General features: G+C 36.5%; 1 protein-coding gene and 2 non-coding genes across 3 annotated transcripts; 2 read left to right on the forward strand and 1 right to left on the reverse strand.

Moving 5' to 3' along the window:
• The first annotated feature begins 75,332 nt into the window (after positions 1–75,332).
• Positions 75,333–75,404, forward strand: TRNAA-CGC (transfer RNA alanine (anticodon CGC)). Its single transcript has one exon. It is a non-coding gene; the product is annotated as a tRNA-Ala (tRNA).
• An 8,800-nt stretch (positions 75,405–84,204) lies between these two features.
• On the reverse strand, positions 84,205–240,599 carry LOC150101972 (glycine receptor subunit alpha-2-like). Its single transcript, XM_090400027.1, has 9 exons — positions 240,343–240,599; positions 108,135–108,234; positions 107,267–107,346; positions 106,814–106,881; positions 106,473–106,699; positions 104,375–104,457; positions 98,596–98,730; positions 95,860–96,242; positions 84,205–85,269 (listed from the first exon to the last, which is right to left on the reverse strand). The coding sequence occupies exons 2-9, from the start codon at positions 108,203–108,205 to the stop codon at positions 85,102–85,104; spliced, it is 1,215 nt and encodes a 404-aa protein (XP_090256153.1). The 5' UTR covers positions 108,206–108,234; positions 240,343–240,599; the 3' UTR covers positions 84,205–85,101.
• LOC150101973 (U2 spliceosomal RNA) lies at positions 151,329–151,519 on the forward strand. The gene has a single exon (XR_016549108.1). It is a non-coding gene; the product is annotated as a U2 spliceosomal RNA (small nuclear RNA).
• Positions 240,600–264,186: the final 23,587 nt, after the last annotated feature.

A 264,186-nucleotide genomic window follows, 5' to 3' on the forward strand; every position in this document is an offset into this window, starting at 1 on the left:
TTTTAGATCACTACAACCACCATAGCCATATCTCTTATTTCCTCCACCTCAAACGATACATCTCCACCAAGAGAAAATTCTACATCTATCTTTGTTTTCCAAAATTTAAAACCTTACATTTTGGCACACTGAACTGTTAATCTCACTCCTGTGCACATTCATCACTCTGATCAATCCTTTTCGTAAAGCCACAACATATGCTCTGCTTCTCACAGCTTTGAATCATCCGCAAATAACTGAATATCCCTATTCAAATCTTCCCCAATATAATTAACATACAGATTGAAAAGCAACCACTCGTGACTTTCCTCTTCTGGGACATCGCTCCCCGATACACAACTTGCTAATACCTATCAGATAGCCAATCTCTCCAATTCAATACATTAATCTCATATCCAGTACCATTCCTTCTACTTTAATTATCAACTTATCATGTGGCAATCTATCAAAAGCCTTTATAAAATTTCAGTATACTATAGTGCATTCATCTTCCTTTTCCAAGCACCTGTCACCTTATTGTAGTAAGCAAATCAAATTACTAAAACACGACCCTCCTTTGGAAAATCCATGTTTTCCATCAAAGAGAATATCGCTGTTATCAACCCGATGCTGGTTCTCATAAGCTCCTCCAAGTCTTTAACCACAACACCTGACACAAAGATAGGCCTATAAGTTGATGCTAGAGTTCTGTCTCCTCCTTTATGAAGAGGTATAATCTTGCCTTCCTTCCACTGCTTTAGAACTTGATCCACTTTAAAACTAATACTAAACAAGTATGCCAAAGCAGATGTCAACTCCATGGCACATTCCCTCAAAATACATGGTGATATATCATCCAGGCCAATAACCTAATTAACATCGTTTGCTCAATTTAGTACATACCTCTTCTTCACTCACAGTCAGTCTCTCTTTCTTCCCTATGATTGTACTAAGGCTCCGCATGTTACATTCACGAGGATGAAATGCTTTTATGAACTGCTCATTTAATATCTCGTCTATATCCTCCGCAGCAGTTATCTTTAGGTTTTATTCAACCAATCCAATCCTTCCATAATGATTCTATTTTTCTGCTGGCCATATCGAAGAAACCCTCTATGATTCTTTTTGGCTTCATTAGCTAACTGCTGCTCATATTGAACTTTTTCTAACCTTACCAGCAGTCACTCTCCTTGTGCTTATTCTTTGTATTCCTCATGGAATTGATTATTACTGCTCCTTTTAAGTTGCCTCCATAATGCTTTCTTCCTGTGCATTGCATGCTTAATCTCTTCATTGATCCATTTCACACTTACCTTTTTTTTAATCTTCTGATCTTTGAAATACATTTAGACATCGCTTCTACTAGATAGTTCCTGAATATCACCCAAGCAGCATCTATTTCCATACCACTCAGCTCCTCATTCCATGCTACAGCTGTAAACTTTTTCCTGAGCTTCTTATATTCACCGGCCTTGTAGTTCTATATACACCGTTTCCTCACGGAAGTCCACACGTGATTGAAAACTTCCCGGCTAAGCACTTCATGGTCACTCTCACCAAATGGAGGGTGATTTGACACTTCATTTATAATTACATCCCCTGATGAGATGATCAAATCCAAGACTCTCAATCCTCGTGTGACCTCGGTTACATAATGCCTGAGATACTTATCCCTCAAAAACTCTAGCGATTCATTTTCTTTACTTCCAGATGCTATCTTGTAATCTCAGTCTATATTGCCATAATGAAAATTACCCATAATGATCACCATTTTCCCGTTTGCTTGCTAATTTGCTTATACATTTCATGGTCCACATTACAAAGTCTATAACAACATCCAACTATTTCTTTCTATTCATCTCTATCTCACACCATGCTGCCTTAAATTCGCAGCCACTCATTTCTCCCTTGCATGAACATAACTACTCTTCTCTCTACCTCCTTTTTTACCCTTTCTGTCTATACGAAAAATATCATATCCTTCAATCTCTATTCCTGTCAGGATGTGATCCTTGTCCAACCACGTCTCACTTATTTCAGCAATATTTGAGTCCAATAACTCAATGCAATACTTTCGTTTACCTGGTTTCTGATACTTTTATTATTCTTTCATTATACAAATATGACAGTTCATTTCTGGATCTACATAAGTTTCACTGATTAAATGTAACTTCTCCATGCTTTCTCAGAGCCATTTTGTTTTCTCTGTCTTATTAACAATCCCAGTACCCTCTTCAAGACCAACTGTTTCCCCAACATCCAAGGCCATTCCATTCCTTTCTTGTCTACTCGCACTTTCACTTCCTCTTTGAGCATCAACCATTCATACGCTGTTTCCCCTGTTCACCCCGAGTCTCCCCGTTTGTCTTGGACACTTGTTCTCTCATTCTCATCACTCATGCTACTCACTTCTTCATAAGCATCACTTCAATCTCTCCTTCCTTACTCTCCTGCTCTTTCACATCTCTTCTTACTATGACTTTTCTAAAGACAAAGAGCTCATATTCCTGTTGGAAGGTGAGCTCTTTTTCTTTCTTGATTTATAGGACCACTTTTTTTCTCCAATATTTGTATGCATTGGTCATAACAGGCACAAGGATGTGCCTGTTGTGACCAATGATCAGCGAATCCTTGTGCCTATTCACACATGACGCGTGAATCCTTGTGATTGTTTCACACATGACGGTCCAGGATCATGTGTTTCACACATGCTCCTGGACCGTCATGTGTGAAACAACCCGAGGACATCTCAGCCACCGATTTTCAAACATAGGGTAGTCGCTCTCCTTGGACAAAGAAATGCCTCTCATTTGAGTTACATCTGAATTCTGCAGTACATACAGGAGAGCTTATCCTAAAATAAGAAATAATATAATGTTAGATATAATATGCCTTAGCAGTTAATGTGTAGGGGATTAGAAGAGATAATACATAATTGTTCAGAGACAAAAGTTATAATTGATATAGGTAGACAATCGTAGGAGGGCAGTAAACATCAGGTTAGTTCAGTATTAACATTACAATAGCACCTGAATTACACCAGTAATGTACATGACACGCAAATTGGCAATTTTAGAATGATGGGAATATATGTTTAACATTTCTCAAGGTATTTAGACTGAAATAAAGAATTTTAAGGTGAATTTAAGAAGCGGGGTGCAAATGTGTCAAGGTATTGTTGTTCAAAATGAATATTTTACGGATAAAAACCCTTTCATCTAGATAACCCTTTTTTACCTGAACATCCATTATAAATGGTTATTGAATCGTTGACAGGATTCGAACCATGTCTTTCCAATTAGTCGCCTGGTGTAACCTTGTAGCAATGTTTTTCTGGTATTATACTGCTAGATTCCCAGAAGAAGCCCGTTGTAAGTTCAATTCTAGTTAGTTAGTTAGGCTGAAAAATGACAGGTACGGTTAAGATCACCGGATTGTGGCAGTCTGCGTACTGTCACCCCGAGGTCGTAGAAATCATTAATATCTCCGAACTGGTATAAGTTACGACTAAGGATGGAGTCAGGCCGAAACCAATTTTCAAAGAGCGAAAAGAATGCAGCCTGTTCGTTTGGAGTAGGAGATTTATTTATGAAAGTCTTTAATTTTCTTGAAATTAAAGACTTTCATACCTTTTGATAATTCAGTGTCCCTGAACTTAACCTGTGAAAAGAAGTTATCTTAAACTAATGCCTTATTAATCAAAACAAATATAAAAACGAAGAAAAACACACGTAAAAACTTTATTAATATAGAAGTTTCGCCTAAGTGTCATAGGTATTCGTCAGTACAGGATCACAGCACGGTAATTAAAGAACAAGATTATTTTTAATACATTTAGAGGAGTCGTGCAAATATATGTGAAAAATATGGTTTACAAACTAGCCTTCTATAAAAGTATGACATGTTTGTATCCAATTTTGTTTTAAAATCCGCTAGTGAAACATGATTTACCGAATATAACACATGTCAATATTTTTATCTGCACTAGTATTTGAATGGTTGAGGATTTAAAGGAAATAACTGCAATCGAATGTGATCCATCCATTCTTTGTACCATCATCGTTCAGAAATGATGATTTGAGAAGAGAAAAAAGTGGAGACTAAATGTTTTAATTATTTTAATATAATTCGGATTATATCGCATGATGCGCATCTTGCATTATACAAGATTCGCAGGATAGAAGAAATGTTTGCACTTTGCAAAATAAACTATGTGAAAGTTAATCATATTAGCTTCCCCAGAATTGCTGGTGTAGACTTGAACTGTATCGCAGTTTAGTGAAAAATAAATTACATAAAATAACAAAGCAGATGGCTAATTGGACCTATCATGTTGATAATTGTAAAAATTGTGTAAAAGTGAAATATTGGTAATCGAATCATTGAATGTTGTAATACTAATAAGGTTTTGAATCAGGAACGAAACATGTAGTGACACTACTTTGTAATTTAATTAATACCCTCAGACATTTGCTTCCATTACGCGATAAGAATTTATTGCTTAGATGTAAACGTCTGATTGCAAATGACTTAAATCTGGATAATTAACATAGCGAAATTCTTTGTTCATTCAACTGATATTTCCAACCAGGTGGACGTAGATGTTGGTGCTTTTGGCGTTTAGTGAGCTAATTAATATTTGCCAATATAAATAAGTGCACACGTTAAGCTACAATTCAAATATATGCCGCGATATTTAATGAGGTAATTATTATTATTATTATTATTATTATTATTATTTTAACTGTGTCTCCATGGAGTCAAAAGACTCATCGCGGGAGACCCGACATTGACACACTAACCATTATTTACGCAATACCTGTCACACCTCTCCTTAAATTCATTCACAGTTGAAGCATTCACAACCAGTTCTGGCAAAGCATTCCACCCATTCTCAACCCTCCAAGTAAAAAATCTAGTCCTAACACCCTTGTTAACCACACTCTTACACAATCTCCAGGGATGGCCCCTCGTTCTCTCACATCCTGCATTGGTCTTAAGAATATCATCAGTATCAATCCTGTAAAATCCCTTTAACAATTTAAATACCTCTATCATATCTCCTCTCCTACGTCTATCAGCAGTTTTTGGAGCCCACAGATCATCAATCTATCCTCATAGGGAACATCCCACAAACCTGCAACAATCTTTGTAACCCGCCTCTGAATCCTCTCTACCACTTCCGCATCACCAAGAAATCCTTTTGACCAGATCTGTGCACAATAGTCCAAATGCGGCCTTATTAATGCCTTATAGAGTGGAACAATAACTTCCCTATCCCTGCTTGTTAGTGTGTTCCTCAACAACCATGTAATTTGATGTGATGTTTTGGCAATCTTAGCAATATGCCCTTTAAACTTAAGTTCTCTGTCCACAATAACTCCCAAGTCTCTTGTCTCATCAACTTCCTGCAGTTCAGTTCCGTTAATATAGTAAACAGCATGCGATGTCATCCTCCCGAAGTGCATCACCTTACACTTAGCCACGTTGAACTGACAGCCATTTACCTGTCCATGGCGTCAGCCTATTTAAGTCATCCTGTAAAATATCCACATCATTTGAATTGATTATTGCTCTTCCCAATTTTGCATCATCAGCAAACAAGTGGATATTTCCATTCAAGGTATTTCCAATATCATTGATGTACAAATTAAACAGTAGAGGACCAAGAACTGAGCCCTGAGGTACACCACTAGTCACTTGCCTTTTCCTGGACTCAGCTCCTCCGTAAACCACTCTTTGATATCTGTCCGCCAGCCATCCTTTAATCCAAATCACCATCTTCGGACCCAAATCCATTTGCTCTAATTTATGTAACAGAGTTCCATGTGGAATCCTGTCAAAAGCCTTTGCAAAGTCAAGCAGTATCACTGAGTAAGGATTTCCTTTATCCAACTCGTTATAGAACGTAAGCAAATTACTTAGGCAAGACCTACCCTTCACAAAACCATGTTGCCCCTTATAAAGTATCATATTGCTGTCCACCCAGTCCTGAATTCTAATTTTAACTAATTTCTCCAAAATCTTTACCACCACTCCAGATATATTGATTGGTCTATAATTTGCAACATCAGTCTTAGAGCCTCCCTTGTGCAATGGAACTATTTTCCCCTCTTTCCACTCTATTGGCACTTTACCAGAACTGAGGCTTAAATTAAACATCCTGGTTAGAGGACTTGCTAATTCTCTTGCACATTCTCGTAACACATGAACCGATATGCCATCTAACCCAACTTTGGGGACATAGACTGGGGGAAGGAATGGTCACAAGGAACAAAGGAAATGGAGTTTATACAATTGTTAAGAGATAATTACCTGAGACAGCATGTGATGGAAGGGACAAGAGATTCTAGAGTCTTAGATCTGGTCATAACATCGGAGAACATATCAATAAGTAATTTAGTTACAATGTCTCCACTTGGGGAAAGCGATCATGTGGTCTTGACCTGGGAGATTGAAAGACGTACTGAATATTCTATTAAGAATCGGTATATGTAGAATTACAAGGCTGGTGATTATGGCAAGCTGAGAAGTCAGCTTTCAGCTGTATTATGGCATGAGAAATTCAAGGGGAGAGATGTTGATGGTGCGTGGGAGATTCTCAAGGAGTATTTGAAGAAAGCTGTAACAGACTGTATTCCCAGAGTCAGAAGGAAAAATCAAGTAGGAGTAAAATGGATGACTAATACTATTAAACAAGAGTTGCAGATAAAGAAAATGTTGTGGAAGACATATAAAGAAAAAGGTGATGAGCGTTCCAATGAGCAATATAAGGTACAGGCAAAGAGAGTAACCTGTATGGTAAGGAAAGCCAAAGCTAATTATGAGAGGAAGCTAGCTGATGAATCCAAAAGAAACCCCAAAGAGTTCTTTCGCTATGTGGCTAGTAAAAGGAAGAATATACATGGAAAGATTACTTTAAAAAGTGCTGATGGTAAGGAAATTACTGAAGCTAATCAAATAGTTGAGTTGCTTAGTGATCATTTCGCAAACGTGTACCATCTTCGTAGTGATAGTGCAGTGTCAAATGTGCCATTGACTGATGAGAGTATAGAGATAGATGAAATTGAGAACCTTAATGCTAACACTTGCCATTGGGTTAGATGGCATATCAATATTCATAATTAATATTCTTTAATTTAAGAATCAATATTATGTCGCAATTCAAAAGTGGCTGATTGACCATTTCATTCACGTGACATTATTGCCTTTAAAATACAAGAAGCAAACGTATTCCTTACAGCACGCCACCTGGTTCTCTGTCTTCTGCCAGATTTCATAAAAATACTAAAAATCAAAAATACGTTAAACCAAACGCGATTCTTTATTCTTAAATTAATCTTTGTCTTCTTTTTGGGTATTTTTTATATCTCATATTAGAATATTGACAGCATAACAGATTGCTTGTAAAGCCATCATTCAAGTTGGAGTAGTATTAACTATCATCGGCAACATGATTTATGGTTGACAACAATTCTAAATAGATTTAACTGAAACTGTATGTAAGCAAACGTTCTCTGTTGCTTTTTAGGCTTTGCCGAACGTCATGAAGTATAACGTGAATTGGACTATAAACCTATTCCTGATTTCTTTCTCTTTCAATATCTCACTGAAGGATTTCTAGCGTCGAAGAATTTGAAGAAAATCTAATGTATTCAGTTAAAGAGAAGTCCATTTTTCAATGGTATTGCTTCCGTGGGATAAAATCAACACAAAAAGGGGGTAATACAAACTATAGATGTGGGCACAAAATGAAATAATAAATAGATTTTGTACACCCCCCCCCCCCCCCACCCCCCCCCCCCCCCACCCCCCCCCCCCCCCACCCCCCCCCCCCCCCACCCCCCCCCCCCCCCACCCCCCCCCCCCCCCACCCCCCCCCCCCCCCACCCCCCCCCCCCCCCACCCCCCCCCCCCCCCACCCCCCCCCCCCCCCACCCCCCCCCCCCCCCACCCCCCCCCCCCCCCACCCCCCCCCCCCCCCACCCCCCCCCCCCCCCACCCCCCCCCCCCCCCACCCCCCCCCCCCCCCACCCCCCCCCCCCCCCACCCCCCCCCCCCCCCACCCCCCCCCCCCCCCACCCCCCCCCCCCCCCACCCCCCCCCCCCCCCACCCCCCCCCCCCCCCACCCCCCCCCCCCCCCACCCCCCCCCCCCCCCACCCCCCCCCCCCCCCACCCCCCCCCCCCCCCACCCCCCCCCCCCCCCACCCCCCCCCCCCCCCACCCCCCCCCCCCCCCACCCCCCCCCCCCCCCACCCCCCCCCCCCCCCACCATAGTCAGTCTTCCCTGGACCTTTCCAACATTTCTTCGTCCCTTTGAAAACCAGGTGACCAAATCTGTGCAAAGCAGTCCATATACGGCTTAATCAAATCCTTATACATTCGTCGTGCTATCCCCAGAATTCGTTGTGCTATCCTCACAGTTTTCGCAATATATCCTCTAAATTTTAGATCCTTATCCATCATCGCCCGAAGATCCCTAATTTCCTTCACCTCCAACAATATAACCCCACCAAAGGCGAAAATTCTGCATTCCATCTTTTTTTCCAAATTTTAAAAATTTATATTCTGCAACATTGAACTGGCATTCCCAACACCGTGCCCATTTCCTCAATTTGTTCAAGTCTTCTTTTAAGACCACAACATCTGTTCTACTCTTCAAAGTTCGTCCCAACTTTGCATCTTTTGCAAACAACTGAATATCTCCATCCAAATCTTTGCCAATATCATTAACATACACGTTAAATAACTGTGGTCCTAAAACAGACATCTAAGGTACAAATCTAGTGACTTTCCTCTACCCCATACACAACTATATCCAACCCCATCTGCTCTAGTTAAATTATCAACTTATCATGCGGTAATCTGTGAATATCCTTCGCAAAGTCTAAGTATATTACCGTGAATCCATCTCCTTGTCCAATGAAGCTGTCACCTTATCCCACTAACTAAGGAGATTAATAAAACATTACCACCCTTTAGTAAATCTGCGCTGTCCATCAAAGATAATATCATTGTGTCAACTAAATTCTGAATTCCGTTTTTCAATCGTCTTTCCAACACATTCTGGATTGATCCCATAACACCTGGCACACAGATTGGCCTATGATTTGATGCTTGCATTCGTCATCTCCTTTATGAAGCGGTACAATCTTGCCTGCCTTCCATTCCTTTCGAACTTGACCCAGTACAAGACTTATGCTAAACAAATATGTCAAGGCAGATGTCAACTCCCTGGCACACTCCTTCAAAATACGTGGTGATATATTATCAAGTCTCACAGCCTTATTAATATCATCTTTGCTTATTCCACATATGTCACATTCACAACTATGAAAGATCTTAATAAGCTGCTCATTAAGTATCTCCACTATATCTTCCGCAGAGTTGTTCTTGTACCACTTTCTCCAATTAATGCCATTCTTCCATATTTTGATCTGTCTACATATCGAAAGAATTGCCTAGGATTTGTTTGGCTATATTAACAAACTGCTGCTCCTATTTACCACCCTGATTGTCTGTTGTTCGTAATCTTCATTGAATTGTTTATTTCCACTTGTTTTCTGTTGCCTCCCTAGTGTATTTTTGCTATATTGCATGCTTAATCTCTTCGTTCATCCATTTCACGCCTACTTTATTTTACATTCTGACCCTTGGGATACATTTAGACATTCACACAAGGAGCATACATCATAGTGGGAAACTGCCTCCTGAGCTTCTCATCACCAGCTTCGTACTTCCACATATAACTTTTCCTCACAGAAGTCCTCACATGATTGGCAACTATCCAAGTTAATCACTTAATGGTCCCTCTCCCAACTGGAGGATGATTTGTTGAATATGGTAAGCAGACGGCTGTATTACACGGCAATACTGGCAGAACTCAAAAAGTGTCACAGTTGCACAATGAACGCGATACATTTCGTCGCATAGCTTCACTAATGAAGGGCCACTGCTGATGCTTCTAGATGAAGTAAAACCTAAAATGGCATAACACCACATGCCCCCCCTAACGAGGAGGTATTGAACTCATTTCGTTAATGAAGAGTCTAATATGTAACCTCTATTAGTGTTGTATGCACTCAAAAATTAAGAATTTCCAAGGACAGCAAACTATTAAATTGTTGAAAATATGCTCTAAAAATTAGTTCAGGATAATTTGTGTTTTTCTTTATGAACAGAATCACAGTCAGTACAATATCCTATCTCCTTTTTTTCTACCGTTCCGGTGGTTGGCAACGCACTACACGATTATCATGGAATCGAAGAATTAACAGGCTTATCCAGAATTCAAGAATAGCTGGAGAAAAAAATTATGCGATAGTAATTAGAATTCTTATTTATGAAATAATTTCAGCACTTCCTCGCTAGGTGGCACAAGTGTTGTTATCCCATTTTAGGTTTTACTTCATCTAGAAGCATCAACAGTGGCCCTTCAGTGTGCTCATGCGAAGAAATGGAGGTGGTCAGTGTGCAACTGTGACGCTTTTTGAGTTGTGCAATACAACTCAAAGTGTCTCAAGACGATTGTATTACCAGTGTGATACAATCTTTTTTTTTTTTTATCTAAAGATGCTCACAGCACTTGTATGAGAAATGATTTTCAGATAACTTCAAGATTTCAAGATTCACTGAATATAGTAAAATATTTATTAAATAATTAATAAAACAAGTCTATCATAAACGAACATATTAATTTGTAAACTGCATTTAATCTAATTAAAACAAGAATCTAATTTTTATTATTATGACCTTTTTCTTGACCACTAGTATTAATAAATTAAAGACTTAAATTCTGTATGTTAGTCAATTGTCGATTAGTTTCCTAGTTTTGTTACTCTCTATCGCTTACCAGTGTATTCCTTCGAAAATGCTGACAGATATCAGTGAAACGTTGGATATTAAACTAATATTTACTTGACTAACATACGGAATTTAAGTCTTTAATTTACTAAGAATCTAATTTATTTTATAACCAAGCGAAAAATACTTTCTGATGCTAATTACTTTGAAATTTAATGAATTTCTTATGCTTATTAAATTTCTCTAATCTGCACATACACAAGATTTAGTGGAAAAGATGCCTCGGGGTAAAAGTGCCGATTTCTCTACAAACGACGCGCCATTAGTTATGAAAAGGAAAATAAAGAACATCCGAACCTGCGATACCAATACAAAGCTGTAATTCAAGAACCAAAGTCTCATTTTCGCCTAGCTATAGCCACTTAAGAAAATCCCACATCTAGAAGAAATATGTTTTCTGATACTGCAGAAACCCACACATCGTGTATTACACTCTTATTTTGAGTTGAAATTTTAGTTTATCGTTTTTGTTTTTGCTTCCCAGAGATGTAAGTTTCATTAAAACATTTATCTACCCTGTTCAGTTTCTAATTTCTTGTTTTTAAGTTTAAATTCTAATATCGGAGTAAACTCAAGTAAAATATTATTTTATTGGCATAATTTTCGCCTAAGAATCAAAGGCATCTTCAATACATGAAAAAGCTAAACGAACAAAAATGAACAATTCCAAACCCAACTGACTAGCTAATGTATGATAACTAAAAAAGATCAGTATTTTTCTTTTAATGTAAAACCAAGTTTATATATATAAACTTGGCTTTACATTAAAAGAAAAATACTAAAGAAAGTGACCAGAGCTTTGCTTTGGTCACCTTTACCACGAGTTGCCTGACTTGCACTAGGTACAGTTAGATCCTGAATGGACGATTTGTGAGAATTTATTCATTCGGAATCTAACATAAGAATTTGGCTAACTCAGATAATACCTGGTTGACAGCACACAGTTCTGAATTTTGTTGCAAAGGCATTTCATGTAATAACATGTAAATCGTACTAGAAAAAGTTAAACTGAAGGATTATAGGGTTAATGAAATTTAATGAGGAAATTGTATTATAATCTTGTCCCATTATGCTGTCTTAAACTTAATAAGTCTCCAAAGAAGTTAAGAGAACGAGTGCAAAGTCGAGTTACATACGCACTTGTTGGCCGTAATGCCACCATCTACAACGTACGAGGAATATGGCGCAAGCGGGATTCCTGGAATACAGCATCTAACAGCAGCTAGGATTTGGAGGATCACCTTAGGGGCATGATGACAAAGGGTCGTATGGGAAAGAAGGGACGAAATATAAGCGAATGCACGCTGTAATGTGGGGCCTTTTTTTGGTTGTTCCCAATTTCACTTCGAGGATTCCTGACAAGCAGACGGAGTAGGGACGAGCGAGAGGGATGTCGCACTCAAGTAGGAGCAGAGACTGCGGTGTATCGAGGCAGTGAGAAGTTTGAGTCAGGGAAGAATGTAAAATGGACATCGTAGTCGTAAGCGCATTGCGAAAGCAACCGATTGAAGGAGGACCCGAAATGCACGTGGCCGTTAACAGACCTTCGGAAGAAAAAGATTGGGTAACGTAAAGATTTTTACTGCATGTTTGAATGAGACAGAATTTAGTGTTACATCATATTAAGTGGACAATTCATAGCGGACTATGATAAGGATTTGTAATTTGAGATAGAGTAATTCGGATAAGCAAAGGAATATCAAGAGTGAAACTTTAGCTGCATGTGACTGAGATTATATGTGAATTTGAAATTATTAGATGAATTCTATCAGAACAGTAACGGGTTGTGAGATGTATTTTAATGTAGCATGAAATAAGAGTTTGAGTTTTGGATAACGTAATTAGCTAGATTCAATGTTTCATAGATTGTGTGTGATTACCAAGTTAATCTATGAGTGTTCTGTTGAATTAGTATTGAGTAACTAACTTAGAAAGAGATTTTGAAAAGCTTGGTATCCTCTTCCAATTATAGTTGTAAAGTGTAATTTATTCCAATAAACATGTTTTGTTGTATCTGTAGTGTATCGCTCAGAATCCCTAGTGACGTATCATCTTATCGATCTAACAAAAAAAATAATCAGGTAAAGCAGAGAGGTGTTTTCTATTCTAAATTTGGCGTCGATTACTCAGAAATAGAAAAGGAAAGGGACAAGGTGTCCTCAATGTCTGGAGAGTGGTCGTCCAATGAGAGATCGCTCAGAATCTCTAGTGACGTATCATCTTATCGTCACTTGACCACCTTCCATTCACCACCAACATTTCTCCCCATTGTGTTCATGTCATGTATTTATAATACATGACATGAACACAATCTGCATAATGTTTTTTAAAATAATAATAATAATAATAATAATAATAATAATAATTGTTTATAATGCATATTATTATATATTAATAATGATGATGATTATACTTTTTTATTTTGCATTTTTACACTCTATATGAGTGGTTCTTAACCTTTTCAAAGTCACTGAACACTTTTGATTATAAGAAAAATTTGGGGAACACCAAAAGTATTAGGGTCATAAAATTAACAATAAAAATAGGCATGGATTTGCCTTTCATAAAAATGGAACTTATTTTAATTGATATTGAGCTTGTCGGCTTTACAGATTGCAGCAATATCAGGTCTTATATACTAATCAATTAGTATTTGTTAAATTTGTAATATATATCGATTATTTAAACAATATCTCATCAATTGCACCCTCTCCATAAGTAAGAAAATTTATTCATGTATAAAATATCCAATAGTTATTTGCAGAAATTTATAATTATCTGACTGAAACTAAAATATCCACTAATTGTTTCAGCAGTGTATGTGTCAAAAAGCTACCCTCATCTCTTTGTGCATATTAGTAAGTCGTCCACGCTTTTTGTTTTTATATGGGTTAATAAAAAACCGAGCTCACACAAATATGATGTTGAAAACTGTAACAAAATTGTTAGTGCCCTTGTGGAGAGATCTGGGTATTCGGCTTGCACAAAAATCCAAAATTCTTCAATAGGTATTTCTGAGAATTTCATTTGTATGGTACGATCCGTTCACAAGGTAACTAATGTTTTTCTTCTTTTTGAAACGAAAATTCACAACTCGATGTATTAACTGTGCCAAATGCATTTCGTATCCAGTCATAATTGTGTGTATTTAAGGAAGGAAAGTAACTTGAAATCTTTTCTTCCAATATTGTTAATTGTTCTGTTATAACGGAAATAATTCCCTGGCCATTTTTATTCAGTCTAGCCAATTACACTCAGACCTGTGTCATGTGACATCTTCCACTGGCGGAAGTGGAGGAAAATACCCAGGGCTTAATACCAATCTTAACTCTAAGAACAGTTATCGAAAGAAGATTTACGAATAATAAAAATGCTCTGATAGTCTTTTCTGACTTGAATTGGAGAGACAGAAGACTATATTTAATCTTTACAAGCACCAAGAAGCCCTAATAGAATCAGCAATGAAGCAAAAACTGCAATAGCAAGAATACTTAGAGGTGTAAGACAGGGTTGCTCTCTTTCACCCATACTTCTTAATCTCTACATTGAAGATGCAATAAATACATTGAAAGAACTGATAGAAACAGGAATTAAGACAAATGGAATTGATATATTGTCTGACTACGGTTTGCGGATGATATAGCAGTTATACAGGGTGTCCCAAAATTCACGCAAGAAGTAATTTTGATAGAAAACACAGGTTTTTAATTAAACATTGTAATTTCTTATTGATTCATAAGGTATGCAGTATAGGATTATGCATGGAATAGCATATCAGGTAAATAGCCTCCACGGCTTTGCTGTCACATACGCAATCTTTTGTCGAAATTTTCCATCACCGTTTTGCATAAATGTGGCTGAATTTAGTTGATGCAGCGCTCAATTTCCACCGTCATGGCGTGGATGGTCGTGGGCTTGATGGCATAATCCTTAGACTTCAAAAAATCCAAACTCCGCACCAAACAGTGACACGTTGTGGATGCATTTGTTTCTCAGCAATCACTGGTAGATTTTTTGAACCCCAAATACGAAAATCTTGTCGATTAACGAAGCCATTAAGATGAAAATGAGCCTCATCGCTGAAGATGATTTTGTTCGAAAATAAGCATCCACTTGTTGTTCCATAATCCATTCAACGAACTCTCTTCGCTGTGTGTGGTCAGTAGGCTTCAGTTCTTGAGTCAATTGAACTTTGTAAGCATAAAGATGCAAATCTTTCGTGAGAATACGCTGTAGAGAGCTTCTCGAAATGCCCAATTCAAGACCACGGTGCCAAATTGATGTTCCTAGACTCTCAGCAACACTCTCAAGAACTGCTTCGATGTTTTCTGTTGAAGGACGGCCTGAGTGTATAAGATCACTAATTGATCCAGTTTCCTTGAATTTTTTAATTAATCTTTTCACAGTTGATGAAGTTAAACCACTATCCCGACCATATTTTGTACGAAAATTGCGAACTGTAGCTGCCGAACCTTAATTATTTTTAAAATATTGCTCAACGATGAAAATGCGTTGTTCTTTCGTGTAGCGCTCCATTTTTAATAACCCTGAACTGTCAGCTGTCACGCTGTCTTTTTTTTTCTCTCGCTGGCAACACTTTACCGCACAAATGGCGCTAAGTTTAAATCTTGCGACAATGTTGGGACACTGTGTAGTTGATAACGAAAAGAAACTGAAATCCACCCTAACAAAGATAGAAGAAATGTTCACACAGTAGAGCCTAAAAATTAATTATAACTAAACGAAACAATTAATGACAAGTAAAGCAAATCCAATGAAAATAAATAATATACTAAATAATAATATAATAATATATTATAAAGAAATAATAACCTAATACAACAGGAATCCTCTTTTAAATATCTTGAAAGTCTTATCACAGAAGATGGAAGAAACCAATCAGATATTAAAGCACGAATAATCTTAACCAAAAAGGCATTCTACAACAGAAGAAACATTTTCACCAGTAGAAGACTAGCATCCAGCTCAAACAGGGCTAGAGCAAACATACATATGGAGCATTGCATTACATGGTGTGAGGTCTGGAACTAACAATACCAGATATCGAAACGTTGGGGGATTTGAATTTAAATATAGTTCATGAAGAACGATCAGTAATGAACCACATCAATCAGAGAAGAAAAAAAGCCTAATTAGACACCATCTGAAGCATGGGAGTCTGATTATAGAAGCAATGGAGAAGACTCTAGAAGGAAAGAGGCCACAAGATATACCAATGCAATCTATAATTTGCATTGGTATATCGATGCGATCTATAATTTGATTGATGATTAGTGGTTTTGCTGTGGGCCAATAATAATTGGTTACATTTCTTTTTTTCCATGTTTGTACATAGGTGTGATTATGGCAGCCTTCAACATATTGGGAATTGATCCGCTTTTAAAGATGTTATTTATGAATTTTAATAAGATCGGGCCTAGGCTAGCTGCATTTTGCTTCACATGTTCAGATCTGATACCGTCGATATCTGGGCCTTTATTTGGTTTGGTTTGCTTGATTACAGAATGTAGTTCTGTTTCTATCATGGTTGGGGACCATAATGTCGGTTTTCCTTGTGGTCCGAGCGGAGGATCGCGATTTGTGGGTGGAGAAACTTTCTCTGTACTTCTTAAAACAGATTCTAAAAATATTAAAGTCATTTGCGACTTGTTGGAAAAGTTTGGCATGAAGCCACTTTTATGGTTTTAGATGAGGTACGAGTGGGGAGACTTACTAGCATACTCTATTACCACCTTCATTCTCAATAGAAACATTTCTAATACAGAGATTTCTGTTTCATTATTACGATTAATATATATCATATTTTATTTCTAAGATAAAGAGAAAGGAGAAAGATCTAATCCAAAGAATCATTTAATTCTCTCCAAACGAGACCGAGGAAGTGTTAATACTCGGCGACGTGCACCCTTGCTACTCTGAGTTTACACAACTGTTAATGCAAGAAGATTCCTTAAATTATAAAGTATTAAAAATTTTGGTAGGCGATGCAGTAGAAAAGGGACCGTCGCCGAATGAAATGATAACTTTCCTTATGGAACCTCCATCACCACGAATAGAAAATAATTAAGTACAGAAAAGAAAAAAAAAATCCGTATCTCCATACTCAATATCCGACATCAATTTTCTGAAGTCTCTACCTGTGACCATTACAATCGCGAATGCAATCATCATCCTCGGTGGAGTTCTCCCGAACAAGAATATCCATTTAATGAAAGACAGAACATACGTAATAATAAATAATTTGTGAGTTCAACGTATCTCATCATTGGCCTGTGGAGTAAGATAGGCTGAGATTCAGCGGATAGTAGGAGAGGAAATAAAGATAGAGTGCATAGTAGTAGAGTAGATGATTGAGACCTCAGCTGACCTGTTTTAGCTGTTGACCCCCCAGGGGTGCTTCTAAAACGGTCGTTGATTTTTCACTTTAAAAAAGGAAAAATCCTGAAAAGGAAAAAAAAGGAGAGACTAAACAAATTTAACAAGTGTAAATAAATCTAAAGACTATGTGGAAGACAATTCTATAGAGGAATGAGTTTGCCGAGCAAACCGAGAACAGTATAACCATAAAAAGAAGGGAGATGACCAGGCCCGGAAGACCCCGCCCTGAAAAGGGCTTGGGACCACCTCGATGTTGGCCTTCGCAGTCCGGGTTTGTTCAGGTCAACCCCAACCTGGGGGACAGAAAAGCTTTCAACTGCGAAAGGACTAGACCTACCTGTGGGTTAAATGCTGATCAGGAACGAAGATCGAGATAGCGTCAACACCTACAACTTGAAGGTGTTATAGGAGCAGACACAACCGGAATCCCCCCTGTATGATCTAGCAGATGGTTGGTGGGTAGCACCATCTCCTCAGGAACCGCTCCTCACCACGTAAGAACCTTTCCTGCTCCAGGAAGCGGCGGATGTAGGCTGAGAGACAGTTCCTAACACGGAGATAGATGCGATCCTCCTCGTTAAGGTGTTTTTTCCTGATTTTCCAAATGTGGTGTTTGATCACATTTATTAGGAAAATCAGGTGTTTCTTGTTTTTGGTTACTAGGGAAGGAAACTGTAGCAAAACTACTTCGGCGAATGTGAGCGCTGGGATCTCAAGCACCTCAGCCAGTCTGTGCCAAACACGCTGTGCTGGCGGGCAGTGAAAGAAGAGGTGCCCTACGGTTTCTATCGCACCGCAGACGTCGCAGAAGGGGTTACATGGTCGCGGGTTGTAAGCTGATTTTACGAGTTTCACCGGGAGTCTGCCGTAGGCGATTCTCCAGGCTAAGTCCCGGTGAAATGGTTGCCCCCAGCTGTTTTTTATGTTGGTGAACAGCACCTCTTCGTTTGTGCCTAGATCGGGTTTTTCCCAGTCAAAGCCGTCAAAAATTTTCCAGTACAGCTTGTTTGGGCTGAGCTGAAGCACTCGAACTCCATCCGTTGCCAATTTTTTAAAAAGTTTACATATAGTGTAGTACCACTCAGGCACCGTCTCTGCACATGGTCCGGCGTGGCCAGTAATCCCGAAGTAGGGTAGGAAAAATCCTAAGAAGTATTTCATCAGATTGCCGGAAGGGTGATTTGATGCCAGTGCTTTCCGTATGGTCTGAGCAGCGTTGGTTAGGTGGCAGTATTTGAGGATTGGCAGGGCGAATCCCCCTTGTGTGGGGGGAAGTTGGAGAAATGCCCTGCGCACCTCGTGTTTCCTGTTGTTCCAGAAAAATTTAGTGATATGTTTGTGAATGGCGTTGTCTTGTGTGTCTGTTATGTTTGTGAGGTTAATGGTGTGCAGTAGCATCGGTTTTAGGACTGTTTTGATAACTGTTGTTCTACCTTCGAATGATAGGTAGTTGGGACTGAAGGGTTTTAGTTTTTCGCAACACATTTCTATTAAGTGTTGTGTTTGCAACACTGGGGTCTCTAGGAAGGGAATTCCTAGTATTGTTAATGGGCCGGTTGTGGGTTTCAGACCATACGGAAGACTGGCAGGGTCGAATTTCCCATAAATTTTGATTCTTGTTTTTTCTGGGTTGGTGTGAAGACCACTGGGCACGCTGAACTCTCGCAGTATGCCGAAGAAGATGTAAATCGATTCGGAATCCCTAAGGGTTCCGACAATGTCATCGACATATGCGACAGTTTTGCTCTGTTTGGAGCCTAAGGGTAGCGGTATTCCTCTTACTGCGCGCGTCTCATCAATTTTTTTAGAAGAGGCTCTAGTACTAAAGAGAAAAGAAGGTGGCTAATGGGGCAGCCTTGCCGAACCCCTCTGCGTATGGGAATGGGTTCTGAAAGAAACCCATTAATCGCAATGTGCGTTGTTGTTTTACCGTACATGCTTTTGATTGCTTCCCTTACGCAGGCCGCCACTCCGACTTTCTCTAGGATATAGTGCAGGAAGTTGTGCTTTGCACTATCGAACGCTTTATCTAAGTCTACTGATACGAGTGCAAGTGGGAGTTCCTTATTCCTCACAAAGCGAAGAAGGTCTCTTATCAGGAAGAGGTTGAGCGCCATCGATCTTCCCGGAACTCCGTATACTTGAGTGCTGGTTAGCACATTCCCAATGCCCAACTTCAGACTGTTACAAATCACTCTTGCGAATAATTTGTAGTCTGTGTTAGTCAAGGAAATGGGCCTCCAGCTACCCATGCTATTTAGGTCTCTCCCTTTCTTGGGGATGAAAATTGTGTACCCGCTAACGAAGTCAGCAGGCACGTCACCAGTGAATAGGAAGCTGTTGAATAGTGAGACCAGGATAGGCAAGATGAAGTTCCAGGCTGAGCGATAGAGCTCAACGCCTAGCCCATCCAGGCCAGGGGTTTTCTGTAGCTTAAGCTGTTTATAGGCTCGAGTAACCTCTTCCGAAGTGATTGGTCTCTTTTGAAGAGTTCTGAGGTGTTCAGGCATGTTGTCAATGTTCCACACTCCGACGTCGCCTGTCTCCTCAGCTTCGTCGGAATAGGTTCTCGTGTAATGCTGGGAAAATTGCCGCAGGATGTCTCCCGTGGTTGTTAGTGTTTGCCCGTTAGCATGAATTTGCCGAACCGCTTTCTCATCTTGTGCTGCTATGCGCTGCCGGTTATAAAAAGCGGCCGAAGGTGTTTCCGCCTGCCGGAGAAACAATCTGGTGCGAAAATCGAGCTCGGCGACTTTTTTTCGTCGAAGTGCCTCGAGTTCGATTTCCACGGCTTTAATAAGCGAATCGCTAATAATACCGTTTCTCTGGTTAGCCCGGTACCACCCTAGCTCACGGTACAGCTCTCTCATTTTTTTCCTTTGCGGTCAATCAAAAATCAATACTGACAAGTAATCAACACCGACAACAACATGTTTGTAGCGAACATAATTTATACCCATTCTATGAGAATTATTAAAAGGTGTTCTAATAAATTAATACTAAATATTCGAACAGCCAAAGTCACCAATTCGGGGATATAACTTATTTAAGTAAACAGATATTTCATACCATATTGTTTCTTAGCCAAATAAGAAACTGAAAGAGTTTCAACCCAAATATAGAAACTATATAATGTTCGGCGATTACAAACGTAAGCAAATACCTCGATAGCAGCAACTGACCCTGAAGGTAGTGCAAGCTGAGGCAACTCATACCAAAGGTGGAGCAAGCTACGATACCTCTTCTTGATATTTACCCATAATGTGAATTAGCTGCTAGGAGCTGTATTACTGTTCAACATTCTGAGAGAATGTCACTACCCAGACCGGTTTCAACCTTTATTGAGGTCTCATCAGTGAGTAGGTATACCTAGTTAAGCATAGGGAAAGTGGCAATGATAGTAGTTTCCGAAATATCATTAATTGGTTAATTAAATGGTTAATTTTAGCTCCATGAATTAGGTGGTTTATTTTAACTCTATAAATTGTACAGAGATCTTTGGCCAGTTTGGCTGATTGCCACAATAAAAACAAATCTGTTCTTGGAGGGGGGGGGGAACTAAATTAAATGGATGTAATCCTCTTCTTTTGAGTTGTGCCACTATTGCACCAACAAACTATCAAAATATCTTGACTTGAGTCTCATAAAGATCCGAGATAATATTACGATCAATAGTAAAAATAGGCAATTAAAAAAGAAGTTGCGTTATATTCATAAATTCAGGAAGATGTAGAAACTACACTTTAATCTTTGAAAACATAAGTGTGATAAATATAACTAACAACAAGGAGTTAATACCAAATGATTGGTGTAGAAACAAATTTTAGAAGAATTCAGTCACTCTCAGAAAAACAATTATTACTTCCATAAATCAACTTCTAGGCTGTTATAAATGCCGGCATGAGATTGGAGAATTGTGTTGTTGTTGTTCAAAAAATATTGGAGGTCACTGGGCTTCTTTTTCAAATTTGGAAAGGAAGTCTTATGGATAAACTAGAATAATTCCCCCTAATGTTGTTGTTGTTGTTGTTGTTTTTGGGACCTATGGAGTCTCCCAAGACCCCATGGAGTCGCAGCCTCATCTAGAGGACGCTTTGTCATACACACAACTCATCATACCGTGCCTTAAACACATTCAAATTCTCTGCAGACGCCACACTCTCAGGCAATGCATTCCAATCATTCACACCTCTGCTTACAAAAAAAAAAAAAAAAAAAAAAAAACATGCGTGTCACTCCCTTGTTATACAACTTCCAGGAATGACCACTTGTTTTCTCAATCTCCCACTATTTTAAAATAAACCTCTTCAATGTAATTCTATAATAACTCATTACCAACTTGTACGTCCCTATCATATCAGCCCCTCTTTGATCACATCATTGATCTCCTATCCACTGGACTGTAAATTGCATTTTCCCAATCTTTCCTGATATTCGACATTCCAGAGATCGGAAATTCCCTTAGTCAGTCGCCCCTGGACCTTTCCAACATTTCTTCGTCCCATTGAAAACCTGGTGACCAAATCTGTGCAAAGCAGTCCATACGCGACTTAATCAGAGCCTTATACAATGCAGCAAGAATCTCCTTACTTCTACAAGTCAGTGTCCTCTGCATCATTCCCAGAATTCGTTGTGCTATCCTCACAGTTTTCGCAATATATCCTTTAAATTTTAGATCCTTATCCATCATCGCCCGAAGATCCCTTATTTCCTTCACCTCCAACAATATATCCCAACCAAAGGCGTAAATTCTTCATCCCATCTTTGTTTCCCAAATTTTAAAAACTTACATTCTGTAACATTGAACTAGCAACCCCAATACCGTGCCTATTTAATTTGTTCAAGTCTTCTTTTAAGGCCACAACATCTGATCTACTTTTCAAAGTTCATCCAAACTTTGTCATCTGCAAACAACTGAATATCTCCATCCAAATCTTTGCCAATATCATTAACATACAGGTTAAATAACAGTGGTCCTAAAAGAGAACCCTACGGTTCACATCATAGCACCGCGTACCGATACCGGCAACCACAGACCAAAAGGATGAAATTATTGAATTGTTTTTTTTATATTTTTATCAATACCTTGGAAATGAAACTTGTATGAATAAGCATACATTTACTAATATTAATTAATACGCAAAAAGCAAAATTTGAACCAATGCCGATGTGTGATTTATTCTCTCATCTGTTTATGTATAACTTATAATATAACGTATAATTTATATTATTCCAATACGAGAAGTATAAGAAATAAGTCAGAAGAGTTTATGGCATTGGCTATTGATCTTTTCGCGTTATGTGATAGCCACACCTCGTATATTTGATTATTTTCATATATACCAGTACTGTGATAGCTTTTAGAATATTATTTGGTATTTGTCTTTCTTTTAATATGTTAAATAAAATGCTTCTTTTAATTTTATCAAATACCTTTTCAAAGTCAGTAAATGTAATATATGTTTCTAATTGTAAATACCGCCATCCCTCGATTCATACACCCTTCTTTAAACGTTCTTTAAAACAGACGCATTAATTGAAAACGCACTGATCGAATATAATAATCTATGGGGGAAAGTATAATTCGTTCCTCATATTTCTTTTTTGATCCTTAATATTTTTAATAAAAAATTAAAGGTATGTTTCAGGGCCTAGTTAAAGGAAAACCATGAATCCGAAAGACAACAAAAACATATTCAAAATATAAAATTATTATTCTACTTCTTAACAAAGAATTCACTTAACGTAGTTTGGCGGGCATTGTGTTTCTTTTTTTCATACAACTGACAGTATGATCCTATTGCCTCTTCTACAAATTTTACTGCTTCTCTCTTTACCAGTGTCAGTGTCTCAGCATTGCTGCTTAAAAACGTCTGTTGCACGAAACATATTTTCAATTTGTTTCTGTGAAACCTCTTTGGTCTTGTCAGTGAATAAATTTTCTTCATATTCTTCAGGATCTTCACGCTGTGCATCTAAATTTAGCAGGTCGAAATCACTTAATTTCTCAGAATGAGATTTAATTAACTTAGATTCATTTGAAAAGCCTCTAGAACCATTTGCACAATGTGGAAGAATGTGCTTCCAAACGGCTCGCGTATTGTTAGCAGTAATTTCATTCGCCTTTGCGACTTTATAACCAGGCTGCGATTTCTCTGATTTGGCCAGAAAAGTCTTGGAAAGCATTCCTTCCAGTAAAAGGCAAGTTTCATCGACATTAAATATTTGTGGGTCACAACAGCCCCCCCCCCCGTACACACACACACTTTTTGGACAATTTTCTTCAAAATCTCTGGATAATTTGTGGTCACCTCTTTAGCTGCACTTCAGCTTCGCCTGTGATTTGAACATTGTGTAGGCTATTTCTCTTTTTGAAACGCTCAAACCACCCATCACTAGCGAGGAATTCTTTTTATTTCTCATTATTCTTTTCTGTTAATGTTGTAAAGAGACTTAGTGCTTTTGATTTAATAAGGTCATTGCTTAGCGGGATCCGATTTTGGTTACAATCTTCGATCCATGTAGAAAGAATTCTCTCTAATTCAATCATTACAATACTTGGATAGAATGAGCTTATATTCAAATCATATTCGCACTTTCAGTTTTTTGCTCGCTAATTATTTTATTCATGATTAAAGGTTGGTGAAATACTTTAAAATTCAAAAGATAGAAAAGCAATTGCAAAGGAGACACGAGATATGATCATCAAAATGTTATGTAATTAGCAGACGACATCAACTTTGGCGGAAAATTTCGAACACCGTGTACATGGAAGTAGTATAGCATTCGATTAAAAATAACTTTTTAAAATGTTTTAAATCGTTAATTAAATTATTTCATCCTGGTGAGTGATTTTTTAAAATAGTTAGCTATAAAAATTTGTATATATAGTAATTTTAATTGTAACATTTATTTTTAAGATGTATATAGGCGCACTAATCGAAAACGTACTAATAGGAGGTGCACTAATCGAAAAAATGCTGTATCCTATTCCTATCCACCCAGTTCTGAATTCGTCTTTTATTAATTTCTCCGATTGACCTATGATTTGCTATTTCTGTCTTCAATCTTCCTTTATGCGGATAAACCATTTTGCCCTTTATCGGCCGAATTGGTATCTCCTAATGCTGAAGCTTAAAATAAACATATTATCTTAGGAGATGATACTTTCTCTACACATTCTTTTAATACACGAGCCAATATGCCATCTAATCTTATGGCCCGTGTTCGCATTGAGATTCTGCAATAAGTAAGAAACTCCATTTCTTCAACCTTCATTCTCATCAGTCAGCGTCACAACTGGCATTGCAACATCACCACCTAAATAGTACATCCTTGCAAAATTATTACTCAGAAACTCAATTATTTCGTTTAGTTTTGTTAAGTCCCCACCACCAGCACTATTTTATTCATCGTCATCCTTCCATAATCATTCCTCTTTTTTACCCACATAGCGAAATAATTCTTTCGAATTTCTTTTAGTCTCATCAACAAGCTTTCTCTTATAATTAGCTTTGTAATATAATTATAATTATAATATCTTAGAATTATAATTTACCATTTCTTCATCACCAAGAAATCCAGGTGACTAGATCTGTGCCAATCTTTCAAATGCGGTCTTCTTAATGCCTTATAAAGTGAGACAATCACTTTCTTATCCTTGCTTCTCAGTATGTTCTTCAACAACCATGATAGATAGATGTGATGTTTTGACAAACTTTGCAATATATCCTCTAAACTTAAATTCTGTCCACAATAATTTCCAGTCCTTTGCCTCGTCAACTTCTCTTTATATTTTATTTCACTTCTAATCTTTTACTGCTTAACCATTTATGATATTCCTTTTTTCACGTTGATTATTTCTTTGATTGTGTCGTCCGATATTTTCAGGCTTTTTTTTCTTTTTATTGAATTTTTTGGTCTTTCCTAAGCTTTCATTTGTTGTTCTTTTAGTATCGTTTTTCTATTAAACTATTAAGCCATTTATAATTCTTCATTTAATTTTATTTTATCTAAATATTGGTTAATCCTTTGTTCATATAATAATTTTATACCTTGTGTCATTTAATAATCTAGTTTCCTAAAAAATGTCTTAAATTTTCTTTCTGTTTTTGTTGTTTGTAGCTATTTAGGTGGTAATATTAGTTTTATTTGAACGAGGAAGTGTCACTAATTATTTAATATCCTCTGTGAACTCTAACAACTAAAGAAAACTTTGATTTCTTTTCGTTAATACATAGTAATCTAATGTTTTTTTTACATCCCCTTGCTGTTCAAGTATATTTATGTATGTCTTTATGTTTATAGAAGGAATTCATTATTTTTAGGTTATTATAAACTACAAAGTCAATCAATTTTTTACCATTTCTGTTTAGAGTGTGTTCTCCATGTATTCCTATATTATTATTAATATTATTATTAATTTTCGTGTTTCCAATTCTTGCATTTAAGTCTCCTGCTAAAATTATGTAATCATTTTTATTTATTTTACTATATATGTTTTCTAGCTGATTATAGAAATCAATATTATCCTGTTCTCTTCCTTCTTCTTCTGGGGCATATAAACCAATTATTGTTAAATAGCCTCTTTCTATTTTTATTCTAGCTTCTATTATTCTTTCATTCCATAATTTATAATGTTTTAACTGTTTTGAAAGGAAGTTATGAATCCAAATCATGACTCCTGCTTCTGCTCTTTGGTCTCTGTCGACTGCACTGTATATCACATTAAAAGTTTCAGATCCATGATTCCTTTTAATTTACTTTTTTGTTTCAGTGATTACTGCTATTTGTAATTTTTTTTCATTTAATATTTGATCCAATTCTATTTATACGCTATTGCTCTTACGTTCCACTTTGCGATATGTATTATATTTTGTCGTTTCCATTTTACCTTTTCAATTCCAGAGTCATTTTCTGTTGGCATGTCAGCCTGGAGATGGATAGTCCAGTGGTAGGGTTATTGGCATCGCAATACCCAATTGATAACAAAATCAACAGCAAAACAAAATGAAAACAATTTATCAAACAATTTAAATTCACTTGGGTTATTTTTCCATTGATTAAACAGCCGCGATATCTCATGTTTTTTTATTTGACTGAATAATATCAAAACCTTCTACGTTGACCCAGCCTGCGACTGGTTCAACCTAAATGTTTTTAATACTTGCTCTGAAACCACAGTCGTGATTATTACCTACGCAACCAGCTGACCAGGTTAAAAAGGAATAGCCAGTTTAGCTAAACACTCTTTTAGCACACGTATTGATATCCCATCAGTCCCTGTTGCCGAATTCTTATTCAGTTTGTGCATCAGTTCTAATAACTTGTCCTCATCACTTCATTTCTTCATCCAATGAAGAGGAAGAAGGGAGCTAAATGTTGCATATATCAGGTTGACGGCGTTTACGTGTACAAAATGGGCACTGCAGCTGAACAGGCCTCTTCTGCATCTGTTACCCTCGCGCAATTTGCATTTAGAAGAGTTTTTCTTTCATGTTCATTCTCTCTCTTTTACTTGCAGCATATCGATAGAATTGTTCTGAGGTGTCTTCAGCAGACAGAGCCAGTTTCTTTTCATACTCTGACTTTGTTTTCCGTACAACATTTGTGACTATGTCAGCTGCTGCTTGGTTAGCCGAGTGGTCAGCGTATACGCTCTCTATCTGAAATCTCGCCGTGGACATGGATATTTGTGATAGAGTGTAAAAATACTAGTGGTGGGAAAGAGATGGCGTCGGTGTAGATCATTGGTGGCCAACAGCAGGCACGCGGGCCGCGGCAGGATAAAAACTATATTAAATTATATATATTAGCAATTTAGCTATTAATTTCGACCGCTGAATTTCTGAATGATATTCTAGTTATATTCATTATTTCTGATGACGGAAACAATTTATATTCTCAACACAGAATCAAAATTGCTTTAAAAAATTACTCAGTTTGTAAAATCTACTGCTCTGCTTCTCTGTGCGAGTTGTAGTAGTAATGATAGTGGTAGATTTCTATGCGCTCCAGAGTAACGCATCATTGAAAGTTACCTGTCCTATTCTCTGGTTACAGAGAATAGAACAAAGTGACAATCAATTTCAGATTCAGTTTCACTGTTAACAGTGTTATTGTTGCAGTTTGTGTCCCCTGGTCAGTTACTTCAGCCTGTGTGTACTATGAGTAGGAAACGTAAGATCTGTGAAGAAAACAGGTCATTTCAGTTTTCTTATTGTTTATAAACAGAAATTGTAAATAATAACGACAATAAACCACAGTGCCTTGTGTGTTTGCAAGTATTGTGTGGCACAAGGAATATAACCTCAAACGGCACTATATACAGCACGATGCCGCTAAATACCAAGAATACGTTGGACTACTAAACTTGTACGTAATTTGAAGAGAAAGGTTGGTGCTTAGAAACCTATTTTTACTAAACCAACATCAATACAAAAAAGCTCACTCTTGGCATCGTTTGTTGTAAACGCAGAGATAGCAAAAGCAAAAAAATCATTATCTGATGGTGAATTGTGAAACACTGTTCGGTGAAAATGGCACATGCATTTGGGGAAGATAAAATTGCCAGTGAGTTTGAAAGCGTCCCACTATCGAAACAAACTGTAACAAAAAGAGTCGAGGAAACAGGTTCTCACATGTTAAATAAATTAAACAGTGTTATCACAGATTCAGCTTACTTCTCATTGGCTCTGGATGAAAAAACTGACCTAACAGATACAGCTCAACTTCTAATTTTCATTGCCACTGTTTCCAAAGACTTTGTTAATGAAGAGCTACAAGCATTAGATTCATTACATCATCATTGTGCGAATCAAAGGTTTAGGCCTATCATGGCCTGTTCTGGCCTTAGAAGTCATCGTTGAATCGTTTAAGAGAACGTCCTGTTTTTTTTTCCCCCTAATGGCTTGTAATTTAAGGCTTGTTTTGGTAATCTTTCTGTTTTCATTCTTTGAAATTGTTCCATCCGTTTATGTTTCTATTTTTTAATTTTTTCTGTCACTGGTTCTTAGTTTAATTCTTTCATAATTTCTTTGTTTCTTTTATGATCAAATAGATTCATTACATAACAAATCCAGAGGTCAATACATTTATGATGGAGTTACGAAGTTTGTAAATGGTACTGATGACATCAAAAATCTCACAGCTATTGTGAAAGACGGAGCCAAATCAATTCGTGGTACTCAAACAGGTTTAGTTCGCTTACAAAGAAAGGCTGGAATCAAATGCCCTGTATTGCACTGCAGTATACATCAGGAGGCTCTGTGTGGTAAAATTCTGGAGAGAGGAGAGAGAGGGTGTTAGGCAAATTGTATGAATCCAATTAAAGGCGGATATCGGGCCTTAACACACTTTCTTTCTTTTCTCACAGAAATGGAGAAAGAATATGACGCTTTAGTGTTGTACACAGAGGTACATTGACAAAGCAGAGGGAACAGTTTGAAACGGTTTTTTGCTTTGAGGAAGGAAATAAAACAGTTTTTAGAAGAACACGAGAAGACCAACAAAGAACTAAACACGAAGTATGCGATCCTCATTTTAACAGCTTACTCGCCTTTCTAACAGACATCACACCATATGAATGGAATAAACGTGAAGCGTTGATAACGAATAGTTGATAAAGAAGACAAAGTGAAATCCATCTTGACAAAGATTGAAGAAATGATCACACAGTAGAGCGTAAAAATTAATTATAAGAAAACGAATCAATTAATGACAAGTAAAGAAAATCCGATGAAAATAAATAATATAATAAATAATAATATATTATTATTATTTATTACATTATAAATAAATAATAACCTAATACAACAGGAATCCTCTTTTAAATATCTTGAAAGTTTTATCACAGAAGATGGAAGAAACCAATCAAATATTAAAGCACGCATAATCTTAGCCAAAAAGGCGTTCTACAACAGAAGAAACATTTTCACCAGTAAAGGACTTAGCATCCAGCTACAACAGGGCTAGTGCAAACATACATATGGAGCATTGCATTACATGGTTGTGAGGTCTGGAACTAACAAAACGAGACATCGAAACGTTGGCAGAAATTGAATTTTGGTGCTGGAGAAAGATGATGAAAGTTCGTTCGACAAAAAGAAACAGTAATGAAGAAGCTCCAAATATAGTTCATGAAGAGCGATCACTAATGAACCACATCAATCAGAGAATAGGAAAAGCCTAATTAGACACCATCTGAAGAATAGGGGTCTGATTACAGAAGCAATGAAGGGGACTGTAGAAGGAAAGAGGCCACGAAATATACCAAGATTTCATATATAAACAACATAATGATGCTAATCGGTGCTAAGAGATATGAAGAAATATAAAGGTCACAAAACAGAATGTTATCATAATTGGTTACATTTCTTTTTTTCCATGTTATGATGTGCTGCTATAACTAACCAATCTTCGGACTGATGCACCAAAGAAGAAGAAGATAAGGCGGCATTAATTGCATCCGTAAAACCTTCTAACAGAGATATTAATCCCTTATTCTTCTAAAAAGCGCACTGTGTGTTCGGGATGATGTAAAATTTCTCTTCGTATATTACAGTTTACTAAGACGATCCACTCCTTAATTTGATTGATGATTAGTGGTTTTGCTCTGGCCCTATCATAATTGGTTTCATTTCTTTTTTTCCATGTTCGTATATAGGTGTGATTATGGCAGCCTTCAACATAATGGAAATTTATCTGGTTTTAAAGATTTTATTTATGAATTTTAATAAGATCGGGCCTAGTCTAGCTGCATGTTGCTTGACATGTTCACATTTAATTCCGTCTATTTCTGGATCTTTATTTAGTTTGGTTTGCTTGATTACAGAATGTAGTTCTGTTTCTCTTTTGGTTGGGAACCACAATGTCGGTTTTCTTGTGGTCCAAGTGGAGGATCGCGACTTGTGAGTGAAGGAATCTTTCTCTGTACTTCTTAAAACAGTTTCCACAAAATATTAAAGTCATTTGCGACTTGTTGGAACAGTTTGGTATCTTTCACGAAGCCGGATTTATGGTTTTAGATGAGGTACTAGTCGCGATGTATGGTTTTAGATGAGGTACTAGTCGCGATACTTTCGAGCATACATTATTACCACCTTCATTCTCAATAGAAACATTTCCAATTCAGAGATTTCTGTTTAATTATTAGGATTATTTTATATATGTATATATATATATATATATATATATATATATATATATATATACAACATTTTATTTCAAAGGTAAAGAGAAAGGAGAAAGAAATTGCGGTAACAATCATTTAATACTCCACAAGTCCTAGAGAAGTATAAGAAAGCATTAATGCTTGGCGATATTCACTTTTGTCGTGGTTGCCACGAATAGAGACCAAAGATCCTAATTCCTTATAAGGACTGGCTTAAAAGGGCGAAGCAAGAATGCTTTTCATCTTCCCCGTTATCTGTAGAGGACAGTGTGTAGATAAGGTGTTATTGAGCAATTAAAGCTCTGATCATGGCAGGAGGGTAACAGCAATAGCCGAGCCTCAGTTAGAACTTCATTGGCTACAGCATTGCCATTCATTACCCTCCAAGGGGTAGAGCAAGATCTCCTCAGAGAACAAAGATGCAATTTTTTTTTCTTTTATATAGAAAATAAATATAATATTTTTAATAGTTTACTAAAATATATACATGTATTCATTTTAATTTATGAAATATTAACAGAAATAAAAAATATTCAAATTAAATATTTTAAACTACATTTTATTTTATACACACTGTGCTTTTTCAATAAAACACCAAGGCTGTTTCAAAACAATCTCAATAATTTACGGACTATCACGGTTTTATGAATAACCTATATTTAATATAATTGTTAGGATCCCTCGGTTTCGCATTTACTTTGTGCACACACGCGCGCGTGCCATGAAAGAATGAAACAATGATTAATTCTCTCCTGGAATTCAAAAATCTTCTGCGAAAAGAAATATTTCAGTTATTCAAACTGGAATCATTTTCTTTTCTTTCTCATTTTTTTTGCTTGTTTAATTCGTATTTTACAATTCTTATAATTGCCTTATCATCTAATTCAACCCGTTAATTGTTCCACGGCCTTTCCCTCTCTAAACATCCATGTTCTACTTACTAATTTCTTCTTTCTCCCCATTTTCTATTTCCTTAAATAATAATAATAATAATAATAATAATAATAATAATAATAATAATAATAATAATAATAATAATAAGCCAACGCCTTCTATTCTCTTATAGGTGTAGGCGAAGCATTATACCCTATCTAGGTTTTTGAAGACTGAGTGGGCAGTTCAATCTCCACCGGTAGCCAATCAGAGATAACTGGTCCATGTCTATTACTAATTATAGGCGGCCACCGATGTAGAAACTGGCAAACAAGTACTGCCATCTCTTGGTATCTAAGCTTAACAGGATATGTTACTGTTTGAAATGCTGTGGATTCTACGGTCGATTTCTTGAGTTTATGGGATGAAAAACCCGAGTTTCCAAGGAGAAAAAATCCGCTTGCAAGCGCCAGAGAACGACTAACTCGGGAACGGTTGAAGAAAGGCTTTTAGAAAATGTTCCTCCTTTCGGTAACTAGACTTGAACCTTAAGTCTATTTTCCTGTGGCCTAACGAAGAGGATGCAATGAGCTACACAGGCTCATTTTCTTTAGTATTTTATTATTTCTTTGTTTCTATCTCAATTTGTATGGTTCTTTTTTTTTCTTTTTTTCTTTCAGATCAATTTTTGTCTTTCTTCCTAGTTTTTTCTAATTTTATATATATATATATATTACTTTCTTCTTTCTTTCTGTTTCTCTTTTTATCTATTTCGGTATTTGTCTCTTTCTGTCACCCTTTCTTGGAGAGATCCGCATCGCAAAAATTTACTAAGGTGGTCATCTCCAAAAAAAAACAAGCAGTCCGGCCTGAATAATACGCTCAAACAACAGATATAATAGTTTTATAATCTTAATTACTTCGGCCGTAATTCAAAACAACCCAAGGTTTTCCTAAATGAATTTTTCATAATTGGTATAAAATCAAATGTAATTTAAAATAATTATTTTGAATATTTTCCTTTTATATTGATATTTTATTAAATAAAATAAATATACGTATATATTTAAATACAGTAATAATTATCTTGCATATATATTCGATAAATAAAAAGAAAACGGCCTGTATAGATTTTGGGTTAGTGGAAGTGAATGCAAATGGCGGCTCGCGTATTAGTTCCGTGCGATAGTTTTGAATGATAAATGATATGTATAGAGGTAAGCGTTCTTTATTTTCTGAAATTTCATATGCTATTGATTTTTGCATTTAGCTACTCGCTCGATATTGCTGGCAATCCTTTTCATCTGCAATATCCTCTACAAAATTTCTGCTGGCAGGTCTCAAGACCTGCGGGATTTCTAATTGCGATCATAAGCAATTTTCCAATCACTACCTACTAGATATAACAACAAATAAAACAGACATGGATAATATTACTGATCTGCTAGAGCATCTAAACAAAGAACAAGCATTAAAATTGTTTAAATTACTGCTTAAAAAATTTGATACTAAATGGCCAGGTTTCCTAAACCTGTACACACAGCCAGAAGAATCCGATGATATGGGCAGCGAAGTGGAAGAGATCAATGACACATCCACCTCCCTGCCCAAGAGCCTCAGTCAGACGGTCTTCACAGGTGAACAGACGGGCAAGAGACGTAGAATCGAGGATAATCATGTGGAAAACGAAACTCCCTCACAAACAGTCCCGGAAAAAAGGGAAAAGGTCCCCCCGATAATTCTCCGTGAAAAGGAAAAATGGACCACAGTTGCAAGAAACTTAAGAGAACATCAAATTGGATACTCCTGGGCCAGAAACACCGACGAAGGTGTAAAAATTCAACCAACAACAGTCATAGACTACAGAGGAATAACAAAAATGATGGATAACAACAAACTACAGTACCACACCTTCGCACTAAGCAGCGAAAGAAATCTAAAGGTTGTACTGCGAGGTGTCACTGAAGGCATTACCTCCGAGGAGATCGCTGGTGACCTTACTCAGCAGGGCCTAACACCTATCAAAGTCAGCCGGATGTACAGATCCGATAAACAACCAATGCCATTAGTATTGTTTGAGATACAGAATACACAAAGACAAATTTATGACATAACTGCGGTCTGTGGACTTAAAATATCAGCAGAGCCACTCAGGAAAAGGGCATCAGCAGGGCAATGCCATCGTTGCCAAAAGTTTGGCCATGCCCAAAGACTCTGTAAAGCCGAGTTCAGATGCCTGAAGTGTGGCGAGAAGCATCAAACCATTACATGCACAAAAGCAAGAACCACACCAGCCAAATATGCCAACTGTGGAGGTCCCCACCCAGCAAATTACAAAGGATGCAGCCACCGTCCCAGAAGTCACGGAACTACAAGACCCGTCAAACCTCCCCCAATCTGGACCACCAATCAAAGCATCTCTGCTGCACAGTCATCAAACCATCAAAACCCAAGCCATAAAAGTCAGGAAAGAGCTCAACCTTCCACCAAGACCTATGCTGAAGCAGCCCGCTTCATAGCTATCCTTAGAAACATCAGTTATCAATACAAACTAGAGACGCTCAATGAACTATCATCCGACCACAACCCAATCCTGATCAAACTTGGCACGCAAGATCAACTGGCCCACCAGCACACCTTCATATCGTGGGATAGGCTAGCTAAAATCCTACCAGAACACATTGGTCCTGTACCAATCATCCACAAAAAAGAAGACATAGATGAAGCAATAAGCAATTTAACAAGCCAAATTAAAAAAGCACTACAAGCAGTCACCAAAACCACAACCAACCACCCATCCAGTCGGCTCCCAGAAAACTTAATGGACCTCATCAGAACAAAAAACAAAGCAAGGAAAAGATACCACAACACAAGAGCCCCACAGGACAAGAAAACTCTGAACAAGTTGAACAACCAAGTGATAAAAGCACTTCAAATCCACAGGAACCAGGATTGTGACAATAAACTATCATCACTCAACCCAGAAGATCACACAATATGGAAATTTCTGAAGATTCTGCACACTAAACACAATCTCCTACCGCCCATGCAAACTGCTCATGGAACGGCGCACACTGATAAAGAAAAAGCAGAAGCAATAGCAGAAAACCAAAACAATGCAGCCCGTCATATGATAATATAAACATCACCCACATATATAAAGTCCACCAGCAGGTCAAGCGTACCTTAAATCAGTCCGAAGACAAACCAGCCAGCATCACACCCACTACTCCAGTTGAAATAACCAACATCATAAAACATCTAAACAACAAAAAAGCTCCAGGGCCAGATGGAATTAGTAACAGAATCATCAAATTACTTCCTAGAAAGGCTATTATGCACCTGGTTAACATAACCAATGCAATATTGAGGATGCAACACTTCCCCTCTGCATGGAAAACAGCAGACATCATACCAATAAAAAAGCCAGGAAACAATCCGCAACTCCCGCAAAGCTATCGTCCAATAAGCCTGCTCTCCAACCTGGGAAAGATTGCTGAAAAAATTATCCTTTCAAGACTACAAGAAAAATCAGACCAATTAGGAATAATTCCAAACGAACAATTCGGCTTCCGCCGTATGCACAGCACAGTGCAACAAATACACCGACAAATGGAGCATATCACTCAAGGATACAACTGGAACCTTCACACAGCTGCAGTTTTTCTGGATATTGCCAAGGCCTTTGATAAGGTATGGCATCAAGGATTACTCTATAAACTCATTCAGGCCAACTTTCCAACAAACCTTACCCGTCTAATAAAATCATACCTCACTGACAGATCCATGCAGATAAAAATAAATGGCACCATCTCAACTAGGCGCAAAATCCTGGCAGGAATACCTCAGGGATCTCTTTTGACTCCTTTACTTTTCACAATCTACGTGGCTGACATTCCACAGAACCTGAGGACTACCATCACAGCCCTATATGCTGACGACACAGCCATAATGACAAGATCTCTCCGCCCACACCTGGCGATCATTCGTCTCCAGGATACTATCACAAAGCTAGAGAAATGGTTCTCCGACTGGAGGATACAAGTAAACCCCGTCAAAAGCTCAGCTATACTGTTCACCAGATGCAAAGCCTTCATCCAAGATGATATTGAACTTCTCGGAAAAAAGATACCATGGCAGACAGAAGCCAAATACCTTGGAGTACAGCTAGACAAAAAGCTAAATTTCAACAGCCATATCAAGCTCATAGGCACAAAGACATCCAGAACCATAGCCCAACTCTATCCCCTGATCAATCGCAACAGCAACTTGGATAAACGACAACAAGCTGTTATTATATAAGATGGTAATTCGACCTGTAATCACATATGCATCCCCGGCATGGAGTCACACATCCAAATCTAACGTCCAGAAACTACAGAGGATACAAACCAAATGCCTGCGGATGATCTTAGACGCCCCACGGTTCGTCAGAAACACACAGATCCACAGAGAAACCGGAACCCATGACATCCGTTCTCTCCTTCATGACCATGCGGAAAAGTTCTTCAGCAAGGCACATTCTCATCCCAATCCACTAATCAGACAAGCTTCCAGTTATAGTGAACATGACTATCAAAAACACAAACGACCCAAGGCAATCCTGCTTTCAGCTGAACAGAGCTAACTCCGTAGCTCACAGAGTGCGAGCATAAGTCTCACAACCTCCCCCTTCAAGCTTCTCCACACAGATAAAGGGGAAAATAAAAAGCATTTTATGCTTCACCCAGCAAGCCAGTAACGTTGTTGTTCTTGTTGGATGGATTTTGGAAGAAAATCCTTTTCCTAAAATTTTTAGGACTTCCAGGGTAACAAATGGCAATGGTGAACCAATGAAGTTTAACTGAGGATCGGCTGTTGCTGTTATCCTGCTCAGTTTCGAGAGTTCGCTCTCTTAGGGTTTTTGCCTTAAGGGAGAAATTTGAGTCTCCGGGGAAAGTGTTCTCCGGCACGGCCCACTAACGGGTTCTTGTCGGTGAATTATTTTCTTCGGAATGAGCGGTTCTGCTCGGTGGTCGAGTTTCACTGAGTGTAACTAACGCTGAGATTTAGACGGTCTTTCGTCCACGAATGAGTGGCCTAGAGAACGTCTGATTTTTTGAGATTTTACCCTTTACTTAAAAATCCAGGGTAACGAATAGCAATGCTGTAGCCAATGAAGTTGCAACCGAGGATTGGCTATTGCCCGATACCCAGCCATTACTGGAGCCTTTTACTCGATAACATTCCTTCCACACAGATTCTCTTCATTCAGATGACGGGATAAAGAGTCAAGTACTCAGTCTATCTCCCAGTTCTTTTAAGAACTTAAGGATTATGGAAGAGGGGGAAGATATGTGACAACCTAAAGTCCTTTTTTAGGACTTCCATGGTAACAAATGGCAATGGCAAAGTTTTAACTAAGGCCCGGCTATTGCCGTTACCCAGCCATGATCAGAGCTTTAATAGCTCAATAACAACTGATCCCTGCACTGTCATCTACAGATAACGGGGTGGATGAAAAGCATTCTTGCTTCGCCCCTTTAAGCCATGCCTTATAAGGTTTATACACAGAGGCTAGACCATGAGATGCGGTGATTAATACCCTTCGAGGGTAATAGATGGCAATGCTGTAGCCAATGAAGTTATTAGGCTCCGCTACTGCTGTGATCTCTTGCCATGATCAGAGCTTTATAGCTCAATAACACCTTATCCTTACACTGTCCAATACAGACAACTGGGAGGATGAAAAGCAATCTTGCTTCGCCCCTTTTAGCCAGTCCTTATAAACACAATACAGATTGACAGAATTTTGGATAAGGCTAGAGTTTTGGATTGTGAGTTTTGATTAGTGAGAAATGCGTCTTGAAAATCATGCAATTTTTAATCAGTGCTCTTATGAGGACGGTTCCGGCAGAAGTGCCGGTAAGGTTACAACTGCACGGTAAGCGTTTTTTTGTTGTTCTTTTTTCCGTGTCCACATTGACAGATATGGAAGAGCAGCCAAACGAGACAGCGTTTGAGGAAGCAAACCGGGAATTTATCAGACTGGGCGAATTATTAAACAAAAATTGGCAGGGAAAGGCCACTTTTTGTTGGCCTTTGATGGCCAATGTACCTTTCATCAGGCAAGTGTCACAGACATTGACGCCGAGAATATGGAAGATCAGCTTCAAATTTCAAGAAGTCCGCATAGGTAAAAAGCGAAGAACAGCATATGAACCACTCAAAGACTGCACAAAGGAACAAGATGGTCAAATTTTGAACTCCATTGCTTCTCCCAAAGAAAAGATACCTCCGATTATATTAAGAGAAAAGCAGAGATGGGCAGCTTTAAGATCAACAATGTCCAACATACACATTGGCTATGTAAAGGCCAAAAACGTGGATGAAGTAATAAAGATTTTTCCTACAACGGTGATAGACTACAGGCGACTAACGAAACAAATGGTATACAGTACCATACCTTTTCGCTCAACTCGGAGAAAAATTTAAAAGTGTTCCTCCGTGGCGTCTGTTAAGACATTGATATAGATGATATAGTTGCTGATCTTAATTTACAGGATCTGCCTCCAATTAAGGTCAGCAGAATGTACAGATCCAACAAGTCTCCCATCCCGTTAGTCCTGGTAGAGATCAACAACATATATAAAAATATCTACAACTTTAAAGCAATCAGCGGCTCATTGTCACACCAGAGCCACTCCGAAAAAGGGCATCTTCTGGGCAATTCCATGGGTGTCAAAAGTTTGGCCATGGACAGAAATTATGTAAAGCTGAATATAAATGTTTGAAATGCGGGGACAGCCACCCAACCAATATCTGCACAAAGCCGAAAATAACCCCGGCTAAATGTGCCAACTGCGGTGGCCCTCATCCTACCAACTACAAGAGTTACATTCAGCACCCAAAAAATAGGCGGATTGAATCAGCCAAACAGTCCTTTTCCTCTAGTACAAGAACACCAGAGGACTCTGTACCAAAACCGGAGGTTCGGCGTCCACAGTTAGAGACCTTCAAAGATAGAGGAGTAGTAGGGGTTGCTTTTGAACCAGATCAAGATCAAGATAAGATAAGGAATCTTGACGTGGTTGGTTGACGTCATTGTGGACGTGGCTTCATGGGTTTGAAACGTTAGGAATTTCCCTGGGGCATATGTGTCAATGGCTTCAATTCTTGTATTTTGGTTCGCATATGGAATTATGGCTGATGGTAGAGATAAGGATTCGTGTTGTGTTTGGTGGTGCACTTCTGGCAAGATCAAGATCAAGATAAGATAAGGAATCGTGACCTGGGTGGGTGTTGTTATGAGATATAGATAGGTGCCGTCATTTGTTAGTTGTAAATAAGTGACGTCATTTGTTATTTGTAAATAAGTGACGTTATTGTTTTGAATGGAGAGGAAGATATATTAGAGATAAGGAATCGTGTCGTGATTGGTGGGACACTTTAAACAATATCAAGATCAAGATAAGCTAAACGATTGTGACGTGAATGTTTCTTGTTGTAAGATGAAGATCAGTGACGTCATTTGTTAGTTGTAAATAAGTGACGTTTTTGTTTTGAATGGAAAAGGGAGATATATTAGTGTATAAGGAATCGTGTCGTGATTGGTGGACACTTCTGACCAGATCAAGATCAAGATAAGATAAGGAATCCTGACGTGATGTGGTTCTGAAGAAATACATCACAATGTATGTGTCTTCTAAAATAATAATCGGTTTCCATCCTTTTAGAGCTAGGTGAAGAGCTTTGTTTCGTGCTATTTTCCTGAAGAAAGAAAATTGCAATGACTTTTGTGGCTCACCCATTATTTTACTTTACTTTACTTTCCTGGATACCAATCACCAGAACACAATACGATAACTCCACAGGATGAACGAATTGTCCTAACTGCAAAGACACTTGACATGATGTTAGACCATGTGAATAGTTCTCTCACTCATATATCCGAAATTGTTGGGATGCGGAAAAAAAATAGAATTAGGTGGTGGAAGTGAGAAGGTCGTCAAGAGGGTGACGGATATCTTCCCTGCAATGCTCCCCCACCTAACCCTATCACACCCTAGTCTCTCCCCTCTCCTCCAGAAGATGTTTGCTCAGCCTAGTGGAGATAAGTGAGCTCATTTTTTGCGGATATCTTTTAGTGATGTCACCTCCAACTGATACTGATTACTATTTACGAAAAAAATATTTAAAAAAAACGCCATAAAAAAAACGCGTTTTTTATGATAACTTTTTAGGGAAAAAAAATAAAAATCGCGTTTTTTATTTATTTTTTTATTATTTCCGTCCAACACGATCTCACAAATGTTAAGTAGCAAGATGAGAGTATTCCATGTGCTCTTCTGCGTCTCCATGTCTTCATTCCATCTGCTCTTCAAACTATAGTTGCACAATGCCATGTATTGCAACAAGTTTAAAATTTTTGCACCAAAATATTTGAGTATTTTGATTCAGCTGCAGTTCCACCGATGAGGCATTTTTTGTCTTTTTTTGTCTGTATTAATGATGTGTGCTCTTAAATGCACATACTCCAGTATATGACTTATTTTCGACTGTTTTTCAGTCGGTTCTTGTTTCATTTATCATTACTTCAAAATAATTTCTCCAGAATCCTCTGGAAAACCTGTTTATCTTCAGTTTTCATGGCATCGTTATTATCATAGTTCTTTCCTCTATTTTCATGATTTTTCAATAACCTCCAAAACTTTTTGTCACTCAGCTTGAATATCAACACCTTGAATAACACCTCGTATTTGCTATTTAGAAGAATGTTACCTGTTGTAGAATGTTACCTAACCTAATATTCTTGAATTTTCCAAGACTATCCCTTAATACAGGACTATTATTATCTTTATCTTAATCAAGAACCGATTCTCGTGGAATTCTGATGTATTTCTGCTTGCATACCACTTCACCTGATGCTCTCTGGCTCAAACAATCAATGTTTTCTTCAGCGTTTGCCAACGTTCGGTTTCTGATCTCCAAGATTTGTTTTCTGTTTTCACATTCTTTCACCTTTCTTGAATAATATTTGCATATTTCAGTATACCGTTCATCTCAAAACGTTGCTCAACTTTGGTCCAATTTAAACATTTCTTTGTTCAAGAAGGTGTCAACAACCTTCTTGAATGAATCAAAAATTTCCTCCCTAGTACAATCTTCGGTGATCCCATAAGTAGAAATAACTCTCATGCAATCCCACTTTACACTGCTTGATATTATCAAGCACTCAAAAAAAATATCCATTTGTTTAGGGTTGAAATATACAACATTATTGCCTAAAAATAACAGTCGTATTTGCTATTTGGAAAAATGTTATCTGTTTATGTTTTTTTTTTTTTTCGGTAATACCATTATGTCGATTTTGTACTTCTATAATTCTGTGTTATTTCTATTTACTGCGTGAGTCATAATTCAGTTCTCTATTATGTAAGAATAAAAGTAGTATTATAGTACTAAAGGGTATTTTTAATCGGGAATTTTAATTTTTCCTTATCAAAAAACGACCTCTGGCTGTATGGGTGTGTTTTCCTGCTGTGTTTAAAACCGCCAGTTTAATTCAGTCAAGTGTAAAACAATACTTTTGGTGAATGAGTGGAATAAGCTGCCAGAGTCTGTTGTGGGCGCTATGACAGTGAATGACTTCAAGGCAAAGTATGATAGATACTGAGTGAATGTCGAATAGTTGTGTGGACATGATGTTTAGGGTCTTCCTGGATGAGTCTAAGGTTTTCTTGGAGGCTCCCGTATTATTAATAATAATAATAATAATAATAATATATATTTTTTTATTTTTTATTCATCTGTTAAAATATTTACACATACAATAAACATCTTTAGTGACATTGCAACTTATAGTTTTACAAAATTGTGCTACATTTTCTACATTGGATTTCAATTAAAATTTTTAAAAATACTTTTTGCCTCTGTATTATGTATTTACAACACATGTTCTAAAATTTACAATAAAGATTATACAGAATTTTTGAATATAGAATACGCATAATAATAATAATGATAATTTATTTATTTAGTGTTTTTTTATGTGTCAGATAAATTGCATACATAGATGATGTAATAATTATATATATATATATATATATATATATATATATATATTATTTATAACACATTACAATTGTGGATAACAGATACTTGCAAGTTAATAATTTTCTTCCTCGAAGCTTAGCAGAGCTTATCTGAGGAAGATAATAGATGATAGATGGTGATGGTTTATTGGTTATGTTCCTATACTGGTCACAAGCCAGGTGTTGATTTTACTGTTTGTTGGTACGTTCTTGGAAGACTTCAACTGCTATTACAGTTTAACTCTTTTTTTTGTGCAGATAGGGTTGGATTTAGACATGGTATGTTTGTTTCTTTCTGTTCTGGTAGTGATAGTTTTTGAGAGGGGGTTTGTCATAGGTTGTGTGTGTGGGGGGGAGAAACAGGAATTGCTCTAATTTTTCAGCTCTCTGTATGTTCCTAGGTTTCTGTTGTCGAACGGCAGTTTGTTTATCATGTCAGGTACGTAGACGTTTCGGGTGGCTTTGCCGTGCTGATTGTTGTATTTATATGTTATGTAGTTTGTTGACTGTGGTCTTGTTATTTGTTATGTTTTTCTGGTTACTCTATATGTTGGGCTGTAGTAATGTTTTAACATGACTGTGTAGTGGCATAAGTGTTTCACCTTAAATATTTTGTGTTTTGTCCATGCTTCCTGAATAAAAGTGGGTTGTTCCCAGAATATCAGTTTTACCATTTTATCCTGCAACCATTGTAGCCTGTTAAGTCTGTAGTCTGCGCAGAATGCGTATGATGTGATTGCATATCTTAAAATGTTTTCACATAATGCTTTATAGATTAGTATTTTTATGTGGGTTGGGGCAATGTCTTTTAATCTGTATAGTTTGCTTGCTATTATCCTAAGCTTGGTATGTAGGTAGTTTGTATGGCTATTCCAACTTTGATCAGCATCGAAGTGAAGTTCGAGATAGCGTGTTGTTTTCACCTGCGTGATGGTTGTGGTTTTAGGTTCTGCGCTTTGTGTATAGGAGGATGAATGTCGGATAGTGAGATATTTAGTTTCTATGGGCAGGGTTTGGGGGTTTTTGAATACCATTAGCTTTGTTTTTCCAGGGTTTATATATATGCCGTTTTCGGTTAACCAGATAGTGATTTGATTGATGTCGTGTTGCATATTTGTGTAAGCGATATTTACGTTGTTGTGAATGGATACTATGGCCATGTCGTCTGCGTACTGGAAGATTTTACTTTTTAGGGGGAGTTGGCTTATGTCGTGTGTGTATATATTAAATAGAATGGGAGATAGGACAGCTCCTTGCGGTACTCCACAGGTTACATGTACCTCTTTGTTGTATGCTGATCCTATACGTATGATGTGCTTTCTGTTTTTCGTGTATGCTTTAAACCACTGGAGTAGACGACCTCCAATTCCGATATGGATTTGTTTCGTTAACAAGGTTTTGTGTGTTAGTGTGTCAAATGCTTTTGTTAGGTCAATGAATACCACTAATGTTATTCTGTTTTTATCCAATGCAGCGTTTATTAGATCTGTGAAATCTTCCAGGAGTGTTGCTGTTCCTTTACTTTTTTGAAATGGGTATGATTTGAAATTTTTCAACGTGTGTGGAGAGTTTCTGATGCACGATGCGCTCCATGATTTGGTTGATTACAGACAGCGTGGCGATAGGTCTGTAATTACTTATTATGTTTCTTTTTCCCTGTTTGTGTATGGGTGTGATTAATGCAGTCTTCAGTGTTTCAGGTATGTGTCCCGTTTCGAAGTTTTAGTTTTTGTATAACTGGAAGTAGGTTGGTTGAGTGTTTCTTGATGTCTTTTGGTCTGATTCCGTCTATCCCTGGTCCTTTGTTAGGGTTAATGTGTTGAATTGCCAGTGATAGTTCTTCTTTTGTTACTGTGGGGAACCACATCGACTGGGTTACTCGTGGACCTAGTGGAGAATGTTCGTTTGTGTGAGGAAAGGTTGTTTCTTGTAGCTTTTGGACAGAGTTCACGAAATGCTGATTAAAGTTGTTTGCCAACTGTTTGAGGGATTTGGGGTCGCAGGCAAAGCTGTTGTTTTATTGTTTCTGAGGCAGTCGTTCTGTATATATTGTCCAGCATTTCATTAATCAGGTGCCAAGTTTCCTTTATGTCATTCTGAGCTGTTGTTAATTTGTTGCTGTAAAAGTTCCTTTTTGCCATTCTAATCTGTGTTGTTAGGAGATTCCGTTTTCTTTTGTATTCAGCTTTTAAAGCGATATTGTTCGGCGATTTCTTAAGTTGTTTCCATAGGGCATCTTTTCTTTGTATGTCTGTTAGTATGTTGTCTGTTATCCATGGATTTTGTTTCGTTTGGGGGCGTATTTTTATTTTTATTAATGCTTTGTTATATATTTTGTTAAATGCAAGTTTAAGATTATTATATACAGCTTCAGCAGAGTCTAAAGATGCTATCTGCATCCAGTCTGTTTTTCTGATTTCGTCGTTTACTATTATTTCGTTTAGAATGCTATAATACTGTTTTGTAGTCTCAGTGATATTTATGGGTTCTGGTTTGAAGGGGCCCTTATATTTATATGATCAATGCATGATGAGGTTGTTGTGTTTCCGACTATCTCTTCTCGTGTATACGACTGTATGGATGGGGTTATGTTATATGCCGATAATAGGTCTAGGTGTTGTTCTGTGTTGTTATTTATGTTCCTAAAGTTTATATTAATGTCTCCTATTATTATCAAGTTTTCTGAGTTACTTCCGTGGCTGAAAGCCATCTGTTTAGTTCTTCTATTTTGTGGTGCTTAAGTTGGGTGGTCTGTATATTGCGTTTAATATCAGGCAGTTTTCTTGTTTGATGTTTTTAATTTCGATGCATATCTTTTCTGCGTATTCTAATATATAGTTTATTTCTGTTACTTCTAGTTTATGTTTGGTAAATATTATTATACCACCGCCTCGTTTTGTTTGTCTGCAGTGTTTGTGTTGTTGAAAGTGTGGCATTTGATAGGCGGATGCCTCTTCGTTTGTCGTAGATACTTCAGTCAGTATTAAAATGTCTATTTCGTCTATATCTTCCTTCAGATAAGCTTGCAGGGTCATCCAGTATTTTTGAATGCTTTCGATGTTGATGTGGAGAATAGATAGTCCTTTTCTGGGAATTGTCACTTGTTTCCATTCCGTTATTGATTTCAGAATGTGGCAATTATCATGTTCCGGGGTGATTACGTCTGCTTGATGGTCTGTATTCATGTTGGTTGGTGTGCTGTTCCTTCTTTACGCGTTGTCAATATTCCTTTCAATGTGGCAGCCTGTTGAGGTCGTCTACGGATTTTATTTCGATTGGTTTTGCGTCTTGTGTCTTTCTAAGGAATATTTTGCTGTCTCTTATCCATATAAACTGGTAATTGTTTTCTGTTTTTACTTTCCTTGCTTGGTAGAATATTTTCTGATAGTGTGGAGTAAGGTATTCAGACAAGTATATTGGGGTGTTGTCGTGGTCTCCTTTCAGATCCTTGACTACTGGTTTTTTAATCCTGCTAGCTTTTATAAGTGTAGTTTTTGTTAGGCTGTTGGTGAGTCGCACTACGACGGGAGAAGGACGGGTATTATTTTCTCTTTTCCTTTTTTTTGGTAACCTATGCACTGACTGGATGTCTCTTGATTCAATGGGAGAGCCTATTTTTTTAGCTTAGTTGTATTACGGTGTCTCTTAGATGTTTCATAGCTATTTCTGGCCATTTATTAGGAGATCATTTTTGTGCTGCTGTTGTTTTGAGAGTTCGTACTGTTGCTTTAAAGAGTTTAGTTCTTGCCGTAGTTCCGTTGTCTCTTTAATTAAATTATGCTGTCTTTCCGTTAGCTCTTTCATGCAGTTTTTAATTTCCCTAACGGTCTGTAATACACCTTCTACCGAGTTATTATTAAATTTAATAAATTCTTCATATTGGTTGAATTTTTCTGTAATTTGTGCGGTATGTTTTTTAAATTGTTCTCCAACCAAATCGATTAAACAGTCTTTTAGGTTTTGTAATCTATTTTCAAGTAATGCATTTAAAGTTGGCTCACCTGGGTTTCCGTTGTTGTTTTCTTTGTTTTTAATTCCCTCTGTTGTTGATAGCTGTTTACTGCCTGCGGTTGTTTTCTGCATGTGTGTTTTCCGCTTGCGGTCGAAGGCGCGTTCCTTTGTTGTCTCTGCAATGGGGACACTTCCACTGGTCACGATTCTTGTTTCATTTTCGGTGCCAAGTAGCTTCAGACAATCCTGAACATAGAAAATGCATGTTTCTCTGGCAGTTCCTACATGTTATGTGGTTTTCTTCCCCCGTTAAGTCTGGGCTATTGCGCGCCCTTCTTAAAGCCTGATAAAGAGGAACAATAATTTCCATATCCCTGCTTGCTAGTGTGTTCTTCAACAACCACCTAATCTGGTGTGTTGTTTTGGCTAAGCTACTTTTGCAAAATGCTCTCTAAACCTCAACTCCGTCTTTCAATACCCATCCCCCCCCTCAGGTGTCTGACCTCATCCGTTTCCTGCAGCCCATTTCCATCAATATAGTAGACAGCTTGTGATCACTTCTTCCAAAAGTGTATTGCTTTACACTTGACCGAATTAAACTGGCGGTCTTAAACACAGCAGGACAACACACCCATACATCAAGAAGAAACCTACGTTACCAAATCTGGGCAAAGTACTCGAGATAAGGTCTTACCAAGGCTCGATACAGAGGAACAATAATTTGCTTGTCTCTGCTCGTCAAAGTATTCTTCAGCAACCAAGTGATTTCATGAGATGATTTAGCCACTTTTGCAATGTGCCCCTAAACTTCAACTCCCTATCCACCAACATTCCCAAGTCCCTGGCCTCATCAATCTCCTGGAGTACGGTTCCACCAAAGTGGAATACTTCTGCTAATCTTTTCATCCCAAAGTGCATAACCTTACATTTTGCCACATTAAATTGACATCCATTCTCCTTAGTCCAGACCTCCAAAATATCCAAATCATCCTGCAAAATTTTGACATCTGCATTCACTATTGCCCTACCCAACTTTGCAGCATCAGAGAACAAATGAACCGTTCCTCTTAGATCCTTCCCTATATCCTTAATGAACAAATTAAACAGCAGTACTCCAAGAAAGAACCCTGCGGCACACCACTAATCACAGGCCATCTTTTGGACTCTACTCCTGAATAAATTACTCTCTGATATCTCTCCATCAACCACCCACCTATCCATCTCACCAACCCTATATCCATTCCCATATGTTGCAGTTTACGGATTAAATTTCCATCTGGTATCTTGTCAAAGGCCTTAGCCAGGTCCAGCAGTATCACTGTAAACCCATTACCCTTATCCAGTAAAGCCGTCACTGTGTTATAAAACCTGAGCAAGTTACTGAGGCATGATCTACCCTTCACAAAACCATGCTGTCCCCCATAAAGTATCTCACTCTCATCAATTTATTCCTGTATTTTTCCGTTAATTACTTTCTCCAAGACCTTGACAACGTTTCCTGACATGTTGATCGGTCGGTAATTTGCAACAGCAATCTTTGATCCTCCTTTATGCAGTGGAACTATTTTACCCTCTTTCCTCCCCTTCGGGACTAAACCAGACCCGAGACCCAGATTAAACAATAAGATCAAGAGCACTGGCAATTCTTTAGCCCCTTCACGTAAGACCCGCGCTGATATACCATCCAATCCCACAGATGTATTCACATTAATGTTCTGTAATAGACTATTCACTTCCACTTCATTCAACACAATGTTCATATAAACCAGTGGTTCCTTCATTCTTTCAGTTTATCATCTCCAAGGATTTGGTGTTTCATAGCAGTATTATAGTACTACGAGGTATTTTTAATATGTTTTTATTTCCTCCTCTTATCAAAGGGGACAATGTGATCAGGGGATCACATTGTCCCCTTGTCAAAAATTAATTACTATTATGATAAGGAAGCTATGTATTCTACGTGGTGTCACAGTGCTGTGTATGTTTAGAGAATGGGAGCAAGTTTGTCTCTGGGAGAGTTACTGCCAGTCTTCCCAAATTTGCATTATCAGCAAGCAATTGCAGATTTGACATCATAAATTCATTTGCTATATTATTTATGTACGAATTAAACAACAGAAAGCCCTATAGTTGAGTGCAGGAGAAGTCACTTGCCTTCTCCTGCACTCAACTACTCCATAAACTCCTATTTGATATCTGTCCATTAGTCACCCCATCCATCTTTAATTTAAATCACCAGATTCATATCCATACTATTTGCTCCAATATTTCCTAGAGTTCTATGTGAAATCCTGTCAAATGCCTTTCAAAGTCCAGTAATATCACGAAGTCGCCAATTTCCATTATCCAACTCCACTGTCATCTTATTACAAAAAGTAAGCAAATTACAAAAGCAAGACCTACCCTTCACAAAACCATGTTGTAACCCATAAAGTATCAAATTCCTATCTACCTTGTCTAGATTCTGTCTTTTATTAATTTCTCGAATTGACCTATGATTTGCTGTTCTTGAATCTTCCTTTAAGCAGATAGATTATTTTGCCCTCTTTCAGTCCCATTGGTATCTCCTGATGCAAAGCTTAAAATAAACAGATTGGTCTGAGGAGATGACAATTTCTCTACACATCTTGTAATACACGAACCAATATGCCAACTAATCCCATGGCCTGTGTTCGCATTGAGAAAACTGTAACAAAATTGTCAGTGCCCTTGTGGAGAGAGCTGGGTATTATTCAGCTTGCACAAAAATCCAAAATTGCTCAAGAGTATTTCAGAGAATTTCTTTTTTATAGTACGATCCATTGACAAGTTAACGAATTGTTCTTCTTGTAACGAAAATTCACAACTCGATGTATTAAGTGTGCCAAATGCATTTCGTATCCAGTCATAACTGTGTATTTAAAGAAGGAAAGTAAGTTAAATTCTTTTCTTCCAATATTGTTAATTGTTCTGTTATAACGAAAATAATTCCCTCGACATTTTTATTCAGTCTAAACAATTGCACTCAGAACTGTGTCATGTGACATCTTCCACTGGCGAAACACTTGTAATCAGTTCGGGGAACAAAAGTATTCCGGGGAACACCGGTTAAGAACCACTGCTCTATGTATATATATATATATATATATATATATATATATATATATATATATATATATATATATACATTACAGTAATTAATGTATAGAAGAGTATAAGAGAGGCATATCTTACAAAAGATCTCATGCAACTGCGTTATCCAGTCATGTTCTTTTTTCAAATAATCCTAATGATGACCAACAAAGCCACTAAGTTTGCTGGAATAGATCAGAAAATATCTTTCACTGTGATGATGAGTTTGAGAGGAAAATTGTAGAATCAACGGAAATCCTGCTGAACCCTGTCCACTTAAACAACAATTTAAGTTATAACATCCCAGATAGCCATGCTGCCGTTGTTCAATATTGGCGTTCACGTGAACCTGCACGCACAATTGCAACAAACAATGGCACGCCAGTTGGAACAACTTGAAAAAATACAACGTTTTTATGTATCGATTATGGGAGGCAATTTGTACCAGAATATAATATAAAGGAAAAGAATACTAATAAATACCTGAAGAAGGCCGCTTTAAGCCGAAACTAGTAGTATTTATCATTAAAATCTTTATATGTTATCTCGGTTTTGTAGTCATTAAATCTATATATTTTTTTCATATATATATATATATACATATATATATATATATATATATATATATACATATGTATATGTATATATATACATATATATACACATACATATATATATATATACAGTATATATATGTATATACAGGGTGTTCGGGATAAATTTGACAGTTTCGTAAGGAAAAAGAAAATCTTCTTTGTATCTATTAAATTTAATGAATTGACAAAAAAACATTACAGGCAGAGTTAATTACAATACTATCAACAAGATTTACTCAAAATAACCACCATTAGCATCGATCACAGCTTCAATTCTGCTTCGGAACCTCGAACAAGCTGATGCTACAGTCTCCCTGGGAAGGGCCGCAAAAACTGTTTTAATTTTATCCATTAACTGGGCTTTTGTATTACTGGAAGTGCGATTGGTGTCTTTTTCAACTGCGCCCCATACAAAATAATCCATGGGGTTAAGGTTTGGGGAGTTTGGAGGCCAAACATTTGGACTGGTGAAGACGTAGAAATTTTCAGACAACCATTTTTGACTTTTCCCAGAGGTGTGGCAAGGGGCCGAATCCTGCTGCCATACATACGGCCTACCATTGCCTACCCTTGTTATCCAGGGCTTGACTACAGTTAGCAACTCCACGAACAAAGCCCGAATTCCAATGCCAGGGTTCTTCAACACCTGTTCCTGCAGATTTGCGAGGAATTCTGCTGTACGAACGCAATCAGATCGTCTGCTAGGGATCTTTCTTCTTGCTACATCCTCGTAGTCACCATTGCAAGTCTCTAGTTCATGCCTGATTGTTTTTACTGTATTCAGGGAGCATTGGGCAGCAGTCGTAATATCCTTATTTTGATGGCGGGCACGAATCATCATGATACAAGTTATTCTCTTCCATGATTCAGGTGGGTTCCAGCTATCCATCCTTTCTGACATCTTGTATGTGAATGAAGAAGGGTCCAAACTTTTAAATGAAGAGAAGTGTGTGTTAATACATGTAACTTACGGAAAAATATAATTAATTATAAATATGTCAAATTTATCCCGAACACCCTGTATATGTATATATATATATATGTATGTATATATATATATATATATGTATATATATATATACATATATATATATATACATATATATATATACATATACATATATATATACATACATATATATATATATACCTATATATATATATATATATACATATATATGTATATACATATATATATACATATATACATATACATATATATATATATATACATATATATATACATATATGTAAATATATATGTACATATATACACATATATATATATATATATATATATACATACTATATACATATATGTATATATATATATATGTATATATATAGATATATATATACATATGTATATATATATATATGTACATATGTATATATATATGTGTATATATACACATATATATATACATATAATATATATATAGATATATAGATATATATATGTATATATATATATATATATATCTGTATATATATATATATATATATATATGTATATATATATATTATATGTATATATATAATATGCATATGTATATATAATATATATGTATATATAATATATATATGTATATATAATATATGTGTGTGTGTGAGTGTGTGTATTCATTTATATCATACACTTCATGTATTATATATTCATGAATAGTATGAATAATTATATATTTCAGTACGTATTATTGGAATATTATCAGTGATTCTTTTACAGATATTTTTATAATAAATAAATAACTAATATATATGTAGATTATATATAGATTAATAAAAGTGAATGCAATTGGTAAGTTATAGTTGCAGAAGAATAAAATTACATAATACATTTTTACAGCGCGCGCGCGCGCACACACACACACACACACACAATTTATTTAGAATACATATACATGCATTTATGTACACTATCTACCAATAATTGTCTGGTCACCCCATTATTATTTGAAGCTATAAATCTTCCAATTTTGTGAATTAAAAAAAAAAAAAACAGTATACAAGCATTTCATCATAGCAGTTGAATACTGTTGGTATGGCAACACGACGCGAACTCAGTGGCTTCGAGAGAGAGAGATGTAATCGTGACACTTTGGCGGTATGTCCATCATAAGTGCAATTGCCGCTCAATTGGAGCATTTGAAATCAATGGTTGGCGATGTGATGAACAAATGGAAACGTTTTAGCATCATTAGAGGAGGAAACTACCCAGGGCGGCAGCTAAAAATAAATGGCAGGGACATGAGGGTGTTAAAACGGGTGGAACGCAAAAACTGGCTACAATCTGCACGGACCATTCGTGATGAGTTCAGAGCTCCAGTAACACCAAGGTGAGCAATACTGTAAGAAAAGAACTCCATTGATTGGGTTTCCACGAAAGAAACACAGAAGCCAAACATCACAACAATGAAGAAGGCAGCTCATCTGAGCTGGTGCAAAGAGTATGGGAAGTGGACAAGCAACAAGTGGAAAACGGTAGTCTGAAGCGATGAATCAAAATTCTCCTCTTTCCAGAGTTCAGGAAATAGCAAGAGAAAAATAAGCAATCTTAGCTCTAAGAACAGTTATGGGAAGAAGATTTAAGAAGAATCAATATACTCTGATAGTCTTTATTCACTTGAATTTGAGAGAAAGAAGGCTATATTTAATCTTCACAAGCACCAAGAAGCCCTAATAAAACCTGCAATAGCAAGAATACTTAGAGGTGTAAGACAGGGTTGCTGTATTTCATCCAAACTTCTTAATCTCTACATTGAAGATGCAATAAATAAATTGAAAGAACTAATAGAAACAGGAATTAAGACAAATGGAATTGATATTATCTGGCTACGGTTTGATGATGATATGGCAGTTATAGTGGATAACGAAGACAAACTGAAATCCACCCTGACAAAGATGGACGAAATGTTCACACAGTAGAGCTTAAAAATTAATTGTAAGAAAAGGAAACAATTCATTACAAGTAAAGCAAATCCGGTGAAAATAAATAATATAATAAATAATAATATATTATTATTATTTATTACATTATAAATAAATAATTACCTAATACGACAGGAATCCTCTTTTAAATATCTTGAAAGTCTTATCACAGAAGATGGAACAAACCAATCAGATATTAAAGCACGAATAATCTTAGCCAAAAAGGCATTCTACAACAGAAGAAACATTTTCACTAGAAAAGGATTTAGCATCCAGCTCAAACAGGGCTAGTGGAAACATACATATGGAGCATTGCATTACATGGTTGTGACGTCTGGAACTAACAAAACGAGACATCGAAATGTTGGCAGGATTTGAATTTTGGTGCTGGAGAAAGATGATGAAAATTCGTTCGACAAAAAGAAACAGTAATCAAGAAACTGTAAATATAGTTCATGAAGAGCGATCACTAATGATCCACATCCATCAGAGAAGAAAAAAAGCCTAATTAGACACCATCTGAAGCATGGGGATCTGATTACAGAAGCAATGGGGAGGACTGTAGAAGAAAAGAGGCCACGAGATATATCAAGATTTCATATATAAATAACATAATGATTCTAACCGTTGCTAAGCGATATGAAGAAATAAAAAAGGTAACAAAACAGAACGTTATCATAAATGGTGACATTTCCTTTTTGCATGTTATGATGTGCTGCTATAGCTAACCAATCTTCGGACTGATGCACCAAAGAAGAAGAAGAAGAAGTTAAGGCGGCATTAATTGCGTCCGTAAAATCTTCTAAAGAATAAGGGATTAACATCTCTAACAGAGATGTTAATACCATATTCTTCTAAAAAGCGCACTGTGTGTTGGTGATGATGTAAAATTTCTCTTCGTATATTAATAGTTTGCTAAGCACGATCCACTCCTTAATTTGATTGATGATTAGTGGTTTTGCTGTGGGCCTATCATAATTGGTTTCATTTCTTTTTTTCCATGTTAGTATATAGGTGTGATTATGGCAGCCTTCAACATATTGGGAATTGATCCGGTTTTAAAGATTTTATTTATGAATTTTAATAAGATCTGGCATAGGCTAGCTGCATTTTGCTTCACATGTTCAGATCTGATTTCTGATTCCGTCGATATCTGGGCCTTTATTTGGTTTGGTAGGAAGGAGAGGAGAAAGAACTAATCCAAAGAATCATTTAATTCTCTCCGAATATCCGAATCCGAACGCGACCGAGCAATGTTAATTCTCGGCGACGTGCACTCCTGCTACTTGGAGTTGACACAGTTGTTAATACGAGGAGATGCCTTTATAACTTTGGCAGGAGATTCTATGGAAAAAGGACCATTCTAGTTCGTAGTAACCACGAACAGAAAATAAATATATATATATATATATAATAAATAAACAATTTTGTAGCGAACAGAACTTATATTCATAATATTAAAATTAAAAAGAGGTGTTCTGATAAATTTCTAAATATATAAAGAGTTAATGATTATAATTCGGTATTATAACTTACATTAGCAAAAGAATATTAATTCCTATATTAGTTTCATGCCGAATATAGAAACTATATAAAGTTCGGCGATTCCAAGCGTAAGCAAATACCTGGATAGCAGCAACTGACCCTTAAAGTAGTGCAAGCTGAGGCAACTCATAGCAAAGGTGGTGCAAGCTCCGATCTCTATTCTTGATATTTACCCATAATGTGAACTTAGCTCCTAGGCGCTGGATTACTGTTCTACATTATGAGAGAAGGTCACTACCCAGACCGGTTTCAACCTTTATTGAGGTCTCATCAGTGAGGAGGTATACCTAGTTATGCATAGGGAAAGTGGCAATGATAGTAGTTTCCGAAATATGATTAGGTGGTTAATTAAATGGTTAATTTTAGCTCCATAATTAGTACAGAGATCTTTGGCCAGTTTGGCTGATTGCCACAATAAAAACAAATCTGTTCTTGGAGGGGGTTGGGGGTGGACTAAACTAAATGGATGTAATCCTCTTCTTTTAAGTTGTGCCACTATTGCACCAACAAACTATCAAATTTTTGACTTGAGTCTCATAAAGATCCGAGATAATATTACGATCAATAATAATAAAAAAAAGCAATTAATAAAGAAGTTGCGTTATATTCATAAATTCATGAATCTGTAGAAACTACACTTTAATCTTTGAAAACATAAGTGTGATAAATATAACTAACAACAAGGAGTTAATACCAAATGATTGGTGTAGAAACAAATTTTAGAAGAATTTAGTCACTCTTAGGAAAAAAAAGTATTACTTCCATAAATCAACTTCTAGGCTGTTATAAATGCCGGCATGACATTGGCGAATTGTATTGTTGTTGTTGTTGTTGTTGTTCAAAAAATATTGGAGGTCACTGGGCTTCTTTTTCAAATTTGGAATGGAACTCTTATGGCTAAACTAGAATAATTCTACCTAATATTGTTGTTGTTGTTGTTGTAGGGACCCGTGGAGTCTCCCAAGAACGCATGGAGTCGCAGACTCATCTAGAGGACCCTTTGTCATACACACAACTCATCATACCGTGCCTTAAACACATTCAAATTCTCTGCAGACGCCACACTCTCAGGCAATGCATTCCAGTCATTCACACCTTTGCTTGCAAAAAAAAAACAAAAAAAAATATGTGTCTCACTCCCTTGTTCACACCCTCCTTATACAAATTCTAGGAATGACCACTTGTTCTTCCCGATCTCCCACCATTTTATAATAAACTCTTCAACGTAATCCTATAATAACTCCTTACCAACTTGTACGTCTCTATCATATCACCCCCTCTTTGATCACATCATTGATCTCCTATCCACTGGACTGTGAATTGCATTTTTCCAACCTTTTCTCATATTCGACATTCCAGAGATCTCAAATTCCCTTAGTCAATCGCTCCTGGACCATTCCAACATTTCTTCGTCCCTTTGAAAACCTGGTGACCAAATCTGTACAAAGCAGTCCATATCAAAGCCTTATACATTCGTTGTGTCTTAATCAAAGCCTTATACATTCGTTGTGCTATCCCCAGAATTCGTTGTGCTATCCTCACAGTTTTCGCCATATATCCTCTAAATTTTAGATCCTTATCCATCATCGCCCGAAGATCCCTTATTTCCTTCACCTCCAACAATATATCCCCACCAAGCGTAAATTCTGCATTCCATTTTTGTTTCCCAAATTTTAAAAACTTACATTCTGCAACATTGAACTAGCATCCCCCAAATCGTGCCCATTTACTCAATTTGTTCAAGTCTTCTTTTAAGGCCACAACATCTGTTCTACTTTTCAAAGTTCGTCCCAACTTTGCATCATCTGAAAACTACTGAATATCTCCATTCAAATCTTTGCCAATATCATGAACATACACGTTAAATAACAGTGGTCCTAAAACAGACCCCTATGGTGCAAATCTAGTGACTTTCCTTTAGCCCATACACAACTGTATCCAACCCCATCTGCTCTAGTTTTACTATCAACTTATCACGCGGTAATCTGTGAAAATCCTTTGCAAAGTCTAAGTATATTACCGTGAATCCATCTCCTTATCCAATGAAGCTGTCACCTTATCGTAATAACTAAGGATATTAATAAAACATTACCACCCTTTAGTAAATCTGTGCTGTCCATCAAAGATATTATCATTGTATCAACTAAATTCTGGATTCCGATTTTCAATGTTCTTTCCAACACATTCGGGATTGATCCCATAACACCTGGCACACAGATTGGCCCATGATTTTATGCTTGCATTCGTCATCTCCTTTATGAAGCGGTACAATCTTGCCTGAATTCCATTCCTTTCGAACTTGACCCAGTACAAGACTTATGCTAAACAAATATGTCAAGGCAGATGTCAACTCCCTGGCACACTCCTTCAAAATGCGTCGTGATATATTATCAAGTCTCACAGCCTTATTAATATCATCTTGGCTTAATCCACATATGTCACATTCGCAATGATGAAAGATCTTAATAAACTGCTCATTAAGTATCATCACTATATCTTCCGCAGCAGTTGTTCTTGTACCATTTTCTCCAATTAATGCCATTCTTCCATATTTTGTTCTGTCTACATATCGAAAGAACTCCCTAGGAATTGTTTGGCTTTATTAGCTAACTGCTGCTCCTATTTACCACCCTGATTGTCTGTTGTTTGTAATCTTCATGTAATTGTTTATTTCCACTCGTTTTATGTTGCCTCCATAGTGTATTTTTCCTATACCGCATGCTTAATCTCTTCGTGCATCCATTTCACGCCCACTTTATTTTACCTTCTGACCCTTGTGATACGTTTAGACATTGCTTTTACTACATAATTCTTGAATGTCACACAACAAGCATTCATCTCCTTCCCATACCCCTCCTAATTTTCCACTATAGTTGCAAACTGCCTGCTGAGCTTCTCATCACGAGCCTCGTAATTCCACATATAACTTTTCCTCACAGAAGTCCTCACATGATTGGCAACTATCCAAGTTAATCACTTAATGGTCCCTCTCACCAACTGGAGGATGATTTGGCGCATATGGTAAGCAAGACGGCTGTATTACACTGCAATACTGGAGCAACTCAAAAAGTGTCACAGTTGCACAATGAACGCGAAAACCTAAAATGGCATAGTAATACATGTCCCACCTAGCGAGGAGGTATTGAACTCATTTTGTAAATGCCGAGTCTACTATCTAACCTCTATTATCCAATGTCTACTATCCAGTGTTGTATGCACTCACAAATTAAGGATTTCCAAGGACAGCAAACTATTAAATTGTTGAAAATATTCTATAAAAATTAGTTGAGGATAATTTGTGTTTTTTTTTTATGAACAGAATCACAGTCAGAACAATATCCTATCTCCTTTTTTTCTGCCGTTCCGGTGGTTGGCAACGCACTACACAATTATCATGGAATCGAAGAATTAACAGGCCTATCCACAATTCAAGAATAGCTGGAGAAAAAAATTATACGATAGTAATTAGAATTCTTATTTATGAAATAAGTTCAGCACTTCCTCGCTAGGTTGCACAAGTGTTGTTATGCCATTTTAGGTTTTACTTCATCTAGAAGCATCAACAGTGGCCCTTCTTCAGTGTGCTCATGCGACGAAATGGAGGGTGTTCAGTGTGCAACTGTGACACTTTTTGAGTTGTGCAATACAACTGAAAAAGTGTCTCGAGAAGTTTGTATTACCAGTGTAATACAATCTTCTTTTTTTTATCTAAAGATGCTGACAGCACTTGTATGAGAAATGATTTCCAGATAACTTCAAGATTTCAAGATTCACTGAATATAGTAAAATATTTATTAAATATTTTATATATATTAAGTCGGTATTAAATATTAATTTAAATATTAATAATTTAAGTCAGTTTTAAATATTAATTTCAATATTATTAATTTAAGTCAGTATTAAATATTAATTTCAATATTATTAAATTAAGTCAGTATTACATATTTTTATTTGTCACTTCCAGGGAGTCAAGACTCATCGAGGGAGGGCATCTATCAACTCTGTCTCCACCATTCACAATCCACCTACTGACCGCAATTACACCAAAACCATCTATCGCCGACCACCACCACTAGTATTTCCACAGACAATCACAAACATCTATGCCCACGGCGGGATTCGAACCAGCAGTCTTTTGGCTGGGGAGAAGATAGGTTAACCATTCGGGCAGCCAGGCAGGAAATTGAACTGTAGGCTTTTTGAACTTTTTGAAATTGAACTGTAAATTACCAGTTAGCGGTAATTACTTTCGGAAACGTCCTTATTTGCAGAGAGATCAGTCGCAACTTGAACCCGCTACTGCTTCTGTTCTGTTCCGACGAGATCCGAAGCATAAACTTCGCAGAAATCTTTCGCATACCCAATTCTTCATTTAAAATAATCCTGACTGTTTCTCGATTCATTTGCAATGCAACAGCCATTAATCGCACACCTAATCGTCTGTCAGACAGTACCAAATCTCGCGCTCTGTTCACATTTGCGTCCGTCGTTTTTGTTATTGGCTGCCTACTTCTTTTATCGTTGTTCGCATCTTCTCGCCCACCCTTGAATCTCTTATGCCCCTCAAAGACACTTGACTTTTTTTCAGAGCATCCACGCCATCTGCCACTTTCAATAGCTCTAACGTTTCAGTAGCAGTTTTGCCGATTTTCACACAAAATTTGATTTAACACGCTGCTCCAGATTTCGATCAAACAATAACCAACTAGCAAATGGCTTTATCGGCTTGAGGTTTACACATGCATTAGTTAAAAGAGTAGTTGAAAGATGTACAATCACGATAATAAATTGTTACACCTCGCGCGCGGGCGTGTGTGTGTGTGTGTGTTTGCTTTCCAGAGAAAGATGGATTTTAATATTTAGAACATCTGAAATGCCTTTTTAACCAGCCTATCTATAAAACTCAATTCAATAAACCATTTACTTTCTTTTTAAATTTATACACCGAGTAGTAGAACAATATAAAAAAACATGAAACGTCAAGAATGAATGTCAGTTATTGCTGAAATAAGGGCGAGTGCAGATATGAGAAATCTGCATTCTTTTTATGAAGAGATCAAAAGGTGAACAGATCAAGATAATGACAATAATATGATTTATTTGGGTGTGTTGATAAAGCCTTCGAACGTTCCGCATAAGAGCCTGCTGCCAAATAGATACTGATGATAATCATCTGGTCAGATGGGCGGAAAACTGGGTGTGGACAGACGAGAGGAAGTGGTTTATGCAGGAGAGTCGTAAGATGCAGTTTGTTAGGAAAGCGGTACCACAGGGTTCATTGTTAGGCCCTTTTCCTTTAACACATTCATGCAATTGAAAGATTGACATCTACTCTACCACTGTGAATGTGAAAGAAACTCAACTATTGTGTGATTCCTAATACATAAAACACTCGAGGACAATGTCCTGTTTGTTAATAAAATAACATCAAGAATAGCTGAACTAAGTCTCTTCATAAATAAAAGATACCAACTGAAAAGTATACAAACATATGCTCTAACTATGCACCATCTAGATGAAAAGATAGAAGATTTTTATGACAAAACATTAGAATCCACATTAAATAATTCTAAAGAATTCTACATAATTATAATGGCCTGACTTTATGGCAAGATTGGAAGCAGAGATAAATTATTATTATTATTATTATTAACGTTCCTCAGATAAGCTGAACTTCGAGGAAGACAGCAGAGAGTCCACCGAACAAACAAAGATGTCTGTCATAAACGAACATAGCAATCTGTAAACTGAATTTAATCTAATTTAATCTAATTAAAACAAGAATCTAAATTTTATTATTATGACCTTTTTCTTGACCACTAGTATTAATTAATTAAAGACATAAATTCTGTATGTTAGTCAATTGTCGATTAGTTTCCTAGTTTTTGTTACTCTCTATGGCTTATCAGAGTATCCTTTGAAAATGCTGACAGATATCAGTCAGTGAAACGTTGGATATTAAACTAATATTTACTTGACTAATATACAGAATTTAAATCTTTAATTTATTAAAAATCTACTTTATTTTATAACCAAGCGAAAAATACTTTCTGATGCTAATTACTTTGAAAATTAATGAATTTCTTATGCTTAATAAGTTTCTCTAATCTGCAGATACACAAGATTTAGTGGAAAAGATGCCTCGGGGTAAAAGTGCTGATATCCCTACACAAGAAGCGCCATTAGTTATTAAAGTGACAAGAAAGAACATCCGAACCTGCGATACCAGCGCAGAGCAATGATTGTATTTAAAGAACCCAAAGAGTCTCATTCTCGCGTAGCTGAAGCCACTTAAGAAAATGACACACCTAGAAGAAATTTTCCTCTCATATTGTAGAAACGCAGATATGTTTATTACACTCTTATTTTGAGTTGAACTTTTAGTTTAACCTTTTGTTTAGTTCTCAGAGATGTAAGTTTCATTAAAACATTTACCCATACCCTGTTCAGTTTCTAATTTCTTGTTTTTAAGTTTAAATTCTAATATCGGAATAAACTCACGTAAAATATTATTTTATTAGCATAATTTTCGCCTAAGTATCAAAGGCATCTTCAATACATGAAAAAGCTAAACGAACAAAAACTGACAATTCCTAACCCACCTAAGTAACTAATGTATGATAACTAAAAAGGTCATTAAATTTTCTAACTAATTAAAAATTATTTTTATAATATATAAATATATATATTATAAATATATTTTATATAAAGTTGGCTTTACATTAAAGGAAAAATACTAAGGAAAGTGATCAGAACCTTATCCACCTTTACCACGAGTTGCTTAAGACTTGCACTACGTATGGAGTAGCCCAGACTTGCACTACTTGCCGGCGCAAACTTGACTTTCTTGTCTGTTTGCTTACTTGGAAAATAGAATTAAAACCAAGTTTATATAAATTACTTGGTATCTTGAAGTTATCTGGTTTATACAATTTTCGTATAAACCAATGGTTCCTTCATTCTTTCAATTTATCATCTCCAAAGATTTGGTGTTTTATAGCAGTATTATAGTACTACAAGGTATTTTTAATATGTTTTTTATTTCCCCCTCTTATCAAAAAGTTATCCCCCCTTGACAACCTCTGGCTGTTGTTCTGCTTAGTAAGATTTGAGATTAATCGCAGCTGATGTCACGATTTCGGAGGTGACATCGTAGTTCACTTCATCACTTTGTTTCCAAGTTACTTTTGATCTCAGGATGACATTGTCCCCTTGTCAAAAATTAATTACTATTATGATGCGGAAGCCCTGTATTCAACGTGGTGTCACAGTGCTGTGTATGTTTTGAGAATGGGAGCAAGTTTGTCTCTGGGAGAATTACTGCCAGAGTTCCCAGATTTGCATTATCAGCAAGCAATTGCAGATTTGACATCATAAATTTATTTGCTATATTATTTATGTACGAAGTAAACAACAGAAGACCCTATAGTTGAGTGCAGGAGAAGTCACTTGCCTTCTCCTGCACTCAACTACTCCATAAACTCCTATTTGATATCTGTCCATTAGTCACCCCATCCCCCTTTAATTTAAATCACCAGATTCATATCCATACTATTTGCTCCAATATTTCCTAGAGTTCTATGTGAAATGCTGTCAAATGCCTTTCAAAGTCCAGTAATATCACGAAGTCGCCAATTTCCATTATCCAACTCCACTGTCATCTTATTACAAAACGTAAGCAAATTACAAAAGCAAGACCTACCCTTCACAAAACCATGTTGTAACCCATAAAGTATCATATTCCTATCTACCTATTCCTGGATTCTGTCTTTTATTAATTTCGCGAATTGACCTATGATTTGCTATTCTTGAATCTTCCTTTAAGCAGATAGAGTATTTTGTCCTCTTTCAGTCCCATTGGCATCTCCTGATGCAAAGCTTAAAATAAACAGATTGGTCTGAGGAGATGATAATTTCTCTACACATTCTCGTAATACACGAGCCAATATGCCATCTGATCCCATAGCCGTGATCGCAATTCTGTCCGAGATTCTGCAATATTTTAAGCAACTCCACTTCTTCAACCTCTATTCCCATCAGTCACAACTAGCATTGCAACATCACCATCCTTGCAAAATGATTACTCAGAAACTCAATTATTTCGTTTAGTTCTGTTAAGTCCTCACCATCAGCACTATTTCATAAATCGTCATCCTTCAATAATCATTCCTCATTTTTATCCACATAGCGAAATAATTCTTTAGAATTTCTTTTGGTCTCATCAACAAGCTTTCTCTCATAATTAGTTTGAACTTCCTTCTCCTACGCATCAACATTCTTACTTTTCTCTTGTTCTTTGGCATCAAATTTCAATCGTGTTTTCTGTTTACTGTCAGCACATCGGCACTTATCTGGAAACCCTTAGAAGAGCTTTGGAGAGAATCAAGAAGGAGCATATAGATCTAGGCTTAGGGCGGCCTAATCTCACCTTGACGCAGTACCGTCATTAGACTTCTGTGGCATTTTATAGAGTTACTGGAGTTGTCCACTAACTCACCACGTCCTGTTAGTATTGCCGCTTCTTGTCCGAGACTTCTTATTGGCTATTCGCCAATAGAATAGCCAATAGAATAGAAGAGCTTTGGAGAGAATCAAGAAGGAGCATATAGATCTAGGCTTAGGGCGGCCTAATCTCACCTTGACGCAGTACCGTCATTAGACTTCTGTGGCATTTTATAGAGTTACTGGAGTTGTCCACTAACTCACCACGTCCTGTTAGTATTGCCGCTTCTTGTCCGAGACTTCTTGTTGGCTATTCGCAGCTAGCCACCATCTCTGGTGGTCATTCCCCGATCTGCAACGTGGGGACCCGTCCGATGGCATGTAGCTTTGCGTATGGGGGAAAGACCCCAGACCAGATGACTCTGTGTATACAGTATGATATTGCTTTCTTCAAGCGTCACTTGACCACCTCTCGTTCACCACCAACATTTCTCCCCATTGTGTTCATGTAATGTATTTATAATACATTACATGAACACAACTGTGCATAATGTTTTTTTAAAATAATAATAATAACAATAATTGTTTACAATGTATATTATTATAATATTAACGATGATGATCATTATTACACTTTTTGTTTTGCATTTTTACACTCTATATCAGTGATTCTCAAACTTTTCAAAGTCACGGAACACTTTTGATTATCAGAAAAATTTGGGGAACACCAAAAGCATTAGGGTCATAAAATGAACAATAAAAATATCATGGACTTGCCTTTCATAAAAATGGAACTTATTTTAATGTGATACTTGAGCTTGTCGGTTTTGCAGATTTCAGCAATATCAGGTCTTATATACTGGTCAATTAGTATTTGTTAAATTTGTAATATATATCGATTATTTAAACAATATCTCATCAATTGTACCCTCTCCATAAGTAAGAAAATTTATTCATGTATAAAGTACCCAATAGTTATAATTATTTGCATAAATTTATAATTATCCAACAGAAACTAAAATATCCGCTAATTGTTTTGAACAGTGTTTGTGTCAAAAAGCTACCCTCATTTCTTTGTGCATATTAGTAAGTCTTCCACGCTTTTTAGTTTTTATATGGGTTAATAAAAAACCGAGCTCACACAAATATGATGTTGAAAACTGTAACAATATTGTCAGTGCCCTTGTGGAGAGAGCTGGGTATTATTCGGCTTGCACAAAAATTCAAAATTCCTCAAGAGTTATTTCAGAGAATTTCATTTGTAGAGTATGATCCATTGACAAGGTAACTAATTGTTCTTCTTGTAACGAAAATTCAAAACTCGATGTATTGAAGGAAAGTAACTTGAATTCTTTTCTTCCAATATTGTTAACTGTTCTGTTATAACGGAAATAATTCCCTCGACATTTTTATTCAGTCTAACCAATTACACTCAGAACTGTGTCATGTGACATCTTCCACTGGCGGAACACTTGTAACCATTTTGCGGAACACCAGTGCTCTGGGGAACACCGGTTAAGAACCACTGCTCTATATAAACAATAACAATAGATATGAGTACTGTAATATATATACATATGTGTGTGTATTCATGTATATTATATATATCATGTATTATATATTCATGTATAGTATGAATAATTAAAAATTTTGTACGTAATATTACAATATTAACAATGATGCTTTTACAGATATTTTTATAATAATAAATAAATAACTAATATATATGTAGATTATATATAGATTAATAATAGTGAATGTAACTGTTAATTTACAGTTACAGAAGAATAAAATTACATTTTTACAGCGCGCGCGCACACACACACACACACACACACAATTTCTTTAGAATACACATACACGCACTTTATGTACACTATCTACCAATAATTCTTGGACACCCCTGTTATTTGAAGTATAGAACTTCCAGGTTTGTGAATAATATAAAAAAAAAAGAAAAACAGTATACAAGTATTTCATCAAAGCAGTTGAATACTGTTGGTATGGCAACACGACGTGAACTCAGTGGCTTCGAGAGAGATGTAAGCGTGTCACATTGGCGGTATGTCCATAAGTGCCATTGCCGCTCAATCGGAGCATCTGAAATCAATGGTTGCCGATGTGATGAACAAATGGAAACGTTTTAGCATCACTAGTCGAGGAAAATACCCAGGGCTGCCGTTGAAAATAAATTTCAGGGACATGAGGTTGTTAAAATAGGTGGAACGCAAAAACTGGCTACAATCTGCACAGACCATTTGTGATGAGTTCCAGAGCTCCAGTAATACCATGGTGTGCATTAATAGTGTAAGAAAAGAACACCATTGATTGGGTTTCCACGAAAGAAACACAGAAGCCAAACATCACAACAATGAAGAAGGCAGCAAATCTGACCTGGTGCAAAGAGTATGGGAAGTGGACACGCAACCAGCGGAAACGGTCTGAAGCGATGAATCACAGTTCTACTGTTTCCAGGGTTCAGGAAATAGCAAGGGAGAAGATAAGCAATCTTAAATCTAAGAAAAGTTATCGAAAGAAGATTTAAGAGGAATCAATATACTCTGATAGTCTTTCTTGACTTGAATTGGAGAGACAGAAGGCTATATTTAATCTTTACAAGCACCAAGAAGCCCTAATACAACCAGCAAAAAAACAAAAACTGCAATAGCAAGAATACTTAGTGGTTTAAAACAGGGTTGCTGCCTTTCATCCAAACTTCTATAACTCTACAATGAAGATGCAATAAATAAATTGAAAGAACTAATAGAAACAGAAATTAAGACAAATGGAATTGATATTATCTGGCTACGGTTTGCGGATGATATGGCAGTTATAGTTGATAACGAAGACAAACTGAAATCCACCCTGACAAAGATGGAAGAAATATACACACAGCAGAGCCTAAAAATTAATTATAAGAAAACGAAACAATTAATTACAAGTAAAGCAAATCCAATGAAAATAAATAATATAATAAATAATATTATATTATTATGATTTATTATGTTATATATAAATAATTATCTAATACGACAGGAATCCTCTTTTAAATATCTTGTAAGTCTCATCACAGAGATGAAAGAAACCAATCAAATATTAAAGCACGAATAATCTTAGCCAAAAAGGCATTCTACAACAGAAGAATCATTTTCACTAGAAATGGACTTAGCATCCAGCTCAAAAAAAGGTTAGTGCACACTTACCTACGCAGCATTGCATTACATGGTTGTGAGGTCTGGAACTAACAAAACTAGACATCGAAATGTTGGAGGGAGTTGAATTTTCGTGCTGGAGAAACATGATGATAATTCGTTGGACAAAAAAAAAACAGTAATGAAGAAGCTCTAAACAAAGTTCATGAAGAGTAGTCACTAATGAACTACATCAATCAGAGAAGAAGAAAAGCTTAATTAGACACCATCTGAAGCATGAGGGTCTTATTATAGAAGCAATGGAGAGGACTGTAGAAGGAAAGAGGCCACGAGATATACCAAGATTTGTTATATAAATAACATAATGATACTAACCGGTGCTAAGTGATATGAAGAAATAAAAAGGTAACAAAACAGAATGTTATCATAAATGGTTACGTTTCTTTTTTTCCATGTTATGATGTGCTGTTATAACTAACCATTCTTCGGACTGATGTACCAAAGAAGAAGATAAGGCGGCATTAATTGCATCCGTAAAATCTTCTAACAGAGATGTTAATCCCTTATTCTTCTAAAAGGCGCACTGTGTGTTGTGGATGATGTAAAATTTCTCTGCTTATATTACTAGTTTGGTAAGCACGAACCACCCCTTAATTTGATTGATGATTAGTGGTTTTGCTGTGGGCCTATCATAATTGGTTTCATTTCTTTTTTTCCATGTTTGTATATAGGTGTGATTATGGCAGCCTTGTACATATTGGGAATTTATCCGGTTTTAAAGATTTTATTTATGAATTTTAATAAGATCGGGCCTAGGCTAGCTGCATGTTGCTTCACATGTTCAGATCTGATTCCGTCGATTTCTGGGCCTTTATTTGGTTTGGTTTGCTTGATTACGGAAAGTAGATCTGTTTCTATTATGGTTGGAAACCACAATGTCGGATTTCCTTGTGGTCCGAGTGGAGGATCGCGACTTGTGAGTGAAGGAATATTTCTCTGTACTTCTTAAAACAGATTCCACAAAATATTAAAGTCATTTGCGACTTGTTGGAAAAGTTTGTCATCTTTCGTGAAGCCGGTTTTATGGTTTTAGATGAGGTACTAGTGGGGATACTTACGAGCATACTTTATTACCACTTTCATTCTCAATAGAAACATTTCCAATTCAGAGATTTCTGTTTAATTATTAGGATTAATTATATATATATAAATATATATATATATATATATATATATATATATATATATATATATATATATTATATTATATTATATTATATTATATTATATTATATTATATATATATATAATATATATATTATATTATATATATATATTATATATTATATATTATATATTATATATAATATATAAAATATTATATATATATAATATAATATTTTATTTCTTAGGTAAAGAGAAAGGAGAAAGAAATTGCAGTAACAATTATTCAATACTCCACCAAAAAAATCTTTCAGAAGTATAAGGAAATTTTAATACTTGGGGACATTCACTCTGGACGTGATTGCCACGAACAGAGATCGCAGATGTTATTTTTCTTTTTTCATATATAGGAAGTGAATACAGTATTTTTATTAGTGTACTAAAATATATATGTGTGTTCATTTTAATTAATAAAAGATTAACAAAAGTAAAAAAGATTCAAATTGAATATTTTAAATTACATTGTATTTTATACACAACATACTTTTTTAGTAATATATCAAGGCTGTTTCAAAACATCCTCAATAACTTACGGACTATCACGGTTTTATGGATAACCTATATTTAATATAATTGTTAGAATGCCTCGGTTTCTCATTTATTTTGTGCACACACGCGCGCATACCATGAAAGAATGAAATAATGATTAATTCTCTCCTGGGATTCAAATCCCTTCTACGAAAAGAAATATTTCAGTTATTCAAACTGGAATCATTTTCTTTTCTTTTTCATTTTTTTTTTTTGCTTGTTTAATTCTTACTTTTACAATTCTTATAATTGCCTCATCATCTAATTCATCCCGTTAATTTTTCCACGGCCTTTCCCTCTCTAACCATCCATGTTCTACTTACTCATTTCTTCTTTCTTTCAATCTTTCTCCCCATTTTCCATTTCCTTAAATAATAGTAATAATAATAATAATAAGCTAACGCCTTTTATTCTCTTATAGGGTGTAGGCGAAGCATTATACCCTATCTAGGTTTTTGGAGACCGAGTAGGCAGTTCAATCTCCACCGGTAGCCAATCAGAGATAACTGGTCCGTGTCTATTACTAATTATAGGCGGCCACCGATGTAGAAACTGGAAAACAAGTACTGCCATCTCTTGGTATCTAAGCTTAACAGGATATGTTACTGTCTGAAATACTGTGGGTTCTACGGTGGATTTCTTGAGTTTACGGGATGAAAAACGCGAGTTTCCAGGAGAAAAAATCCGTTTGCATACGCCAGAGAACGACTAACTCGGGAACGGTTAAAAAAAGGCTTAGAAAATGTTCCTCCTTTCGGTAACTAGACTTGAACCTTAAGTCTATTTTCCTGTGGCCTAACGAAGATGCAATGAGCTACACAGGCTCATTTTCTTTAGTATTTTACTATTTTTTTGTTTCTATCTCTCATTTTGTATGATTCTTTTTTTTTCTGTCTTTTTACATGAATTTTTGTCTTTCTTCCTAATTTTTTTCTAATTTTATATATATATATATATATATATATATATATATATATATATATATTTTTTTTTTTTTTTTTTTTTTTTTTTTTTACTTTCTTCTTTCTGTTTCTCTTTTTGTCTATTTCGGTATTTGTTTCTTTCTCTCATCCTGTCTTGGAAAGATCCGCTTCGCAAAAATATTCCACTTGGTGGTGAGTCAGCCAGCCTGTCACTAAGGTGGTCATCTCCAAAAACAAGCAATGCGGCCAGAATAATACACTCGATCAACAGATATAATAGCCTTATAATCTTAATTACTTCGGCCATAATTCAAAACAACCCAAGGTTTTTCTAAATCAATTTTTCCATAATTGATATAAAATCAAATGTAATTTAAAATAATTCTTTTGAATATTTTTCTTTTATATTGATGTTTTATTAAATAAAATAAATATACTTATATATTTAAATATATTAATAATTATATTGTATATATCTAAAACAAATAAAAAGAAAACGGTTTGGATTTTGGATGGAGTGGAACAATCGACCGTGAGATGCGGTGATTGATTCATTCAATCCAATACCCTTGGAGGGTAATGGATGGCAATGCTGTAGCCAATGAAGTTCTAACTGAGGCTTGGCTATTGCTGTTACCCTCCTGCCATGATCAGAGCTTTAATTTAATAGCTCAATAACACCTTATCCCTACACTGTCCTCTACAGATAACGGGGAATATGAAAAGCATTCTTGCTTCGCCCCTTTAAGCCAGTCCTTATAAGGACTATAAGGATTTTGGATGGAAAATTAAGGAACAATCGACCGTAAGATGCGGTGATTGATTCATTCAATCTAATACCCTTAGAGGGTAATGGATGGCAATGCTGTAGCCAGTGAAGTTTTAACTGAGGCTCGGCTATTGTTGTTACCCTCCTGCCATGATCAGAGCTTTAATTGCTCAATAACACCTTATCCCTATACTGTCCTCTACAGATAACGGGGAATATTAAAAGCATTCTTGCTTCGTCCCTTTAAGCCAGTCCTTATAAGGACTATAAGGATTTTGGATGGATGAATTTGGAATCAATCGACCGTGAGATGCGGTGATTGATTCATTCAATCCAATACCCTTGGAGTGAAATGGATGGTAATGCTGTAGCCAATGAAGTTCTAACTGAGGCTCGGCTATTGTTGTTACCTCCTGTCATGATCAGAGTTTTAATTTAATAATAGCTCAATAACACCTTATCCTTACACTGTCCTCTACAGATAACGGGGAAGATGAAAAGCATTATTGCTTCGCCCCTTTAAGCCAGTCCTTATAAGGACTATAAGGATTTTGGATGTGATGATTAATATCTTTGGAGGGTAATGGAGATAACAATGCTGTAGCCAATGAAGTTTTAAGTGAGGCTCGGCTATTGCTGTTACACAGCTATGACTAGAGCTTTTAGCTCAATCACACCCCATCCACACAGATTTTCTTCGTTTAGATGACGGGATAAAGGGTCAAGGACTCAGTCCATCACCCAGTTCTTTTAAGAACTTAAGGATTATGGAAGATCGACCGTGAGCTGCGGTGATTAACACACTTGAACGGTAATGAATGGCAATGCTGTAGCAAATGAAGTCATAACTGAGGATCGGCTATTGCCGTTACACATCTGCCGTGATCAGAGCTCTTTAATGATCTTTATAGCTAAATAACACCTTATCCCTACACTGTCCTCTACAGACAACGGGGAAGATGAAAAGCATTCTTGCTTCGCCCTTTTAAGCCAGTCCTTATAAGGATAAGGATTATACAGAGGAGTGAGAATGAATCAATCGACAGTGAGATGCGGTGATTAATATCCTTGGAGGGTAATGGATGGCAATGCTATAGCCAATGAAGTTGACTAACTGAGGCTCGGCTATTGCTGTTACCCTCCTGCCATGATCAGATCTTTAATAGCTCAAAAACACGTTATCCCTACACTTGTCCTCTACAGATAACGGGGAAGATGAAAAGCATTCTTGCTTCGCACCTTTAAGCCAGTCCTTATAAGAATTATACAGATTGACAGAATTATGGAGAAGGCTAGTTTTGGATTGTGAGTTTTGATTAGTGAGAAATGTGTCTTGAAAGTCATGCAATTTTGAATCAGTGCTCTTATGAGGACTGTTCCGGCAGAAGTGCCGGTAAGGTTACAACTGCACGGTAAGCGTTTTTTTGTTGTTGTTTTTTCCGTGTCCATATTGACAGATATGGAAGAGCAGCCAAACAAGACAGCGTTTGAGGAAGCAAACCGGGAATTTATCAGACTGGGCGAAGTATTAAACAAACATTGGCACGGAAAGGCCAATTTTTGTTGGTCTTTGCTGGCCAATGATACCTTTCCCCAGGCAAGTGTCACAGACGTTGACGCCGAGAATATGGAAGATCAGTTAGAAACCCCACTGCTTTAAATTTCAAGAAGTCCGCGTAGGTAAAAAGCGAAGAACAGCAGATGAACCACTCAAAGACTGCACAAAGGAACAAGATGGTCAAATTTTGAACTCCATTGCTTCTCCCAAAGAAAAGATACCTCCGATTATATTAAGAAAAAAGCAGAGCTGTGCAGCTTTAAGATCAACAATGTCCAACATACACATTGGCTATGTAAAGGCCAAAAATGTGGATGAAGGAATAAAGATTTATCCTACAACGGTGATAGACTACAGGCGACTAACGAAAGAAATGGACGATAGAGGTATACTGTACCATACCTTTTCGCTCAGCTCGGAGAAAAATTTAAAAGTGGTCCTCCGTGGCGTCTGTTAAGACATTGATATAGATGATATAGTTGCTGATCTTAATTTACAGGATCTGCCTCCAGTTAAGGTCAGCAGAATGTACAGATCCAACAAGTCTCCCATCCCGTCAGTCCTGGTAGAGATCCACAACATATATAAAAATATCTACAACTTTAAAACAATCAGCGGCTCATTGTCACACCAGAGCCACTCCGAAAAAGGGCATCTTCTGGGCAATGCCACGGGTGTCAAAAGTTTGGCCATGGACAGAAATTATGTAAAGCTGAATATAAATGTTTGAAATGTGGGGACAGCCACCCAACCAATATCTGCACAAAGCCATGTGCCAACTGCGGTGGCCCTCATCCTGCCAACTACAAGAGTTACATTCAGCACCCAAAAAATAGACGGATGGAATCAGCCAAACAGTCATTTTCCTCTAGTACACCAGAGGTCCCTGCACCAAAACTGAAGGCTCGGCGTCCACAGTCAGAGACCTTCAACGATAGAGGGAACCAAAAACAAACAAGAAGTTATGCTGACATGGCCTGTACTAATAAATCAGCACCTACAAACTTAACAGATGTTATTACAGCCTCTCTAGCAAACATGCTACAAGACTTCAGGTTATCAAACCCTTCAGCAACCACCACTAAAAGATATTTACGAAAAACTCAGGCCATCCTCAGTGCACTAATTGATGAGTAGAAACAAACGTACTCCAGCCTCTTTGCAGATCATTGCATGGAATGCAAATGGCCTAAGAAACAAAATTCTGGAGCTCCAAGACTTCACTAACAGGTATCAACCAGATGTTATTTTAATCAGTGAATCACATCTAAAATTCTCAGATAACCCTAAAATAAGAGGTTACCGCCTATACAGAAACGACAGATTGGTCTACAGGGGTGGCGGCACTGCCATCTTCATTAAAAATTACATCAAACACAATTCTGTGAACAAACCGCCAACCACTAATCTTTTGATCACAATCGTGGAGGTGTTCACCAGCACGGCTGGCAGAATGAAAATCTACTCTGCCTACAACCCACCCCTAAAAACTCTACGACACTCTTACCTAAATGCCATCTTATGCGTCAGAGAACCCACTATTATAGCGGGGGGACCTAAACTCCAAGCACCCTGCATGGAATTGCAGATCCATCAACAAGAACAGTTGCATTCTTTCTAACTTCACAGTATCAAACAATGCGGTCGTGGCAGGCCCCACCGAACCAACTCATCTCAGTACGTTTGGCACTGCGGGATATTAATCTTCAATACAGCATAAGATCAATAAATGAGTTGTCGTCTGATCACAACCCGATACTACTTTAGATGGGAAGACAACAACACCTGTCTCCTCCCCTTCACTTCTATATATCGTGGGAAAGTTTGTCAGAAGTGCTCAGGGATAGTATTGGCCCTGTTCCTCACATTCGTACAAAAGAAGACGTAGAATCTGCAGTTACAAGCCTCTCCCAAAACATTAATTCCGCTATAACGGTAGCCACCTTCTACAAGCCTGGTCGTTTGCCTGAAGACATCATGAACTTGGTCAGGAAAAAGAACAGAGCCAGGAAGAGATTTCGTAACACACGTGCGCCACAAGATAAAGCAAATCTAAACAGACTTACTGTGAGAGATGCACGAAAGGCTCACAGAGACCATCTATGGGAAGAAAAGTTAGCCTCTTATCTTACCTAGTGATCACTCTGTCTGGGGACTACTAAGAAATATCAAAACCAAAGGCAAATCTCTTCCCGCAATACTTTCTAATCATGGCCTTGTACACTCCAATGTTGACAAGGCAAAGGCCATGGCAAAAAATTTGGAAGAACAGTGCAAACCTTCCTATGAAAATCTAGACATCAATCACATATATAAAATTCACAGACTGGTCAGACACTCACTCAAACTTCCTGATACCCACACCTACCTCAAACTTATCGTCCAATCAGTCTTATCTCCAACCTGGGTAAGGTTGCGGAGAAGGTCATCCTCTAACGACTCCAAACCTCAGTAAATGACCTAAACATCCTTCCTAAAGAGCAGTTCGATTTTCAGCAACACCATAGTACTACCTAGAAAATCCTCAAACTAGCTGAATATATTACCACCAGCTTCAACTGGCGTCAATACACGGGAGCTGTTTTTTTTACCTGTCCAAAGCATTTGACAAAATATGGCACTTCGGATTGCTACATAAACTTATTTCAGCCGGTATCTCACTGAAAATGGTACATCTAGTTAGATCTTATCTACAGAATAGAAGCATGCAAGTCAAGATCAATGGTACTGCCTATCTCAGTGCCATATCTTGGACAGAGTACCGCAGGGATCCCTGCTGGCTCCATTGCTGTTCTCTATATATATGTCAGATATCCCGCACAACCCAATGTCATCCATCATGGCCCTATATGCAGATCAAACAGAATTATTAGCCAGATCTCTCCAACTGCACTTCATTACTAGAAAGCTTCAAGAAAACCTTCTAAAATTAAAGAGATGGTTCTCCGAATGGAGACTAGAAGTGAACCCACAGAAAAGATCAGCCATTCTGTTCACGAAAAGATCGATATCTTCTGCAGGAGATGTCTTACTATTCAATACTAAAATCCCTCGGCAGACAGAAACAAAATACCTTGGCGTCGTCCTCGAAAAAAATTAACTTTTAACCAACACATCAACACTACGTGTGTAAAGGCATCTAAAGCCATCGCCCAGATCTGCCCTCTAATTAACAGGAACAGCAAGCTAAACATCAGAATCAAATTGCTTTTATACTAGATGAGGATTCGTCCCATAGTCACTTATGCTTCTCCAGCCTGAATTCATACCTCGAATATTAACATTCTCAAACTGAAACGTGCACAAAACAAGTGCTTGCGAATGATTCTGAACGCCTCATCGTTCGCCAGAAACAATCAACTTCATCGAGATAGAAATGTTCCTTATATCTTCTCTTTCCTACAGTCTTTAGCAGCAAAGTTCTTCCTGAAGACATCCGTACACCCCAACGATCTGGTTCGATAAGCTGTGGCGTACGAAGCAACAGATATATTCAAATACAAAAGACCAGAAGCCATTTTAACTTCCTGCAACGATTCATAATCTCCATGCCAATCCAGGGCGAGCAAACTGCTCATAAAACTTTACTCTCACTGTAGCTGTAACAGATAACGGGAATACGAAAAGCTTATTGCTTCACCCCTAAAGTCATAAATGTCAATTGTCAATTGGATTATACATGTATACTGGATAGTCCTTTTTAGGACTTTCAAGGTAACAAATGGCAATGCTGTAGCAAATGAAGTTTTAACTGAGGCTCGGCTATTGCCGTTACCCAGCCATGACTAGAGCTTTTTAGCTCAATAACACTCCATCCACACAGATTTACTTCATTCAGATGACGGGATAAAAAATCAAGGACACTCTCCATCTCCCAGTCCTTTTTAGGATTATACAGTTGTACGTCACACATGAGCTCAAGGTGACACATTTTTTTTTTAAACAGTGTAATAGCGAGTAATTTGGTTTCACAATTTCCATCATTTTTCACTTTGCTAAACGATAAAAAGAATGTTAGTCAGTGAGGAACGAAAATTACTCATTATGGTTAAATGTCAATATGATTAATAATATATATATATATATATATATATGATGCTAAACATTAAAGGCAATGGTCACTACTCATACCGGTTTCGACCTTTATTGAGGTCTTGTCAGTGGGAGTCAGACCTGAAAATGCTAAGAATGAAGTAATGCAGAGGTCATTATGTATTTTACCAAAACAAAGTGCTTTGACCTTATAAATAAAATCTCAGACACTACCAAGTAGCACTACCAAGATCGGCACTACCAATAGCTGCCTTGGACTTGCACTACTTGCAGGCGCAAACTTGACTTTCTTGTCTGTTTGCTTACTTGGGAAACAAGATTAAAAACCAAGTTTATATAAAATTACTTTGTATTCTGAATACATAATACATAATATACCCAAGTTAAAACGCTTTCTACATACATACATATATATATATATATATAGTGGTAGATATAGATATATATATATATATATATATATATAGCGGTAGATATATATATATATATATATATATATATATATATCTACCACTGAGCTACACCCCCAGCTGTCAGGTGTGCTTACTTTTAGAAGAATGACAGAAAATAATAGCAGTTTAAGGAAGTTGACATTCCTTAAGTATGTAGGAGATATTTGTGCTTATTATTGATGTTTGCATAAAATAAACTGACCATACAAATTTCATGTTGTTATTTATTATAAGACTTCAAACTCTGATCGAAATTTCCGGATTGGCCGTCATATGACTCTGCAGTATTTTAGTACTGCAATGCTTCTCCACTAGAAGTACATCATGCATCATTTGGTGAATCATTCACCGTTTATTCTGCCTCCGTAGGTGTGCCTTGTTTAAACTTTATATCATGAGTCCGAGCCCTTTTGCGAGATCTGCTCCATAATATAACAAATTTCAAAAAAGAGTGAGTGCGTGTATCGAGTTTTGTTTCAAACTGGAGAGGTAATAATGGGCAGAATTCTCACATTTCAGAAACCTAAACAAAATGAATCCGTTTTTACTTGGAAAAATTCAGTTTTATTTTATTTATTTTTTTCTTGTAAAGCAACCATTTTCTTCTCCTCCATTATAGAAGTGATGCATTTGCGAAACTCTTTAGATTGACTAAGGAGCGTGATAATTTGAGAATATCAACTTCCTGAAACTGCTATTATTTTCTGTCATTCTTCTAAAAGTAAGCACACCTGACAGGTGGGGGTGTAGCTCAGTGGTAGAGCGTTCGCTTCGCATGTGAAAGGTCTCGAGTTCGATCCTCGACTCCTCCATTTTAATTTATTTTTCCCTTTTCTAATTTTAGATGCTAATTTCTAAAGTAGAACATTTTCTCTTAAATTTTATTATCTTATGTTTTTATATTAAATTTTATTATCGTAAGTTCTTAAACGTGATTGATCCGTGTATTTATACTAAGAAAACAAAAAAATAAAATAAAATTATTCATACCTGTAGATTGTGATTCATATGTACACGTACATTTCCGTGCACTAGATGGCGCCACTTCCAATTAGTAGAACGTGATGAATGATCTGAGACGTGACCAACCCAAATATGCATGAACACATCCTCTGTTTCAAGTGCAAATTTGGTTTACTTTATCTGTGAATAGACTTTTATCGACTATGAATTATATTAAAAAATGAGTGCATAATCACCAACGACGATTATTTAGATAGTTCTGCTTATGGCGTAAGCATTGCGAATAAATTGGAATATTTAAAAATATAAATAAACAATAACTATTTTTAACTGTTTTCTAAAATGCCCCTAAGATTTAATGCATCCAGCGTTTACCGCTTTCTAATGGTATTAGTATAAGAGGGAAAACCTCTATTTACTAGTAAATGAATTATTTACCTATTTAGCGAACTGAGATAACCTAAAGCTCTTTGCAGATATCTGTGATTTCGTTGTAGGGACAATTCATAACTGATATGACATGGACAGTCATTATTGTATATTTATCTCTGCGTCACGTAAGTGCTGCCATCTCGTGACCGAGGTTGGATTGTGTGATATATCTAGTTTTGCAATAATGACAGCAATAATAACGTAGATATACGCATAAATACAAATTATTATTATTTATTCAGAATAAACCTGTATTCTATCCGGGAGTTGATATACAGTATTATCGTGATGTTCTGTTTATTTGCAACACGTTGAAATTTTTGTAGCAGTTGCAATGATTCGCGTTGAAGTTCCTGGAACAAAATCAACGTGAAATTGGGATGGAAATAAATAATATCCTATCCAAATTAACTGTTTACAAAGCGAGATTTTTGGCTAGCTTAAGCCTGCATTACCAAAAGAACTTTCGCATATCGCCTCGATATACAGTAGTGATCTTTGTGGTGACAGGAAGATTAGGGAATTGCACATCAGCGGATGCCTGGTGTGTGTGTGTGTGTGTGTGTGTGTGTGTGTGTGTGTGTGTGTGTGTGTGTGTGTGTGTGTGTGTGTGTGTGTGTGTGTGTGTGTGTGTGTGTGTGTGTGTGTGTGTGTGTGTGTGTGTGTGTGTGTGTGTGTGTGTGTGTGTGTGCTATTTAACAGACTCGAAAAGATTATCAGCGCCAACCTGATAAGACCTCATCTCGACTACTGTGCCCAGATTTGGTCACCTCGGTTCCTTCTTGATGGGGAGGAGGTTGAGAGGATCCAGAGGCGAGTGACTAAGATGATAGCAGGTCTATGGAATGAACCATATGAGAACAGGTTGAAGATTTGTGGGTTGCAGAAACTAGTTGATAGGCGAAAGAGGGGAGATATGATTGAGACATTCAAATTGCTAAAAGGATTCTATAGGATTAATTCAGATGATATTTTTGAGATCAGGACTGGTGGTGGGAGAACTAGGGGACACCCATGGAAGCTGGGCAAGAGCGTGGTTAGCAGGGGTGTTAGAGCTGGGTTCTTTACTTTTAGAGTGGTAAATGAGTGGAATAAGCTGCCAGAGTCTGTTGTGGGTGCTATGACAGTGAGCGAGTTCAAGGCAAGGTATGATAGATACTGTGAGAATGTTGAACAGCTGTGTGAACATGATGTTTAGGGCCTCCCTCGATGAGTCTAAGGACTCCTGGAGTAGCCCGTGGCAATAATAATAATAATAATAACTAAGTCGTTTCAGAGTTGTATTTTTATCCAGTTCTGATAACTCAATTTCCAGAGTAAGAGTCTCAAACACGAATGAAGTTTCTGGCTACATTCCATAAATTGGGCAAAATCACAACGAAGGGGAAACATTTCATCAAGGACCGAATTATAAAGACACCGATCGAAAATAAATTAATTTAAAACACTCTTGCTGACGGACTTCAATACAAAGCACTGAGTGAGACTGCAGTGGTGTGGTATTTCGACTGGTTTTCTTACTGGTATTCCACTTGTCTAGATTGACTTCAGTACACGATAACAACTGAGTGATTGATTTATAGAATTCTATTTCCTTGTCATCCTAAATATACCAATATCTTCTTTTGGAAAGATGAAGCGCGTTATGTTAATAACCTCATCATAAGTGCGTTATGTTAATGCTATGGTTGAAGGATGTGAATTCCTATCCGCTATGAAGTGATACACTTAATTTAGTGCTTTACTTAGTGCCTTTAGTTCTGAGAATAATTCAACCGCAACGATCATTGCAAACAAACTAAAGGCACTAAAGTGACAGCTCAGCTCAATACAACACAATAATGGTACTAACATGATCTTATAGGAAAACACAGTGCATCGAATCTTATCACAAAAGGAGAATAGCAAATGATCTTATCGTGTCCCTCTCTTACCTTCTAAAATGAGTAATTTCGGTTCATGAGACGACACACAAACTGAAAATAGATACTTAGGGAGTGGAAAAAGGTCTTTTATTCCAACGAATCCTAGTTATGGTTGTTCTGCGTATGGCAGAACAAAGCAACACAGTATGAACCAATAAAACAACAGTGCTAAATAGCATTGCAGGCCGACAGTGTGGAGTGTATTTTGTGTATTAAATCCAGCATTATTCCAAAGCAGAATACAGAATCTATAAAAGTTTCGTACTAACTTTGACCAGAGAGCTTACAGGAATACACTCGCCGGCATTTAGAAGTTGCCTAGTCGGACCTTATAGGGGACACAATCGCTATGCCCAAGCGTCCGTATCGCCTGCTATTGGTCCATTTTGATAAGGTTTCACTGGCTGACAACTGTTTCAGACTGATTGGTTTGGGTCAGAGACGAGGCAGAAACCTTAACAGAGCCTTTGGACTCTTCTTTTTAGTAAATATTTTTACGCACCGTCCGAGAGTTCGCTTACGAAAAATACACCTCTCCGACGTTTCAAGTTCCTTTCTATTGAAAGAGAGTTTTTGCTCTCTTAAGCAAAAACTCTCTCTCTTTTTTTTTTTTTTAGGTTGCTGCCTGGTGTCTGACGAAAACCAACCAGTTCGAAACAGCTGTCAGGCCACTGAAACCTTATCAAAATGGACCAATAGCCTGCGAATATACGGACGCTTGGGTATATCGATCGTGTCCCCTATAAGGTCCGGCTAGGCAACTCGTAAATGCCGGCGAGTATATTCCTGTAAGCTCTCTCTGGCGAAATTTCAAATTCGGCGATGCAAAATTATAATTCTTATAATTTTGCATCGCCGAAGTGAAGCCTTTTGGCTCTTTATTTTAGTAAGTATTTTGTGTATTTTCTGACGCAAACATCCAAATGGTACAACTTAATTTATTGCTATGGAGGTAAATCTTTGATGCACACAGATTTTTCATCTGGTAAACGTTACATCTATCATAATAACACCCAAAACTCTGATATTACAAATTAGCGTATTTTTTTAGTTTCTGTGAATAATAATCAGCTCATCCATTATTGTCAACCAATATGCTAACAAGAACCATCCACTACAAATAAGAAATTCTGCCAAAATCACAGTCAGAGTGAAGCGTTATATTATTCTTTAGAATGGGGATATGAGAATTCCCACCACTCTCTCTCTCTCTCTCTCTCTCTCTCTCTATCCATCCATAAATATATAAAAGTTAAAAAAAAACAATCTGGAGTATAATGCAAAATACACATATTTTAAAACAAAATTCCATTTTCCAATTTTTTCTTAATATTAGGGATTAGGGACGTTCTTTCGGAACCTTTGGTTCTGGATAAGAAAAACAGACACGTGTACAATGAATGTAAACTACTGCTATGCAAATTAATCTATGAAATAAAGTGTAATAGCCCTGTTCCTTCAGATTTGGCTATGGAATTTCGTATCGATTAATGAGATCTGTACTTGTTTAATCTTAATAGATTTAAACAAAAATAATAATAAAATAAATATTGCAATCTAAACAGTTAATATGTGGTAAGTCATGACTTTAATATGACATTCTTTGTTGTCACAGTTCAGGACTTGTTAGACTTGGAAGGAAAAAGGTCGGAGGGTATGGAAGGAGCAGGATATAGAGTGCTGTCATGATCTCGTAACAAAGACGTTAAATTAACTTGTTTCTTTATTTTAGAAAATAATAATTTTTTCAGATTATGAACTCAACGCCTTAATATACAGTATTTGAAAACTATTAATATAAACAGATCCAGTCATTATTATTATTATTATTATATGAACTTACGGTCCAAAAAAAGGGAGTAATTTTTTTTTTTTTTTAATTTTGAACAAAATGCTCACCTCCCCCTCCCAACATACAAATGTTGGGAGGGGGAGGTGAGCATTTTGTTCAAAATTTAATTAACATAATTACCTAAAATTTAATTTTAGGTAATTATTTAAATATTTTGATCTTTATTTATTTATTTATTTTTACTGTGGGTTTTCCTAAGTTTGAAACATTACTAGTTATGCATACTCTCACTAGATGGCAGTATAATACACTCAGTGGCACTTTCGACTTTTCTTGTTGAAGTAGAACGTGTAAAATACTTTGAAGAAATTATAATCTCAAAATGCAAGTAAAGAAATAGCGACAGCATGTGGAAGAGAATTTATCTTTTTATTCGCGAAGAATATTCTGTGACTTTCTAAAGTGGAATAACATTACCCACAGGACATCGTCTTGTCATATACCCGATAAGGGTTTCAAGGGTCATTAGCAATTCCGTGTCACATAACGAAGTGACAGAAAGTTTGTTTATAGTTGAAGAAGACAACAAAGAAAGTGTTTCTTTCTACTTTGGATAAAGGCAATGTTGGCTGTGATGCTTCAAGACATCCTGAAACAAACAACAACAACAAAAAAGTAAAGTAAGAAAGATACAATGGCGGATTCAGACTGGGAGGGTGATGGACAAATATTACAAGCGGGGTATTGAAATATTACGGAAGCAATTCTAAAATCATCGCAACTTTAATTAATTTACTTTATATTTTACCAATAACTACATTTCTGAATGTCTTACACTTTAAAAAAAGCGTAAAAATCTTATTTTTCATAAATAATAAAATAAATAATAAAAACAAAAATAAAAATCGAATAGTTTTTTTTTTTTTTTTTTTTTTTTTTTTTTTTTTTGGCTAGATGGGTGAAGCAAGAATGCTTTTCGTATTCCCCGTTATTATCTGTAGAAGAAAATATATATAGATAGGGTGTTATGGAGCTATAAGCTCTGATCATGACGGGGTAACGGCTATAGCCGAGCCTCAGTTAAAACTTCATTAGCTGCAGCATTGCCATCTGTTACCCTCTGGAATTCACTCCTCTCAACCATAGGTTTAGGTTTGGTTTATAGTCCTTATAAGGACTGGCTTAAAGGGGCGAAGCAATAATGCTTTTCATAATCCCCGTTATCTGTAGAGGATAGTGTAGGGATAAGGTGTTATTGAGCTATTAAAGCTCTGATCATGGCAAGAGGGTAACAGCAATAGCCGAGCCTCAGTTAAAACTTCATTGGCTATAGCATTGCCATCCATTACCCTCCAAGGGTATTGGATTGAATGAATCATTCAATCCGTTTAACTTTAGGTTTGGTTTTTATAGTCCTTATAAGGACTGGCTTAAAGGGGCGAAGCAAGAATGCTTTTCATATTCCCCGTTATCTGTAGAGGACAGTGTAGGGATAAGGTGTTATTGAGCTATTAATTAAAGCTCTGATCATGGCAGGAGGGTAACAGCAATAGCCGAGCCTCAGTTAGAACTTCATTGGCTACAGCATTGCTATCCATTACCCTCCAAGGGTATTGGATTGAAAATCAATCACCGCATCTCACGGTCGATTGATTTTCTCCTCAGGTTTGGTTTATTAGAGGAAAATCTATTATATAATTTTACTATGCTTTACACAAAGAAGGGGAGAAACATTATTATCAGCTCCCTCTACATCTGCGATTGAAAAGTAGGATTTTTGAAAATATATTAAAGAATATTATAAATCCACTTATATTTTATAGCTAAATGTTAGAAAAACACTAAAATCATTTTATTTTCTTGCTATGATTGGTAATAAAATATGGATCCATAATATTCTCCATTTTAATATTTATTTATGCTAAATTGAAGCCAGTCTACTTTGTATTTTAGTATATGGTTCTTAATTATTTTCATGTTTATTACTCACCTTTATCTTTTTTCACTTCCGTGGACTATATATTTCAATGATTGAAATGTGCCCCAAAAATGAAGATTTTTTTAATGTTAATGTGCATATTAATTTATTTATATCAGTCTCGCATTCAGAAGTGTCCACTTCATAAAAACGTGACCTGTGAGATCATACAAAATATGCTTTTTCACGTATTTTTGCCTTGCTTATTGTAATCATTCATAGAAATACTATTATGGGGTATTCAGTAATTATATCGAACAAACAGATCCAACAAAATGCTTCCAACTTCAGTCTTTTACCGAATATATCTTAACATTATTTCCCTCACACCCTCTGTCCAAAAAGAAACCGAACTTTTAGAAAATAGAAAAAAACTAGTGGCGCCACCTGTTGAATTTTTTTTGTTCTCGAAAGCGCCAACCTTCGTTAGTGTTGTTGTGTCAACTGTTCATGACATTTGTTTCATTAGAAGCCGACTTATAGTGCCAAGAGTGACAGTGTGTTTTGACGAACGGCCGGTCATCACGATATTCATGCCGTACGCCACGAATTCTCGCTATCAATCAGGTGGCGCCACTAGTTTCTTCTATTTTCGAAACGTTCGGTTTCTTTTTGGACAGAGGATGTATATGGAAGATTAAAATAAGCAAGCATACAAAATTGAAAGATAGTTTTACTCTATGAATATTGTCAGCTGACAACGACCAAATATTGCAGCACTCTATCGTTTTAAAACGTTTAAAAAATTCCATGTTTTGGATATTCCATCAGACTAAGTGGTTGTCATTGGAAGCACTGAAGATGAGCATCCCGTTCTGTTCTCCAGATGTTATATGCAAGATTTCAAATGTCTAAAGATGTTTAAACCATAAATTGATGCAAATGCTTACGCTTTCACGTCAGCCGTTTCAAAAATCGCACAACAGTTAAATAATTTGATTTCATTCAATGAAAATGCTGGAAGTTGTAACGAAACAATAACAATGCAAGCGTTGGTGTTGTATCGTCAGTTACAAGCATCTCTTTGATATTTTTGATGCAGCTCCTCGTATATAAACCTGCTTCTTTAGAAGATGTGAAGGATCAATGGACTTCGGTAACTATCTTCCCTCTTTTAGCCTACCATCTATGCATAACCGAATAAATTGGGATTATTACTTCATTCAATTTCAACAGTTCAATGCTCTCGACACCATAAGACTGGAAACAAAAACTGTACGTAATAGTATATCACTCAACACATATATTACTCGTATTACTCCGGTAATTTGCATAAAGGTTTCCTTTGAAATAAAGTGATCACAAAATATTTTTTGTTTTCCGGGTGTGTGTGTGTGTGTGTGTGTGTGTGTGTGTGTGTGTGTGTGTGTGTTTCACATCATTACCTTTAAATCATCTTAGCATCTATACAGGATATTGCAGAGCTCATTAACGTTTAATCTGGTCATAAGAAAAGTGGACAAAGATTGAACACTGTAGTCCAATTCAGAATCTAATATACTATGAAATGATCACCACGAAAATATGTATACTTGCTTCTTTGGCAAGAGGAGAAAATTTTTCTTATCATAGACTGTCTAGACGTGGTTTTAATTTATACTGACACCAGCTGGGAGGGAAAGTATTGTCGAAGTTTCTTCTGTTATGTGCGCAATTTTTCTTTCCCAAGCAAAGAAGTCATGTTTCGTTGATCTGATTGAAGTATGATTTAACACAATGGCGTAGCTAGGAGGGGGGCGGAGGGGGGGGGGTCTGCCCTGGGGGCACTTTGAACCTTTTTGAACTTTTGCAGTTAATTTTAAAATACAGTCTCGAGAACTCATTTCCAAATATCGTAATACTACTGCGAATTTTCTTCCCAATTGCTGTAAGTGTTGTTAGATATGAGCGGAGTTTTCTAAATAAAATTGATTAAGAATTACCTACATTATTATGAAATACACTTCGCCAATGTCATCGACGATTTTGCTAACAGAAAAGCAAGAAAAATAACATTTTAGAATGTTGAAATTAAAGTTTTATTTCAAAAGTAAATATAGTGTTTTAATTTATTTCCCTAGACGTTGTTTTGACCCTTTGTAGTATTTGTAGTGTGTATTGAGAGGGGAGGCAAACTCAGGGACCCCCCATGGCGGCAAACGCTCTAGCTACGCCACTGATTTAACAGCTTTATCTTCCCTCATCAGGTGTTCGGGAGAAGGACAGGAAATCACTTTCATCTTCTTCACAGTTGTCACAAGCAGGATTTTCTAAGATGGATAGGTGGTTGTAGAGATTCGGTTCAAATCCCCTGGAAGACGTGTCGTGGAAATAAAATAAAATAGAAACTACATACAACGCAAAGAGTTAAGAAAGGAAAAGTTAAGAAAGAATAGCAGTAGAGAGATTGAGAGGATGGAAACAAGAAAAATCAAGCAATGAAAAGAAGAATAAACAAAATAGGAGGATAAAAAAAAAAGAAAAGAGTTATTGTGTTCTTGTTTTATGGATGAAAAATGTAGTAAGCAAGGCCTGCATGTAAATAATGCATGAGAATAAACATCTTTTATTGCTGTAAAATATACTGAGGAGATTTCGCAGAGATTATTGTTAAATTCACTGTTCTAATCCTTTTTCTAAATGTCCTGAAAACAAAAAGTTCTTTTTGGACTAAATCGATGTTGCAAGTAACAACTGGAATATACATCTGATACAAAGAAATCCTATTCTGCATCTGTAAGGTAGCAGTTTTCTGACAAATAACGGTCCTTCAAGTATTAGGTGAACCTTCAAGTGGTCGTGTACTCTGTAAAATGGTTTCAAAGAGCGCAGAATTGGAGAAATACTCCCTATCGGTACTGGATGGAAATATTCATGCAATGATTATTTATTTCAATGTATCTGGTAAAATTGGAAGAAAGAAATCGGTCGAAGACGGCAGTTAGAGTTCTTTTACAAGACAGAGAGTGAACGAAGAGAGAGAGAGAAATATGTGAATGATATAGATTTTCGATATTTTAAATTTTTCTCTCGAATGTGAGGAAAACCTTTTGCGTTCTCTTTATAGTAAAGAGAAAATGGAAAGATGTATAAATTACTTAAACAGTAAATGGCTTCTCGTTTCGCCACTCATCATTAAATCTTTCATTGGAAGCCAAACTGTCGTCCCAGTCTGACCTATCGCAATAATCAGGCAAAAAAAACCCCTACACCTGGAGTCGTCTTACAACTCCATCTTATTTCAAGCGATTCCTTCATCTGGCAACAAAGAAATAACTCTCCTTTTCTCACACACACACATCAAAACAAACTTCACCGACTTCTTCACGAGGGACTTCCAATTTGGTGCTTTAAATAATCTTCCATTCGCGATCTTGATCCTTAGTAAGAGAGTGGGACAAGGCAGAGATAAAGAACTCTAGTGAGAAGCCTTGACCGAACTAAGAAAGGTCCAAAAATACGGACCAGTACACTGTATTCAGTATGACGAAAGAAAGCGGAAAAAACACGCGAGAGAATTTGTCCACCATGATGGCTCTGTCTTTCCGCCGTATGGCTGCAGGTGGCGCTGTCTTCACTTTCGTTCCATTTGGAACACTGCCCGGTTCCTACAAATAGAAAATAAAAATAAATGCAACCCCCTATTTCTGATTGCTTTATTAATAATTATTAAAAGTGATAATTATGACATTATAATTCCTTTAAATTAGAAATAAATATTAAGTCTCATTCAAATACATCTATTTTTACTTTCGTCTTTAATTTCGTCTGTTCGTTTCCGTTTTCTCGAATGATAGCTAAGGAGTGATCTTCTCCAATCATCTGGATTTCGACCGTCTAAATTATGCAGCACAGCCACAGTATAAAAAGATTATATTATCATATGTCAGCATTTTTGGTCAAATATCATCTAATCCTTTTCATAATTCTGGTTTCTACCCCATACATTGATATGTATCCCCTAATTACATTCGTCTGGATTGTAATTAGGTTTTAAATTACCTTTATCATTAGAAAAAGAATTTAAACAAATTTGTAAAATAAAATATAATTTCCTTTTTAACTTGAAAATGAATAATTACAATTTCAGATTTACATTTTTGCCCAAAACAACAACATATTATTATTATTACTATTATCTCATTACCATAAACTTATTGCCATTGCCACAATAAACTGGCATACGTTTCAAAATCCAGAAATAAAAAAATAATTTTTTGATATACAAGAAATATAATGGTGTTTTAAAATCACACTAATTGTTTGAGTTTAAAAATAAAATAGAAAACAATTTTCATTAATTTTAGTAATATTTTATAGTTGACAATAAACTCTATTAAAATTATCTATTTACGGATAAAAATTAAACTATATTTCCAAAATTACTAGGGATTAGAAATATGGCATTAACTAAGCACGTATGCGCATTTAACCATTTTTTTATTATTATTTCAACAAGTTTCAAAACGACATTATTTCATAAGAATTTTTTCAGATTTTTCTTTATGGCATCAGTAGGGTTTTCAAATGGACAGAATTGTTTACCGGAATTCAGCATTTCATTTTTAGATAAGAACAGACGATTAGATTAAATAAAAGAACAATAAATACATGGGGAATACATTTACTTTAAAGACAAAAAAAACAAAGCTTGTGTCTTTTAAGTACTACAAGGAAAGTGTATTATCGAAGGTTCTGTAAGTTTTCCCATAAATTCTCATAAATTATATAAAAACTTCTCGAAACGTTTAAGCTTGTTTAAATTTACTATAAAATACGAATGCATCTATAATATTATTTTTTATTTTTCACTTTATATCAAATTGAATTTTATATTTATTATAAAATTAAATAAATTTATCACACCAAAATAAAAATATTAAATAACAACTTCAATAAATTCACGGTTATACTTTTAATAATAATACCGTGAGATGCGGTGATTGATTCATTCAATCCAATACCCTTGGAGGGTAATGGATAGCAATGCTGTAGCTAATGAAGCTCTAACTGAGGCTCGGCTATTGCTGTTACCCTCCTGCCATGATCAGAGCTTTAATTTAATAGCTCAATAACCTTATCCGTACACTGTCCGCTACAGATAACGGGGAATATAAAAAGCATTTTTGCTTCGCCCCTTTAAGCCAGTCCTTATAAGGATAATAACAATGACGGGAATGGAGAATGATTCATTCCAATACCCTTGGAGAGTAATGGATGGCAATGCTGTAGCCAATGAAGTTCTAACTGAGGATCGGCTATTGCTGTTACCCTCCTGCCATGATCAGAGCTTTAATTTAATAGCTCAATAACACCTTATCCCTACACTGTCCTCTACAGATAACGGGGAAGATGAAAAGCATTTTTGCTTCGCCCATTTAAGCCAGTCCTTATAAGGACTATAACAATGCCGGTCGGGCATATAAATGGAAAGTGACAAAAAACAGTGAGTCAGGATTGATCATGGTCAAGAACGTAGACCTAACACAAAGTACTCAGTGAATTCGGAGATGCAATTTGATTGATATATAGAGGTAAGACTTTGATTTAGATGCAATTTAGGAATTGTAGTGAATTCTGAAAAAGAAAATACGTCATTGGATCTTAAAGGTAGCTATCGCAGAAAGCTAACTTGCGGAAAACTTTTCCAATTGCATTCAACACAAAGGAGTGCATTTTGATTGAGATTCACTCAGCGAAAAGTATGGTTTCGCTATTAATTCTCAGTTTTAGAATTGACCAACCCTGAATCAAAACCTACTAGACGTAATTGTGACTTACATAGACACCGACGCCATGACAGAAACACTAAACAAAGGTCTGGCGCTAAGGCCTACTCAAAAAATTACTAAAAAAATTTGAAGTGGAATGGCCAGGCTATTTGAACCTGTACTCCACAACGAGAGATGATGAGGAAAGCGAGGATACTGCTAATACAGAGGAAAAATTGGATTTGGTGTCTCCAATCTCCCGAAGGATCAAAGAGAGACCCACCCGAGGAAAAAACGCAAAACACAGTCGAGAGAACCACCCACAGATGAGGTATGGAGGAAGATGGACACAACTCTGACCCTCCTGCCTCCACTAAAGAGAAATTGCCTCCAATTATCTTAAGAAAAAAGAATTAGTGGACAGAACTAAGGGCCACTATGACTAGTCTACAGATAGCATACACTACAGCAAAGAATTTAGACGAATGCATCAAAATCCAAGCCGCCACTATAATGGACAACCGCAGACTCACAAGGAGCTAGACAATAAAGGTGTACAATACCACACCTTCACCCTCGACTCAGAGAGGAGTCTCTGAAGGTGGTTCTCTGTGGAATATCAGAGCACATACAAACAGAAGACATAGCTGCCAATCTCTGCTACCACCCATCAAGGTCAGCAGAATGACCAGAGCAGACAAAAGTCCAATGTAACTCGTCTTAGTAGAGATCCACCAGGCATATATAAACATATAGGACCTAACTTCAATTTGTGGGCTAAAAATCAGCCCAGAACCACTAAGAAAAAGAACCTCATCAGGACAGTGCCAAAAGTATGGTCATGCCTAGAGATTATTTAAAGCAGAATACAAGTGTTTAAAATGCGGGGAGAGCCACCCCACATATACCTGCACCAAGCCAAAATCCACTCCGGCTAAATGTGAAAACTGCGGGGGACCGCATCCAGCAAACTACAAAGGATGTATACAACACCCAAAAAACAGACCATCTGCTCCTCTACTAATCTACAAAACCCAGAAGCAGTAGCTCCAACTCCTCAACCCTCCAGAGGTCGACAAAACACGATACCGAACCAACTGCCGCAACCAGAAACCCCGATCGAAGCAAACCTCAAACGGCAAAGTCTTACGTAGATGTAGTCCGCTCAACAAAGGCAACTCAGGAGCAATACAACCCAAATTTAGCAGCCGTCATCACAAACTCCCTTGCAAATATGCTGCAAGACTTCAGGCTTGCAGCATATTTGCAAGGGAGTGCAATCTTACCCCACATCGGACTCCAGAAAAAGATTTATACAAGAAACCCAATCCATCCTAGCAGCTCTCAAAAAGCACTCAAGTTTCCCTACAGATCATCGCTTGGAACGCGAATGGACTTAGAAACAAGATTCTGGAACTCCAAGAATTCGTAGTGAGATACAACCCAGACATCATCTTAATAAACGAATCCCACTTAAGACCAGCTGACAACCCCAAAGTTAGAGGATACCTCCTCCACAGAAATGACAGAATAAAGTACAGAGGAGGTGGCACCGCCATTTTCATAAAAATCCACATCGATCACCACTCTGTAACCAGCCCCTCAACCAAAAATCTAGAGCTCACAGGAATAGTAGTACCCACTACCTCAGCTGGGAAACTAACACTTTATGCTGCTTACAACCCTCCATCAAACAATCAATCTACTACATTCAGATCTGGATGCCGTCCTGGGCAATAAAGAGCAAGTCATCATTGCTGGTGATCTAAACGCAAAACACCCGGCATGGAACAGTAAAACCGCCAACAGAAACGGCTACACACTCTTCAGCTACTCCAGTTCAAATTATGCAGTGGTGGCAGGCTCTGCAGAACCAATACATCATAGTACGTATGGCACAGCCGATATACTTGACATTGCTATCGTTCAAAATATTAAGCTACAGTATAGCCTAGACTCTTTAAACGAGCTGACATCCGATCACAATCCAATCTTGCTCCAGCTGGGAAAGCAAGAACAACTGCTGCCCCCTCCCCACTCCTTCATCTCATGGAAAAAACTAACAGAAGTGCTATCAAAACACATTGGACCTGTCCTTCACCTCAGATCCATAAAAGAGATTGAAAATGCCTGTCAGAAGCCTGACCCAGTGGATCAACACAGCCATAAAGTTTGTCACCTCTACCAAAGCCAATCTTAAGCCAAACCGACTACCCGAAGACATCATGGATTTAATTTGGGACAAAAACAAAGCAAGGAAAAGGTACCACAACACCGTGCACCTCATGAGAAAAAAGATACTCAATAAACTGAACAATGAAGTTATAAAAGCACTTAAAACTCACAGGAACGAAACATGAGAAGCCAAACTAGCTTCTGTATCACCCGGCGAACACTCCATCTGGAACATATTAAGAAGTCTCAGAAACAAAAACAAATCTCTTCCCCCACTCAAGTCAGACATGGGACTAGCACACACGGACGCAGAAAAAGTTAAAGAAATAGCAAAGAACCTAGAAAAACAGTGTAGCCCTACATACGACAATTTGGACATCAAGCATGTCTATAAAATCCGCCTCTATATCAGACATGCACTGAAAGTCACCGATACCTGCAACAACATACCTCCAAACACCTCACCAGCGGAAATCCATGAAGTTCTAAAGAAGCTAAAGAATAAAAAAGCCCCTGGCCCAGATGGCATATCAAATAGAATAATTAAACTGCTGCTCCGAAGAGCTGTTGTACATCTCACCAACATAATCAACGCCATGTTCCGATTTAACTATTTCCCCAGCTATTGGAAAGTCGCAGATGTGGTTCCAGTGTATAAACCAGGTAAAGATCCACACCTGCCTGAAAGCTATCGACCCATCAGCCTTATCTCAAACTTAGGCAAAATTGCCAAAAAAATCATCCTCTCCAAGCCTCAGTAAACGAGTTAAATATCCTTCCTAAGGAACAATTTCACTTTAAACGTCATCACAGTACTACTCAATAAATTCATAGGATAATTAAGTACATCACCACCGGCTACGATTGGCACTAGCACACAGGAGCAGTCTTCCTTGACATAGTGAAAGCTTTTGACAAGATATGGCACTTGGGATTACTACACAAACTCATTTCAGCAGGCATACCATCAAGAATCGTCCACCTAATTAAATCTTACCTCCAGGACAGACACATACAAGTCAAAATAAATGGTACAGTTTCAAGTCAGCGATGGATCTCTGCGGGAGTTCCCTACTGGCACCGATCTTATTCTCGATATATATGGTAGACATCCCACACAACCCACACATCCATCTTATGCGGATGACACAGCAGTACTGGTGAGATCTCTACAACCACATCTTGTCACTAAAAAACTGCAAGAAAACCTACTAAAACTAGAACAATGGTTCTCCAAATGGAGATTACAAGTGAATCCCCAAAAGAGTATAGCGATGCTTTTCACCAGAAGATTGGCAACTCCCAAGGGGGACCTTTATCTATTCAACACCAAAATCCCCTGGCAAACAGAAACAGAATATCTTGGGGTAATTTTAGACAAAAGATTAACGTTCAACCCACACATCAAAGCCATATGCGTGAAAGCATCTAAAACCATCGCACAACTTTACCCTCTAATAAATAGAAAAAGCAAGGTAAATACCAGAATCAAAGTGCTCCTCTACCTGCTGACGATCCGCCCCATAGTGACATATGCATCTCCAGCCTGGAGCCACACATCCAACACCAAAATCCTCAGGCTACAGAGAGTGCAAAATAAGTGTTTGCGCATGATCTTGGATGCACCGTGGTTTGTAAGGAACGTCCAACTGGACAAGATACAAACATCGATACAAAACTGAAATGAAATTGATCTCTTCAAATACAAGAGGCCAAAAGCCATCCTGAATACTTGCAACAGTGACTAATCTCCGTGCTCCCCCCCCACCAGGGCTAGCTCACAGCTCATAAATCTTTCCTTCAATTCATCCTCCCTATCAGACAACGGAGAATAAGAGCATTTTTTTTCACCCTTCTGGCCAATGATGTTATGTTATGTTTAACAATGACGCTTGAGCACCGAAAAAAGCCCCAAATTTGATCAGAGTGATTTTCAATTGGTAGAATTGGTAGTCAGGTGAATGAAATTGTGTGGAGTGACCGGCAAGTGATATTTGTTATAAATGTGTCCTGAACACCACGTCATTATATATCAGTGCTCCTACCCAATAAATTCAGAGTCCTGCATAAGTGCCAGTAAGGCTTCAACTGCACGGTGAGCGTTTTTTTTCTCCCCCCCCCCTTCAACTTTAGATACTTCACATTAATAGTCATGGAAAGACAGCTAAATGAGACAATATTCGAGGAGGTATATATATATAGAGAGAGAATTTATAAGACTAGGTGAACTACTTAACATCAATTGGCCGGGAAAAGTGAAACTTTACGACACATTTCCCCCGGAAAGTGTCACAGACGTTGTCGCTGAAGATCAGTTAGAATCGGTGCCTTCTACTCTTTCAGATTTTTAGAAGTGTGCGCACGCATAAATCGAAGATCGACAGAAGAACCGCTCAAATACAACGAAATGGAACAGGATGCTCAGGGTTGGGACGCCGCTATTTCTCCAAAGAAAAGGTGCCTCCGATCATCCTTAGAGAAAAGCAGAATTGGGCAGCTTTAAGATCCACAATGTCCAATCTGCACATTGGCTTCATTAAGACCAAAAACATGGATGAAGGCATAAAGATACAGTCAGCAACAGTGACAGACTATAGAAGGTTGACCGAAGAACTGGAGGATAGAGGCATCCAGTGTCATACCTTCGCGCTCAGCTCGGAAAAAAAACTAAAAGTGGTCCTTCGTGGTGTCTGTGAAGAAATTGACACGGCAGAAATAGCTGCTGACCTTAATTCTCAGGATCTGCCTCCAGTCAAGGTCAGCAGAATGTACAAAGCAGACAAGATTCCCATGCCATTAGTCCTAGTAGAGATTCATAAAATTTACAAAAATATCTACAACTTAAAAACAGTCTGTGGTCTCATCGTCACACCAAACCCACTCCGGAAAAGATCATTTTCTGGGCAGTGCCATAGGTGTCAAAAGTTTGGCCAGGCCCAGAATCTATGTAGAACGGAATATAGATGTTTGAAATGTGGGGACAGCCACCCAACCAATACCTGCACAAAGCCGAGGACCACCTCGGCTTTGTGCAGGTGGTGCCGACTGCGGTGGCCCTCATCCTGCGAACTACAAAGGATGTACTCAGCATCCAAGGAACAGACGGATGCATTGACTGCATCCGTCTGTTCTGGAGGCAGTCAATCAGCTCTCCTCCTACAGTATAAGAACACCAGAGGCCCAGACATCAAAACCGGAGACTCAGCGGCCACAGAGACCTCCAATAATAGAGACACCCAAAAGCAAACAAGAAGATATGCCGATGTGACCGGTACAATTAGACCAATACCAGAACAAAATCAACCAGTAGCACCTAAAACTCTAACAGCTGTTATTACGACCTCAATAGCAAACATGCTACAAGATTTCAGCCTGTCAAACCCTACTGCAACCGCCACTAAAAGATTTCTTCGTGAAACGCAGATCATCCTCGCAGCTCTCATAAATGAATAGTAACAAACTCATTCCAGCATCTCTTCAGATCGTTGCTTGGAATACAAATGGCCTCAAAAACAAAATTCTGGAACTCCGAGATTTCACATATAGGTATCAACCAAATGTTATATTAATCAGTGAAACTCATTTAAGACCCTCAGACAATCCTACAATAAGGAGTTGCCTATACAAAAATGATAGATTACTCTACAGAGGCGGCGGCAGTGCCATCTTCATTAAAAATTATATTAAGCACCACTCTGTGAGCAACCCTTCAACCACTAACCTTGAAATCAAAGGCGTGGAAGTAGTCACCAGCTCCGCTGGCAGATTAAAAATCAGCTTACAACCTCCCCAAAAATTTCTATTACACTCTGACCTAAATGTCATCTTATACGTCATTATAGCCGGAGATTTGAACTTCAAGCACCCGGCGTGGAATTGCACAACCACCAACAAGAATGGTTGCATCCTTTCCAATTACTTAGGATCAAGCAACGCTGTTGTGGCAGGCCCCATCGAAACAACTCATCTCAGTACGTTTGGCACTACTGACATCATGGATATAGCTATCCTGCAGAATATCAAACTTCAATACAGCATCATATCCATGGATGAACTATCATCCGATCACAACCCAATTCTAATACAGCAGGGAAAACAAGAATACCTGTCTCCTTCTTCTCACTCCTACATAGCATGGGAAAGACTGTCAACGGCACTCAAGGATTATATTGGACCTGTTCCTCACATAAACACAAAAGAAAAAGTAGAAACTGCAGTTACAAATCTCACACAACAAATTAATTCTGCTATAACGGTAGCTACCTCCTACAAATCTGCCCGCAAGCCAGATCGTTTGCCTGAAGACATCATGAACTTGATCAGAGACAAAAACAGAGCTAGGAAAAGATTCCGTAACACGTGTGCACCACAAGGTAAAACAGCCCTAAACAGATTAAATGGGGCACTAAGAGATGCATTCAAAGCTCATAGAGACCAAGTAAGGGAAGGAAAGTTGGCCTTCATTTCACCTACTATATCTGGGGACTAATGAAAAATATCAGAAACAAAGACAGATCCCCCCCCCCAATATTCTCTGACCAGGGCCTTGCTCACATAGATGTAAACAAAGCAGAAGTTAGAGGAAACAATTTGGAGAAGCAATGCACGCCTTCGTATTAAAACCTTGACTTTGACCACATATATAAGATTCACAGCAAGGTCAGACACTCACTCAAACTTCCTGACACCAACACTGACCATATTGCACAAACATCACCTGCTGAGATATATGACATTATTAAAACATTAAAGAACAAAAAAGCTCCTGGGCCAGACGGCATTACTAATCGGGTGATCAAACGTCTGCCCGAAAAGCAGTAGTGCACCTGACCATAATTATAAATGCAATCATAAGTCTTCACTGTTTTCCTTCCACCTGGAAACTGGTCGATGTAATTCCTATACATAAGCCAGGCAAGGATCCTCACCTGCCTCAAAATTATCGTCCAATCAGTCTCATCTCCAACCTAGGCAAGATATTGGAGAAGGTCATCCTCGCACGTCTTCAAGCCTCAATAAATGAACTAGACATCCTTCCTAAAGAGCAGTTCGGCTTTCGGCAATACCACAGTACTACTCACCAAATCCAGAATTGTGACATACATAACTACCAGCTACAACTGGCGTCAATACACGGGAGCTATTTTCCTTGACCTATCCAAAGCATTTGGCAAAATATGGCATTTTGGATTGTTTCATAAATTTATCTCAGCTGGTATCTCAATGAAATTGACACATTTAGTTAGTTCATATCTGCAAAACAGGATCATGCAAGTCAAGAATAACGGCACAACCCACATCTCAGCGACCCATCTTGGCCGAAGTGCCACAGGGATCACTACTGGCTCCATTGCTGTTCTCTGTATACATGTCTGATATCCCGCACAACCTAATGACATCCATCATGGCCCTGTACGCAGATGACACAGAATTATTAGTCCAATCTCTCCGACCACATTTCGTTACTAGAAATCTTCAAGAGAACCTTCTAAATTGAGAAAGATGGTTCTCCAAATGGAGACTGCAAGTAAATCCCCTAAAAAGTTCAGCTATTCTCTTCACAAAAAGGTCGATATCTCCTGTAGGAGACATCGTATTATTCAACACCAAAATTCCCTGGCAAACGGAAACAAATTACTTAGGTGTCGTTCTCGACAAAAAATTAACTTTTAACCAACATATCAGGGCTACATGTACAAAGGCATCTAAAGCCATCGCTCAGATCTACCCCCTAATAAACAGAAGCAGCAAGCTAAACATCAGAATTAAACTGCTTTTATACCAGCTGACGATTCGTCCTATAGTTCCTTACGCTTCTCCAGCCTGGACCCACACCTCCACTACAAATATTATCAAATGGCAACGGGTTCAGAACAAATGCTTGAGAATTATCCTAAATGCCCCATGGTTCGTTAGAAATCATCAACTTCACCGAGATATAAATATTCCTTATATCTTCTCCTTCCTACAAACTTTAGCTGCAAAGTTCTTCCTAAAGACATCCACTCATCCCAATGATCTAGTTCAGCAAGATGTAGCCTATGAGCCTACGGATACATTCAAACACAAAAGACCAAAAGCCATTTTAACTTCCTTCAGTGATGTACAACCTCCATGCCCATTCTGGGCGAGCAAACTGCACATAATATTTTCCCTCACTGTGACCGTAACAGACAACGGGGAATATGAAAAGCTTTTCGCTTCATCCCTTAAGTCATAAATGTCAATTTAACAATGACGTGTTTAATTTAAAATGTTATTATATGAAAGATGCTATTCTAGATTTTATTACGAGTAATAAAACTGACTTACGACGAGTTTCATCGATAGTAGAATACTTCTAATGCCTCTTCGAATCGTCTCCCCTTCTCCCTCAGACTCTCCCATGAGTATATTGACAAGGGCGTATTCCATGAGCGAGGCAAAAACAAAAACCGTACATGAAGACATGAAGATGTCGATGGCTTTGATGTAAGAAACTGGCGGAAGAGATTTCTGAGATTGGGCGTGCTGGGTGGACAAAGTGAGCAAACTGGTGACACACAAAGTCACTCTCGCAGGCACGGCTTCTGGCTTGATCCAGAACGAGATCCAAGACATGATCACGATGAGGCACGTGGGAATATAGGTGTGGAACATGTAGTAACCAAGACGACGCTTCAGTGTGAAGAGCACTTGGATGCAGGTAAAGTTACCTACAGAGGGACAAACAAAAGATTTCGCATTTTTGTACATGGAATTTTTTTTTTAATATTTTAATTTTGATATGGAGTTATTTCACTATCCTGATGCTGTTTTTATTTTTATGATATTTAATTAACATTTAGTTGATATTCAGATTTGAATGTCAAACAAGTGTGCAAATATAAAGCGTGATATCGATCGATTTTTAAAAATGAATCACATTTTGAAAATAGCGAAAAACGCTCAACGCAGAACATCGTATTGATACTGCAGAGACGTCTACTGGTAGCACTGTACAATCGATTTCGACAAAATTTAGACTAATTACCTACATCTACAGATCACGTTTTTCAACAAATTTAGAAGAGAGCTGCTTCTGAAATTGCTTAATGTTCTCTGAAATCTTTAACCTCATCGGACTAAACCAGACAGTAAGTGTATGGGATTTGTATCCTTCAGGGATGAATCTAGAATCGTATCATTCAATCCATTGCGATCAAATATAGAATATGGTTCTTTCTTGTGATGATCTGCTACCTGAGTCAGTCACAATCATCCATGCTCAATGTGGGATTCAACCCTCAAATTAGTCAGACAGCCTAGTCAATCAGGTTCTGTACTTTGCTGCTCTTTCGACTATGCGGCAACTGTCTCTGTATCTTTATTCATAGCAAAGCTCTCCTAGCTTTGAACACTTATATAAATTGATGAAAATCAGAGAACATACTCACAATACCGGAGAAATTTAATGAGAAAGCCACATAGAAGAAGTATAAAGAGAAATGTAAGCAGAAAAGTACATGAATCAGAGAAAAATAAGTAGAATGTTAAAATAGACTTTTCACCTAAAAATGTTAGTAAAAATTTGATTGCTTTAAATGCTGCAGTTTTGAGTTAATAGTGCTAATTAAATCAAAAATAAAATCTAAATTTCAAGTTTGGAAAATTTCTAATAACTTAACGGTAGTTAATTATTCTGAAATTAAGAGAATCAGTTAGAGAATTAACTTGTAAAGAAATTAGGAGTACTTTCTGGTAGTGTTAGACCATCGCCCTCTGGTGAATAAAAGTTGGTGGATTCATTTAGTCGTGGTGGGTTTTGATTCGATCGTAATATGGAAATAACACTGAATGAGGACTTTTCATCCAATGTTTCAAATGAAGGCGTGTTAGCTCCCATTCCGGAATATCCGATTTTGCATCCTACATAATATGCATAGGGGTCAGGGAACATCGGACAGAACATACATATCCCTTAATCACTTGGATCGCGTATCTGAACAATCCAGCCAACCAACTACCATTCCTCATGCACTCTTTTTTTTTTATGTCAGAGTAGATGCCGTGTTGTAAAAAATGGTTACACAGACTACTCCCTCTAAAAAATAATAAATAAATTAATTAATAAAATTAATTAATTAAACGCACGTGATATTTGTAAGTTAGCAGTCTTTGTTGTAAGTGTGGTAGTCCTAGCAATGCATTTGGAATAGCAAATATTTGTATCTACAAGATACGATCAAAATCCGAAAGAGAAAAAAAAAAATCCCAAATGATACTTATCTACTTTTCTATCCTGACTCCTTCGAAGGAAGAATCACTTGCGAATTAATGCAGGAAGCGCATTGGTTATGCCATTGTTGATAACACTTGTAAAATCCTAGATTTCAAACCTTAAAACAGAGTCTGTGATAATTTTTGGTCTTGATGATGTGGTCGTCTTTTATCTCTTCATTGCATACTGGAATATTATGAAAAAAGAGATCAAACAGCAAGGAAGCTAAATTTAGGAAATAAAGAAAGAGTGGGATACGCGTACCATTTAGGTAGAAACGTCTTCTGCAGAAAAAAAAAGGAATGAGCAGGAGCATTGTCATGGTGGACAATCTAGTCTGCATTGTGTCATGGTGGACAATCTACTTCCGGGAAAGATTGTGATCATGAGAAAGAATCATAATATCCAAATTATGAAACGTTCTTTTTTTTTCCAATCTTCTTACTTCTCTTTAAAGAAGTTTTCATGTATCGAAGTTTTCTATTGCACTTTTCCTCATTTAGAAGCAGAATCTGATGCACGTGAAGGGTTTTTTTGTTTTTGTTTTGGATGGAAAGGAAATTTCAAAGTTTACAACACCGTTATACTTAATGAGTATTTAATGTATGAGTAACACAATTTATATCTTAAAAATAAATGCTGAATAACTTAGCATAGTCTGATCTACTTACTCATAGATGAGACTACCGTAGTTAGTTACAGCTTTGTACTCACTACCACAATATCCACTTTGTGTGAGTTCAGCAACATCTTGATGAAACAACTTTCTTATATTTCTAAAGAATAAAAACTGGAGCTTCAACAATTACCTGTAGAGTAGTCTTGAGTGCAGTCCCCTAGCTTGGTGGACATTAAATTATGTTGCGGCAGTTCAATGGAATCATCCACCACAAGAGGAACATCTTTTTCCCAGTCGAAGATGAGATCATCTATGGTGTAGGACACTGTAATGAGACTGCCAAAGGTCAGATAACTGTCTTAATTGAAAATCCAATATAATTACTACACATTACACTACTTTAAAGTTATGGAAACTAATTTTGCAACTAAGAATCGAGAACTCTCTTTCTAGTAACGCAAAATATTGAGTTTATTAGTAAGGCTTCATCTAATCTTTTATTACACGTCAAACACTATCATGTGAGTTTCAATATTTTTAATATAGCATTACCATGACTACCGTTGCCATGGTTTAATAATTGCAAGTTACCATACCAAGTTCTCGAAGTCACGTGCATTTTCATTATTAAGAGCTTTTCCGTTTCCATGGCAAATGCTAGTCAATTTCATTTGTGCTTAGTATTTCAATTACGCCACTAAAGTAAACACAACTCTAAAAAGAATTAAAATACTTAATAAATTATGTCATAATTCTAAAGAATTCTAATTAAGGTGTAAAACTACATTCGGTTAACTTTAATGTAGTCTAATGGATTTAGTTTCCCGCTTCCTAATATTTTCACTTGTTAACTGATCCAAACGATTAATGAACAATCACGTCTGACGAAAATCGGTGTTGTTGCTAAAGCAAATATTTCGCTGGAGAATAACAATTATGATCTTTGGCTTAAGCTCGCATAGTTGCTCTTCAACAATCAATAGTTTTATTTCGATAGTTTAGAGTTTGTTCTTTTTCTTTAATTTTTGAAAACGTGCTTTTCTTTAAGCCTTAATAATCTTAAGTATATTTAATATTCATTGGTTGCGTGTAATTAATTGACACGTGGCTTAATGTGAAAACAATAAAAAAAACTCTTTTGTAATTCAATCTCGGCTGCCGCCAATAATTTCTTATAAATTTGAGACTCAGATAAATTATTTATTAAGAGTGTAATCCTAAAAGGAATAATTTCTGTTCGTAGATTAACAGCAAAACTCATCAATAAACCGTTATTCTTTCAATGAATAATAAATAATAAGTAATCTCTAGTAGCATAATTAATCATGAATTTTTTTTTTTCGAATTTTGAGAATGGATTTTATGATGTATCAACTGTTGTATGATTAGAATTTTAAACTTTATATATAAAACGATAGTGCAATTTAGCTAATGTTTCAGAATTCAACAGAAAATTATACACTATCAATTGGGGGAGAAAAAAAAAGAAAAGAAACACGAAAAATTAATATCAACATGACACAAATTCCCATAGACAAATTCTCACAGCTCCATATACGAAGTATCAGTGTATTGTTTAAAAGTGGCACCGAGTCGATCTCTGATTGTGGTATTACGTTACTTGAAAGGAATTTTTCCTCCTCGCTGAACTAAAGTTATTGGAGTTTGGAAACCTATACATCTGGAAAAATATTTTTAAATCTTTAAACACACATACACATGAAGTCTAGGGCTGAGGAAAGGGTAATGATTTAATTCCTTCAAATATATTCTAATAAAATAGATTCTTTAATGTCCTTTAATTTCCCAAATCGTGCAGACATACTACAGTATGGTGAAAAAAAAAAAACACTACTGAACTTCGACACCCGTTCAGTTCCCACGCTATGAGATATGTCGTTCGACAGCATGTACATTAATAGAAGAGTACGCGTGGAGTTTAAGCCATTATATTTAGTTGCAGCAGTGTGTATGTTGACGTGAAGAAAATACGTTTATTGTTCAGCGTTATTTTTGTTCATACTCAGTCGGTAGAGCAAATGGTCCAAACCTACGACATATTTGTGAGCAGCTTGTTTGTTTATCGTTTTCGTAAGCGTGCCCCAAGCAATAGTGTTACCATTGCCTTAATCGAGAGGTTCCGATATACCAGGAGTGTTCTACCGCAATATAAAGAACATTCGCCACGAAACGCATTCACCACCGAACAGTAGTAAAACTTGGGATTCCGAGGCCGTCACTACAGAGTATCCTTAAGCGGCTGGGTGGCTTTTCTTACATTCAAGTGAGTCAGTGTTAACAGCAATGGATTACGCTGCACGGCGGGAATACTGTGCAAGCGTGCTGGTCAGTGTTTGTGAAGATCCGTCCCTCCTCCATAATGTGTGGTTCTCGGACGAAGCGCACTTCCATCTAAGCGGTCATGTAAACAGACGAACAAGGTTTCTTGGTTTCTCGAGACCTGAATTTGTCCAAGAGAAGACTCTTCACAGCGGAAAAGGATTTCCATCGGGTATATCTTGCAAAACAATCCATTTAGTGCACAGATATTCCAACAGGATATAGAAACCTGGCACATATCACGTAGTTCTAGAGCCTATTCATCAGAACACTTCCCCGGAGGCTCATTTGGAGGTTCTCAGAATTCCCATCACATTCTCCTGATCTCACATCACTTGATGTCTTCATTTGGTGTATGTTCAAGGAATGAGTATTCCACCATGCCCCGCTTTCAAACCTTGATGAACTAAAGGATAAAATTATACGATATGTCCAGCAGATGTTCTGACCCTTGTTTTCCAAGATGACAGAGAACCTTCGCATGCGCTAAGAAACCTGTCTTGAAAGACAAAGTGCCCATTTCGAGCACGTAATCTGCCGTCGTTAATGCTTTATTCGACCAAGATTCCAATAGTTCTGAATGTACATATCGTCAGATGCAAACACATATTTCTTTGTTAAAAACCTGTTTACTCCATAACACACATTGTTGCAGTTATTCAGTACGCTTTGTGCGTGTTTATGTGCGCGCGTGTGCCATACTGTATTTTAGCCATTTTAATCGGTAGGTAGCTATGCTCCTGTCAGCATCATCGCTGAGGTTATATGCATTCTCACGACATGCTATATAAAAGGCGATGTTTCTCACCCTAACAAGTAATCATTTCTATTTGGTCGTATGTGTTGTGCTCTGCAGTCCATTTCGAGATTAAAACTCCCAAGTTTTTTCCTTCGCTGCTTTTTAACTTAATTAAGTTCGGCACCAAACATCATGTCATCCCTACCTTCTTAAAAGTACAAATTTATACGTAACAAATTCCATTTCAAACAATAAAAAAGTCCGTGAACCCAAAATCGAAGCAAGAATAGTCTTTGTTTTGAAGAACTTAAGTAAAGGAAGTTGTTATTATGCCACCCAGGCTGACACGATTTTAAATAAATTCATATCATTTAGTACGTTTTAATTAGGGTCGTTATCTATAGGGCTAAACGTTGGCAACACCTAGCAATATATTGCCATCATCATTAGCTTTGGATCAGGAGATAAGTCAATCCAGGGTGGCAACGGCATGAATTCTTCAGTTACCAGATCCATATTTTATACGCTAATGAACACGTGACAACTATAATCGCATCATTTAAACAATATCTAAATGATGCGATATCAGAATGTGTCCCGAGAGTTCGAAGAATAAATAGAGTAGGAGTCAAATGGATGTGTAATCTTAATGAGCAAGAGATTCGTAAGAAAAGGACGATGTGGAAGGATTACCGTTTGCATAAGGATGACGTCCGTTATGACCGTTACAAGCAGCAGGCTGGAATAGTCACAACTGTTGTACGGAAAGCAAAGTCTTAGTATGAAAAGAAACTGGCTCTGCATGCGAAAGACAACCCACAAGAATTTTATCGATATGCTGCAAGTAAAAGAAAGAATGAATATGAAAGAATAATTCTTCTAAATCCAGATGGAGTGAGGGTTACTGATGCAGAAGAGGTTGTTCATTTAATGAGTGCCCATTTCGTTAAAAGCTATCAACCTGGTGAACGCAACATTGAGCTCAGTGTTACCTCTTCACTAGATGAAGAAACGCAAGTGTGTGTGAGGCCGAGGTATTAGAGCTGTTCACAAACTGAATAAGAATTCAGCAATAGGGACTGATAGAATATCAGCACGTGTGCTAAAAGAGTGTTCAGCTGAATTGATCATTCCTTTGACCAAGCTGTTTAATATGAGTCTCAGAACAGGGAAGATTTCGCAGGAATGGAAGGAATGTATGGTAATTCCATTGCATAAGGGTGGTGCAAACACCGATGTATCAAACTATCGACCAATTAGTATCTCATGAGGGGTGGTGAAGATTTTAGAAAAAATAGTTAGGGCCCGCATTCAGAAATGGGTTGACAATGAATCTCTACTTTGCAATGAACAACATGGGTTTACTAAGGGAAGGTTATGTTTTAGAAAATTGCTCACATTCTATGACAATGTTACCATTGAACCAGAAAAGGGGAATGGATACACCATGACACTTTTGGATTTTGCTAAGGCTTTTGACAGAATACAGAATGGCAGACTGCTGCATAAATTGGAGAAAATGGGTTTGGGTTATACAATATTAGCACGGATAAGAGGATGGCTAACTGACATACATCAAAAAGTGGTATACTGGGGGGATCTGAGTCTGCAAGGTTTAAGGTAACAAGTGGTGTACCACAATGATCAGTGCTTGGTCCACTGTTATTCAATCTGTACATTAATGATATTGGGAAGGATTTGACCAGCGACATATATCTATTTGCTGATGATGCAAAGATAGGCAGGGTAATCATGAATGCCGCTGATATGCAGTCCTTGCAGAATGATTTGAATAAGCTGGGATTGTGGGTGGGAAAATGGGTCAGTTCAATGTCAGTAAATGTAAAGTCATTCATTCGGTATGATTACCTATTCAATGTCGTATTATATTGGTGGGATTAGGCTAGAAGAAACTGATGAGGCTAGGGATTTGGAGTGTTAATAGATAGGAAGTTGAAGTTCATGGTCCATGCGGCAAAGATTGCAAATACATCTCAAAAGATAATTGCAATGCTCAAACGAACGTTCACATGTAATTTGACTCTTTACAAGGGCTTGATAAGACCTCACTTGGACTACCGTGCGCAGGTCTGGTCTCCTGGTTTCCGATGCGATTATGATATATTGGAAAGAGTACAAAGGCGAGTGTTAAAAATGATATCAGGATTGTGGAATACAATTATGAAGACAGGTTGAGAATTTGTAGATTGCCGACACTAGCAAACAGGAGAAAGAGGGGTGATATCATTGAGACTTACAAACTGGTGAAAGGGTCATACAGGATTTCAATTGATGGGATTTTTCAATTTATGGAGGGTGGGGAAAGGACGAGAGGACATCCTGGGAAGCTGAGAATGAAGGCTGCCAAGAATGGTGTAAGGGCTAAATTTTTCTCTCAGATGGTGGTGATGGTGATTAGAATGGAATACCATTGGATGTTGTGAGTGCAAGCAGTTTGAATAAATTCAAGAATAAGTATGATCGCTGGTGTGTGTAGTATGTAGCCTCCCTCGATGAGTCTGTGACTCCCTGGAGGTCTCTCTTAATAATAATAATACTGTGTTCAAAGTCTGGTTTGTTTGGGGAGGGGAAACCAGACTAACGTAGAGGTTAACTTGTGTGCGTTGTATTTTCTGACTTATCTTTCTCTCCTTCATTCTTTCATAACTTTTTTATTATTTTTATTTTGATGGTTATTTTATACATATTTATACACAAAGAATATCGCAACCCTTCTTCCTAGGAAAAAAATTCTAACTGTTGAACACTGTTATGCAGTTCAAGTAAATGTTTATACAAATAATAATACGAATAAAAATATCTTGGGAAACTAAACATTGTACAAATAATATATAATTAAGAAAATATCTATCTTAAAGATAACACTTACGACTTTCTATTTTGAGGGAACAGGTCTGCGTGTCATGAGGGTACGATTGAAACTTCATGGCACAAGAGAGAAGCAAAGTCAACCTGCCATAGAAAATCAGAGAAGTTTTTATAATACAAGTAAAAAAGGCCATACGATTCTGGGAAAGAGTTCAGATTATACTACTGAAAAAAACGTGTATGAAGTAAAGAAGTGATCATAGAAATCATTAAAAGGTACATTCATAAGCCATGTGTTATTTAAACAATTACACTGTAGACACAATCCATTTTAACAGGTACATTTATGATCCACCGAGACTGATTCCGGCCAAACCGACTTCACAGCTAGCTAGAAACAGGTCAGTGACAGAGAGGTTCGTATGGGAATTATTCTCACGGACACTGCTGGGTCTTCTCATCCCCACTAAACACACTTTGATTCATAGTTCTTACCTTGGGATCATTTCAGACCAGCCTTTGCCATACATGATGTCGATGTGGTCTTACATGGCTCGATGGATCTGGACGTTTCCAAGAAGACAATTCCCCGTATCATAGGACTCCGGTTGTGAAAAATGGTTCGAAGAGTATATCCAAGTATTCTATGTGCTCTCCTTCAAGCTCGATTCCCCTGATTTATATCCCATCCCATATTTTGGGACCATGTACGCACAGTGCTTAGCTAAGTCGCTTACCTTCAGGACATTATTCTGAGGTTATTGATAAAGTCCTTTTATTAGGCAAGAATGACTTCATTCTTGAATCGAGAGCCATTTTGGGCAATACATACTGCGAATATAATTTTGTTTTACGTTAATTTGCAATTAAAAATGGTCTGAATTTTATTGAATTCCATCCAACCCAGACGGGAATTATTAATAGCCAAATATTGTTTGCTCAAATTTTGTCAATATAATTTCGATTTATTGTAACCAAAATGCCCTCAAATTTCCTCAAATTTTAGAAATCTTCAATAACAAAGTTTAGTCAATTTGATCCACCGAATCGGAGGAATAACAGAATAGACTGACAAAACGAGTCAAATATGTTCTTACAAAATAATATGTGTTTCCAGAACTTACGAAATTCTGGAAAAGGCATCTAATAACAAACTATTAAACAGTACATATTTTTTCACTGTCGCAAACTCCCCACCCCTTCTCTCTATGTTCACTGTGCATCTACAAATACCGTATGGTCACTCCGATGCTCGGTAATGTGCCACGCGAGGCCTTGCCATGTAGTCTTGTTGTTTGCTTTTCTGGCGGCCTCAAATTTCTGAAGATCACTCACACCACACACACCATCCATCTCATCGATGGTCCACCCCTGCCTCCTGCCTCTTTTTTCCAGGAACTTTACCTTCTATTACTGTTCTGAGAAGTCCTCCTTCCATCCTTTCTATATGTCCAAAATATTTTATCTTTCTTCTGTCAATATCCTTAAGGACCCTTAAAGTTCTACTGATCTTTTCTAACACCTATATTTGCACGCCTTTCAGTATCTTATCTGACTTCTTTAGGTTCCAAGTCTCACATCCATAAGTCGCTGTTGAAAAACAGCTACATCCAAAATCCTCAACTTTGTTCCCATGGAGATAGATCCATCCTTCCAGATTTTATACAGGTCTCTGACTTGTTTTAGCCATTCCTAATCTTCTTTTGAACAGCAATTCTTCACATTAATGGATCCCCGGTACTCAAACTTGCTGACTTCCTCAATTCTTTCTCCATTAAGATACACTTGTTTCTCAAGAGCTCCTCTGTTTGTATTTCTTTTGAGAACCATAATCTTTGTCTTGCTAGATATTCAGCCGAAGTCCTCTGTTATTACTGATCTTGTTAACTTTGTCAAGAATTTGCCCCTCTAGTTCTTCCATGTCATTACAAAGGAGTACTGTATCATCAGCATACCTCAGATTACTAATCAATCTACCTCCTGTCCTAATTCCTGTCGTGATCTCATCCATTGCTTCACGCATGATGGCCTCAGCATATATACCAAACAAGTGAGGAGAAAGTAAACATCCTTGTCTAACTCCTTTTCAAACTTTCCTTCCCCCGCCACAAAAAATTAAAATTAAATAAACTTATTATCAAAGTAAAATTTGAACTTACTTGACCATATAAAGGATGGTTTTATCGCTGTATAACCAGATGTAGTGATTGGGGATAGTCATCTCCTGAAAGGTCACTCTCTTTGCATTCTTAAAGAACGAATCTGGCCTCCACATCCTCTTTAACCACGTCACTGGAAGAAGACGATATTTTGAGGTCATATTTTCTGGAAGTCGTAAACGATAGTCTTTCCAACTCTGGGACATGAAGATATCTGCTACGTATGTCTGTGAATCAACCCAAAACAAAATCACAATTGATATCTATTTCTATAAAATCACAGCTTTATACTATAAACGGTTAGCACTTGACTTTAAAAAAATAAATTGAAAGGGACTCACCATTGATCCTTCATCAATGGAATCGATACTCAAAACGGTTACATGGAACCTTACAGTAGTGGCGTTTCCTGCGAGAAAAAAGACCATTGAATTCTACATTGATTGCAATAATAAACAGTGACATACCTAAGGCAAAACAAAGAGTCCCGAGAACCCAAGTTCTCAAAGAGGCTCAAAAGTCATAGATACGCCACTGATAATCACCATAATGCTTTAGGAACCACAATAGTGCATCCTAACGTTCGTTGGGATAGTGAAAATAGACAAATGAAATCAATTCTGCATTATTACAGTACTTTTAGTTGTCATGGCAACCACAGTATTGCTATTCCGGTTTTTTTTTGTAATCAGTTTCCTATTGAGTAGATTATCCTTGTTTATTTCTAGTTTTCTTTTTGTATCAAAAAACATAAAATTAATTTCTTATCCAATTTGACAAATAATCGAACTTACCATTTTCTTTAGGAGGATGTAGATTATCATAATCATCCGGATTATTAGGGAGGATGGTGTCGAAATCCAGGCTTTCTTGACTGTAACAAATCAACATAGGAAATCAGAAAAACAATATATTATTATGAATGTATTACTGATGGAAAAAATGCCAGTCTTTTGCTATATTTATTTCCAAACGTTATTTCCAAACGACATTTGTAAATGTATCTGCAATCTATGACGAAGAGATGGGAACAAAAAAAATCATAAATTCCTTCAGTGTATTTACTTCATTATATGCAGATTAGTTTCGTTTGTAGTCGTAAATTTATAAGAACTATTTTATCAGAAATTTGTACACCAGTTTTATTCCCTTCTCTATAAAGAAAAAATAAAATAAAATAAAATTTACCAATGCAAGTTAAACACAGTGAGAGCCACGCGTGTTTACTCAGCAAACAATACAAGCTGTATGAAGACTAAATACCTTCTTTTACCAGAGATCTAATTAGTTTTCTATTTTCCCTTTAGTTTTTGAATTGCAGTTCTATCCCTTTTAAAAAAAAGGATAAACAAACAAAAAACAAACAAATAAAATGAGGAAAATCGGTTAGTGAAACGAAACAAAGCATAGCTTAAAACCTTTACGTATTGTTAGAGTTACCATAGTAACGGATCGTCTGTATTGTTCTGGAAACGTGTGCAACAATGAAAAAGTAATCAGAGAAGTAGAAACGAAATCACAGCATTTACATTAGGGAACGTGTAGGAAGGGGAAATCGATCAGGTGCTGACATCACTGTCTTAAGTTTCTTTGTGATTCCTTCTAATTGAGGGGAAAATATAAGAATTAAAAACAAAGAAAAAAAGAAGAAGTATATTTTACCTTGAAAATCGAACCCATGTCATAAACAAGCACATGGACCACACTCTTAGGGGCACATTTATTGGCACCATGATTCGGTTTCATTTGTACATTGACTGACCTGAAAAGAAAAAAAAATATTTTTTTCCCGTCAAACCCATTGTTGACTTGACATCGAATATCGAAGTAATATTATCTTTATTTTATGTGAAATTTCAAATATTTGAACTGCAAATAATAATAATAATAAAACTGGAGATCTTTCGTATGTTTTAAATAAACGTGTGTTGCTATATACAATTACACAGTTTCATTTTGATAATTGACGTCATGAGATGAATATAGTTTATGCTTCCAGGTTTCCATGGAAACAGTAGATTGGGTGCAGGGTGACCACCCAGCAAAAATATTTCGTACTAACTTATGCAGGAAAAAGGTATACTAGATCTGAAAGAAAAGTACTAAATTTTCATTTGCTTTCGTTTCACTCTATTTAGGGCATTTTACGATATTACTACCTTATTATCATAGATGAACGCAATGTAAAACCGCTAAATTAACACACGTACAACAAATATGAAAAGAAAAAAAGTAAAACTCACCTCACTCTACCATCTATGAGTCCAAAAGCTGCAGTTGTCAATTATCATAACAGAAGTCCCAATTGTAACTCTAGCACTTCACATGTGTATTAATTTACCATGTAATTTTTAGTCTTCTTTTGGTGTTTAAAATAACGTAACATTATATTTTCAGTTATTTAATATGCTATTTACATATATACAGGGGTTCCCACCTACAAGAAAAACACTGGCATTTATTCATTATTTTTTATCAGATTTTGCTAAATTAGTTAACTCTTCAGAAACAGTAAAATCTGTAGCTGATGAATGTTTCCATTTTACTTTTGTCAAAAGGAGTCCATTCATCAAGGGAGTTTTTTTTTTTTTTTGAGATTTCATTGCGAGAATCTACAGCCAACGCATTTTTATAAGTTACATTTAGTAAATTTACGATTTTTTTTACTATCTTGATAGTAAAAAAATAATATGGAGTGTCCCTATATGGAATCTGAAGTGTGCTTTTCCACCTTGGGCAGTGCGTGCTAGAACGTCATTAATGAAGTACTGTTCATACTAGCAAAATTAAGTTAATTTCAGATATAAGTGTATTAGTAAAACATCTCTGGAAGAGGTGGAGTTAACAGCGTCACACGCCTAACTCAGAATATATCTGATAATTAGGAGTACTTCTCAAGAGAAACTTAAGTTGTCTTAACAGAAAAGAATCAAAAGTGAAATACCATGATACCTTTACCTTCTAATAATAATAATAAATACATAAGATGATCTATGTAGTTTTTTCCTCTTTACAAGCAATATTTTTTCTATAAGCGATGAAAGATCTCTGATACACTGAGGATGATTAGTTATACTCAAGTTCGTGATAAAGCATTTAGGTAATTTTCGTATTTAATTTTGATCGTCTTATTAACAATAAAGGATACTAGGTGGCGCCATTGAAGTTCACATAATTTAAAACGAAAACAAGTGTGCTTCACTTTGACTATCATTTTGCTTTTTAATTAACAGTGCCAGAGTAAATTGATTCATCTTAAGAGGAGCTATTTTTATACTGATTAGGTTTTACACTTTGTGCGGAGGTTTTTGAATCCTTCCATTATGATTATCTACCAAATAAAAACAAAAAGAAAAGTGGAATGTATCAAATTTGTAGAAAGTGCCAGACTTGGTAACTACTCAATTACATTTAGCTGAATATGCTGCAGGTACGTTCACATTTCTCCATCCTAACACTAATAAACAATGCGAAATGGTCTAATAAATCATCCTTTCGCTTTCTTTTATGACTGTCTTAAGTGCTTTTCTAATAAACAAGATCATTATTTAGAAAAACGATTACTTCGATGAGAAGAAATCTGTTGCCACTGACTGCACTATGAACTTATTAAACTCATTTTCCGTTCTTTTAATGTTCCATCTGTATTAAAGGAATGCAACCGAAGTATCAGGCCAGACTCAAGAAGAAGAAAAACATTTAATAGATATAAAATTCTTGGGAAATGTCGACTATCTCGCTTATATTTTATTTTAATGTTAAAAACCGTTTTAGAAATAGTATTTTCGGAAACATCTGCAGTTATCCTTATAGTCCTTGTAAGGACTGGCTTGAAGGGGGCGAAGCAAAATTGCTTTTCATTTTCCCCGTTATCTATGGAGGGATAAGGAGTTATTGAGCTATTAAAGCTCTGATCATGGCAAGAGGATAACAGCAATAGTCAAGCCTCAGTTAGAACTTCATTGGCTACAGCATTACCCTCCAAGGGTATATATATATATATATATATATATTTTTTTTTTTTTTTTTTAATATATATATATATATATATATATATATTTTTTTTTTTTAAATATATATATATATATATATATATATATTTTTAAATATATATATTTTATATATTTTATTTTTTATATATTTTATTATTAATCACCACATCTCACGGCCGATTCTCTGCAAATATCCCATATCCCATACCACATGCAGTTACTAAAAAGTTCTCAGCTTTTATAAAAAGATGAATGAATTTTATTTTTGGTATATTATGTTGTTTATGCTATTTTTTAAAAAAAACAGAAAATATGTCATAATTTTAAACAATTTTATTGCATAAATTATATACAAAATAATTTTATACAAAGTTAAAAATATAAGGAATATTTTAATTTTAATCCAAAATTTCAACAATTGCTCTCATGATTAAAATGTTCTTCAATATTATTATTCGTTTCATGAAACGAATAACAATATTGAAGAGTATTTTAAACAGTTTCAGACATTCTCACAAAAGAATAATAATTAATTAAGAAGTTTGCATCAAAATACAGTGTAAATAGTTCTTCCAAGACTACTTCTGAATTCATGACTCCCCTATAATTTCAGGGGAGTGAGGGATGGCTGTTGGCCTTTTCAATAGCGCCACGGCATCGTTAATTAAAAGAATCTGTGACCAATCTTAGGTGCAGATGAAGAACAAGTTGAGCCTTTCAGAAAATATCTAAATGACCTCATTTCATAACAGCTTTATAATGCTGACGAGACCTGGCTTTTTATCGTGCTGTTCCTAAAAATATCCAGGCTTGCAAGCATGAAACAAGCACCGATGGTTGCAAGCTAAATAAGGATGAATTTGAGTTTTATTTTGTACAAATGCTGATCACTTGCATCGATTTAGGGATATTTTCCGTGCGTGGTTTTTTAACCAGTTTAATCCTGATGTGCTGAAAATTCACTCTCATGAAATAAAGGTTTTTACTGTTAGATAATAGGCTGCTCACCCTAATGCTAAGAGGTTAGCAGGGATGGGAGAATTAAATGTGTTTTTCTGCCTTCTAACACTAATTAACTGATACAGCTGATGGATCAGGGTATAATCGTTGCATGTAAAAGGTTGCATAAGGTTCTTGAAAGAGATGAGGGTTGTTTTGGAAGAAGCACTAGAAGATACAAGAGGCACCAGTACACTGCAAAATTTACATGCGTATAACATCAAAGATTGTGGGAAAATGTTCTTCATCTAGAACAAGAGAACGATGATGATGACAGACGAAGAATCATTTGCACTTCATCCTAAATTGTCTAGTATAATGGTATACATATGGATGACATCATACATTATACTGAATCATCATCATCATCATAGTGGACCTGTTTCACCAGAACCCTCTACCAGCAACGAATTAAAATCTCTTTCTCTATAAGAAAAAGTTTTATTTATAACTCTGAAAATGGTAATTCTTTCAATTACGCTAATAATTAATAATTATCATATGATGACGGCCGTGAGGCATGGAGGTACGCACCATCTTAGTCCCCCCCCCCATATTTTATCCGTGCTCGGAACCGGCATAGCTGACGAATCAGACCTATGGCTGGGTCAATATTCCTGATCGTGTGTGTTCACGGGACCGGTCTGCCTGCTTGAGGGATGAAAAATCCCAGATAAACTGACGGGAAAAATACCTGCTGTCCACGCCCAAGACTGGCTAACTTGGAATTACGTTAATATTAATATTGAATATTATGTACCTTTTTAACGATTTTTGTATGTTTTTAAGAATTTTAAAGTATTTCCCTCTAAACTGGATTTAAATAAAAATAAAAATAAAAACTAATGTTCACGTTGAAAACAACTTTGTGTGAGCTTGAAGGAAAAAATAAAATAAAAGTGGGGAAACGCTCCATTAATTATATTGTACAGTTTTTGACGTGTTTAATTAAAATAAAGTTTCGTTCGTGTCGTAAATTTAGTTTTATATTTTAACAGATGTTTTAGTGACCTATATAAATTATCAATGTACATTATAATAATATTTTAATACATCCTATACATTGTAAGTTCGTATTAATATATGTTTTTAAAACACATTCGATTTAAAGGGCTTCTTTCGGAAATAGCGGACACCCCTTACCCGTTAAATTATTCCGTTAAATCGAGGGCCTACTGGATATCAGGGAGTCATTCCAGCAGTTTCTTGTTGTCGTGTGGGATTTCCCCAGTTTTCCTCACCGACGCTTAGCACTGGTTCAGCCCTCCATTGAGGTATTTTAAGTATGTATTTTTGACTGCAGATTCGTGTGTTCATGGGCCGGTTTGCCTGTTCTGGGGAACGAAAATCCCGAGTTTCCGGGTGAAAAAATCTCCACCTTCGTATGAGACTGGCTAACTCTCCTTTAGTCAAAAGAGAGCAGATAACAGTTTCTCATGTCACTGACGAGAATCGAACCCAGGTCTTTCCGACCAAAGGGCTTCGAAGTCTCAACAGTTTTCTGTCAGGAATAGTATTGGAAGCCTTCATATATCCATTGTTTTTACTGGTATTTCTCGTTATCAAAATTGAAGATGTCCTTGAAAGGAACAGGCTTTGAATGACTCAGTTCTGTTGAAGCAACCAACGAATCCCAAAGTCTTCCTAAAGAAGACTTCGGCTTACATGAGGAGGCGAAAAGACTACTGTAATCAGCTTAAATCATCATAAATGAACTACAAGCGGTGACAGCAATATTAGAAGATAGACATATCTTGCGACAGTTTTATAATTATTATTCCTCGTATTTTAGAGTTTCGTAAAACAGCCCATGTTTCCATCGTAAACTTGGTTTGAATCCCATGTGAGAGGTGAGAAACATTATAACGGCTTTAAAATTAAAAGTTACTCCTATTTTACTTTTAAAAATGTAACTCGCACTAGGTTACATTGCTGTCTGGTGCTTCTGTATGATACGAGTCCTCAAACTAGTTACAATTTTTAAAAGAAATTAAATTAGAATTGTTCAATTTTAGACATATATCAGGTGCTACGGTTTATATAGAAAAGAAGCCGATCAGAAGCCGAAAGGAAGTTCATTCCCTAATTCAGTTTTGAACAGACCTCATATTAATTTCTTGCATTTAACCTCTGGTTTCTCAGACTTCATCCTCCTCCAACTGTCATTATTACAATCTTTATTAAATAGAAATCTTAGAGGACCGTCAAAGTCCCTTCCACGCACACACGTCAGTCCAGAGACCTCCTCCAAATTTACCGATTCATTTTACGTAGATAGGCGAGATTTTAAAATATATTGTAATGAACGACATCTCTGATCCTATTTGGAGCAGGTCACCTCTTTAGATCATAGCTACATACTGATTTCAACCAAATTTGCTCTAAAGAATCATGCATAGGATATCTTCCGTAAATATATGTTTAATTTAAATTTCGGTTCAGATACATTTTTCGTTTACTTTTTCACACAGACTCAATATACGAGGGATGTTGTTTATTGCTATGACAGTATTATCATTGTAACGCATGACAGGCATCTGTGGCAATTAACATAAAATTACATCCAGAGTCGGTAGGCTGTCATATCGGATGAAGATTCCAAGATCATCTGAAACTTAAAAAAAAACAACCATCTAGATTTTATTTTTAGCAAAGTAATTTAAGAAAACTGATAGATGGCACGTAGATAATTGGATGCAGATATTTTGTTCTCTAAATTCAAGAAGGATGTGTAAATACGAAGTGCATTAATCTAGTTTATTATTACTTCTGTCTTTTTATTATTACTTTTTATATTTTATTATTACTTCTGTCTCCGGCAAAGGTTCACATCGAAAATATATCCAACTTAATAATAAAGTAATTAAACTTCTGTCAAAGTGCTGCTTTTGAGATATTCTCCAGTAGTCGTGAAATTTTGGATTGTTTTCTTTAAACAAAACAGTATTTTTCTTAACGCATGAGATTGAGATAAGATAACAAAGGTTTTAGCATATATTATATCAAATGAGCATTAATATTTTTCTAAGATATGTTTTCTAATATTAAAATTCAGCCATAATTAGTCAAATAGAAATTTCATTACGGATAAACCATGCTTCATTTATTAAAATAAACTGAAACTAAATTTATTAAAACTGAAGAAGTAATACAGTTGTACAATGATAACATATCACAATAGAGATATGTCATCGTTTGTTCTTATATAAGTTCTTATAAGAACTGGGCGATGGACTGAGTCCTTGACTCTTTATCCCGTCATATGAATGAAGTAAATCTGTGTGGATGGAGTGTCATTGAGCTAAAAAAGCTCTAGTCATGGCTGGGTAACAGCAATAGCCAAGCCTCAGTTAGAACTTCATTGGCTACAGCATTGCCATCCGTTACCCTCCAAGGGTATTGGATTGAATGAATCAATCACCGCATCTCCGTCATCGTTTGTCCTTATAGTCCTTATAAGGACTGGCTTAAAGGGGCGAAGCAAGAATGCTTTTCATCTTCCCCGTTATCTGTAGAGGACAGTGTAGGAATAAGGTGTTATTTTGAGCAATTAAGGCTCTGATCATGGCAGGAGGGTAACAGCAACAGCCGAGCCTCAGTTAGAACTTCATTGGCTACAGAATTGCCATCCCTTACCCTCCAAGGGTATTGGATTCTATCGTTTGTGCAAATGATAATGTAATAAATATTAATTTGATTTATTAAATTTATTACTGTCCCTAGATGATCAGATTTCAACAAATAATTTTTTCATATTAAGATTATTTTTATAAATAATTAGCTAAATTTTAATTGTTGCTTATTTGTTGTATATACGTTTAGAATTTAGAATAATATTCATTAATTGAATTTTTGTTTTTGTTTTTGGTAACTTATTTGGAATAATATGACTATTAAAGTTACGTACGAATCTTCTTTTCTTTGATGAGCAGACATATTGCTGCGATATGTTTCTGGAAATTATACATACAATTATCTCTCGGGAAGGTGTCAAATATTTACAAAGAATTCCCTCTAGCACTATCATTATATAAAAAGGGAGAACAAAAAGAATATTGAACAAGTGACATTTTCAGAGCTAAAGACAATCAATGCAGAGGCGCCATCTATGAACAACCTTTCGTAATCATTTTTCTACTTTTTTTTAAAGATCAATTTTTGTAATTTTATATTTTGATGTGATTGAAAATAACCGAATTGGGAATTATTATAAATGCAATTAAATGAAAAGTTAAAGCATATTTTAAGATACCTGATAGTCAATCGTTATGAACTGATAGAGAAACGCGAATGAAAATTTCATTCACCAGAAATCACTTAAATAAACTATCATGGTAACCACACATTCCAATTGGTGATCGCACTTTTCCCATGAGAAATGCTCTGTGCTGGGAGATACACTCTGGTATAATTACTGCTACTTTAATCAGAGACCAATCGTTTGCACAAGGAACGAGATGAATGTCAGTAATGTCAAACAGAGAGGAATCAAGAGATAAGTTATTTTAGCTCTCTGGATATTTAAGAGAAAATTTATTATTAGGGAATCTTCCCAGTCCAGATGTCACGTATAATGGCCTATCGAACGGAATTGCCATGGCAACCATTTTAAATTTGAGACGAATATAACGTCTATGGAGACTTATTATTACTAAAATTTCGTTGGAAGATTGCAAACGCTTTCCTTAATTGACACGATAGTGTAAGGTTCGATTCTGGGTACTTAAAATAGTTCAACTAAAATGTGTAGATTATGCTGAGGCATTCCAGTTTGAAAATACTTATAATACTAAAACCCCTTATAATAACTAAAAGCAAAGTATTTGGTATTAATACCACAGCGATAGCCTTATAAAAAGTTTATTAAATTACTTTTCCGATATATATATATATATATCAAAATTAAAAATTTTATTTCAAACTTCTTTAAACATGGAAAAAAGATAGGGCAGTATTCTCACACCCAATAATGAAATTCATCCATATCAGTTAAAATATAAAAATGTTTACTTCGATTGTTGAGAAATTTTCCCGTGTGGTGGCCGGGATAGAATAGCCCTAACGTAAATCCATGCGTGTCGTAAGAGGCGAGTAAATTGACGCAGAGTTTCGCTCTCTCAAGTTTCTTCCGGAATTTTGCTCCCGGTGAGGGGGAAGGGATTTGGGGGGATTTTCCCTGAGAGAGCATTTTTAGTCTCTGGGGAGGGTATTCTCCGGCATGGCCCGTGAGGGCCTTGTCGGTGGATGCTTCTCCCTGGAATATGAGCGGTTCTACTCGGTGGTGGTGGTGGGCTGAGTTGGCCCCACTGAGTGGGGCCAACTCTGAGTTAGAAGGTCTTTCGGCCACTATTGAGTGATCGATAGGTCGTCTTAATTTTAGAGACGGTTTTACTTAATTATAAGCCCCAATGTAGTTCATGCATGTCGTACGAGGCGACTAAAATGGGTACCCAGGGAGGGTAATGGATAGCAATACCGTAGCCAATGAAGTTCTATCTGAGACTCGGCTATTGCTGTTACCTTCTTGCCATGTTCAGAGCTTTATATAGCTCAATAACACCCTATCCTTCACTGTCCTCTTCAGATAACGGGGAAGATGGAAAGCATTCTTGCTTCGCCCCTTTAAGTCAGTCCTTTTAAGGACTTTAAGGTTGATTGTAGATTCGATAAAGGTTGAACAAAGCACTTTGTTTTATCTAATGTCTAAACTATTCGTTTGTCTAATACCGTGTTTTGGGATTTTTGTTTTATTTAAATTTATTATATTATATTTTTTCTTCAGATCGTAGACTTCTGTATATTTTTCTTTTCTTGACTTTCGAGATCTTTGTAGTCAGTTCTATTAACTTTCCTAAGTGCTTATATTTTTGTGCTTTTCTTAGGTTATATCCCCAATACTTTAAAACTAATTGTTTTGCCCACTAGTGGACTGGAACCAGATGGGATTAAAGACGTCAAGCCAGCACATATTATATCTGTGAATTCAATATACTTTCCGGCCGATCTCTTTTTCAGAAGGAATGTGATACCGTACAATCCGCCTTCAACTAAAAAAGTACTTATATAGGTCATTAACATCCTAGAAGCGATTTGTTCCAGATCTAGTTGAAGAACAAATGCCACTTCGCGTTGTAAGGAGGAATAGCAAGAGACGAAGAAATGATATGTCACCAGGTGGCTTACTGTGTCATCCAACAGTTTATTTATACTCTCTACAATATTCACGAAGCTTAGATTATAGTCGTATAAGTAATAAACCTAGTCGTATAGGTAATTTAAAAATATCAAATATCATTAAATAGAGTCTTGTTTGAGTGAAATGCTTAATATGGGTACGAAAAAAACAAAACAAATACGAGAAAGATAAAAATCAACGTTAGCATATCCCTCATATTTATAGGAACGTTTGTTATCAAACCTGAAATAATTGCAAAGAGTTGGAACAAATGGAAGAAGGTGGCATCTGCGTATACGTGTTTTAATTATTGATCAGAATTCCATTGGTGATTTTCAATGTTATAATTTTACATTAGCATGCAATTCAACTTCGGTAATTGTAACAATACTATATTACGGTGCCTAAAGAAAGTGCAATAAAAGTTGAAAACTTGCTTTTCTAATTACATGGTGTTTTGTAAATGATGGTTTCTAGGTTTTAATTGGTGTAGTTAAAAAGAATTCCCGAATCAAATGCTGTTATCAAACACACCTTATTTTTAATTGTCTTTTCATATTATTTATAATTGTTTTGACTTAGTTTTAAAAACGAAAGAAATATCTTCCAATTTCTCTTGTCATCTCGCCACTTTATTTTCTTTATTTTTATTTATCAAGAATTGAACTTTGCGCTTTAGTTCTGTTTTTTTTTTTAATTTCATATCTACTGTGTGCATCGATCATTACGTGAAACTAGTCATATCTATCAGCATATTGTCAAAAAAAAAGAAACAAATTTTGCATTTAGTTTGTTCTCGTAGATGTTTTTTCTTTGTTTTTTTTATATTATCGTATTTTAGTCGGATTAGTTTAACTAAACAGATTTCAGTTTGGTTAAACTGTTTATATCGCAATCTACCAATATTTTAAAAATAAATCTATTCATTTAATGATTACTAAGAGAGGGGGGGGAGGTTTCATGCTTTTTTTTCTTTTTTATATCTGATGCACATACGAAAGGCCGCAATACCTATAGCACATTAATGTCGTGCGTGGACAAGAGGAATAGAAAAAAAAGAAGAATTTGTCACATTTTGCTTGAACAGCTGAGGGTTGTAATCTTTGGGGAAAGCAGAGTGGGGAAGACAGAAGTAGATAAAATGAAGGAGGATGCAATGAAGTTGGTTCGGTGAGTTTTAAGATAGACTGCAAAATGCTGTTGATTTAGCATCAGCTCTTATTTTATTGATTGTAGAGGAGACCAGAAGAATAAAAGGGCCAGTTCAGCACAGCACTGACTATGCAAGTAGAAGAGGCAAAAGGCAGAAACTGAAAATCTGTGAGATTGAAGTGTATCTGTGTAATTAGCTGGATTTCCCTCATCTGAATAAAATCAGTACAATCTTTAGAGAGGATTTTGGAGCTCTACCCTCAAAATTGGAGCAATATTCCATGGCTGGGAGGATGGAATTGGGCTTTGTATAGAGTTAGCGGCTGTGGAGGTATGACGTAGTGTCTTGTGCGAAAAAGTCCAACAATGTTTTTTTTTTTGGTGGCTGCTGAAGCCACCGTTGAAATGTGGTTGCGCCAGGAAAGATCGGAAGTGCTGGTCAGTCCAAGAAGATAAATCTGATCGTGTTTGGATATCCCAGTATCACTGAAAATAAGTGGGAGGTACGTGAGCTCTTTCTTACATGAGATCAGAAATGACTGAGTTTTGGTGGCATTGAAGTTTACAAGGTTGTCCTTGCCTCACTGGGATATAGCTAGGAGATTTGAGTTCAGGTCACTGTTCTTGGTAGATCTTGAGGATTCTAATACTTGAGCACTACAAGGTTTGTCGAATAAAAAGGGGAATGAAGTGTACTATCTTCAGCAAAGTTATGGATAGGATTGGAAGTCTGAGTGAGAAGTTCATTTATATACAAGAGGAAAAGAGTTGTCGGGGAAATCTGAGGAGAGTAAACCGTCCACCATAACGAGCAGCAACCGAAGCTGGCGATCCAGTTGCAGAGTGAAGAAGGTAGACCATAGGATAGAATGGCACTTTGTTAAGCCTAACCTGTGCTAAACCTGATCAAATGTAACAGAGATATCCTCAATAGCCAGTTGAAAAGTTAAAATACGAGCATTCACAAATAAAGAGATACATTTACGAACCTTTCTCTATAGTTTTCTCTTTTTTTTTTGTTACAATACTATTTTTTCCATTCTGTACATTTTCAGATCATCTGTTTCGCTTAATGCCTTATCGAGAGAGAGAGAGAGAGATCTGGACAGTTTTTTTTTTCGCAATATCGATACAACATTGCAAAATCCAGAAACATTGTGCTAATATGGAAACCCTGTCTTAATTCTAAGAATCACCGTAGCTCGGTGGCGACCTTTGTACGTCGGTTGGAAAAAAATGAGTTCAAATCCCGTCGATAATCCGAAGAACCTTTATGCTTCCTAAATGAAAATAGGTCACACAGTCTGATGCGAATTGGTTAGTATTCGGAAAAATTGCTACGCCTGTAGAAAAGAACGCCATCTGTAGACGAGGGAACGAGATTGGGTGGAAAAAATATTATCAGACATACGATGCTCCCTGATTGATGGTAAATACACTCCGTATCCTCCTCCCTGAAGAAAGCAACACAGTAATAACCACCCCTCCAAGCTATTTTTTTTAATATAATTCCGCCTGTCTTCTCGTGACTTCTGTCTACAGAGTTTTATCCCAGCATCCAGGATAAAACTTATAAAAAAATATAAAAAAATATAAAATATAAAATATAAAAAAATATTATAATAAAATTAGATACAAAGCTTCAATTATCAACTTTTTGTCAAATATTTTCAGATAAAGAAAGCGATTCAGTTATATTAGACTTTATTTTTTTTAAGATTAAAGATTCGTCTCCCAAAAAAGTCAATATTTCATGAAAAGAACAAAAAATATATATTCTCGTTCTCAGTGATATTTCTCTTGCAGCAGCTGAAACACGTCATCAAACTATTCCAACAAATAATACTAAAAGTAATTCTGTGGAAGATTCAAGTACGTTGCTGGACCGATTATTGAGCAGATGTCCAGCGCAGACCTCACTCAATATTCTGCGCGTTATGAGGTGGGCCCAGTTGCAACCTACGTGACTGGGAAACAAACATCTCCATCGTATTCTGTCATCGGAACTTTTCTCTCGCGATATTACGTGGCCCAGCGACTTTTTTTCATGCAATTCCGTATCGGGCGTCACGCGCTTTCTACAACAAACCCTAATGCACGTAGGGTTGAGTTTTATTACAAGGCACTTGCGGGGATTTATTTGTGCAGTAACAGATTTAGGTGGAACACGAATGCCGAGCGGATTGGAATCACTCGTACCTGAAAAATAGATCTATGGATATTAAAAAAATAAAAGAAAAAGAAAGCAAAAAAAATCGTAACTAATAACTCCAGATAATACAAGCATCCATACTCATAATTCTGTCGGTTTGGACGAAGTACTTGCGTATAATTGTTATCAAGAATTTAAAGTTGAAAAGTCCTGATAAAATCCGTGAGTAAACCTGTCTAATAAACATGTGGCGATAGGGTTTCATTCCGGAAACTCAAGTGTTTCCTCCTAGCAACGCGCATGGGTTGTTCTTGACGAAGCAAGGCAAACTGGACAGTAGAACAAATACAATGTATACATAAAACCAGTGGAGGCTCGTGGCTTGAAATCGTGGGGGTGCTTCAACTTTCTAAATATACATACATACTGTAAGTACAGTGTATACGTGTTTGGATAAAATATCAAAATTATAGTAAAATTTAAAAAAAAATAAATAAACATGAAAAAATATTTTTTATTATCGATAAAATTATACAGTTTAGTATAATTCAAAATTACTTAAAAATAAAATCCATTCCTTTAATTGTAATTAAAGGAATGGATTTACAATTTTTGAAATTACAATTAAATAATTTAATTATAAAGTCCAAATATTTAAAGAGACGGGGTAAACACGATAAGCACTACGAACACTCTACTACAGGCGCAAACTGCATATAAACAACAGTGGAACTGCGCGACGGACAGTGCCGCATTACGCCAATAGCTCGCATCTCATTTTGATGTGCATATTTTTACGCACGTAGCAATATGACACTGTGGTAAACACAGTGCTGCTAGCGTCCTCCGCCCTCCTAAGTGCTACAAGATGGATTTTTATTATTTTTTATACAAAATAAGAGAATTGTATAGGATTGTTGAAGATGAAAATAAATATTACACGCAAATATAAATAAATTAATAAATATATTTATATATCGAGAAAAATTGGGGTGCTGCAGTTCCGCAGTGCCTATGCACGAGTCGACCCTGAATAAAACATTATATTTAAAACATTTTTTTCCTAGAGAGATTTTAAAACTTATAAATTGCCTGGTTGCCCCTGTAGGGGTCGTTTAACTGCATCTTACTAAGTTATGCAGTAAAGCTAAGATAAATGCCTTGAAAAGCAAAGAGTAGTGGCAGCTCGTAAGCCCTGTAATGATCGTGGATTTTATTATTATTTGAGATATTATTGTATTCATAAGTTGATTGAACCCATTTCTTGCACCTTCCTGAAACTTAAATAATGTCCAAGAAGAAAACAAAAGCCTTATAGTATTCGATTATTTTTGTACTTTATATGCTTATGTGGGGTTTTAGATATTATGCACTCTCACAGACGAGAGATTGCGGAGCCTAAATCGTATCAGTGTCGCCTACGTGTGATGAAACTAGATCCGAAAGCTTTGCTCACACATCCTTGCCCGTAACGAATTAAAACCCACAATGTTTTGGTCAGAAAGAATATGCTATTCATTTGTTTACCTATGTAAGCAATTAGAAATATTTCTCAATGAGAACTCCTTCGCTTTGGGATGCTGATGTAAGAATACATATATCTAAGTTTCAAAAGAAATAATGCTATGCATATAGAAATAGGATAAATATATTATTATTATTATTATTACGTGACACCTCCAGGGAGTCCAAAGACTCATTGAGGGAGGGCATCCACTGCACAACTCTCTATCTCCACCACTAAATCCACCAATGAACTGCTACTACACTAACCCCATTTACCTCCTACCACCACCACAACTAGTCTTTCCATATGCAATCACAAAAATCCATTCCCACGGCGGGATTCGAACCGGCAGCCTTTTGGCTGGAGAACGAGTACGCTAACCACTCGGCCAACCAGGCCGGCATATAGGATAATAACATTCACTTCTGCGAAGAGAATGAGTTATCGGGCTTATCCGAAAGTAGTAGGGTTTGCCTTCGGTATTTTCGAAGGATTTGCTTCACAACTAACCACAACTAAACATATTAAACATTAGTTTTTTTAAACTTTGGAACGCACACCCTTGGACAAATAACTTAAACCTTTCTTTCTGATGTACGTCTTTCCGAAAGGCTTTTATTCTTTCCAGCATGGTAGCTCAGCATCTGTCTCTATCCTCTCAGGAAAGAAGTCGGTATCAAGTGCGTTTAACCAGAAAACGAGAGCATGCTGTACCTCTTTTGGATGTAAGTTTCTTGTTATCCGGGTGTTACTAGAATGGTTTAAAGATTCAGAAATTACCGGGTTCAAGAGTATCACGAATGATACCGTGCACTCTACCCAGTGAGATGTTTCTTGCCGAAGTCATTCCAACTCTTTTTTCGATTTAGGTATCGAAACGACAAAATGTCAATATTGAACGTGCTTCAGCCTGAACGTGCATCACACTTGGACATCACACTTTACGATCAGCAAAGGCAGTATATCCAGCTCTCTCTCTCTCTCTCTCTCTCTCTCTCTCTCTCTCTCTCTCTCTCTCTCTCTCTCTCTCTCTCTCTATGTTCACTGGGCATCTACAGATGACGTATGGTCACTCCGATGCTCGATGATGTTCCACACCAGGCCTCGCCATGTAGTCCTGTTGTTTGCTTTTCTGGTAACCTCAACTCTCTGAAGATCAGTCACTCCGCACACATGCCATCCATTCATCCATCTTATTGATGGTCTACCACTGCCTTTTTTTCCAGGAACTTTACCTTCTATTACTGTTCTGAGAAGTCCTCCTTCCATCCTTTCTATGTGTCCAAAATATTTTAACTTTCTTCTGTCAATATTCTTAAGGAGCCTTAACGTTCTACTAATCTTTTCTAACACCCATTCATTTGTACGCCTTTCAGTATATGATATCCTCAACAGCCTTCTGTAACACCACATCTCAAAAGCAGATATCCGTTTCTTATCTAACTTCTTTAGGTTCCAAGTCTCGCATCCATAAGTCACTGTTGGAAAAACAACTGCATCTAAAATCCTCAACTTTGTTCCCATGGAGATAGATCCATCCTTCCAGATTTTAGACAGGTCTCTGACTGTTGTTTTAGTCATTCCTAACCTTTTTCTGACATCTTCTGAACAGCAATTCTTCACATTAATAATGAATCCCAGGTACTCAAACTTGCTGACTTCCTCAATTCTTTCTCCATTAAGATACACTTGTTTCTCAAGAGCTTCTATCTTTGTTTTTTTCCTTTGAGAACCATGATCTTTGTCTGTTGGGTAGTATATCCAACTACCCAACCTAAACCTATTTTTATCGAAATCGTAGTGCAGTAGTAAACACAATATATAAAAATTGAAAACATTGGGTCACCCTGAGCACCTCCAAATATGAAGAGGTTTCTTCTTATCCTATTATTTTAGCTAATTGTGTGCCATACAACGCACAGATGATATCATTTCATGTTTGTATGAAGAAATAGACGATGAAAAATTATCATCACCTATTCACTTCCCCTCCCCAAAACATTGCGCGTATATGAAGGTATGTAACCTTATTTTTTCAACACTGTAATATATTTTATATAATTATTTATTGTAATAATATATACAGATATGACAAAGACTTAATCATCGTTTTAGGACCTACTCTATACACTCACCATGTATCTTAAATAGGGTCGAATGGAAGAGCTACGCTTGTAGTCCTATATGTTAGCATTTAATAGAGCTTACAACCACAGTTTGCCATAAGAGAAGCCATAAACCTCACACAGATGGTGAATGCAATAATACGTGCACAGTCCTATACGCAAATGGAAATATTATATCATTTCTCATTATCTTGTATTCCCAATGCAAATTTTGTAATCTTAACCAAAAGCCCATTGACTACGTGACTTGTTATTCTGTCTCAAAAAGAAGTAGGGTTGAAAGCACTTAGTATCGTTACATTGCAGTGCTGCCACCTACTGTTCATAATCAGAATTTCCATATCTGAATGTGTCCTAAATGCGACCAAGGACTGGTGTTTATTTAGAAGGGATGACGGCAAAAATCATTAATTCTAGACATATTTATCACGCCAAATGCATGCACGTCTCGCATTTATCCACATTGAAAAGCCAGCCTCGAACTTCGTTGCCGTAAAAGTTACGCCATGGAATACAGTTTAATCAATGCTGGAATGAAACACGATAACGCTACTATGTAATATTATGTGAAAGGACTCCATCTATCTGCTTAATTTAAACAAAGCTGAATGAGGGTGATAGTGTCTGTAATTAACAGATTTGCTTACCGAACTGCCCTTTGCAAACAATTTCCTATTTGAGAGATTTTTAAACTGGTGTTGATGAATTGGGTGGCTGCCCCTGTAGAGGTGGTTTAACTGTATTCATTGATGTAATGCGGTGAAAGTAAAATCAATCTTCCTGGAAAACTAAGAAAAATGTTGAAACCGAAGAGACATCGATTTTTACAACTATTTAGATTGCCTAAAGGATGAAGGAAGGAGTAAGATATATATATATATATATATATATATATATATATATATATATATATATATATATATATATATATATATATATATATATATATATATATATAGAATACTGAAAATATTAACAGAGCTGGGAGGAAAGGAAATGGAGCAAGTAAAGATAGAAATAAGAAAAGCAGACTGAAATCCAGATTATAGGAATAGATAAGTGATGTAAGAGTGACAGATAAAGCGTTAACACATGCAGCGAAAGGAAGATTGCGAAAGAGAGAATTAAGGCACGGATAAGGAAATACAGAAAGAATAAAGAGTGAGATATCGAAAGAGTTCAGACATAAAGAGAGTATATATATATATATATATATATATATATATATATATATATATATATATATATATATATATATATATATATATATATATATGGAGAGAGAGAGAGAGAGAGAGAGAGAAAGAGAAAATACAAAGAATTGCAGGGAAATGATTTAGACAGAGACATCCAGAGAGAATTAAGATACAGAAAGACAAAAAAGATATCTGTCTTTCTCTTTATCATAAAAAGAAAGATAAAGTGAACAAGGTTAATGAAATAGAGAAAGAAAGGGAATCTGAAAACAGTTACTATACAACAACAACAACAATTATTATTATTATTATTATTATTATTATTATTATTATTATTATTATTATTATTATTATTAAGGGAGACTTCCGAGGAGTTAGGAACTCATCGAGGGAGGCTACATCCTACATGCACCAACTATTATACTTATTCTTGAATTCATTCACACTGCTTTCACATACTACATCCAAAGGCAATCCATTCCAATCACACCACCCTGTGAGACAGAAATCTAGACCTCACCCCTTCTTAGCGGCCTTCATTATCAGCTCCCAATGATGCCCTTTTGTTCTTTCCCCCCCTCTACAAAAATCGAAAATTCCATCAACTGAAATCCTGTATGAACCTTTCAGAAGTTTATAAGTTTTAATCATATTATAAGTCTTAATCACCCTTTTCTTTCTCCTGTTTGTTAGTGTCTGCAGTCTACAAATAATAATAATAATAATAATAATAATAATAATAATAATAATAATAATAATAATAATAATAATAATAATAATAATAATCACTGTTCATTTTCGACAACGATCCTCTAAATGCAAAAAACGAATTTCGCAAATGCTGACGTAGAACAAATTTAGCAACATTGTATCACTTATTAGATCTGTTAGTCCCGTCCGTCCTCTTAATTCTTTCTTCAAATTCGAGAAATTTATTCAAATAATAAAAACGAATCTCCATTAATTATTTTCCAATATAATTTGTAATAAAAATAATGCATGAAAATGGAAATTCTAACATATATTTATGACTTATCCTTCTCTAATTTACTGTCAAAAACGGAGAATGAAAACTACTTTAATTAAAGTGGCTTTCAGAATATGTAAACGTTCGTAAATTCATTCAATACAAATTGGAAGCTCATAATTATTTAAGGAAAAACTTGTGGTAATTTTTACAAGTGCTTATTGGAAAGAAGCAGGTAAATCTACTTAGGAATACGCATTCGATTATTTTAATATTAATTGCTTCTTGCATGATTTATTACCTGCGCGAGATTAGTTTTGATTTTTTTTTCTTTCCATATCACACATTTACAGAATGAAGCAAACTAGTGGAATCTTGCCAGAACACCTGATAACATCTCAAGCTTTACGTTACACTAAAGGACATCTATTTCACTTAACGGGAATTTGCTTTGTGGCAGTTTCTGTCACAATGCTTTTATTCACACTATTCTGTTTTTAAAATATGAGTATTGTAACAGTTTTTTGTATTTTTTAATCATGAAGTGTTTGTACGGTTTCATCTTTATTATGGTATGTGTGTAAGAAATTCGCCTTTGTTGATAACAAACGATCTACGGTTGACCTTCTAGACCATCATGACCTTCTTTAGGAAGAAGTAACAAAGCGGATGTAACGCTTAATCTCATCAACTGTACGAAGACAAACGTATGGCGTCTAAAGCGGGTCAAAGGTGATAGATGAAAAAAGCAAAGTTACGACACTGATTTAGAGGTGTGATAATCGAAAAGGGAAAGGTGAAGTTCTAACATGTTTTCAGTTCTCACGAGAGGAGATTTCGATACTAAATCACCCACGGAAAGTGTAATGGGGTGGTATTTTTGTCAGCAGAAAAAAACATCTTTCCTTTTTTTGATCCTTGGTTAGTTAGTCCACAAATTTTCTTGTAATTGTAACCGTAATGTACAGAAAATTTATGATCAAAAAGAAATATCTAAAGCTTAAAAAAGAAAGTGCTTTCTTTACCCACAGGCTATAGCGCGGCTACAAATGAACATTTATCACAAATTCTGAAGAAACGTTTGTCTCTAAGGAGAAATCCTATTGATCTTCATATATCAGATAAGTCGAAATTTACACTTCTGAAGGAAATGAACACGTAACCCTGACTGTAGGCTACCTTCATGCTTTGATGACGTCCTACATCCGTTCTTTAGATGCAAGTCATTAGTTCTAAAGGCGAAAAGAGGTAACCGGAAAATTGGAGAAAAGAGCCAATGCAACCTAATAACATGTCGGATATATCAGCTCATCTAATCGTAATGTAATCCAATAGAAATCAATGAACAGAATGATATTGATAAGCGCATTAACTTCAAATAGCATTAACTGCCTATTTCAAAAAAATAGGCAGGTCTATAATTATATCTATAGAGATCGGATTACTGTTAGCATTCTTTGTAGATAACGTTTACTTTGTCTTTTAACGTGGTTACTGACGTGGAAAATCTCTCGATTGCTGTGTTTTAAAGAAACGGTTCATGAAATGCCATGTTTCAAATAAAGACATACTCATCGATGTAAAGCATGGGAAATTTGTTGGAATGTAGCCAGCAGGATACATAATTTGCTTCAGAATCATTTAACACATTTAACTGAAGACTTAGATGTAAATTGCGATTCCGTAGGTTTATTTTACAAACAATTTGATAAACTGCAATAGTTTATTTACAAAGACGGTTATCTACTGAATTACTTTGTTTGTTTGTTCGTTATCATCGCTAACATATCGCCTCCATTTTCCCTTTTACAAACACAAAACCAGAACGTAGCTGAGACACTCAACTTAGTATATTCGAACCTGTGAAAAAACCACAACCTGACCTACACAAAGCTGAACTCTGAGACATCTGATTTGTATCTCGCTCCATTTATATGCCAGCTATATAATACAGCTGCAGATGCTGACAGAGGGGGGGGGGGGTTGGTTAAAATCAATGAACACCAATGATCAACTATTAAAGAAGAACGGATTGCTTTCATAGAAAAAACACTGCATAATAAAAATATAAAAATATATTTCTATTTGTAGTCAACATTTACTTTAACTTCAATGAACTGAAAATATCTTTTTTTATAACATTTCATACAAAACTTTAAATAGCATGTTGTAAAATCTTAAGAAATATTTAGATATTTGAGGATTATAAAATGATTTCTGGATTTTAAAGGGCATATTTCATCAAGTAAGTGATAATTATGTTTTCAATCTGTATTTTGAGAATGGATAAAAAAGCAATTTTAAATGGAAACCCATATAAGCAGCAGTAAGAATATTGATGTTTTAAAATTAATTTTTACGATTAAGTGACTCTGTAGTTCAATTGCTATCGATTTTCATTTTGAAATACCTACATTTAGAGGACATCACTAACATATCGCCTTTATTGGCGATACGTTAGAGATGGAAGAACCTTTATTGGCACTATTAATTGAAGATAACTTAATCTTCTACGGAGGTGGACAGATTTTTCTTTAAGAAACTTGATTTTTTTCATTCGCAATACAGACAAAATGGCTAGAGAACGCACTCATTTTCCATATATAATTAATTGACACCTTATGACCTTATTTCTAACAATTTCTCAGGTAACAACAACCATAAAGAATGGATCACTTTGTGAAATCTAAATTGGTATTAAAGCTGAAATTAACATTCTTTCAACTATACATTAATTAATTATATTATTTTAGAATTGTACTAAAAATCTTCGATATTTTTGTATTTTAATCAGGTCATTTACAACTTGCCAATTCACATAAATAAGGGTTTGAAAACGAACTGTCAATACCTCATCGTAAAGGATCAACACTACTAATTTGATAATTGTGTGAGTGCCATGTAGATGGCAGCAGTGACATATTCTACATCAGTTATATTGCGTAGCCATTGACGAATGCAACAATAAAGCTTAGGTGAAGTTCACGATTGGTGGTCTGTGTACTTGGACAAGTACACAGACGTCCTTGGACTTGGACAAGTACACAGACACTAAATAATACATTTCCTCGATTCGATAAACAAGAACTTAAAACGTCAAAGGAATTGTTGACGTCACTGCCACCGAAACAAATGGAGCGACATTGATTATGATAACGTAATACAGAATATAAATGGAAGAAAGTGAATTGAAGGAAAATCAATGTAACTAAGGCGAATATACTACTTGACCGCCTCTTGTATAAGCTGAACAATCTAAATCGGTTTCCCTTGGGCACTAAACTGTGTTCTCTTCATTAAAGAAAGAATAGAATCGTACAGCAATATCCCGTTATTGAAGTTAGACTCAAACTTGTCCTTTCCACAAATTCCTTCATTTCGTATTCGCGTTTTAAATGTCTTTCGTATTTATAGAAACCTTTAAGCCATTTTGTGATGTGTGCATGCTCACATAGCAAAATTATTTGCATATTAATGAGAAGAAACCGTCAGACTTCATTTCACAGAGCGCTATTGTAATTATCACACCTACAGTGAATCCATTTCATTAGCGCAGATTGCCAGCACCGCTCTACAATAACCTGTGTTCTTAAAAGCCGATTTAACAAAACAACGCTTCTAAATGTTTGAACAATGAAAGAGCAATACTGTAAAAGGTTAAGAAGATATTAAAATCCATCTATAAATAAATAACGACGGTGGTTATGATAGTTATTAGCACATACGCACTGTACCATATTAAATAAAATTCGGTAAGATAGAAAGCTTTCAAGTTAGCGAAGAATATTAAAATATAGATAAGGGACATATTTCTTAAAGTGCAAGTAAATTGGATTGTGTCAGTGGATCACTGTAGGAGATTTAAATTTTTCTTCGGTTACACATCTTAGCAATGCCCCGTCAAGTATCTACAGAACAATTATTATGTGTGCAGAAAGAAAACTTTTTTCTTTTTTTTCTTTTTTTTTTTTTGTATGTGAGCTTTACCATCTTTTTATATGAATTAACCTTCACAGACCTGTTTTGACATTTCGGATATTCCCCCAAAATTTTACCTATAATTTAATGTTAATTCTTCAGACCAATCGCAGATCTTTATAAGAAAATGGTGAAATACTCGCAGTTAATATGTGATTATTTTGACAAAAATAGAAATATGTCTACGCCTTTCTAAAATTAGACAAATCAGTCGAAAATTTCACCCTAGGGATGAATGGCGAAGCTGTACTAATTAGAAATACTACTGTTTTGCCTACACTACGCAATAAAACTAATAGCCAACATTTACTTTTGTAAACAAATTGACAAACAAGCCCCTTGTATGCAATTAATTTGTTATTTTTTTTTAGATATAGTTATAGAATTCTCGTATTTTATTTAAATTTGGAATTTAAAATTACAGTTGCACATTGGGTTTTCAGAGAATTGAATCTATCTTATTAAATCCCTCTTATTTATCAGACATTTCAAATATTTTGTACTTTTCTAAACAAAACTTAAATATTAATAAAGAAAAACATATTACAAAAGATATTATTAAATAGCATATCAATAGTTATTTTATAACACACCAATAATTATTTATCATATACATTGCTAATAAGAATGTTAATATTACCCTTCATTCCGAGGTTGGTAAAGCAAATGGAAACTCTTGGAGGATAATGGAGCAATGTTGTAGCCAATGAAGTCCTAACTGAGGCTCGGCTGTTGATGTTACCCTCCTATTTTCATGATCAGAGCTTTAATAGCTCAATAACACCTTATAGCCAATGAAGTTCTAATTGAGGCTCGGCTATTGATGTTACCCTCCTACCATGATCAGAGCTATAATAGCTCAATAACACCTTATTCTTACACTGTCCTCTACAGATAACGGGGAAGATAAAAAGAACTCTTGCTGCTTCGCTCCTTTAAGCCAGTCCTTATAAGGACTTCATAACGAAAAAAAAAGCATGTCATACGAGGCGACTAAAGTGGGTACTCAGGGAGGGTAATGGATGGCAATGCTGTAGCCAATGAAGTTTTAACTGAGGCTCGGCTATTGCTGTTACCCTCCTGCCATGATCAGAGTTTTATATAGCTGAATAACACCCTATGTTACACTGTCCTCTACAAATAACGGGGAATGTGAAAAGCATTCTTGCTTCGCCTATCTAGCCAGTCCTTTTAAGAGCTTCATGCCAAATTCTTGGCAAATTACGTTGATTTTAAATTTGCTATTGCCTATCGCGATAGTAGTTTGCTCCCAAAAAACAAAGTATGTTGCCATCTGAAAACCAAGAGTGCTCAAGCATCGAAGAAGACAATAAAGACTCCACTTATTTGTGAAATGAGTATCCGTCGATATTTCATTTTCTCTGCGAAGACCGTTGTAGTCGTTATAAAAACGATGTTTCTGGGACGCTCTAAAAGTATAAGAAAGATGACGGAAACTTAAGAGTGGGATTCTCAAAAGCAGATATTGGCATTTCCTCGAGAAGCTATAAATTGGACGTTCCATAAAGAATATAACCACCACATGAAGAATGAAGGAAAGAAGAGCCCAAATGACAATATCCATAGGGTTTCCTAACCACGATCAAAATTTTATACAATACTGAAATTCCCAAAAGTTGTTGCTATGTTACATACAAATATACAGAAAGAATACAGAATAAAGAGTTCACGTATGTTTCATCGATAAGGGTGACCTCTGGTAGTAGAAAATTAAGTTATGCACATTTACATATAATAAACCAATGCATCCTATATCTGCTATTATGTTTACAAGTAATAAAGTGAGGAGGCGGTGATAGTATCAGAGACTCGATGCTGTCATAGAAAAGAATTCTTTACATCAAGTAATACTCTGCTAAAAGTGGATATGAATGCAGTGTGTTCCATGGAAAACGAGTGATACTTATTGTTAAATTGTCACTTCTAAGAACACGCTTATACTACTTCTACTTTTTTTAAACTGTAATAACATTTTATTTATCATCATACAGAGTATATACATATATATATATACAATACAGTATACTATTACATTTTCTGTTCAGTACAAAATGTAGAGTACAGTGATTTTTATAAATATAAATGTACATAATTTTATTCAATATCAATATCAATATCGTAGCTTATTATTATACAGCCAATTTACATATACACAGTTGTTTTAATATCTGCATCTTCATTATTATTATAAACCGTACTGATTGTTTTGTTAACGCAATTTGCAGTCTTTGATTATGAGGATTACGTGTTGATGAATGAGGCGGATTAATCCCACCTACTTCGAAGCTTGGGTTAGCTTTTATGAAGAGAGTGGGATTAGCCTTCACTATTTGTGTTGTTGCTACTGTTTATGTATGGGATGTTGGCATTGGATGCTAGTGATTTGCGATGTGTATATTAGTGTTAATGGTTTCTTAACTTTGTTGGTATATTTTCCAGAGTTCGTTTTTTAATGTTCTGTAGTTATCTACGTGTTTTAACTTTCTTGGTAGGTTGTTGAGTTGCGTGGGTATCTGATGTGATCTCACAAAAGAACCGTATGAGTTGTTGAAGGGTGTGGGGATGCAGAGAGTTGTTTTAGGTAGTGTTATACGATATGTGTCTCTGTTGTTTCTAGAGGTGATGTTGATCCTTATTAACGTTATGCAGTGTTTCAGGTTTTTAATGCTCAGGATTCTGTGGATAGCCATCTGCTGGTCGGATATTGGTTGTTGCGTGTAAGGTGTCCAAATCACTGTTGACACAATTTTCCTATTTAATGTTTCTAATTTTGTTAGGTGGCTGTTTGATGTGTTTGCATAAACTGTTATATCGTATCTGAGTAAGGATTCGCAGATACCGTAAGAGTTGTTTTTTTAATGTTGGATGGAATAATGTCTTTTACTTGGAAGAGTTTTGCTGCGATGATCCGGAGTTTGGTATATAGGTATTCTATATGTTTTGTCCATTTAAGGTGGCAATCTATTACTTCTACTACTACTACGTCTACTATTACTACTACTACTACTAATAATAATAATAATAATAATAATAACAATAATAATTTTTTTATAATAGTAATAGTAATTTATTGATTTATTGAATGGAATACTAAAATATTTACACAATATATATATATATATATATATTTTTTTTTTTTACATTGCATACATTTGTTGCAGTAATTAAAAACATTACATACATTTGATTACATATGATGCATTACTTACATTGGTTTACATATGATACTTACATTACCTACATTTGTTTACTTATAATACATACATTACATATATTGGTTTACATATGATACGTAAATTACATGCATTTGGTTACATATGATACATCTTGGATGAGAACTAATTTCTCTGCTTTCATCCTCGAAGCTTACATGTATGCTTATCTGAGGATGACACCAGTTGGTTATTATTTATTGTTTTTTTTGCTGCGTTGGGAAGCTACGAAACCTATGATTAAGAAATTCGCGCGCGCATGCACACACACACACATACATACATACAATAACTTGGAAAGTTTTGATGCGTCTCTTACTGGAGGTCTGAACGAATATATTGTGTTTCATTAAGTTTGTATGTCATTTTGGGTGCGTGTTTCTTGTTCATAGTATGTACTTCGAGATATTTTTGGCTATTGTAGTTTGTAAGGTTTCTGTATTCAAAAGGTAATTTGTTTATCATGTCTGGGATGTAGAAGTTTCGTGTGGCCTTTCCGTAGTGATCATTGTATTTATATGAGATATAATTAGTTGCCTGAGGTCTTGTTATGCGATGTGTATTTCTGACTCTCCTGTCGTTGGCATCGAAATAATGTTTCAGCAAAGCTGCATAGTGACATAAATGTTTTGCTGTCAGGATTTTGTGTTCTGCCATTGCAATGTATATAAAGTCGTTATTGTCTCTTTGTTCCCAAAAGATCAGTTTTATTATTTTGTACTGTCATGAGATTACTCTATTTAGTTTTCTAGGGTGCACCGAAAGCATACATTGTTATAGCGTATCTTAGTATATTTTGGCATAGTGCTTTGTATATTAGTGTTTTCGGCGTGTGGGAACTATGTCTTTTAACCTGTAGAGTGCGCAAGTCATTGTTCGGAGTTTGTTGTGTATATGGTTTATTAGGCTATAATAATAATAATAATAATAATAATAATAATAATAATAATTTTTTTAAACATTTTATTATATCTCAGTATAAATTGCATACAATAATAATATTTACAATATTTACAATAAGGATTATACAGAATTTTTGAATTTAGAATATACAAAAAAAAAAAAAAAAAAAATCAGCTAACGCCTTTTTATTCCCGTATACGGGAGTAGGCGAGGCCATTTAGCCCTATCTAACTTTTGGAGACTGAGTGGGCAGTTCAATCTCCACTGGTACCCAATCAGAGACAGATGGCCCAAGGCTATCACTAATTAAGCGGTACGCAGTGAAGAGAGACGGCTGAAATGTGCCGCCATCTCGTGGTCCCTAACCCTAACACAATATATTTAATGTCTGAAATAATGTGGGTTCTACGGTCGATTTTCTTGAGTTTACAGGACGAAAAACCCGAGTTTCCGGGAGGAAAAACCTGCTTGCCCGTGCCAGAGATCGACTAACTCGGGAACCGGTCGAAAAAAGGCTTAGAAAAATTTCCTCTAGTCGCCGACTAGACTCGAAACCAAGTCTTCCTTCGTGCGGCCAAGCGCGGCGGTGTGCAAACGCCACATCCGCTGAGCTACACAGGCTCTTATATTATAATAATAATTACTTAAATATAAAGAGCTAATAAGCTTCATTTCGGCAAATTAATTTAAGTAATTATAATAATTTATTTATTTATTATTATTTTTTTAATGTCTCAGATGAATTGCATACATAGTTGTTGTAGTAATTATATATATATAATATTTATAACGCATTACAAGTGTGTATAACAGATACTTGCAAGTTAATAATTTTCTTCCTCGAAGCTTAGCAGAGCTTATCTGAGGAAGATAATAGATGACAGAGGGTGTTGGTTTCATAGCTATGTTCCTATACTGGTCACTAGCCAGGTGTTGATTTTACTATTTGTTTGTATGTGCTTGGAAGACTTCGACTGCTATTACAGTTTAACTTTTTTTTTTGTTTTGTGCAAATAGGGTTGGATTTAGAAATGGTGTGTTTGTTTCTTTGTGACAGTTTTGAGAGGGGGAGTTGTCATAGGTGTGTGTGTGTGTGTGTGGTGTATGTGTGGTGGTGGGGGGAGAGAAACAGGAATTGCTCAAATTTTCATTCTCGCTATAATATTTATATAGCGCCTGTTTCAGCTCTCTGTATGTTCCTAGGTTTCTGTTGTAACGGCAGTTTGTTTATCATGTCAGGTACGTAAAAGTTTCGGGTGGCTTTGCCGTAGTGATTGTTGTACTTATATGTTATGTAGTTTGTTGAATAGGGTCTTGTTATTTGATATGTTGCTCTGGTTGCTCTATAAGTTGGGCTGTTGTAATGTTTTAATATGACTGTTTAATTTCATAAGTGATTCACCTTAAATATTTTAGTTTTGTCCGTGCTTCCTGCATAAGAGTGGGTTGTTCCCAGAATATATGTTTTACCATTTTATCTTGCTACCATTGTAACCTGTTAAGTCTGTAGTGCGCGCAGAATGCGTATGATGTGATTGCATATCTTAAAATATTTTCGCATAATATTTTATAGATTAGTATTTTTATGTGGGTTGGGGCAATGTCTTTTAATCTGTATAGTTTGCTTGCTATTATCCTAAGCTTGGTATGTAGGTACTTTGTATGGCTATACCAACTTTGATCAGCATCGAAGTGAAGTCCAAGATAGCGTGTTGTTTTCACCTGAGTGATGGTTGTGATTTTAGGTTCTGCACTTTGTGTATAGGAGGATGAATGTTTGATAGTGAGATACTCAGTTTCTATGGGCAGGTTTTGGGGGTTTTTGAATATCATTAGCTTTGTTTTCACAGGGTTTATATATATGCCGTTTTCGGTGAACCAGTTAGTGATTTCATTGATGTCGTGTTGCATATTTTTTAAGCGATATTTGCATTGTTGTGAATGCATACTATGGCCGCGTCGTCTGCGTACTGGAAGATTTTACTTTTTAGGGGGAGTTGGCTTATGTCGTGTGTGTATATGTTAAATAGAATGGGAGATAGGACAGCTCCTTGCGGTACTCCACAGGTTACATGTACCTCTTTGCTGTGTGCTGATCCTATACGTGTGATGTGCTTTCTGTTTTTCGTGTATGCTTTAAACCACTGGAGTAGACGACCTCGAATTCCGATATGGGTAAGTTTCGTTAACAAGGTATTGTGTGTTAGTGTGTCAAATGCTTTTGTTAGGTCAATGAATACCAATAATGTTATTCTGTTTTTATCCAATGCAGCGTCTAATAGATCTGTGAAATCTTCCAGGAGTGTTGCTGTTCCTTTATTTTTTTGAAAGCCATATTGTATTTTGGGTATGATTTGAAATTTTTCAACGTATGTGGAGAGTTTCTGATGAACAATGCGCTCCATGATTTGGTTGATTACAGGCAGCGTGGCGATAGGTCTGTAATTACTTATTATGTTTCTTTTTCCCTGTTTGTGTATGGGTGTGATTAATGCAGTCTTCAGTGTTTCAGGTATGTGTCCCGTTTCGAAGATTTTGTTTAACAGTTTTTGTATAACTGGAAGTAGGTCGGTTGAGTGTTTCGTGATGTCTTTTGGTCTGATTCCGTCTATCCCCGGTCCTTTGTTAGGATTAATTTGTTGAATTGCCAGTGATAGTTCTTCCTTTGTTACTGTAGGGAACCACATCGACTGGGTTGCTCGTGGACCTAGTGGAGAATGTTCGTATGTGTGAAGAAAGGTTTTTCTTGTAGCTTTTGGACAGAGTTCACGAAGTGCTGATTAAAGTTGTTTGCGAACTGTTTGAGGGATTTGGGGTCGCAGGCAAAGCTGTGTTTTATTGTTTCTGAGGCAGTGGTTCTGTGTATATTGTCCAGCATTTCATTAATCAGGTGCCAAGTTTCCTTTATGTCATTCTGAGCTGTTGTTAATTTGTTACTGTAATAGTTCCTTTTGCCGTTCTAATCTGAGTTGTTAGGAGATTCCGTTTTCTTTTGAATTCAGCTTTTAAAGCGATATTGTTCGGTGACTTCTTAAGTTGTTTCCATAGGGCATCTTTTCTTTGTATGTCTGGTATTATGTTGTCTGTTATCCATGGATTTTGTTTCGTTTGGGTGCGTATTTTTATTTTTGTTAATGCTTTGTTAAATATTTTGTTAAATGCAAGTTTAAGATTATTATATACAGCTTCAGCAGAGTCTAAAGATGCTATTTGCATCCAGTCTGTTTTTTTAATTTCATCGTTCACTATTGCGTCGTTTACAATGCTATGATACTGTTTTGTAGTCTCAGTGATTTTTATGGGTTCTGGTTCAGTGTGTAACTGCAATGCTGTGAAATAATGGTCTGCCAGTTTGCATGTTATGACGGCTGCTGTGTGGCTGTTTGGAGGGGCCCTTATATTTATATGATCAATGCAGGATGAGGTTGTTGTGTTTCCGACTATCTCTTCTCGTGTATACGACTGTATGGATGGGTTTATGTTATATGCCGATAATAGCTCTAGGTATTGTTCTGTGTTGTTATTTATGTCCCTAATGTTTATATTAATGTCTCCTATTATTATCAAGTATTTTGAGGTGCCTACTTTTGTGGCTGAAATCCATCTGTTTAATTCTTCTAGGAATTTTGTGGTGCTTAAGTTGGGTGGTCTGTATATTGCGTTTAATATCAGGGAGTTTTCTTGTTTGATGTTTTTAATTTCGATGCGTATGTTTTCTGCGTATTCCAATTTATAGTTTATTTCTGTTACTTCTAGTTTATGTTTGGTAAATATTATTATACCACCGCCTCGTTTTGTTTGTCTGCAATGTTTGTGTTGTTGGAAGTGTGGCATTTGGTAGGAGGATGCCTCTTCGTTTGTCGTAGATACTTCAGTCAGTATTAAAATGTCTATTTCGTCTATATCGTCCTTCAGATAAGCTTGCAGGGTCAGCCAGTATTTTTGAATGCTTCTGATGTTGATGTGGAGAATAGATAGTCCTTTTTGGGGGATTGTCACTTGTTTCCATTCCGCTATTGATTTCAGAATGTGGCAATTATCATGTAGGAACTGCCAAAGAAACATGTATTTTCTACGTTCAGGATTGTCTAAGGCTACTTGGCAGCGAAAATCAAACAAGAATCGTGACGATTGGAAGTATGCCCATTGCAGAGACAACAAAGGCATGTCGCCTTTGACCGTAGGCGGAAAACAGCCAATGCAGAAAACAACCGCAGGCTGTAAACAGCTATCAACAACAGAGGGAATTAAAAACGAAGAAAACAACAACGGAAACCCAGGTGAGCCAACTTTAAATGCATTACTTGAAAATAGATTACAAAACCTAAAAGACTATTTAATCGATTTTGTCGGAGAACTATTTAAAAAACATACCGCACAAATTACAGAAAAATTTAACCAATACGAGAAATTTATTAAATTTAATAATAACTCGATAGAAGATATCTTACAGACCGTTAGAGAAATTAAAAACTGCGTCAAAGAGCTAACTGAAAGACAGCATAATTTAATTAAAGAGACAAAGGACCTAAGGCAAGAACTAAACTCTCTAAACCAACAGTACGAGCTCTCAAACCAACAGCAGCACAAATATGACCTCCTCATAAATGATCTCCCAGAAATAGCTACGGAACCTCTAAGAGACACTGTAATACAACTAAGCCAAAAAATCGGCTCCCCCATTGAACCAAGAGACATCCAGTCAGTGTATCGGTTACCACAAAAAAGGAAAAGAGAAAATAATACCCGTCCTTCTCCCGTCGTAGTGCGACTCACCAACAGCCTAACAAAAACTACACTTATAAAAGCTAGCAGGATTAAAAATCCAGTAGTAAAGGATCTGAAAGGAGACCACGACAACACACCAATATACTGTACTTGTCTGAATACCTTACTCCACACTATCAGAAAATATTCTACCTAGCAAGGAAAGTAAAAACAGAAAACAATTACCAGTTTATATGGATAAGAGACAACAAAATATTCCTTAGAAAGACACAAGACTCAAAACCAATCGAAATAAAATCCGTAGATGACCTCAACAGGCTGTCACATTGAAAGGAATATTGACAACTCGTAAAGAAGGACCAGCACCCCAACCAACATGAATGCACACCATCAAGCAGACGTAATCACCCCGGAACCTGATAATTTCCACATTCTGAAATCAATATCAGAATGGAAAAAACTGACAATCCCCAATAAAGGACTATCTATTCTCCACATCAACATTACAAGTATTCAAAAATACTGGCTGACCCTGCAAGCTTATTTGAAGGAAGATATAGACGAAATGGACATTTTAATACTGACTGAAGTATCTACGACAAACGAAGAGGCATCCTCCTACCAAATGCCACACTTCCAACAACACAAACACTGCAGACAAACAAAACGAGGCGGTGGTATAATAATATTTACCAAACATAAACTAGAAGTAACAGAAATAAACTATAAATTGGAATACGCAGAAAACATACGCATCGAAATTAAAAACATCAAACAAGAAAACTCCCTGATATTAAACGCAATATATAGACCACCCAACTTAAGCACCACAAAATTCCTAGAAGAATTAAACAGATGGATTTCAGCCACGAAAGTAGGCACCTCAAAATACTTGATAATAATAGGAGACATTAATATAAACATTAGTAACATAAATAACAACACAGAACAATACCTAGACCTATTATCGGCATATAACATAACCCCATCCATACAGTCGTATACACGAGAAGAGATAGTCGGAAACACAACAACCTCAACCTGCATTGATCATATAAATATAAGGGCCCCTCCAAACAGCCACACAGAAGCCGTCATAACATGCAAAGTACAGACCATTATTTCACAGCATGCAGTTACACACTGAACCAGAACCCATAAAAATCACTGAGACTACAAAGCAGTATCATAGCATTGTAAACGAAGCAATAGTGAACGATGAAATCAGAAAAACAGACTGGATGCAGATAGCATCTTTAGACTCTGCTGAAGCTGTATATAATAATCTTAAACTTGCATTTAACAAAATATACAACAAAGCATTAACAAAAATAAAAATACGCCCCCAAACGAAACAAAATCCATGGATAACACACAACACTATTAACAGACATACAAAGAAAAGATGCCCTATGGCAACAACTTAAGAAGTCACCGAACAATATCGCTTTAAAAGCTGAACACAAAAGAAAACGGAATCTCCTAACAACCCAGATTCGAACGGCAAAAAGAAACTATTACAGCAACAAATTAACAACAGCACAGAATGACATAATGGAAACCTGGCACCTGATTAATGAAATGCTGGACAATATACACAGAACCACTGCCACAGAAACAATAAAACACAGCTTTGCCTGCAACCACAAATCCCTCAAACAGTTGGCAAAAAACTTTAATCAGCACTTCGTGAACTCTGTCCAAAAGCTACAAGAAACAACCTTTCTTCACACATACGAACATTCTCCACTAGGTCCACGAGCAACCCAGTCGATGTGGTTCCCCACAGTAACAAAGGAAGAACTATCACTGGCAATTCAACAAATTAATCCTAACAAAGGACCAGGGATAGACGGAATCAGACCAAAAGACATCAAGAAACACTCAACCGACCTACTTCCAGTTATACAAAAACTGTTAAATAAAATCTTCGAAACGGTACACATACCTGAAACACTGAAGACTGCATTAATCACACCCATACACAAACAGGGAAAAAGAAACATAATAAGTAATTACAGACCTATCGCCACGCTGCCTGTAATCAACCAAATCATGGAGCGCATTGTACATCAGAAACTCTCCACATACGTTGAAAAATTTCAAATCATACCCAAAACACAATATGGCTTTCAAAAAAATAAAGTAACAGCAACACTCCTGGAATATTTCACAGATCTAATAAACGCTGCATTGGATAAAAATAGAATAACATTAGTGGTATTCATTGACCTAACAAAAGCATTTGACACATTAACACATAAAACCTTGTTAACGAAACTTACCCATATCGGAATTGGAGGTCGTCTACTCCAGTGGTTTAAAGCATACACGAAAAACAGAAAGCACATCACACGTATAGGATCAGCACACAGCAAAGAGGTACATGTAACCTGTGGAGTACCGCAAGGAGCTGTCCTATCTCCCATTCTATTTAACATATACACACACGACATAAGCCAACTCCCCCTAAAAAGTAAAATCTTCCAGTATGCAGACGACACTGCCATAGTGTCCATTCACAACACTGCAAAAATCGCTTACAAAAATATGCAACACGAAATCAATCAAATCACTAACTGGTTAACCGAAAATGGCATATATATAACTCCTGGAAAAACAAAGCTAATGGTATTCAAAAACCCCCAAACCCTGCCCATAGAAACTAACTATCTCACTATCAAACATTCATCCTCCTATACACAAAGTGCAAAACCTAAAATCACAACCATCACTCAGGTGAAAACAACACGCTATCTTGGACTTCACTTCGATGCTGATCAAAGTTGGTATAGCCATACAAAGTACCTACATACCAAGCTTAGGATAATAGCAAGCAAACTATACAGATTAAAAGACATTGCCCCAACCCACATAAAAATACTAATCTATAAAGCATTATGTGAAAACATTTTAAGATATGCAATCACATCGTACTTATTCTGTGCAGACTACAGACTTAACAGGCTACAATGGTTGCAAGATAAAATGATAAAACTGATATTCTGGGAACAACCCACTCTTATGCAGGAAGCACGGACAAAACATAAAATATTTAAGGTGGAACACTTACGCCACTACACAGTCATGTTAAAACACTACTACAGCCCAACATATAGAGTAACCAGAACAACATATCAAATAACAAGACCACAGTCAACAAACTACATAACATATAAGTACAGTAATCACCACGGCAAAGCCACCCGAAACTTCTACGTACCTGACATGATAAACAAACTGCCGTTCGACAACAGAAACCTAGGAACATACAGAGAGCTGAAACAGGCACTATATAAATATTATAACGAGAATGAAAATTAGAGCAATTCCTCTTTCTCTCTCCTTCCACACACACACACGCACACACACACACACACACAAAAATATGACAAAGCCCCTCCCAAAAAGCCATCACTACAAGAATACAAAGAAACAAACACACCACGTCTAAATCCAACCCTATCTGCACAAAAAACAACAAAAAAAAAAGATAAACTGTAGTAGCAGTTGAAGTCTTCCAAGCACGTACCAACAAACAGTTTAATCAACACCTGGCATGTGACCAGTATGGGAACATAACCTAGAAACAACCACGATCTATCATCTATTATCTTCCTCAGATAAGCTCCTAAGCTTCGAGGAAAAAAATTATTAACTTGCAAGTATCTGTTATCCACAATTGTAATGTATTATAAATATTATATATATAATCATTACAGCATCTATATATGCAATTTATCTGACACATAAAAAATAAATAAAATAAATAAATAAATTATTTTTATTATTATTATTATTATTAAGTATATTCAATATTCAAAAATTCTGTATAATCTTTATAGTAAATATTAGAAGATGATGTGTTGTAAATACATAATACAGAGGCAAAAAGTACTTTTAAACATTTTAATTGAAATCCAATGTAGAAAATGTAGCATGCGCTGAATTCTGTAAAACTATAAGTTGCAATGTCACTCAAGATGTTTATTGTATCTCTGAATATTTTAACAGATCAAAAAAAATATTCATCAACTGATATCAACCGAGGCCCATAAAAAAATAAAGAGAGACCGCCACCAATCATCGCTCGTTTTACCAACAGAAATCTGAGAGATTCCATTCTTATACCAAGCAAGAAAACAAGGCCGACAAGAACGATCCTAACTGATAAGAAACTCCCAACTCCAATCTCTATAACGGAACACTGGACTCCACACTTCAAAAATCTTCTATACCAATCAAAGAAGACAAAAACTGAGAAAAACTACAAGTTCCTGTGGACAAAAAATTCCCAGATAGTTTTGAGAAAGAATGAAAATACTCGAGTATACATAATTACAAGGGAATCCGACTTACACAGCCTACCAATGTAAAACACTAACTCTTTGCATCCTTAAGAATAAGATTAGAACTCATTTAAAAACTATATAATGGAGATCTCAAACATAGGCGAACATATCCAGTCAGACAGCATAAACTTCAAGGTTTTTGACTCTTTGAAGAAATGGTCAGACAACATTTCCACCAACACCAACTTCACAATCATACACACAAACCTAAGAAGTATAAAAAAACACTGGCTTACATTGACAACACATCTCAATTATACCATGATAAACATAGATGCGCTAATACTGACCGCAGTTGCAATAAACGACACAGAAATTTACGCATACAACATAAATAATTATCAAACCTATAATTTATGCGGACCAAACAAAAGAGGAGGTGGCATTGTGGCATTTATCAAAGAAAAATACAATGTGACAGAAAAACAAACTCACTTCGAACATGCGGAAACACTAATTTTTGAACTCACAAATAGCCACAATAGTATCACATACACATTAAACACAATACACAAACCCCCAGATAATAATCCACTCAGTTTTATTCAAGAGATAGAAACATGGCTAAGTGGCATTGACCCGCGTACAACACACAGGCTCATCCTAATAGGAGATATTAACATAAATACTCTTGACCACGCTTCCTCAACCACTAACACATATCTTGATATACTAAGTCAGTACGACATAAATCCTACCATTAACTCCCCAACAAGAGAAGAAATACTCAATAACTAACTAACACAATCATGCATTGATCATATCAACATACGGGCTCCCATCCATACATATACATCATCAGTAATTAACGTCAAAATTGCCGATCACTACTTTGTCTCAACTTCGTTTTATTACGTTTCCTACCCCTTCTCCCACCACCACAAAAGTCGACAAAACTCGATCATACAAAAGAGCATTGTCGATAACCAAGTAAAAAATACAGACTGGAATTCCCTACTTAAAATAAACAATCCTGTAAATTATACGAGAATTTTCAACTAAAGTTCACAGAAATATACAAGAAAGCAACAAAACCTACACAAACGAGGCGACAAACAGACAACAATCCATGGATAAATGATGACATGCTAAATACTATTACTGAGAAAGAAAATCTATGGAAAAAATTTAAAAAAGTCACCCAGTAACACACATTTACAAGCTTTATACAAAAACACAAGAAATAAACTAAAACAAAAATTCGTAGGGCAAAAAGACGATACTACTTCCAAAAATGCATGGAATATAACGACAACATTAAGCAAACATGGGCTACACTCAACGAATTAGTAACTCGAAAAAAGAAAACTTCAGCACAAGATTTTATTGAAAAAGCTTCAGTCAGGACACAAACCAAGAGGAACTAGTAGACTCATTCAACCATGCTTTCACAAACATCACACAGCTCAAAAAAGACAAACTACCAACGATCAACAAAAAACTACCGACACAAAGTCAACAACAAACGATGTGTTTTCCACCCATAACAAAACAGGAACTGAAAGAAGCACTCCTAAAACTAAAACCAAAGACCACTCCAGGAATAGACAAAATAAGACTCACAGACCTTATGACACATTTTGAACAAATAAATCCAATACTTTTGAAACTCGTGAACATAATATTCGACACAGGCATTATTCCACAACAACTAAAAACTGCAGTAATTACTCCAATATACATACACGGTAAAAGAAACGATACTCAGAACTACAGAGCAATAGCTACACTACCAGTCATCTCAAAAATTCTAGAAAAAATAACACACACCAGACTACAGAACTATTTACAGAAGTACAACATCATCTCACAAAACCAATACGGCTTTCAGAACACAAAAAGCACCATTACTTTATTAGAAGACATCGTCAACACAATAAACAATGCTCTCGACAAAAACAAGTACGCCGTCCTTATACTGCTGGACCTAACCAAAGCATATGACACACTTGAACATGACATACTACTCACCAAACTATACTCAATAGGTATAAGAGGAACACTGCATACATGGTTCAAGAACTAACTCTCAAACAGAACACAAGTAACAAAAATAGGTACATGTCACAGTCGGAGTATACAAGTAAAACACGGTGTACCTCAAGGTGCCATATTATCACCCACTCTATTCAACATATACATTAAAGATGTTCATAACATATCCATAAGAAGTCAAATATTTCAATACTCAGATGACACTGCACTACTAGCAATCCACACAGACATTAACACAGTTCTCTGCAAATCACAACAAGACCTAAACGAAATCACAACATACTTCCACCAAAACGCAATTCTAATCAACAGCACCAAAACACAGATTTTGATAATACACAACCCAAGAATCATACGCCTTGCATCATTATCGATACATTGTCATACATACCGCTGCATTAACAACAAAAATACCTGCCCATGTTCCGAAATCAAACCTGTAACACACGCAGAATACCTCGGTCTCTATATAGATTCCCACCTTAAATGGACTAAGCATATAGAATACCTACACACCAAACTCCGGATCATCGCAGCAAAACTCTTCCAAGTTAAAGATATTATTCCACCCAACATAAAAAACTCTTATATCACGGCATCTGCGAATCCCTACTCAGATACAGAATAACATTTTATGCAAATACATCAAACAGCCACCTAACAAAATTAGAAACACTACACAGGAAAATCGTGTCAACAGTGATCTGGACACCTTACACGCAACAACCAATATCCGAGAAGCACATGGCGATACACAGAATTCTGAGCATTAAAAACCTGAAACACTACATGACATTAATAAGGAATCACTTTAACCTCACCTATTGAAACAACAGAGATACATATCGTATAACACGACCTACCACAACCCTCTACATCCCCACACCCTTCGACAACTCATACGGTTCTTTTGTGAGATCACATCAGATACCCACGCAACTCAACAACCTACCAAGAAAGTTAAAACACGTAGATAACTACAGAACATTAAAAAACGAACTCTGGAAAATATACGAACAAAGTTAAGAAACCATTAACACTAATATACACATCACAAATCACTAGCATCCAATTCCTTCATCTCATAACAGCAACAACAACACAAATAGTGAAGGCTAAATTCCACTCTGTTCATAAAAGCTAACCCAAGATTCGAAGTAGGTGGGATTAACTTGCCTCATTCACCTACAAGTAATCCTTATAAGAAATGCAGAAATTTGTATGTATAATCACTCTTTCTCAAACTTAAAATAAAAATAAAAATAAAATAAATAAATAAAAAAGTATACAAAAAATTCTGTATAATCTTCGTTGTTAATATTAGAAGAACATGTGTTGTAAGTACATAACACAAAGGCAAAAATGTATTAAAAATTTTAATTGAAATCCAATGTAGGAATTGCAGCACTTAGTGCTGAACTCTGTAAAATGTTAAGGTGCAATGTCACACAAGATGTTTATTGTATGTATAAATATTTTAGCAATCAATAAAATATAAAATTATTATTTAAAAAAAAATTATTAATATTATATGCAACTCATAATCAAATGTAATATAATCAGTGTGAAAAAAATTTATTATTATTATTATCGTTAAAATAAATATGTACATATATATTTTTAAAATGTATCACAACAACCGAGTAAAAGCCGATTAGCACATCTATAGCCTAAACGACGAGGCGTCTCTAATGAACATACAAAGGAATTTAAAAAAAACATTGAAGAAAATAGGATTAAAAATAAACAGGTTAGTGGTTCCTCAAACGTTTTAAGTTCCATTCAGTTTTTTCTCAATTTCATCTCTTTTCAAGAAAAGATAACAACGGAACGCGCTAAAAGAATTTACCGTAAAGCTAAGATGGATCTCCTCAACGAATGAATTTCCGACACAAAACGTTGTTTAGCTTTTTTGTTCAGCACAAAAAGATCCTTAACTCAAAAACTTCAAGAAATTATGGATAATGTTAACTTACATGATTTTATTATTAGCAGTGAAGCACAAGCCACACGAATACAAAACAAGAATAAATATATTCTTATCAGGAAATTTAACAATCTAATAAGGATACAAAACAGATCTGGTCATAATGAAGCCCGTCTTAATCCTTAAAAAGTTGTAGTGAACAAATCTTCTCATATTTTAACGTATGCAGAAACGAATATTCTTAGCAAAGGTCTCAATTTCATTCCCTCACCAAATTTTATCCCTAAAGAATCTCTCCTTACAAAAATAGAAAAGGCAGGTTCACTCATTCCTAATCATTTGGCGAAACTTCTTCGTATTGAATCGATTTTCATTATAAATAATGCCAAACCTCCAACTGATAATATTTCTCTGGCTGAAAGACAAGCCCTAACAATCTAAAACAGAACAGTAACATTATTATTTTACCTGCGGATAAAGGCAATTCCACGGTCATCCTCAACGCCGAAGATTACCACAACAAAATGTTCAATTACTTGGAGATAGTACGACATATTCAATTCTTCAGGAAGATCCTACAAGAGAATTACAAAACCGTACAAACAACTTGTTAAAGACTGCGAGTGAACTTCATAATGTTCGCCTCTCTTTACGCTTTCTACATCCTCTTATCCCACGCATCTATGGAGTTCCCAAAATACATAAAGAAAACATCCCTCTTCGCCCAATTGTAGAAGGAATTGACTCACCTACGTATAAACCTTCAAAATATCTAGCAAAGTACCTCAAGTGGTTCTCCAAGAAATCTTCATCTTTCATCAAAAACACCACGGATTTTGTTCCGCATATAAAAGATGTTCCCATCAATGAAAATGACATTCTAGCAAGTTTTGACATATCTTTATTTACTAACGTTCCTACGGACGAGGTACTTACATTACTAAAGGACAAATTATCCAAAAAAATGTTTACTTTATTAAAACATTGCATTCATTCTGGTTACTTCAGATATCAGTACTCCGTTTACCAACAAAAACAAGGCCTGGCAATGGGTAATCCTTTGTTCCCAGTTCTAGCTAACATCTTCCTTAAAGATTTTGAAACGAAAGTCATATCTTCCTTCTCATTTAAACCAAAAGTTTGGAAACGATATGTTGATGATATATTCATTATTTGGAATCACTGGCACACGTCTCTCACAGATTTTCTTCATCATCGAAACATCCAACATCCTAATATAAAATTTACTGCTGATCTAGAAAATAATAACTCCTTACCTTTCCTGGATGTCATGCTTACACGATGCTCTGAAAGATTAAAAATCTCTATGTACAGAAAACCTACTCATACTAATAGATATCTGCATAATCTTTCTCATCATTTTCCACCACAAAAAATTGGAATTATATCTACCTTAGGACACAGAGTACGCTCTCTCTTGAATGAACCAGATGAACTACAAAAAGAAATAAATCACCTCACTCTTATCTTTAAACAAAATGGATACTCTGAAAAAACGATTAAGAAATTTTTTCTGGAATTTATATATATATATATATATATATATGATATAATATAGATATATAATATCAGGACGTTCTCTCAGAAGAGCATAACAGAGACATCTCATACAAAAGATCTCATGCAACTGCGTTATCCAGTCATGTTCTTTTTTTCAAATAATCCTAATGATGATCAACAAAGCCACTCCGTTTGCTGGGATAGATCAGAAAATATCTTTCGCTGTGATTATGAGTTTGAGAGGAAAATTGTAGAATCAAGGGGAATCCTGCTGAACCCTGTCCACTTAAATAACAATTTGAGTTATAACATCCCAGATAGCATTGATGCAGTTATTCATTATTGGCGTTCACGTGAGCCTGCACGCATTCTTGCAATAAACAATGGCACGCCTGTTAGAACAACTTTGAAAAATACAACGTTTTTTATGTATCAATTATGTGTGGCAATTTTTACCTGTAATTTTCAGTTTGTTTAGATACTTCAATGTTTATTACTATTCTTATCCTTTAAGAATACCTGAGGAAGGCTGTTATAAGCCGAAACTTGTCGTATTATTCTTATTAAAATTTTTATAAGTTATCTCGGTTTTTAGTCATTAAATCTATGTTTTTAAAATGTATCACAACAACCGAGTAAAAGCCGATTATCACATGTATATTCTTATATAAATATGCACATATAAAATAATATTCCCATTGTTAAACCAAACATTTCTTTAACTATATTCTGTTAAAAATGTTTGGTTTAACAATAAGAATCTTGTGTGCATATTTATTTTAACAACAACAACAACAACAACAATAATAATAATAATAATAATAATTTTCACAGAATAGTATTGTACACAGAATAATATTAAAATTAAGGATATTTTAAGTCTGAAAATCTCATTTGTATATAACCCTTAGCAGACCTAAGTGAGTTGCCTATCCGCTCTGTAAACCACAGGCTGAGGGTTCAAATCCTTCCTCATTCATAGGCATGGATGCTTCATGAATGCTTTTAAGTGGGAGGTGAATTTCTTCACCTGATGTGAGGCTTCCACTGCCTATTCAAACATTGAAATGGCTTGAAAAAGTACCAGGTTTGGTACTATGCTGGATTACTTTTCAGCGTAGACTCTCCAGATGATCTGTCTTAGCCTATTCAAGATGCTAAGGATAACAAGTTTCGTCCAAGTCCATAGATTCTCGATTAAATAAAAATCTAGAAATCCATTTCTCGTTATTTAAAACTTTTAGATTTCGGAGTGATTTAAATAGGTGTTCGAATATATTTGTCATTAAAAAAGAAACATAAATTTTATTTACATAAAGAATTGTGTTTATAATTTGCATTTTACGGTATACTGCATCAATGAATACTTGTTGGTTACACACTTTAAAAGAATTTTTTGTTTTTTACCATTAACGCTACTGTGAGGATGGGTGAAGCACAAGTGCTTTTCATATTCCCCTTTGTCTGTAATGAGAGTTATTTGGGAAAGGGAGTTTGGTGAGCAATTAAGCTCCTTATAATCCTTATAAGGACTAGCTTAAAGGGGCGAAGCAAGAATGCTTTTCATCTTCCCTGTTATCTGTAGAGGACAGTGTAAGGATAAGCTGTTATTCAGCTAAGCTCTGATCATGGCAGGAAGGTAACAGCAATAGCCGAGCCTCAGTTAGAACTTCATTGGCCACAGCATTGCCATCCATTACCCTCCCAGGGTATTAATCACCGCATCTCACGGTCGATCTAGCATTTTCAAGCAATTAAGCTCCTTATAAGGACTAGCTTAAAGGGGCAAAGCAAGAATGCTTTTCATCTTCCCCGTTATCTGTAGAGGACAGTGTGGAGATAAGGTGTTATTGAGTTATTAAAGCTTTGATCATGGCAAGAAGGTAACAGCAATAGCCGAGCCTCAGTTAGAACTTCATTGACTACAGCATTGCATTCCGTTGCCCTCCAAGGGTCGCTTCTCGGCCTTTTGGCTAATATCAAAGTGTAGTATCTGTTCTTATCAGCTTGGATATCTGCATGGGTCCCTTATGGGAAACAAGATATTGTAAGTTGGTAGACTAATAAAAAGTGTAGTACCTGTTATTTAACAGTGTGCTTCTAAGGTCCTTATGACCAAAATCCCCGGACTGGGGCAAAGATAAACACTAGTGTTTTTTTCCAGAGGTGATTGAGACTCTCACATTGCATTGGCCTTCCAGCTTATAACCTTTACCCCCTCTGCACAATTCGTGCCAGAGGATATAGCCTGCAGGCTCCACTTGCAATAATGACCAGTGGTGGCGATATGTTCTATACAGTTAGGGCTAAAGGTTTATAAGCTTAGACCAAGTGAGAACTCATCACAGCCCACCGTAACATCTTCAGTGCTACCGTCTCTTATACGGTGGGACTGCCCTACATAGCTCTTACTTTGTAGTATCTGTTCTTTGAAGGTACTGTCTTTCATAAAGCAGTTAAAACTATATAGTAGGTAGGAACTGTTCTTGCTTCAGGACTAAAGTTTTATGTAGCATCTGTTCTTACCATATATTGCTGCCTAGACTAAAACTTTAAGTAGTATCTGTTCTTACAGAAAAACACAAAATGGCAAAACTTGATAGAGACATCAGATACACTAAAAAAAGCAGTTCAGCCTGACACCATCGCTGATACTTTAGTGGATATTGTAGATGTTAGCAGTATCAAGAACATAAACTGCTGGGATTTCCAGAAAGGACTTTATGAAGTTACCACCACCAATTACAAAGCAAAAGACAATCTTTTAGAAACTCCAATTGTGCTTGAAAATGAAAAGTTCTTTCCCATCACCATAGGTGGTGGAGGACTTAAAATTGTTTACTTAAGAAAACTCCCGGCAGAAATAGATGACTTTAAAGACAACTTTCCAAGAATTTGGTCAAGTCCTAATAGTGGTCGAAAGTAATTTTTCAAAGTATCCTACAATTGAGCAGGGAGATAAAATATACATTAAAATTATCATGAAGAAACCAATTCCCAATTTTGTTACCATCAAAGGTTGCTCTATAATGGTCAATTATTCTGGAATGACAAGACTTTGCAGTCGATGCCAACAGAATGGCCACTCTGCAAAGGATTGTCCGTTGAATAAATGTGGGAATTGTGCTATAATAGGTCACTCATAACTTTGTTGTCCTGAACCTTGCATCCATTGTGGAGACCTTACACATAGAAAATTTCAGTGTCTAAAGTCAAAAACGTTTGATGTCTCTTTAGAAGAGTTTCCGCCTTTACCTGCTACTAAGAGTATCACAACTAATGAAGCTAAATGTAAAATTATTTCTCCTTCAAATAATGAAACAGTGATTACAGATGCACAAGATAAATACCCAACAGTCGAAGTTGTGAGAGCGTCACCTGTAGACATTCCCACCAAAGAGCAATCCACCAAAGAGTTACCTACAGAAGTATTACAAAATAAACTCACCTCTACAATAATCCACAACCTTCCTGATGAACCAAATCTCCAAAAAGAACCCTTAGAAACAAAGGGTACACCACAAGAAAAAATAACTGTTCCCCCCCCCCCCCCCTCAGGTTAAGCATTAAATAAATGGTACTCAGATAGCGATGTATCCTCAAGCGACGACGGAATGGAGACAGATAATAACAATGATCAGCAACCAGAAGAAAATCAATCTGCAACACAGTCCTCAACAAAAAGGCCAGGAAGTTACATAGAAGGAGATGTAAGAAAAAGAAAACTAGATATTCCAACTTTCGCAGAAGAACTAGAAATGCCCAAATATCCCGCAATCGTCACAGAAACTTCAGTTACAGATTTTAAACCATTCAAATTCAATGCAGAGGCAGTATTAATTATTCTTGTTGAGAGGCTTATACGCTGGTTAAACATGATAACTAATATTTAAGGAATTGACAGCGTATACTAGAAATATAAATTAAATAAACTTTAATATATACTTTCCGATATTTCGGCAAACGTCACGTTGTCATCTTCTTGGGAACTTACTACAAAGACACGTGCACACAAGTACTAATAACAGCAAATGAGACTGAAGCTAGGAAGCTAACGTTTGAAAAGGCCAAGAACTACCAATATAGCCTCCTGGTGGGCTATATTGGTAGTTCTTGGCCTTTGGGCTGAAGTTCTTCTGATAAAAGTTTCCCAAATTTGGGGCAGTCTCATGCATTCAAATTTGTTGAGGTTTGGCATGTTCCTAAGGGCCGAGGCTGATTCCATGAATAGTCTTTCATATTTGAACTTGCTGCGGTGTATTACTGTGGCTTTCTTCCATGTTATTCTGTGGCGAGTATCCAGACACCAGTACAGCCACTCTGGGCTTGCAGAATACGCTCTGGATACTCGCCACAGAATAAGATGCCGAACCTCATTAGAACTTCATTGGCTACATTGCCATCCATTACTCTCCAAGGATATTGGATTGAATGAATCAATCACCTCACAACAACCACAATTAGCTTTCTTAAGTTCTTAAAAGAACTGGGCGATGGACTGAGTCCTTGACTCTTTATCCCGTCATGTGAATGAAGAAAATCTGTGTGGATGGGGTGTTATTGAGCTAAACGCTCTAGTTATGGCTGGGTAACGGCAATAGCCAAGCCTCAGTTAAAACTTCATTGACTACAGCATTGCCATTCGTTACCCTGGAAGTCCTGGATTGAATGAATCAATCACCCCACAACAACCACAATTAGCTTTCTTAAGTTCTTAAAAGAACTGGGCGATGGACTGAGTCCTTGACTCTTTATCCCGTCATCTGAATGAAGAAAATCTGTGTGGATGGGGAGTTATTTAGCTAAACGCTCTAGTTATGGCTGGGTAACAGCAATAGCCGAGCCTCAGTTAAAACTTCATTGACTACAGCATTGCCATTCGTTACCCTGGAAGTCCTAAAAAGGACTGATGTAATGTAATGCAATGTCCATATTCTACCCCATAATTAGCTTAGTTCTTATAGTTCTTATAAGAACTGGGCGATGGACTGAGTCCTTGACTCTTTATCCCGTCATCTGAATGAAGAAAATCTGTGTGGATGGGGGTGTCATTGAGCTAAAAAGCTCCAGTCATGACTGGGTAACGGCAATAGCCGAGCCTCAGACAGCATTTGTTACCCTGGAAATCCTAAAAAGGACTTTTCTGGCCGCTCTTTCCCCATAATTAGCTTATAGTCCTTATAAGGACTGGCTTAAAGGGGCGAAGCAATAATGCTTTTCATCTTCCCCGTTATCTATAGAGGACAGTGTAGGGATAAGGTGTTATTAAGCTATTAAAGCTCTGATCATGGCAGGAGGGTAACAGCATTAGCTTGCCCACAAGAATATCTAAATATTATTTTATGAAGTAGATTTATAGTTGGTGTACTTGGAAAATATCAAAGTATTTATTTTTGTTTTATTTATTTTTTTCTATGAAGGTTTATTCAGGAATAAAATATAAGTTAGCTTTTGTTTTAGTCATTTGTTTTGATAAAAATAAAATCTTGTGATATGAAAGTTGAAATTAGGCTTTTAGCCACTTGTCTTATTAAACTTGAACAAATTTCACATGCAATAAAAAAAAATTTCAGCTCTAAGCCGTTCATATGTCAATATAATCAGCAATTTTAATTATTTTCAAAGAATAATAATCACTCCAAAGTATTCAAATGCTGTCCAGAATATCAATTTAAATAGTTTAACGATATGCGTGGAGTCTTAATACTCAAAATTAACGAGTTCTTTTTCAAAATGTTAAGCATTCTTTTCACTTGACAATAAAATAACTATTATGTATAATGTCTAATGCTTAAACGGATGTTCAGCGCTTGCGTAGTCAGAGTAGTTTTCTTTTTAATTTATTTTCTTTTTATTTTTATTTGATACTAATACCGATGTCCCGGAGAAAATATAACAGTTTTCTCGAAAGTGACAAAATAGTCCTAAAGACTTAATGAAACCAATTAAGTGAAATAAAAGAGGTCTAAAAAATGTTTAAAGTATGCCATTGCAGAATAATAGATGGTCATATCTTTTATGGTGATTTGTCCCTTGAGCTGTGATAAAAAAGAAACCTTAATCATGCAGAAACTATCCAATTACGATAGGTGGCACTGCTAACATCGCTTTCGCCAATGTATATAAATTAAATGCTTTTACTAATTTATCATAGTGCGTTTACTGTATACAGAGTTTGGTTACCTTTGCTTGGCTTCTACGATTTTCAAATAAAGCAAAACTATAATTTCGTTTTCTTCATATAATCTAAACTCAAAAATTGTACACAAATATTTAAAAAAAGTAATTACTGAACAGTATTAGTAATCAAAAGCACTAATGGAAAAAACTCAACCGCCAAAGATCGTAATCTCATAAGCTTTTTGATCAATTTAAAATATTTTTAATTTTAAATTTAATTATTTAGCTAAGAAATAAAAGCGAAGCTTTAATATTCTTTATTAGTGTTGTTTAATTTATATAATAAAAATTAAAAAACTCTTATATTAACTATTTCAATTATACACTTATTAAAAATTATTATACATCTCCATGGAGTCCAAAGACTCATCCGTAGAGAGTGTGGTGATAGGATCGACCGTGAGATGTGGTGATTAATTAATACCCTTGGAGGGTAACGGATAACGGATGGCATTGTTGTAGCCAATAAAGTTCTAACTGAGGCTCGGCTATTGCTATTACCCTCCTGCCATGATCAGAGCTTTAATAGCTCAATAACACATTATCCCCATACTGTTCTCTATAGATAACGGGGACGATTATCCCTACACTGTCCTCTACAGATAACGGGGAAGATTAAAAGCATTCTTGCTTCTCCCCTTTAAGCCAGTCCTTATTATAAGGACTATAAGGGAGAGTGTGCCAACAGCATCGAACAATTGTGCCCTTCCAACTACTAACCGTGCTCAAACTTTCTTAACTTTTTGCAAGCCATTAGTAGCAGAGGCGTCCGCGCGGTTAGCCTAGTGGCTATGCGCTTCGCAACCATATGCCTGGGGAAGGAGTGTCCAAGGTTCGATTCCCGTCGACGACGGTAGGAGCTTAAGGATCTTCCTCAGCCATAACCAAGTTTGCCGATCTTGGGCGTGGACAGCAGAGTTTTTTCCACAAGTTTATCTGTGGTTTTGCATCCTGCAAGCAGGCAAACCGGTCCTGTGAACACACACGGATTACAGTCAGGAATACTGACCCAGTCATAGGTCTGATTCGTCAGTTATGCGGGTTCCGGAGTCCGGATAAAATTTGGGGGAGGGGGGGCTGAGATGGTGCCGTACCTCCCCGTAAAGGGGACTCACGGCCGTGTATCATCATACGATTATTATTATTAGTAGTAGTACTAGCAGAGGCTCGACCAATCTTTGCTGGCAAGCACTTATATAAATTAAATATCTGACATGAGATTCTTATTGCGTTTAGGCAAGTTTGTTGGAGTCGATTATTGACTCTGATTCTCTGGGTAGTCGAGCGTTTTTGTCATTGACATTTTAAATTGTGATTATGATTTTTGCGATCTCTGGTTTTGGAATTCGGAGATAGACTTTGTGATGTCGTGTACTACTTTTATTTGCGATTTGGATTTTGGATTTGAGCGTGATAGTGATTGAGCATTCGTTCAGTTGTATTTTATACAAGGTAAGATTTTATCTCACTGAAATTTTTTCAGGCCCTCTCCTGTTCCCTGCTCAGTACCAGGCAGTAGTCTTCCGCCTTCAGAAAGGAGATTTCCACTGTCGGTCTACACTCCGTGGTAGGAAGGGACAAGGCAGATCCTGTTCCACGCGAAACGAACATCAAACTACAGATTAGGGTCATGAATTTAATCGTGAATACCCATATGATGATGACCTAAACTTTAAGGAACTCCTTGCAGTTTTCAAACATGTTGGATGCCTACCTCACTCCAAATGGCCCGGTAGAGTAGAGATCCACCTGATTACTGAAGTCGAATCAGAGTACTACTAACCCCCTGATCCACTCCCCAGCACTTCTCAAAGATAACACCAGGGAGATTAAGTCGCCAGCTATCGACCAGCCCCTAGTGAACTCAGATGACTGTACAGACTATCCGATGGTCAGTAGAAAGAAGCATAAGAAGGATTCTTCAGCTACAGAACCTGAAACAACAGCGGAAACAGAGGCTCAGCCCAATGACAGGATAGCATCGATGGGCACATCGGTACAGCCCACAGAAAGGGCAGCTTCGATGAACACAGTGGCTCAGCCCAAAGAAAGCATTCCACCGGTGATTCTAAGATCTAAAGACAAATGGTCAACATTAGCGGAGGTGATGAAGAAGACCGAAATCAAGTTCACCTCTGCTAAAAACTCAGATGAAGGTGTCTGCATTCAGAAGGAGCTTCAGACTACCGCCGGCTTACTAAATTTATGGACGACATGAAATTTCCATATCACACATTTCAGCTAAAAATTGAGAAAAATCTAAAGGTACTCATCAGAGGTCTAGTACCAATAACATCAGAGGAAATAGCCACTGACCTCAAGTAAGTCACAAGGCTTAGAATCTATAAAAGTCTCGCGCATGTACCGTGCAGAAAAACGTCCCATGCCTCTGGTTTTAGTAGAAATCAGTTAAGACCAGAGAGAGATATATGATCTAAAAATTGTTTGCAACCTAGTAATTAAGACAGAACCACTGAGAAGGAAGACATCTGCAGGTCAATGCCACCGCTGCCAGAAATACGGGCATGTAGAGAAGCTTTGTAGAGCAGAGTACAAGTGCATTAAATGTGGAGGCAATCATCCCTCTCATACATGTTCCAAACCACGCACTACTCCCGCTAAATGTACAAATTGGGGTGGGCTGCACCCGGCGAACTACAAAGGTTGCTCATTCCACCCATCTAATCTGTCAAAAGCTAGAGAAACAGGAGTTTCTCTAGTTTTTTCCCATCAACTACACCGCCTACACCAGAAAACCCTTTGAGAGCTACTACAGGTAACAGATCGTATGCCTCAGTGGTTTCCTTACACATCAAATCGGCAAACTATACCAAACAGTGAAAACGCTGCTGCAATGCTTGCTGCTACTCTAGGAGAAATGCTAACAGCTTTTAGTAAATCAAATCCAAACCAGGCTGATACAAACAAATTTGTCAAAAATACCCAAGCATTTACCAATGATTAATGATAATCCTGCCATCTCAATAAATTCCATACAGATCGCATTCTGGAATGCAAACGGTCTTAATAACAAAATTCTGGAACTACAAGAATTTGCGGATCACTTCAAAATTGATATTCTCTTGATCAATGAGACGCATCTACGGCCCTGCGACAACGCTAAACGTAGATATTTCTCATTAATCACAAATGACAGGCTCAATGCCAGAGGTGGCAGTACTGCCATTTTTTTTTTAGGAAAATTGCCGTTACAATGAAATAAAGACGACCACTACAACTAATCTGGAAGAAACTGGTATAGAAATCCACACTAATAATGCAGGCAGTTTAAAAATATTCAGTCTATAACCCTCCAGGTAAAACTCTTATACTTTGACCTTTCCCAGCTGCTCGATACTAATGAAGCAACAATTGTGGAAGGAGATCTCAAATCAAAGCATCCCTTATGGAATAGTAAGGGCATAAATAACAACGGAATAATCCTTTACAACTTTGCTTTAATGAGAAACATTGTTATTACAGGTCCCATAGAACCAACATACTACGGGCCGCACGGCAGACCTGATGAATTGGATATAGCTATCTTCAAAAACACATCTCATCAATTCCAATTACAAGTGGCCAAGAAAAGATTTGTCACACCTCGCCTAGAGAAGTTTATTCAATAATTAGAAAATTCAATAACAAAAAAGCCTTAGGTCCTGATGAGATTACTAACAAGACAATTAAAGCACTCCCGCATAAAGCATTCATGCATTTAGTAGCCATCATAAACGCAATACTCAGATTAAATTATTTTCCCACTCGCTGGAAACAAGCAGATATAATCCTCATTCATAAGCCAGGAAAGGCGCCTCAATATCCACAAAACTACAGAACCATCAGCCTCCTGTCATGCCTGGGGAAAATTGGAAAAAGTCATTCTCAATCACCTGCAAGATGAGGTGAACAAAAACAACATAATTCCTAAAGAGCAATTTGGGTTCCGTACCGAGCACAATACAACTCAACAAGTTTGTGGATGGACAGAATTCATAACAACCGGTTTTAACTGGAGACAACACACAGGAGCTATCTTTTTAGATGTTGCAAAGGCCTTTGATAAGGTTTGGCACAAAGACCATATCTATAAATTAATTACAACCAACATTCCACTTCATCTCTCGTAACTCATTGATTCCTTCCTAAAAAAACCGGAAATTCCAAGTAAAGCTGCGCGGAATCAGATCCTCCCTGAAAAGAATCACTGCAGGTGTTCCTCAAGGCTCGCTACTTTCACCGCTGCTTTTCAACATCTTCGTAGCAGACGTCCCGAACACGGCTTCAACCATCATAGCTTGCCATGCGGACGACATAGCAATTCTGAGCAGATCTCTCAGACCACACTTAGCTACGCAGCGCTTACAAATCGCAGCAACAAATCTGGAAAAATTGTTCAGCAAACGGATGATAGCCGTTACAAAAGCACTGCCATCCATTCTTTTCACAAGAAGGAAAGCATCCCACTACGGAGAAGTTAAACTTTTCAACACAGTTATTCCATGAAAATCCAAAACTAAATATCTAAATAACTTTTGGGACAGAAAAGGAGAGAGAGAGATTATTGCATAGTTTCCGTCCTCTCTTACTTTCAAAAATATTCTTGAAGATTATTAATTTCTTCTCTGGAAGCTATTAAAGAAAAAGAAATAACAACCTTATCTGCAAACCTCAACGTATAGGGTCATATACAACAAACGCAACAAAAACCAATATGTTACAGAATATCTGAGCCAGTGCTGCATAGTAGCTGTTGTGGAAGTAGGAAAGTCCGAAGTTGTTGTTATTACAGCAAACAGCCGTTAATTAAACGCGGAGCAGCGCAATAGTTGAAGATGAGCAATGCCTCTTTGTTTTAGGAATTCTTCCGGGGCTAGGAACTTGCATTTAATAACGTTTCAACAAAATAACCAAATTAAGCTGTACCATCCATAATAGCTCATTTCCCTTAATGTAATAAAGTACTCGAGTTTAAGACTGTAGAAAGATGTGCTCTGTGCCACAGTAAACTCAAACCAGCAAACAAATAATAAATTACTTCTTTTAGACATATCATTAATTAAATATGATAAAATAAAATGCGTAACAAAGATATTGATAAACGTTTTCCCCATTTTATTCTTTTATTCCTATTTATATCTGTAATTTTGAGATTTAATTCCCAACACCAGAAACATAAATTCATAAATTTGTTATTTATTTCAAGAAACAAATAAATATTTATATATATATATCCCCGTGTGGTTGCCGGGATAAGAATAGCACCAATGTAGCTAATGCATGTCGTACGAGGCGACTAAAATTGGTACCCTTGGAGGGTAATGGATGGCAATGCTGTAGCCAATGAAGTTCTAACTGAGGTTCGGCTATTGCTGTTACCCTCCCGCCATGATCAGAGCTTTATTTATAGCTCAATAACACCTTATCCTTACACTGTCCTCTACAGACAACGGGGAATATCCTAAATACTTGCAACAATGACTAATCTCCGTGCCCCCCAGGGCGAGCTCTCAGCTCACAAATCTTTCCTTCAATTCATCCTCCTTATCAGACAACGGGGAATAAAAGCATCTTGCTTCACCCTTCTGGCCAATGATGTTATGTTATGTATTTATATATATACATACAAGAGAGAAGGATGAAACCTTGGGAGGGTAATGGATGGTAGCCAATGAAGTTCTAACTGAGGCTTGGCTTCTGCTGTTACCCTCCTACCATGATCAGAGCTTTAATAGCTCAATAACACCCTATCCTTCACTGTTCTCTTCAGATAACAGGGAATATGAAAAGTATTTTTGCTTCCTCCATCCAGCCAGTCCTTTTAAGGACTATTTACAAAAAAACAAATATAAAGTGTACAAATATATTTGGGGAATATATACAAGAAACGAATATATAAGCATACAAATACATATTGATATAATAAAATAATATCAATATTATTTTATTAATATTGATATTAATAAATAAATAAAAAAGCTTACTACTGAGCGGGGAAATTATTGATGTTATTTCGTGAGCATTTCCCATGGAAATAATTGTAGAATATACTTACTGCAGAGACCAAACGTCTGTGAGAAAGTGGGGAGAGAGAGTTGGTAAGTGATGGATATTGATATGTCTAATTGCTTTCCTCTGTATTGAGTCGAGTCTTTTGAGAGAGCTTTTAGGGGCCCCACCCCACATGTGGGAGCAGTATTTAATAGTTGGGCGGATTTGTGACTTGTATAATGTAAGTAGCTGTTCGGGGGTGAAGTAACGTCTTGAGCGGAAGAGAAATCCTAGTTTTTTTTTTTGAGGGAAGAGTAAGCCTAGTTTTTTTTTTTAAGATGTGTTTGTGCCAGGAGAGGTTTGATGTGAGGGTGATTCCAAGGAGCGAGATTCTCAGGCTGTCTGGAAATTTGGGTATCGTAGAAAAGGATACTGGGAAAAAATTGTTCTTTTTTTATGGGAAATAGTACAGAACTGGGTTTTGCTGGCGTGGAAATTTATGAGGTTATCGAAACGCCATTGTAGGATGGCTTGGAGATCGGATTTGAGGGTGGTGGTGGTGGTTGATGTTCTGTAGGTTGAGGTGAGTTGTGTAGGGTAAGGCTTATCGAATGCAAGCGAGGAGTGTAGTGTACTGTCATCTGCAAAAGTGTGTATTGGGTTGAAGGTCAATTGCAGTAGGTCATTGATATAAAGCAAGAAGAGGGTTGGTGAGAGGACAGAACTTTGTGGGACTCCAGTATAGTATTAATTGAGTGGTGCGAGGATACGGAGCCATCCACCATCACACACAGTGTGCGTCCAGACAGAAAACTAGCAATTCACCTACAAGTTCTGGGTCAGACCGAATGATGGTAATTTGCCTAGTAGGCCTTTGTGCCAGACCCGGTCAAAGGCTTTGGAGTTATCTAGTGCAACTACTTGTGATTCGACAAACCTCTCCATAGCATTTGTCCAGAGATGGGTGACATATACGAGCAGGTCGGGAGTGGCGGAATTCATACTGGCGACCATTTATTTGGTGAGTGTCTTCAAGATAGTGTAGGAGATGGGAATTGGTGATTTTTTTCATTATTTTTGACAGGACTGAGGTAAGCGAGATAGGGCGGTAATTTGATGGGAGTGACTTGTCTCCCTTCTTGGGAATGGGCTGAATATAGGCCAATTTCCAGTTTGTGGGATAGATTCCAGTGGAGTAGGAGAGTATATATAGGTGACATAGGACAGGGGTCAGTTCTGGAGTACAATTTTTCAGAACAATTGGGGGAATGCGATCGGGGCCAGGAGACTTTTTTGTGTCTATTTGGGACAGTATTTTTCTGATTTCATCCTGGCAAAAAGATATAGAGGGCATTGTATGTTGGGTGTCTGGGATGGTTCGGGGACATTTACTATCGTCAGTTATGCATGCATTTGAAGCAAAGTATGAGGCCAGAAGATTGGCTTTTTCTGTGGGTGATGAGGCAGTAGAGCCATCAGGGTGTGATAGAGGTGGGAATAGTGTTGGACAGAAGTACGGCCAATTGCTTTGGCAAGAGACCAAAAGGCTCGGCTGCCGTTTGGACAGGCTACTAGTTTCCTGCACTCTGTTTTGGAAGCGTTGATTGTTTTTTTTTGCATCTATTACGGGCTTTGGTGTAAGCTTTGAAGGAGGATGAGGTTCTTGATTTCAGCCAGTTGTGGTATGTCTGGTGTTTCATCTTTACAACCTTGGCACATCTTTTTGCAGAACCAGGGTTTCGTTAGGGAATGGCAGTTCAGAGTGGTGTGTGGAATGTACGTATTCATGCCGGTGAGGATTACTTTGGTAATAAGCTCGGTGCATATGTTTGGGTTGGAAAGCTGCAAACAATAGTCCAACCACGGGAATGCGGCATAGAAGTTGCGGAGGCTGTCCCGCTTGGCACTGTTATAGTGCCAAACTACTCTTGTATGGGAGTGTCTGTAGAGGAGATGAGCACTAGGTTGTGGTCAGAATTGGCCAGGGGCTCACTACTTTCACTGTGTATTTGGAGGAATCATTGGTGAGGAAGAGATCTAGGGTGATTGGGGAGTGGTTTGGGTTATCTGGTATTCTGGTTGGCATCTGGACAAGTTATGTAAGGTCGTTGGTGATGGCAAATGTTTCTGCATCTTTGCCTGCAAGATCTGTACAAGGCTTTGGTTCTTTGAATTGTCCGTTAAAACGGTTTCTTCTCACAAATAATTGTTGTTGTTTGCGTAGTGTGACAAACAATTTATTCCCTGAAGATGCTAGGTATAAAGCAGCAAAATATTATTAACGAAATAAATAAATATCGTATTTATTTTATCCCTTAGGTGTTGTGAATTAAGTCACAAAATCACAGATCAGAAACTGCTAATACCTTAGATTTTCTACATGTTTTTATAAAATTACTTTTATTTATTTGCATACAGTTTTACGTGCAATCAAATTATTAAGTGGAGGTGTTACTTTTCATTTAAAGTTTAATATACTACTGGCTTAAAAAAATCTTTTTTTTTTGTGGCTTGATGGGGGGGGAAGCAAGAATGCTTTTCATATTCTCCGTTATCTGTAGAGGAAAATATAAAGATAGGGTGTTATTGAGCTATGAGCTCTGATCATGGCAGGAGGGTAACAGCAATAGCCGAGCTTTACTACATCCAGGAGGGTAATGGATGGCTATAGCATTGCCATCCATTACCCTCCCTGGGTACCCATTTTAATTGCCTCGTACGACATGCATGGGCTGGTATGTAAATAAAGCCCTCTCTAAAAATTAAGACGATCCCACGGACCACTCCCTACGAGTGGTCGAAAGACCGTCCAACTCAGCGATGCTGAGTATATAAAATAACCAACGCTAAAGTTAATATAAATAAATATAACAAATTCACGTTTAAATTTCGTACAATACAAACACCAGTAGCATATAACAAATTTTGGCATATAACAAAAACAAACACAAAAATAAAAAGACTTCTAATAGGACTATATTGATCAAGTACATATAATAAACAACTGTGCTTTACCAAATAGTTTCACCAACTAAGGCTGTTGGCATCTTCAGGGTACATAACTGATGTAAGGCACTAAAAAGTAAAAACTGTGACAAACTATAATCAACCGATTCAAATTATATTAAACAAAGAACAGAGCGCGTACAAAACATGCATTGAGCGTGCATGATCTCACTTGTTATTTAGGAACGTTCTATTGTTGGCACTGTAATTCAGTTCTAGTGAGTTAAGTGATCTAATAAGGGTCTTCCAGATCACGGGCAAGATTAGTCCTTGGTTCCTGTTAAGGTTTTGTGTAGAGCGGACAACTGCTGTGGCTTCTTTAATAAATCGGGAGCGGAAGTCCTCCTCTATATAAGGAATTATGCTTCTATCCCACTCTATGACCTCTCACATATGAGTATAAATCGCATTGAATTCCGACAGCCTCCACTAATACTGGCTAAATAAATAAATAAATTCCGTGTGATGATACAGCGTTTCCCCTTTTCAGTTCACGGTACCATCTATTCCCCCAAAATTTTATCTGGACTCCGGAACCGGCAAAGGCTGAAAATCAGACCTATGGCTGGGTCAGTATTCCTGGCTGTAATCCGTGTATGCCCTCGGACCGGTTTGCCTGCTTGCGGGATGAAAAACACCAGATAAACTGGCGGAAAAACACCTGCTGTCCACGCCCAAGACTGGTTAACTTGGCTATGGCTGAGGAAGATCCTTGAGCTCCTTGAGCTTCCCCAGGCATATGGTTGCTAAGCGCAAAGCCACTAGTCTAACCGCGAGGACAATACTGGCTAAAGAACTAGTAAATAGCAATTTCAACATTAATTCAAAATGGCTAGAAACTTGGAAAGAAAAATTGCCACCAGACTTAAACAAGTATATCCTTCCCAAGGGAATGAATGAAAGGGAATGAGCTTACACGTCATCTATGGAAAAGCTTAAATAGGATACGCACAGGACATGGTATCTGCGCAGACAGCTTACATAAGTGGGGAAAGATCACCTGCACCCCAATATGACTGTAGGGCCATAAACCGAACCATCCGGCACATTTATGGAGGACTGCAGCCTACCCTGGTGACCTGAGAGACTTTTATTGAGGCAGATCCTTCAGCTCTTGAATGGCTAGCTGAACTAGACTTAAAATTTTAGTCTTCTTTACCTGATATTTGTATATATACACTACCTGTCTCATTTTTATTGGCTGGACGAATATACGCTAAATTAAAATATATAAAGCACAACACATAATAGTCCTTATAAGGACTAGCTTAAAGGGGCGAAGCAATATTGTTGCTTTTCATATTCCCCGTTGTCTGTAAAGGATAGTGTAAGGATAAGGTGTTATTGGGCTATAAAGCTCTGATCATGGCAAGAGGGTAATAACAATAGCCGAGCCTCAGTTAGAACTTCATTAGCTACAGCATTGCCATCCATTACCCTCCCTGGGTACCAATTTTAGTCGCCTCGTGCGACATGCATTAGCTACATTGCTGCTATTCTTATCCCGGCAACCACACGGGGAACAACACAAAATACCTTATCCTTATAGTCCTTATAAGGACTGGCTTAAAGGGGTGAAGCAAGAATGCTTTTCATCTTCCCCGTTATCTGTAGAGGACAGTGTAGGGATAAGGTGTTATCGAGCTATTAAGGCTCTGATCATGGAAGGAGGTAACAGCAATAGCCGAGCCTCAGTTAGAACTTCATTAGCTACAGCAGTGCCATCCGTTACCCTCCAAGGGTATTGGATTGAATGAATCATCACCCATCCAGGTTATCCTCATCATATCATATCTAACTCTATAATAAATTTAAGATATGATATAAAATATACATTAAAGTGTTTAAAGTAAAATGATATTTTATTAAGATATATATCAAAATAATTAAAAATTATTATTAATTCTAAAACTAAATTAAGGTTTAAATAAATATATATGTATTTTAAGAATAAACTTAATAGAAGTTTATTCTTAAGAAGAAACCTAAGAAGTTTAAGTTTAAATTTAAGTTTGAATAAACTTCTTAAGTTTATTTAAATGAAATCTTTGGAATGTAAAAGATTAAGTCATCATCAAAAAAATTGAGAAAGTAGAGAAAATTTTGAAAGAAATATAATATGATTGATTAAATAAAGACATAACAAAATCGAAAAATAACATTTCGAGGGACCTACATTACCAAAATTAGCAATTAATTATGTCACTTACAAAAAAAAAAAAAAGTTATCCAAGAAAGATAAGGATAGTCCAAGAAAGATCTGGGATAAGAAGTAAAGGCATAGATTTTTTGAATATAAAATCTCTTTTGGATAAGAAGAATATATATGCAAGTTCATTATCAACGATTGTTATCTGATGTCTATACAACCAACAGCTACAACATGCCGGCTCGGGGGTCGCCCGGATAAACAAGGCCCGCGATACCAATCGAGCGATCGGGGTTGGATCGAAAAGTGGGATACCGAAAGGAAACAGAAACTGAAACTAACAGAACTGTTATCAGTAGGAACATGGAATGTGCGGACACTCTGGATTTCAGGAAAATTAGAACTACTTCGTGAGAAAATGAAGAGATATCGGTGGGATATACTAGGATGGGCAGAGATGAGATGGACATCATCTGGAGAGATCAATGGATGCGAAGTAATATGGTCAGGACATGACACCAAGCATGAAGCAGAAGTTGGCTTTCTTCTTAACAAAAGAGATACAGAGGCACTGTTAGAATACAAACCAGTCAATGAACGAATCATAGTAGCAATATTTCAGGCAAAGCCATTCAACATATCAATAGTCCAGATATATGCACCCACATCTGACAGCACAGATGAGGATATTGACTTATTCTACAAAGATCTGACAGAGACAATAGAAACAATACCAAAGCAAGATGTTCTAATTATTGAAGGAGATTGGAATGCCAAAGTTGGAATAGATAATGATGGTTGGGAAAAAGTCATGGGAAAATATGGTTTCGGAGAAAGAAATGAACGAGGTGAAAAATTGTTAGAATTTGCTGTGGACCACGAGATGATGATCTGTAACAAAAGATTCCAACAAAAGGAGTGTAGAAAATGGACGTGGCAATCAAATGATGGGAAAACCAAAAACATGATTGATATGATTATTATTAAAAGAAGGTGGATAACATCAGTACAGCAATGTCGAACTTTTCAAGGAGCGGATATAGACTCAGACCATAGTTTAGTGATTGCAAATATCAAGATGAAATTGAAAAAGAAATATAAAACCCAACATCAGAATGGAAGGGATACAGCACGAATAAGTGAAGCAGAAATAGGAAGAAGGTACAGAACAGTGTTAGCAGAGAAACTTAAAAGTGTGGTGAAAGAAAAAAAACTCGAATTTAAGAGTGAAAAGAGTAATGAAGGCGATAGAAGATGCAGTTGAAGAAACAGTACCAGAAGAAGAGAAGATCAAGAAGAAATGGATTACAAAAGAAACACTGAAGTTAGTACAGAAGAAAAGAATGTTGAAGATAAGAAGGGATACATCAGAACAAATAGAAGAGCATATAGAATAAAGTGTAATGAGGTGAAAAAAGCAGTCAGAATGGATAAAATGAAATGGTTAGAAGCCCAATGCAACAATATAGAACAGTACTATGGAGAGCATAAAACAAGGGAGGTATACAAAATGATCAGAACCATTAATAGAAAGTGGCAACCAAAACACACCACAATTAAAGATGAAAAGGGCAAAGTATTGATGAATAAAGAAAAAATTGTACAGCGGTGGACAAGATACTGTAGTGAGTTATATGAAGAAAAACTAGATTCAGATAGCATTGGGAAACTCACTGAAGAATTGAAGCAGATATCACCACCAGGTAATGAGCATGACATGGACATTTTAAGAGGAGAGGTAGAAAAAGCAATAGGAGGGCTAAAACACAACAAGAGTCCTGGTAACGATAACATTACTGGAGAAATTATTAAATATGGTGGTTAAAGTATGGTTACAGAAATACACCAACTATGCAATATGGTATGGAAAGAAGGGAAAATGCCAGAGGAGTGAGTGAAATCAATATTAGTAACATTATACAAGAAAGGAAATAAGCTAGAATGTAAAAATTATAGAACAATTGCCTTGATAAAGTGATGATGATCATATTGACAGAAAGATTGAGAACACAATTGGAAGTATACCTTGCAGACGAGCAAGCAGGATTTAGGAAGGATAGAACTACAATTCAACAGATTTTGACAATGAAGTTAATAGCAGAGAAAGCTAGGAGAAAAAACAAAAACATATATACTTGCTTTGTTGACTTTCAGAAAGCATTTGACAGTATTGACCAGAAAGTGACATTAGCAGTTCTGGAATCCTATGGAATTGATAAAAAACTAATAGCTATATTAAAAGATGTTTACCAGAATGCAGTTGCAGCAGTTAGAATAGGTGATGATTTTGGGAAATGGTTTAAAACAATTTGGAAGATGCCAAAGGAATATCTGTACATGGAATGAGAATTATCAATCTGAGATTTGCAGATGGCATTGTTATTATTGAAGAAGACGAAAGAGAACTACAAAAAACACTGAAACTGTTAAATGAGGAAGGAAAGAGATTTGGACTTGTTATGAACTTTGAAAAAACAAAGCCAATGGTATTTGGTGAGAAGAACATGAAACAAAAGATACAAGTGGATGGAACTGATATAGAAAATGTAGAACAATTCACATATTTGGGAAGTAAACTGACATATGACTTGGACTGTAAAAAAGAAATAAAGATCAGGATTGCAAAGGGAAGAACAAATCTGAAGGCCATGGATAACATCTGGAAAAGTAAAGTGATCAGTCTGCAAACAAAACTAAGAGTATTGGAAACATGCATCTTCAACGGTGTACTGTACGGATCTGAAACTTGGGTAATAAATAAGGAATCAAGAAAAAAGAGTTTTGTCATTTGAAAGAACTTGTTACAGGAAGATTCTAAGAATAGGATGGATACAGAAAATCACCAATGAAGAGCTCTATCAGAAGATACAACCAAAACAGAATCTAGTGCAGAAGATTATAAAACGGAAGCTGCAATTATTTGGACACATCTGTTGAATGAGTGAGGACAGGAAGATAAAGACATTTATGTTTGGTATTCTGGATGGTTTAAACAGAAGAGGTAGACCATACAATGGAGATAGACGTTATAAAAGACTGGTGTGGAATGGGTGTACAAAAACTGCGACACTGTACACTAGACAAAGAAAGGTGGAAGAAGATAGTGAAACAGGCATCAGACATCAACGGGCAGTGAGCCCATGATTCGTGATGATGATGATGATGATTATCAACGTTTTCACCACTAAGATCATGATGACGTCATAACTATATCATAGCATTCGCACTCTTTGTAATCAGACTACAGAATGAAATCGCTCATTACGGTTATGTGTGCGCATAATTTAGTATATTAAAGTAAAGATGAAAATTAATATAATTTGAAATATAGTAATTTAATTCATTTGTATATAGATTTAATTACTTTGATTAAATCTTCCTAAATGAGTGGATAAAACCGACTGTTTGCTATCTACTTATAACCTTGAATTACCCTATTCTTCTGGATGTCTTTAGGTACTAGATGATTTTCATCGGTCACTGTGGCACCACAATCCTGCTTAGTGGTAACTTACAGTGGCTTGAAAAATTAGTATCACTTTTGGTCTGTAGAGAAGGTGAAATGTGCGCATATCTAATCATTAACCCAACCATACTAAAACAGACGTATGATAGACTCATAATACAATCTTTCAGATGTATTTCGAATCTGAAAATCTATTATCAGCATAGAAATGTAGAACAATCTGAAACGAATTTCCGAATAGTTAATACGGATTTAACTGCTTCATTTAATAACGTACTCGGCAGTTTCTTCTGCGAATTAAAATGAACGATTTAGACACGAAATTCGCTTTTCATCTGCCTTAATTTCTATGCTTATTTAATTCTCTTGAATTATTTTTATACTTTTTTTTACAAATTTAATTCTGTGCTTTAAGATAATATGTTTGACTCTAAATTACGTGTATCACCATGTAGTAATACACAAAGTTATCCATCAGCTAAATATGTCACAAACTCGAATCTGTAATCGTGGAACTATTTAAGTAAAAGACCTCTCTAAAAATTAGGCGATCCCGCAGACCACTCCCAACGAGTGACCGAAAGATCGTCCAACTCAGCTTTGGTTCCACTCAGTGTTGGAGTGACAGGCTCACTCCAACTCTGAGCAGAACCACTCATATTCCAGGGAAAATCATCCACCGGCAAAGCCCCACCGGAAACCTCCCCCCCCCCCGGAGACTCAAATTGCTCTCAGGGTACCTCCCACTCCGAAATCTTAAGCACCTCTCACCGGTAATGTTAAAGTGCGATATAAGATCCCACCGATGAGCGGTCCGCAAGACCAAGTTGGAATCTCGGAGAACCGGTAGCCTCTACACCGTGGCAGGTTCCCCCACCACCGAGCAGAGCCACTCATTTGCGTATCTCTAAGGAGTAACAGCAACGGCCAAGGCTCAGTTAGCTTCACAGGTTACGGCATTGCCACTCATGGCCCTCATGCTAAAGCCCCAGGGTGATAGCAACAGCCAAGCTTCAGTTAAAATTTCATGGGCTATAGCGTTGCCATTAGTCATCCAAGTTCACGGTAATCTTTAGTAAAAGGCGAAAGATTATCAGGACCTATGAAGGGAAACCCCGGGAGCCAAACTCGGAAGACCAGTAGAGATTTCATTCATTGTAGTAGAGGAATGCTCTATGCGTATTCGTTTGAACCATCATCATTACTGACAGGATGGGTGAAGCACTAGTGCTTTTCATATTGCCCTTTATCTGTAATGAGAGTTGTTTGGGAGTGGGAGAATTGTGAGCAATTAAGCTCGCCCTCTGAGGGCAGTTGTGTTAGCTATGATCGGTTGAGAGAAGAATAGCCTTCGGTCTTTTGTGTTTGTAGTAATCAGTCTCATTGTAATTGACATCTTGTACGATTAGTGGGTTTGAATGTGAACTTGACTTCACGAAGAATTTTTTTGCGAGATCACGAAGAAGGGAGGAGATGTATGGAGTGCCGGTTTCTCGGTGAATCTGTGAATTCCTGACGAACCACGGTGCATCCAGGATCATACTAAGGCATTTATTTTGGATTCTCTGTAATTTTGAAATGTTTGATCTTGAAGTGTGACTCCATGCTGGTGAGGCGTAGGTAATGGCTGGACGTATTACCATCCGGTAAAGAAGCAATTTATTATGTAGGTTCAATTTGCTCTTGCGGTTGATCAATGGGTAGAGCTGAGCTATGACTTTGGAAGATTTGGAGCAAATGAGATTCATGTGTTTGTTGAAAAGGAGTTTCTTATCCATTAATACCCCAAGATATTTGGTCTCTGATTGCCATGGGATCTTTTGACCAGAGAGCAAGATGTCTTCTTTGTTGAGAATTCGTCCTTATCCTTATAAAAACTGGCTTAAAGGGGCGAAGCAAGAATGCTTTTCATATTCCCCGTTATCTGTAGAGGACAGTGCAGGGATAAGGTGTTATTGAGCTATTAAAGCTCTGATCATGGCAGGTGGGTAACAGCAATAGCCGAGCCTCAGTTGGAACTTCATTGGCTACAGCATTGCCATCCATTACCCTCCAAGGGTATTGGATTGAATGAATCAATCACCGACTATTTAAGTAAAGGTGAAATCTCAAAAAATCGGACGATCTCTAGGCCACTCCATAGTGGGCGAAAGACCGTCCATATCTCAGCGTTGGTTCCACTCAATGACGGGCTCCCCAATCACCCAGCAGAACCGCTCAAATTCTGAAGAAAATAATTCACCGACAAAGTCCCTCAGCGGGCCGTGCCGGAGAACACTTTCCCCGGAGACTCAAATTGCTCCCTTAAGGCAAAAACCTTAAGAGAGCGAACTCAAAAACTCTCAAATCTCATCGCCCAAGGGGGTAACAGCAACAGCCGAACCTCAATTAAACTTCATTGGTACAGCGTTGCCATCCATTACCCTCCAAGGGTATTAATCAATCACCGCATCTCACGGGCGATTGATCATCCACAGCCCTGTTGCGTATTCGTCCTTATAAGGACTGGCTTAAAGGGTCGAAGCAATATTGCTTTTCATATTCCCCGTTGTCTGTAGAGGACAGTGCAGGGATAAGGCGTTATTGAGCTGTTAAAGCTCTGATCATGGCAGGAAGGTAAGTAACAGCAATAGTCGAGCCTCAGTTGATCATGGCAGGAGGGTAACAGCAATAGTCGAGCCTCAGTTAGAACTTCATTGGCTACAGCATTGCCATCCATTACCCTCCAAGGGTATTGGATTGAATTATTTCTATTAAATATGCATGCTTTTCGAATTAATCTTACGGTGTATAAAATAAAACTGCTAATAAACAACTTATTTAATGAGGATTTATTTAAAAGATACTTTTTAAGATTTTGTATTGTAAATGCATTGTCTTATTTTAATATTTTACTTAATTTTGGTGGATAAATTATTTTGTAGTTTTTTTTTGCGGATCTTGTGTGTGAGCAAATGTGAATGTAATCCATTGACTTGCATTAAGAAATGTTCCGTATGGCTTCCAGTTGAAGAGCGCATGACTTTATGCATCGCTGAACTGGTAGCCACACACAGAGAGAGAGCGAGGGAGGTTTAATTGGTTCGATAACTGCAAAAGAGCTTTGCCGATTTCAAAGACATGCTTTTCTAAACCAGAATGAACAGAGTAATTTGTCGAGAACATACAGTGCTAGAAGCGTTTTGTTTTTTCTGAAGACATTAGAAATGCTAAATAACAAAAAAAAAAAAAAAAAAAAATCTGTTTCATGTTCTTATGGAGTCTTGTTCTGATTTAAGCACTTCTCTGAAGAGAATTCAGGAATTTAATGCTTCATAAAATTCAATTAAAAATAAAATAAAAAAACGACACTTTTTCGTATCGTACAATCAGCTTAAAGTTTTAGTTGTTTTTCGACTGTCCAACATGCCAGGGGTGAAAGAATTAACATTTAAAGCAAAAACTGTATACGAATAGTATTTATACAGTTTCATAATAAAAAAAATAAATAAACAAAAAACTTAGAAATGACTTTATTATTCTAGTGAGTTTAGCAACATGCGCAGTTGAAGGAAATAAATGATATAACCTGACTGACGTAAATGCTATTCATGGGCTTCATTGTCTGAACTGTTAGAAAGGGATTATAAACACATCACTGCATTGAAGATGAGCGATCATTAAGGAAATTTAGGAAAGCTGTGTTAAAGATAAGAGAAGATAGACTTAAAAGGACACTAGGAGATTAAGGGGAAGCTTTGTAGAAACGGTTCTCTCCTCTAAAATCCTCAAAACTATAATCATGATATACACTCTCTCTACAAAAAATCTGAAAAAGGTCAGGGGAATATTTATCATATGATATATACAGTATATGAATGAAGAAGGGTCCAAACTTTTAAATGAAGAGAAGTGTGTGTTAATACATGTAACTTACGGAAAAATATAATTAATTATAAATATGTCAAATTTATCCCGAACACCCTGTATATATATATATATATATATATATATATATATATATATATATATATGATTGCTGAATTGGATTTTTTATCAAGCAGCACTCGGAGATATTTGACTTTTGTCTGCCATGGAATCTTAATTCCGAAGAGGTGAATGTCCTCCTTGCTGTGGACCTTCTTTTTGAAAAACAGTACAGCTGAATTTTTTTGGGAGATTTACTTGGATCCTCTAGTCCTCTAGTCGCTTCTCCAGTGTATGAATACTGCTTTGAAGTCTTCTAATTGCCAGTTGAGGGCTGAGAGAGCTTGCTAGTAGTGCAGTATCATCTGCATATAGTGCAGTGATGGTTGTTTGATGTCAGGTAAGTAGATTGAAAATAGAAGAGGGGCCAAAAGTGAACCCTGTGGTACACCTGTCAGGATTTTACGTCTGGTTGACGCAATTTCGTTGTCAATTTGCATTTTAATTTGCATATATATGCGTTCGCAGCATCGATGAAAACCCCAGCTGTATGAAGATTCCAGTTGAACGCTTTTGTGATATGCTCCACCAGTCGATGAACCATTTGTTGTACGGTGCTATGACCTTTTCGAAACCCGAATTGCTCATATAAGTTTATAAAGAAGACCCTGATGCCACACGTTATCAAATGCCTGCGCAAAATCGATGAAAACCCCTGCTGTATGAAGATTGAAGGCTTTTGTGATATTCCCCACCTGTCCTTCGAGTATATATTCGGAATCCGAATTGCCCATTTTGTGATATGCTCCACCAGTCGATGTATTTGTTGTACAGTGCTATGGCCTTTCCGGAATCCGAATTGCTAATTTGGGATAATTCCAAGCTTATCTGTTTCAGATTAAAGCCTTGAGATGATAACGTTTTCGGAAACCTTTCCCAGGTTGATAGTGTAATGGATTGTTAATAACAGGCCATTCTTAGGTAGGCCAGCCAAAAATCCTTATATCCTTATAAGGACTGGCTTAAAGGGGCGAAGCAAGAATGCTTTTCATCTTCCCCGTTATCTGTAGAGGACAGTGTATGGATAAGGTGTTATTGAGCAATTAAAGCTCTGATCATGGCAGGAGGGTAACAGCAATAGCCGAGCCTCAGTTGGAACTTCATTGGCTACAGCATTGCCATCCATTACCCTCCAAGGGTATTGGATTGAATGAATCAATCACCGCATCTCACGGTCGATTGACTCCCCCCCCAGCCAAAAAAAAAAAAAAAATTTCTTGTTCATTTTATAATTCTTTATTTAAAATTATAAATGGTGTGGGACTGACAAAAATTTCAAAAATACATTTGCATGTAATTTTAAAGTACTCAGCAAATTAAAAGAAACAACTTATAATTTTATAAAAGAGTAATTTTGAAGCATATAGCAAAAACTGTGGGGAGAGGAACTAAACCCTTACTTTTATTCCTTTAAGAGACATGATCATGCGCAGAAGGCAGAATAGCATTTCCGACAGCTCCACAAGGCTTCGTAATTGTTAATTATCTGGCATTATATACAGGATCGATTTCACTAACGATGGTTTCTAGCTCGATAGAATCTCCCACAAAAAATAATAGAATCGTTTCAAAGATAAAATTAGCGAACAGTATGAATAACGCAATGTCACAGTCTCTAGAGGCTCAAACGAATTTACTTGGAAAAGTTTCCGTTCCTTTTTTAGCGTTTTTAGTTATATTTAGATTTTTTAAAACAAATAATAATTTCAAGTGTTTGCCTTTCTATGAAAAAATGTTTAAAAAATTAGGAAAGTACTGTGAACGTAAAACAAATATAGAAAAACCATGAAAGTCAAATGTTACAATAACAATAGCTTCTAGTGGATAGACCTAACAATACAGAAAACGCTGTGACCTTTAACGGCACTATAAAGCGCAATTACACGCACGCACACACACACACACACACACACACACACACACACACACACACACACACACACACACACACACACACACACACACACACACACACACACACACACACACACACGTCGTAGCCAACAAAATCAAATATGACTCCATTCAGCGAAATCTTGGGCAATAACCTAACACTGGTCTAGAGGCTCAAGGTATAGAGGTTTAAGATGTTAAAAATAGAATACTCTCACCGTGTAAACGGAAAGGGCATGTGTTAAAATACATGTACTCTCTGATGATCTGTACAATAAAACTGTTATAATTAGAACATTAATAAAGTCCTTGCAGCCACGATTCCATGATTGCAAACTGTATTACGAGATTCAACTCTACATCGTTACAATTGCACCTAGAAATCATTTAGGACACTACACCTAGATAAAAAGTGTTCTTCTGACGTCGCATATTAATATACGTCCATTCCCGGCTTGATGAATTCTTAGTCTAAATCATTGTCCTAAAGGATTGATTTCTATTGATTTTCAATAATTGTGGTTCTGCGCGACTTAACCCATGACAATCGATTATTCGGTGTGGTTAACAAAATCAACAAAGATCTTCTTGGAAATTAATTATTCATAGCATGCAACTCTCTTTACATGTTGTGAAAACACTTATGGAATTATTTGTTATGTTTGCATCTCCAAACACAGAGTTTCTGGGCTTGACAGCAAGATGACGTGAAAAACCTTCTCAAGGAGCTTAGACTCCTTTCAGTCTGAGTATTTTAGTCCTGCCTAATTATACCTTGGGCTCTGTATCACCTGTGGACATGGGAATACTTCACTGATACACAATAGCAAGCGGATGATGGCCTGTCTGAAAACTATGCTATCAGAATCAAGTGACTTCTCAGCCAGCTATTGATCTATCTTTATAGGTCATTAATTGATATACTGTGTAATCGCACTGTTCCTGTAACTGTAAAGGCATCTATAACTTTTAGTAAGACAGTGTATGCTCCAATACCAATGTTCATCGCATCAGGAATATTAAAATAAAAATTAGAGTAAAGAATCTGTGATTAAAAGTATGCAAGGTATCAAATGCAGAAAAGTAAACTGCAGATAAATGACTAAAATATTCATATAAAAAAGAAAACAAAGAGGATACAGAAAAAGATGAAAGGAATAGAAGAATGAAACTATGAAAGGAGAAGATGAAAGAAACAGAACAATAAAAAACTAAATTCGTATACAATCATTTCTTGGTATGAAATTCCTGTATCATAGCTCATCGTTTCCTTTTTTTAATTCACCATTTTCTGAAGACTCTGAGCGATCATTTCCAGTGTTGAGCTTGCGTATTGCGCAGAACACTAGCTGATCAGTGGTAGCTACACATAGCAACAGCCTATTTTCAAACCAAGTCGATTCATAAGTTTTGCTTCGGCCATAGAATTCGCTGAATTGGTAGGAAATTGAAATCTGGGAAAAGAGTCTCATCATCAAGTTGTATTTGTTCTTGTCGCATAGAAGAGCGAGACATGTTTTCGAGATGCTTTTTGCTTTCTGTTCACAAAGAAATCGATACCTCCTCAGTGACGACAGGATCATCTTGCAAATCAAAAGTGTGAAACACTTCCACAGTTTGTTTGTTTGTTTTTTGGAGTCTTAAAAGATTGCGTGCTAAAAAGGCGTCTTTCTGATGATTTCCAGCCAAATGGCAGGAAGGAAAAGAAGAAGAAAGAGAATGAACGCATATTTTTCTTTGCTTAAAATCCCGGAAGGAAGATCATTTTTTATTCGATGTCTTGTCCTAATTACTTCGTGCTCTTCCAGAAAACAAAAAGGATTCGCATTTATTTACTTAACACGACGGGCACTGAACACCGACATATAGGCGATTATTATTTATAGAAAACATGGCATGATGTGATTCAGAACTTTTGATAGTTGATTGCAATAATAGGTTGTGTTACTTTAGCAACATTTTATTAATGCACTGGAAGATTGGTTGTATTCCTTTTCGTATGTGGATTAAAAACGGCTAATTTTTATTTCCTAGTGAATAAAATAACAAGACTCCTTGTTTATATTTCATTATTATTTACTTTTCTCTATATATTTATAAAAGGTTTTGTTTCACAGCGTTTTTATTCACATCCTAATGCAGAGTTGCAAAAGCAAAGCTATTGTATAATGATACCGTCTATAGGCTAAAAATGAAATACTACACGGTTTGAGAACTAATGCACGTATGCATCAAAGTTTACAATATAATTATTATTTTTTCTTAAAAATAAGAATGGAATAAATATTTTACTAGTAAATTATGGTTTTTTAATTAAATTTTTAAATATTTTCTAAAATTCTAAAATAATAGCAATATACCTTTACATATTTTATATCCTAATTCATATCTAATTTCATATTGAATAACACAAAGAAAAACAAAATACATAATCTCTATACACTTGCCATTGGAATACGAGGGTAATGGATGGCAATGCTGTAGCCAATGAAGTTTTAACTGAGGCTCGGCATTGTCGTTACTCTGGGATGTTGAGTTTCGCTCGCTTAGGTTTCTTCCGAAATTTCGCTACCAGTGAGGTGGAGGGTCTTAGATTTCGGGGGTTTGCCTTAAAGAGCATTTTGAGTCTCCGGGGAGGATGTTCTCCGGCATGGCACGGTGAGGGACTCTGCCAGTGGATGCTTTTTCCTGGAATATGAGGTTCTGCTCGGTGGGGAGCCTGTCACTGAGTGGAGCCAACGCTGAGTTGAACGGTCTTTCGGCCCCTATGGAGTGGTCTAGGGATCGTCCTAATTTTTAGAGATGGCTTTACTTATTCAGTTGCCAATGAAGTTTTAACTGAGGCTCGGCTATTGCCATGACTAGAGCTTTTTGCTCAATAACACCCCATCCACACCTTTTCTTCAGTCAGATGAAGGGATAAAGAGTCAATATCCCCCACCCCCACCCCCATAAAAAACCCACTTAATCTAATTGCAGATTCATGCTTTTGAAGATTTATTGGCCACGTCATAAGTATTCACAGGTATTATATCGTATCATAATAAAAAATTAGTACTGTCATATAATGAACAAATAAAAACTATAATTCATTAACGAAATGTCTACTTTATTGCACATTGCGGATGCTATTTTGGGAATTTTAAAGGATAATATAATAAATAACAAAGTAGGCAAACAAGGTTTAACTTTTTAAACAAACATTTTAAAAGTGATCGACAGCTTAGGAAAACAAAATACTCCAGCCTTGCCTTTGTATTACGTGGAAAATGTATAACCTATATATATATATATATATATCCCTTTGGTTGGAAAGACCTGGGTTAGATTCCCGTCACAGAAAGATAAAGATTCCTCTAGTCATGTTCATGACGTGAGAGGAACCTTTATCTGGTGTCTTTCGACTAAAGGTGAGTTAACCGGTCTCATGCGGTTGTGGAAGGTTTTTTCCCTGATACTCGGGTTTTTCATCCCTCAAAACAGACAAATCGGTCCCGTGAACACACGTGGCTACAGTCATAAAATATACTACGGCAAGAAAGGTAACAGGAAACCAAACCAAACCACCTTGCTTCATATCTCCGTAGTAATCTGTTACAACCCTTTCAAAGAGAGGAGGCCACAGGATTAGGATTAGGATATATATATATCCTAATCCTAACACATGACTGCAACATTTTATAAAATCAGAGCATAAGATTAAAATACAAGGGGGAAAAAACTGAAATAACTTTATTTATAATGAAATACTGAAAAATTTGCAATCCTTAATTAAAGATTAAATTTCAACTGCCGTTTATGAGGATTCATTAAACAGGAGATCAATACCAATAAAGATTAAATCTTGGATCTGTCAAGGGAATTCCTGCTTAACATATTCTGGGTTGAATAAAGTGTGGCCTTTTTCTTATCGATGGAATTAGAATAATCTCGTCCTCGTGCATATTACTGTCAAAACTTTTCTGCTGAATAAAGAATGTTGTCATGTGATCAAAACCTAACTCTTCCTTCTTGTTCAATTTCTATCTCCGCACAGCTTCTTTGATGATTTCTTCACATAATGACCAATACCTCTTCTTTTATCCGACAGTAAGTACTGCGGTTATCTGTACAGACCTCTCAATTATTCTGTCAAAGGCAGGCTCCATTCGATTCCAGCCAAACTCGATTACCCTAGACATCGATGGATAAACTCACTCAGATATAAACAAAAGATATCTTTATTGACGGAAACTGATAATATTTTAGAGCTTCCATTGCTCAGTCGGTATAGACGAAACCCTTTGGTTGGAAAGACCTGGGTTTGAATCCTACCTATGATACGAAGAGCCTTTATGTGGACTTTTCAGTCAAAGGTAAGTGAGTTAGCCAGTCTCATACGTAAGTAGAAGAGTTCTGAGTCCAGCAAAAACGAATAAATTAGCCAGCTGAATACGTGATATTTACAGATAAAAATACATTACAGCCAAAAGTAATATATTGGTTTCAACAAAACGGTGTCGAATGCTCTTATGGGCATCCCACAGGAGCATTCGTGTAATAACTTCAATGACGCATTGAAGTTACAACACGATAATGACTATTATCGTGTTGGAAGATGTAAAGGGCCACTACCTTCAAATTACGACAATATAGAATATCAACAATCCTGTCTAGAACACTACGTGGGGTCCTAGCTGTCGCAACTCCATGCACTACCACAAAGGACCTAACCACGAGAACCAAATTTGCATCATTATACCTCCTGCCCTAAATGTCATCATTCAGATAGCATTATAATAAGTTAAAAATCGTTCTCCACACATCACTCAAAGAACTTCTACAGATTGAAAAATCAGATAGTCAAACTTGTTACTCCACAAGATCGATTATTTGTTCCAGGACCGATCTTCCATAGATCAACTGATAGTGACAATGCCTTTTGACCGGAAAGCAAGCTCTAATCGTCTACAAGTAGGACGGAAGAATTTTGATAAAATAAAATAAAAGCAATTCTAGTAAAGATGAGTTGGTAGCTTCATGCGGAGTTGGAGTGGACTTTTTACTCTAGGGAAAACTAGTAATTTTAATCCTACAATTCAGAAACAATCTACTGTATAATTCATACTATTTCAGATAATAATACTACTTATCGTTAGGAACATGGGATGTCAGCAGTTCTATATCATACTAGAGTTCCAGAAAAAGAGTTTTAACCCTGCCATTCAGAACAATCAAGATCAAAATCCACGCAGTTTCATACAATAACACTAGTTAGCATTAGGAACAAACGATTCTGAAATTTATCTCTCGTGTCCTCGTTTACTTGCATCTATATGTGAAGGACAGTGATCGTACTAATTTTCCAGCGATGACAAAGGTATTTAATAATAATAATATTATTATTATTATTAAATAATTATATAAATTAAATAATAATAATAATAAAGTTAGCATCAGAGATCTCACCTGTTTATTTCATATAAATTCATGCTAAATATATTTTGTCGTTGTAGTGTCTGTCGATATCATTTTTTGGTAAAAATGTAAACTCCTTTATAGTTTATAAGCGCAACAGTAAACTGCTTCTGTGAGAAACATATTATTATAAAGGATTAAAGGCTTACGAAAAGAGCTTAAAAATGATCAACCTTTAAAAATTTATTTACATATTTCGTCAATCTTTTTTATCGAAAGACACTGAGATCAACAAATCTTCTGAAAGCGAAAATGTTGAAACAAAACTTTACGAATTGGATGCTAGCGAATATATATAACATAAGGAAGATATAAAGAAAAAGGTGTACTTTCAAATAAAGTTTTTATTATAAAAATGACAAAAAATATTGACATTTACTTGATCATAATAAATTAAACTAATAAAATTAAATATATTTCATAAACTAATTATAAGAATTATTCTTAAAATTCTTATTAAAAAACCAGATACATTTACTCTCTCTCTTCATTAGATATGCGTACAGCACTTCAGCTACTTATATCGCATGTCTGTGTTGTAATTTCAACTAATTTGAGATCGTTCTGTTACAAATATCTGTTGCGCAAAGATAAATATTTCAGAGTAAATTACACAAACTAACAAAGAAGTATGTTAACTCGATAATATAATTTAATAAACAGGCATTTCATTACGCATGGAATAATACAGCTAAAATATTATCATTTTGTTGGCAGAAACAGTGCACTAAGCTTAACCTGTAAACCTATATTCTGATACCAGGTAAGTAGCACATTTTTTATTAAATGGGAATCCCACACAGGAATTTTTGCCTAGATTTTGGTTTTCTAGAGAAAGGCACCAGTATTGAAACACATTATATGACGTCACCACTACGTCACTACGAATAGCAAATAAAAGTTTCTAATTTTATCTTAAACTGCGCATTGAAAGAGTGTTTTCTTGAAGTTAGCTAGCAAGCGTGACTTGTCATAAAACGAAAAGCAACCCTGACGGGTGCTAATAAAACCTTCGAAAGCCATCTGTCTCGGTATTGATCAATGACAAGGAATCCATTAGTAGAATCTAAAGAGGAGACTCGGAAGGGAAAACAGATCTCCGTGGGGAAGTCGCGGGTGTCTTGCATTCAAGATAGCACGACTGATGAGTAAACCAGGAAGGCGAGGAGACTATAGGGAATTTAGCACACACACTTTGATCTCTCTCTCTCTCTCTCTCTCTCTCTCTCTCTCTCTCTCTCTCTCTCTCTATACTTTGATAGCAAACCGTTTCTTTCTCCATTTGGGGTGCCGTAACATTGCCATTCGGATAATCTCTTTTCGTGCATCTAAATATCCCCCTAACTGCCAAAATCCATGGAAGGGAAAAGAATAAAACGAAATTATGTCTGCTATTAAGTTCTTCCTGATATCTTTAATAAAAAAGAGCGAATATTATTTGTATGTGTCGTAGTTATAGTTCTGTGATTTCAATTAATATTTCGTGGCTGATATTTTTATTACTGCTCTTAAAATACGTAATTTCATTTATGATTTGATTTAATTACTTCACTAGATTAGACACGGATGTATATTACATTAAGCGACAGAAAATGTAAATATGTTAAGTATGCTTAGGGGCAATCGTCTCTTGAATTAAGGTCTAGTAAAAAAAATTAATTGGAGGAGTTTTTAATCCAACTAGAAAATGCTTACATTCGCCTTTTACATAAATTTGTTGAAGGAACTCTTCGGTAGTACTTCCTATATGAATGAAAAAAAGGAAGAAAGAAAAAATATCCAGAACTAGCGAAGAATAAGAAATAATAATAATAAGAAGAAGAAATATTTTATTTATATTTTATTTTGTTCTGAGGGACAAAAAACCCGCGTTTCCGGTTTATTCTTGCAGCATCCTCTGATTACACTGCAGCAAATTCATGCCAGGAACGTCTTATTTCCAATTTTGACTGATGCGTTGATGTACGAATGATCATAGCAAACGCTTTACTATTTAAATTGAAACAGGATTTTATATAATATACGTTTGTGCTCCGCTCATGATTCCCATTTTCTACATCATACCCCTTTTATATAAGTTCTGTTTGTTTGTTTTTTATCAGAAATCACGTTTAGAAACATGATGACACTCGTCCAATGGATTTCCATGAAACACCTATTTCCATGATAATACATGTGAGATGGGTGTGATAATGTTTCTATGACAACCAGTATACAAAACTGTGGAATAATATATAGTAGTTTTTAGTATTGCTTTTAGAAGAGCAAAGTCATCCGAAATACTTTTCAAATGAACATAGCACTTCAGTTACGGATGACTGCAACCTTCTATTCACATTATCAGTGCAGCCATCAGCTTTCAGCACTCATTGAAAGAATCTAAATTTCACGTAGCGTGTTCCTTTTGCCGTTTTAACTCGCAGCATGCGTGCATTCTTTTTATGGAAAATGTCTTTTTGTTGTTGTGTTATCATAATGAGACTTTTAAGTTGCTGTCCATTAACTAGCCGACGCTTCTAAAAACAGAGCTACGTGCTATGACTACTACATCAAAATATCGTAATAGCTGCTCTAAGCAGTTGCAAATAGCCTCTACCTTCAGGTTTTCTTTCACTATGAAAGTTACCACGCAGCTACGCAGTCTCAGGAATTAAACTGATGTGTGTTAAATTACTGAATATCGATTTCTTTGCTTTTCAGTCTTCCTTATATTCAACACATTGTTTTTCTTTTTTTTGTGTGTGTGTGTGCAGTGTCTCAATCAAGCTGATTAAGACACGAGTTGTAATATTAGTTTAGTTTTATTAAATCTAAACATTGTCGGATTTTTATCGATTTAAAAACCAAAACAAAAATTATTATGAGATAGTTATTAACCAGAGAAAAGTAAGGACATGATTAAACTTCTTAAGAATAAGCAATTTTCTCAAAAAAAATCATTTGCAGAGAAGATTATTATACAGCAGTTAGTTTCAAATGAAGCTTGTCTTGCTGTGCGTCTTGTTAGCAGTTTATTGATTATATAAATGTTGTAACCGATGAAAGAGAAAGGTCAACCTTAATAGGGCTGATTGTTCTTGAGATAATTTTCTATAAACGAGACGTGATTTGGCTTACTCTTGTCCATCAAACACAGTTTGATGAAAATTTGTTAATATGCCTTCAGACAAATAGTAGATGTTAAACTTAGCTCATTACTTTATGGCGATGATGTCCTTTTAAATAATTCACCTACAAGTCATTGTTTTATTCACATATCACTTCACTGGATTAAGTGTGGCCAATCCCGTACCTAATAGGGTTTTGAGGAGTGAAGCCATCTGCTAGAAGGTTAGCGTACTATATCAGTGAGTTTAGGGCAATTTTCTTGTTTTTCGGAATGAAAAGCTTGAGTTTCTGAGCCCACTAACCCAACATCAGTTAAACAATATTTATAAACGTTCAGAGGTTTGCGTAGTAGATGGGAGTTGAACCTAGATCTGTCCAACCAAAGCGTATTGTTAATATCGAATAAATTACGAAGGTTCCCTATGAGGGTGCCCTGCTCTAGAAACCAAATATAGTCTCTACATTAAGGGAAAACAGTAAATCCCTTTTTCAAGTCACCTCAGGCGAACAATAAGCAAAGGGGTGATCGCACGACGGACAAAGAAAATTGTCTATCTACTAAATATTTTTCTCAAATTATTTCAGTAGTGGGTTCGGTCCCACTCTCTGTTGGTTGGAGAGCAGAAACAAACTCTGTCCATCAGCTCAACACCTTACTGCCCTAATTGGCCGAGTACACGTCCTGGTCAAATCTGTACCAACAAGAAGGTTGAAAGGATATATTAGGAAACTCCACTTCCCCAAATAGTTCTGCTTTGGTCCTTTTAAACACTTTGATATTAGCACAAAACATCAACAGAACTTTGCCGGAGTGATTGGATGTTAGCGAATCAAAAAGGTCATATCAAAATGACTATAATTGCATTTTCTGGTAGGAGAAGATCCTTCGCTATAAAAATACAGTCAAAATAAGAAAATATTAAAATGTTTCTTATTTCAATAATCAGATGTTGGAAAATTTCAGCATCCCATAAATTTTCGTGATTAAATAGCCTTAGAACGCCACTGATAGAAGGTAGAATAATGAAATTTCATTGCTAGATGGCGCTATACATACAACCAACATAAACTAACGATAAAGAATAAGAAGTTTTTAAAAAATAGTTTTGTATTCCTCTTAGGGCTTCACTGGATTTTCTTAAACAGGAGTTCATATTGCCCATATATAATAATAATAATAATAATAATAATAATAATAATAAACTGGCCATATGTAATTTATTTTATCATTTTCATATAACGAATATTTCATCAGTTTCTAAGCAAAAATATTTATTCGCATCATTTCTAAGCTTGGCTTATTCGCATCATTCAATCAGATACCAACGCTAGCGTACCTGGCGCAGCTGCAAAACGTTCTTCTGTAATAATCGAAAAGTCAATATATAAACACGAACACGAAATCGTTCGCACTCTGAAAAACGCAGGGATATAGCTTCTACTTTGAAAGTTTAGGAAAAGTGTTTTTTCATATAAAAAATAGACAATAAAAATGCGCAATTTTTCAGCAGCTGAGCCTCAAATATCCTAAAAGCTATATGAGAAATCATATACAGTGTTTTCTTGTAATTCTTTCTGTAAGATCCCCCTCACATACACACTTATGTAATACATAATTTACATCAGTCAGTAATGAAAGAGTACAAACAAATAAATGTATTCCATAGTTAACTTCTTCGATTTAATATTCTATGGGGTAAATGAGTTATACACACAATATAACTGGTTCAAAGCAATGAATTTTGCTGTTTATAAAAATATATTTTTATAAATATTTTGTAAATTTTAAGTTATTTTTAAATAATGCATTATACTTTTAATTTAATCTTTTCTGCTTAAAATATTTCACATCTATTTAGACACCTTTTAATTTTTCATAATGATTCTGACTAATGTGCTAACATTCGAAAATTAGAGTTTTGAAAAAGAATTCGAATTGAGTTTATATATATATATATATATATATATATATATATAAAATATATATATATATATATATATATATATATATATATATAAAATATATATATATATATATATATATATATATATATATATATATATATATATATATATATATATATATATAAAATATATATATATATATATATATATATATATATATATATATATATATATATATATATATATATATATATATATATATATATATATAAAATGGTTGGGACTTCCGAATCATATATTTTGAGGTGAGCTTCCTTTTGTCTATTTTTGTGATTACGCATTGCTTAGCTAGTAGACTCTTGCGTGAGTCTGAGGGATTTGTCAATAGACCACCCTCTAGATCGTCAGGAATAAGACATCGGAATCTTCCCTCATTGTACACAAGGATGGAGAATGTTAAAGATATCAAGGACGCCATTCAACAGCTAAACAAAGATTTGTCACTTGACATTCTCAAATTCATCCTAAAGAAATTTGAAACGGATTATCCTGGTTGCTTGAATCTCTTCACTCAAGTAAATGACACTTAAGATGATGACTTGAACATCGAAGAGGACATTACACCTGTTCCACCTACAAAGACTCCCCGACAGTTCGATTGTTCACAGGAGGAACAATCTAATAAAAGACGCAAAGCATGGGAAGGTGGAATGGAATATGATGTAACAACTCACCGAAATCAGGTCACCCAAGAGAGAAAAGAAAAGATCCTTCCAGTTATCCTTCGAGATAAAGATAAATGGACCTCAGTCTCAAGATCCCTAGGAGGACAAAATATCAATTCTCCTGGGCAAGAAATACTGAAGAGTGTGTAAAGATTCACCCTATCACTTTCACAGATTATCGCATGATGACGAAAATGCTGGACAACTCTAAATTGCCCTTCCACACCTTTGCGCTAGCAAGCGAGAAGAACTTAAAAGTAGTTCTAAGAGGAGTGGCTGAGGGCAACACAACTGATGAGATCACAGCTGACCTCATCAATCAAGGATTGACCCCAATCAAAGTCAGTAGAATGTTGAGGTCAGGATGCCTCAATATTCTACTGACTTTGATTCTACTGTGGCACTGCCCTGCCGATGTCTTCTTCCTTACTCTAAGGAAGAAGGCATCGGCAGGGCAGTGCCACAGATGCCAAAGGTTCGGGCATGCCCAAAAACTGTGCAGAGCTGCCTGCAGATGCCTAAAATGCGGTGAGGGTCACTAAACTAGCTCCTGCACCAAGCCTAGATCCACACCTGGCTGCTGTGCAATTGTAGAGTACCACATCTCTCTAATTACAAGGGATGCCTTTTCCATCCAAAAAACCGTGGATCAACAAGAACGACCCACGCTCCTCCAAGCAATGACACAAACAACGAAACAGGTCGCCCTCCAGATCATACCTTACATTCGACAACACAGGAAGGCACTCGACCTTCATCGATGTCCAAATCATATGCGTAAGCGGTAAGAACCCAGACTCCTTCATTGCAAGAATGAACAAGCTCTAATCTCACATCAGCTTTAACCTCGTCACTTGCAACAATGCTGCATGAATTCTGCAATCCAAGCACCTCACCATCTTCCAGAAAGAGATTCTATCTAGAAACCCAATCCATATTAACAGTCTCTATAATGCTTAAAAAATTTAAACCAAATTCTCTCATGATAACAGTATGGAATGCCAATGGCTTAACAAATAAAATTCTCGCGCTGCAAGAATTCGCAAAAAGATACAATCCAGACATAATCTTGATCAGTGAATCCCACCTCTTACCATGAAACAACCCAAAACTAAGAGGTTATATTTTATATAGGACAAACAGACTTAACTCTAGTGGAGGCGGCACAGCTATTTTTATTAAAAATTATTTGAGCCACAACTCGCTGACCAACTCCCAAACTCTAAAGGTGACAGGTTTGGAGGTGCACACTAATAACGCAGGCAAACTCAAAATCTACGCAGCGTACAATTCTCCCAGCATTCCACTATTGACAGCAGACTTAGACTCCATCCTCGGCTCCACGGATTCCATAATTATAGCAGGAGACCTAAACTCCAAACATACGGCCTGGTTCAGTTCGTCAATCAACTCCAAAGGCCGTACCTTATTCAACTACACGTTACTCAACTCATCAATAGTAGCTGGACCCACTGAGCCCACCCACTATAGCCCATCAAGAAGTTCTGATGTATTAGACATAGTTATCCTCAGAAACATCAAATATCAATACCAGCTGGAGACATTAGAAGAGCTTAACTCAGATCATAATTGCCTCCTGCTCAGGTTAGGACTTCAAGATCAGCTCCTCCCCCATCATTCTTTCTTACCATGGGACAAGCTCTCTAAGATTCTTCCAGTCCACATCGGTCCACCGCCTGTCATTCGTAAAAAAGAAGAAATAGACCAAGCTGTAAGCTATTTAACTAGGCAAATCAACACAGCAATAGCATCAGTCACTCAAACCACTGTCTTCCACACGCCCAACTGGATCCCAGAAGAGATATTGGACCTGATTAGTGGCAAACATAAAGCCAGAAAGCGATATCACAACACCAGAACCCCGCAGGACAAAACAACCTTAAGCACTTTGAACAGACAGGTTCGAGAATCCCTCCAGATGCACAGGAATTCCAAATGGGAATCCAAAGTTCCAAAGTCAGGGAAATCAACCCAGAAGATAACTCCATGTGGAAGTTTGTGAAATCTCTTCGTACAAAAAGACAACCACTTCCCCCTTTGAAGACCAATCTTGGAATTACACACTCAGATGAAAAAAAAAGTAGAAGCCCTAATTGACAATATGGAAAATCAATGCAGCCCATCTTACGTAAACTTAAATATCAATCTTATTTACAAAGTTCATTGTAAAGTTAGAAATGCACTAAGACAGCCTAAGGATGATTCAGAAACCATCACCCCCACATCTCTAACAGAAATAATAAATATTATTTCCCACCTGAAGAATAAAAAGGCTGCCGTCAGGGCCGGATTTATTATCCGGCCCTGACGGCATTACCAATAGAATAATAAAGCTACTCCCACGGAAAGCCATAATTCATCTAGTTAATAATACCAATTCCATTTTAAGATTCCAGTACTTTCCCTCTGATTGGAAAATCGCGGACATTATACCACTGAAAAATCCTAGTAATAACCCACAACTTCCTCAAAGCTACAGGCCCATCAGTCTTCTTTCCTGTCTTGGCAAAGTAATAGAAAAGGTCATCCTATCAAGACTACAATCAGCAGTGGACAAACAGAAAATAATCTCAAATAAGCAATTTGGGTTTCGCAAAGCTCACAACACAGTACAACAAATTCACCGACTAACAGAACATACCACTCATGATTTTAACTGGCACCTTCACACTGCTGCTGTATTTTTGGATGTTGCCAAGGCCTTTGAATAGGTCTTGGCAACATCAAAATGTCATCAAGGCCTTATCTTCAAACTAATTGAAAACAATATCCCAATTAAACTAGTGAAACTCATATATTCATATATTAATGAAAGATGTATGCAAGTAAAACTCAACGGAATTGTATCATCAAGGCGCAAAATACTGGCGGGAGTACCTCAGGGTTATCTTCTGGCCCCAATACTTTTCACAACTTACATGGCAGATATTCCTTTCAATTCAAGAACAACTACTACTACGGCCCTTTATGCCGACGACACCGCTATTCTAGCTAGATCGCTGAGCCCTGGCCTAGCAATCACTAGACTCCAAGGCAGTATCAATGAGCTTTCAAACTGGTTCACCAACTGGAGGATTCAAGTGAACCCCTTCTAAAGCTCAGCCATAATGTTTACAAGAAGAAAAGTGTCTGCAAAAAAGAAGACATCCTGCTATCGGGTCATAAGATCCCATGGCAATCAGAGACCAAATATCTTAGGGGTATTGACGGATAAGAAACTCCTTTTCAACAAACACATCAATCTCATTTGCTCCAAATCTTCCAAAGTCATAGCTCAGCTCTACCCATTAGTCAACCGCAAGAGCAAATTGAACCTACATAATAAATTGCTTCTTTACCGGATGGTAATACGTCCAATCATTACCTACGCCTCACCAGCATGGAGTCACATTTCAACATCAAACATTTCGAAATTACAGAGAATCCAAAACAAATGCCTTAGGATGATCCTGGATGCACCGTGGTTCATCAGAAATTCACAGATTCACCGAGAAACCGGCATTCCATACATTTCCTCCTTTCTTCGTAATCTTGCAGAAAATTTCTTCCTGAAGTCAAGTTCACATTCAAACCCACTAATCGTACAAGCTGTCAATTACAAGGAGACTGATTACCAGAAACACAAAAGACCGAAGGCTATTCTTCTCTCAACTGATCACAGCTAACACAACTGCCCTCAGAGGGCGAGCTTAACTGCTCAGAAACCTCCCATTCCCAAACAACTCTCATCCCAGATAAAGGAGAATATGAAAAGTACTTGTGCTTCACCCATCCTGTCAATAATGTTAATGGTAATATTAAATTATTCATATAAAATATATGATACATTTTTTTCAGTTTCAATTTTATTTCGATTTTTTATTATTATTACATAGCACCTTAAAAAGAGTTATAGAGCTCATCGTAGTACATGCAACTCACTGTCTACCCTGGTATCTCCTGCACTGTCAACCTGGCACTACCATACACTATCTTCCAACTGCATTACTCACCGTCTCCTCTATTTAATCCTCCAACTATACAATGACGTTGCTACCATGTTGGTGGTTAATGACACAATCTGTCATTAACCACCAACAGTATTTTTCTCTTTAAAGTGCGTGTGTTCTTTTGTCGAATTTCCTGTATGCTGGATGACAAATCCGAGCTTCCCTATTAACTAACTTTCAACTGAAGAAAAAGAAAAAACATAAAGATTTCGCTTTAGTCACGCCGAGAATCGAACTCTTTTCCATTCGAAATGTGCATTGGTCCATTGTGCTTCCAATTGCGCTACGGAGCCACTTAATTAATCATGGGATTTACAAATTTGGTATGATGAATGAAATTAATCTCGTTGCAATGAAGGTTTTCTGAACGGTCCAATGTTTAAATGTCCACCTCGTAATGAAGATAAATCAACAATATACCAAAGATCCTAATAAAGAAAAATTATGTTTTTACCAATAAAAATATTTACATCGCACAAATTATGGTATTTGCCATGTGCACAGAAATATAAATACACGTAATCCTGGCAGAATAATAAGAAGTCCAAGAAATATTGAATACACGGAGTGTCGCAAATGAAAATTATATATATATATATGTATATATAACATTAGAAATGTTATACTAATTGTTTACTAATAGGCCAACATCCGCAAATGGACCTATTCTAAACTCATTGAATCACTGTATCCTCTTCTTTAGTCCACTCAACTGCATTCTTTAGGAAAACTTTTCTTCAGTTTTCCCAAAGAACTACAAGCTCTATTCTAAAAAGTATTTGTGAGGTTTTGTGAATCGATATCAAAATAATAATAATAATAATAATAATAATAATAATAATAATAATAATAATAATAATAATAATAATAATAATAATAATAATAATAATAATAATAATAATAATAATAATAATAATAATTGATTACATATGATACATACATTACATAGTTTTGGTTACATATGATACAACATTACATACATTTGTTTACATGTGATACATACATGTATTCTGATAATTAATAATAATAATAATTTTTTTTAGCAATAATAATTATGATAATTTATAACATGTCATATATACATTACACACTTTTGATTACATATGATATAACATTGCGTACATTTGATTACATGTGATACACATTTTTATTTTATTTTATTTATTTATTTATTTTATCTTGGATAAGATGTTATTTCTCAGCATTCACCCTCGAAGCTTATTTGTGAGCTTAACTGAGGATGACACCAATTGGTTATTATTTATTGCTTTGTTTGCTGTGTTGGGAAGCTATGAAATCAAATCTATGTTTAATAGGCTTGATTTCCTCTGCATCCGTTGATTGAGAGATTCACACACACACACACACACACACACACACACACACACACACACACACACACACACACACACACACACACACACACACACACACACACACACACACACAAACTTGGAATGTATTGATGCATCGCTGAACTGGAAGCCTGAACGAATATATTGTGTTTCATTAAGTTTGGATGGTATTTTCGGTGTGTGATTCTTGTTCGTAGTATGTCTTTAGAGCTCTTTTCAGGCTATTGTAGTTTGTAAGGTTTCTGTATTCAAAAGGTAATTTATTTATCATGTCTGGGATGTAGACGTTTCGCGCGGCCTTTCCATAGTGATTATTATATTCATATGTGATATAATTAGTCGTATGAGGTCTTGTTATACGGTATGTATTTCTGACTCTCCTGAAGTTGGCATCGAAATAATGTTTTAGCAAAGCTGCGTAGTGACATCAATGTTTTGCTGTAAGTATTGTGTGTTCTGACATTGCAGTGTATATAAAGTCGTGATTGTCTCTTTTTTTCCCAAAACATCAGTTTTATCATTTTGTACTGTAACGACGTTAATCTGTTTAGTTTGTAGGGTGCACAGAAAACATACCTCGTTAAAGAGTATCTTAGTATATTTTGGCATAGTGCTTTGTATATTAGTGTTTTTAGGCGTGTGGGAACTATGTCTTTTAACCTGTAGAGTTTGCCACGTATTGTTTGGAGTTTGTTGTGTAGATGGTTTATGTGGAAAATCCAGTTCATATCTGCATCGAAGTAAATTCCAAGGTATCGTATTGTTTCAACCTTGGTGATTGTAGTGGTTTCGCTGTTCTGTGTGTTTTTTTATGTTGGAGAGTGGATGTTGGATGGTTATATATTTGTTATCAACTGGTCGAGTCAGTGGATTTCTGAATATCATTAATTTTGTCTTATCTGAGTTTAGATGTACCCAATTTTTCGTATGCCAGTCTGTGATCAGGTTTATGTCATGTTGCACATTAGTTTGGGCTATGCTTGCGTTACTGTAGATGGATATTATTGCTGTATCGTCTGCGTATTGGAATATCTTACCTTTGAGTGGTCGCTGATTAATATCGTGCGTGTAAATGTTGAATAAAGTTGGGGAGAGTACAGCTCCCTATAACACCCCACAGGTTACTGGTAGCTCTCTATTTCGGTTTGATCTGATACGTGTGATATGCTTTCTATTTTGGAAGTAGTTTGTAAACCAACTGTGAAGAGGCCCGTCTGTTCCAACATGCCTCAACGTTTCTAACAAGGGTTGATCTGTGAGTCTATCAAATGCTTTAGTTAGATCAATAAAGACTACCATGGCAATTTTGTTTTTTGATAAGGCGGTATTAATTACGTCTGTAAAGTCTTCCAAGAGAGATGTTGTTCCCTTATTTTTCTGAAAACCATATTGTGTTTTGGGGATAATATGAAAGGTCTTTGTGTATGCTCTGAGTTTCGTCAGTACGATCCGCTCCATAATTTGATTGATAATTGGTAATGTTGCTATGAATCTGTGATTGTTGATTAAATTTCTCTTTCAATGTTTATATATGGGGTTGATTATGGCGGTCTTTAGCATACTTGGTATCTGTCCTGTTTTAAATATTTTATTTATTAGTTTTATTAGGATAGGACTTAAACTAGTTGCATGTTGCTTTATATCTTTAGGTCTGATACCATCGATTCCTGGGCCTTTGTTTGGTTTGATTTGATGAATTGCAGAGAGAAGTTCTGCTTCTTTTATGGTTGGGAACCATAGTGTCTGTTTTGATTGTGGTCCAAGTGAAGCTTCACGTTTTGTGATTGGGGGAATATTTCTGTGCAGGTCTTGGATGGAGTCTGCGAAGTATTGGTTAAAGTCATTTGCTAGTTGTTGGATAGGTATTGCGTCTTTAATGTAGCTGTGTTTTATGGTTTCGGAAGCGGTGGTATTGGGAGCATAATCTAGCATCTCTTTGATCAGATTCCAGGTTGGTTTCATGTTGTTTTCTGCAGAGGTTAATTTGTCTCTGTAGTAGCTTCTTTTTGCATTTCTGATTTGTGTTGTAAGGCGATTCCTTGTTATCTTATATTCAGTTTTTAAAGCTGTGTTATTTGGATATCGCTTTAATTCTTTCCATAGAGCGTCTTTCTGTGTATTTCTAGGATTTAGTTTTGTATTATCCAAGGATTTTGGGTTGTTTTTAAGCGAATTCTTTCTTTCTTTGCAGCTTTCTTATATATTTCCTGCAGTGTGAGTTTAATGGTGTTGTATAAGCTATCTGCTGAATCTGATGCCAGGTGTTCCCAGTCGGTTTTTCTTATTTGATGGTTGACTACTTCTTCGTCTATTATTGTTTTGTGTTGGTTTTCTTCTGTGCGGCGTTTCATGGATATTGTCTTGGTGTGCATGTTTAGAGCCCTGAAGTAATGACCTGATAACCTGATATGGCTTGATGGATAACAGTCCCATGGACTTCAATCCCTTAATCGGTATGAAATAGTCGTGTATTAAATGTTAGCGAGCACTTGACTCACCCTGTTTAGGGCAATGTGGAAGCGCCTGAGCAGAAAGGCAGTGCAGCTTCGAAAACTTACGAAAACGAAACAGAAACTAAAAAGTCTTACCTGCTCTGCTGATCGAGCACGAACGCCTTATCGAGAGTCTCGATCTCTAACCATCAGTATTAAATCTCAAAACTTTATGTAATAACTAGAGCGCTGAGAAACACGTCTGTCAATCCTTATAATCACAAGATCAAGATCATAGTCAATTTTTCGGGATCACATAATCCAAAATCAATACTCGGGATGAATTCTTTTCAATCGCCTGAAGTATTGGTCTGCTACTTTGCACTTTATGACTGATGCAGTGTAACTATTTGGTGGTGCTCGGACGTTTATATGATCTAGACAGGAGGCAGTGATAGTATTTCCGAATATTTCTTCTCTAGTATATGATGTTATTGTTTGTATTAGATTATACATGAATAGTGTGTCTAGGTATTGTACAGTGTTGTTCTGGTTTTCGTTTGCAATATTTATGTTTATGTCGCCGATTATCATTAGGTATTCAGTTGAGCATATTTCTTGGCGTGAAAGCCAGCAATTGAGTTGGTGCAAGAATTTTATCATGTTTAAATTTGGTGGCCTGTAAATAGCATTTAGTATTATGGGATGCTGTCTATATGTGGTATTAGCGATTTCGAATGAATTAGAATACTATTCATTATATAGAATGAATATATACCATATATTCATTCTAATTAGAGTAATTAGAATGAATATATGGAAATTAATAATAATAATAAAATTAGTTATTCAATCTTCATAATTCCTACGTACTATTTACAATGTATATATGCATACAAATGCATGCATAAGGCTACATCAAAACATTCATCTTTATCATACATAATGCATATTTGTATGATATTTTGTTATATTTTTGGTGACTACAGAGATTAGTTGCAAGTTCTGAATGTATTCACGTTTTTACATATTTCACATAGAGAGAGAGATTATCATCCATGCTACTAACATGTATACAGTTAATACATTGCAGTCTGTTCGAAGAGTTCAACATTCAGTGCTAAGTGAATAACAGGAATGTCCTGAGTATGCATTTTCATTTTCCACCATCATAACCATTTCTCTCTCTCTCTCACTCTCTCTCTCTCTCTCTTTCTCTGTGTGTGTGTGTGTGTGTGTGTGTGTGTGTGTGTGTGTGTGTGTGTGTGTGTGTGTGTGTGTGTGTGTGTGTGTGTGTGTGTGTGTGTGTGTGTGTGTGTGTGTGTGTGTGTGTGTGTGTGTGTGTGTGTGTGTGTGTGTGGTTTGAAGATACCATCATAATGAAAGATAATGGTTTCCTGATTACATTTATCAAACAAACTTTCTACACTACTTATTTCCCTACTACTACTTCATCGATAGTTCCTTAGTGCGTGACCCTTACTTCTAATTTCTATTCCTCCATCTCCTTTCTACGACCTTCGCCATTGGTCACATCTCTATGTAGCTAGCTAAACTCTACCATTCAGGTAAAGATTCTTTCATCTGTTCTCTAATTCAATTAAAATAATGAGTTAGACGAGCTACCTCTGATACCGTACAACATTGTTACGAGTATAATTAATTATCCGAGAGTACATTGGCCCGTACTGGATTTCCTTTACAATTAAGTCAAGGAGGAATTTTCAGTAGCTAAAATGTTATAACTTAAGATACGATCTCGATGGAGCGTTTCGAAGGCATATATAAGAGAAAAATAAGTTACAAAGAATATAAAATTCTGAATTTTGGGCAAATAATTAATGTATAACAACCATTGCAAAATAGGAAAACAGAGAAAAATCAAAATGCAATTAACTGATTAATTAAAAAGCAGTTTTTCTCATATATTCAGTTTTTCTCATAATCAAAATACAATTAATTGATTAATTAAAAAGCAGTTTTTCTCATATATTTAGTTATTACTGTTGAATGCCGTAATTTACTCATTTTAATGTGCTGTGTAATTGTTCATCTCATCTTTATTAAGTGTTATTATTATCCGTCAGAAGGTAAAGGTAAGTCGCCAATTTAACTCAGTTTAATAAGCGGAATTAGAATGCTTTATTTACATCAAATATCTACTTCAAATTAATGGCCTTACATTTTTTATACGCAGACATAATTTTTACGTTATCGACTTTATTAAAGATTATCTACATCAAAAATAAAACACTACTTGCATAGTTCAATTGCAGACGAGTATAGCTGCAGAAAGCAAATTGATCAGACGAAGCAAACTCAGCGCCACTCGGTGTCATTTATCTGAAAAGGAAATGACGTTTTTGACTTAATAAGTCATATCGATATAAAAATGCCAGTGTAGAATGTCGTCAATCGATTTATATCGTTTTTTGAAGCCGGGAACTACCAAGTTTTGATTTTTGATTTTAGAAATTTTAACAATAACAGAAAACTATACTTATAAATTGACTTAAAAGAACACAAGTCAACTTCTCCATTTTTTTAAATCTTAATTTTAATTCTTGAGTCAGCTGATATTGTTTCAATTAACAATACGCTAAGTACAGATTTCATCAGAATCAGATAAACCGATTTTTAACTCTTCTAAGACAAATAAACTTTTATAGTTTAATGGAAAGATGTGCATGTTTGGCGTAAGGGTAACTTCCACGGTGCTAGATAGATAGAAAGAAGAAAGTTATGCGTTTGATTTCATACAACACTTTTTATAGACCTTTTTAGCCAACTTCATGGAGAAACTGTGTTTTTGTCCCCCAACAGCACCGTTGGAACAATGCCTATTTGGAATATGAGCTCGTGGCATTTGTCTACGGTACTTTTTTATCTATAAGTGTACAAATCGCCAGTAGAAATGAACTCAACTAGCAATGACGATGATGATGATGATGATGACGAAGGGTGATGAATATATTCCAGTTGCCTATCGATTCCCCTTCCCCCAAAAAAGTTAAGGGTTAAGAGACTTAAATAAGTACAGGTAAATGTAACTGATCGCAGAGGGTTTGTAAGAATGTAATATAGGTTTATAAGCAAACTTTTCATGCGTGAGACCAAAATTTAAAAAAAAAAAATACCTTATTGATTAAACTCTTTATAATGATAATCAGTCTAATCACATTAAAAATAAATTAATTAATTAAAAAGATTCCAGCATGATAGAATATAGAACGCGTTCCTTTTTTGCCATGAGCTATCGTGATTTAAGAGATATGTTCTTTTCAAAAAGAGAAAAAAAATACACTACAGCTTTTCATGCGACGTGCGTTGTTCAGTAGTTATAACTGTTGAAGTAGGGTTGAGTTAAATGGTCAATTTAATATGTTTCTATCTAGCTTTTCGATTAATATATACTGATTGGAAAGAAGTCAATCGAAACCCCCGTGAGTAAGGTGCATTGTACCACGTAACGAGTCACGTGTTTGTAGGAATGTGTAAATCGAAGATATGATGCTCTCAAGTTCAGTGCAACTGTGTCCCAGTTAAACAGCTAAGAGAAGGAAACTGGCAGAGTTTGGAAGAAGCATTGTGATAGGATGCCATTGCAGGCCTATCTGTTCGGCAAATTGTTGACAAATCGGGCTAACTCTGGTCAACAATCAGTGATATCATACTGAGGTGGAAACTCAGGGAGTCAACTGCAAGTGTTACCCGCAGTGGATGACCAATCACACTCATTGTACGTGATCGTAGGGTACTGCGAACAATAGTATGTAAAAGTCATCATGCTAGCGCCACATTACTCGAACCAAAATGCAGCGTCGTCTTTAGTGGTACAATGAGGGTGTACAATGGGACGTGGAAGCTTTAAAAGCTTTGTTATGGAGCAACCTAACACGATACACCCTCTACCGAACAGATGAAAGGGTGTGCGCATGCCCGGTGAACGTCTCTTAGCAGAGTGCGTAACCTCAACCATGAAATTCGGAGGTCGAGGTATGGTCCTGTTTTGTTTGGTCACGGAGACCTCAGTTTGTGGTCCCACTGAACTTCGAGAGGGTATTTAAGCATTCTGGGTAATGCAATGCTTCCTCCTTTGTGGCGTTTCTAGGGAATTGACCATTGTCTTTTTCAACAAGACAACGTGCCGTTTCAAATGGGTGCTGCTGCTGCTGCTCCTGCGTGGTTTGTGAATATGAATATCACCACACTTGACTGGTCTCAACAGAGCCCTGATCTCAGACTTATTGCACATCTGTCGGGTGAACTGGAGCGTCCAGTTAGGTAAAAATACTTCCGCCCAACAACAGTCCAGGATCTTATTACATGGCTACACGAAGAATGGTTCAAAATTCCCATTGGTCGCAATTGTACGCTTATGAAAAGTATGATTGCTGCAGTCATCGCAGCGAAAACAGGTCCTATATCCTACCTCTTATTAAGGTGGACCCATGGCTGTTTATTCCTCATACTATGGTGTTCGTTGACTTCTTTCCAAGCAGCGTATTTCTCTTCTCATAAACATCCGTTATTGTAATTGAAAGACTATCTCTCTCTCTCTCTCTCTCTCTCTCTCTCTCTCTCTCTCTCTCTCTCTCTCTCTCTCTCTCTCTCTCTGTAGACACTTCATCGTTTTAATATAAATTTTATTTCCAGATGTATTGGGAAATATTTTGACATGATATTGTCATGTTTTTATTAGTCTAATATTCATTTAATAGTTTTTTTTTTAAATAATTTTGAATTTATTTAAATTCACAATTTTCAATGTAAATTAATAAATTCATATCGAAATAAATTCTCGAATTTATTTTCAACTTAAAAGTGCATGTTTAATTTGGTTTAAATAATTACATGTTCGCAAATGTTTCTACGTAGCAAGCTAATATCAATGGTTTTGGAATTTTTCAAACGGTTAACATAAGTGCGCTCATCATCCCAAACATAAATACTAAACTAAAAATGTGTTTAATTAATTACGTCAAGATGCTAATTGGATTTAATTCATCAAAAGAATCGCTTTTACTCAAAGTTTCTAGAAGTGAAAACAACACCTCCTTAAGACGCGTCAGTAATTCAAGTTGCCAATGTTGAACAAAAAAACATTCGCTTTTAAGAAAAAACATCACGAAAGTGGAGAATTCAAAAAGTTTCTTAATTTTTCGGAGAAAACTTAACGTCAAGTAAATTTCCATACGTATTCACATAAAAATAATTACACTTTAAAGACCCCAATTATCCTCGCCTCATTCCACAAATAGCGAAAGTCTCGTGTGAATGAGTCTTAATAAATAATCCTAGATAATCGCACTACTGGGAAAAGTTGCAAACTTTTTTTTATTAAAAGATGTATGTTAAGTTTAATTAGAGTGTAAAGAATTTTCAAAAATACTGAAAATTCTCTAAACTTAATTAAATTAAGTTTAGGCTATTTGAAACACCAAATTATTAAATTTATAATCATCATAGAAGAACTATCAATATTGCTTTTTTTTTACATTATTTGAATTATATTGCTATATTTTATTATATTTAGCATTATTAGATTAGCATGCATACGTAGCCTAATTTTAATCACTGAGATTTCAAAGAATAAAACGACATAAAATACTTTCTTAAATTTTAGATTTGTTGAATGGCGTTCTTGTTTCAGTAATCTAGTTAACTTTTATGATAACGTAACAAGATTTGTTGATGAGGGCAAAGCATGTACGTTGTAATTTTTTAAAGATTTTGCAAAGGCATTCGATAGGGTGCCATACACATGATAAATTGATCTTTAAACCTCAACGTATAGGTTTTGGTAATACGTTGGTGGCGTGGATTGTCAATTGGTTGTCTGAAAGATATCAAATGGTTGTGTATGGATAGGCAATATCATTATCTCTGCTGGGATCATTACTTTTCAACCTTTACTGTATATCAATGGTATTACCACTGAAATGCAGGAAGATATTCAGTTGTTTGCAATTGACTTGAAGCTGGGGGATGTTAATGAGAGTAGTGCTGATGTAATAACTCTTCAGGAGGATCTGAACGGGGGTGAATGAGAATACCAGTTTAATGTTGATAAATGTAACGTTTTGAATTTTGGGATGTGGAAATATATTGAAGTTATGGTGGATCAAAATTTGAAATTTAAGGGGCATGTTGCAAAGGTAATAAAGATAACTTAGAGGATTGCTGCAATATTATTTAAGAAGAATGTCAATCACAGATACAATTGTAATATTCATATCCTTATTTCACACTGTATCGTAATATGATGTATATTTTTTATATAATTTATGTAATTGTTAATGGTATAAACCTCTCTCTTCCTCGATGAGTCTTTGACTCCAGAAGGGTTAATGTAGCAATAATAATAAACTTCAAATCACTATTAACACAGCAGTCTGTATGCATTTAGTCTTGTTACCAAACGTTTGTAAAGTCCTTATAAGGACTGGCTTAAAGGGGCGAAGCAAGAATGCTTTTCATCTTCCCCGTTATCTGTAGAGGACAGTGTAGGGATAAGGTGATATTGAGCTATTAAAGATCTGATCGTAGCAAGAGGGCAATAGCCGAGCCTCAGTTAGAACGTCATTGGCTGTAGCATTGCCATCCATTACTCTCCATGGGTATTAATCACCGCATCTCACGGTCGATTGTTGATCTCATCTCCCATTTTTTTTCAAATTATTTAACAACAAATTCTTTTAATTATTTCTTGTTATATAATAATTTTATTGGATTTTGGAAGATTTACTTCAAAAGTTTTATTCAATTTGTTTGTTGAATTATTATTTTAGTGTTAAATAAATGATTTCTTAAGACACCGACTAAAAATAAGCGGTCGAAGCATAAAATACAGTTTCAGATATGAGAACGCTGACGTCAGTCACTACTCAAGTATTTCCTGGGATTGAGTTTATTACTGTTATAACGATACAGAGAAGCACTCCAAACCGAGCTTGCATTTCTTCGTTTTCCGTTTTCAACTAAATTCTACTTCTGCCATATTTAATTTTTCGACATGAAGACGATTTGCCAGTAGGTTTCTACAGGGATTCTCTTCATTGCATTTATGCACTGAATTTATAAACCTGTTCCTAAATAAAATGGTTCGCCAGATATTCGTAATATTCAACGAAAAGCAGGAGCTTAGAGAGAGAGAGAGAGAGAGAGAGAGAGAGAGAGAGAGATGAAACGACAGTTGTTTTCTACATGCTTATCAGACGATGTCTCTAAGGAATGCACTCGAGAAAAGAGATAAATCCATATGAGGGAAGAAGATACAGTAAACAGAAAAAAAAAAAGAATGCAAAGAATCCCAACAAGATATTTACAAGTTAAAATGATTATAAACGTATATATAGTTCAAAATTGTTATATATAAAAATTATTATTATATATTAATATTATAAAAAATTAATATTAATATTAATATTATAAAAAGTATTATTATAATAAAATTATTATATATATAAAATTATTACAAACGTATATATAGTTCAATTGCGGACGAGTATAGCTGCAGAAAGCAAATTGATCAGACGAAGCAAACACAGCACCACTCGGCATCATATCTATGGGACGTCATCATTTCATATTTATAAGTCATGTGACAGGTTGATTTGAGATGCTAGAGAAGTGGCATACATTGATTCGTTAATAATGATCAGATGAAATTTACATTTTTGTGCTTGTCCAATCAGAGCATAATCAAAGTGAGTCTGCGTATTTAACTGCATTTATGACATATAAATATATGTCATGAATACAATTCATATATTTATGACACGTATTCGTAAATATTAAGCATAGTTTTGAAATAAGATATATGAAGCTACTGTCCGCAGAGTTATTCATTCTTACTGATTTTTGATTCTTGTTAGAATCTCTCAAGAAAATTGCTTTCTTTTCATTCGTTAAAGTAAAAAGTGTAAACTCTTTCAGCTGCGATTATTGCTCTTTTTTTTCAAGTCAACAAATAAGATGAAACCATTATTTTTCTAAAAAAAAAATATCTAAGATTTCTTCTATTTTATTAATTTAATAAATTACTTATTAGAGAAATATATTCATTTAATCATTCCTTTTATTAAAACACCATTTTTTTCTTCACATGTAGTTCAAATAACTTCTCCTAAACGATTAGCTTCAGTCGTTGAAAAAATTTCATTTTTTTAAATCATTGGAACAAAAATGGCGGTTCGCATAGTAGTCTCGCATGATGGTTGTTGTTGCGAAGAATGTTTTTTTGATTTCAGTGGTGATTAGTGAGTCTTAGATATTGTGAATCTGCTTTGTTTGCAGAATAGAAGGTAAGAATGTAACTTTTGATACAATTTTCTGGCCCTAGCCCGTTCTATTCGCCATCATATCTATCAGAAATATATCTTAATATTTCGTACACAAGAATGGAGAATGTAAACGATATCAAGGACGCCATTCAACAGCTAAACAAAGATATGTCACTTGACATTCTCAAATTCATCCTTAAGAAATTTGATACAGACTATCCTGGTTGCTTGAATCTCTTCACTCAAGTAAATGACACTGAAGATGATGATTTGGACATAGAAGAGGACATTACACCTGTTCTACCTACAAAGATTCCCCGACAGTTCGATTGTTCTCATGAGGAACAATCTAATAAAAGACGAAGAACATCGGGAGGTGAATTGGAAGATAATGTAAGAACTCAACAAAATCAGATCTCCCAAGACAGAAAAGAAAAGTTCCCTCCAGTTATTCTTCGAGATAAAGACAAATGGACCTCAGTCTCAAGATCCCTAGGAGAACAAAATATCAATTTTTCATGGGCAAGAAATACTGAAGAGGGTGTAAAGATCCACCCTACCACTGTCACTGATTATCGCTTGATGACGAAAATGTTTGACAACTCCAAACTGCCCTTCCACACCTTTGCGCTAGCAAGCGAGAAGAACTAAAGGTAGTTCTAAGAGGAGTGGCTGAAGGCATCACAACTGATGAGATCACAGCTGACCTCATCAATCAAGGACTGACTCCAACCAAAGTCAGTAGAATATTGAGGTCAGATAAAACACCAATGCCACTGGTGTTGGTCGAAATCTCCAACACACAAAAAAGCATATATGAAGTTACGGACATCTGTAAGCTTAAAATCACAACCGAACCTCTAAGGAAGAAGGCATCGGCAGGGCAGTGCCACAGATGCCAGAGGCGAGGCTCGGGCATGCCCAAAAAATGTACAGAGCTGCATATAGATGCTTAAATGCGGTGAGCGTCATGAAACCAACTCCTGCACCAAACCCAGATCGACACCTGCCTGTTGTGCCAACTGTAGAAGACCACACCCCTCTAATTACAAGGGTTGCCTTTTCCATCCAAAAAACCGTGGATCATTAAGAAGTAACCACGCTCCTGCAAGAAATGACACAATGCACATCCAAGCAGTTCGCCCTCCAGATCATATTACCTCATATTCGACAAACACAGGAAGGCACTCGACCCTCAACCATGTCCAAATCATATGCGGAAGCGGTAAGAACCCAGACTTCTTCATTCCAAGCGCGAACAATCTCTAATCTCACATCAGCTTTAACCTCGTCACTCGCAACAATTCTGCATGAATTCAGCAAAGCAAGCACCTCACCATCCTCCAGAAAATGATTCTACCTAGAAACCCAATCCATATTAACAGCTCTCTATAATGTTTAAAAAATTTAAACCAAATTCTCTCATGATAACAGCATGGAATGCCAATGGCTTAACAAACAAAATTCTCGAGCTGCAAGAATTTGCAAAAAGATACAATCCAGACATAATCTTGATCAGTGAATCCCACCTCAGAACCATCAAACAATCCAAAACTAAGAGGTTATAGTTTATACAGGACAGACAGACTTAACTCTAGTGGAGGCGGAACAGCTATTTTTATCAAAAATTATTTAAGCCACAACTCGCTGCCCAACCCCCGAACTCTAAACCTTGTGGTGACGGGTGTGGAGGTGCACACTAATAACGCTGGCAAACTCAAAATCTACGCAGCGTAAAATCCTCCCAGTATTCCACTATTGACAGCAGACTTAGACTCCATCCTCGGCTCCACGGATTCCATAATTATGGCTGAAGACCCTAACTCCGAACATACGGCCTGGTTCAGTTTGTTAATCAACGCCAAAGGCCGTACCTTATACAACTACACATTACTCAACTCATCAATAGTAGCTGGACCCACTGCGCCCACCCACTACAGCCCATCAGGAAGTTCTGATGTATTAGACAGAGTTATCCTCAGAAACATCAAATATCAATACCAGCTGGAGACAGTAGAAGAGCTTAACTCAGATCATAATCCCATCCTACTCAGGTTAGGACTTCAAGACCAGCTCTCTCCCCATCATTCTTTCATACCATGGGACAAGCTCTCTAAGGTTCTTCCAGTCCACATCGGTCCTCCCCCCACCTGTCATTCGTGAAAAAAGAAGAAATAGATCAAGCTGTAAACAATTTAACTAGGTAAATCAACACAGCAATAGCATCAGTCACTCAAACCACTGTCTTCTACGCTCCTAACTGGATCCCAGAAGAGATATTGTACCTGATTAGGGCCAAAAATAAGGCCAGAAAGCGATATCACAATACTAGAGCCCCGCAGGACAAAGCAACCTTGAACACTTTGAACAGACAGGTTCGAGAAGTCCTCCAGGTCCACAGGAACTCCAAATGGGAAACCAAACTGAAGGAAATCAACACAGAAGATAACTCCTTGTGGAAGTTTGTAAAATTTCTTCGTACAAAAAGACAACCACTTCCCCCTTTAAAGACCAATCTTGGAGTTGCACACGCAGATGAAGAAAAAGTAGAAGCCCTAATTGACAATCTGGAAAATCAATGCAGCCCATCTTATGCAAACTTAAATATCAATCTTATTTACAAAGTTCATCGTAAAGTTAGAAATGCACTAAGTCAGCTTAAGGATGATTCAGAAACCATCACCCCCACATCTCCAACAGAAATAATAAATATCATTTCCCATCTGAAGAATAAAAAGGCCCCCGGCCCGGACGGCATTACCAATAGAATAATAAAGCTACTCCCACGGAAAGCCATAATTCATCTAGTTAATATTACCAATTCCATTTTTAGATTCCAGTACTTTCCCACAGATTGGAAAATCGCGGACATTATACCTCTGAAAAATCCTGGTAATAACCCACAACTTCCCCAAAGCTACAGGCCCATCAGTCTTCTTTCCTGTCTTGGCAAAGTAATAGAAAAGGTCATCCTATCAAGACTACAATCAGCAGTGGACCAACAGAAAATAATCCCAAATGAGCAATTTGGGTTTCGCAAGGCTCACAACACGGTGCAACCAATTCACCGACTAACAGAACATATCACTCATGGCTTTAACTGGCACCTTCATACTGCTGCTGTATTTTTGGATGTTGCTAAGGCCTTTGATAAGGTCTGGCATCAAGGCCTAATCTTCAAACTAATTGAAAACAATATCCCAATTAAACTAGTGAAACTCATATATTCATATATCAATGACAGATACATGCAAGTAAAACTCAACGGAATTGGTTCTTCAAGGCGCAAAATCCTGGTGGGAGTACCTGAAGGTTCTCTACTGGCCCCAATACTTTTCACAACTTACATGGCAGATATTTCTTCTCAACCCAAGAACAACTAGTACGGCCCTTTATGCCGACGACACCGCTATTCTAGCTAGATCGCTCAGCCCTCACCTGGCAATCACTAGACTCCAAGGAAGTATCAATGAGCTAGCAAACTGGTTCACCAACTGTAGAATTCAAGTAAACCCCCTCAAAAGCTCAGCCATGATGGTTTCAAGAAGAAAGATCTGCAACAAAGAAGACATCCTGCTCTCTGGTCAAAAGATCCCATGGCAATCAGAGACCAAATATCTTGGGGGTATTGATGGATAAGAAACTCCTTTTCAACAAACACATCAATCTCATTTGCTCTAAATCTTCCAAAGTCATAGCTCAGCTCTACCCATTGATCAACCGCAAGAGCAAATTGAACCTACATAATAAATTGCTCCTTTACCGGATGGTAATACGTCCAGTCATTACCTATGCCTCGCCAGCATGGAGTCACACTTCAAGATCAAACATTTTAAAATTACAGAGAATCCAAAACAAATGCCTTAGGATGATCCTGGATGCACCGTGGTTCATCAAATTCACAAATTCACCGCGAAACCGGCACTCCCTACATCTCCTCCCTTCTTCGTGATCTTGCAGAAAAATTCTTCGTGAAGTCAAGTTCACATTCAAACCCACTAATCGTGCAAGCTGTCAATTACAATGAGACTGATTACTACAAACACAAAAGACCGAAGTCTATTCTTCTCTCAACCGATCACAGCTAACACTACTGCCCTCAGAGGGCGAGCTTAATTGCTCACATATCTCCCTTTCCCAAACAACTCTCATTACAGATAAAGGGGAATATGAAAAGCACTTGTGCTTCACCCATCCTGTCAGTAATGTTAATGGCAATGCTTCAATCGTTTCCATCCTGGCCCTGTATGCAGATGATACAGGTATACAGCGGTATTAAAAACCACCACAGCCATCAATAAACTACAAGAAAACATACTACAGATTGAGAAGTGGTTCTCTAAATGGAGACTACAAGTAAACCCCCAGAAGAGCATAGCTATACTATTTACCAGAAGACCGATGCTTCCCAAAGATGATATCCTCCTATTCAACACAAAATCCCCTGGAAAACAGACGTCAAATACCTTGGCGTACTACTAGACAAAAGGCTAACTTTCAATTCTCATATCAAGGCTCTCTGTGCAAAGGCATCAAAAGCCATCGCTCAACTCTATCCTCTAATCAACATGAACAGTAAACTAAACACCAGAATCAAACTGCTTATCTGCAAACTGATGGTCCGCCCTATACTCACTTATGCTTCTCCAGCCTGGAGTCATACCGCTGATACTAACATTCTCAAATTACAACGAGCACAGAATAAATGCCTTCGTATGATATTAAGCTCTCCATGGTTCATTAGAACTGTGCAGCTCCATCGAGACACAGATGACCCCTACATATACACTTTTCTGCAAACTACAGCAACAAACTTCTTCAAAAAAGCATCTGCACACCCCAATTAACTGGTTCAAATAGCTACGAATTACGATGCCACAGACTGCTTCAAATACAAAAGACCCAAGCCATACTAATAACCCCTCTGATATTTAACCTCCAAGCCCGCCCAGGGCGAGCAATTAGCTCACAAACATTTCCATTCACTGTTTCCATGTCAGATAGCAGGAATCATGAAAAGCGCTTTGCTTCAGAGTCAGAAATGTTAATCGTTAATCGCTTCAACCGTGAGATGCGGTGATTGATTCGTTCAATCCAATACCCTTGGAGGGTAACGGATGGCAATGCTGTAGCCAATGAGGTTCTAATGGAGGTTCGGCTATTGCTGTTACCCTCCTGCCATGATCAGAGCTTTAATTGCTCAATTACACCTTATCCCTACACTGTCCTCTACAGATAACGGGGAATTTGTGAAAAGCATTCTTGCTTCGCCCCTTTAAGCCAGTCCTTATAAGGACTATTTCTGAAGAAAGAGCTTCTGAGAGATGCCAAAAGTCCTTTTTAGGAATTCCAGGGTAACAAATGGCAATGCTGTAGCCAATGAAGTTTTAACTGAGGCTCGGCAATATATACTGCCGTTACTCAGCCATGACTAGAGCTTTTTAGCTCAATATATTGCCGTTACTCAGCCATGACTAGAGCTTTTTAGCTCAATAACACTCCATCCACACAGATTTTCTTCATTCAGATGACGGGATAAAGAGTCAGTCCATCGCCAGTTCTTTTAAGAACTATTTCTGAAAGAGATATATTGCCATATTGCCATTACCCAGCCATGACTAGAGCTTTTTAGCTCAATATTGTCGTTACCCAGCCATGACTAGAGGTTTTTAAGTCGAAGAGTCATTTTTAGGACTTCCAATGACGTTTTAACTGAGGTTCGGCTATTGCCGTTACCCAGCCATGACTAGAGCTTTTAGCTCAATAACATCCCATCCAAACAGATTTTCTTCATTCAGATGACGGGATAAAGAGTGAAGGACTCAGTCCATCGCCCAGTTCTTTTAAGAACTATTTTTAAAGATCTCGAGTGGAAAATCGACCGTGAGATGCGGTGATTAAGATTAATACCTTGGGAGGGTAATGGATGGCAATACTGTAGCCAATGAAGTTCTAACTGAGGCTCAGTTGTGCAGCTATCCCCTGGGAAGCAGAGATTCGAGAGTTTGATTTCGCTCTGTTAAGGTTTTTCCTTAAGGGAGCAATTTGAGTCTCCGGGGGAAAGTGTTTTCCGGCACGGCCCGGTGAGGGGATTTGTTGGCGAATGCTTTTCTTCGGAATATGAGCGGTTCTGCTCGGTGGTGGTGGAGCGCGTCACTGAGTGGAACCAACGCCGAGTTGGAATTTTTAGAGACGGCTTTACTTAGATATAAGGTCATTAAAACCCTTGATGGGTAATGGATGGCAATGCTGTAGCCAATGAAGTTCTAACTGAGGCTCGGCTGTTCCTGTTACCCTCCTGCTATGATCAGAGCTTTAATAGCTCAATAACACCTTATCCCTACACTGTCCTCTACAGATAACTGGGAAGATGAAAAGCATTCTTGCTTCGCCCCTTTAAGCCAGTCCTTATAAGGATTAGTTTCTAGACCAACCAATCTTCAACTAAATATCCATCCGGCATACATAAGAGAATTATATTAATCTCTTATTAATATCTTAATAATCTCTCTTCTCTTTTTTCTCTTAAAATGTGCATTATTATTATAGATTTAATAATTTGTATTTTGAGAAATTTAATTATGCTTATTATGTTTGGTGAAGCACGTGTGATACATAAAAAAATTCGAAAATATCTCAGTCGGTAGAAAGAAAATAACGACATTTAGCTATTTTAAGATTTTTTCTTTCTGAAATTAATGAGATAAATTTTACAAAACTTTGTGATGTACAATAGTGATTCCGCTCTCGGTCCAAATAGGTCACGGGTTCGAACTGTGAGCCTGGATGTACGTTTGTGAATGTTGTTACGTGAATCAATTTCGTCGCAAAGTGGCTTTAAAAAATCCCACGTTCGGTCTCATCAGATCGAAATTTTGAGCGAACCCAGTATTTTTCTCAGGCCAACATCTGCAGCCTAAGGAGCTATTGTGGAACAGAAAGAGACATAGGCCTGTTCTTTAAAATATCAGTAAAAACGTTGCATCCTCAAAAATATTGCACTTATTTCGGCGTTCATATTTTCAGAGTTTCGAGTCCACTCTAGAAGCAGCTCAGCACCAGTATTACCTGTGAAGTATACCAAACTTCACAGATGGGATGATCACTAATACTCCGGCTTCTGCCATACCAGTAAGAGCCCATACGTTCGGAAAAGGATTTAGAGTGATTCATAGCTTCAGATCTCAGTTGCCTTTTCCTGAATCCAAAACTGCGTAACTCTCTATATGAATGCGCTACCACCAATCTGAATTCCTGTAGATGCTTTGAACACCTGGTTTTAAGCTTTTCAGCATCAGAATTACAAGAATTTCGTACTATCCTTTGGAAATAGTATTTTGAATCTTCTTGTGCGTTTCTCAGCTTAGTTACGAAGAAGAAATAGGTCATTGATATCGGAGCCTACACATACTGGCTACCGAATTAGAAAGCTTTATGCAGATATAGGTAAATGTCACTTACACAGCATATATGCAACATACTTGGTCACGTGCGTCACCACGTTTTCTAGGCAACTATTTAAGAATACTGCTGGTCAGTAATCGTCAATAGTTTTGATCACAATGGAAAAAAAAAAAAAAAACGAAAGATCTTTCGGAGTTCGATAAAGGGCTTATTGTGGGTGCCCGTCTGGATGGAACCACGATTTTGAAAAGCAGAGCTGACTGATTTCTCAAAAGGGGAGATATCCCGAGTGTTTAATCAGCGGAAAAATAACCCACATTGATTGTATAAGGATAGTAACTGTGTCCCAAGACAGTCAGGAAACGAGATCGCCGTCATCTGAGAAAGCTTGTACAGACAAACAGAACTTCCTGTGTGCAGCAATTGACCGAAGCATTTAACAAAGGCTGCTCGCGACCCATATCTCGCCGAACTATGCTCAGAGAATTGAAGAGGATCGGTAGTAGAATTCGTATGCCTATACGGAAACCACTGATTTCTGGGAAGAACCGGAAAGTTCGTCTATAGTGGTGTCAGGAACACCGTGACTGGACACAGGAAGACTGGAAAAACACCATGTAGTCCTAAGAGTGACGGTATACCTTGTTCTGCACCAACGGTAGAACTTGGTGGACGGAGAGCTTGGTGGGAGCTCCATGCAGCAATAACCTAGACCGCCTTGTAAACACAATTCAAGGTTCTGAAAGTAGTGTCATGGAGTGGAACATATTCTATTTGTAAGGAACGGGTCCCGTGATATTGTTGGAAGTTGAGTGTACTCCAAGGAATATTTGAACATTGTTACTGATGAAATCCATCCTGCAATGTCGACTTTGTATCCAGTACATAACAACTGTTTCATGAACGACAATGCTATTGTCCATCGCTCAAGAATTGTTCAGCAGGTTTTCAGTGAGCATGACAGCGGCTTCCACCATCCTCCCTGGACACCACAAACTCCGATCTGAACCCACACTGAGAGTGTACGAGACACCTTGGAAAAACAGATCCGGGATAAGCCCTCTCCTGTCAAATCTGAGACAGTTAAAGGACTGTCTTGGTATGTTGTAGGCGTAGATGCTATCTAAAACCTTTTGGAATCTATGCCAAACTGATGTGCTATAATTCCAGCTAAAGGAGGTCCAACATGGTATTAAATAAAAGTATCTACTTCGGTGGCCGGTCTTTGTATGATTAATGGCACGTCTTTCAAAACCTGTAAGTTCTTATTAGCGTACCATTGACAGTATACAGAGATATGGTGTACTCTAAAAATGTAACGGTTTACCTTATACAGCAGTATAGGCTGTATGAAGAAACAGGGTATGCTCTAATACTTACTTTAACGTAGTATATATTTTATATGCAGTTTTTGAAGAATTGATTATTTCTCATGTTCTTTCTCAAATTTCTTGGAACATACAAATTACAACATTTTTTTTTCATAAATTTTAAGAAACAATTAAAAATTGTTTATTAAAATTACTCTTGTACTTTTTTTCCCATTTTGCAAATGGGAAAAAAAGTACAAGATTTAGCTTTTTTTTAGTTTGTTCGCATTTGGCGAAAGATAAAAACATAAAAATAAAATTTAAAAACTCTCTAAATGGAGTTTGAAACTGTGAATAATCATATCGTAATTAATACAATTGGTTACTTTGTCGTATTAAAATACCTTTTCAAATACCTTAAAACCGATGGTAGATAATATAATAAAAACGTGAATTAAAGTCAGTGCAAATCATTAGTATAGTTGAATATTTCTTCTTCATAATTGCACTTCTATAAATATCAAGATTCAAAGGCAATCATCAACCTCACACAGCTAATTACGAACTACGTCACTATTTTCTATCCGCGTTAGATGCACCGCAACCTTGTATGAAAAAATTATAAGGAACATACATGTTTGTAATATCAGAATAAAAAAAAATAAAGGATAAATTATAATATAATATAAAAATTATATTAAATTATATTATTAAATTATATTATCCATGATCTATTCGTAAGACACCCTTTTCATAATTAAATGAAAAATATACATATAAGACAATAGGTGTTTTTTGTCTTGGTTGAGGATCAATCAACCGTCAGATGCGGTGAGTCTAGTTTCTAATATTGGAGCTATTGTCGCTTTTACAGTTGTTTTTTCTCTCTCTCTCTCTCTCTCTCTCTCTCTCTCTCTCTCTCTCTCTCTCTCTCTCTCTCTCTCTCTCTCTCTCCCCAGATTATGAGCATTTCTTAAGAAAAGTATTTACTTATTTATTCCTGAAATCATCAGGAATATAGCACATTTACAGAAAATTGAAACCAAAGATCCATTGTTAGACTTTATGTGACCTAAAAACATCTCCAAAGATGTTCGACTACTCAATTTGAAGCTTAGTCGAACATCTTTGTAGATGTTTTTAGGTCACATAAATTCTAAGAATGATCTTTGGTTTCTATTTCCTGTAAATATGCTTTAGAAAGAGAACCTCAAAAAGTTCCTGCATAAGATTCCTATCTGAAGTGATTCTAAGTTGAATAATTTTCTTTGAAATGGAAAGGAGACATAACTTATTATTTTCTGCAGGGAACGATATGTCTTTTAAATATCCATAGCACAGTGCCATTACAATCTTTGTGGATTCTAATACAAATATGCGCCATAAGAGGGCGCTATCTACCAATCAAATTTCGACAGTTTGCGCCTGACATGAAATGCACTGCTGTAAAAACCGCTACATAAAAAAATAAAAATTAGAAAAAGAAATAAAGTTTGATGTTAGTTAGTTAAAGGGTACTGGAACAATTTATATTGCAACTGTTGCTATCAAAAGTATTTCCAAGTTCGAAACAGTGACGTTTTTATGCCATTCTTGGACGGATTTTCTTGGATTAAATTCTTGACGCATTTCAGAGCTCTTGAAACCCGAAAGTTTCGAAATATATCCTGAACAGAAAGATTCTGGAAAATCAAGCTAGGTGGCGCTCTGTACCACCATAACATCTCTCAAATTAATCATTTTATCGAAAAAAGAAAAGTGTTGAAAGTTACTTAGTCTCAAGAAGTTTTTCTTTCAGCTAATGAACATTGATTTTTGTATTGGAGACTAAAAATACAACAACTGTCCTCTCAATAAAACTGTATGCCGCTACGGGATTACTTACGTCCAGAATGTTTACAGCACAAACAATGTTTACTTCAATTTCTTGGTCCAATTTAATTTTTCACTTTTCCTATATAAAAGTTCGAAAGTATTTTCAAGATTACGGTCTGTACCACCATAACATCTTTAACATGTTCCGTGCCAATCACGCGATATCGCGCGATGCGAGTTCTCGCTAAACGGCCGATCACGCGTTATCGCGTTGACGTCGCTAACTAAATAAAAAAAAATAAACAAATTTTAGCCACCACACGAAATTCCAATTTTTAGCTTGGCAATGAACGATACGCGTGATGCGAGTTCTCACCAAACGGCCGATCACGCATTATCGCGTGGACGTCGCTAACTAAATAAAAAATAAAAAAAAATTGGCCACCGCACGAAATTCCAACTTTCAGCTTGGCAATGAAAGTGTTAAATCAATTATTCCTAAAAGAATTCTTTGACTGCATGTGTAAACTACCAATTCATTTCTGTGAATTGCCTTTATGATATAAAGAAATACTTTCATTTTTGATATTTGTCGTCTCTGTTTATTTTTATACAAAAAGCAGATAAAAATAATATTATAGCTCTTCATTTACAATAATATACTAGTAATTGTAGTAAAAACTCTTCCTATATCTTTAAGAATTCTATACATTGGTTATAATTTGATTATACACCATTTTGATTTTGATGAATGAAAACTATAAGTTATTTAATAGATTTGTGCTGTACTGTAATAATACTGTAATAATTTTTAAAAATTCGACCGTGAGATGCGGTGATTGATTCATTCAATCCAATACCCTTGGAGGGTAGTGGATGGCAATGCTGTAGCTAATGAAGTTCTAACTGAGGCTCGGCTATTGCTGTTACCCTCCTGCCATGATCAGAGCTTTAATAGCTCAATAACACCTTATCCCTACACTGTCCTCTACAGATAACGGGGAAGATGAAAAACATTCTTGCTTCGCCCCTTTAAGCCAGTCCTTATAAGGATAAGGCTGTACTGTAATGGTGTGGTGACCGGGATAAGAATAGCACCAATATAGCTAATGAATGTCGTACGAGGCAACTAAAATGGGTATCCAGGGAGGGTAATGGATGGCAATGCTGTAGCCAATGAAGTTCTAACTGAGGCTCGGCTATTGCTGTTACCCTCCTGTCATGATCAGAGCTTTATATAACTCAATAACACCTTATCCTTGCACTGTCCTCTACAGATAACTTGTTTTGTCCTTTTAAGGGCTGACTGTAATCGAATTTTATGATTCTATTTTACTTTTCTCCATTTATGACTTTTTATTAAGCATCAGTTGATTCATAATTAAACCATGTCAATGTTCAAGTCTTAGGAGAACCATCCATCCTGATACGCAATGTATTATTGGATTTCCTGTCTTCGAGTATTTTCAACAATGCAAGAGTGCCTCAGGGTTCTAATTCTATCGCTTACCCTCTTTTTTCTATGCATAAATGAGTTGATCTCACTGACCAATATCCTTTCCCTAGTTTGCTAATGATGCTACACTCCATTCCTGCTACCTATTTGAAAAACTTCGCAAGGCACAATCATCTCAAGCTTCATTGTTTGAAATTGATCTCCATCCATTTTGCAATGAAACAAGATAAGTTACTTTGTATGTTTAATAACCTAGTTACTTTGAATGCTCTCAAAATGAATGTTTGAGTGTGCATCCTTTCTCGCAAAAAAAAGGGTCTACGTTCATCTTTTTTACCTACAATAATATACAAATCACCACGAAAAATCAGAAAGCTGTTCTTGGACTGACATTTACTACCATTCTTTCATGCATAAACACCAAAACCTCTCCAAAAATTTTTTGATGGCGACAGACTTGGGCCGTTACAACACATGTAGCAGCTGCTCATCATCCCTCTACTGTGTAAATTTACTGAACCTGCTTCTCCTGTTCCTCTTTTAATCCATCTGTGTCTGTTTTCGGACAGCATGCCCCACAAAGTGTGCCACAGCAACTACCATCTCGATTTCTTTCAGAAAACTATCAATTCTTTCTTCCCAAATCCTCGCCTATGTCCACATATGGCACTAATGTGCTATAGGCTCCAACATCACGCGTGTGGGATTGATATTTAAAAAAACAAATCCAAGGATGGATGCCACCACGAACTCAACCAAGACATAATGAACTACCATGCATCAAACGATAATACATCACTCCCTAGACAGGGGAAACAGAATTAACCTAATTCAACCTGAACTCTGGAGTTAAGGTCACACAAGTAATTTATAAAATATATTACTCTGCTGCTAAGGTAATGAATTTGCGCTTATTGCATTTCTATATTGTGGATTTCTAAAATCATTTTAAACATTGTGTGCGTGACACTATTTAACCAATTCAATTAGATGATGTGAAAAATGTAATTATTTTTCTCCTAATAGTTATAGCTAAAACAAGAATAATACTAATTGCATCAGAATCAGTCACTGGATGACAGCCGCACGATAAAGCAGCCAACAAATTCACCTCACAGGCAGATCGAAGTCCACTTGGCTCTGTAACTAAGTTTCCAGTGTTACCCGAGAGTTTTGGAAAAGATCGAAGTAGTTTCTTGAGAAAGCAACAGAACGCTATGATTTAATGTCTCTTCTTCTTATTCGGTTGGTCTGTGTTCCGCTGTGGGTCCCCACCTGTCTGAGCTGAAGACATTTATTGACGCTTATAATCTGGGGAGTCGGCATTCTGGATGGAGATGGAAAAGCACGAGAAGGTGCCCTGAAGCTTGAGAAAATGGAGTCGAAATAAAGACAGAAAGCAGTTGGTTGGAAGAACAAGCTTTACAGGGAATTGGTAAGGGAGAAAAACTAAATATCTCTATTCTAGTTAGATATCCAAGTTCTAAATAAAACCATACAAGCCCATCATGCTTTATTTTAGATATTTTCTCGTTTATTCGAGCCGATATTCTTCGTATTATTCTCCGAGACTGTTGTTGGTCATTAAAGTAGCAATAGTGAGAATACATTGTCACGTTGAATAAACACAACAGGAAAAAAATATAAAAAAATGATATCGGTCTACAAATGGAAACCTTTGTTGTAAGTAAAATTAATTTAGATCATTCTAATATATTTCCAGGTGTTTAATATAAAGTTGTAATCCAAAACATTTTTAAGATATGTCATTTTTGGTGATAATTAAATTAAGAGTTAATCAGAAATGATATATTTTACATTATTCTGGATTTAATTGCTTTGTATTGCTGTTATGAATCTAAGGAATGCAGCGGTACTTTGAAAACGAAATGGTTTGAACACGACTGAGCCTGTCTTACATCAAAGAATAACGTAACATAAACTCAGTCGCTGCTTAGACTTTCACTTTCACTCAGGTATCTGAATTGCTGACGCCTTTGATTTAAAATTTAATTGCTTCTTCAGCTATTATGTCACAGTTAATAGATAGAGGCTGTAAAAAATGAAGGGGATGATTTTGTTGTGTGTATGTGTAATTCATTTATAACTATTTTACATTAGCTGGTTCAATAAAGACCTCATACGTTTTACTTTGGTTGTCAAATAGAGAGTCTAACATAAAAAAATAAAATAATAAAAGGTAAACGTTTACTATCGTACCCCAACTTAGAATTTCCCATATTATCAGTGTCCAGAATCTACTCCACCATCACCGCTAGTTATTGCAGTATTGAGGGATAATGAACCCTCGACTTCCTGTTCAGATTGGTCATGGTTAAGATTCTACATCAGGACGAGAGACCCTGAAACACAACCTCCTCGTTGACTCCAAGAAACTATTTCTGGCAATTACAACATATTAAATTGCGTCTTATGAAACACTCTTGAAAGAACTGGAAAATGCGTAGATTCCTATGCATATCTCCCTCGGCATATTTGTTTCGTTAATGTGAATTATGAAAAAAAGCGAACGCATGGAAGTCATGGACATCTTACCACTGAATCATGTGGGAGGCTCGCGTATTTCTGTTCTTTTGGCGTAACATTTTGCTGCCAGGGAAACATCACGTCACATCCGTTTTACCAAACTGCGTATTTATATAGAAAGATCGCACTGCTAAATTTAAGATGAGTCACAGAACAAAACAAAAAAACGCAACCAACCTTATTATACTTTAATTTACCCGTATTTAAATTATTATTTAAATAAATAAATCGTAAAAAAGCATATTATTGTTTCATACATATTACGAAATAATATTACTAACAGAAAGAATCATTTTAAGCCATGGAACTAGCAAGTGTGTAATGAAAATTATCGGCAACAAAAGAAGTCAAAATTCAAACTCAAATATTATCGAAAGATTCATTCGTCCTCAGTAAAATCAAGTTTGATGTGGAAATCCTTGATTTACCGATTTTACTAGCCACAATCGACGCTCTAATCAATGAATTTTAAAACCAGAATTGTCCTCATAAGAATGATTTCGGATTAGGATAATCTTTATCAAAATAAAGAAATATGGATGCCCATAAAAATTCGCCTTAGCAAAAACAATTTTATATCATTAGTGTTTAAAAATGATAAATGATGGCTCATTAAAGACATTTAAAAAATGCACATCGGGCTCTTGATCCGATAATCCAAGTGATTCTATTGTTGACAAGATGAGACAACCTTGTGCAAGCCAGAAGACACAAATCAGATAAAAAAAAAAAACTGTCTTAAACATATGGGCAGCATCCACATGAGCTTAAGATTTCAATATTCTCATCACTTTTTTCTTTAGCTTTATTGATTCTGGAAGACGTGAAGCAATAAACGCAGAGACAAAAAACGGCAGCCTTCTTCTTCACAGAGAAGTATCTCCCAAGAGAGTCTTATTTCGCACACAAGAGATACAAAATAACACCAAGAAATAATTAAACCTCTACGAAACACCAAATAACAACTTCCTACGCGTGTTGTTGAACAAATGATGGTTATGAGAGTGGATAAAGAACACTCCAAAATCCTTCAAATAATAATCAGCACACACTTCTGCTTCTTCCAGAAATATCGCTGTTTAAAAATACGTTTTCAGTGAAGATCTCAGAGATAAGTTATACCATATGAATGAGCGAAGAGAACCATCAAAATAGAAAGAAAGCCCAGTGACTAACTTAAAGAAACGTCTGGTTACTAACACACATACTGGGGTTATTTATTTCGCATGATGCTGCGGAAGCAGGGGTGGGTACCTTCAAGTTATTGTCTCGCCAACTGCAGGAACATTTTTACTTGCCTTAGCGTTAAGTGGCATTCTTCAGTTAACACTCAGGCTAGTGGTCCTCCCAGAGTTAGCGTTAACTGACATTCTCCAGAATTCTGTCATGTCTACGTTCTGATGGTTCGAAAGAAGCGATCGATATCAGCCTAAACATGATAATTCTCCATTTTTCATGCAGAAAATCTTAGTTGTTATAACAACTTGGAGAAGGAACTTAAGGAAGAAGTAGAAAGTACGTTGAAGCCATGATACATCATTCTGGTGTCAAATGAGCCAAAACATCCTGTTTTTAAGTACGCCTCATCAAAGGAAATATTGTAAATATGTGACATTAGTTTCTTCGTACAGGCTGTAGATAAGATCAAACAGGAACATCTTCAAGCCACTTCAGGCCTTCGACAAGCGAGATTGTGGTCTCATTCAGGACAATGAAATTCTTTTCCGATCTAAAGAAATCATTGCAAATATTCATGCCCACAGCACGATTAGATTCCCCAACTTCCGGTTGGAGTTAGATTCTCCAACCTCCCAATTCTACTAAATGTTTTTCAACATTTAGCGGAATTTGGAGCCAGAAGGTTCGATTGACGTTTTAATAGGAGGACAGTTTTCGGTATTTGATCTTTTAAAAGTCGGGTTTGGATTTGTTGATTTTTTACATACATCTAGCTGTGGTATTGGTCGAGTGGAGTGCGAAACTAGTTTTTTGGCATACCTGTTGGTATATTTCTCACTGTGTCAACATTTAGTGAAAAATCAATAATCACACCAATTCTCTGAATGTAAATAGATCGAAACATCCACGTGGTCACATAATTTATGTAACATGGTGTACATACACACATACACGAGAAAAATGGATAACAAATCAGTGAATTTCGTTTCTATATTATATGATGAAGAGAGAACACCTTTCAAACGGGGTTCGATATCATTAAGGAAGCCACATTGCAAACCAATTTCCCACGCAACAGCTAACCAAATAAAGCCAGTCTACCTGATGTCATCGAACACTGCCAAACATACTCGGCACCACGAAAATCGATACACGGCAACCTTACACGTAATCAGAGACCTCATCTATATTGAAAACACTCAACGGGAAAATTGGGCGATAATCAATCTCGATCAGAGATTAAGCTTCTGAAAGAACGAAATATAAATGTTCATCTTGTATCTTAAATGCGTTTGGATATTAGGCCCTTACCTTCGGAGACTAAGTTATGTGCTTTAAAAAAATCACCTCTAATAAAAGTAAACTGAATCTATTGAAGACTGTATGAAATCATGAAAAAAAAAAGGTACGGTACAAACCAACATACTTCGATACACTATCCTAAAGTATCTGAAATAGCATGTGTTACAACGCATTCCATACAAAGCATCCATAAAAAATCGCATTGTTGTGAACGCTACTGTAGAATTTTTATTCCCAAACTCTCCCAGCTGTAGCTGAACACCAAAGTTTATGAATATATGCATATACAGGTTAGTGTATACATACATACACTACTTCCTTCTATTCTGAATTTTCTGTACCATTCTCTTCAACATCGTACAAACCCCAAGTGTACATGACAGGTTCTATCCGCTGTTTCCATATCCCTATTACATGATACGTAACTTTCGGAAACAGCCGCGAGTCTTGTCCATTCACTGTGAAGCAGAAGAAATTTCTTCCGCTACTATAACCTCATCTTCGTTGTACGTTGTCTACGTGTCGATTCTTATGCCATTTGGCCATGCTCCAAACTATTTAGTCAATAGATTTGTGTCTTTGTCATTTCAAATCAACAAAAGTTTTTCTAGCCTAACAGACGAGAAAAACTAAAGTTTTAGTTTTAGAAAAAAAATCATAAATCAACAGCATTAAGGATAAATTATATGCATTTTCTTAAAAGATGTGAAAAATAATAGATTGTAAATAAAAAAAAATAATTGGTTATAATTAAATTTCTATTTTTTTTTATTCTTATAATATATATTTCTTTATATATTTATATATATTTTTTTATTTTTAAAATACTGAAATACATTATTATTTTTGAAGTGTAATATCAGCGAGTATATATCACAGAAAGAAAATGAAGGAAACAACTGTTCGTCTGCTATTGAGAGATTGCGCACATGTTACGGTCCGATATTTTTAATTGGTCATTAAATGGCAGAAGTTCAAAGGCATTACGCGTCATTACTGCCTTTCATTTCCAAATAATTACTAGCAGCAGAAAGATAGATTAAGGAAATTTCTACCATTTGTAATACGTTTCGATTGAACTACTAACCTTCTAGAACGGTATCAACATTTAATAGCATTCCTTGATGACGTCATGTTTGTATGTTATTTGGAGTGCTTCGCTACGCTTGTTCCTTGTTTAAATCGTTTCTTAAAGTTGGCACAGAACATTTCCTTGGCAATTGTGCATTGCGAGTGGAAGCTGATGGTAGAGAGTAAATATTGACACACTGCTGGGATCTATTAGCTAACATTCCCAACTAACATTCTCGTACTATTACTACTTCTTCTTAACTACCATTATCTCAAAGCCTGAAAGCTACTTCTCGGATATCTTCTGTTTTATTTTAGTCTAACGCAATATTTGCCCAAAGTTAACAATTACTTTCGCTTTGAAACACTTTGAGAGACATTCCGGTCTCCTCAAAATAGCCTTTTTGAGAAGTATTTATTTCAAATAAGAATTTATCTTAGTGCAATCATGTCAAGCGAAATCATCAAAGAAAAAAATAAGAGGACAGTTGGTAACTGCAATTTTCTTTACGATACTGTCCGTTGCGGCCATTTTGTAGCAACAAGTAGGGAACTGTTAACTGCAGATTCCCACTAATCACAAAGTATTTTGCAATCACGTGCTGGTTTAATCGTCAATTTCTTTCATTAGTGGGTAAGCTATTTCTGCACGCTCCAGCATAAATTTATTTACAGTGTAATATAAATTATAATAAAAAATTAACTGCATTAGTTTTTTTTTTTACTTTTTATTCGTTTCCTCCTGAAATTAAAAATGAATGCTTATTTTCTATATTCACTAGAGATTTTTCATATTTAGAATCTCTTGTTTTTTTATATCTTACTAATATTTCGGCATAAAAGATAAAAAGGCCATGCTCACGTTCATAAAATTGTATTTACCAGACCTTTTCTAGTGAATTGTTGACTGAATAGTGAAATAAAATTTCCTTGTCGGAAGTAAACTTGTAAGCTAAAGAGAATTTACTATTAAAAATGTCTATAAAAAATTAGGTTTTATTATTTATTATTATTTTTATTTATTTATCCTGATTCATTGATAGCCTCTAGCTCAACTATTAGTAATGGCTGAAGAGTGAAAAGCGGCTACCAACCATCTTCAAAAAAATAGTTAGGACTGAATTAGCTTCGTCTACTCCTGCCCATACTATAAAAAAACTATGAAAGGACTCAACGAGTGAGGGCCTTCTACTCTACTGTTTAATCCTCTAACCATATACGACACTACTATTACCACCATCAACGCCATCTACCGTCCTCCACAACCAGCAACAATAAGCACTTTTTGTCTGAAAATTGCGTATGTTCTCATGGCAGATTTGTCTGTTCCCTGAATGAAAAACCAGAGGTAAAAACCTGATACCTTCGTATGAGGTCGGCTGACTCACCTTCAATGGGAAAAGCCATTAGAAAAATCCCTTATGAGAAGCGAACTCAGGTGTTTTTCTAATCAAACGGCACAATGTCCCGGAAATTAGTTTATAATTACTGGGTTTTTTTTGTTGTTGTTAAAATATAATAAATAAATATAATATTTAATTTTTAATATTGTCAAACTCATATATTCCCGATATGTAATTATTTTAAATCAGGAGCCCAAAAGGAGCCCAATTGGGACCCGCATTTGCTATGACCTCAGCTGTTTATAATAATATTCAGAATTATTTTTACGACTTTTCGTAAGTATGAAGTGTTCTAATATTATCAGCAATAAATAAATAATATCTTACTAATTTATTTATTAGTAAGATATTATTAATTAATATAATAATAATAATAATAATTAAGTAAATAAATTTAAATAAATTGATGTTTATTTATTCAGTACACGATATTTAAAATGAAAGATCTGTCTCTCTGAAACTAAAATTTTTAATTATAAATTCTGATGTTTTATATTCAGAAAGCTTTATAAGCGCTTGTTTTAGACTAACATGCGCATTGCAATAAATATTCAACTCAAGTTTCCATACACATACAAAACTCCATTCATGGACAGAAAGTCCACAAAGCGCCCTCTAACTAGAATTCCACATTTTCTTCGGATTACCACATTTCAGAATATTTGAAAAGGGAAAAAAAAAATTAGTATACCTTGTTTCCAATTTTTTTTTTTCCTAAGAGCTTTTCGAAAATAAGGAAACCGATATTTACGTATAAATTGTTAAAGAATACATACTTTTTTTTTTATTCAGCTATAAAGAAATTTATAAAATCACTGGATATCTAATGTTGAAGAATGCGAATGAAATAAACTAAAACCTGCTTTTGAAAATACTTATGGGAGTTCAGACGTTTTCACAACTGAAGTGCGACATCTGGCGGAAAACAAGTAAAGAGAACTTGTGAATTATTCAGTAGAAATAAATAAAGCATTACTTAAAAATGTTGTCCGTCTAAATCAGATATAAGAATGCCCACCGATTGTAGGTCTCTCCTTGGCATTTTGCCAAGAATAGTCGATTCATGCTGAAGGGGAGAAAGAAATGAAGGATGTACGAATTGGTCGCCAACATGCGAAATCACGTGCTTTCTTGTCTGTTGCTGTGCTAGCATTATAGTAGCTTGATTTCTGTTGTCGCTTTTTTTGCATTATTTTTTTTATCATTAATTTGTATGATGGATCCAGTACAGTCAACAAGTTCTGTTGTTAAACATTTCAGTAGCTCTTACAAAAAAAATATTGAATAATGCGCTGACATTCTGCGAAAAAGAAAAGCATTTGAGAGCAATAAGACGTTTCAGGGAGGAGAAAAGACCAATTGTGTATCTAGATGAAACTTGGATTGATAGTAATTTAACATATGGAAAATGTTGGCAGTCTAAAGAAGAATGTGGAGTGCTACAACCGGAAATGCCATCGCGGCGCATAATAATTTTGTGTGCGGGTCGAGAAATGGGTTTTTTTATCGAATTCAAACTTACTATACGAAGTCAATTCAACTATGGAGATTACCATGGGCAAATGAATTCTACGATCTTCGAAAAGTGGGCGGAAGAAAAACTGATTTCAAAACCTTTCTAAAAATGCTGTTGTTATAAGTGATAACGCTTCATATCACTCTATTCGATTAAACAAAGTTCCAAATTGGTCTAATGAGAAGCAGGTTCTTATGGATTGGCTCTGCAAATAACATTTCTCATTCCTCAGATATGCGAAAAATTAAATTGCTTAATTTGGTCAAAAGAAACTCGCCCACAACTAAACTATTTAAATTCAACACGATGCTCAAAGAGCATAGATTTCTAGCTTTGAGGCTACCACCATATCACTACGATATTAATGCTATTGAGTATGTTTGGCTAGAAGTGAAAAGTTTCATTCGCCATCGCAGCGTAACTGTGGATATTGACATGTCGAAACTTTTTAAGCGTACAGAACAGGCGATTGAAAGTATTACAGTTCAAAACTGGGGAAAATATTGCTCTCATGTCACCTCAGTGGAAAATATGCATTGGGACAGAGACGGAATTATCGAAGAATTATGCGAACCTTTCGTGATCAGTTTAAGTGAAAGTGATGGCGATTCGGACACCGATTCAGATGACTCCGAAGATTAAAAGAATTTGATAATGGTATTTTTTTCCAACATTGTTTTGCATGAGTTTGTTAAAAGAGTCACAACAAGTCATAAATAATTAATCGGTTTAGGACATTAAAGTGTCTCAGTTCTGTAAGTTTAGAATATCTAAGTTCATTTGAAAAATTTTCTGTTTTTCCGTGTAATTATTTTTATTTTATAGAAATCTTTCTTAATAATAAACTTAGTTAAATTTTTGTTTTATGCTATATCTTTTTTAATTTTGTTAATACTCTACTACATTTTTCCAACTGTTATACAAGCAAAATAGTTATTCCACTTTAAAAACTATAATGTTCGTAAAAGAAAAGCTAAATTTTCCGACCTGTAATAATAAACAAACTCATCCCAGAAGACAGAGTGATTACCCTATTATCGGAATGGATTCTCCTTTTTCTGACATGCGCAGAAGTGTCGAAGGATCTCTAATCGGTGGGCGAACTTATAGTAGCTGTTTGATTGCTTTCTAAGAAAAATACTGCACATAGTAGAAGAAATAAAATAAAACACATTTCATTTTTTATCGCATTCTGTACTGAGTTAGAATTTTCTCTGTTTAATTAATAAAAATTTAAAAATAAAAATAAAAGCTTTCTTAATGAAAATATGTTTACTGAACCATTAATGTGTCTGCTGCTAGGAAGGCATTTGTACTATTTTAAATTAAAAATCATGTCGAATTTCGACAAAAATGTAAACATAAAATGCTTCCAAAGAATGTGAAATAATTCAGCTATGTTAAAAACAAGTTTAATTACTTTTATGAGATATATATGTATGCACTTCAAACCAAATAGCTATTTTAAGATGTAATTATTCCCCGCAGTCATTTGATATCCAATTATATCAATCGTTAACACTGACCAGAGCGCAGAACGATAACCAGTTATGGATCTATTCAGTAATTTAATTATAATGCATTATTTTACAGGAACAACTGGCAAGACGGAACTAGCGAGAGAGAAAAAAGAAAGAAAAAAAAAAGAAAAAAAAACATCTTGTGTTTTATGAAAACATTTCTGTAATTAAAGTAGAAGAACCGAAAATGTTATTTTCTTATTCTGGTGTATGTAAGTACACTAGCATCTGAAGTTTGATATTAAATACGCAAAAATTGCAGGTGAAGATGAATTAAAAATAAAAGTCATGAATCTGATTCGGTAGCAATTTAGTTTTGGAATAAGAGGGGTCTTAACATACAATATACGCGAGTTATTTCAAATGTTATTCCCCCCCGCCCCGAACTCTATTATTAAATCAACAAAATATATTTACAGTATTTAATAAAAAAAAAAGCATTCTCTCTCTCTCTCTTTCTTATCACTACTACTCAGCATGCAGATCCTCTTTGCATTTCTGTTAGTAAATATTTCTCTTGATAGGTTTCATAAGTCAGGACATTTCGGAAGGAATCTTGTGAGTGGTGGTGAAGAGTTTTATATTATTTTTATTATTTCATATTATTTTCATATTTTTTGTATTTATTTAATTTTTTTAAATAGTCTGGAAGCCCTGTTTTAAAACCAAACGTGCCTCCAATAAGTAGAGTGGTGAGGTCACACCTGGCGATGAAATTCATCTCCTGCCAAAAATTTATTTCTATCTAAACCTTAATTTATAACCTTTTTCACCGATCTTCTTCCAACAAGATCTTAAACATAAGTACCGATTGTATCATCCGTTAGCTGTCGATGGCGTCATTTAATACTTGTCGGAGACTTTCAGGGAAGTGAGACCCCCACCAAGACAATGTACTGCATCATCCCCACAAACTTCACGTAAAGTATTGCGAAACTCAGTTGGATGATTTCAAGTGAGGTTGCAATTTTAATGTAATGATTTTTCCCTTTCAGTCCTTTCCGATCGTAGGTGACTTTGTAGGCATTGGCCACCAACATTGGGAGGTAGTTCACCATTACCCCCCCCCCCCAATTTTCTGGACCGACATATGGCTGGGACTTATGCCGAAAAACCCGAATTTCCCGGTTAAAAAAAAAAAAAAATCTTCCTCCGTATGAGACCGGTTAATTTACATTTAGTCGAAAGAGACCTGATAAAGGTTCCTCACTTCACCGATGGGAATCGAAGCCAGATCTTTCCGGCTAAAGGGCTGACGTAGATACGGAGGCTCCAATTATTTTAATGTACGAGAGCTTATTATTCGTGATATCCGACCTGTGTCAGATCCTTCCTCCGTCTTGAATACATATTATCGTTAAAGTATATAATTCAATTATTATATACAGTAGAATAATTAGGTAGCCTCCGTAGCTCAGTCGGTCTTCTTCGGGTACATCAATATGCATTGTAGAGCCGAAATAATCTTCATGTCTACCGTCGAAGTAACTAAAATATTTGTAGCATAATTCCTACGCCTTTCTCAGCAGGCTTGGGTGGCCATATAGAATTCTCAAATATTGCCGCAAAGCGTGCAAATGTTCTATCGTTGTTGTTGCTATTATTTTATTTATTTGTGAAAAATTTCTACCATTATGTGACTGTAGATTGGGAAAGAAAAAGTTAACTCTTCAATTCCAGCAAAACTATATGACAATTCTGTAGATATTTCAGACGATTTTAAAGTGAGTTGATGTTTATGAAGGATAAGTGTGTGTGTGGGGGGGGGGATTGTTCTGGAAAAAAAAAAGGTTGTTAACATTGCCACTCAGCAAAGTCGTATAGCACGCTACTGAACCGCACTCAAATACAGCGATGATGAAAATAGGACTTCGTCTGTCTATAAATTTTCAAACCTTAGAGCTAAAAGAGCACCCCTTTTCAGAATGAAAAGATCGTAGATGATTTATTTTTTTATCGAAAATTAAAAATTTGAGATATAGCAGCCAAATATTACAACATACTTAAGAAGCTATATATGGGAATGTCGATGATATCAAACTGGGGTGCAAACATAGCCAGGTTGAAGAAACACGAGGAGTGCGCCAAAACATGTCATGATTATTAATCTCAGACCAGCGCTTTAGAAGTATCCTTTGTATGAAGAACAATATCCTATTATTATCAAAAATTATGACCAAAAATTGTTTCGCGGAACTATGATGACGTCCTGACCATAGTCCCATGAAAGCATAATACGTAACTCTGCATAATGAGAATAATTCCTAAAATTAATATAAAGGCTGTAGAGTGGACTACGTATAATCTCTGGTGGAAGAATCAAGCCAGATGAGAAGCTTGGAAATATGCCAAGTGTTTTTCACCAAACAATATCATATGACGTTATCTCCTGTTACGGTAATTGGATTATCAGTCGCCAAAATATTGTATCTGAATCTCAGCTCTTAGACGCATTTTTACTAAACCTGGAAACTCACACACCCCGCTCCGCTAACTTTGAAACACGGCCAATGAAATCTCACGATCACTGTAATTCACTGTGATGAGGAGAAGGGGAAAGAAAAGTCCGAGAAAGGTGATTACAGAAAATTACTCTATCGTTTATACTTCTTTTTCCTACACTTTTTTTGTTTCATAGAGAAAAAATTAAGACTTTAAATTCTTATTTGAAAAAAAAAAAAAAAAAAAAGCGATGACCTAAAATATGCAGTACTCGATTTTCTTCTAAAGTCTATATTAGCTCATGTGATATTAAATTGTTTCTCGTGATCATGGAAAACAATATTAATATGTCGCATCTCAATATCGGCAGCACGTGATCGAATTATAATTTGTTTTCTGTATGATCTGTAATGGCCGTTTCCTCATGTAAAGTTATTATTTTATTTCCGAGAAAATATGATTTCCAACAAACAGTGTTATTTTCCTAGATGGCGCCACAGTTCCTTTGCTCATTTTCCACGAAATAGTTTGTGACAAACAATGTAATCAAACAGAACGATTTCAATGAAAATGAAAACTTTAATATCTAGAAAAATCATTATTGTTTCTTTAGAATCCAAAGAAAAAAAAAAGCGTTCTTTTACTATAAGAACTTCAAAAGATATGTATTTATTTATAGTGCCTTTATTACATAGTTTGAAAATATAGCATAAAAGAAGAATTTTTCATGTCATCAATAAAGTGCATCGCTCTTAATAATGCTATGGTAACCAAGAATCAATCTATATTTGATGTGATTTCTGAAATGGCTTGTGAGAATGAAAACAATTCTTTTTGCTGTCAATTAAATAGATTATTTTTCCGAAAATCATTCGTAGTCAATTATAAAGCAGATATAAACAATTCTTTGTTCTAACCTTTACTGGAATTCTAGTATCTAGAGATATGTGAGGATGTAGTTGTGAGTTCTGATTGTCTAGGAATAAATTGAGGTAGCAAAGGCGGCGGTTTGTTATGCTTGTTAAGTGTGTATCACCAAGCCACTTTTGGTTGTTATGCATAAAGTCAAAACATCAAATAGGACACAGGTGAAATCCTAAAATACGTTTTTCATTTATTTGTCCGTGCAACAGAAAAACGGATTGGCTAGAGAACACACCTGCGACTCACACATATTACAGAAGCCCGAAATGTAATACGGTATTGTGTAATAGTTAACTATTATACTTGCGTACTATCCGCTGTTTATAATCATGATTCCTATTATCTGATTACATGAAAAGCCAAATACATGAATACCAATTAATTATGAACGAATGGGATTGTGTTTCGAGCTTCTAAATTTTTGTGAGCTCCTATATAAAGACCACACAATTCTAAGATAAAATTTAATTAGTTTTACGTTCCTTTGCGAGTTACGCACCGTCATATAAATTTCTTTGGAACCTTCACTGTAATAAAGGTGGAATAGCATCAGCAGTCAAAAACTGGTTCAACAATGGACACGTGAAACCTGGAAGTATCACGTTTGAAACATAACGGGAAACATATCCAAGGTGCATGAGATGTTGGATAAAATATGAAAAGATAGATAACGAGTCCAAAACTATCAATAAGTCAAACGCTTTCAAATTTAAATATACGTAAAGAAAGAGGAATCATAAAGTGTATCTCGTTATCGCATTGACCTCAACATCCATTCTCATTACCTTCATTATCCAGTAGTATTCTGTGTCTTTAGACGTGTGTTCATGTAGTTAAGGTCTGTGTACATGAGAAATTGGATGAAATACTAATTGGAAGGACTCAACAATTTGCAGCAACTCAACAAATTCAACAATCAACAAGTGAGGTAGGGCAGTGACTATACGGCGTCTATGGATGTCAAATTTGGAAAGATAAAAAAAAGAAGAGTCCCTGAACAACGTGCCTTACGGAGGTCAAAACGAAAAGCACCTCACAGTAACGCACGTTAGATACGAAGTTGCTACGGCAAGTATTTAACTAAGATATCTAAAATGAATTGTCCAATTATTTTTCTGCATTCCCATCAAACATCGCACTCTGTTAGTTCTTACATACTTCTTAACGACATTATGAAAATATAATTTATATGAACAATATCTGCAATTACTGCCCGCCTTGTTTTCTTTATACAGTCTCGACGACGTTGTCCTACTAACGACCACTATGCGATGTCTCAGAGTAAAACAAGTTTGACACTGTCATTAGCCATCACTTCGATGCCACCTTCTCTTGATGTTTGGTATTATATTTTCTTCCTCTTAACAAGACCAACACACACGCATTAGGATTCCCAAGACCATCCTGTTAGCAACTTCCAGCACGTTCGCAATTCAATAAACCGTCGAACTGTACACACAAAGGTATAGATATAAATCAAATCACTTAACTCTTCTTAGCTACACTTCTTTGGTCACTAGAAGTTTTCTTCTACATCTTGAGAGACGAATGCTTACAAAAAAAAATGAGATTTTACTTCTCAATACACAAGACGAAACCAGAGAATAAAGATCACATTTGGCATCCCTCGAATCCACAAAAAACAGTGCTGGATAGTGAGAGAATAGAACGAAAACAGAAAGACTAAAAGTCAGTTAGAGTGGTGGATTATTCATTGAGAAGCAAAACAGTCTTTGGAACTTCAGTCGTAAATTCAGAAACTTGAGTTCATGCCTTAGTTAACCAGCTTTGCAAGCAAGAGACTGATTGCATAATTCGAAATTACAATTCCGAGCATATCAGAACTGTTTCCCTACAAAGAAAAAAAAATCCATCTCTAATACGTTATAAGCTCTTGTAGTTATAGATACCGCATAGTTGATCAATATATATATCACAGTATTTCTATAATGAAATGCCGGATATTGTCATCAACAAAACATTGAACAGGAATTGCTGCCGAAAAATATTTCGTTAAACTGAAGGAAGAAATTAGCAGAAAGCTTCCGAGATTGGGCGAGATTAGAAGAGCGAAGGACGCTAGCAACACTGTGTTTACCACAGTGTCATATTGCTACGCGCAAGTATATGCACGTCATGGTGAGATGCGAGCAATTAGCGTAATGTGGCACTGTCCATCGCGCAGTTCCACTGTTGTTTATATGCAGTTTGCGCCAGTAGTAGAGTGTTCGTAGTGCTTATCGTGTTTACTCCGTCTCTTTTAATATTTGGACATTACAATTGAAGGATTTAATTGTAATGTCCAAAAATTGTAAATCCATTCCTTTAATTACAATTAAAGGAATGGATTTTATTTTTAAGTAATTTTGAATTATACTAAACTGTATAATTTTATCGATAATAAACAATATTTTTTCATGTTTAATTTTAACATAATTTTGATATTTTATCCAAACACGTATACACGTTACTTACGGTGTGTATGTATAATTCGAAAGTTACACCCCCACGATTTCAAGCCACGAGCCCACTGCACTTCAACATCAGCTTTTCAGATGCTTTTCGATTCAAAAGTAACCACTGCTATTCAAAAACATGGCTTGACCTAGTCTGGCATTCTCAACTTGTAATGCAGTAAGCAAAAGTTCTGAGACTAGCAGAAAAAATGTATAATGTTGAGTCCACTATACCACGATGTTAATCTTCCTCTAGGACAATCTTCAGCGTACAATGAAATTCTGAAATGTCAAACACAGAAACCGTAAAACAGACCCCCTTTGACATAGTTACATATTGAATAAAAAAATAAGAGGAAGATTGGCGCGAAATTTTTTTAAAAAAAAGGAGAAATTTCTTATGGGCACAATGAAAGCTAAAAACGGACACAAGCAAATTGATATTTTATCATGACAACGCGCATGCGTATTCAGTCTAACTTGTGCTAGAAGTTTCAGCACCAAACAGTACCTCATTAGATGATGCTGACATGGCTAAACAAACGCGATGCGGGACCTTTGATCGATACGGAAAACTGAGTTTGAAAGATTCTTCTGGCAGTGGCGAGAAACAAAACGTGCACGCGCGCGCGCGCGCGTGTGTGTGTGTGTGTGTGTGTGTGTGCAGCCCGTGGATTCTCTAAGAAAATGATTTCCGTTTTCACGGGTAATCTGTTATGCTTCTATTATTTATCGTTAAGTCCGTAATCTTTGGCCATTAACTAATAGCTTAAGCATATTTATATAAGTGGCACTTTTTTAATTATTACTTTCAGTGACTTCCCATACTTGTTTAATATAATTTTACATGTTAATTAAGTAAATTAACTTGCTAACTATTCCATTCAATAAACAAGCAACTGAAATGCTTGTGAAAAAAAAAAAAAAATACTGTCCTTCAGGCAGCAGGCATTTTTTCTCCCTCAAGGTTACTTCAGGCAGACCTTGAGGGAGAAAACATCGAATGGCGACTAAAGGTTGTAACCTACACTAACACACGCGCCGAGTTTGATACCTTACCTAGAGCAAAGCTCTCGCACGCACGAACACACGCGCGCTCGAAACAAGGCACTATGTTAGCATACTGCACAAGAAAACAGTCAATCAAACTAGACCTTGAAATAATAACATTGCCAATATGTAACTAAGATGAAAAGCCAAACGGTTTTTTTTTGACCGAGCTTGCGCCACCTTTGCATCGAGTTGCCTTGGTTTGGTACTACCAAGTGGTCACTTACGCTTGGATTCGCCGATAGTTCGTCGGCATAAAACGTTTAGATCATAGTTTTCGATCTTAGAGTTTCGCATACTGGCTGAAAAACAATAAGAGATTTTTATCCCCTTAATTTATTGCCAATATGTTTTAAAATTGAAATGAATGCTGTCACATAGAAATGTGAGCTATTAAGAGGTACTGTCCAAAAGTTGGGGAATTTGACTATACTGTAAAAAAAACTTTTAAAAAATATCAACCAGTAATTCAAACAGCCAGTTGTAGTACGCAGAGGCGGCTCGTGCACAGGTACTATGGAACTGCAGCACCCCCAATTTTTCTCGATATATAAATATATTTATTAATTTATCTATATTTGCTTGTAATATTTAATTTTATCAGGAGGGCGAGGGACGCCAGCAGCACTGTGTTTATCACAGTGTCATATTGCTACGCGCGCAAGCATACGCACGTCATAGTGAGATGCGAGCTATTAGCGTCATGCGGCACTGTCCGTCGCGCAGTTCCACTGTTGTTTACATGCAGTTTGGGCCAGGTAGAGTGTTCGTAGTGCTTATCGTGTTTACTCCGTCTCTTTAAATATTTGGACATTACAATTGAAGGATTTAATTGTAATGTCCAAAAATTGTAAATCTAAATCCATTCCTTTAATTACAATTAAAGGAATGGATTTTATTTTTAAGTAATTTTGAATTATACTAAACTGTATAATTTTATCGATAATAAACAATATTTTTTCATGTTTAATTTTTATTTTAATTTTTAACATAATTTTGATATTTTATCCAAACACGTATGCACTGTACTTACAGTGTGTATGTATATTTCGAAAGTTGCGGCACCCCCACGATTTCAAGCCACCAGCCGCCACTGTGCGTGCTACTAGTACGTACTATTCAAATTCCCCGTATATTTAAGTAGCACCTCATATGCTTTTTGTTTTTTAACGCTATGCCCGGATTCAAAATTATAAAATAAAAACTAGGTACATAAAAATATTCCAAAATATATTTCACTGTCTGGAGTTTTCAGGACACAAATACTTTGGCATCTTTTGACATTTATGTTTTTCGACGAATTATTAAAATTTATTAAGAAAGCATGAAACTTAATCTTCTTACGAGCATGTTTGTCTTCTCTTCATATGTGTGTCTTTAAGAATATCGAATTACCTCATGACAAGCGTCTTCTTCGTCGTGTTTCAACCAGGCCTAAGTTGTGACCGGTTGAAAAGTAACTCCTCAGAAAAAAAAAGTTACTGTAAACGCTATTCTGTATTTGAAATTTCTGAAAAGAAGCACGCTGTGTTATAAAGAAGTTCCATTATAAAGAAAGAAGTTACTGTAATTGCGAGAGATGTCAGGAGGGAAGTTGATTCTTCTCAACTCCTGCATAGATGATCAAGGAAACTGCCAAAAATTCTTCCATTTATAAGAACAGTTGACTTCATGTCTACTCTGAGATTATACGCAATATTCTATTACATCGTACAGGACCGATGCAGACCTGTATTCACTCGTTCCAAAAACTATAAATAAAGTTTACTAATTGAATTCTAGTCACATCGCTTTCACCTCAGCTCTCTCAAAAACCTGGAGGCGATGATCAACAGTCAGCATTTACAAAACCTGGAGGTTTAGCAATTAATCGCCATTCATCGACAGTGGTTCTTCTAACAACACTTTTGAATACAAATAAGCTTGGAAAAACTCCTCTGGTCGCTCATAACATTTCCCCTGCAGTTGGTCAGGTTGGGAATAGAGGTCTATTGAGCAGGCCATCTTATGTTTGCCTTTTGGCAGTTTCTCTTATAACTTATAAGTCGAACGATTTTCCCCACACATGCCAAAATGTTCCAAATAATAAAGAGATTGACGCTGTTATTCTGATAGCAACTTCAATCTCTTTTCTATTTCTCTTCTTCTTAGACATCCCAAACTTTAATACATATTTTAAACACTTATCTTCTACCGTTCTCCAGTGGGATGCTACCTCGATGCTACCAAAAAATAGTCGTACTATATTTTTTTTACGAGAAAGACCTTATTTCACTTTCCTTCTTCTTCTTTGAGTGCCGTCTCCTCTCAGAGGTCGGCGACCACCTTGGCAAATTTTGAGAGATCCTCAGCCACTCTGAACAGTCCCTCAGCGCTGATGCCACTGTCTGATGTCTGCCAGCCAAGATTTTCTTCGTCTTCCTTGTCCCCTTCTTCCATTTATCTTCCCTTTTATAATCAATTGAAGTATCTTATATTTTTCATTACGAAGTACGTGACCAAGATATGCGGTTTTTCTTCTTTTTGTGGCATGTAAATGTTCACGTGATTTCCCCGTTTGTTCCAGTACTTCCTGATTGGACGTTTTTGCTGTCCATGGGATTTTTAACATCGTCTGTATAACCACATCTCAAAGGCTTCAAGTCTTTTTATTGATGTTGTCTTCAAGGTCCAAGTTTCTGCACCGTACAGCAGTACAGATCATGCATAGCATTTAACCATGCGTACTCTAAGCTCTAAATTGAAATTGCGGTTACACAGTGTTGATTTCATCAGGATAATATTTTTTCTTGCCATTTCAATTCTTTTATTTCCATTTCTGGATTGCATTCTTCATTTAACCAGCATCCGAGATATTTAAACTTTATAACTCTTTCTATGTGTTTCCCGTTTAAAACAAGTGAAGAATTAAGAATTGATAATATTCAGATCTTCAGTGAAGATCACGCTTCTCTTGTTGGGTTGGCTTTTCTTCCGTCAGCTTTAGAATATTGTTCTTTTTTTGCGATGGTTATCCAAAACTATTCTAAAGAACGCAATACAGTTAATAGGATGCGGAACCGGCCACCATCATTCTTCCATGTTCTTTACAGCCAGATTCAGCTTCACTGTCAGCATCCATCGACATGTCCAGATTCAAACTTAATAGACCAATTTCTAATAATTTTTTGTGTTTCATTTGTCTCCACCATCTTCTTTTCTCTATTCATCCCAAGAGTAAAACCACAAATCTCTCAGAAAACCATTAAAGCAACGATAATCCCAAACAATTGTGGTGAGTTAAACTCAGAGAAGCAGTAATAAGAAATTCTTTGCACAGACACAAGTTCTGTACGCATCTACCAAGCCTTCTTATTACGGTCATCGGTCCGTGAAATATGCCGAGTTCACATATCGATAGTCACCGCACAATATTAATATTAGTAACCTTATCAGTTTCTTCTTGGATAAACTCTTAGTTTGCAATACAGTTTACAATGCACAATTATGTGCATTTTTTCCTTCGTTAGGCTGTGTGTGTGTGTGTGTGTGTGTGTGTGTGTGTGTGTGTGTGTGTGTGTGTGTGTGTGTGTGTGTGTGTGTGTGTGTGTGTGTGTGTGTGTGTGTGTGTGTGTGTGTGTGTGTGTGTGTGTGTGTGTGTGTCATAGTTTCCCTCATAGAAATGGAACTCATTAATTCGGATGTAAGCTTTCCATAACTTTCTCTTTCAAATAAATATTAGTACGAGAGACAGATGTTAGTTAATCTGTCTCTCGTACTCTAGCGATCGAGAGGTCATATTCTGGTAAAGGATAATACGAGTATTAACAACTAATGAGTGACATATTTACAACGGTCTAACAAATCTTCCTCCTTTCATTCCTTTATCAAAACAAATATTTGTCTTCTTTTTTTTTTAGTTTAATATTGAAAGAGATCTCCATGGTAACGAAGCTCTAAGTGATCCATTTTGTTTTGCTAAAAGGTTGCAGGCACAACACTGTAAGTAAAACAAACCGAACAAAAACATGTAATAAAAACATAATAAGTGTACTCGGATTTCAATAATAATACGATATAATAAATACATCAAAATGAAATTACTAAGCAATATTGAGTAAGTTACTTTTCTTTCTTTTCTATAGAATACACAGTTTCGTATAAATAATGTGTTTTAATTGAGGAAGAAGAATAAAGAATTGTTTATAGATAAATACCAAACAATTGAGGCTGATTAAATAAATGCTTCAAGAATAAATTATTCTTAAAATATTTATTTAATCAGTTTAATGAGTTGCTTAAGTTAAGAGTGGAGAATAAAAGTGAATATAAACAAGTTAATTGCATCACAGCCTTTACGCCTAAATTAAAAACATCAAAATATCGCATTTTTATTAACGCATTTAGCACACAGTCCATTTTAAAATTCAGAGCACGCGATATTTTTGAATAATCGATGTTATGTACCCATAATAACGATTATTCAAATATTGTTGACATGTTAGGTACTGGCTTAGAAGGTAGCTCTGATATCTTTTCACGTTTTTATAGTTTTGCCTTCCGACGCTTTTTGTGGCGAAATGCTTATTTCTGTTCTTCAAAAGTTTTGAAAGCGATCTTGCGAAATATATTAATGACTTCCTATAACTACCTTTATCAAAATCTCAGCGAACACCCAAACACATGCATGCACGCACACAGTGAATAGACCAAAATGGTAAGATGGATGATTGACGGTAGAAGCTACAGGATTGTGTATGGTGGGGATACAGTATCCTGAAAAATAAACATGACCAGTGATGCAACTTAGGGTTCCGGTCTGGGATACACTGTTGTTTAATTTATGCATCAATGATAGACTTCAACGTTTGAAAGGAGATATTCAGTTAATGGCTGATTATGCTAAATTAGGAAGAATAATGGCAGGAAGTTCTGTTATGATGTTGACAGAAGATTTGAATAGGTAGATGCTTTGTGTTGAAAAATGGGGATAGGACTTCAGTGTTGCTACGTGTAAAGTTATGCACATGGACCAGAGAGGCTGGAATGAGGTTTATCATTCTGGAGGAACCTTGCTTAGGGAGGTGAAACTAGGAATTTGTTGATCTTGGTGGATAGGAAGTGAAGGTCTCGGGACACATAGCAAAAGTTGTAAAAGTTACCCAGAAAGCTGCTCTTGTAATGTGGAGAACAAGTACCGATAAGGAGGTGATACTTCCACTGTATAAGGCACTAATGACCACATCTGTGCAGAGATCTAGCCACTTGGCAATATTTGCGATAATGAAACATTGGAGAGAATGGAGAGGCGAATAGCCAAGATGTCTCAGGACTCTGTAATGTTGATTATGAGAACAGCTTGAGAGAATGTGGTTTGCAAAGCTCGGTAGACAGGAGGAGGAATGATATGATGAGGTATATAAGTTGGTAAAAGGGCCCCCATCATATACACACGTGAGAATTATTGCACAAAGTAATGGGTGATGTGAGAAAAAGAAGTCGTTCCTTGAAACTGTACGAAGGTCATGTGGGTAAGGAGCTGAAAGGAGACTCTGCATGGCGGGTGGTGAATTAGGGGAATGCATTGTCGGAGTGAGTGATGAGTGCTCCATCGCTGAATGCCTTGGCGAAGTATTGTGGTCAGCGATTGTTCAACCTCCTCCGATGAGTCTTCAGACTCCACGAAGGCTTGGAAGTAGCACTAATACTAAACCACTGTAAAGTATGTAGCGGATGGCGGATTGTATAGAGTAGTCCGTAGTAATATGCTATACAATAATAGTGCATAGTGATCTTCTAGTGCAAAATGACCCAGAGATGGATGCTGGTACTCCATGGAGGTGTCATATCATAATAACAATTGTAATAATAAGAATAAGAGTATTTAAATACAAGCTGTTTAAGGCTGCAGTGCTATGAAACTCGTCAACCATGATTTACTTAAATTCAATTTAAAAAGATATAATTTCTGAAGATATCGAAGTATCTTCGAAGAAAGTGTATCAAGAGGGGAAGAGAGAGAGAGAGAGAGAGAGAGAGAGAGAGAGAGAGAGAGAGAGAGAGAGGGAATGCCGTTGCGATGCAGCTTTTCATAACGAATGGGTAAAAATGGTACAATCTAAGCACAGTTATGGAAGAGAGATAGAACCACAGCTAAATGTAGGATTATTAGGATTATGTTAAATATTTACATGTAAATGAAAAGCCGTGCATAGGCACAGCGGAACTGCAGCACCCCAAGTTTTTTCGATATATAAATATATTTATTAATTTATTTATATTTGCTTGTAATATTTAATTTTATCATCAGCAATCCTATACACTTCTCTTATTTTGTATAAAAAATAATAAAAATCCATCTTGTAGCACTTAGGAGGGCGTAGGAAGCCAGCAGCACTGTGTTTACCACAGTGTCATATTGCTATGCACGCAAGCATATGCACGTCATAGTGAGATGCGAGCTATTAGCGTGATGCGGCACTGTCCTCCGCACAGTTCCACTGTTGTTTATATGCAGTTTGCGCCAGTAGTAGAGTGTTTATCGTGTTTATCGTGTTTACTCCGTCTTTTAAATATTTGGACATTACAATTAAAGACATAACATTTGTTATTGTTTTTATTTTAGAACATTATTGGGGTTATGAAAATGGATTTTATTTTTAAGTAATTTTCAATTATACTAAACTGTATAATTTTATCGATAATAAATAATGTTTTTTCATGAAAAAACATGAAATTTTTTGAATTATATCAAACTGTATAATTTTATCGATAATAAACAATATTTTTCATGTTAATTTTTACCATAGTTTTGATATTTTATCCAAACACGTATACACTGTACTTACAGTGTGTATGGATATTTCGAAAGTTGCAGCACCCCCACGATTTCAAGCCACCAGCCGCCACTGATCCACGTACAAAAACTGGATGGCGACAACTCTGTTTATCCAACACAAAAGCACCAGTGGAAGTTGCTACTGCTCTCTTTTATCCACATTACTTGCTATCAAAATTAGAACTGTTCCATTCCACAAAGAATAGTCAAATTTCCTCAAAGAACGGGAAAATCTCTTCGTGTCAACGAACGTTTTGAGGTAGCAACTGTGATCGCTCAGAAGAAAAATAAAAGTCATAACTTTAGAAATCACGTTCGCAAAACATACATTTCAGTCTGTGATATATTCGAGGTTAATTTTTAAAAGCTGAATGTCTACTGGAATTAGTTGAGCACTTTAGAAAATGTAATCAAAATTCTAATAAAATAATTAGAATTTTGATTAAATTCTAATTATTATTATTTCGTTATTTGAAAAAATAATAAAATAATAATAAACTCCCGTAATTAAACTTTAAACTGTAAATCTTGTTTCCTTTTAATAATTAAAACGCGTCAAGTAAGATATTTTTCATATATTGGTATGATACTGTATGTTAATAAACAGAGGAACTAGATTTCGCAATGAGAATCGTAACCCTACTTTATAACATACAAGTTATAAACTATTTTATATAATGCGACTACTCTTTAAGGTAAAACACTAATGTAAATAGCTTTCCATCGTAATACAAGAAAATGAGTATCAGATACGCTCCTCATTGAAAGCGAGACTTAATCCTAAGCTTTGATACAAAATACGTTAGTATAAAAAAAATGTTACTTACCTACTTTTACTAGGCAACAAATTCTCCTCTCAAGCTAGCACTACTTTATTGTCGAAAACTTTATCACTGATAAGTCATTGCCACTAGATAGTGGCTACCGTTTTAATGCGATATTTTCTCCCATCTATTGTCAGATTGATCCATCATTAAACATCGAAAGAAGAATATGAGCGAACGTTATTATGTTTCTCTTCTGCAAACTGTATTTTCTTTAGCGTTTGTTTATTTTGCTATCACCACGTGCATTATTGTCACAATTTTACGCACAACACATCCAGCGCTTACCCGTTACCTGGGAAAATTGCGGTTCGCTTTATTTTATAAAGACTTCTGAATAGAGGGCGCTTTTCATGAGACGAAATTTTCTCTCTGGTGTTTGTTTTTGAGAGTATGGATAAAGAGAGAGCGTGTGTGTGTGTGTGTGTGTGTGTGTGTGTGTGTGTGTGTGTGTGTGTGTGTGTGTGTGTGTGTGTGTGTGTGTGTGTGTGTGTGTGTGTGTGTGTGTGTGTGTGTGTGTGTGTGTGTGTGTGTGTGTGTGTGTGTGTGTGTGTTCTTTAAATGGACAAGTGTAAATATCTAACTGGATTAAAAATTACAAATATTGACGTCAGTGATGAGAGCTTTTATAATGGATGTAACTTTCATAAATTAACATTAACATTAACATTTCTGGCTAGATGGGTGAAGCAAAATTGCTTTTCATATTCCCCTTTGTCTTGTAATGAAAAAACTTTGAATGGAGTGTTTGTGAGCTATATGCTCGCCCATTGAGGGCAGTGAAGTTAGTTGTGTTTAGCTGAACTTAAGATAGACTTTGGTCTTTTATATTTGTTGATTTCTGCTCCATTATATTCCGAGGCTTCCTTGATTAACGGGTTTGGATGATTACTTGTCTTGGTAAAGAACTTCTCAGCTAGATTTATGAGAAAGGAAGAGATATAAGGGATATTAACTTCTCTGTGGATCTAGGTGTTTCTTATAAACCAAGGGACATCCAGAATCTTCCTCAGGCACTTATTCTGTAATCTCTGAAGTTTTAGAATGTTTGAATTTGCGGTGTGGCTCCATGTTGGGGATACGTAAGTGATAACCGGTCGAATTACCATCTTGTAAATTGTTAATTTTGTTTGCGTGTCCAGTTTACTTTGTCTGCTGATCATAGGGTAGAGCTGTGCTTAGGCGTTGGATGTCTTTGAGGTAATGTAACTAATATGTTTGCTGAATAGGAGTTTACTATCAAGAATCACTCCAAGATATTTAACTTCAGTCTGCCATGGAATGTTTACTCCCAATAAATAAATATCCTCCATGGTATAGATTTTCTTTCTAGTAAACAATATAGCTGAGCTTTTCTAGGGGTTAACTTGGATCCTCCAGTCTGCCATCCACTTTTCTAAAGTGTGTATGCTAGTTTGTAGTCTTTTAGTTGCCAGTTTTGGGCTCAGTGATCTTGCCATCAGTGCAGTATCATCTGCATATAATGCAGTGAATGTTGTTCTTGGGTTCAGAGGGATGTCTGCTACATAGATTAAAAACAGGAGAGAGGCCAGAAGAGATCCCTGAGGTACGCCTGCCGAGATCCTGCGTCTGATTGAAACCGTTTCGTCGACCCTGACCTGCATATATCTGTCTTTCAGGTAAGAATGTATTATTTTTATTAACTTGACTGGAAAGTTAAATTTTATGATTTTGTAGAGAAGGCCTTGATGCCATACTTTATCAAACGCCTTCTCTGCGTCGATGAAGATGGCAGCTGTATTCAGTTTCCAGATGAAACCTTTAGTAATGATTTCTACCAGCTGGTACACTTGTTGAGCTGTACTATGGGCCTTACGGAAGCCGAACTGTTCATTAGACAAAATTCCTAACTTATCTGTTTCTGCTTGGAATCTTGAGAGGATCACTTTCTTTCTCTGTCACCTTTCCGAGGCTGGACAATAGGCTTATGGGTCTGTAGCTTTCGGGAAGGTGAGGATTTTTTTCCTGGATTCTTCAGTGATATGATTGTGGCTGTTTTCCATGTAGTAGGGAAATTCTGGAATCTAAAGATGGCATTTGTAATGTTGACGAGATGGACTATGGCCTTTCTTGGAAGTAGTTTTACTATTCTGTTAGTTATGCCATCCAGTCCTGGAGCTTTTTTTATTGTTTAGATGGGAGATGATATTTATCATTTCTGCCGGATTTGTAGGAGTGATATGTTTGGAGTTAACCGTGTGCTGTCTTAAGGTTGTCCTAACATGACGATGAATCTTATGCATAAAGTTGATATTTAGATTTGTATAAGATGGATTGCACTGAGATTCTAGGTTATCTACTGGTGCTTCGGCTTTCTCTTCATCTTTGTGAACTGTCCCTTTCTTGGTTTGTATAGGGGGTATGAGTTGCTTTTTGGTGCGGATTGCTCTTATGAATTTCCATACAGAATGATCTTCATTATTGATGTTAGCCAATTTGGTTTCCCATTGATGGTTTCTGTTTTTTGAAGAGCTTCTCGGGCCTGCCTGTTTAGATTGTTTAATACTGCATTATCTTGCGGGGCTCTGGTATTGTGGTATCTCTTCCTGGCTCTATTTTTTGCTCTGATTAGATCCATGATTTCTTCAGGGATACGGTTGGTTGGGTGGAAGACAGTGGATTGTCTGACTGATTCTATGGCTTTCTGAATTTATATGGTTAAGTTATTTATTGTGTCAATATCTTCCTTTTTACTGATATTGGATACTGGACCAATATAATCGGGAAGAACCTTGGCTAACTTGTACCATGGTATGAATGTGGGCAGAGGAGAGAATTGATCTGATGAACATAGATTAAGCATTATGGGACAGTGGTCAGAAGATAATTCGTTGACTGATTCCAATTTGAATTGGTATCTTAAATTTTTAAAGATGACAATGTCCAGCACATCCGAGCCACCTGAAGGGCTGAAGCGGGTGGGCTCGGTAGGGCCGCCCACAACAACAGAGTTGAGCATTGCATAGTTGAAAAGTGTGTGGCCTTTGGTGTTAGTTGATGAGCTGTACAAAGATGTGTGTTTTGAGTTGAAATCACCTGCTATTATTATGGAGTCATTTGGACCAAGTGTGGAGTCCAGATCTGTTGTCAGCAGAGGAATGCTTGGAGGGTTATAAGCAGCATAGATCTTGAGACTCCCAGCATTGAAGGTATGTACCTCCACACCGGTCACCTCCAGGTTTACTGTTTTGGGCTTGTCTATTGTATTATGATTCAAATAACTCTTAATATATATGGCTGTGCCTCCACCTCTTGTGCTAATTCTGTCGTTTCTGTACATAGTATATCCACGGATTTTGGGGTTATTAGCTGGTCTTAGGTGTGTTTCACCAATCAAGATGATATCAGCACTGTGACGAGTTGAAAATTCTTGAAGTTCCAAAATCTTGTTCATCAATCCATTTGCATTCCATGCGATTATTTTCAGATTTTTTGGTTTGAATTTATTATTCATGACAAGTGACTGTTATATTGTTTTGAGTGCCTTGCAGGAATCTCTTTCTTGAAGATGTTGAGGGGCATGTCTTGCTGAATTCTTGCAGCATAGTGGCAAGTGAGGCTGTTAAAACGGATGTCATGTTGGAGCTTTCTAGCTCGAGAGATGTAGGAGGCTTAGTTCTTGCAGCCTCAGCATATATTTTGGTCATGGTTGTTCCTTCCTTTGAGGTAGAAGGCAAGGTGTTTCGGAATGGAGGACGATTTGTTTGGTTGCTTAAAACGTTGTTACGTGGAAGAGCAAGCTTGACTTTTGTTGGTCCTCTATTTTTGGATTGGAAAGGCATTCCTTGTAGTTGGCGGGGTGAGGTCCCCTGCAGTTTGACAGCATGCTGGAGTTGTGCGCGGTTTGGTATATGTGATGGTCTGGTGTCCCTCGCAAGACTTCAAGCACCTGAAGGCTGCCTTACATAATTTTTGGGCATGTCCAAACCTTTGGTATCTATGACACTGACCTGCAGATGCTATTTTCCTAAGAGGCTCAGTTGAAATTTTGAGACCGCATACTACAGTCAGTTCATAGATCTGCTTTTGTGTGTTGTTTATTTCCACCAGCACCAAAGGCGTTTTTCTTTTATCTGATCTGAGCATTCTGCTCACTTTAACTAGGGACAGGCCCTGTCTGGAGAGATCAGTGGGCACATCTTCAGGAGTGATACCTTCAGCTGCCCCACGTAGAACAACCTTCAGGTTCTTTTCGCTGGTTAAAGTGAAGGTGTGATAAGGGACGTTAGCATTGTCCATAAATCTGGTCATCTCTCTGTAATCCGAGACAGTATTGGGTTGTATTTTGACTCCCTCATCTGAGTTTTTAGCCCATGAGAATGAGATGTTTTGTTCTCTGAGGGCTGATAAGACAGGGATCCATTTTTCCTTATCCCTTAATATGACTGGTGGTATCTTTTCTTTAGGACCATTAAGTGATTCTATCCCTGTAATTTTGGATTCTTCCACATTGGTGAAGATTTTTCTCTTTTTTTTTCACCAATTGGAACTCTGTATCTGTTTCCGAGGTATAATAACTGCTGTCTTAGGATGTGGCATCTTCCATACTTGGGGAGTGTGCAAAATCTAATTGTGTCAGAGTTATGGGCTCTTCACTCATGTCATCCATATTGTCCTCTGTGACTGCTGTGTGTGTGTGGGGGGGGGGGGGGGGGGAATGTGTGAAAGAGCTTGACTTTTTCTGGCCAATTATCACTCAGCAGCTTTCCTAGTCTGAGGAATTCCAGGTATACTTCCTCGAATTTGGCCTCGTTCAGAAGTTTTGCCATGACAATAATTTAGAAATGTGTTAAGACACAGATGGAGAAAGAGTAGAGATTGCTCAGGTATATAGAGCAGGTAAAGATAATCCTGTGGACTTTTGAGGGTCCACTAGCAAATCCCGTAGACACACTAAGGTATCTACCAGCAATAACATGACACGATATAAAATACTACAATGGCGATACTAGCGGCATTAGGCCTAGAGTATCGCCCTTGTAAATTCAATTGACTTACCTGAATAAACCCGTATGGAATATAAAGTGTCTGTGTATGGCAGCAAGCAATTAACTGCCTATTACTAATGATTAAGTATAAATCTCTAGTCATTCACTCCCACACCTAATTCATAAATTAACCTTATAGCCCTTATAAGGACCGGCTTAAAGGGGCGAAGCAAGAATGCTTTTCATCTTCCCCGTTATCTGTAGAGGAGAGTGTAGGGATAAGGTGTTATTGAGCTATTAAAGCTCTGATCATGGCAGGCGGGTAACAGCAATAGCCGAGCCTCAGTTAGAACTTCATTGACTACAGCATTGCCATCCATTACCCTCCAAGGGTATTAATCACCGAATGTTTAAGTAAAGGTGATATCTCAAAAATATCGGACGATCTCTAGGCCACTCATTCGTGGGCGAAAGACAGCCCAAATCTCCGCATTGATTCTACTCAGTGAAACTCGACCACCGAGCAGAACTGCTCATTCCGAAGAAAATAATTCACCGACAAGTACCCCTCAGCGGGCCGTGCCGGAGAACACTTTCCCCGGTGACTCAATTTGCTCCCTTAGGGCAAAACCTAAGAGAGCGAACTCATCACCCAGGATAACAGCAACAGCCGAACTTCAGTTAAACTTCATTGGTTCAGCATTGCCATCCGTTAGCCTTCATGGGCATCTCATATAAAATCAATCACCGACTGTTTAAGTAAAGGTGATATCTCAAAAAATCGGACGATCTTTAGGCGACTCATTCGTGGGCTAAAGACCGTCCAAATCTCCGCGTTGGTTCTACTCAGTGAAACTCGACCACCGAGCAGAACCGCTCATTCCGAAGAAAATAATTCACCGACAAAGCCCCTCAGCGGGCCGTGTCGGAGAACACCTTTCCCGGAGACTCAAAGTGCTCCCGTAAGGCAAAAACCTTAAGAGAGCGAACTCAAAAACTCATCGCCCAAGGGATAACGGTAACAGCCGAACCTCAGTTAAACTTCATTGGTACAGCATTGCATTGTTGCCATCCATTACCTCCAAGGGCATATAAATTCAATCACCGAATGTTTAAGTAAAGGTGATATCTCAAAAATATCGGACGATCTTCAGGCCACTCATTCGTGGGCGAAAGATCGTCCAAATCTCAGCGTTGGTTCTACTCAGTGAAACTCGACTACCGAGTAGAACCGCTCATTCCGAAGAAAATAATTCACCGACAAGTACCCCTCAGCGGGCCGTGCCGGAGAACACTTTCCCCGGTGACTCAATTTGCTCCCTTAGGGCAAAACCTAAGAGAGCGAACTCATCACCCAGGATAACAGCAACAGCCGAACTTCAGTTAAACTTCATTGGTTCAGCATTGCCATCCGTTAGCCTTCATGGGCATCTCATATAAAATCAATCACCGACTGTTTAAGTAAAGGTGATATCTCAAAAAATCGGACGATCTCTAGGCGACTCATTCGTGGGCGAAAGACCGTCCAAATCTCCGCGTTGGTTCTACTCAGTGAAACTCGACCACCGAGCAGAACCGCTCATTCCGAAGAAAATAATTCACCGGCAAGTACCCCTCATCGGGCCGTGCCGGAGAACACTTTCCCCGGAGACTCAATTGCTCCCTTAGGGCAAAACCTAAGAGAGCGAACTCATTACCCAGGATAACAGCAACAGCCGAACCTCAGTTAAACTTCATTGGTTCAGCACTGCCATCCGTTAGCCTTCATGGGCATCTCATATAAAATCAATCACCGACTATGTAAGTAAAGGTGAAATCTCAAAAAATGGGACGATCTCTAGGCCACTCCATAGTGGGCGAAAGACCGTCCATATCTCAGCGTTGGTTCCACTCAGTGACGGGCTCCCCGACCACTGAGCAGAACCGCTCAAATTCCGAGGAAAATAATTCACCGACAAAGCCCCTCAGCGGGCCATGCCGGAGAACACCTTTCCCGGAGACTCAAAGTGCTCCCTTAAGGCAAAAACCTTAAGAGAGCGAACTCAAAAACTCATCGCCCAAGGGGGTAACAGCAACAGCCGAACCTCAGTTAAACTTCATTGGTACAGCATTGCATTGTTGCCATCCATTACCTCCAAGGGCATTAATGAATCAATCACCGTATGTGTAAGTAAAGGTGATATCTCAAAAATATCGGACGATCTCTAGGCCACTCATTCGTGGGCGAAAGACCGTCCAAATCTCAGCGTTGGTTCTACTCAGTGAAACTCGACTACCGAGTAGAACCGCTCATTCCGAAGAAAATAATTCACCGACAAGTACCCCTCAGCGGGCCGTGCCGGAGAACACCTTTCTCGGAGACTCAAAGTGCTCCCTTAGGGCAAAACCTAAGAGAGCGAACTCATTTACCCAGGATAACAGCAACAGCCGAACCTCAGTTAAACTTCATTGGTTCAGCATTGCCATCCGTTACCCTATATGGGCATCTCATATAAAATCAATCACCGCATCTCACGGTCGATTCAACCCCTCTCATAAATAAATAAATAAATAAATAACGTCATTCTGTTTTGAAATAATATTTCTACTAAGTAACATTTTGAAAGGTGTATATAAAAATATATTGTTATCTAATTGATATATCCCGATAAACGACTTCATAATACAGATTCTACTAAATAAAATGATGTTTGTTATGTTTAAAAAGAAAACATGAAGGACAAAAAACATCTGAGAAGGGTGACCACCACCGAAAATATTTAGTACCAACTTATGCAGGAAAAATGTACTAAATCTGAATACAAAGGTACTAGAATTTTATTTGCTTCGTTTCACTCTATTTAGGATAATTTACGATAATGCTACCTGATTTTGTTAAATTAATTAACTACTCTTCAGAAATAGTAAAATCTGCAGCTGATGAATGTTTCAATTTTTCTTTCGTCAAAAGGAGTCCATTCATCAAGGGGGTTTGTAGTTGATTTCTTAATTTATTCTTATTTATTGTCACTGCTGAAAATATTCTTTCAGTTGCCTTTTCATTGAGATTTAGAATCAAATTTAAATTTAGAAAGTTTTTCTTGCTACTCGTCCATGTTTAAAAGAAAATTCTAAATAATATTTTTTATGAAGAACCGACCAAGTTTTTGTTAATAAAATTAAATGAAAACAATGAATGCGAGCAATGAATTGAAATTCGTACAACATCAGTTATATCTCACTGTTGAAGTTTGAAATTTTGCTCCACATTGTAGAGGAATTTATTGTGGTCCAAATTATGCGCTGCATCATAAAAGGCGGTTACTCATATTTAAGTATTTAATTTTTCCACTTGTTTTCATTGTTGTGATGACTTTTCATAATAGCTAAGAATATATTTTCATTGCCTAATGCCAGTCAGATTGCGTGAGTAAGGGGATCTGAGGGGGGGGGGGGAGAAGGTTAGCGAACAGTGAGAGGAGGAGGAAAAAAAAGAGAAATCATCCTTGTGTCACTGAATGTGACATATGGGAGGTGGGAGAAGAGAAAAATATTGAACTCTCATGTTATTATTCGGAAGGAAGAAAATACTAGATCTGTTCTCTGTTCGTGAACGTATCAGAACACTAAAAATTTATAAATAAAAAGTACTAAATATAGTATAGTATGAAAGTACTAGTGGTAGAACTACGATTACGCTAAAAGAAACTCAGCAGTGGCTCCGGCTCCACTCAGCGATTTGTAAAACAATCAATATCACCGGTCTGAAAGAAATGTCATATTTTAATATATAAATAATGAAAAGGTGGATTGTGAATTATTTAATATATTACCAATTTTCTTATATATTTTAATTAATATCAACAAAAGAAAAATAAATTAATTTTAACAAAAAATTGTTAAAAAAACTATTCTGTTTTTACCCTTTTATTATTACTTTTACCAAAAAGTAATAATTGGTTCCTTTTAGGATTTAATTAACAAGCTACAATGTTCTTCACTGAATGTCTGACATCATATAAAAAACTGTGATTTAGTTAATCATTTGCCTCTACATAATCCACGTTTAGTTTGATAGACATGACTGTAAAACACTGTTTCCATAGCAACCGCAAATTACATTTTTTTCACCTGGTTGGGAAGGTGCGTGCTACAGCATCTAAAGATTCTAGTCCTTCTTAGGACACAAAAATTCTTAAAAGAACTTTTAAAAACGGGAAAGGTGGGGGGAAAAAATTAAATAAACAGTAAACTAGTGACCTATTGACCTACATCCCAATGGAGATAGGAACCCGAAATTTTCCAAAAAAAAAAAAAATAATAATAATAATAAATAAAAATAAATAAATAAATAAATAAAATAATAATAATAATAATAATATTATTATTATTATTATTATTATTATTATTATTATTATTATTATTATTATTATTATTATTAATAATAATTATAATAATAATAATATATATATATATATATATAAAGTCAGTATTGAGTACTTTCCTATTCCATTTCATTATTATTATTATTATTATTAATCGTGTGTTTTTACTTTCCGTCTAATTATTTTGTAATACTTTATTTCCAGAATAATAAAATAAATTCGCTTCGAAAATGAGATGTTTTAATTTTGTTACAATCGTCTGCTTAGTTGGTTTCGTTTAATCAAATATTGCAGGCTGAATAACAAAATGTGTCATTTGACTACTGACTTGAAACTGCTAAAAATAACGATGTGAGAAGCAGAAAAACATTTTAATTAAATAAGATTTTAGGGGAAATGAACACGCGATACTGTAATAGCTCAAATGAAAATAAACTCGTACTGTCATGTACATTCGTTTGAAACAGCTTTCAATGATGAAGATTATATGAGTTCTGCGTAGGTTTATTATTTAAAGAAAGATTTTTGAAGTTAATTTGAGAATTTTTTTTTACTAATAATATTGCATTTTATTATTTCATGTTTTATGTTTGTCCATGATTTAAATATTCACTGTTATACACTTAAAAAAATCAGTTTTTTACTGGGTTTTTACTGGGGATTTTCGAAAATAATGTTGGTTTTTTCAGACTATATATTACCTTAATTGCTGATTATTTCAGAATATCCAACAGCGTAGACTCTTTCAATTTCGTAAAGGGTGAGTGGGCTGTCTGAGCAAAATTTCCTTATTATGTAATATATTTTTCATTTTCAGTATGTTTATGAAATATGTTTTCTTTTTCCTCGAAAAAAAAAAAAAAAGAAAAAGAAAAAGAACGTTAGTAAATAAAGCACTTCTCCCTTTGAAATCAGTCTCCGTTTAGAAAGTACAGTCTTTGGTGGGGGAAGGAATTAAGCAATTCCCGTTGCTAGGTTACTCTGAATGAAATAATAAAAAAACAAATATATTCTTTAATATTTGTTTGTGCACATGCGCGAAAAAAAAAATTCATGTACGAAGTCGAGCGATTCTTAGCTTACATTAAAATATCTGCTTGTCAATAATATAAATTCTATGCTTTAAAGGGGAAAAAAACATTTTCTTTCGCTGCGAATCTTTAATATAAAGAGTTTTCAAATACATCTGGTAAAAATATTCTTTTCGATCACGCGATGATAAAAAAGAGTCCATATTTAATTCATAAATTGATGATAAAATGTGATTTCGATCAAAAGCCACACCAACATGCAAAAATTGTATAAATTTATTCCAAATTATAAAAAATAAAAATAAAAAATATGAAATGAACAGGCTTGCATAAGCTTCAGAAATCTGATTTGCATAAAATAAATAATTTACGCCCCCCTTCTGAGGAAAAAAGAATTAAACCGTTCCCGTTGCCAGGTTACTTTGAATGAAATAATATATATATATATATATATATATATATATATATATATATATATATATATATATATATATATATATATATATATATATATATATAGGTCTCTTAAGGGCAAGATGACTAGAAATATTGGACCTTTGCCCGAATTTCCCAAATTAACATTGAGGGTATATGTAGAGCAAAATGTGAACACCTCTCAAAGATTTTATATGACAACAATGTCGACGTTGTTCTTGTTCAAGAGACTCGCTGTAAGGATGAGGATCAGCTCCACCGCAGAACCGAATTCCTGGTTACATTATCATTGTAGCCACTTACCATCATCCACATGGCCTTGCCACCTATGTATGTAGCACCCTAGAAGATTCCCACTTCATTACAACCGGCTTTGTCGGCGGCGTGCATCTGATAACAACTATGATAGGGAACATTACCATTACCAACGTGTATAAACTCCCTTCCCTCTTGTGGCCTCCACAAGTTCTACCAGGGCACAACCACCCTGCGATGCACATAGGTGACTTCAACAGTCACCACACGCTATGGAAATATGCTTCCAACAAAGAATGCGGAGAGACTCTGAGTGAATGGGCAGAAATTCACAACATGCACCTAATTTGCGATGCAAAAGATAGATCTTCCTTCAGGTCGGCAGCTTGGAACAGGGAGTACAATCCCGACCTCTGCTTCGTCACTCAAGACAACGATGGACGGCCGTTGCCTTCATCGAGAACATTTCTCTTCAACTTTTCCGATGCTAACATAGACCAATTATATTAGAGGTAGGTCTGCAGGCATCCCTTTTCAGATCCATCCAACGTCCCCGCTGGAACTTCCAGAAAGCCGACTGGGATACATTTGCTTTCTTTCTTGACAAATATGTCCGTTGGATCCCTCCAACAAGCAACAATTACAAGAGATTCGTGGGAGCTGTATTAGCTGTAGGTAAGAAGACCATACCAAGAGGCTTTCGGGAGGAATATATCCTTGGTTGGGACGATGACAGTAATAAACTGTATCAAGAATACCTACAGTGTGGCGATCCTGATATTGCAGATGAACTCATTCACAGCCTTGACACCAGCCGACAGAAGAAATGGACTGAGAAGCAGAAAGACTCGATATTCGGCTCTCCAGTAGAAAAGCATAGACCTTCTAAGAAAACTAGGTAGTGGCATCCTGACTGGCCAGGAACAATCAGCTATTTCTCCTAATCAATATGCATCACATATTGTCAACACATCAAGATATACCACCAAGGACAAACAACACACTCTTCAAATAAAAAGAGAACTTACATATTTGAAAAATAATAGACCATCAGACCCTTTATATTCGAGACCTTTTACTCTTGAAGATATTAACACTGCTTTAATGGATATGAAACCAGGCAAGGCTCCAGCTTTCGATGGAATTCATCGAAATCATCGATTTCCTGTCGAAGACAGGCCAAAAAGCTCGACAGTGATTGACTTGCTTTTTCTCTGATATCCTCCAGACTGGTAGACTTCCAAAAGAGTTTAAGAGGACAAAAATTATCCCCATCTTAAAACCAGAAAAAAAAAACCCAGAAAACTACCGACCAATCGCCCTGCTTAACACCAGCTATAATCTGCTAGAAAGGTTCATCCTCAATAGAATTGCCCCTAAGATAATAGAACAAGTCCCAGTGGAATAGGCCAGATTCAGGCATGAACGAAGCTGCTGTGATCAGGGTTTGTCACTCACCACGCATATAGAAGCAGGCTACCAACAATGCCGGAAAACAGCTGTAGCTTTTGTAGATCTTATCACAGCTTATGATACAGTCTGGAGGCATGGAGCAGTGTGCAAGTTGTTCCGTGCAGTCCCATGCAGAACAATAGCAAAACTAATCGAAAATATGCTAAGCAACCGTCTGTTCCAAGTGTGTATGGACGAGAACAAAAGTAAACAAAGAACATCAGATAATGGATTACCACAAGGGTCAGTTCTGGATCCCCTCCTTTTTAACTTATACATCGCAGATTTCCCTAATACAGCCTCCAAGAAGTTTTGCTATGCTGATGACATTGCTCTAGCCACCAGACACACCAATTTTACTAGAATAGAAGATACACTAATAAACGACGGAATGACCTTCGGCCACTATTGAGTGGTGTAGGGATCGTCCGAATTTTTAGAGATTGGCTTTACTTACGTATCACCAATGAAGTCTAACTGAGGTTCGGCTGTTGCTGTTACACTCTGGGGTGCAGAGATTCGAGAGTTTGAGTTCGCTCTCTTAAGGTTTTTGCCTTAAGGGTGCAATTTGAGTCTCCGGGGGTAGTGTTCTCCGGCACGGCTCACTGAGGGGCTTTGTCGGTGAATGATTTTCTTCGGAATTTGAGCGGTTCTGCTAGATGGTGGTGGTGTGTGGGTAGAAGGCCATCACTGAGTGAAGCGAACGCTGAGATGGACGGTCTTTCGCCCACGACTGAGTGGCCTAGGGATCGTCCGAATTTTTAGAGACGGCTTTACCTTTACGGATGGCAATGCTGTAGCCAATGAAGTCTTAACTGAGGCTCGGCTATTGCTGTTACCCTTTTGCCATGATCAGAGCATTAATACCTCAATAACACCTTATCCCTACACTTTCCTCTACAGATAACAGGGAAGATGAAAAGCATTCTTGCTTCGCCCCTTTAAGCCAGTCCTTATAACCTTTGGTATTAATGTGGTCAAGCTACTCACCGATGAAGCCTCAATAAAGACTGAAACCGGTCTGGGTGGTGACCTCCCACTATAATGTAATAATAACAGCATACATTTCCTAGGAAATGTGTTTTTACATTATGGAAAATACCAAGAATAGCGATCACAACTTTCCCCACCTTTGCAACGAGTTGTCCGTGTTTATACTACGTTCTAGGGCTACTTGCATTTACCTCACGCTAGTATTCGCCGATACTTTTATAGTTTTTTTATACTATATTCGGCATGAAACTCTCTGATCCCAATCTTTGAATTTCTTATTCGGTTTTAAAACAATGTGGGATATAATATCCCCTTAATTTAATTAATGTTTATATCACCGAAATGAAGCCCGTTGGCTCTTTATATTTAAATAGATGTAACCGTTAACAATTAGGGGATAGTTTGCTTTTCTTGTAAATTATAAACTTATAAAAATAATTTACAAATGCAAAACATTTTTTTTAAAATATTCCTAATATACACGCAGTATTATTGAAAAAGAGAGCCAAAAGGCTTCACTTCGGCAATGTAAATTTATTCAAATTAAGTGGATATTGAATCCAACATTTTTTCATAGCCAAATATAGAAACTACAAGAGTTTCGTGCCGAATATAGCTATAAAAGTTTCGGCGGATACAAGCGTACCTTTCATGACAGGGCAACTCGTAGTAAAGGTGAAGCAAGCTCCGATCACTGTCCTCAGCATTTTCCCATAATGTAAAACACATCTCCTAGGATATATGATGTTATACATTATGGGGAGATGTCACCACCCATGCGGGTTTCGACCTTTTTTGAGGTCTCGTCAGTGGGAGCTAGACCAAGAACACTCAGGATGAAGTGATACAGAACTTGTACTTGACGATACGAGTTGCTAAAAAACGTGTCACATTACAATAGGCACCAAACTTTATTGAAAAAGAGAGCCAAAAGGCGTCACTTCCTGTCATGAAAGGTTGGCATACGCTTGCATCCACAGAAACATTTATAGTCTCTATATTCGGCATGAAACTCTTGTAGTTTCTCTGTTCGGCTATGAAATAATGTTGGATTCAATATCCACTTAATTTGAATACGTACACGCAGCAACTGCGTACAAAATCATGTTAAGACTTGTCGAAACGTGTCTTAGCCGTATTAGCATGTTATTATTATTATTATTATTCCGGGAAACTCCAAGGGGTCAATAGACTCATCGAGGGAGGCATTAACATCATGTCAAGAACAGCTATTCGACATTCACACAGTATCTATCATACCTCGTCTTGAACTCATTCACAGTCATAGCACCCACAACAGAATCTGGCAGCTTATTCCATTCATTCATTACTCTCCAAGTAAAAAACCTAGCTCTAACACCCCTGCTAACCACATTCTTGCCCAGCTTCCATGTATGGTCCCTAGTCCTCCCACCCCCAGTCCTATTCTCAAAAATATCTTCTGGATTAATGTTATAGAAACCCTTCAGTAATTTGAATGTCTCAATCATATCACCCCTTTTCCGCCTATCGACCAATTTTTGCAACTCACAAATCTTCAACCTGTTCTCATAAGGTTCATTTCCACAGACCTGCTATCATCTTGGTCACTCGTCTCTGGATCCTCTCCACCTCCTCCCTATCAAGAAGAAACCCTGGCGCCCATATCTGGGCACAGCAGTCTAGATAGGTTCTTATCAGGGCTCGATACAGAGGAACAATAACTTGTTTGTCTCTGCTTGCTGAAGTATTTTTCAGACGCCAACAGATTTGATGAGTTGATTTAGCCACTTTTGCAATGTGCCCCCTAAACTTCAATTCCCTATCCATCAACACTCCCAAATCCCTGGCCTCATCAATCTCCTAGAGTACGGTTCCACCAGTGTGATATACTGCTGCTAATCTTTTCACCCTAAGATGCATAACCTTACACTTTGCCGCATTAAATTGACATCCATCCTAGCCCAGTCCTCCAAGCTCTCCAAAACATCCTGCAAAATTTTGACATCCCGTGCACTCATAATTGCTCTACCCAACTTTGCATCATCAGCAAATAAGTGAACACTTCCTCTCAGATCCTTTCCTATATCATTGATGAACAAATTGAAAAGTAGTTGTCCAAGAACAGAACCCTGCCGCACACCTCTAATCACAAGCCGTCTTTTGCACTCAACTCCTGAATAAACCACTCTCTGGTATCTCTCCATCAACCACCCGCCTATCCATATTTATTAGGTCTGTAGAATCTTCCAGGAGTGTTGCTGTTCTTTTTTTTTTTTTTTTTTGAAAACCATATTGCATTTTTGGGATGATTTCGAATTTTTCAGTGTATGCGGAGAGTTTGTAATACACAATGCGCTCCATGATTTGGTTGATTACAGACAATGTGTGGCGATAGCTCTATAATTACTTATAATGTTTTTCCCCATGTTTCTATATGAGAGTGATTAGTGCAGTCTAGTGTTTCAGATGTGTGCCCTGTTTCGAAGATTTTATTTAACTGACAACTAACCTCTGTCCAGTTTTGGTATAACTGGGCATAGGTTAGTTGAGTGTTATTTTGTTTTCGATGTCGTTTGGTCTGATTCAGTCTATTCTTGGTCCTTTGTTAGCGTTAATTTGATGAACTGCAAGTGACAGTTCTTATTTTCTTACTGTGGGGAACCACACTGACTGGGTTGCTCGTGGTTCTAGTGGAGAATATTTCTTTGTGTAACTGTAGTGCAGTGACATAATGGTCTGCCATTATACATGTTATGACTGCTACTGTATAGCTGTTAGAAGGGGCCCTATATTTATGTGGTGTACAGGATGAAGTGATTGCATTTTCGACTATCTCTTCTCCTGTGTACGACTGTATGGATGGGGTTATGTTATATGCTGATAAGAAGTCTAGGTTTTGTGCTGTGTTGTTATTTATGTTCCTAATGTTTATATTCATGTCACCTATTATTATCAGGTATTCTGAGGCGCCTTCTTCAGTGGTAGAAAGCCATCTATTTAATTCATCTAGAAATTTTGTGGTACTTAAATTGAGTGGTCTGTATATTGTGTTTAATATCAAGGAGCTCTCTTGTTTGATAGTTTCGCCCTGAGTTCCATTCAGATCCTTGGCTACTGATTTTTTAATCCTGCTAGCTTTTATGAAGTTAACTTTTGTTGGGTGTTAGTGAGTCGCACTACGACAGGGTGAGATCGTGAAAAACCTCATTTCTTTTTTTTTATTTTAGGTAATCGATGAACCGACTGGATATCTTTTGGTTCTATGCGAGCGACAATGTTCAGGCTTAGTTGAATTACCGCGTCTTTTAAATGATCAGCAGCAATTTCTGCGAGACCATCTATACGTCAATGGTCTGCAATACGTCTTCTACTGAACTGTTATTAAATTTAAACATTTCTCATATTGGTTACATTTTTCAGTAATTTGTGCCGTATGTTTTTCAAATAGTTCTCAAACAAATATAATTAAACAGTCTTTTAAATTTTGTAATCTATTTTCTAGTAATACGTTGAAAATGGACACGCCTTATTTTCCATTAATAATAATAGTAATAATTTTTTCTTATTGATTTCTAAAATATTTACACAATTACAATAATTATCTTTAGTGATATCCCAGTTTGTAATTTTTACAAAATTCAGCATTAAGTGCTGCATATGTGATTCATTTTCTACCTTGCATTTCGATTAAAACATTGATAATAATACTTTTTTTCATATATATATATATCTTTACATCTTCTAATATTAACAATGAAGATTACACGGAATTTTTGAATAATGGATAATAATAATAATAATATTTTTTTTTTTTTTTTTTTACATTTTATTATGTCTCAGTATAAGTTACATACGATACTAATATTTACAGTATTTACAATAAGGATTATACAGAATTTTTTTTTTTTTTTTTTTTTTATGTCTCAGATGAATTGCATGCATAGTTGCTGTAGTAATTATATGTATATAATATTTATAACGCATTACAAGTGTGTATAACAGATACTTGCAAGTTAGTAATTTTCTTCCTCGAAGCTTAGCAGAGCTTATCTGAGGAAGACAATAGATGACAGAGGGTGGTGGTTTCATGGTTGTGTTCCTATAGTGGTCACAAGCCAGGTGTTGATTATACTGATTGTTGGTACGTGTTTGAAAGACTTTGACTGCTATTACAGTTTAACTTTTTTTTTTTTTTTTTTCGTGCAAATAGGGTTGGATTTAGACATGGTGTGTTTGTTTCTTTGTGTTCTTGTAGTGGTAGTTTATTGAGAGGGGGGGTTGTCGTGGTTTGTGTGTGTGTGTGTGTATGTGTGGTGGGGAGAGAGAAACAGGAAATGCTCTAATTTTCATTCTCGCTATAATATTTATATAGTGCCTGTTTCAGCTCTCTGTATGTTCCTAGGTTTCTGTTGTCGAACGGCAGTTTGTTTATCATGTCAGGTACGTAGAAGTTTCGGGATGGCTTTGCCGTAGTGATTGTTGTATTTATATGTTATGCAGTTTGTTGACTGTGGTCTTGTTATTTGATATGTTGTTCTGGTTACTCTATATGTTGGGCTGTAGTAATGATTTAACATGACTGTGTAGTGGGTTTCACCTTAAATATTTTGTGTTTTGTCCATGCTTCCTGCATAAGAGTGGGTTGTTTCCAGAATATCAGTTTTATCATTTTATCTTGCAACCATTGTAGCCTGTTAAGTCTGTAGTCTGCACAAAATGCGTATGATGTGATTGCATATCTTAAAATGTTTTCACATAATGCTTTATAGATTAGTATTTTTATGTGGGTTGGGGCAATGTCTTTTAATCTGTATAGTTTGCTTGCTATTATCCTAAGCTTGGTATGTAGGTAGTTTGTATGGCTATTCCAACTTTGATCTGCATCGAAGTGAAGTCCAAGGTGGCGTGTTGTTTTCACCTGTGTGATGGTTGTGATTTTAGGTTCTGCACTTTGTGTATAGGAGGATGAATGTTTGATAGTGAGATATTTAGTTTCTATGGGCAGGGTTTGGGGGTTTTTGAATACCATTAGCTTTGTTTTTCCAGGGTTTATATATATGCCATTTTCGGTTAACCAGTTAGTGATTTGATTGATGTCGTGTTGCATATTTTTGTAAGCGATATTTGCATTGTTGTGAATGGATACTATGGCAGTGTCGTCTGCATACTGGAAGATTTTACTTTTTAGGGGGAGTTGGCTTATGTCGTGTGTGTATATGTTAAATAGAATGGGAGATAGGACAGCTCCTTGCGGTACTCCACAGGTTACATGTACCTCTTTGCTGTGTGCTGATCCTATACGTGTGATGTGCTTTCTGTTTTTCGTGTATGCTTTAAACCACTGGAGTAGACGACCTCCAATTCCGATATGGGTAAGTTTTGTTAACAAGGTTTTATGTGTTAGTGTGTCAAATGCTTTTGTTAAGTCAATGAATACCACTAATGTTATTCTGTTTTTATCCAATGCAGCGTTTATTAGATCTGTGAAATCTTCCAGGAGTGTTGCTGTTCCTTTATTTTTTTGAAAGCCATATTGTGTTTTGGGTATGACTTGAAATTTTTCAACGTATGTGGAGAGTTTCTGATGTACAATGCGCTCCATGATTTGGTTGATTACAGGCAGCGTGGCGATAGGTCTGTAATTACTTATTATGTTTCTTTTTCCCTGTTTGTGTATGGGTGTGATTAGTGCAGTCTTCAGTGTTTCAGGCATGTGTCCCGTTTCGAAGATTTTATTTAACAGTTTTTGTATAACTGGAAGTAGGTCGGTTGAGTGTTTCTTGATGTCTTTTGGTCTGATTCCGTCTATCCCCGGTCCTTTGTTAGGATTAATTTGTTGAATTGCCAGTGATAGTTCTTCTTTTGTTACTGTGGGGAACCACATCGACTGGGTTGCTCGTGGACCTAGTGGAGAATGTTCGTATGTGTGAGGAAAGGTTGTTTCTTGTAGCTTTTGGACAGAGTTCACGAAGTGCTGATTAAAGTTGTTTGCCAACTGTTTAAGGGATTTGGGGTCGCAGGCAAAGCTGTGTTTTATTGTTTCTGTGGCAGTGGTTCTGTGTATATTGTCCAGCATTTCATTAATCAGGTGCCAGGTTTCCTTTATGTCATTCTGTGCTGTTGTTAATTTGTTGCTGTAATAGTTTCTTTTTGCCGTTCGAATCTGGGTTGTTAGGAGATTCCGTTTTCTTTTGTATTCAGCTTTTAAAGCGATATTGTTCGGTTACTTCTTAAGTTGTTTCCATAGGGCATCTTTTCTTTGTATGTCTGTTAGTATGTTGTCTGTTATCCATGGATTTTGTTTCGTTTGGGGGCGTATTCTTATTTTTGTTAATGCTTTGTTGTATATTTTGTTAAATGCAAGTTTAAGATTATTATATACAGCTTCAGCAGAGTCTAAAGATGCTATCTGCATCCAGTCTGTTTTTCTGATTTCATCGTTCACTATTGCTTCGTTTACAATGCTATGATACTGTTTTGTAGTCTCAGTGATTTTTATGGGTTCTGGTTCAGTGTGTAACTGCAATGCTGTGAAATAATGGTCTGCTAGTTTGCATGTTATGACGGCTGCTGTGTGGCTGTTTGGAGGGGCCCTTATATTTATATGATCAATGCAGGTTGAGGTTGTTGTGTTTCCGATTATCTCTTCTCGTGTATACGACTGTATGGATGGGGTTATGTTATATGCCGATAATAGGTCTAGGTATTGTTCTGTGTTGTTATTTATGTTCCTAATGTTTATATTAATGTCTCCTATTATTATCAAGTATTTTGAGGTGCCTACTTTCGTGGCTGAAAGCCATCTGTTTAGTTCTTCTAGGAATTTTGTGGTGCTTAAGTTGGGTGGTCTGTATATTGCGTTTAATATCAGGGAGTTTTCTTGTTTGATGTTTTTAATTTCGATGCATATGGTTTCTGCATATTCTAATTTATAGTTTATTTCTGTTACTTCTAGTTTATGTTTGGTAAATATTATTATACCACCGCCTCGTTTTGTTTGTCTGCAGTGTTTGTGTTGTTGGAAGTGTGGCATTTGGTAGGAGGATGCCTCTTCGTTTGTCGTAGATACTTCAGTCAGTATTAAAATGTCTATTTCGTCTATATCTTCCTTCAGATAAGCTTGCAGGGTCAGCCAGTATTTTTGAATGCTTCTGATGTTGATGTGGATGTGGAGAATAGATAGTCCTTTTTTGGGGATTGTCAGTTGTTTCCATTCTGATATTGATTTCTGATGTTAATAATAATAATAATAATAATAATAATAATAATAATAATAATAATAATAATAATAATAATAATAATAATAATATGATAATGCCTCAGATAAATTACATACATACTGATTATGACAGATTTTTTTGCATGTTCACACATTATGTATAAAATAACAATTTTTCTATTTTCATCGTACAGAGTATTTATATATTTACAATTAATCCATATTACACTTGATGCTCTGTACATTATACTGTACGCAGTTTAAGGCACATTATTTCTTTTCATATTTTTTTTCTTTGGATACAAATTCATATACTTTTTTTAAAAAAATCTGTATCTTCATTATTATTATACACCGTACTGACTGTTTTGTAACATAATTTGCAACAATAGTAATGATGATAATAATAAATAATAATAAATTCTATATTTATTATAGTTTAATTTAAAATATTCTTTACTTTCTTTTGAAATGCATTTTAAATGAAGTTTCTGCCATAGCATATACAGTGATAGGCAATACTTTTGACAAAGAGTGCATTGGTGTTGCCTAAAAATGCTTGTGTTTTAAGTAGCGAATATCAACACAACTTCAATGCCAAAGGTTATATTCTAATAAGCTCTCTGATAATTTCGAAACAATTTAAGTTGTTTTTTCCATGTTTGGCTATAAAATATAGATGAATCCATAATCCTCCTTTTCTGTCTGTAAATTAAAGCAAATTGTGGCCTTTCAGCTTCATATTTTAGTACTACATCCTTGGGAAACCATGAAGCATTTCTTGTCTGATTAACATGTTGATAACGTGTAACAGTACTAACTTGATGGGTGAAGCATAAATGCGTTTTATATTCCCCTTTGTCTGAAAAGGAAAGTTCTTTCAGTGGAGAAATTATTCAGCTTTCAGCTCGCCTTGAAAAGGCGGTGCGATTAACTGTGTTCAGCTGAGCATAGAATTGATTTGGGTCTCTTGTATTTGCAGAAATCTGCTTCGTTGTATTCTGAAGCTTGCTTGATCAGTGGGTTCAGATGATTGATTGTCTTGATGAAGAACTTTTCAGCTACGTCGTGAAGGAGAGATGTGATGTAGGGAATGTTGACTTCTCTGTGAATCTGAGAGTTTCTGATAAACCACGGGAGATCCAAACTCATTCTCAGACATTTGTTCTGTATTCTTTGTAGATTTTGAATACTTGTGTTCGAGGTATGACTTCATGCAGGAGATGCGTAAGTGATGACTGGGCGTATTACCATCTTGTATATGAGCAGTTCTCAGTATCCAGTTTACTTTTTCTGTTGATCATGGGGTAGAGCTGCGCTATTACTTTGGATGTCTTTGAACTTATGTGTTTTATATGACTGGTGAATTGTAATTTTTTGTCGAGAATTACGCCGAGATATTTGACTGTATTTTGCAATGGGATCTTAACTCCTAGTAAATGTATACCTTCCTTGATTTGAGGCTTCTTTCTAGTGAACAGTATGGCTGAACTCTTCTGTAGGTTTGCTTGGATCCTCCAGTCCATCAACCATTTCTCTAGTGTGTGAATACTGTTTTGGAGTCTTTTGATAGCTAGTTCAGGGATGAGAGATCTTGTTAATAATGCTGTATCCTCTGCATATAATACAGTGATTGTTGAGCTTGGATTTTTTGAGGGATATCAGCAATATAGATAGAAAACAGCAAGGGAGCCAGGAGTGAGCCCTGCGGCACTCCCGCCAGGACCTGGCGTCTGGTTAACACAGTTTCATTTATTTTGACTTGCATAAATCTGTCTTTGAGGTATGAATGAATTATTTTAACTAGATTAGTAGGTATATTGAATGTGATGAGCTTGTAGAGAAGACCCTGATGCCACACCTTATCAAAAGCCTTCGCAGCATCTAAAAAGACTGCAGCTGTGTAAAGGTTCTGGTTGAAGCCCTCCGAGATAAATTCGATCAGCCTGCGGATCTACTGAACGGTGGTGTGGTTTTTTCTAAATACAAACTTTTCATTTAGAATTATACCTAGTTTATCCGTTTCTGATTGAAGCCTTGTAAGGATTACTTTTTCTGCGATCTTTCCAAGGCTGGACAGAAGACTGATAGGTCTGTAGCTTTTAGGTAGCTGGGTGTTTCTTCCAATCTTTTTGATTGGTGTAACATCCTTTATCTTCCATGTTAAGGGAAGATGCTTGAGTCTGAGAATGGCATTAATTATGTTGACTACATGTACAATGGCTTTTCTGGGGAGTAGTTTGATTATTTTGTTTGTGATTCCATCTGAACTTGGAGCTTTATTGTTGTTCAGGTGGGTTATGCTATTTATAACTTCTGTTGGAGAAGTGGGTGTGACTGGTTCTAGGTCACCCTTTTGTTGTGTTATGGCCTGCCTGACTCGGCGGTGAATCTTGTAGATGAGATTAATGTTCAAATTTTCGTAAGAGGGGTTGCATTGAGTTTCCAAGCTGTCTGCCAGAGCCTCTGCCTTTTCCTTATCAGAATGGACTATTCCCTTCTTGGTCTGAATTGGGGGTAAAAGTTGCCTTTTAGTGCGGAAGGTTCTCAGGAAATTCCAAATTGAGTTGTCCTATAGGTTTAATTTAGTTAGCTTAGATTCCCGATCTTGGTTTCGATGTTTTTGGAGAACTTCTTGGACTTGTATTTTTAATTTATTCAAATTTGTTTTATCTTGCGGGGATCTTGTGTTATGGTACCTCTTTCTGGTTTTATTTTTCAGACTGAAAAACAAAACCAAATTTTTTTCTCGGATCCCCGAGGAAATCATGAATTTCCTCGGGGATCCGACCAATAGGGTAAAAGACTGTAGTTTGGGTAACTGACTTTATTGCTTTTTTTATTTGATTGGTAAAGTTGTTTGCAGCAACTTCTATCTCCTGTTTAGTGTGAATAGCAGGGACTGGGCCAATGTGATTAGGAAGAATTCTGGAGAGTTTGTCCCAAGATATGAAAGAGTGGGGAGGGGAGAATTATTCTTGTGTACCGAGTTGAAGCAGAATAGGGTTGTGATCGGATGAAAGTTCATTTAATATTTCCAGCTGATATTGGTATCTGATGTTTTTGAGGATGACTATGTCAAGTACATCTGAGATTCCAGCTGAGCTGTGACGGGTGGGCTCTGTGGGTCCAGCTACAACAATAGAATTTTGTGTTGAGTAATGGTT

This window comes from Typopeltis vanoorti, chromosome 11 (assembly GCF_054136105.1).
Source record: "Typopeltis vanoorti isolate ZY-2024b chromosome 11, IOZ_Tvanoo_1.0, whole genome shotgun sequence".
Lineage (NCBI taxonomy): Eukaryota > Metazoa > Arthropoda > Arachnida > Uropygi > Thelyphonidae > Typopeltis > Typopeltis vanoorti.

Bases quoted from the DNA above. Each gene is read 5' to 3' on its own strand.
- LOC150101972 (XM_090400027.1), bottom strand. From the start codon at position 108,205: ATGGTGCCAATAAATGTGCCCCTAAGAGTGTGGTCCATGTGCTTGTTT. The intron at 107,347-108,134 runs GTAAAATATACT...GATTTGTTACAG, and splicing joins ACATGGGTTCGATTTTCAAG to TCAAGAAAGCCTGGATTTCG. The intron at 106,882-107,266 runs GTAAGTTCGATT...TTTTTCTCGCAG, and splicing joins ACATCCTCCTAAAGAAAATG to GAAACGCCACTACTGTAAGG.